Source organism: Sinohyriopsis cumingii, unplaced genomic scaffold (genome assembly GCF_028554795.1).
Source record: "Sinohyriopsis cumingii isolate HCF-2022 unplaced genomic scaffold, ASM2855479v2 utg001741l, whole genome shotgun sequence".
Taxonomy (NCBI): Eukaryota; Metazoa; Mollusca; class Bivalvia; order Unionida; family Unionidae; genus Sinohyriopsis; species Sinohyriopsis cumingii.
The window spans coordinates 58,879-347,236 of NW_028316041.1; the positions used below are offsets into that span (position 1 = coordinate 58,879).

The 288,358-nt window shown below is 36.9% G+C and overlaps 4 protein-coding genes and 1 pseudogene across 4 annotated transcripts; 3 read left to right on the plus strand and 2 right to left on the minus strand.

Annotated features, from left to right (window-relative positions):
- The first annotated feature begins 13,586 nt into the window (after positions 1-13,586).
- Positions 13,587-100,869, plus strand: LOC149771679 (uncharacterized). Its single transcript, XM_089948241.1, has 6 exons — positions 13,587-13,728; positions 36,304-36,451; positions 88,082-88,912; positions 90,583-90,843; positions 100,383-100,659; positions 100,866-100,869. The coding sequence occupies exons 2-6, from the start codon at positions 36,379-36,381 to the stop codon at positions 100,867-100,869; spliced, it is 1,446 nt and encodes a 481-aa protein (XP_089804367.1). The 5' UTR covers positions 13,587-13,728; positions 36,304-36,378.
- On the minus strand, positions 84,525-86,382 carry LOC149771680 (uncharacterized; annotated as a pseudogene).
- On the plus strand, positions 100,796-157,658 carry LOC149771681 (uncharacterized). The gene is made up of 12 exons (XM_089948235.1): positions 100,796-100,916; positions 105,527-105,633; positions 113,258-113,509; positions 126,946-127,064; positions 130,076-130,239; positions 135,881-136,008; positions 138,495-139,070; positions 141,425-141,455; positions 143,896-143,988; positions 147,337-147,596; positions 148,157-148,433; positions 152,671-157,658. The coding sequence occupies exons 1-12, from the start codon at positions 100,898-100,900 to the stop codon at positions 154,683-154,685; spliced, it is 4,041 nt and encodes a 1,346-aa protein (XP_089804361.1). The 5' UTR covers positions 100,796-100,897; the 3' UTR covers positions 154,686-157,658.
- Positions 157,659-174,841: 17,183 nt separating this feature from the next.
- On the minus strand, positions 174,842-197,133 carry LOC149771682 (uncharacterized). The gene is made up of 6 exons (XM_089948239.1): positions 196,918-197,133; positions 188,208-188,366; positions 187,655-187,796; positions 184,834-185,025; positions 183,546-183,716; positions 174,842-180,635 (listed from the first exon to the last, which is right to left on the minus strand). The coding sequence occupies exons 2-6, from the start codon at positions 188,352-188,354 to the stop codon at positions 179,926-179,928; spliced, it is 1,362 nt and encodes a 453-aa protein (XP_089804365.1). The 5' UTR covers positions 188,355-188,366; positions 196,918-197,133; the 3' UTR covers positions 174,842-179,925.
- Positions 197,134-249,958: 52,825 nt separating this feature from the next.
- LOC149771683 (aquaporin AQPAe.a-like) lies at positions 249,959-274,180 on the plus strand. Its single transcript, XM_089948238.1, has 6 exons — positions 249,959-250,211; positions 256,429-256,616; positions 265,312-265,516; positions 266,189-266,269; positions 269,701-269,812; positions 270,584-274,180. The coding sequence occupies exons 1-6, from the start codon at positions 249,969-249,971 to the stop codon at positions 270,682-270,684; spliced, it is 930 nt and encodes a 309-aa protein (XP_089804364.1). The 5' UTR covers positions 249,959-249,968; the 3' UTR covers positions 270,685-274,180.
- The last annotated feature ends 14,178 nt before the right edge of the window (positions 274,181-288,358 follow it).

The window sequence follows — 288,358 nt, forward strand, 5'->3', positions numbered from 1 at the left end:
ATTAATGACAGTGTACATTAAAGTATAACCTTTTGAGCCAATAAAATTTCGGCATTGACGTGTGTGCCGCATAGTTTACCTGTTTTGAAAATGGGTCGCATGTATACAATGAATGTGCAGTGAAGAAGACAATGTCTAATTCTTGCATGGAACAGGATTCCTAAAGTTGAATCGAGTTAATGGTAAGTAAAACTTACTTTTGCATATACCACTGTTCTATAATTCAAGAATGGATGCACCATAAAGTTGAAAAGACGGTACATGTACGTCTTTTAACCTGTTTTCACATGTGCATGCACTTGTCCACAAGTAACAAATTCGCAAAAATCGCACGTTTTGGAGCCCGTAACTTTAGTTTGGTACAGCGCAGAAAAGTCAATGATGGCTTGATGGATAGAAAAATATCTCAGGAGTAAAACAAGCCATATAGTATGGTCGTGTGCCTTTAAAGACGGAAACAGCAGAACGAAATCGTAGGTCATAGGTGGAACGAAGTATTTGGAAATTACGTACCTTCTATCATATATTATGATAGAGAGGGTCCTATGTCAGAACGGGCCATTGGCGTAATATAAGGTATTTTTGTCACTCTGGATGATTTTTTTCCCTTTAGATTATGGTCTTGTTTTTTTTTCTCGACATCAAGTTCGCGTTGAGCACCTATGATGTAAGGTGGTCTTTATGATATAGCAACAGGGGATCATTTTTTCGTAATTATAGAATATATAAAAATGGGATGTATTTTGCATAATTTGAGTGTGCAGATTTCCAAAATGAACTCATCTTTATGATATATTTTCAAATCAATTTGCAGGAAGCATTCAAACACATGTAACGTCCACCATTTTTAATATTGGTCTTTGGAAATTTTTGAAAATTCTTGTCCTCATGTTATTTCAAGGTGAAATTTGCATATTTCTTACATATATTTTATATAGAAATGTTTTGTGAACATTCAGCTTTACGAATAAATTGACTTTTTATATGGTCCAGGTAATTCAGAAGCCCCGCTGTGCTTTTTATCAACCCTCCAAACATTTTTGCATGAAATACTATATTTTTCAGTCATACACAAGTTGAAATTATATGTTGCTTTTAAAATGGTATGTTTTCTGCTTAATTTGAGTGTGCAGATTTCAAAAATGAACCATCTTTGTGATATATTTTCAAATAAATTCACAGCAAGCATTCAAACACATGTACCATCCACCATTTTTAATATTGGTCTTTGGCAATTTTTAAAAATTCTTGACCTCATGTTATTTCAAGCCGAAATTTGCATATTTGTTACATATATTTTATTATAGAAATGTTTTGTGAACATTCAGCTTTAAGAATGAATTGACTTTTTATATGTTCCAGGTAATTCAACAACCCCCCTGTGCCTTTTTATCACCCCCAACATATTTGCATGAAATACTACATTTTTGAGTCATACACAAGTTGAAATTATATGTTGCTTTTAAAATGGAATATTTTATACTTAATTAGGGTGTGCAGATTTCAAAAATGAGCCCATCACCAAGGCCTTATTACTCACCGTGCACTGTCGCCGAAATGCACACAGACAACAACACCCTGAGCTCATATTCTCAACAATAAACAATTACCTTTAATTCTCTACCAAAAAAGCATAAATAAAACTCTTCTATCACCAGACTAGAACAACATTCGTGGGTACTAAACTGGAAGTATTAATTGTGACCCGATTGCAGGCGTGAGACTGACAGCATCGAAGTCAGGACCGTCTGTCCTTTCGGACCAAAATTTCAAAATTCTAATTCCAACTTTTTATCAGTCATGACTAATTTTATTCAGGTAAAAACAATGTCTGAAAGTATTATATTATTATGCAAAAAGTAGAATTTGCCCAGATTTTGATTTATCCGAATTTCGGTTTTGTACAAAACTAGGAATTGCCCAGTATTTGATTTATACAAATATTGGGTTTGTCAAAATTTCGGAATCGCTCAGATTTTCAATTGAATGTTTTATTTATAAAGAGTTTCTATAAATAGGATTAGTACAAGTCTTCTGAAATGGGCTTATCGTTTGATGTTATAAAAACATAATCTTCATTTTATCAAAATTAGTTCATAAAACTCTTACGTTACGTGTTTGGGCTCGAATAAACAGTAACACAGGAAAAGTGAAAACAATAAGCTTAAAAAAATATAATTTATTTCCTTGGAAACATTCTGTAGTACTGAAAAAATATGAAGTTACTGTTTTAAGAATCAAATCCAAAAATAATCCAAGAATAATCCAGGAATAACATGTTTAAAGCCCTAATAACAAAATATTCTAATGATTTCAAGTTTCGAGTCCCGACGAAGAATTCAAGATGGAGGATGATGACGTATGCTGTAATCTGTAGTGTACCAGTCTACAGTTCCTTGTAGAAACAAGAAATATCACTCCAGTTTTGGAATCTGAATAAATTTTTTTTAATATAAACTGTCTTTGATTAAAAATCTCACATGATCACACGTATTTTCCAGGGGCCCGAGTGGCCGAGTGGTCTAAAGCTCTCTCCCTTACGGATCACTGCCATCTCACCTCTGTCTGCGTGGGCTCGAGTCTCGGATTCAGCCAATGTGGGTATATGAGAAAGCTTGCCAGTAGCTTCTCATGGGTCGGTGGTTCTTTCCGGGGTTTTCCCTGATTCTTCCTCCACCATTAATACTGGCCGCCATGTATAGCCTATCGTGTTCTGAAAAACGGTGTTAAACCCCACAACAAAAACAACAGCAACAACAACAACAACGTATTTTCCAGGGACAAAAATAATCCTTTTGAATCCAAGCAACTCGGAGTCACGTAATCATGTTCCAGAACCTCGTCAAAATTATGAATTTGTTAAAGATCACATACTCCCCAGTATAACCCTGACGAAAACCAGTTTTTTTTTAACTCTAAGAAATAAAAAATTTTTTTTACATCTTAAATACTTAGTCCCATCATGACCTCGGCAACAACTAATCATTTTAAAATAAAAATAGAACTTATTTACATGGTTGCTACTAATTTTGAATCAAGGTCAGGATCTAGATCAACACATGGTGTTTGCAAAACAACAGCCAATGTCAAACTATTTTTGAAAAAGGTATCTCTAGTGAGTAAATTTACATTACAATAGCATGTAATGAAAAATATAAAAAATGAAACTGACAATTAAATTGAAATAAATATGTATTAAATTAGATTTAACTAAATCAAATATACATAACAAAAACAAAATATGCTAAAAGTGTTGTTTCTTGAAGTATACATAAAAAATGTGTCTTAAAAACAATCTTGTTTACTTATGTTGTATAGCAAATGTATGGTCATGAAGTAAAATTATTATTGTGTATGTCAATGTAATTGAGATTTTGTGAGTATTAGAAAAAAGAAATAAGAGAACTCAATAAAAAGTAAAACATAATTTATTCTGTATTAATTTACATCATAAATATCACCTCTATAATCTCCTCTTTCGTTCTATTCTTTTATTGTACAGAAATATCAATACCAATACCACAATCAAAATTCTACATTTATTTCAATTCAAGCCAGTTCAAGGCGAACCCAGAATATGTTATAACGGATAGAACCGTAGGAAACAGTCAAACAGTACACACACACACACACACACACACACACATGCATACGCACATACATACATACATACATACAGACACACACACACAGACACACACACACACACATACACATATATACATACATACATGCATACATACATACATACATACATACATACATACATACATACAGACAGACAGACACACACACACATACATACATACATACATACATACATACATACATACATACATACATACATACATAATGAGGACTTTGTATAACGTCTAATCTTTAGATGCTCTAAGCGCTTTACAAAATTAGACAACACATATAAGATTTAAAAAAAAAACATATAATGATATGATTACAAAACAAACACCATGAAATCAGAAAACATTAGAAAAACATGCTGAGAATATTTAAGGTAGGAAACATTATTAGGTCTTTAAGCTTGTTATTGCAATCAAAATAAGTGAGTTTTGAGAGCCCTCTTGAATGTGATCTCTGTGTCTAAGTTCATTGGCCAATTCATTCCACGTTGCTGGGCCCTGGTATGCAAAAGAACGTTGTCCATATGACTTTGTTTTCATATTGGGAATAATGAGTATACGATTGTCAGAAGAGGAGCATAAATATCTTGCTGGTGTGTACACATAGGTGAGGTGGGATAGGTATGTTGGACTAGAGTCCGACAGCGAAACGTAGCACAGAGAACAAATTTTGTGTTTGATTCTGGATCGAATGGATAGCCAGTGTAGGGTACAGAACAGCGGGGAGGTGTGCTCTGATCGTGGTACACTAAGTGTGATCTGAGCAGCTGTGGTTTGAACTTGTTGAAGTTTCTGGAGCAGATATTGAGATGAACCAGACAAAATTGAGTTACAGTAGTCCAGTGTTGAAAGTACTAATGAACACACAAGTGTTTTAGTGGCATCAACTGAAAGATATTTGCGAACTGAGCTGATGGGTCTCAGCTCAAGATATGCAGCCTTGCATATGTTCATTACATGTTGGTGCAATGTGAGAGTACTGTCCAGAGTAACACTTAGGTTTTGTACTGATTGTGTGAATTTAATGTTGGTGTTGCTGATATTTATTGTTTGAGGCAAAGGATGTGAATGAAAAGTTCTTTGTTGTGTGACCAGAATGGCCTCCGTTTTATCATCATTCATCTGCAGCTTGTTACATGTCATCCATGATTTCACATCAGAAATGCACCTCTCTACACCGTGGATGGTAGCATCAACTTCAGTTGGGTGGCTAGATTGGTATATTTGGGTGTCATCAGCGTACAATTGTTGAGACACTGGATGATGATCGATGACACTTGAGAGCGACTGAGTGTGCATAATGAAGAGAACAGGTCCAAGAACAGACCCTTGTGGAACACCACAACATAGATCAACTGGAGTGTATTCCATTTGCAGATACAATTTGTATCCTGTTGACCAAGTAGGACTTGAACCACAGTAAGTCTGTATCATGAATGTTAAATACATGCTGGAGACGGTGAAGTAATATATCATGGTATATTATGTCAAATGCTGCAGACAAATCAAGGAGGGTGAGGACTGTAATCTTTCCTCTATCCAACGCAGAGAGAATGTCATTAACTACTTTTAGAAGAGTAGTTTCAGTACTGTGGCAAGGGCGATATGCAGATTGTACATTGCTAAAAGGACTGTTTTAATTCAGATGAGATACAATCTGGGATAGGACAATTTTTTCTAAGATTTTTTATATGAATGGGAGATTAGAAACTGGGCGGTAGTTCTTTTAATCGTTGTGGTCTAGTGTTTGGTTTCTTCAGCAGAGGCTTTACAATGGCAGTTTTTAAACATGATGGGAATTCCCAGATGAGAGAGAGGTATTAATAACATCAGATAATTAAGGCAATACTGGATCTAAGCACTCAAGCAGCAGTGATGATGAAGTTGGATCAAGTTCACATGACTTTGGTGCACTCTTCATCACGATTGTACGTACGAACTCAAAATAGATAGGTTCATATGCTCCTAATGGTTGCCGCTCAAATTCTGTATCCCAACTGTACGGTGACGATGAGTCAATTGAAATTGTGGTGTCAGGCTTATCTCGAATGGTTTGTACTTTGTCACGGAAGAAATTTGCAAACATGTCCGGAAGGTCGACTGGAGAGAAGATAGTTGGAAGTGGTGTAGATTTGTTCCTTGACATTAGCTTGTTAACAATCTTAAAGGGCTCTTTGCAGCTGGACCTTTCCATGATCTTAGTAGTATCGTGGGCTGATTTCACTGCATGGGCTATATTTGTGACATTTGTCTTAGCCGCTTCATATATTTGCTTATGAATAGTGAGTCTGATGCAGTGCTATACCATGGAGAGCGCTTTTGAATTGATACTCCGCACTTGGTAGCTGGGGCATGTTTGTCAAGCAATGAACGCAGGCAGTTATCGAATTGTTCTGCTGTTGGAGGTAAGCAAGTTATTATGTTAGCTTGGATGTCGTGCATTAGTTTTGTTCTATTTATCATACGGAGATTTCTCTTAGTAGCAGATAAAGGTGGAGGGTTAGGAACTGATACATCAAGATGACACATAATGCAGAGGTGATCTGATGCAGGGTCATGGGATACATACATACATACATACATACGCCTAAATGCACAAGGTTGTGGCTGCAATAACTAATCCACATACTCCCCCAACCGCACCTGTGGCCTAGTGGTCCGAGCGTACGCCTCGAATGCGGGATGTCGCGGGTTCGAACCCCGGTAGAGTCATAACAAAGGCTTATAAAAATGGTAATAACCGCTGCCTCGCTGGGCGCTCATCATTAAGAAGTTAATGTTAGGACGGGTCGGCCCGGTGTCAGGATAATGTGACTGGGTGGGACATCATGCTAGACCTACAAGTTGTTCGCCATCTTTTTTTTACTGGCAGTTAAACAACAAATCAAAAAAGATGGAGAACAACTTGTTGGTATAGTCTGCGGCATAGTGCCTCAGTGCTATACATTACTATAAACTGCCACATTGCAAACATCGTAGCGATATGACAGGATTTGTTTTAAACCTACGTTAAAAATCCATATCACACTCACGCACACACATACTCCCCCACCAAATAAACATCTTAATATACAAGTTGTCAGAGAGGAAACGTAATGTGTGTAAGTAAAGCCGACTCTCTCTCCCTCTCTCTCGTATATTTTTTGTTTTGTTTGGGGTGGGGGGCACCAGACAGATGCCCCCCTAAAAAAGTGAAAACGGGTTTTATGTCTTTCTGAAGCCCCCCGATATGTTGCTTGTTTTCTACGTTTAATAAAGAATTTGGTAAAAAATTTAAAAAAAAAAATTGACGGGGTATTTATATTCCTAGTGTCTTCTATAGGTTTGGTCTTCCGAATAGGTTTTTATCACCTTACTCGGAGTTCCTCTCCTATTTCTTTGTGACCTTGATTGGAGGTCCCTATATCCCGTGTGTGCTATTGGTGAATATGCTGTATGTTGTTCGTGCTATAATTGTATTCGTGTAGGGATAGCCTATTATATCAAATCTGTACCCAGTTGTTTTACGATCCTTATAACCTGGATCTTATGAGTTTTCTTCTAATTTATTTGATTGCTTTATTTCAATTTTGAAATTTTGCGAAGTGACGATGCGCTAATTTTAGAGAAAAAGAAAAAACCTATTGTTTTGGTGAATGCTATAATAGTGTGTCACACTTCACTTTATAGTATTAAGCCAGGGTCAGCTGTTTTCTAGAGAGCTCCATATACTCTTTATTTTCCCATACTTCACTCCCTCGAACTTGGTCACCTTTAATTTGTTGTTTTATTTCCAAATAATCGCCAAATACTTTATCTCCCGTTATGGTTATCCTGTACAGCTGAGTGACTGTACGGGTGTTAGTTATGTTTGCGAGAGAAAGGTTATCTTTTGTTTTGGTTTGTGAGCTCCCATGTCCTTCATGCGAGTGTTTTTCCGGACTCTTCCATAGGCCTGTTAACTTCGCGTAGCGCCATGTCACTTAGCCCCATGGCTTCCTCATCTCATACTTACCCCACAAGAGGTCCCTGTCCTTTCTTTCTAAGTTTCCACAGAAAAATGATTAAAAAATATTAATGTTCAAAAAAAAAAAAAAGATTTTATGGAAAAATGGTACTAACCGCTGCCTGGCAGGCGCTCAGCATTAAGAGGTTAATGTTAGGACGGGTCGGCCTGGTGTCAGGATAATGTGATTGGGTGGGACATCATGCTACATGTCTGCGGCTAGACCAACAAGTTGTTCTCCACCTTTTTGTTTTGGACTGACAGTCAAACAAAACAAAAAAAGGTGGAGAACAACTTGTTGGTCTAGTCTACGGCATAGTGCCTCAGTGCTATACATCACTATAAACTGCCACATTGCAAACATCGTAGCGGTATGACGGGATTTGTTTTAAACCTACGTTAAAAAATCCATATCACACTCACGCACACACATACTCCCCCACCAAATAAACATCCTAATATACAAGTTGTCAGAGAGGAAACTTAATGTGTGTAAGTAAAGCCAACTCTCTCTCTCTCTCTTCATATATCACGTATAGAACGTAACGAGTGTAAAGTTATATATTATGAACACACAAATTTGTCTTTGAATGTTCAGGGACAATCTATTTTATGGATCATATATTTACATTAGCTAAATAGGCAATTTGATATTGTAATTTACGCGCAATAGATAATGACATTGTTGTAGTATTGAGATATTGAATTGTAATTATCTTTTTGCATGAAGACTAAGCAAGATGCAGCAAGTGTCAAAATATTAGAATAGAACAGATATATTATGCTAAATAGTTACACAAATCTAAAAATAGTGAATTTGGAATAATAATATTTTTATAATCGCTGTAATTACATCACCACCACAATCATTATCACCAAGATCGCCGCCGTCACTACCACAGCCAGTGAACGTCGAAAGTGACAACGTTGTAATCGTCCTCGTTATGCAACACAACGTGGCCAATATCTACAACAATGTCGCACGTTAGCGCAAACACTAGGCCAATCTGTACAGCGCTGTAATGGTCCACCTCAGCAAACACAATGGAGATGGAGTAATGTCTGTAGCACTGTAATGGCCCATTCCAGCAAACCAAACGGGGACATTGTCGACAATGCTGTAATGACTCACGTTAGTAAGCACAGACGGGTCAATGTTGACAACATTGTGATGGCCCACATTAGTAAGCACAGCGGGGTGGATGTCGCAAACGCTGTGATTGCTCGTGTTAGCAAGCACATCTTGACTTGAGGCTTAGGTACTAGGCACGTGGCTATATCATATAATTTTGTTTCATTCTGTTTTGCTGTAATTTCAAGTGGACTAAGCAATATCTAAGACCCAATGAGTCATATGAGCCGTATCTATTTATAGTATAGATGATGCTGGTTGTATTTTGAAAGATGGTGAAATAAATAAAGCAAGGGCAGCATCTCTGGTGATTGTATTGGTGGATTTTATCTCTTTATAGTAGGTTTTAGTCATACATCAGTAAGAATCTTCAGCAGGTATGATAGTGTCAGCAGCACAAAAAAAGAGCAAAAACGTAAAAGAAAAAAATAGAAACGGTGACGTTTGTATGAATAACAACGATGTGTTAATAGCGACAGCAGACAGAGAGATTGTATAAAACAGGATACTGCTAATTTAGGAGTAAAAACGATAAACACAGCATTCACTGTAGTAGTGTTCCGATAATCTTATTTGATGAGATGATAAGTGATGATGTCATTGTAGTGGGAGAGTAAAGTTATAAACACAGCCTTAGCAGTGCTAGTGGTTGGACCAGATTGTGTCTCCAGACAGTAGTTCTGTTCGGTGAGATGCTGAGTATTGATTGTTGTGGAATCAACAGCGACACTAGTAGTAGTGGTAGCTGCATTGGTATTAGTCATTGTTGTAGTCATTCTGGTGGTGGTGGTGGTATTATTAGTAGGAAAAGGAAACTGAGGACGATTTTAATTCACTGAAGTAGTCTCTGGCAGACGGATAGATAGAGAGATAAACAGACATGTAGATAGATAGATTCGAGTCACTAAATTCAAATAAATGAACAGAAATACTTTTTTGCAACGGTCGAAGTTTTGTTCTCATAATTTGATCCTTGCTCATTATTTCATGTTAATTTATTTTAACTGTCTTTTTTAGTTTGAACAAATCACGTGACCGAGGGATCCATATCATTATACAATGATTTTTAATCCTTCAAATGTCCTTAAACTAATAATTCCCAACGGCATAACTCAGCCAGGTAAGGTGTTATCTATTCAATACCTAGCTATCTTGTTGCTGCATGCTTCAGAGATTCTTTGCATTGACTGGTGGGTTTGTTTATAGCGTCACAACTTTGCCTGGGAAGGTAAAATAAATACATGTCGAAATGTCGCATTCCAGATAACTCAGGAAGCTTACATTTTGAGTAATTTATACAAATTTTGTAAGTATCATTTTTCTTTATATGATTATTATACTACACAAATGAAGATTCGTATTACACGTGAGCATAATGAGTATTGGGCAGTTATAACAGCCAGCGTAAGTCTAAGTACATACAAACGTAGCCATCTTACCTGTATTCACAATTACAGTAACTTCTAGATAGTCAGTGTATTTTACAAATATTCTGACTACATAACTACGCATTCCTACCACCAGTGTTCACCATTACGGAAACTCATATCCAGTCAATGTATAAACTGCTATTGGAATGATATTACTAACGAGAATATTTATTATCCACTATTGACATATATACGTATCATGGTTGAGTTCAGACTTTTAACAGATCTATCAACTTCCAATCGTTTCGGTAGTGACTTGAATGGAGGTCGGTAGTGATTCTAAGAAGCTCTCTGGTGTATACATTAGTTTAATGGCATAATTTTGTAAGGTTTAATATTTTGGAGACAAATATTTTGGAGACTGAAATATCCTTGAATTAATAGTTTGCAACACAATCAGCTAGGTATTGTGTAATCTGTTGGTTACCTAGCTTGTTCATACATGCTTCAGAAATGCATTGCAGTGATTGGCGGGTTCGTTTAAAGCCTCGTCTGGAAAGGTAGATAAAGACATGTTGCCGAATGTGATATGCCAGCTATTTCAGGAACCTTACATTTTAAGGGATCTGTATACATTTTTTAAGTATCAATCTTCTCTGTCTGATTACTAAACTACACAAATGCACATTCTTATTACCTGTTTTCACAATGGATGTGGGGCATTTACCTGCCAGTATCAGTCTAACTACATAAAAACTCAGTCTTATTACTCGTATTCACGGGGGCCCCGAGTGGCCGAGTGGTCTAAAGCGTTCTCCGTTACGGATCACTGCCATCTCACCTCTGTCTGCGTGGGTTCGAGTCTCGGATTCGGCTAATGTAGGTATGTGAGAAAACATGCCAGTAGCTTCTCGTGGGTCGGTGGTTCTTTCTGGGGTTTTCCCGGGTTCTTCCTCCACCATTAATACTGGCCGCCATGTATCGTGTGCTGAAAAATGGCGTTAAACCCTAAAACAACAAGAGCAATTACCCGTATTCACAGTTACGGTAACTTCTGTCTAGTCAATGCATTTTGCAAATTTCAGTCGGGGCCAAGTGCTCTCAAGCACTCATTGTTCCAGATCGCTGCCATCCTACCTCTGCTGAGTACGGATAGGTAGTTTTGTACGTTTCTTCTTGTTTTAAATCCCTATATTCTATAAATTGGTATTGTAATAGATAATATAAATACATAAATAAATAAACAATAAAAAACCTATGATCCATCACATTGATGATGCGGGTAAATAGAAGTTTATTTCTTAAATTAAGATGGTTATTGTTTTCAAATATACGAATTGAATTTAAATACTGACCTACGACACATTTCATTGGCTGCCTTATAGCAGAGTTTCTAGTGAATATCGTTGTACGACAGATTTCATTGGACGCAACGTGGTACAGTTTTTAGCGACTATCGTGTACGACACATTTCGTTGTTGGTAATGTGTACAATTTTTAGTGTCTATCATGTACGACATATTTCATCGGCTGTAAAAAGGTACAGATTAGAGTGATATGTACGACTATTGGCGACTAGAAGCAGCTGAAGATATACGATGGCTTGCTTTCATTATTCATAAAAATGCCCCGGATATATGAGAAGGTTGTGTATGAAAATGCATGTACAGCGTAATTTCTTGATATGCTTGTCGTTATTGTATAAATTTAGTTTCCTCTGACCGCTCTCACCCCCATATTCAGTAGCCAAAGTTCCGATATGTTAGCCGATCTACACCTAGACGGATAGATCAAATATTTGAGTGCATTGCAGTAGACATGATGATGACATATATTTACTTCACGAGTGTCTTCCCTTAGTATACAATGTAAATTAACCAATAGCGTGTAAAAGTGGCGGCCGCAGATGGTGTAGGCAAATGACTTCAAATGGATACGTTGTAGGTTTTAATATCGAACGTCTGATTACATACCAGAAAGAAGCCATTAAGTCGTATTTGATGAAAAGGATGTATTTGTACAAACACGGACTGCAGTGGAAAATCGTTTATTTATAAATCCATTCCAGTTTTGTGCACCCCTGGTCTTGATCATGGAGGACAGTATTCAAATTTGAAGAACTTGATTTTAATTCGATGCGGTGTGTTGTTATCGTATCCAATGAAATTCACAGACTCGAAGCACTGAAATATCTGATTGATCCGCCCAGGTGTAGATAGGCTAACATATCTGAACCTTGACTTACGAAGTAGCTCTCATCCCATGTTAGATCTAACAGTTGCAAAATTACTATGGTAGACTCACCCCATAATAACAGTAAAAACTAGTAGTATCCAACACGAAATAAGAGATAGGAGATGCCAGAGGAACTCACACACGGGATAGGAGATGTCAGAGGAAACTACAACAGGGGACCCAAGATGTCAAAGGTACTCAAACTATGATAAATTGAACTCAGCTGCTGTTAACCTGTTTAAAATGTCCAAGATTGCATCGGATGCTGTATCATAATACAGTTTTCGTCGCGTTGACAAAAAATGATTCTGCCTATAGGGTGGAAGTGTATAGACTCAAAAATAATGTGTTTCATTGCTAGTGTCCTTCAGCAGGGCGCCCAGTCTGGTCAAGGTTAGCTCTTTAAGAGGTATGCATGAGTCCGTATATGTGTGGTCAGAAGCGTGATCTGCACGATAATGAGGTGAGATGGCAGTGATTGGTAAAGGTGAGCATTTTAGACCAATCGGCCAGCCGACCCAGGATTATTTATAGAAATGATTTATATTTATGTTATGGGGATTATTTATTAGAATGGTTTACTTTTATGTTTACTGGGGTTATTTACTAAAATGATTTACTTTTATGTGTAAGGAATTATTTAATAAATTGATTTGCTTTTCTGTTTCCGGAGAATATTTATAAAAATGATATACTATTATGTTTGCAAGGATTTTTATTAAAATGATTTATTGTTCTGTTTACAAGGATCATTTACTAAAATGATTTACTTTGATGTTCAAGGGATTATTTGTAAGAATTATTTATTGATTTGTTTTCGGGGATTATTTGTTAAAATGATTTACTTCGACCAGGTGAACAAGAATAAGTGTGTAATACACACATGTTTAATATGCTAGTTATTTCTCCATCATTAACTTTTTTCTCAGTAGCTGACTCTGAACGAAAATTCATTATAAAGGAGATTAACAATATTATTACATTATTTTTACTGGTGAAATACTTTTCCCCACTTTGTTTGCAAAGCAATCATACATGGCGTGTCAATTTACACATGCTTATGATCTAGACATAGTGTTAGAGTGCTTAATGCTACATATTTATTTGATTCCTAAGACATTATTCTTTTACACACAAACTGCTATGTCAGTAAGTATTTCTAAATTAAATAGTAGTTATATAATATATTTTGGCTGTAATTTGTTCTCTATCTTTTGCAGCCATGTCCTAACATTAGCCCTTTATTTGGTTGACAATTCAATTCATATAGAGCCACAGTAAATTAAAACGACACGATGGCCACACCAACATCACAATATGCTGCTTGCAGGTTGGTCAAAGATAGGACTTTGATACTAGAAACGGAAGGTATGTGATAGATAAATTGAATATAACAACTTAAACACAGATAGCATGATCTACCCTAATCGTTAGACAGAGAAAAGTAGCATATAGATATCCTTTAAATTTCACCATTGTAATGTCAATTATGTCTATTAATCTGCTCATGAACTTATTCCTTTTTATACCGAAAGGTTCTATGAATCTTATTATCAGTGTTGACGCTGCTTATTTCAATGTTAACACTCTTGCTATCATCACTTACTGTGCTATATAAATATTCATGTCTTATAGAACATTTTTTTATTATATATTTGGTTCAAAACTGACAAATCAACATTTTATTCTCCTTAATGATATATTGTACTACATCTATCTTTGACCAAACTCTTATCCCATTCAAACTTGTAAACAAATATGCATTATCACTGAAAGTCTCAATTGTTGTTTCATGTTAAACTCGTGAAATATTTTCATCAGCTCCCCCGAAAAAATATTTGAATTTTCACAAGATTGTAATAAGTCAATATTATAATATGCATTATTTTTCGTTCTTCTACATGTAAAGAGAAGATTATTAATTGGGTCTAGGAACTGCAATGTAACTTTTTCTAAAACAATCGCGGGTCAATATTTGAAATGTTATAAGTTGGGGCACGTTATGGATTCATATTTTTTAATTAAAATTACGATTCGGAAATGCCCTTGTAGGGAATGAAGAAGTTAAGCAACTTTTTGAAGATTGTTTTAAGTAATCTAGGAGCTCAAGTCTTTTCTTTTACATTTTTGGCTGAGGAATTAACGTATTTTGGGTAGAGAATATCTAGACTATTCTCGATGAATTTCAAATTTACCTCCGATTTTAAACTTATGTCAAAGAGGCAGTATTATTTAAAAATCTTAAACCAGCACACTCTGTAAATTTTTTACGTATTACTCCCCAGTCCTTGCGTATTCCTTCCCAGTCCATGCTTAATATCCTGAGGATAAAGATAAGAGATGAATATATTTTAGGAACTGCAATCTCCACCTAGCTTCGATGGGCAATTAGCGAAAATATTTTATATCTAAAAAATGCTGATGAATTTAAATCACCATGTATTCAAAATATGATCTGTATTCAATTTATGATATCATAAATTAATTTACGAGAATGTATCTTCACATTTAGGTTATCAAAAATGGTTTTATTGTGCGATATTATACATTTAACTATAAGACATACAATCATTTTTATATCGTAAAATAATATATCATACTTCGATTATTTGAGATAATAATAAAATATATTGTATTTAAACTGATCAATCAAGATTATTCAAAGTTTTAACCAGGATGATATTTTCTGAACTCTGAAATCCAGAATGAAATGCAAGAAAATATTTAATATTTTTATTTATTTAGTTAGTTAGTTAGCTAGTTGGACTTCACCTACATCAATGTTTCCTTTGTGGCCTCAAGTATTGTCATGCAATGTGAAAGTAACTAAATAACAAGTTCAAGTATATGAGATCAATGATAAACTGAAAGAAAGTGTAGATAAACTGGAACTAGTACAAGAAATGACCAGATCAATATATATATATATATATATATATATATATATATATATATATATATATATATATATATATATATGGAAAAAATCAAGTTCCCTCCGGTAAAAAATTGAAGTACTGTGGAAGCAACAGCGACACTAGTAGTAGTGGTAGCTGCATTGGTATTAGTCATTGTTGTAGTCATAGTGGTGGTGGTGGTGGTATTATTAGTAGGAAAAGGAAACGGGGGACGATTTTAATTCACTGTAGTGGTCTCTGGCAGATGGATAGATAGATAGATGGATGGATGCATGGATGCATGGATGGATAGATAAATAGATAGATGGATTCGAGTCACTAAATTCAAACAAATAAACAGAAAGATATTTTTGTGCAAAGGTCGAAGTTTTGTTCTCATAATTTGATCCTTGTTGATTATTTTGTGTTATTTTAACTGTCTTTCTTAGTTTGAACAAAGCACGTGACCGAGGGTTAAAAAATAGTTATGCAATGCATTTTGATCCTTCAAATGTTCTTGAACTAATAATTCCCAACAGCATAACTCAGCCAGGTAAGGTGTTACCTATTCAGTACCTAGCTATCGTGTTGCTCCATGCTTCAGAAATTCTCTGCATTGACTGGTGGGTTTGTTTATAGCGTCACAACTTTGCCTGTGAAGGTAAAATAAATACATGTCGAAATGTCGCATTCCAGATAACTCAGTAAGCTTACTTTTTTAGTGATTTATAAAAATTTTGTAAGTATCATTTTTCTTTATATGATTATTATACTACACAAATGAAGATTCGTACTACACGTGTTCATAATGAGTATTGTACAGTTATAACAGCCAGTGTATGTCAATCTACATACAAACTTAGCCATGTTACCTGTATTCACAATTACGGTAACTTCTATTTAGTCAATGTATTTTACAAATATCATTCTGACTACATAACTACGCATTCCTACCCCACGTGTTCAAAATTACGGAAACTCCTATCCAGTAAGTGTATAAAATGTTATTGGAATGACATTACTTTCGAGAATATTTGTTATCCACTATTGACATATATACATATCATGGCTGAGTTCAGACTTTAAAGAGATCTATCAACTTCCAATCGTTTCGGTAGTGACTTGAGTGGAGGTCGGTAGTGATTCTAAGAAGCTATTTGATGTATACGTTATTTTATTGACATTACTTTTGTAATGTTTAATATTTTTGAGACATATTTTGGAGACTGAAATATCCTTGAATTAATAGTTTCAACATAATCAGCCAGATATTGTGTAATCTGTTGCTTACCTAGCTTGTTCATACATGTTTCAGAAATGCATTGCAGTGATTGGCGGGTTCATTTAAAACATCAGAACTTTGTCTGGAATGGTAGATAAAGATATGTTGCCGAATGTGATCTGCCAGCTATTTCAGGAACCTTACATTACAAATGATCTAGATACAGTTTGTAAGTATCAGTCTTCTTTCTCTGATTACTAAACTACACAAATGCAAATTCTTATCTCCTGTGTTCACAATGGATGTGGGGCAGTTACCTGTCATTACCAATCTAACTACATACAAACTCAGTCATAATACACGTATTCACAGTTACGGTAACTTCTGTCTTGTCAATGTACTTTGCAAATATCAGTCGGGGGCACTGAGTGGCCTAGTGCTCTAGAGCGCTCACTGTTCCAGATCGCGGCCATCTAACCTCTGCAGAGTACGGATATGTAGTTTTGTACGTTTCTTCTTGTTTCAAATCGCAATACAATACACAATATTACAATAGATAAAATAAATACATAAATAAATAAACAATAAAACCTATGACCCATCACATTGATTATGCGGGTAACTAGAAGTTTTTTCTTAAATTGTAATGGTCATTATTTTCAGATATACGAATTGAATTGAAATTCTGACCTACGACACATTTTATTGGCAGCAGTATAGGGGGCGCTCACCAGATAATATGTACGTTTGAGAGAGTGACGTAGGTAAGGTGAAGTAGTTCACATTTAAAACATGCACAACGGAGAGAATGTTGGCATACATCTATGCTACATTAATGTAATGTGGATGATATTTATTTTGGATATTGTACTTTTGAAAATTTTACATGATTTAAGCACGCTGCTAACTAAAGTGACTGCTCCCTTGTGTTAAAAAATCAGCCTGAATTAGTCTAAAGTACACTATACATAGCAGCTATTAAAATAGGGAAAATGAATTTTGCCAGACTAGACAATACCAGCTGCTAAAAGTGCAATGAATGAATTACCAAATATATAAAATGTAAAAAGAAGTTATTTGCTCTTTTTTATACAATTTACCTCTGAAGTTCAGGAAGTGAAAATGACCAAGTAGAGCTAGCACTTTTTTGAAAGATGCAATCTGAAGTAAGGCCAAGCTGCATACTCTATAACCCATAGTACACCCATCAATCATACACCAAAATAAAGGGAATTAAAGGTTCTTTGCATTATACCTAAGATATCTAAGGACTGTTTTAAATAACCAGTATAACCAGTGAGGAAAGCCGGGGAAATTGTTTTTCTTTAAAATCCAAATCTATGCAAAATACGAAACTGTAGTTCGCCAACATAGCATAGTTTCTAGTGGATATCGTTGTACGACAGATTTCATTGGACGCAATGTGGTACAGTTTTTAGCGACTATAGTGTACGACACATTCGTTGATGGTAATGTGCAAGGTTTCTAGTGTCTATCGTGTATGACATTTCATCGGCTGTCAAAAGGTAAAGATTCGAGTGACGTGTGCGACTATTGGCGACTAGAAGCAGCTGAAATATACGATGGCTTGCTTTCATTATTCATAAAAAATGCCCCGGATATATGAGAAGATTTTGCATGAAAATGTATATACAACGTAATTTCTTGAAGGGTTTGTCGTTAGTGTACAAATTTAGTTTCCTCTGACCACTCTCACCCCATATTCGGAAGCCATAGTTGCGATATGTTAGCCGATCTACACCCATACGGGTAGATCAAATATCTGAGTGCATTGCAGTAGACATGATGAAGACATATATTTACTTCACGAGTTTCTTCCCTTAGTATGCAGTGCCAACCAACCAATAGCGTGGAAAAGCGACGGCCGCAGATGGTGTAGGCAAATGACTTCAAATTGATACTTTGTATGTTTTAATATTGATCGTCTGACTAGATACCAAAAGGAAGTCATTACAGGCGTATTTGAGGTAAAGGATGTATTTGTATAAACACCTACTGCGGTGGAAAATCGTTTATTTATGAATCCATTCCAGTTGTGTGCACTCCTTGTCTTGATCATGGAGGAACAGTATTCAAATTTGATTTTAACTGGATGCGGTGGGTTGTTATCGCATCCACTGAACTTCACGGGCTAGAAGCACTGAAATATCTGATTGATCCTCCCAGGTGCAGATAGGCTATCATATCTAAGCCTTGACTTACGAAGTAGCTCTCAACCCATGTTAGATCTAACAGTTGTAAAATTACTATGGTTGACTTAGCCCATAATAACAGTAAAAACTTGTAGTATCCAAAACGAAATAAGAGATTGGATATGTCAGAGGAACTCACACACGGCATAGGAGATGTCAGAGTAAACTCCAACAGGAGAAGATGTCATGGAATTCACACTATGATAAATGGAACTCAACTGCAGTTGATCTGCTCAAAACGTTCAAAATTGTATCGAATACCGTATCATAATACAGTTTTTCGTCTCGTTCACACCAAAATCATTCTGCCTGTTGAAAGTGTACAGACTCGAAAATAATGTGTTCCATTGCCAGTGTCCACCAGCAGGACGCCCGGTCTGGTCGAGGTTCGCTCTTCAGGAGGAATGCATGAGTCCGGTATATGTGTGGTCAGAAGAGCTATCGACACTATGATATCTAATCTCTACGATTTATTCTATAAGAGGGATGACACTATCCAATGGCGGCTTAAATGTTCTAAAGTTTGCTAGTGGCGCTTTTATTCCACATCTTTTGCCAAACACAAAGAAGATAATGAATTACACATACATCATGTTCTTTATTAGATATATAATAAGTCAATATACTGAATCGTCCATTCTGAAACATGTAAATACAAAGGTATCATGCTCTGAATTGTAATACAATTGGTGCAATCCGTACCTACAATTGTACATCAACAATGTACTCAATCAAGTGCATGATGTCTGCGTTTGCATAAGGAAAACGTACTTACAATAACTGAAGCGGAAGTGAACGAACGTCTTTGTATTCGTCTTTATTTAGGTTGCTTATACTTTTGAAAATTTACTAAACCACAGGAGTCTGACGTTTTATCAATAAAGTACGGAGAAATCTATGACAACATGAGATCACTTTATCGGTAATATATGTATTAACAAAATGTCAGACTCCTGTGATTAAACCTACGACAGGGAAGATTTGATTTTTTTTTTTAGATTGGATTAGATTGATCACAACAAGATCCGTAACGGAAATATCCTTGACACAGCTCACTTCAGGTTTGCCAGATATTCAGATATGTTAATTCGATGATGTAGCTCATTATGGTTTGCTAGATATTCAAATATGTTACTAGTTTCATGAGTTACTCCAGCACATGATACAATATTCATTTTAATAAAGTAAATGTCCAATGATCTGATAATGCGGTGCAGACATAAAAGTTAAGGTTGCCAAGCCATTACATTGGACTGTATCAGATAAACAAGACATCATTATATATATACATGTTCAAATAACCCATACAAAATAAAAAATGTAAGCAACATGAGTATTTATTACAATGATTTACGTTTTTGTTTAACTTGATTATTGGTGTAGTTGTTATTTTTCGGGCTTAACGCCATATCTCAGCACAAGATAGGCTATACGTGGTGGTCAGTGTAACTGCTGGAGGAAGAACCGGGAAATCCACGGTAAGAACGGCCGACCGATGAGAAGTTACTGACAACTTTCTCATATATCCACACTGGCCAAGCCAGAGACTCGAACCTACGCAGACGGAGGTGAGATGGCATTGATTGGAAAAGGTGAGCGCTTTAGACCAATCGGCCAGCCGGCCCAGGATTATTTATATAAAAAAAATATTTACCTTTTTGTTTAGCTGATTAAGCAGCAGGGAAGTTGAACAGACCAGTGCGTCCAGCCAAAATAAAGCTTCCTACGCGAACTTTCTCCGTAGAAGCCTCAGAATTCAAAAATAAAGCCTTCTACGAGAGCTAATTTTCATGCATTTCAGACCGGATGCATCGGGTGGTCGTGCCGGTGTGTTAGTAAATATAGCGTTCGAGACAGGAAAAATAAATGAGGGGAATTTTTTTTTTGTTTTTTGTTGCAACGCGGGGCTGCATTTTCATGAATAAATTGATCAAGACCGATGCGATACCGACTGCGTGGATCATGAAGATTTATCGTGATGAAACCATGCGGCGTTGCCTGAGCGCGGCTGAATAAATTTTTAAACTTATTTATATCCATGTCGCCGTTGCACCAGGTCTGATGGATATTTCTCAACGTGTGCGTGTCTACGCCATTGAACACCGATAAAATATTGCAATTATCTCTAATCACCTTGGGAATCTGCGTATATCTCTGTGTTACGTAAATAACATCGGTGTTTTTGTGTCTGCCACGCGAGAATATCCTAGCCGGGTTGGTCTGCTTGTCCAGCATAACGTCATCGAATACAACAATATTATTAACATCGCCGTCCAAATTCTCCACGGATGGAGCTTCATTGATGTCTGTGATGAATTCGATTGTGCCTTCGTCGGTATTGTCGCTGAATTCCTTTAGCACTTGATAACAGCGTTGATCGTCAACGGATGGTGCAACCAAATATAACTTATCCCATTTTAGCCATCGCATGATCAAATTTAGTAACAATTGTGTCTTACCAGATCCTGACGGGCCAATGATTATCATTCTAATCGAATTCGGTAATGCCGCGTGATGTTTTATTTGCTCGCGTCGTTTCGTGGCTGAAAAATCAATTACATTCATGTTACTAAAATACATGGATCTATATTGTGTTAAGTGTCGCACGCACACAGCTACGATAAATCCAACCGAAATCATTACACGCAACAACAGGAATGCAATTGCAGGAGAATGTGAAGTTTGTAAGACGCGCAAGTTCAGATTTGTAAAAAAAAAAATAGAAGAACCGGAGGAGATATCGCAGCCTCCTTGACAAATCTACCTGGGACCCCCTGGGCGAAATATCCGGGAGAGAAGCATCTACTTGGATACAATTACTGCGGACCCGGAAAGAGGCTCGATATCAGACTTGACGATAATAACCAACCATTTCAGGGTGAAAATCCGGTAAACGCAATCGATAACGCTTGTTACTACCACGATCTCGCATATCGCAGCGGAGATTTACAGCAAAGACATCTCGCTGATATCAAGCTAATTCACGCATTAGACGCAATTCCTGAGAAAAGTTTCAAAGAAAAATTGGCATCCTGGTTGATAAAAGGCGCGATGAAAGGCAAATTAGTGTTCGGCGCTGGTAAATAATATGGAACAAATATATTATTCTCCGCGAGGATTCTGGCGAGGAAAATCATCAATTGCCAAACTCGCTAAAGCCGCTAAAGTAAAACAATCCGTCGCTGAATCGTGGCTATCGAAACAGGCAATCTGGCAAATATATCTCCCTCCGCCCAAGAAAATACCGTACGCGAGTTTCACCGTCAGCGTCCCCAATGAGGTCCATCAAGCGGATCTGATGTTTCTTCCTCACGATACCGTCGACGGAGTCACATATAAATACGTTTTGACCATCGTTGATATCGCTAGCAGGTATAAAGAAGCCGAGCCATTATCGAATAAAACAGCAACGGAGATCGCTAAGGCGTTTAGCGAAATTTATTCACGATCCCCGTTGACATGGCCGAATCTTCTTCAAGTTGATCCGGGTCGAGAATTTCTTGGCGCGGTTACTTCACTGATGAAAAGAATAATGTTAAAATCCGACGCGGTATTGTAGGTGTTCATCACAATCAAGCTATCGTCGAAAGATTCAATAAAACGCTTGCAGAACGATTATTCGGATACCAATACGCGCGTGAATTTATTCAGGATAATCGATCTCACGATTGGGTATCAAGATTGCCTCATGTAATCAACGCGTTAAATAACGAGACAACTCGAACGATAGCAATGAAACCCGCAATTGCAATTACAAAATCGAATATACCCCTAAAGCGAGATTCCACAATTCAGCCTGTACTAGGTAGCGTCACAGTCAGATATTTGTATAAAGAAGGCGAGGCTGAAGGAGGCAGAAAAAGAGCAACCGACCCAACCTGGAGTGTTACAACACACAAAATATCTGCTGTAACAAGATCGTCAGGAAGACCAGCTATTTATATCCTAGATTCGTTAGCGCCTCAACGCGGATTTACCAAGGAAGAATTACAAATAGTACCAGAAGATACTCAACTACCGCCAGCGTCACTAAGATAATTTACTCGAATTCGTCCTAACTGGGATAATTTTCTTACTCTCGACACGGCTAAATATACCAAATTTGACCAAGAAATTCTATCATCGACGATCCAAACTTGTCCATCTACGGTCAATCCCTGCGATGAGTGTATCGTTGTTGCGTAGCCTAATTTCCACCATGATTTTTCTGCATTTATCGCGTCATTAACGAGACTAATATCAACGAAGATAATATCATTCAAGACCAAAATCTTTTCCTTTCCACATGGCAAAATAATATTAATATTTTGTCTTCTAGTATTAGCGGGCCTATAACATAACGGTACCTGCAGCGTTGGAAATTTCTCGCAATGCAGCTTGAATAACATTTTCTGAATAATATCACGAATAATTTTTCTACTAGCAACGATTAGATGATCGGGACGCCACAAATTTAGAAAATCGCTCATCGGAGTCTCGTCGATTATTTTTCTCATGACGTCACACTGAATCTTATTCGGTTGTAATCGAATTAATTTTTTGAATTCGGTCAACAAAATATCCGTAGATCTATAATCAGCGTCGATTTCCTCGTAATAATCAACAAAATTTCTGAGCCATTCGTGAGGCGATTCACCATCAATAGGATTAGGTTGGCCGTGATCTCCGCACATTATCACGGCGGTGTTTTTCCCTTCCAACCAAGTCAAGATCGATTTTAAAATATCTAAACTCACCGTGCAAATCTCATCAAATATAACGATCTTGTTGATATATTTATCGCCCATGCGTGCCGAGTCCCATGATCCGCCACTGTACTTGAAATAACTGTGATACGTGCACGAATTAACGCCACGCTGCTTTATTTCTCGCGCTAATCTATGTGTCGGAGTCAACACAATCATATCGGAGTTCGTAAATAAGTTTATTACTCGTGTTGTTTTACCGCTACCACCAGGTCCGTTTAGGTAGACGAATTTGCTGCGTGAAATTGGGTCAAATGCAGATGCGGCTGTCGAAGATTCCAGAATCGAAGATTCTCCAAATTTACCTTGGTGAAATTCATCGCGATCTTCAACATCAGCGTCTTCGCAATAATCTAGAATATCCTCGTTTTTTATTCTCCACGTCCCCCAGGAGCTACCATCGGTGATTAAATTTTTCAGCCTATCTTGGTATTTTTTATCGATATAAAACGAATCTGTTGCGACTCTTACCGCGATATCAGAAAATTTGTTTATCATCGAGAGCAAATTTATACTAACATAAGCGAGCATCGATGATCGTAAATGCGTATATTGCGCTGATTCTCCGTCAAGGTAGCTAATCACGGTACCTAACTTTGCTCCATCAATAATAATATTCTCTCTATTACAAAATATTCCTCGTGATACCGTATCGGCGATTATAAAATCCATCTCGGCGTCGTTGATAAATAATCTAGCGTGTCGATGTTTGTGGTCAACGGATCCACCTTGAGTAAATTTACCAATTATTTTTCTTCCTATATCTTTCGCGTTGTCACAATCTGTCGGTAACCACACCTCGATCTGTTTTCTGTAAGATATAATCGCCTCGCTCACTGTCAACGATACTAACATCGACGAATCTAGCATATATCTCAATAACACTGTAGGAACCCAACGGCGCTGAGATAAATGCCTTCCGAACCAAATATAACAAATTTTATGTAAATTTTCAGCAAACTCGAATGACGTTACACAAGCGAATCCGGTCATGATAAAATCAGGTAACGGTCCGTTAATCGCTACTCTTGTCATTTCGCTGGTAGGATGGCCGAATTTAGCAAAATAATCTGCACAATCGCCATATCCAAGGAAACTTCCAGGATAACACGCGCTCATGTCAACGGAAATCATATCTTCGAAATCGTACTTGGTATTCCACAATCCGCCATGGCCGTATTCGATACAACTAAGTTGAATATCAGCGAGATATTCATTCCTCGTAGGCTTCCATGAGTTTTTTTCTCTAGCGGCGTGAGCGGCCACAGACGGAACTGTAAAGCAATTCGTTAGCAACTGATCGGGATTAGACGAATATTTCATCGCAAGTTTTTTCATCGACTCGTGTAATATTTCATCCCTGTAAATATCGCCACATGGCAAAATAAATTGATCGTATTTTTCTTCACTCGAGAATAACCATATCGATATTGGATCAGATGCGCTTAATTTTTTGATAAATCTAAACATGGCATCGGAATTATTATTCTCCGCAGATTTACTATCTGTGGGATAAAATTTGACAATACGATCTCGTGGAAATATCATTACCGACTGCGACCACGCATGTGAATTATGATCGACAATCTCGATTGGTGCTCCTCGGGATCTATACGGCGATGAACATAATATTTCTCCCGATAACGTTTTCACCGTGATAGGAAATTTAAGTTTTTTGCTCAACGCAGCTACATCATCCACCGATGCACCATCAGCGACAGTATTCGCCCACGCATTAATTTTATTCAACCTCAACTGGGTCAGACCAGATCCACGTCGAGCGTTTTTCATGTGCTCGATAACACGCTCAGCCACGCAATTTATCATCGGCGATTCTTTCATCGCAGGTAGATTTTTCACATCCGGATTATTATTTAGCCGATAAATTCCATAAACAACTGCACTAGATGGATATGCCCTAGCATAATAAGGGCCATCGATTCCAAGTAATAATCCATGCTTAGAGTTTTTATCGAGAATAACATTTTTCTTACCACCACGCACTGGATCTCGTTTATCGCGAATAATCCAAGTATCGTCGGGCATTTGTGCGATAAATTTTATTCCAAAGATAAATCGCTCTTCTTTGTGTTCGGTTTTTATGTACTCGATTATTTTCTTAGCTCGTTCCAGGTTCATCGTGGCATCGATGGAATTTGTTTTCCATGTCGACCAAGTGTGAAAAGCTCCGTCATCGAAAAATTCTTTCTTCGCCAGATCAACCTCAGGTATAATATATTCTGCCTCATCAAGATCAAATACATCCATGATTATATTTTAGACAAATGTTTAAATTATAATGAATCAATGCAAGTGGATATTAATCGGCTCAACAAAATTCTGTGACAAATCATGCAGAGGCGATTATTGCGGCGCTCATATACATGCGATTCGGCGTGGTAGCAAAGGACCACAACGTTGCTTAGTTTGTCAAGTTGGCACGCGAGGAAAAACTCGATTGTGTTTAGCTTGCGGAGGGAAAAATTATCGGGAATTGCGGCGATATTATGAAAAAAGATCCTCGTCGGTGATAACATGTGAAGAAGATTATATTAATCGATTCAAGGCAAATAACGATTTAGACATATAATTATTATATAATGAACTTGAAATCAGTGATTCCAGAAACAACAATGACATGCGAGTTTAAATCTCATCCAACGATCGAGGGATACGAAGCATCGTCCGATGGCATCGTTAGGCATATTAGAAGAAAAAAGCAAGTTGGTGGAGTTAATAGATTTGGATATCTCAAATTTACCATCGGTAATAATAAAAAACGAAGATGTACAAGTTATTTCTGTCACAGGTTCGTGTTCGAGTGTTTTCATGGACCCATCAAAAATAATTTGGTAATCGATCATATCGACGGAGATAAACTTAATAACAAACTGTCCAATATTCGAGCGGTAACACAGAGTGAAAATTGCACATCCGGCAACACCGGCGGTGGACGACGACCAGCTAAGGCGGTTAAATCGATAAATCGAGAAACAAATGAAGAAATCATATTCACATCGATGAGGGCCGCTGCAAGATACTTTGGTATTCATATAGCCTCGGTGCGACGTGCAACAGAAAAAATAATCAACGCGACATTCTCCTACAAACTCGGCTCATGGATCGAATTTTATTATATTCCAATAATATCCGATTCGGAAAGTGAAATCGAAAATTTTTGAAATTGAAGATTACAAATATAATATAAATGAATGAGGAGAATATAAATAACATCATCGAAGCTATCGAGGATCTGAAAAACAGAAACATAAATTTATCTTCGGATTTGGACGCAAGTAAAATCCGGTCCGAATTTGAGACGATTATCCAAGGGAAACTCGAATATAGGTACACGCTACCATCTGAATACAAGTTTATAAAGAAAATCCAGATTGCCATGTACCAATCGCTTGCGTCTGTCAGCGATGATCAAATCGAGGATTTCGTTAAATTATCGACGCTGGTAGAAAAAGTTAGATCGAGTTTATCAGACGAGTACGAGTCGAGAAAAATTACAAGTTCGCGCGTCAGGCAGCTAAAAAAGCTGGCTGATGAGAGTAAAATTAGCGTCAAAGATTCTTAAGATTCTTAAAAATTTCTATCAACAAAAAAAACCCCAAAAAACAAAATTTCAAGAATCTCCGATCTAATTTTTATTATTTTTTTATTTATTTTACTGAAATTGTGCAATTTTCTTATTTCTGACTACCATTTACCCCAACAGATTTGCTAAATTATATAAATTACTCAATTTGACGGGTATTTACCCCAGCAGATTCACGAAATTATATAAATTACTCAATTTGACGGGTATTTACCCCATCAAAAACATAAAATTACACAAATTTCTTAATTTCAAGAATCTCCGATTCTAATTTTTATTAATTTTTTTTATTATTTACTAAATTAATTTATTTACTGAAATTGTGCAATTTTCTTAATTTTGACGGGTATTTACCCCATCAAAAACATAAAATTATATAAATTGCACAATTTGACGGGTATTTACCCCAGCAGATTTACGAAATTATATAAATTACTCAATTTGACGGGTATTTACCCCATCAAAATTAAGAAATTTACTAATTTTGAAAAATTTCCTGGTTTTTATTTATTTTTTTGGCTATTTTTCTTTGGAGAATAGATTCAAAAATCTTCGATTTTCACGATCTCACCAGCAAGTTGATACTCAGTGTTTCCCCGCGTATATCAAGTAAATTTCCGTTTTGATCCGTCAGTTTGAAATTTATCTTCGATAATAATCGATTGTGACATCGCAGATAAAACGGATTTACTGGCTCTTTTATTATCAAAAAACCCGGAGATGCGCTAGGTGAAAACGAGTATAAGATAAATCCCTGCTGTGCCTGCTCTGACACAGACGAATCCACGTTATAGCTACCTTCGACGACATCCGCGTGAAGATAAATCGCGATAACTTCCGTTATGTTAACGATACCTGGCGAGATATGCCGCCCTTGCCCGGCAGGATCATTATTGTGTTTGAGAATCGATTCTGATTGTATTTTTTTAGTCCACGCGGCATGTATTTTCGGAAAGAAATCATCGATGGTATCAACGACAGATTTTCTCATTTCATCAACATCATAATCAGGAAATTTGAAATTTGGTAGCGTTTCTTCGGTTAATCCAAATACTCTCATGAATTTTTGTTTTTCTCCTGAATTTCTGATCAACTCGAATTTGCTAATAGGAAGAACATAATCGGCAATTGATATATCGTCGATTTTCGCCCGAATGAACATACCGTGATAATATTCAACATCATTCGCGAGTTGATTTAAAATCTTCACGCGTTCGATAATTTCGCTACATGAACCTGATTTATTTAAGATGCATTCATGAAAGGATTCCCGCAATAAATTTAATTGTAATTTATGTTCTTGAATAAATTCGTTGAGGGTTCTTCTTATCAAGATACCGTCTATGGGGAATATTGTCCTGTTAATATTGGTAGCGTCGAAGATTTTCACACCGGGGGGGAATTTTAGGAAGAGGCAACCACGAGAGAATTCTTTCGTCCCTAAAAGTAAAAGCGAACACCACCAGGTTAAATTTGTGGTTATTCATGAGGTTGATGGCGCTGTGGATCAGAGGCTTGTGTTTGATATCTCCGTACCATCCTTCGTCGGTGGTAAAATCTGATTTTTTTGGCTCCGGTAGCTCTGGAGGAGCTTCTTCGTGCCAACCTGGAATAATAAAATCTGGTTTTTCTGGTTTTGCCAGAGGTGGGATTTCAGGCCAACCTAGAACTGTCCTAATCGATGACTGGTAAATATCGACCATATACGGCGATTTTACTTCGATTATCGATGACAACGTTGGTTCGTGTGCTAATATTTTTATTCCTGGTTCAGCATCGCCGGTTATATTTGATATCCTATATGTGAATTCCTTGTCGATTTGCTCAATTTCGTAACTGCCTGTTGGTATGCCAACGACGATCCAATCGGGAGTTCCATCGGGACGGTTTTTATTGGCAAAAACAAGCGAATTATTCGATGATAATCTACCAAATGATTTCGACCTAACATTGGGCCAGCTATTATAGACGCGTAACTGTGACAGCGCAATTTCCTTGACGCTAATTGGTATTGGAAAATCGATACTAAATTCTGGCTTGGTTGAGCTTGCCGATATCAGCGTTGTTATCGGCGGTGTCGTGTTTGTCACGATTTGAGTTAGTTCCGACATTATTGATATTCATTTGTTCAATCTCAGAGTAGATATTTACCATCACAGAAAATTCTAGATCGGATATAACGCCGTCGTTGAGACTCTCAGAAAGCAGCGATGATAATTTCGAATACGCCTCGTTGACCTGGGATAATTTACTCGTGTATAGAAACAATTTTTCATTCGTGCATGATGATATTTTTTTTGCGATAATATTAAGAACACCGGCGATTGTTGTTGTCGACGAGATTATTATCGTTGCTGCGATCGGCGCGATTGTTGTTACCGCGGATAAGATTATCCCTGCGCCGGCGATAATTGCACTTACCGCGTACACAGCAACATCGATGGCAACTAATCTACGCTGATATTTTTTTTATTTTTGTTTGATATTCGTCGAGGAGCTTTTTTAACGAATCCTGCCGTGAACGCGCCTGATTGTATCGGTAATCCGATGCGGTCATTTATTAGTACCTATGTGAACAATTGTAGTTTATTCGAGTTCACCAACTTCATACCATACCGATAAATATTCGAGAATTACAAAATAATGCACTGATCCTGTGGTGGTTCTATCTGGTGGTTCTAGAACGAATACTGTGTTGCTATCTTCACTTAGCGAAATAATAAAAAATCCAGGGTAAAATTCATGGATTTTTCTATCTTGTCTTAGTTGTACTTTAAATTTTAACCCAGCGATAAAATATATTCGATATATGCCAGTAATTGGCGCGGTGAAGCTAAATGTGTCATTCTCGGGTGTCCATATACTATTTAGTGTTTTTACCACAAATGGTACATGGTAGGGGAGATTTTTTGTTACCACCTCATCCGGCACATAAAAACGCGCTAATTTTGGAAGATTCAATGGCGATATTTTTGTGTTAATATCGCTAATTTTTGTAGTTGCGTCGAGAAGTTTCGCATTTAAAGTCTCGAATTTCTCCGTCGTACAACGATACATCGACCTTTTGACGCGCCAATTCACGCACCACGTTAATTTCATCGTTAATTTTGATAATATCATCGTTGATTTTTTTTTGTTTTCTCGCTGAGATCGTCGTGCGATGTTTTATCGCTTTTCTGACTCATTACGATATTTATTTCGGTAACATCGGCGAGAATATTAGTAATATCCTCGTTGATTTTTCTCACTTTATCGCTAAGATCGTCATGCGATGCTTGATCGGTTTTTTTCTTTGCTAGTTCGTTTGCGGCGGAGGAAGTATCGCTGGATGTTTTTATATCATCCTCAAATTTTTTGCTAAATTTAGCTAAGGCATCGTCGAGTTTTTTAAGGTCGTGATTTAGCCTGTTAAGTCTTTTTGTCATTCTGTCCTGAAGATCGTCGTGTAATGTTTTATCGGCCTTTAGAAGCAACGTTGCTGATAGCTCGTTGTCCTTTTTTTCCACATCCGCGATATTAGCCTTCAGGGGTAACTTCGCTATAATATCGGCGATATCAGCGATGGATTTTGATACCGAATCTGGCAGGCTAGTAAATTGATTAATGCGATCGTTATATTCGTCTCGCTTGATTATATCTGTTATTTTCACGTTGCTGGTTTGTAATCTTCCTTCGCGGCTCTGAAAAATAGCAACTTCGCCAGGATCCACTTCTGACAGCGATAGAAGATTGTTAATATCATCTCTGGTTGCGAATTTTGATAGATCAACGTCAGTCACTTCTGCTTCCTTCTTCCTGTAGAGGAATCTACCGTAAATATCAACCATGATATTTATCTATGGCATATTCAAATACGATTCTGTGATACGGACCGGATGATTTTGAAATTGCGTCGAGGACATCAATTGATTCCGGACCGCATATCGGTGGATCCATTAACGTCTGCGTTGGAAGTGTCGAGTACCAAATCGGAATATTTAGCTTTGAGACGTAATTAATGAATTCCTTCGGTGGAGCTAGTCCGTACGAATCAAAATAAACGACTTATGCGAGGATTAATCGCGTAGGCGACCCAGTGTGTGCCAGGGCCGGTATTTGAATCGAGATTTATTATTCCTGTCTCGGTGGGGTTTGGTTTTTCTGGTAGTTGATCCCGCATAAATACGCCTCTGAAAAATTTTATTTTTTTATTTTTTGCTTCGTTGAATAAATCTAAATTTGAATAGGCCGTGCTAATCTTAGGCCGGATCCGTATGGGGGGCGTCTTAGATAAAGGCCGCTTCCCTTTTTTTTACCATATCGCCCTCCCATTACTTTGTGTACTAGTTTGTCGCCTACAGCTCCGGCCGCACCTAATCCTATCGCTTTTGCAATTGCCGGAAGAGCCCCGGATAATAATCCAGGAATAGCAGCTAGGAAAGGGAAAATTCCGCCCGTTATGACCATATCTCTGATGGCACCTATACTAAGATTCACATGAACGCCGGAATTCGCTGATTTGGCTTTGGTGAAACGTTCACGTTGATTTTTAGTTAGCGACAGTTTGTTAGGCCCGCCCTGAATTTGATCATTTTTCAGGGTTAATTTCACACCGGATCGCTTTGCTGTTGCTGTTTGAAGTTTTTTCATCTGAACGGGGGTCAGAGTTACGCTGACGTGTTCGTATGGCATATTAATAATCGTTTAATCTAAATTTAGAAAATCTAGATTTTTGTTACATTTTCTCGACAGGAGCGTCGATGACTCTCATTCTGCCACTGATGCCTTCCAGGATCATTGTTCTATCACTAAGAATCACCGCGACTGCTTTGTGATTAAGTCCACCTGTGTTAATTCTGGCTTTGAAATGGATATCGACAACGGATTGTTTTACCAAATCAAGATGCTCCAGGGAAAAGTAGTAGATAGGATAGTGAGTATTAAAATCCAACTGTGATATTTGCAATCCGGTATCGATATTTTGATCACGACCCATAAAACACAACAAGCGATGATATGCACGAGCCGTCGAATGATTTTCAAAATCAATTGATATTTCCTCGGATGGTTCTTGTTGGCCATTTACTCTCAACGACACATTTGTTGCTCCAATGTGATCAAATATCATGTGACTGTATAATTGATGATATCTACTGGTACGCAAAAAAGCGATAAAGATATGCCTAGGTGCAGAGGTACCCTGTTGCGATGCAATACGCCAGGTAAAATCACCATTAATATTGATAGTTGTGGAATCTGTTGTTGTTGTCAGCCATGACATGACAGATTTACCGCCCTGATTCATGAATGACAATAATTTTTCTTCCTCGATTATTGATGGAGTTATCGCTGGCATCCACAGGGTAAATTTAAGTAATTTTACCATATCGTTATTATTCGCGGCATCATTGGGACCTATCACGCCAGTAGCGTAATCAACAGCACCTTCTCGCCAGATAGCATCGTTGCTATTTTCCTTTCTGACAAACGTAACGGTGTGTTTTGCTCCGTAGATAATTTTCCTGAAATGTCTGCAAAATCCGAATATATGGGATAACGGGATAGCACAAGAGAATCTTCTGCGATCTGGTGCTAGCATAGACTTTCGCGTGGCAAATCCGAGATTATAATCAGGATAAGGTTTAATGATCATATCTTCGATACCAGCGGCTCCAGGAGGAGCGGCGCGATCGTTGGGCTGTCTGATAAGAAACGGCCTACTTTCGGGACGATTAGAATTATCCTTGGCAAACATCATACTAGGGCCAGCTGATCTAGTAAAATCATCCGAGTATCTAGCTAGACCTATAATCATCGTTGCTAAGTCAGTATCATTGGTAATTGACTCAGTTTCTCTTCCGTCAATCATATAAGTGGCACTCTTGAATAATGCCATAATACCGTTGTTAACAAATCCGACCCTAAAATCTGCTGCATTGGCGGTATTATCTGCTTTAACAACTTCCCCGACAACTTCGATATATGCCTCAGATGGGAGAAAATATCTTGTCGTATCGTGAACTTGAATTTCCAAGCGATTAGGTGTATTTGGTTCAACTGCGTCGTACGAGAAATACTGGAAATCACGCACGGAGGTGTCCTTGCCTACAGGCTCGTCCATGTCGAACACTTCGTTTGACACTTGTGCGAACATTTATTATTAAGAATTTCATCTAAAACGAAGACCGCTACCCGATATGAAACTTGTATTTGCAACTTCCTGTACTAGATCATTTATTTTTTTATTTGCTGCGTCGTTTATAACTTTACTAATATCAGCGGGCATTTCGCTGGTGCTAGGTAATTTGACAGGCTGCTTTTTTTTGCGCATTAAGTTTGATATTTTGCTTTTGACAACATTGAAGCCTTTACTGGCCAAATTACCAATACCAGAGATGACAGTCTCGCCAATTTTTCCTATTGCTTTTGATGCAGTTTGCTTAGCTGCGGGTCCGATTTTAGGGACTACTCGCGTGACGAGGCTTCCAACAATATCGCCGAATCCATTGCCGTGAATATATTTATATACAGGCAATCGAGAATTAGCTATGCGGACCTGTCTAGGTCTGCGTTGATGTTTGTGAACAATCATGTTATTTCAATTGTGTTGTTTTAATCGATGAGTTCGTCAACGAGCTCTTTGTAAATGTAAGAATCGATGACACCGCCGCGGAATAATCGCTGACAAATATCTGAGGCCTTGTTGATTATTTCATGAGAGTTATTTCCGGCTCGCTTTCCTCCGATTAATATTTCGAGGCGAGATACGTCGTTGACGACGCTGTCAGGACAAATGGTATATCCGCTTCCTATTTTTGTATCTTGTGGTGGTGGCGTGCCTGGTCTAGGTTCAGGATCTCCCCGTGTCATCCCGCTAGGATGATGTGGAAATGGTTTTCTTTTTATTATTCTTTCATATTCATCGAGCTCCTTTTTAAAATTTGAATATCCGAGATCGAATAAATCCATCGGTTTTCTTAAACTACCAAAATAAATTAACTGCGGCCATGTTCCTTGTCCGAATGAGTCAAGGTACTCTTCTTTCACGAATAATTTTTTATTTTCTGGAGTATAATTCGCAGCAATTTGTAATCTTGTAAAATCGTCTTCGAGCATATCGATATTGTCTTCTCTCAAATAAATATTAGCAGGTTTAGTAGAATCAACTTTTTCTCTTAAACGAGATTCAACTACCTTCTCAATTGTTTGAACTCTCTTGCTCGCAGGTCGTTTATAGTCGCTTGGTTGAACTATTGGTTCCTGGTCGCTCTCATCTTTTTTCTTTTTTGGTTTTCTCTCTTTTTTCTGAGGTTGAATTCTTTCTTTTGGTCTGGCCCCTAATTCCTGTGGTTGAATATCTTCTTTTAACACCTGTGGTCGAAATTCAAACTCCTGTGGTTGAATATCTTCTTCTTGTGGTTGAATATCTTCCTCCTGTGGTTGAACTTTTTCTTTTGGTTTTACTTTTCTTGGTGAAGGTTTAGGCTTTTCTTCTTTCTCCTGTCGTCTTTTTTCTTTCGCTTGTTGAATTTCTTCTTCCCTTTGTCGCCTTCCTTCTTCCGCCTGTCTCCTATTATAATTATACGTTTCCTTTGCGGCTGTTAAAAATCTTCTGTAATATGGATCCGTTTCTCTCGCCTGTGATTTTCCCGTGTAAACTTTATATAACATATTATACCAATTTTCACGGTTTGCGTATCTTTTTTTCCCTATATCAGTCAGATATCCTCTTCGAATATCAAAATAATTTTCCGCAAATTCACCAAATTGATCTATATTACTATACAACGTCGAGAGCGGCTGTGATATTATTCCCCATCCCTCCTCGGTGAAATTTTCTCTTAAATTCTCGAGATGGAACGCTTTTCTTCCTATAGGTGGTTTTCTTCCTCCAGGTTTTCCTTTACTTATTTTAAAACCAATTGCAGGGGTTCCTCCTCCTGGTTGTTGCCCGTGTTGTTGTGCTAGTATTGCTAGTCGTTCCGGCAATACTCGTGAATGTTCCTCGATACCTCTCAACACGGGAAGAATTCCACGTTTCCTGATATCCGGATCGTCCTCGTCGCCAAAAAAGACTCTTTCGGTTACTTCGGTAACTGGCTTCAATAATTTCGACGATAACTCGGTAAATCCCTGCTCTGCATCTTCGTGTGCTCGGACCTTTTCCTTGAATAATTTTTTTACTGGAATAAGTTTCTTTAGTGCCGCTAATTGTTCTCGCGCTAATCTAGCAGAATGAGGCTCTCCAACTGTACTAGTTTTCCGACTCATATTATTTTCAAGTATATTATTTTAATGCGACGTAAAATTGGCCAAAGCAGCCCCGCGTTGCAACAAAAAACAAAAAAAAAATTCCCCTCATTTATTTTTCCTGTCTCGAACGCTATATTTACTAACACACCGGCGCGACCACCCGATGCATCCGGTCTGAAATGCATGAAAATTAGCTCTCGTAGAAGGCTTTATTTTTGAATTCTGAGGCTTCTACGGAGAAAGTTCGCGTAGGAAGCTTTATTTTGGCTGGACGCACTGGTCTGTTCAACTTCCCTGCTGCTCTGATTATTTATTAGAATGGTTCACTTTTATGTTTACTGGGGTTATTTACTAAAATGATTTACTTTTATGTTTACGGGATTATTTAATAAACCGATTTACCTTTCTGTTTCTGGGTAATATTTATTAAAATGAATTATTATTAAGTTTACAAGGATTTTCATTAGAATGATTTACTGTTCTGATTACGAGGATCGTTTACTAAAATGATTTACATTGATGTGTAAGGGATTATTTATTAGAATTATTTACTAATTTGTTATCGAGTATTATTTATTAAAACAATTTACATTTATCTTTACGGGGATTATTTCTTAAATTTATTTACTTTTGTTTTTTCGGGGATTATTTAATAGAATGATTTACTTCGACCAGGTGAAGAAGAATAACTGTGTAATACACATGTTTAATATGCTGGTGTACTTCTCAATCATTAACTTTTCTCAGTAGCTGGCTGTGAACGAAACTTGATTGTAAAGGAGATTAACAATATTATTACATTATTAATGATGGCTGAATACTTTTTCCAACTTTGTTTGCAAAGCAATCATATAGGCACATGCATATAATCTGGACTTGGTTTTATAGTGCTTAATAGAACATATTTAATTGATTCCTGACATTATTCTTTTACAGACAAGCTGATATCATAACAAGTAATTTCAAATTAAATAGTATTTATGTATGTGCAATTTGAAAGGAAGTTTTTTGTGTTTTTTTTCATTTGCAGCCCAGTCCCAATATTGACACTGTATTAGGTTGACAATTCACTTCACCTAAGTCCACAATACATTACAATGACAGGATGGCCACATCAAGATCACAATACGCTGCTTGCAGGTTGGTGAGAGACAAGACTTTGAGACTAAGAACGAAAGGTATGTGATAGATAAATTGAATATAACAACTTAGACACAGACACCACGATCCAACATACTCCTTAGATAAATAAAAGTATCATTTTAACTGTTATTTATTCCTGTTTATACCGATTTTCTTTTATCAATCTTAATATTAGGGTTGACGCTGCTTATTTCAATGTTAACACCAACTGATGTACTATAGAGATGTTCATGTTTTCTAGAACATTGTTTGATATAGTTTCATATATATATATATATATATATATATATATATATATATATATATATATATATACAGTTTATAATTGACAGATCAACATTGTATTCTACTGAAAGTAATATTGTCTAACATCCATCTTGGACCACACGCTTATCCCATCCAAACTTTTAAACAAATACACATTATCACTAAAATACTCACATTGTTCTTTTTATATTAAACTTGTAAAATCTTTTCATCAGTTTCCCTTAAAAATATTTGAATTTTCACAATATTGTAATAATTCATTATTATGATATGCATACCTTTTAAATTTATGTTTTGCTCTTTTTCGTGCAAAGTGGAGATTATTATTTGGGTCTAGGAACTCCAGTGTATCTTTTTCTAAAACAGTCACTGGTCAATATTTGAAATAATGTTATGGGTAGGGGTGCAATATTTGGGTTTTGTAATGGGAGGGGAAACGACCTCTTTCTACAAACACATGTTTATTCCATAGCATACAAACTATAACTGACGTGCTTTTCAGGCTTTCATCTAGCATGCTATCTGTCAGCCTTATCTCAGATCTCTAATATGCTGATTCAGCAGTGGGAATGTGAATATTACCATATAGCACTACTTCTAAAACACTACAAGGGTCATGGTATGGATTTATGATCTTTAAGTAAAAATACGATTCTGAAAAACCCTTGTTGAGAATGAAGAAGATTAGCGACTCAAATTTTTAAAAGGTAATCTAGGAACTCGAGTCTTTTCTATTAAAACATTATAGCTCAGGAATTGGCATATTTTGAGCAGAGAATAACTTGAATATTTTCAGTGCCTTTCAAATTTACCAAAGATTTAAAACTTACGTCATAGAGACAGTATTATTTAAAAATTTTAAACGGACATAGACTGTCATTGCATACCTATTTTTTCCTAGTCCATGCTTAATATCCTTTGTGGTGCTCGATGAGGACAAAGATTTGAGATGAATATGTTTTGGGAACTGCAATCTCCACCTACTCCGATGGTCAATCCGTTCATTATCAAATTATAAATGATTGCGCTTAGCACCTTTAAATGAAAATAAACGTGATTTTGCTCTTTATATATAAATAAATCTATGGTTACATGTCAGAAAATAAACCAGTGTACCTTTCACTGTCAGGTTAGGCCTAGTTATGAAAGATCACCTATCGCTATTAGCGAAAATATTTGATATATAACAAATGTTGGTGAATTTAAATTACCATATATTCAAAGTATGATCCGTATCCAGCTTATGATATCATAAATAAATTTACGAGAATATATATTCACATTTAGGGTATCAAAAATGTTTTCAATGTGTGATATTATACATTCAACTATATGACATACGATATTTTTGATATCGTAAAGTAATGTATCATAACTTTGATTCACTGATATAATAAAACGATCAATTGTATTTAAACCGATCAATGTAGATTATTAAATGTTTTAACCTTGAAGATATTCTTTGAACTCTCAAACCCAGAATGAAATACAATACAATCTTTAGTTTATTTATTTATTTATTTATTTATTACTGAGACTTCACCTACATCAATCTTTCTTTTGTGACCTCAAGTAATGTCATGGAATGCAAAAGTAACAAAATAAGAAGTTCAAGTATATGAGATCAATGGTAATTTGAAAGAAAAAGGTAGATAATCTGCAAATAGCACAAATTATGACTAGATCATTATTCAGTGAAATTCTAACCACACACACACACACACACACACACACACACACATACAGAGCAGAGAGGATCTACAGACCAGGCGCGTTCGCAAAAATAAAATCTTCTACGAAAACAAATCCGTAGGAAACCTTTATTTTTACTTTTAAGGCCTTCTACAAGGGGTTATTTTCGTCATTAACAGACCCATGTGACTATGGTGAGTCAGTGATTGCATCTGCGTAGAGACAAGTTTATTTATGAAAACAAGCAGAGAGGATCTACAGACCAGGTTTTTTCGTTAAAATATTTGATCAAGACCGATTCGATATCGACATCGTGGATCATGCAAATTTATCGTAATGAATCCATGCGGAGTTGACTGAGCACGACTAAATAAATTTTTAAACTTATTTATGTCCATGTCACCGTTGCACCAAGTTTGATGAATATTTCGTAGCGTGTGCGTGTCAACGCCGTTAAATACCGCTAAAATATTACAATTATCTCTAATAACCTTAGGAATTTGTGTATATCGTTGAGTTACATAAATAACGTCTGTATTTTTATGTCGGCCGCGTGAGAATATCCTGGCCGGATTTGCTTGTTTATCTAACATTACGTCGTCGTATACAACTAAATTATTAATTTCTCCGTCAAGGTCTTCCACGGATGGCGCCTCGTCAATATCTGTAATGAATTCAATAACATTTTCAGATATTTCGGTCGCATTTTCATTAAAATCTTTTAACACCTGATAACAACGCTGATCGTCGACGCTAGGTGCAACTAAATATAATTTATCCCATTTTAGCCATCTCATAATCAAATTTAGCAACAACTGAGTTTTTCCTGATCCAGATGGACCAATTATAATCATTCTAATCGAATTTGGTAGCGCCGTGTGATGTTTTACCTGTTCGCGTTTTCTTGTGGCTGAAAAATCAATTACATTCATGATATAACAATACTTATGGATTTATATTGTGTAAAATGTCGCGCGCGTACCTCAACGGCGGCGTTAACTGAAATTACAACACGCAATGGCAGACTTGCAATAACAGGTGCATGTGTAAAATGTGGCACACGTAAGTTTAGATTCATTAAAAAAAAAAAGCTCGGCGGAGACATAGCATCTAGTTTAGGTAAATTGCCGGATTTTCCTTGGGCAAAATATCCCGGAGAAAAACACGTACCCGGATATAATTATTGTGGACCCGGAACACGACTTGATATTAGACTTGATGAAAATAATAAACCGTATCCTAATGAAAATCCGATAAATGCCATCGATGACGCTTGTTACGTTCATGATCTCGCCTATCGAAGCGGTGATTTACAACAAAGGCATATCGCTGATATAAATTTGATTCACGCATTAAATGCTATTCCTAATAAATCTATCAAAGAAAGATTAGCTACGTGGCTGATAAAAGGTGCGATGAAAGGCAAATTAGTATTCGGTGCAGGTAATAAATAATGGAGGAAATTTATTATTCTCCACGAGGATTCTGGCGAGGTAAATCAGCAATTGCCAAACTTGCAAAAGCCGCTCGAGTAAAAATTCCCACAGCGGCATCCTGGTTATCAAAACAAGCAGTTTGGCAAATTTATCTTCCTCCGCCTAAAAAAATTCCATATGCACATTTTGACGTTAGTGTTCCTAAGGAGGTTCACCAAGCTGATATTATGTTTCTGCCTCATGATACCGTCAACGGCAATATTTACAAATATGTGCTAACTATCGTTGACATCGCTAGCAGATACAAAGAAGCAGCGCCGTTAACAAATAAAACTGCCACTGAAGTTGCGAATGCATTTAGCAAAATTTACTCGCGATGGCCATTAACATGGCCAAATCTTCTCCAGGTTGACCCAGGTAGAAAATTTCTTGGCGCGGGCTCGTTACTGATGAAAAAGAATAATGTTAATATTCGACGTGGTCATGCTGGAATTCATCGAGATCAGGCAATCGTTGAGCGATTTAATAAAACACTTGCTGAGCGACTATTTGGATATCAATACGCGAGAGAATTCATCAGTGACGAGCGATCTCAAGAATGGGTATTAAGATTACTTGAGGTTATTAACGCGATAAGTAGCGAGATAACACGAACAATAGCGATGAGACCAGCAATTGCAATTACAAAATCAATTATACCAATAAAGCGCGATTTCTCAATGCAGCCCGTGTTAGGTAGTATCACAGTTAGATATTTATATAAACAAGGCGAGGCTGAAGGTGGCAGAAAAAGAGCAACTGATCCCACCTGGAGCGTAACTTCACATAAAATATCTGCCGTGACAAGATCGTCTGGAAGACCGGCCATGTATGTGTTAGATTCGTTGGCGCCTCAACGCGGATTTACCCGTGAAGAATTACTTGTAATTCCCGAAGATACTCAATTACCGCCAAAATCACTTAAGTAAATACGTCCCAATTGAGATAATTTTCTAACCCTAGATACCGCTAAATAAACTAAATTTGACCACATAATTCTATCATCGACAATCCAAATTTGACTATCTATAGTTAGTCCTTGTGATGAATGTATCGTTGTTGCATAACCTAACTTCCATGGAGATTTTTCTGTGTTTAATGCGTCATTAACAAGATTAATATCAACATTAATAATATCATTTAACACTAAATTTCTTTTTTCTCCTCCTGGAACAATTACATCAATATTTTGTCGTCGCGTATCTGCTGGCCGATAACATAGCGGCACTGGCAGCGTTGGAAATTTTTCACAATGCAACTTAAATAATCTCACCTGAAGGTCATCACGAACTATTTTTCTGCTTGCGACAACTAAATGATCAGGTCGCCATAAGTTAAGAAAATCCTTCATTGATGTTTCACTAATTATTTTTCTCATAACGTCACACTGACTTTTATCTGGTTGTAGTCGAATTAGCTCCTTAAACGCAGTAATTTATCTGTTGACCTGTAATCGGCATTAATTTCCTCGTAATAATCAACAAAGTTTTTCAGCCATCCATGTGGCGATTCACCATCAATCGGATTTGGTTGCCCGTGATCACCACACATAACTACGGTGCAATTCTTTTGTGATAACCAATCAAGGAATAATTTTAACGTTGATAAATTTATTGTACAAACTTCATCAACAATTATAACTTTATTTACGTATTTGTCGCCCATTCGTATAGAATCCCACGTACCACCGCTGTATTTAAAATAACTATGATAAGTACAAGAATTAACGCCGCGTTGTTTCATTTCTCGAGCTAATCTATGTGTTGGTGTTAATAAAACTACGTCGCAGTTTACAAATAAATTTATCACTCTGGTAGTTTTTCCACTGCCACCGGGTCCATTCAGATATACAAATTTATGTCTTGAAATAGGATCATGTACAGATATAGCTAAGGAAATTTCTGTAATATTTCCACGATGAAATTCATCATGATCTTCAACGTTAGCATCTTCACAATAACAAAGAATATCCTCATTTTTTACTCTCCAAGTGCCCCAAGAACCATCTCCGATAAGATTTTCTAACCTAGGTAGGTATTTATCATTAATGTAAAATGAATCAGTTGCTACTCGTACTGCGATGTCAGAAACTTTATTTATCATCGAAAGTAAATTTATGCTTACATATGCAAGCATTGACGATCTTAAATGAGTATATTGAGGATATTCTCCTTCAAGATAACTAACTACGGTACCAAATTTTACTCCGTCAACGGTGACAACTTCTCAGTTACAAAATATACCTTTCGATGTGGTATCATTGATAATAAAATCTAATTCAGCATCGTCCATAAATAATCTAGCATGGCGACGTTTATGATCAACAGCGCCACCTTGAGTAAATTTACCAATTATTTTTCTACCTAAATCTTTATCTAAGGGCAGCCATACTTTGTTTTTTATACGAAATAATTGCTTCACTAACTATCAGCGACGTTAACATGGATGAATCTAACATATATCTCAACAACGCTGTGTGAACCCAACGTCGTTGTGAAAAATGTCTACCAAACCAAACGTAACATATTTTATGTAAATTTTCAGCAAATTCAAATGATACAACGCGAGCGAATCCTGTCAAAGGAAAATCTGGCAACGGTCCGTTAATAGCAACTCTGGTCATCTCACTACAGGGATGCCCAAATTTAGCAAAATATTTAGCAGCATCACCATATCCTAGAAAACTTCCAGGATAACACGCAGACATGTCGATGGAAATCATATTTTCACAATAATATTCAGTATTCCATAATGCGCCATGACCGTATTCGACGCAACTGCATTGAACATCTTTGAGAAACTCACACCGCGTTGGCTTCCATGAGTTTTTTTCTCTGGCAGCATGTGCGGCAACAGATGGAATAGTAAAACAATTAGTTAATATTTCAGGATTCATCGAATATTCTACTGCTAATTCGCTCATTGAGTCGTGTAATGATTTATTTCTATAAATGTCACCACGCGGTATTACAAACTGATCATATTTATCTTCGCTGGAAAATAACCAAACTGATACAGGATCACATTTACTTATTTCACGAATAAATTTAAACATAATTTCCGTAGGATCTTCTTCAGGTAATGATGAATAAAACTTAACTACGCGTTCTCGTGGGAATATCGTTACCGCATGTGACCACGCGTGAGAATTATGATCAATAATTTCAATTGGCGTTCCCCGAGATTCATATGCAGATTTATATAGAATTTCTCCCGATAATGTCTTTACTAAGATGGGAAATTTTAATTGCTGTGACAACGCCGCCACGTCAGTTATTGACGCACCATTAACAACAGTTCCCGCCCAGGTATTTATCTTCGTCAACCTTAACTGAGTTAAACCTGATCCGCGTTTTGCATTTTTTAGATGTTCCATTACACGTTCAGCTACGCAATTTATCACTGATGATTTTTTCATCAACGCAAGATTCCCAACGTCAGGTTTGTTATTTAGTTTATAAATTCCATAAACGACTGCGCTAACTGGATATGATCTGACGTAATACGGTTTATCTATGCCGGTAATTAATCCAGGCCGGCTATTTTTATCAAGAATACCATTTTTTTTTATCTCCGCGAATAGGATCTCGTTTATCACGAATAATCCACACGTCGTTAGGCATTTGTGCAATAAATTTTATTCCAGAAATAAATTTCTCATTAGGATGATTTTCCTTCACGTATTCAATTATTTTTTGGCTCGATTTTCAGTCATTGTTCTGTCGATGGAATTAGTTTTCCAAGTTGACCAAGTATGGACAGCTCCATCGTTAAGAAATTCTTTCTTAGCTTGATTAGCTTCATAAATGTCATATTTAGCTTCGTCAAGATCAAATAATTTCATATTATATTTTAAACAAATATCTAAATAATAATGAACAAGTGCAAATGGCTATCAATTGGCGAGGTAAGGACTACTGTGGCGCACATATGCAAGCTGTTAGGTGCGGTAGTTTAGGACCGCAACGATGTGTAATTTGTCAAGTTGGCGTTCGAGAAAAGACCCAATTATGCTTAAAATGTGGTGGAAAACGTTATCGAGAGTTAAAGCGACATTATGATAAAAAACCATCAATGACGTCATAAATTGCGAAGAAGATTATCTTAATAGACTTCAAACAAATTATGATTTAAACAAACAATAATTAGTATATGGAGGCATTCAAAACTCATCCGATCATTAACGGCTACGAATCATCGTGCGACGGCGTTGTTAGAAGTTGCAAATCAAAAAAATCTGTCGGTAGTATTAATAATGCTGGTTATCTTCATTTTGGTACCAGTGGTACAAAAAGAAATTATCTTAGCCACAGATTCATTTATGAGTGTTTCCACGGACCAATAAAAGATAAACTTGTTATTGACCACATTGATGGAGATATTTTGAATAATAAGTTAAAAAATCTTCAGGCGGTCACTCAAAGTGAAAATTCTTCACGTGGAAACACTGGTCGTCATGATAATAGTGCCAAGGCGGTTAAATCAGTAAATGTTGAAACTAGCGAGGAAATGGTATTTACGTCAATGAAAGCCGCTGCAAAATATTTTGGTATTAACATAATTTCAGTGCGGCGAGTCGCAGAAAAAATAATCAACATGACATTTTCATATAAATTTGGCGTATGGATCGAATTTTCTTACATTCCAGTAATACTTGATTAACTTGCAAAATAATAAATTTTACTTACAAACATTAAAAAGTTACATTTTATTTACTCAATAAATATTATTTATTAAATGTATACAATTGTAATATGAACAAGGAAAATGTCAGCAATATCATTGACGCCATTGAGAATTTGAAAAATAAAAATATAAAATTATCTTCAGATTTAGATACTGATAAAATTATCTCTGAATTTGAAATACTTGCTCAAAATAAACTTGAACACAGATACGTCCTTCCATCTGAGTATAAATTTATAAAACAGATTCAATCAGCGATGTATCAGTCGTTGGCATCTGTCAACGAGGATCAAATTAAGGAATTTGTTGCCCTGTCTACGCATGTGGAAAAAATAAGATCAGAATTATCTGACGAATACGAGTCAAGAAAAGTTATTAGTACTCGCGCTAGACAGTTAAAAAAATTAGTAAGTGAAACAAGTACAGGGTCCCTGTCAGCGGTAAATTATTTCACTGAGAATTAAAAAAAATAAATTAATTTGACTTCTTTATTGTATTTTATCTATTTTTTATGTTATTTTTCCACGTGGACAAGATTAAGATTTTACTAGCAGATTAATACTTAACGTTTCACCACGTATATCAAGTAAATTCCCGCTCTGATTATTTAATCTGAAATTAATTCTAGATAATAATCGATTATTACATCGCAAATAAAACAAATTTACCGGCTCCTTTACAATCAAGGATCCCGGCGGTGTTGTTGGTGAAAACGAATATAGAATAAATCCCTGCTGAACCCGTTCTGACACTGACGCATCTGCGCTATAACTATCGTCGACGATATCCGCGTGAAGATTAACCGCGACAACGTCAGTTATATTTACGATGTCTGGTGAAATATGCCGTCCTTGCCCCGATGGATCATTGTTATGTGTAAGTATACTTGGTTGTAGTGATTTTTTTCTCCACGCGGCGTGTAATTTTGGAAATAACTCATCAATGGTATCAGTGACGGATTTTCTCATTTCTGGTGCTTTATATTTAGGAAATTTATAACCTGGCAACGTTTCCTCGGTTAGCGAGTACGCGTTCATGAATATTTGTTTATGACCATCTGATTTTTTTTCTTTTGATTCCCCTGATTTTTTTCTTCTGATTCCCCTAATTCTTCTAATTCTAAATATCTTTTTATTTCCTCTTCTGATTTTTTTAATATATCTAGATTTTTTTCCTCATTTCATGATGAGAAACTATTTTATCATCAATTATTGCTTGAATCGCTCTTTGCTGGTAATATTCCATGTCTGGTGCAAGTTGATTTAATATCTCAACGTGTCTAATAATTTCGCTACATGAGCTTGATACGTCAAAAATACACTCCTGAAAAAAATTTTCGTAGTAGATTTAGCTGTTTTGTATGTTCTTGATTAATATCGTTAAAGTAATTGATTAATTCCGTAAGTATAAAAGCTATACCAGAAAATCTGTGACCAGTTTCATGATAAAATAACCATTCCATGTCGTCTTTAGACGTAAAGAAAAAACTGTCTTTTATGTGGGTTTTTTCATCGTCAGATCGTATATCATGATAACGGTAAATAAAACTATCAGGTTTTATAACACCGTGAAAATTTTCCTTGTTACTAACGTAATCAGATTTTTTAGGTTCTGCTGGCGCTGGTGGATAAACCGGCTCAGTTTCAGGCCATATATATAAATATCGACGATGTACGGTGATTTTAACTCAATAACTGACGTTAACGTTGATTCATGTACATATATTTTTATGCCCGGTTCGGCATCTCCGGTTATATTTGCTATTCTATAAATGAGTTCATCGTTAATTTGTTCGATTTGATAACTACCTGTTGATATTCCAACAACGGTCCAGTCAGGAGTGCCGTCGGCGCGATTTTTATTAGCAAAAACAAGCAAATTATTTGATGATAATCCACCAGATGATTTTGATCTGATATTGGGCCAGCTGTAATAGACACGTAACTGCGACAGTGTAATTTCACTAACGGGAATTGCCGTTGGAAAATTAATGCTAAATTCTGGATTAGTTGAGCTTGCCGATATCATTGTTGTTGTTGGCGGCGTTGTATTTGTTACAATCTGCGCCAGCTCGGTCATTATTAATATCTATGTCTTCAACAAAATTTTTTACCATTAATGAAAATTCGTGATCGGATATATTACCGTCATTGAGACTCTCAGAAAGCAACGATGATAATTTTGAATATGCGGCGGTTACTACGTTTAATTTATTTACATACGAAGCTAACTTTGCACGTGTGCACGAAGATATTTTTTTTTGCAATAATATTAAGAACGCCTGCAATCGTCGTTGACGTGGAAACAATAATAGTTACTGCGATCGGCGCCATCATTGTTACCGCGGATAATATTATGCCAGCGCCAGCAACGGCGGCTGAAACTGAGTATACAATTACGTCGATGGCAACTAATCTTCGTTGATATTTTTTTACTTTCGCCGCGTACGTATCTACGAATGATTTTAACGAATCCTGCCATAGTCGCGCCTGATTATATCTGTACTCGGACGCGGTCATTTATTTAATTTATTTCTGTCCAACTAAATGATGGAGGTGTTTCAGAGATAAATTCCATGCACCCCCATAGGTCCGTTGACGTCGTTGTTGCTCGTTCTGGTGGTTCTAACGTAAACGTTTCTTCGACGTCTTTGCTTAGTGAAAGATTTAAAAATCCAAGAAATCTATCGGTGGTATGCCGCCATTTGTAATTTTTAGCTATTATTCTGAATCTCACTTTGGAGAAAATATATAGTTGATAAACGCCTGTAACCGGCGCCGTATACGTGAAGGAGTTATTTTCTGGCGTCCACATTGCTGACCCGGACGCACATGTAAATGTTATGTTGTGAAATTGCTGTAATGATCCTGGTGGAACCTTAATAAAGCTCGTTTTGCTAATAATTCCAGGAATTAATACGTTAACTCCATTAAATAATTCAACAGTAGATTCAAAACTAGTAATTTTTGTATTAATGTCGCGAACTTTTTCGTCGTACAACGACATATCAACTTTTTGACGAACTAAATTTGTGATATTTGTTATTAAACTATTTAACATTGCAATATCTTCATTGGCTTTTTTAATAACGTCGTTGATAGCGTTAAATTCATTTACATGTGCGTTATATTCGGCTCGTTTGATTATATCACCAATTTTAACATTACTTGCTCGTAATTTTCCATGAGTATCTTGAAAAATAACAACATCGTCGGGGTCTATTCCTGCCACCGATAGAAGATTATTAAGGTCATTTTTAGTTGCATATTTGGATAAATCAATATCAGTTGCTGTTGCTCTATAAAGAGGTCTACCATAAATATCAACCATATTTATTAGATGTGTATTTAAGTACGGTTTTGCTATACGGGTCAATTGCACGTGAAATTGCGTCAAGGACATTAACTGACTCATGACCACAGATCGGTGGATCGGTTAATGTCTGCGTTGGTAACGTTGAATACCAAATTGGAATTTTTAACTTCGATGTGTAATTGAGAAATTCTTTCGGCGGGGCTAACCCGTACGAGTGAAAATAAATAGCTTCACGCGGATTTATCGCATAAGCAACCCATTGTGTTCCTGGACCAATACTTGAATCGAGATTTATTGTTCCGGTTTCATTAATATTTGGTTTGCCAGGAAGTTGATCTCGCATAAATACACCTCTGAAGAATTTTATTTTTTTATTTTTTGCCTCGTTGGATAAATCTAAATTTGACATTGGCGTTATGCTAATCTTAGGCCGCGACCCAGATATGTCCCTGGCTGTCTCAGACCACGTCCGTTTCGTAGATATGTCCCTGGCAATCTTAGTCCGCGTCCTTTTTTTTACCATATTGTCCTCCAGTCATTTTTTGTGCTATTTTACTACCTGCGTATCCAGCCGCGCCTAATAACGCGCCTTTTGCTAGTATCGGAGCAACGGTGGATAATAATCCAGGAATTAATCCTAGCAGCGGTAAAAATCCACCAACTTTAACCATATCTTTGATGGCACCTGGACTAAGTTCAACGTGGACGCCACTATTTGCTGATTTAGCCTTAGTAAAACGTCCATGTTGAGTTTTAGTTAATGATAATTTATTTGGCCCACCTTGAATTTGAGCATTTTTTAATATTAATTTTACCCCGCAGGTTTTCGCTGACGCCGACGCGAGTTTCTTTATCTGACCCGGAGTCAGAGTCACACTAACATGATCGTATGGCATTTATTATAATTCGTTTGATCTAAATTTAGATTACATTTTCTCCACAGGTGCGTCAATAACTCTCATTCTGCCACTAATGCCCTCCAGTAGCATAGTTCTGTCGCTGAGTATCACCGCGATAGCTCTAGCTGCTCCAGCTGTGTTAATTCTAGCCTTGAAATGTATGTCAACGACAGATTGTTTTAACAAATCAAGATGTTCCAGTGAAAAATAATAGATAGGGTAACGAGTATTAAAATCTAACTGTGATATTTGTAAACCTGTATCAATATTTTGATCTCGACCCATATAACTTAATATGCGATGATATGCACGAGCTGTCGAATAATTTGCAAAATCTATCGATATTTCCTCAGATGGTTCTTGTTACCCGTTTATTCTTAATGATACTTCAGTAGCGGCAAAATTATCAAATATCATATGACTATGCGTTTGATCATATCTGTTAACGGCTTGAAGAGCAACAAAGATATGTCTAATTGCGGAAACACCTTGATGAGCTGCAATACGCCAAGTAAAATTACCGTTAATATTTACGTCGATGGTGTCAGTAGTTGTTGTTAACCACGACATAATTGATTTACCACCATGATCCATAAATGAGAGTAACTTTTGTTCTTCAACCATCGATGGAGTTATTGCTGGCATCCAGAGGGCAAATTTATCTAATATTACTTTACCGTTAAGAAGAGCATCAGCATTAGCATCAGCACCAGCTTCTCGCCAGATGGCATTATCGCTACCATTTCTAATAAAAGTAACTGTGTGTTTCGCTCCAAAAATAACTTTTCTATAATGTCTACAAAATCCAAATATGTGCGATAATGGAATTGCGCAGGAAAATCTCCTTCGATTACCTGTTAACATGGCTGCACGCATAGCAAATCCAAGGTTGTAATTAGCGTTAATATTTGTAACTACCGGTTCAACGTCGGCGTCATCGTTAGCAGCAGTAACTTTTTTGGGTCGTCTAATAATATACTGAACATGTTCAGCCGCGTTAGAATTATCCTTGGCAAACATCATACTAGGACCAGCTGATCTGGTAAATTCGTCTGAATATCTAGCTAGGCCTATAATTATCGTATCAATATCAACATTATCTGTAATTGACTCAATTTCTCTTCCATCAATCATGTATGTGGCGCTCTTAAATAACGCCATAATGCCATTATTGACAAATCCGATTTTGAAACCATCTGCATAGTTGTTATTATCAGTTTTTATAATTTCACCAGTAACTTCGATAAACGCCTCAGATGGTAGAAAATATCTTGTTGTGTCATGAATTTGAACTTCAACGCGATTTTGGCTATTTGGATCCACTGCGTAATACGAATAATATTGATAATCACGCACCGATGTGTCCTTGCTTACTGGCTCGTCCGTGTCGAATGCCTCATTTGATGCCCGTGCAAACATTTATTATAAAGATTATCTTCTAAAACGAAGACCACTACCTGATATAAAACTCGTACTTGCTGGTTCTTGGCGCGCTAATTTACTAATTTCTTGACTTGCTAATTTACTAATTTCTTGACTTGTTAAATCTGCTAATTTCTGATTTGCTGCGCCATTTATTATTTTACTAATATCGCTAGGCATCATGTCAGTGCTAGGTAATTTAACTGGCTCAGGTGGTTTTTCCCTACCTAATAATCTTAATATTCTACTTTTGACAGCTTCATAACCTTTACTAGCTAAACTACTAACACCAGAAATAACTTTTTCACCAATTAATTTTCCTATAGCTTTCATAGCTATTTGCTTAGCGACGGGTCCGATTTTAGGAGCTATTCTTGTTACAAGACTTGTGACAGTATCGCCAAGTCCGTTTCCGTGAACGTATTTGTACACGGGCAATCTAGAATTTACAACACGAACTTGTGTTGGTTTACGATGATATCTGTGAACAATCATTATTTATTTACTCTAATCTAATCGCTGTGTTCGTCAACGAGTTCGTCAATGAAATTTCTATAAACGTGAACATCTATGATACCACCACGAAATAATCGTTGACAAATATCAGATATCTCGTTGGTTATTTCACGTGAATTATTTCCAGCTCGTCTTCCTCCCATAAGTACTTCTAGCCGAGATACATCGTTAATAACACTATCAGGACAAATGGAATTATAACCGCTACCGGTAGCGCCTTTTGGTTTGGAAATTCTCTCTCTCATTTCGTACACATTTTTTCTAAATCTTTCATATTCAACATCATCGAGATTAACCGGCTTATCTTTAGCAGCAAAATATAACACAGGTATCCAATCTACTTCTTTAACCCTACCACGATTTTTTTTTTCCAAATATTTTTCTTTCTCCTGAAACCCAAGTATAGCAATACTTTCCAACTCTTCAGGGTCTTTTTTAATTTTTTTGAGAGTTTCTTTATTAAAAAACGGAGTGGTCACAATATTATGCATCGTTGATTGATCCTGTGGTGAATTAGAAAAATCATCCTCATCCTCATCTTCCTCTTCATATTCCTCTTCCTCTTGTTGTTGTTGAAGTTGTCGAGTTTGTTGCTCTTGTATTTCTAGTTGTTCTATTTTTTTTTTAAATTCAAGTAATCTGGATCCTTAAAATCAACAAATTTTTTCTTAGAAGCAAAATATACCACTGGAATCCAGATGCCTTCTTTTATTTTGTCAAAATGTTCTGGTTGTAAATAATCATCTTTGTGCTTAAAACCAAACCTGGCAATGTTAATTAATTTATCCTCGTCTTTAAAAGTCTTAAGAGTATCTTCGGTAAAATATTTATGAAGAAGGGGTTGAGATGTTTTTTTTTTCAGGTTCAGATAGCGTTTGTTTTCGTTGAATTTGCACAGGTGGAGGTTTCATCACTAATGGTTGAATTGTTCTTTTACCACTTTTTATTTCTCCTTCAAGTTCATCTACGCGGGAGAGATATTCAATCAATCTGGGATCATTATTACTGACTCTATCAACGCCATGATACACATAAAATATCCACTTCAACCAAGTATTGCTAGGTACAGGTTTATCAACATATTTAGGTTTTAGAATATCCTGTCGTGATATATAAGTGACTAAAGCAAAATAAGCTAATTGCTCGTAATCTTTAGCCCGTCTAATATTGGCAATAGCATCTTCGGTAAATTTTTCGATTGCACGAATTCCACCAACGGCTCCTTCTTCTTCTTCTGCTTGTTGAGGTACATCTACAGGTCTAGGTATAGTTTGCTCCTCAATTTTTTTAGCACGGGAAGAATGCCACGTTTTCTCACTTCAGGATCTTTAACATCTCCAAGTAAGACTTTCTCGGTAGTTTCAGTGACAGGTCTAAATATCTCCGCAGATAGTTCTCTGAATCCACTTTTCGCGTCCTCTATTGCTCTTATTTTTCTCTTGACAGATTCTCTCACAGGAAGATATTGTTCTATCGCTGCTAATCGTTCTCGTGCTAATCTAGCAGAATGTGGTTCTCCAACGCTCATTATTGTTCATAAATAATTTTAATAGATAACAAAATATTCTGTTTTCATAAATAAATTTGCCCTGGCGCAGATGCAATTACTGACACACCATAGTCACATGGGTCTGTTAATGACGAAAATAACCCCTTGTAGAAGGCCTTAAAAGTGAAAATAAAGGTTTTCTACTGATTTATTTCTGTAGAAGATTTTATTTTGGCAAAAAAACCTGGTCTGTAGCTCTCTTCTGCTGATTTTCATAAATAAATTTGTCTCTACGCAGATGTTTTTTGTGACACACCACATTCACATGGGTCTGTCAATGACAAAAATAACATGTTGTAGAAGCCCTTAAAAGTGAAAATAAAGGTTTCCTACGGATTTGTTTTCGTAGATTTTATTTTGACGATCGCGCCTGGTCTGTAGATCCTCTCTGCTGCTCACACACACACACACACACACACACACACACACACGTTCCCTACGCCAAAATTAACAAATACTGATACATGTAAAATATGACACTTAAGAAAACAATTTAATTTTTTACACAGTTCTAATATTTAAAGGGTCATTTTCATACAACTTGAAAACTTCTCCAATTTTTGGCAAAGTCGTGTATATCACAAGATTTGAATATTTTATTTCTGAAATAAAAATAAGGAAAATAGAAAATTTATTAAAAATGAAAAAGAAATAGAAAAAAAGAAAACGTTTTCAGAAGCAAGTTCGTCAATTACCGAAGCTTCTGTAGCAAGATAAATTAGGCCATACTCCTCCATTTCACAAGCTAACACAATTGTACGCACAAAATGATGCTGAGTTTGGAGCATTCGAAAATCTTTTACAATAATATTTCTGAAGAAAATTTCGTACATCTAAGAAAAGAAATTGCGTAGGCTCTTATTTCGTGTGAAGGCTATGGGAATGAGTATACGCACGGAATACCTTTTTAAATATGGAATACCTCACCAACTTAAAATCTATCTGATAGCCTGTTATTGGGCATTACATTTTACCCCAGTTGTCTCTGTGGTAAATCAGCCAGTGTAGATTGCTATCCGATTACTGACACACTCCCGAATACTCCCTCTCCATTCCCGGGCACCCACTATCCAAAACTTTCGCTGTCATCTACCCACCTAGACCAGCAAGTTGTTCTCCACCTTTATTTTGTTTGACTGGCGGAGGAGCCCCCTGTCAAACAACAACAAAAAAAAGGTGGAGAACAACTTCCTGGTCTATTACCCACCCACTTGTAATATGATACCCAGTATTATAATCCTCTCTTAATCAGTGTAACAATTCAGGTCATAAAAAATAAACGAATGACGGACGGATGAAAACGAAAATCAATCTATAGAAAGACTCTTTATCCAAATTGTTTTAGCATTAAATAACCTACTTGTGTTGATGTATGTAAATACACCAAAATCAAACTAAACTAAATAGCTGGCAAAACGTGCAGATGGTTTTGAAAACAGAAAGTTCAATGACCCTTAATTTGCTACACAATATCATTTTCTGGTGGCAAACAAATATGATTTCTCATAAAATATGTATGAAACATTTTTCAAATGCATAATACATAAAGCTTCAGTTAGACGAAATAAACCCTTACCCCCACCATCCCCAAACATAAAGAAAACACAGGAAAGATAAGATTAACAACAACATGAGCAAGAAAAATAACAGGAATAAACGTCAAAATAACTATGATCATCACAACAACAACAAAACAGAAATAATAGAATTAACGAGTATCGGATATTACCATATTAACAACTAAAAACGACAATGATTGTACAATTTTGGTGGCAATGATGTAGGTACTGTTATACTTATGATGGTTATTTTGATAAATAATTTGACAATGATGACAATGACGAGGATGATGATAACATTTTTGAAAACGTTCCTCCTCGGTTATTTCGATACCCAACTCGTAAATCTAAAGTTCCAGTTATTCGTTATTGTTAAAGTTTAGAATCCATTCTATGAATAAACTGTTAGTGTACGTTACACTTGATATCACCATTGCCCTGGCCTTCAATTCCATTGAGTATACTTATCACAGTACAGCAGTGCTATGAATTATGCACTAAAATATCACTGGAGAAAATCATAACGCTTCATCAATTCAGCACACTTAGTTTGGACTGCATATGGTGCCTACACTGGTTATGTTGCAGACTGAAAAGATTTTTTCAAAATTCTTTGGTTCAATCAGCATTGTTGTTGTTGTTGAGTTTAATTATAGTGGCGTGCGCACAATTGTGCATGTGCCACTTTTTTCTGACTGCACCGCAGCCTGCTAGTTGTTCCTGGGGAAGGGAATGGTGCCACCTCCCCCAGGCTTTTATGGATTCAAGGAACCCTGATAGTTTGGCCTCAATCTGTGGGTCCATAAAGGTCCCTTACAGTTGAATGGTTGGCTGTCATTAGTGGGAAGGAGAGCTCGGGAATGGTCCTGTTTGCTTTACATCGCTGGTTTCTTGTTGCATTTGCCTGGTTTTTTTTTTTGCTTTTTTTGTGTCGATTTTTGTTCCTCTTCAAATTGTTCTGAAAAGGGGGGATGTTCTATGCTGTTTATAGAGGTTGTTAATAGAAATCATGTATGAAGAGAGATTTTCAAGGTTATTATGGTATTACTAGTCGAGGTGTTTAGGGTGTGCTTCCTACGTTATGTTATTTATAAATTTTTAGATTTTGCCTATTTAAGTTATTTATTAATTAATGTTTTTAGAGATTGTATGTTATTTATACTTTATTTTGCAAGAGACCGGAGTCCTAGCCGATTACACGGTTCGTTAAGGACATTTATGACCGGAATCCTAGCTGATTACTCGGTTCGTTAAGGACATCTAGGACATCCGATTTTGCGGTTTCCTTAGTTTTTGATAGGTGCTTCGCAAGGGAATTATTTATTAATATTTTTATAAAATTGAATGATATGTTATGGGTTTTTATGTGGTGGCTTCTAAATTTAGCTAGTTACTGGGTCTTTTGGTTTTGTGGGGATAGTAATTATATTTTGTTCCTAAGTCCTGCTGAGTCTATGAATTTATTTATATTTTTATATGCTGATTGTTTATTTTTATTAGAGTCCATAAGTAACTCTGGGTATGTGTGTGGTGATCCAATCTCTTTTTGGTTTTTGATAAATATTTTCCGAGCGGGTTGATATTTGGGCATATATTGAATACATGGTGTAGATCTTCGGTGGTGTGGCAGTTAAAGTAGTTAATGGCTGCTGGTTTGGGCCCTATAAACCTTCCAAAACTGCTTGCTATTTTAGTTTTTCCAGTTATTATCCTGTTTATGGTTTTCTGTTCTAAATAGGTAACCCTTAGGTAGCTGTAAGTAGTGAAGGGGGGCACCCTACGTACAATGGGAATTACCATTAAAAACACCCCTGGGTCACTCTACGTACAATGGAAATTTAACATGGCGAAAAATCGTGGGTCACTCTACGTACAAGGGGAATTGAACATGGCAATAAATCGTGGGTCACTCTACGTACAAGGGGAATTGAACATGGGAATAAATCGTGGGTCACTCTACGGACAAGGGGAATTGAACATGGGAATAAATCGTGGGTCACTCTACGTACAAGGGGAATTTAATATGGGATTTTTTTTAAAAATTTTTTTAAAAAAGGGGTAGGCAATTCAAAGACTATCTCTTTTCGAGAAATATGGCTGGCCCTGAAAAGGGCCTTTGGGTTTTATGTTAATGTATTCATTAACATAAATGGCACCGCATTGGTCTTCTTCTTGTTCTTAGGCTACGTCTCACTGTTGGTCCGTACATCAGCACTCTTTTTAGGCATCCTTGTCTTTCAACGTAGATCCTACGTATCCACAGGCTGGTGTTTGTCCTGTGGACAACGGTCCACTTCGATCGGACATACATGAGCAAGTCTGTCCGAAACATCATGGAAGACACAAGGGTGGATGACTCAACTGTAGTCCACATCTTGAAGCGACGAGAACAGGTGAATCAATGCAGTCAACGGCGCTTATTTATAGGGACAGAAAGGATTGAAACGGATTGAGTTCATTCACCAATCCAAACACGCGTTACAAAATTCAGCCAGCCGCATCCAATCCGAAGAGAGCAGTCTGTGACGTCACGTAGTCAATATAGATTCGCTAGCGCTTGTGTGCAGTCAATCTATGCGACAGTGATTCAACATGACGGAAACTCAGAAAATGATCCAGTGGGGTGCACCAGCAGGGGAGACTGCCCAAGGGAACCCGGACTTACTTTCAGAAGAGGTGAATTGGGATTTTGTGGATTTTCTCTCCTCGCAAGAATTTGTTCCGGAACCTTCGTTACCTTCTTCATTACCGCAAGTGGAAAATTTTAGACAGAGACAAAAAGAAGAATTGGAGAAATTTATACAACGACAAAAGGAAGCGGAACAGGCTTTTCTCCTACAGCAACAGCAACAAGAAGAAGAGGTAAGAAAAAAACAACAGCAGCAACAGCAAGAAGAAGTAGCAGCAAAGAAACAAGAGGGTGAAAATCAAACGGTTACGGTACTGTTTGACATTTTAGCGGAGTTAAGAAGTCTGAAACAAATGTATCAGACTTCTTTATCACGACCGAAGAGAATACGACCTTCCCGAGCTAAACACGTCAACCCTGTGACTAAGCCTACCGTACCACCCTTAGTGATTTCAACCCAATCATTATCATCATCAACATTACGCAGTCCAGAATTAGGCCTTGGCCGTGGCAAAGGCATAAGGCAGTTAAAGTTGATTGCTTAAACTCACCCCTTCACCATGAAGAAAAAGGCCCTTTTCAGGGCCACCCACATTTCTCGAAAAGAAATACAATTTCAATTTGCCAATAACTCAAAAAATAAACCCCACCCATTTTACCCTTATGGTACGTGTCTGTGTATGAGTGCGTGAGTGTAGCTTCTTATTTTAAAATCACAACTCAAAGACACTTACCTTATATCATTCATTTATTCTTTTCTCCATTTTTTTACAATCCAATTCACAATTCACAACACAACACTTTAATGAAAAGTTCATTGATTTCTTCTTTTCTCCTTGTTTAGTCTCTCTGTTTTTTGAATTTCTTCACCGTCACACTCTTTTCCTCTTCTTCCTCTTCTTCCTCCTCGCTTTCTTCCCTTCTTCTTTTTTTCTCCTGTTTCTTTTTCTTCACCTGTCTTCTTTCTTCGTCAGAAGAATCCCTCTCTTCCTCTGAACAATCCCTCTCTTCTTCTGAAGAATTCCTCTTTTCTTCTGACTCCTCTTGTTTCTTTTTTGGGCAATCTGGAGACCAATGTCCTTTTTCTTTACAATAATAACAGGTATCTTGACTTTTGTCTTTTTTATCCCCTGTTTTTTTTCTTTTTTGACGGTCTGGACACTCTGAAGACCAATGCCCTTTCTTCTGACAGATATAGCAAGTATCTTGACTTTTATCTCTAAAGGAAGGAGAGTAGTCCGTAGGCTGGTCTGAAGAGAATTTTCTAATGACCCCTCGCAAAGCTCTGACGAAACGTTCCATCTGGTCAGTCTCTTCCATCGTTGTGCTTGGTTTGAGAGTGAAATGAATAGTGAAAGGACAAGACACACACCCTTTTATATACGCTGGTTTGCTATGACTATAAAGTAGTTTATGGTGTTTGAACTTGAGTCATTTGACTTTTTGCTTTCAAGATGAAACGATCCCATTCATTCGAGAAGAAAGAAGAAAGTAAGAGGCAGAAACGTGATCTATCGCCTCGTACCAGGGCTGAAATCTTGGCACAAATTCATGCCAGTGATTTTGAAGAGGACATGAGTGAACCAGAATCAGAACCCTCTAAACCAAGTTCACCACCCTTAGTCAACCCTGAAAAGTACTATTCCATTCGAGAGACGGAAAAGCGCTCCTCTAGAAAATTTAGAACCACGGCTTACAAATACACTGTGAAGTTTAAAGATTTCAAGGCTGAAGTGCCGTTAGAGAAAGCAGAAGTGTTCATCACTGAGGTGTGGGATTCTTTGCTCACTTCACTCAAGCAGCAATGTCAACCCAAAGAAGACGATCGCTTGAGACTTTCCATACAACACGACGGTTTGAAATCCCCTGTTTGGATCGAGTTTAGCACCCCTGCAGAATTGACTGCTTCCAAAGTCATGGACAAGATTCAACACGTACAACAATCTAATGATCATTTTGACATCACCGATGGTAAAGCCACACTGGACATGACCCACGTCTCTCCTCCTCAAGGGACAGGACGCAAAAAGATGTTATTGGTGGACGACCTTCGCAACACCAAAACGAGTCTCGTCCGAATTAACAACCCTCATGACCAGATGTGTTTAGCCCGTGCCATCGTGGTGGGACGAACCTATGCCAACAAGAACGACACGGTAGAATGGAAAAGAACCTGGAACACTATTCAACGATCCGACCGAGCCAAACAACGAAACGAAGCAGAACTCCTGTTGCAACAAGCTGGTCTGTCCAAAGACGCACCCTGTGGCATTCCTGAGATGCAAAAATTGCAAGATGTCCTAGCTCCACGCTACACCTTGAAAGTGCACCCTCAAGAAGTGCGCGGACCTCTGTTGTTTCGAGGCCAAGATTTTAAGGATGGAAAATACATTCACCTTTATCATCACGATGAACATTTCGATACCATTACCAGTATCACTGGATTCCTGAGATATGTTTATTATTGTGAGAAATGTGACCATGGTTATAATAATCGAGAGCAACACAAGCATTGTGGATCGAAATGCTCAGGATGTTTGGCCTCTTCACCCTGTCTGAGCGAAGAACCAGTGCCTTGTTCAACTTGTCTGCGCACGTTTGTCAGCCCTACCTGTTACCAACAACATCTGAAAACGCAAGGTTCACAGAAGAAATGTGCTTGTCAACTCCTCAGATTGTGCCCTACGTGTGAACAAGTCATACGTACCAATAATACCAAGGCACACGTATGTTCAGGAAAGAAAAAATGTCACATTTGTCACCACATCGTGGACTTGGAACACGAATGTTACGTGCAAAAATACCAACCCCCACCAGAGAAAGAGGACGGTCACAAGAAGAAAGGCAATTTCATCTTTTTCGATTTCGAATGCATGCAAGAGACCGGCATTCACATTCCTAATTTCTGCGTGGCTCATCGAGCGTGCGAGAAGTGCATTCAAGAACCTATCTTCAGTCATTGCCCTCACTGCAGCAAGATTCCCGGAGGGCGTGAAAAAATCTTTCGGGGACCGAACACGTTAGCCGATTTTGCCCAATGGGTCTTAGACCCCATCGACAAGACGTGGAGCCAAGAGGACATCGAACGTTACGGAGATTGTCATCGTCATGCCACGGTGATGGCTCACAATTTCTCCGGATACGATGGACAGTTTCTTTTGAGGTACTATGCGGAACAAGGCACCGAGCGTCCTAAAGTGACTTTGAACGGAGCCAAAATCATTTTCATGCAAGTGGGACAAGTGCAGTTTAAAGATTCGATGAGCTATTTGGCCATGCCTTTGAGTCGAATGCCTAAAACGTTTGGAATGACAGAAATGGCTAAAGGGTACTTTCCACACTTTTTCAATACGGAAGCCAATCAACACGTCGTTCTACCCCATTTACCAGAGGCTCACTATTACGACCCCGACAACATGCGTACCGAACAGCGAGAAGCTTTCTACGCTTGGTACCAGGCTCACGCCTCGGACCCTTTCGACTTTCAGGAAGAAATGTTAAAGTATTGTCGTTCCGACGTGGACATTTTACGACGTTGCTGTGGAAAATTTCGAGAACTGTTCATGGAACACGGAGGGGTCGATCCTTTGAAAGAAGCTTGCACCATTGCCAAAGCGTGTTCCTTAGTGTATCGACAACGATTCATGCCTGAAAACACCGTGGCTGTCATCAGTCCTCAAACGACCAACTATGTCAAGCGTCAATACTCGGTCAAAGCCCTACGTTGGTTACATTACTTGTGCGACAAGCAAGACAAGTGGATTCAGCATGCTCGCAACGGAGGGGGCGAAAAGACCATCGGAACGTATTCGGTCGATGGCTGGGACTTAGAAAACCCCAAGATCGTGTACGAGTTTAACGGTTGCTTATTTCACGGATGTCCCGTCTGTTACCCTGACCGTGGCACTAAAAATCAGTTTTTACAACGAACCATGGAAGACTTGTACCAGGACACTTGTCAGCGACGCCTAAAGTTAGAACAGCAAGGATACCAAGTGGTGGAAATGTGGGAACACGAGTACGATCACCGTTTGAAAACCGATCCCGAGTTTAAACGCCTCGTGGAAAGTTACCAGTTCATGGACCCGCTGAACCCAAGGGATAGTTTGTACGGAGGAAGGACCAATGCCACCTGTTTGCTGTACCAAGCCGACGAAGAGAAAGGAGAAGAAATCAAATACTTGGACGTGTGTTCGCTGTATCCCTACGTGTGCAAATATTGTCGCTTTCCTGTAGGGCACCCGCAATTGCTGACGGAACACATCGACCTGAAAAACATTCGACAATACGAAGGCTTGATCAAGTGTAAAGTTTTGCCTCCCACGAACCTCTACCATCCCGTCTTACCTCACCATTGTCAAGGCAAACTGATGTTTCCCTTGTGCCGTACTTGTGCCGAAACGTGCAACCAAGATCAACCTTGTCAGCACAGCCAGGAAGAACGGGCCTTGACGGGAACCTGGGTCAGCGTAGAATTGTTCAAAGCTCTGGACATGGGATACCAACTGTTAGAAGTGTACGAAATTTACCACTTTCCCAAGACACAACAGTACCGCAAGGGTGATCCCAGTCAGAAAGGCATTTTCGCAGACTACGTGGATGCCTTTTTGAAACTGAAGCAAGAAGCCAGCGGCTATCCTTCCTGGTGTCACACTCCCGAAGACCAAATACAATTCAAAGAGAAATACTACGAACAAGAAGGCATCACTTTAGACCACATCGAGAAAAACGAGGGCAGGCGATCGTTTGCCAAAGTGATGTTAAATTGCTTGTGGGGTAAAATGGCACAACGACCGTGTTTACCCAAGACGGAATATTTGACAGAACCTTCCCGCTACTTCCAGATGATTCACGACAAAACCAAATACATGAAACACGTGGACGTCGTTCGAGAGAATTTAATCTTGGTCAATTACGAAGAAGATCTGGACTTTGTACAAGACGACCCTTTTGGAAATGTCATCATTGCGGCTTACGTGACAGCTCATGCTCGCTTGAAATTGTACGAAGCTTTAGAACTGTTAGAAGAACGCGTCCTGTACTTTGACACGGACAGTTGCATTTACATCCATCACCCGATTCAACATCACCCTAACATCGAAGGAGACCGTTTAGGAGCCTGGACAGACGAGCATCCCGACGACAAGATTCTAAGTTTCGTCAGTGGTGGTCCCAAAAATTACGGTTACGAATACCGGGACAAACAAGGAGAAGTGCACACGACGTGCAAAGTGAAAGGACTGACTCTGAATTATCGTACCAGTCGAGTGGTCAACTTTGGGGTATTGAAAGAAGCCTTGCAATCGGGAGAGGATGGAAACTTTAAAGTGACCACCTACCAACCGAACAAAATTGTACGTTTACCCACTCACCACATCGTCAGTCAACCTTTGGAAAAAGTTTATCAAATCGTGTACCAGAAGCGAGTTCGACTTCCCAATCATTTCACCTTACCGTATGGACACGTTGGTATAAAACATTGGTTGTAAGAGGATAGCCACCCACCAGAAAGATGACTTCGCCACAGCAAGAATCGAGTGAGAAACCCGATGAGAACTCCAAGTTCAAACCCTACCATTTTCCAGTCTTCTTACCTGACTATTGTGATTGTGCCCGTCGATTGGACACGTTTCAGAAATGGCCTACGGATAGGGAAGGATTACCTTCTTCGCATGTTTTAGCTAGAACAGGATTTGTCTACTTGGGACCTGAGTCAGGATTGGGATACGAGGTACAGTGTTTCGCTTGCGGAATGAAGTTACGAATGGATCTATGTATCTATAAAGATTCAGCTATTCTGGAACATACTCGATGGTCTCCGCACTGCCCTTACCTTTCTATGGCCTTTCCACCCATTACACTACGGTACAATGTTGACGGTACCTTAGAGACGGTACCTTCCGAAACAAGACATAAAAAACGTAAAAAAGGAAAGATGTACAAACTGGAGACTGCATTGCGACTAGTATAAAAAGGGGGCTATGGTCAAGATCGATAGTTCATTGTGACTACCAAGACCGAGCGAACAAGATGAATACTTTGAAAAAGACATCGTTCCAGTTTGGGGATTGTAAAAAAGTTGTATCTTCCTCTAGTGTGACTAATACTGGATGGATAAGACCCATGCATTGCGACGGAAAATGTCCGGAAGGAAACTGCGATTGTCCATGTGGTTACCATTGTAATTGCGTAACGGAGTTTGCAGACGAGTGCGATTGTGAGCCTTGCGATGGGACCGATGCTGTACCTTGTGACCTGAGCGATGCCGTAAAGCATCATGGGAACTTTAGTACCCCTACCCCTATCATGGAAAGTGATGCTGTGCGTGTCAAACCTGTGGGATGCGAAAGTGATGCTGCTCGTCCTCTTGGACATTTTACTGGGTTTCGTTTTAAAGGGGAATGTCCACCTTCACGTCTACCCCCTTACGGATGTCATCCAGCCCTGAGCAAACTCCTGTTCATGTCACCCAACCCTTATCGAAACGAACCTGTGAAAGACGAATATTCGTTTCCTGTGCGTTTGTCGGAATACTGCGACTTTGAAAATCGTCTTCAATCGTTCAAAGGAAAATGGCCAAAGTATCTGGGAGGACCGACCCCCGAAGAATTAGCCAGAGCCGGATTTTTCTACTTGGGCGAAGGAGATAAAGTCAAGTGCTTCAGTTGCAGTGTGTCACTTCACCACTGGGAACCGCAAGATTCGGCCTACGTAGAACATGCTCGATGGTCACCGAATTGTCATTACTTACCCTTAGTGGGACCGAGACATTGAAGTAACTTCTTACCATAATCATCTGTTCATGGATACTTTACAAGAGAACATTCGTGCTTTGCCTGTGGAGTTGAGAGAACGCATTTACCGAGAGCTGGTCAAAATACAAGTGAAACGTAAAGAACAATTGCATCCGTTACGTCACCGGTGTTTGAACCACTGGTACCTGAAGGCTATACAAGGACTGATTGAGTTGAAAGTGTTCCATTGGACAGACATTGATCAACGACCTCCTGGTTATAAAAAGGATTGGTTTGGTATGGACGATTCTATCTACTACATTGTAAACGTACTGCATCTAATTCCAGAGGAAGAGTTAACGAATTACCAACATCTTGAACACAATGTCAACTTGGTGAAAGAGGAAACTTCTGAACGAATTGTAATGTGTAGATTAGTGACTCAACGATTTAAATTCGACACTGAAGTGAAACCATGTTTGTGCAAAGAGTACATTTCTTGTGTCAGACCAAAGAGGATTTAGTATGACCTATTCATGGATACTTTACAAGAGAACATTCGTGCTTTGCCTGTGGAGTTGAGAGAAAGGATTTACCGAGAGCTGGTCAAAATACAAGTGAAACGTAAAGAACAATTGCATCCGATACGTCACCAGATCTTTAACCACTGGTACTTGAATGGTATAAGAGAACTGATTCGTCAGAAATTCTTTCAATGGTCAGACATTGTTCAAAACTTTGAGGTCGCTAATGATCGACATGTTCATGATTATGGTTACTTCGAGATTCACCTAGTGCAATGCATTGAGGAAGACAAGTTAAAGGATTACCAACATATTTTACGTGGAATCTACTTAGAGGAAGAGGAAACACCTAAACGAACTCTGACGTTTCGGTTACAGTATGCAAGATTTAGATTCCCTACTGGAGAACGAAGATCTCTGGCTAGAAAGTACGTCTATTGCATCCGAAAAAAAGAGAATATAAAAAGAGGCTGCCATGCCACGGTTTATGTCACATGTCATCCAGCAGATTCCGTGGAAGGAACTCAATGACCTATTCATGGATACTTTACAAGAGAACATTCGTGCTTTGCCTGTGGAGTTGAGAGAAAGGATTTACCGAGAGCTGGTGAAAATACAAGTGAAACGTAAAGAACAATTGCATCCGTTACGTCACCAGATCTTTAACCACTGGTACCTGAAGGGTATAAGAGGACTGATTCGTCAGAAATTTTTTCACTGGTCAGACCTTGTTGAATACTTTCAGTATATGAATGATGATGGGCTAGACGTTCGTAATTTTGGTTACTTGGAGATTCACTTACTGCAACGTATTGAGGAAGACGAGTTAAAGGATTACCAACATTTGTTACATGGAATCTGCTTAGAAAAAGACGAAACATCTAGACAAACTCTGGCGTTTCAGTTACAGTATGTAACATTTAAATTCCCTACTGGAGAACGAACGTGTTTGGTTAGAAATTACCTTTATTGCTTCCGAAACAAAGACACTATAAAATCAAGTTGCCATGCCACGGATTATGTCACATATCATTCAACAGATTCCGTGGAAGGAACTCAATGACCATATTCAAACCGTGGATCATTACCATCAATTATTACAAGAATTGTATCCATTCAATTTGGGACGACAAGTGGTGTGTGTCTTAGTGACTTGTTTTCTGGGATTTCGTTTACCAGTCGATTCTTTGTGGACTCTTTACGATCAGTACTTACCACCTCCATGGCCTTAAATGGTCACGAAAAACTCCTTTTGTTCAAAGCCTTGCGTTTTCATCTGGATACTTCTCGACCTCAACAGGAAAAAAAGATTCGTCAACTTTTAGCGACCCAAGACGTGTATGACGATGTGTGTGTAGCTTGTGACTTACACCCTCATTGGACAGATGTTCGTGATTGGAAAAAGGGGGGTTTTGAGGCTTGGACCCAAGAAGTGGCCCAGTATGCACAAGAGTTGTTCAAGGAAAAAAGTTACTTTTCAACCCGTGTTAGTGACGGTGCCAGAAGAACCCGTCACCGAGAACAACCACTCGCTTCAGGACAGGACTGTCATGGACATTCCTGAAAGGTCATTCCGGGAGGACACTTGTGTGACAATACCTCATGTAGAGACTGTAAGAACATTACACACTGTCCCTAGGACATCTTGGTTAACCAAAACATGTTGTACAGACACTTGTTTATATTCCACTTTGATCGCTTTGCTGTGTTTTATATTCCTGTACATCACTATTTGGGTTGTATGTATTTTTGTCTTTCGTGTTCATATTTGAAACATTCAATAAACGTGTTCTGAAAAAGTATATAAACTCTTGTCTTGTTTGTTTTTTCGTGTCACAAGTGACATTTCTCATACCATGGCTACCTCTGCTGTCTCTGCTCCCTCTTCCTCTACTGTCAAAGTCATCGACGAACACTTAGATCGTGCCAGTTGGGAGGCTTTGTATCTTCGCCATCCCTTTAACATGCTCATTGCTGGACCTAGCGGTTCGGGCAAAACCGAATTCGTCAAACGTTTGATCGAACATAAACATCATTTGATCGATCGACCCCCTCAACGGATCGTGTGGTGTTACAAAGAGTGGCAATCGGCGTACAACCTCTTGCGAGAAAGTCAAGGCGATTCCATCGTGTTTGTGGAAGGCATTCCTAAAGAAGACGATGGCATCGTCTCTGACTCCCGTCTAACCCATTTGGTCATTTTCGACGACATGTTAGGAGAAGACGAAGAAGAAATTAAATTGTGGTTCACGCGCAAAGGGCATCACCGTAATGCCAGTGTCGTTTACATCACCCAAAATTTGTTTCAACAAAGTAAAGCCCATCGCACCATCAGTCTCAATGCGCATTACGTGGTCTTGTTTAAAAGCCCTCGAGATAAATCGCAAGTGCAAGTCTTAGCCAAACAGTTAGGAACGCCTTGGCTGACTCAGGCGTACGACGATGCCACTCAAACTCCACACGCCTATTTACTCGTCGATTTGAAACCTACGACCCCCGAGGATTTGCGATTTCGTACCCACTTGTTTCACCACTGGTGCCAAGACGGAGGGCCTGTCCTGTACACGTCTCCGTCCTCGACTTCATTTCACTCCCCATGAAAAAAATCTATAAAAACCTCAGACCCTTTTTCGTCTGTCTCACACAGTGTGAACATGACGTCCCTTCAGTCGCATCTTCCCGTCAAATTGATTCGTGCCTTGTATGGCATCAGCCGAGAAAAAGATCCACAAACACGAGCTCGTGTCTTAGAAGCTAGTCTCAAAGAAGTCTTACGATGGTTCACGGTGACGGCACGTCAATTACTCCAAGGAATCATTCAGATTCCTCATCAAACCCAACGCTTTTTCGATCGAAACAAAGTCGCTTTGGTCCAACTGGCCGATCCCCGCATCGACACTCAAACCAAAAAACAAATCATTTTGAAACCTGGAGGGAGCGGTACTCTAGGAGGGGTCATCATTCGCTCACTCTTAAGATGGGATCCTAATGCCCCCAAAGTTATCCCCAAGACAAAAGTCCAACGAAGCCCCAAGAAGAAAAAGAAAAAGACCAGGTCCCCAAGAAGAATAACTTCTCCAGTGGCAGGACCCTCCTCTTACCAGACACCACCCCGAAAAAAGAAAAGAAGCCCCCAGAAAAAGAAACAGAGAAAAAGTCCCCAGAAAAAGAAAAGTCCACAGAAGAAGAAAACTAGTCGCAAGAGAGGCACTTCGGCCAGGACGCAACCTTACACTCGCAAACCACGACCTGCCACAGCGGTGACTGCGTCTCCGGCAGCCTCACGTTTGTCCACTTCTCCGTTGATGTCACCAGGAACTGAAGAGTACTTGGAGACGTTGATCACACCAAGAACTTCTCCGTTGATGACCCCCAAAAGAACTTCCCCAGTGGCAGGACCCTCCAATTTAGTGACAGTGGCTGCTGCTCACAAAGTACCTTCTCCCAAAATCAAAGTCCAAGAAAGATCGGGCATGTTACAAAGTTTACTGGATTTGTCCAAGCAAGAACTGGCTCGATTTAGTCCGTTACGTACCCCTGCACGACGTGTCATGCCTGTCCTCAAACTGATACGACGTAAAGACAATCAATGGCGACGCGTTCCAGTATAAAAAAGACCTGTGACCGAGTAGGGTATCAGTGTTTTTTGGTGCTCCTAAAGACTCAAAGATGTCACCCTCCAGAAAACCCCAAGGAAAGAAAAGGAAAGGACTACCACCACGTTTAGCCAAACATGGGGACCTGTTATCTGTCCTGTCCAAAGCTTCTCCACCCCTACGAAAAAAACTCATTCAAACGACCTCCAAAGAGGTCATCGATACCGTGTGCGAATGTTGTTTGAACGTTTTGAAAGGCACGATCCCTTTGTCCAAACACCAGAAACAATGCTTAGGCAAACATCGTCACGTTCTTCGGAAAATGGTTCAAAAGAAAATTCCCATTCGTCAAAAAAAGAAGATGTTGGTCCAACGTGGAGGCATTTTACCTCTCTTGTTAGGCCCCATACTGAAAGGAGTCTTAGGAACCATGTTGGGAGGACTGATGGGAGCAAGATAAAAAGGCCTTCGGAAGTCCCAAGATCTCAGAATTCACCCCTGACAACCCCATGGAAGGACGAAAACTAGCTTTAGTGCCTTACAAACGATGGATGGAATACCATCGGTGGCAAGAACAACGCACCCCGCATTTACCTCCCAATCCCAATTTGAGCGAGATGTCCCAGTTACAACACGAATTGCAATCCTTGCTGGATCGCCAAGATTTGTCCGAAACAGAAAAATCGCAAAAGTACGGTCAACTCTTGCAACGACTGCAACTCTTTCACCAGAAAGCTTTAGACGAAACAGCTTTACCCACTTTGAAAGATTTTAAGACCTTGATGAAAAGTCCAGCACCATCACCAGTACCAGTACCAGTACCACCAGTACCCGTGACCAAGACAGAAAAAGGAAAAGAAGAAGAAGAAGAAGGGTTTCAAACTCCACCAGAAAAAGTACGCAAGTTAACAACACCACCTACCTCCAGAATTGGATGGATTAAAAAGATGATGGCCACCCCTTCTTCCTCACAAGAGAAAAAGAAAGTGAAGACAGAAGTGAAGACAGAAGTGAAACAAGAACCGATATCCCCCGCTCAGACATCCTCCTCCTCTTCGACACCTATTGCTGGCCGCACACGCAAAGCCTTGCAATCCAAGAAAATACCCCAAGAGAAAAAGAGTAGCCTCTTCCAAGAGTGGGTGCCTTATTAAGACACCAATCAACACAAAAAAATGGAAAAAGTCTTAGCTAGCATTTACTACGATCCCTCCCATCCTGCAGGTTACGCAGGAGTTCAAAAATTGTATCGTGCTGCCAAAACGCGACTGAAAAGTCTCCGTTTACCTCAAGTGCAACGATGGTTACAAGAACAAGCTACCTACACTTTACACAAACCCATTCGACGCAAGTTTGCCAGAAGTCGCACCCGAGTGGAAGGCATCGATCATCAATGGCAAGCCGATTTAGCCGATGTCTCTCATTTGGCCAGCTACAATCGTGGCTACAAATATTTGTTTTGTGTCATCGACGTCTTTTCCAAATTTGCCTGGGTCGTGCCCTTGACTTCCAAATCGAGCAGCGAGTTAGTGCGAGCCCTGCAACGGGTGTTGAAACAAAGCGGTCGTCACCCTCTTCGATGGCAAACGGACAAAGGCACCGAATTTCTGAACCAAGCTTTCCAAAAAGAATTAAAGAAACGTGACATTCATTTTTTTACCACCGAGAATCCCGAAACCAAAGCCAGCATCGTGGAACGTTTTCAACGCACTTTGAAAGAACGCATGTGGAAATATTTTACGCATCACCACACTCTGAAGTACATCGACATCTTACCGCACCTGGTGCAAGCGTACAACCAATCTTACCATCGAAGCATCGGACGTGCCCCGCAAGACGTGACTCCCGAGAACGAAGTGCTGGTGTTTGAGCGCCTGTTTGGTACGTCCCCGACGAGGGCTGTCCCCAAGAAAAGTGGAGAGTTGACCGTAGGAGATTGGGTGCGCATTGGCAAAACCAAACGCACTTTCGACAAAGGTTACTTACCTAACTGGACGACCGAATTGTTTCGTGTCACTGGACGAGTGCATGGCCGTCATCCTGCCGTCTATAAATTGGAAGACATGAACGGAGAAGTACTCAAAGGAACGTTTTATTTGCCCGAGTTACAACGTGTCACCAAAAAAGAAGACGACGTGTACGACATCGAAAGCATTCTGGAACGCAGAACCCGTAAAGTGGGCAAACGACGTGTCAAAGAAGTCAAAGTACGTTGGAAAGGATATCCACCCAGTTTCGATTCTTGGATCGACGCTTCGCAAGTCATCGACTATAAAAAGAAGAAGTGACCATCATGCCCTTTCACACAGCAGCAGACGCAGCTACGTCGACCAGTCCTTCTTCCCCTAGTTCTTCTGTGCAAGATTTACAAAAACAACCCTTGTGGGTGTGGTGTGGAGAACGTGTGCCTAAAACGCAAATCGTCTTTTTCTGCCAAATCTTCGTGGTGTATTGTGTCATCGGGGCAGCCATCGCCAATTTGAGTTTGCAACAAGGAGACAAACAATTGTGGACCATTTTATTGAGCAGTTGCATCGGTTACCTACTTCCCAATCCCTCCCTGAAATTCTCCTCGAACGGGAACGTTGTGTCCAGTGCCAGTGCCAGTCACCACTCCAACAACAACCACAACCAGAACCCCATTTTGGGCGGAGACACGCCTCTGACATCCACTAACCCCTCGGACAGCCACAGAACTCTGGAATTATGAGTCACCAAAACCAATTTTACTTAACCTTACCCAGTGACAGTTCCATGGAGGTGTTTCCCAACAACACGTTGTGCTGTTACACGGCCAAATTACCTCAAGCCATCCCCTTAGATCACGAAGCCCATTGGGAAGTGGCTTTAGTGGAAATCATTCACCCAACCCAAGTCCTCAATGTCCTTCCCAATCAAAATTTTTTTCATGTGGAAGTTCATGACGAGTCATTGAAAAAGGAGTTGAATAAGAAAGTCATATATGACAATAAAACCTATAATGAGAAAACTCAAAAGTGGACCTACCACTTTTTCATTTCCCCAGGCTATTATTTTAGTGGTCAACATTTGGTCAGCACCATAGCCTCCAGGTTTAATGGCGTGTTTGGGAAAGCTTTGGAGCATGTCAACAAAAGTGTCACCATGGAGTACCACAAAGTAGCTCGTCGCTTCTTGATGAAATTTGAACGGAGTAAAATCATGTCCATTTTATTTTGTCCTGAATTGTTTGACATGTTGGGCGGAGACATGAACCTGAGAATGAGCATACTCAAGAACAACGAATTACCCATCGTTTACGACAACGAGTCTTTTAGCAAGTTATTTCGTACCCCAGTAGAACTGAACCAAGGACTGAATTTGATGTTCGTGTACTCCGATGCGGTGGAGTATAACGTGGTGGGACACACCTCCGTACCGTTACTGCGTGTCATTCCTTTCAAAGTGGATTCTGCCGCGAACGCTGACGAGGAAGGTGGAAACACTTACCACGTCCACCGCGAATTTGTCCATCCTCACTATTTGCCAGTCATCAAGTCGTATTTGGACACGGTCAACATTACTATAAAAGGAGATCTGGGACAAAATATTCCATTTACCAAAGGAAAAGTCACGGTGAAACTCCATTTTCGAAAACGGTTCTCTCACGATTCGTAAGTAAGTCATGTATCCAGTGTACCAAGGGGTTGCACGACAGCGAGGACACGGTTTAGGAGACATGTTAAAATCGGCCTTTCGTTCGGTGGCCCCGGTGTTGAAACCGATGGTGACACGCGGATTGCACGCCTTGAAAGATGCGGCACTGACGCAAGGCAAAGAATTTCTCCAAAATGTCATCATCGACAAACAAAACCCTAAAGAAGCCTTCATGAGGGCAGGCAAAAATGTCCTGCTGCAAACGGGTAAAGACATTTTAGGCCGACGAGACACACCTATAAATGCCCTGCACGATACCGAGTCAGGCATTCAGCAAGGACAAGGCAGAAAGAGACGACGAAGAAAACACCCTTTCACCAGACTTCAAGCTAGAAAAGCCAAGAAAAGAAGAACCGTTCGAGACTTAGACGTTTTCGATTATTGAGACACAGAAAAAATGATGCACCGAGAGTCATGTGCTTGTTCCAAGACGGAACTGGATATGTTTGCCATGCCCCCCACCATGATGACGATGCAAGAATCCCAGTGGGTGGAATTTCATCCCGTCTCCTCTTTGACGGATTCCGCTCCCATCGAGTTCGAAATCAAAGGACAACCCGAAGATTACATCGATCTGAATAGCAGTTACCTGTATTTGAAAGTCAAAGTGATCAAAACTGACAACACCAATCCTGGAGCCAATGATAGGGTAGCGCCCGTCAACAATTTCATGCATTCCTTGTTCAGCGAAGTGGACTTGTACTTGAATAACAAACTGGTCAGCAGCAGCATGGATACTTACCCATATCGTGCCTACTTGGAAAATCTCTTGACGTACGGAAAAGAAGCCAAGAATACTCATCTGGATGCTTGCGTGGTATGGAAACCTGACACGGCAGGTGCAGGCACGTTTAGCGACACAGCCCTGACAGAAGATGACAATCCTCACAATGTGGGGTTTAACACACGTAGAACTAAAATTCTGCAAGGACGTAGTTTAGAACTGATGGATCGTTTGCATTTGGACATGTGGTTACAAGAAAAGTATTTACTGAACGGAGTTGATATTCGCCTGAGACTGAATCGTAGCACTGCCGCTTTCCATTTGATGGCCCATGCCAACGAATACAAAACTGTTATCCAAGAAGCCAGACTTTACGTACGCCGTGTGGAAGTGTTACCTAAAGTGGGAAACGACATCAGTCAGACGTTGAGCAGAACGACCGCCAAGTATCCCATACGACGTGTGGAAGTGAAAACGTTCACCATTCCTGTTGGACAGCGATCCATGATCGAAGATCATCTGTTCCAAGGACAGTTACCCAAGCGTTTGATCGTTGGTATCCTCAGGAATTCAGCTTTCAATGGACTCCACAACGAAAATCCTTTTGAGTTTCGACACTCTAGCGTGTCCAAAATCGAAGTCAGTCGTGACGGCAAGACCTTGTGTACACGACCCTTTGAGCCTAACTTTGCCCAGAACAATTACTTGAGATCGTACTTGTCCCTGTACGAAGCCACCGGACAGTTAGGAACCAATACCAGTCACGGTATTACGTACGAAGATTATGCAGGAGGCTACGCTTTGTGGGCTTTCGATTTCACTCCAGACCAAGGCAGCGACGAGGGACATTTCCACCCTATAAAATCTGGCCAGATTCGTGTGGAAATTCAGTTTGCAAATCGAGACCCTGCTGATCCAACGTTGAACGTGATCCTGTATGCAGAATTTGACAATACGATAGAAATCAACAGTTTGAGAGAAGTCATTCTAGATTACTAGAAGCCATGGAAGACTGTTATCCCTCTTTACCTAGTGAAGAAACTTTGGACATGAAATGTGAGGAGACCGTGGAAGGAGAATCCCAAGACAAAGACGAAGAAATTGTCATGATGAAGTCGAGATGGCCAGAACAAGAAGCCCATTTAGTCTCCTGTTTTGCCAAACACTTGGTCGACAAAATGACGGAATTGATGAAGAAAAATTGTTATGGATGTCAAAACGATCATCCCAGTCAAATTCAACACGATAAATGCCTGATGTTGAGTCAAGAAGAAAAATTGGACGAGTATCTGGACGAAGCTTGGAGTCTCATCTCAAACAAAGACGTGTTGCACCAGTGGTATAAAGACTTGCGTGAACATTCTTGTCCACCATTAACCACTCAAGAGATCCATCGTATCGAAGCTCTCCTGAATCAGAGTGAGGAAACAGAACGAATAACCGTTTATTCGTCAGACATTTTCAAGCAAAAAGTCAGGATCGAATTGACGACTTATTATTACCTGTGAAGAAGAAAAAAAACACAAATCAATGGATACCTGGGAACTTTATTACCTTTTGAACCATAGTTCGTATACGGCTTCTTGGAATCCTGTCGTCTGTGCTAAAGATGAACTCCCTCATCGCAAACCTAAAGACCATCAAGCTTACGTGATCAACACGGACGAAAGTCATCTCCCAGGAACCCACTGGGTAGCCGTCTACTTTCCTCAAGAAGGATGTGTGGAATATTTCGATTCGTACGGATTGCCCCCTTTGGAAGACGATATCATCGACTTTATGAGAAGAAATGCTCAAACCACCCGATTCAATAACGTGAAATTACAAGGCACAGATTCCTTGGTGTGTGGACAGTACTGTGTGTATTTTCTGCATCATCGCAGCCTGGGCTATTCCTTAGAACATTTAGTGACTCATTTCGATCCTCGTTCTTCTGCTAGAAATGATGTGAAAGTAGATCGATGGTTTTGTGACCATTATGCTTATCTTTTGTCTCAAGCTAGGAAACGTAGTGTCCATCAATGGCCTAATGATTTCCAACAGTGGAAATCACAATTTCATTCACAACGTTGTCAGCCCTGTTCAAAGTAGTTAGTAATTGAAGAAAAAAATGTTTGTGATTTGAAAAAAAATTGTTTGATGTTATAATGTTGGATTATTGTTAAAAATGTTGATGTTAAGTGTTAAGTGATTTTTTGAATAAAAAATGTTGTGTTTAGAAAAAAATGCCTTTGTGGTTTGTTTAGCTATAAGAATGTTGGATTGATGCTCTTTCATTTCTTACTATCCCTCTCATGAACGTTGCGGCTCGAAAACCGTGTGGGGATGTTTTCCTTCACGTCCGCGCTTTAACTTTAAGAACCGGGTTGTTCCCAGTCTAGCCATCCATTGTCGACTCATCCTCCTAAGAAGATGTGCTCCAAACTAGCTAAGCTCAACGAAGCCTACGTGAATTTGCATAGGGTCAGACACAGTCTGATACCGAAGCCAGAAGAAATAGAGAATGTGAGAATGTTAAAAATCACTGAAGACCTGATAGAAGAGCTCTTCAGAGAAGAAATGAACAAGGAGAAAGAAGAATGGACAGAGAAGTACAGACTTCAGAGACAGCAGCAACAGCAGCAACAACAACAGCAGCAGCAACAACCTGAAGCTGACAGAGGCTTTGTCGATTGTCGTATCGACACCAAAGAATTCTTCTTCTCTTTCCGAAGAAGCAGACCTATTGCCAGAAAGTCTATCCTCAGAGGACATCGCATTCTTAGAAACTAAAAAAGAATGCCATAGCAAAACAAAAAACAGCCCTTTTCAGGGCTACCCAATACTCTAGAAAAGAAATAACTATTAATTTGCCAATGTGTAGGTAGAGTAGTGTGAAAATAAACACTAACTCTTTCTTAAAAATATGAGGGTATGTGTTTGTGTGTTAGTGTTAGTAAGTGATAAAATAGGTTGGTGTGAATAGTAGATTAAAATGATGTTAGTTTTTTGAGCTGTTTGAGGTGTATATTTGGGGTTAGATTGGATTGTTTTGAGTATGTGGATAGTCAATTGAAGTGATGGGTAGCATAAAAAAGTGAGTGAGTGTTTCTTTTAGGTCTGCGCGTTGTTGTATTAGGTTATGATCTAGGTAAGATGAATTTTATGTTATTAGGGATGTTTTCCTTCACGTCCGCGCTTTCACTATAAATTGAAACTCGCTGGGCAGTCTAGCTACCCTTGTTGATTGATCAACAGTAAAAAATGAGCAACAGACTGACTAAAGTGATGGAACTTCAGATGCATCTGGAGTATGCCAGATGCCTCCTGAACGAGCTGGCTGCAGAGGCCCTTGTGGAAGAAGCCAGGATAAAACAAGAGGAAGAAGAAAGAAAACTGAAAGAAGAGGAAGAAAAAAAGAGAGGGATAAGGTCTCACGTGTTGATGATAGAGAAATGTGAGGTGAAGCCCTGGGTGATGGAACCTCCACAGGCAATGACTGCACCACAGTTACAACCACAACAAGAGGTAAGGAGACCAATTGTTCATCCTCGAATGAGGAATAGAAGAGAAAGAAGACAAAGGGAAGAAGAAGAAGAAGTGTTCACTATTCCGCAAACGGAGGAGTGGGATAGTGAAGCCACTCACCCCCCGTCAGCTCTTCCAACAACTTCAGTCAATTGGACCAATGACTGGAGTAGGCGTTGTGTCTGTGGTGCCAGACCCGGAAGGTGTCACCATTAGCCAGGTGCCTCTGAAGTTCCAAAAACAGTCCTTTTCAGGGCTACCCAATACTCTAGAAAAGAAATAACAATCCATTTGCCAATGTGCGTAGGTAGAGTAGTGTGATTATAAACACTAACTCTTCTTAAAAAAATGTGAGGGTATGTGTTTGTGTTTGTGTTTGTACTTTATTGTTTCTAAGAGTATGTGGAGAGTATAGTTTGGGTTTGATTATATGAAATGAGAAAAGTGGGGATGTTTTCCTTCACGTCCGCACGTTGTTGGGTTATGATCTAGATAAGATCAATTTAATGTTTTTAGGGGGATGTTTTCCATCACGTCCGCGCTTTTTGTATAAGAACCCACAGTATTCGTGGTTCAAACCATTCTGCAAAGAATAAAAAAAGAAGATGGCTTCAAACCACCTTAACAAAATGGAAAAATTGCAAAACGTCATGGACAATTTAGGAATGTTTGAGCAAATGTTGGTTAACTTAAACGAGGATCACTACTCATATAGTCCCCATAGAGTGAAGATGGAGATAAACAATTTACGAAAAATGAAGGTAATCATCAGTGATCTGTTGAAAGAAATAAAGGAGGAAAAGGAGGATGAAGAGGAAAGGATAAGGATGAGAGAATGGAATGAAAAAATTGAAAAAGAAGAAGAAAATGAAAAGAGGAAGAAAGAAGAGGAGGAAGAGAAGAAGAAAGAAGAGGATGAGAAGAAAAAAAAGAAAGAGAAGAAGAGTGTAGGAGATAAAATAAGAACTTGGTGGAGGAAAAGAAGAAATTAGAAGAAGAAGAAAACCCAAAGGCCCTTTTCAGGGCCAGCCATATTTCTCGAAAAGAGATAGTCTTTGAATTGCCTACCCCTTTTTTAAAAAAATTTTAAAAAAAAATCCCATATTAAATTCCCCTTGTACGTAGAGTGACCCACGATTTATTCCCATGTTCAATTCCCCTTGTCCGTAGAGTGACCCACGATTTATTCCCATGTTCAATTCCCCTTGTACGTAGAGTGACCCACGATTTATTGCCATGTTCAATTCCCCTTGTACGTAGAGTGACCCACGATTTTTCGCCATGTTAAATTTCCATTGTACGTAGAGTGACCCAGGGGTGTTTTTAATGGTAATTCCCATTGTACGTAGGGTGCCCCCCTTCACTACTGCTGTATGTTCCTTTCTACGTTTTTGGGGGTTTCATGGTGCTTTTTACCTTTTGTGGAAGAGTTCCAAAAATCTTGCCATGTTTGGTCTATACATGTTTGTGCGAAGCTTAGTGCTTCTGTAGAGCTATAGTTAAGCTTGATAGAGTGTTGATCTCCTAGTTTGGTTTGTGCAACTTAGTCTGCTGTTTCGTTGCCATAGATTCCAATGTGCGACGGTATCCATATGAGCTCGACTAATTGATGTGCTGTGGTGATATCGTCGATTAATTGGCATGCTCTGTCGAGGAATTGTTCCCCAGAGTGTATATTGCGATTTTGGATCGATTTGATAACGCTTAGGGAATCGCTTATAATGACTGCTTTAGGTATTTGGTTGTCTTTCATCCATTGTAGTGATTCAAGTATATCCCAGAATTCAGTGATGTAAATGGAGCAATAATCAGGTAACCTGGATCCCATTTGTATACTGAATTCAGGGATGACTATTGCTGCTGCTGTTCTTGGTGGGTTGTTTGTTTTTGATCCATCGGTATATATTTTAACATAGTCCGGGTATTTTTGGTTGATTTCGTTTACCAGTACAAGTTTTAGTAAGTTTTCTTGTCCTTCTTTATTGCCTAATTTGGTAGCTTCAGTGTTAATCCTTGGTGGTTTTTGTAACCATGGTGATTTATTCTGGTCTGTATTGTTTGTTACCTGTTTTTTTAGTAGAGGTATCTTTCCTCTTAGTTCAAGGATTACTTTGCCGCTTGGTGTGGTGGGTATGATTTTGGGTTTGAAGACAACTTTATACTTATTTATAGCTATTTTGGTGGGATGGTTGTCTAGGTGGGTATCTAATCGAATGGAGTATCGGAGGAGCAGTTCTTGCCTTCGTAACTTTAAGGGTAGTTCTCCTGTTAGTGTTTGTAGTTTTTCTAATGATGTTGAGGGGAGTGTTCCTGTGCATAATATTAAGGCTTTTCTCTGGATAGTGTCAAGATTTGTAGTACAGGTTGCTTAGCCGAGTTATATGCTTGGCAACCGTAATCCAGTTTTGATCTAATTAGGGTTTTATATATCGTGAGGATGGTTTCCTGGTTGGATCCCCAGTCAGTCCCTGTGATGTTCCTGAGTAAATTGAGATCTTTGTTACAATTCTGGGTGAGTTGTTCAATGTGCTGTTTCCATGTGAGGTGGTTGTCAAAGGAAATCCCTAGGAATTTTACTACAGTTACGTATTTGATTAATTGATTTTGTATATAGAAGTTTGGATAGACTAGGTTGTTATTTCGTTTGGGGGTGAATATGATTGCCACAGTTTTTTCATGAGATATTTTGAAACCCCATTTGTCCGCCCATCTACCTATGTTGTCTTTTCTCTGCTGGATTTCTTTAACTGTGTTATTAGCAGGATTTCCATTCCTCCATATGCCACTATCATCTGCAAATTGTGACAAGTTTATTTTTGTGGAGGCTGCATTGAGATCAAGGTCGTTTACCATTAGGTTAAATAGTAGGGGACTTATTACACTGCCTTGCGGTGTTCCATTTTCAAGTGAAAATTCTTCCGAATGGGTGTTGCCTGTTCTTGTGGTAATTTTCCGGCCTGTGAGGGAATCGCCAATCCAGTTGAACAAGCGTCCAGGTATTCCGAATTGGTTTAATTTGGCCATTAGTCCATTGGTCCATACTAGGTCGAACGCTTGTTCTAGGTCTAGAAAAACCGCCATGAGGTTGTGATCGGTTTTCCTACGTGCGTTAAAAGCGAGTTTGATGTCTGTTTCCAATCTGAGAATTTGGTCAGTGGTGGACCGTTTGTTCCGAAAGTCACATTGATTTATGGAGAGTAGGTTATTGGTTTCTAGGTGGTGTTTTAACTTATTTGCGATTATTGTCTCCATTATTTTGCAAATATTGTTTGTAAGGGAGATGGGTCGGTACGAATTTATGTTGTTGGGGTCTTTACCTAGCTTGGGGATTGGTATTATTATGGCTTATTTCCATTTGGTGGGTAATTGGCCTTTATCTCATATCCTATTAAAGAGTTTGATTATGGCTATTGTTATATTGATAGGTAGATTTTTGTAGACAATATAACCTAACTGATCCTTACCAGGAGATGTTTCGTTTTTGGATCGTAGGGCTATCTCCCATTCATGTACTGTGATGTCGCTATTTAGGTGAGATTCTTTTGTTCCTTGGTCTTGAAACATTTGAGGTTGGGTTTCCTCCATTAGTTTTTTTGTGTTCTTGAAAGTTTCTGGTGTGATTATTGTTGCTACTCATGTTCAAAAAATACTTCGCTCAAAGGTCTGCCTTATTTTTATTTGTTATGGCATTTGTAATTTTTGGGCTGAGGTAGTTACTTTCCCTTTCATGGCTTTTATCATGTCCCATATTTGTTTTGAGTTTGATTTTAGACTCAGTTTAGAGCAAAAGGTTTGCCATTGATTAATTTTAGCAGTTTTTATAGTTTGTTTTAGTGCTTTTTCTTTATCTTTATATTGCTGGAAGTAGATATAATTTTTGGGGCGTTTATATTTATTTAAGGCCCTTTTTTTGCCTTTATGTGCTATAGTGCACTGTTTCGTCCACCATGGTACAGGGTTTTTATTTTGGATATTAGTTGTCTTTGGGATGCATCGGTTAGCTGCCTCTATAATTGTGTATTTTATGTTATCATAATACATGTCAATACTTGGGCCTTCTAAGTCATCTGGATTTACTCTAATTATAAATAATTGGAATTGGTCCCAGTCTGCCTGTTGGTACCTCCATTTAGGTGGGGTTTCGTTTGGAATGTGTTGAGGTTTTGTTTGAATATTGACTGTGATGGGGAAATGGTCACTTCCTAACGTACTTCTTGATCCACCCACCAATTTGTGATTTGAGCCAATTTTGGGGTAGTGATGGTTAGGTCTATAGCTGAGAGAGTGCCATCCTCGGGGTTTAATCTAGTGTTTGTCAAGTCATTTAAGATGACTAGATTGTTCTCAGTTATCCATTTTTCAACCATTTTCCCTCTTTGATCTTTCTTTTTTACCTCCCCATAATTCATTGTGTGCGTTGAAGTCACCACAGATAATTAGATTGTTGTTGTTGTTATTAGTGATTGCCTTTAGTGAGATTAGGTTGGTAGGGCAGAAGGTACCCGCTGGGTCGTATGCATTTATTATTTGAATGTTTGTGGTTCCTATATTTATCATTTCTGACATTATTTCGATGCTATTATTGATGTTTAGGTTAGGGGGTACTTCTGTTATTTCATAGCAGATTAGTGTATCTATTAAAAAAATTGCTAGTCCACCCCATTTTTGCCCCATGGGTCTGTTTTTAAAGATTCCCTGGGTATAGCCTTGTAGTTTGGGCAGGCGTTTGTGTTCTTGTGTTTTGAGGGTTTCCTGTAGGCAGATTACGTCTGGTTTTACGGCCATATTATTCAGTTTGTTCTGCAGTTCTGATAGGTTTTTAAAGATTCCTCTGCAGTTCCATTGCCAGATGGTGATTTTATTACTTTTTGTACTATTCATTTTTGACGTTGTCTTTATCTCTTGGTCTTGTGGTCCAATCAGCTAGTATGGTGAAAATGGTTTTGAGGGTTCTCATTATGCTATTGAGATCTTGTATTAGGGTTCCTGTTGTTAGGTTCATTACTTCTTGTATTAATTCTGTGTTGGGGTGTGTGTTAGTTTTGGGGATGTTTGGCGTGACAGTTTTGTTTGCATCTGGAGTGTTATCAGGGTGGTCTTGTTTGTTACAATGTGGGTTGTAGTTTTTGGTTCTTTTGTTTCCTGATTCGAGGGTATGTTTTGTGATGCACTGTTTTCCCTTCTGATTCTGCGTGGAGAGTTTTGGTGCTCATTGATTGTTTCAGAGGTAGATTTTGTGTTGGGGTTGTTTTTACAGATAATGTTTTGGCAGAATGGTAGGTGAGGTGTTTTTCGTTCATTAAGTCTACTATTTGTTTCTCTTTTATTGCAAATCTGCATTCTGCCGATCTAGGATAATGGTTTTCTTTACAGTTAGCACATTTTTGTTTAGTTGTGTGGCATTCTCCTTTGTGTGGACCTCCGCAGTACTTACATCTTGGTTTGAATCTACATCTGAGGGCATAGTGTCCCAGTGCAGGCATTTGGTGCAAAATCATGGCCTATTTATGTAGTTTTCCAGCTTATGGCACACTCCTGGCTGTCCTAGTTTTATTATTGAGGGCATTGGCTCTGTAGCCTCTATAACTACTTTGTTTGTTCCTTGTCCCTTGTGATTTTTAAGACGATAGACTTTGGTGGTCTGTGTTCCATTTGCTGTGAGTTTATGAAGTAGGAGTTCATTGCTTATGTCCTTGTTGTATCCGTTTAGTGCTATTACAATTTTAAAGATAGTGGTTTTAGTGGGCTCAGCCAGATTAGTTGTGGTTTCACTGTGTTTGGAGTTCGAAGTGACTCGTGTTTTCCTCTGAGTGCTATGGTGTCTCTCTACTTTGATCTTTATTGGGCCTATAGTTTCAATTTGGATGAATTTTTCCACCTGTTGCATTGTGCTGCATTGGACAATCAGGTAGTTTCGCCTTGGTCTTATAAGTTTGAATTGTCCAGTATGAAATTTGGCCAGTGCTGTCATAATACTATTGGTACATAGACTAGTAATTCTGTTGCATCTGCTGCTTATGTATATGGTGTGTTCGATGGAATGATAATTGTAAATTTTGTTTTGGGGGTTATGTTGTTGTTTTATTTCCTGTTTTAAGTTAACCCTACTTATGTTTTTTTTGTGGTTGTTTTGGGGTTTTAGCGGGCAATTGCATTTACCTAGGTATGTGTTTTGGGTGTTTTGGTTTGTTTGGGGTCTTTGGGTTGCCATATTAGTGATGCTGCTGGTTAGTTTGGTAGTGTCTAATTCATTTGATTTGTTCCCATAGGTTGATGGTTCCCTTGCTGTTATTATCCCAGATGGTCCAGGAGCTTGGCTTGAGTGTATAGTTTCTTTCCTAATGTTATGATGTATTGTTTTTTGATTGATTTCCTGTTTTGGGTTGTTGGCATATTTCTAGAATTGGTTATTTCATTTTTAGTGAATTTTGGGGTGCTGGTTATGGTTATGTGGTCTAATTGTCGGGAGTGTAAGGTAAGTAGGTTACTGTCAAATTCATTTGTTAGGTTTGGAATAGTGGTGTCTACATCTTCATTTGTGTGTGATTTTTTCGCTTCCTTGAAGAGGATTGGCGATAGTATTGGCATTGTATTAATATTGTTCCCTGGAGTGTAGTTTTGTATTTCTTGTAGTTTCTGTTGGTGGGATGGGGGTGTGTTAGTTATGTCTGCTGATTTGTGGTTTGTTTGGTATGTGTTTGTGACCAGAATTTGGGGTCCCAGTGTGATGTTGGTCGAATTGGAGTTTGCTGTGGTTGGTACGACTTGCGTAAATCTTGCTTGTATTACATGCTTTATTGATGCTGTTTGGAGTTGTGCTACATCCATTATTTTTACTGATTTATTGAGAGGGTTGTATGGCGGCTTGTGTGTTTGCGTGTTTGGATTGAATAGAACCATTTGTTTGAACCTAGTTTGCATTCTTCTACTTAAATTGCGTATAGCATTGAATGTTGACTTATCTTTTGTTTTTGTCCTAACGCCCAGTCTGCTCCTCCGCTCCAAGTCTCTCCTTTGTTCGTTTTTTTTCTGTTACGTGTTCCTATCGTTCCTTTGTTTAAGAGTTCCTTTGTTCTGTGCAATTCCTTTATTTACGGCTTAGCGGGTTGCTAATCGTTTCCTCTTCTTTGTGTTAGTTTTTGCTCATGTTTTCCTGTTCCTTTATTCTATGTTAATTGGTGATGGTAGTGGCCGCACTCAGTATAACTTTTAAAATTATACACCAAGCCGGATTTACACAGTAAACAAATCAAGCCTATCAACGAGTAATTATTTTCTTGCGGTGATGGAGCACAGGTCTGACTGCTAAACGGTTGAAGGCCATACGTCATAATACAATGATGACGTCACAATGAACAGCATCTGAGCCGACAAGTAGATTGGGTTGACACCTGGGGCATTTCAATGCATCTGAACTTTTATAGTAACACGAGTTGTGTGGTACTATTCCCTCTCATGTAACAGCCATTCAGTCAGATTGTTAGGAACTTATTAGTCCTACAGTCTGAAGGCTAATTTAAATAGTACCCTGTGGGTACATTAAAGCCTGGGGGAGGTGGCTCCAATTCCTTCCCCCAGGAGTAATTAAAAAGATGCCTGTGGCATCAGTAACCAGTGGTACATATCCCTAGTGGACGAACACCACTTTAATCTAATTCAAGTTCAAGTTGGATCCTTGTCGTACCTTAACAACTGGTAGGGGCATTGGTCAGCCTTGACCTTTCCTAAACAAAATGGTCAAGAACATTATCTAATGTAAAAAAATTGACGATGTGCAGACGATCACGAAATTTATATGTCCTGATGCAAATGAAATACAATTATTGGAAAATATAATATGTGAAACCTTAGATCTTATACTGCATAGTTTTGTGTTTTAGCTGTTTTATTGATGAATGTGTTCAAAATTGGGGCGGGGGAGTTCTGGAACACAGCAACGACATTCGTGATTTTTAAAACAAAATCGGTTCTGCTGCATTTATTTACTGACAATAGCTTCTTCACACGTTCAAAGTGCTACATTTAACCTATTTTGTATTTCAGCTAGCAAAATGTTTTACGTAACAGTAATATTGGTTTGTTTTATGCATGTATCACCACCCCTACCCAATCCGTAAACAATGAACATAGGTGTTGATTTTTTTACGAAGGGATATGTATAATGTTCACAATCATTTGGACAGAAATAAATTAAGGGAAAAAGGGATGCGTTACACAAGTTTTTGTTGTATAAGGTAAATTATGTTGCTTTGATACACTTCATTTGCAAAATGATATGGCAGCGAAAAAGTCAGTATTGCTTTTGCTAGGTTTAAATGTGCCCTGTTCGCCGATAAACAAAATATTGATCTAATATATGAGAATACAATTCTACAGTGAAAATACTGTCCAAAACACACAGAATAAATGAAATATTTTGGGAGGACCCTTGAGGTGATTGGCACCGATGAAATGTATTGTCTTTTTCAGTTTCATACACTAAGTTTCAGTATAATTAATTTTAGTGAAATATATTTGAAAACAGACATCAATAATGATACCAGCAATCGTGCAAACAATGTTTTGTGACCTATTCATAACATGATGATATGTGCTCCACTAGATGTATCCATTCATCAAGTTTCCTCATTATCCAAACTTCCTTGATCCAAAATGAGCATTTCTGCCTGTGGAAGTTCTTAAAAGTAATTGCATCAAGTATTATGATGTTGATTTCAAACTGAAGGCTTAAACATTTAATTTCATACCAAACAGAAAAATCATCTGCAAAATAAAACACAAAAAATGGAAACCTTAAATAATCAATAATTAAAAGAAGGAAGTTCACATGATTAACTTGTTTTTATAGATGTATCCGACTTTAGTCATTGGTCTACCTGAATGAGATGCAGTTATCACCCTAGTGATGATGTACTTGTATTAACTGTGAACAGGGAGGGGGCATACTACATTGTAACAGCTCTCTATTCATACCTTACACATTCACAGGGGCACAATAAGCCACTGCAAACTTCAGTTTAGGAGTCATAGTAATAGACCCAAGTGATAGTACAGTTGTATTTCCTGGGAATACGGAGTCATAGTCTTAGACCCTAGTGATGATACAGTTGTATTTCCTTGGAATATGGAATCATAGTCATATACTCTAGTGATTGTACAGTTGTATTTCCTGGGAATATCGATTCGTAGTCTTAGACCATAGTGATGATACAGCTTTATTTCCTTGGAATATGGAATCACAGTCATAAACCCTAGTTTTTGACTTTTGGGCAATTTTTATAATTTTTCTCTTCTTAAAGAAATCATGTATGTCTTCAACTTTCTCTGAAGTTTTGGCATTCATAGCAACATCTTTATCGTAATCCTGAGTTGCTGCTTGAGAGGTTTCTGTAATTTGTTCTTCACTGTGACTGGCATCAATTTCTCCACATGGTAAATGGTTGATGGTGCTAACCGGGAATCCAAACTTTTCTTATTTGAGAATGGATAAATTCCAGATTTACCAAAAGCAGAAATTAAATTTTCAGGAGATAGTGCCTTCAAGTAAGGTTTGCATATAAGCTTTGCAATGTCATATCTTATTACTTGTTGTCCTGTGTTGTTTTGCAGGAATTGCTGACATTCACTGTTGTACATTGATTTGAAGGGTCCAAAAATACCAATGTCCAGAGGCTGGGTAATATGGCTTGTATGAGGTGGCAGTACAAAAATGACATTGTTTTTATTCGCTCAGTCTAGAAGTGTTGTTGTTGTTGTTATAGGGTTTAACGCCATTTTTCAGCACACGATAGGCTATACATGGCGGCCAGTATTAATGGTGGAGGAAGAACCCGGGAACACCCCAGAAAGAACCACCGACCCACGAGAAGCTACTGGTAAGCTTTCTCACATACCCACATTAGCCGAATCCGAGACTCGAACCCACGCAGGCAGCGGTGAGATGGCAGTGATCCGTAACGGAGAGCGCTTTAGACCACTCGGCCACTCGGGGCCCCTCTAGAAGTGTTAAAGATATATGTGATTTGTGACCATCATACAATATGAGGGTGGGCTGTGAGTTATTTCCACCAGCTATTCCACTATGCTTTGCAAAGTGTTTGGTGATGTAATTATGAAATATGGTTGAGTTGGACCAACCACTATCCGACATCTCACCAACAGATCCTAGAGGAGCACCGTCTAACAACTGAGTAGTCCACTTCTTCCCAGGGAAGACAAAGTATGGTGGGATGTGGTTTTTTAGCGCATTGCCACATCCAATGATGGTTACATTTTGTGATCTTGGTGATGCCACTACTTGTGCCTGAGTATCCTTGCCACATACAACTCTTGGAGGTGAATGCTCAGTATTGATTCCAGTTTCATCATTATTAAATATTTTATCTGGCCTTTCTCTTAAATTGTTGACTGTAAGGATGGTTAATAGCGGTTTAGTACATCCCTTGAAGCACGTTTTGCTCGCATGATAGATAGCTTCTGTGGCTTGGCAAGTTTTAAATCTGGCCACCACCCATAAAACCAGCAATCACTCAATGGTCGTTCACTTGGATCATTTTTCCACAAGACACTGCATAGTCTGCTGCAAGGTACTGCACATTTGTCTTTGTATATCCATATCCGATATCAGCCATATACTTGAGATGCTCTTCACTATCACTGAAGATTCTCTCTGGACCTGGCTTGGCATCATGGGATACATGTCCTCTAGTCCTATCTCTCAAGGTTGACTCTGGAACGCCAAACTGCCTAGCTGCATGATAAAAAGACATGCCTGCAAGATTTGCATTAAAAGCTTTTTCTAAATTTGTATAATTATACTGTCTCCTTGCTTTCTTCATACGTTGATTCTGAAAGACAGAGATAATATAAGTTTGTGACCATAATATATATATATATATATATATATATATATATATATATATATATATATATATATATATATATATATAGGTATTATTGGCTACCATATAACCTAATTCCATGCGTAGCCTTGATATGGCTTGTACGTCACCACCAGTATATAACCTATAACTATTAAAGTGCAGACGACACATTTAGTATATTTAGTACTCAAGACCGATGTAGATATTAAAATTTCGATAGTACTTTTGTATATAGTGATCCATGAAATTGCATGCACCTTAACAAATATTGCCTTTCTGGGTTTTTCACATGTACTTACCAAAAATGTTGACATTTTGATGAAATTGTGTTCCAACCGATCTGCGTAACCTCTTTTTCTGCAACTTTACCAAGGTAAACAGGCATCACGTGTGCAAAATTACTCTGGAAATCCCGTTTGCCGCGATAATATAGAGCCCGCGATAATAGAGCGTTTGACAATTTTGACCGGTTTTTAAATTAGAAAATATAATTTAAATTTACTCTCATACCTAGTGCATGATTTTATTTTATAATTTTACCTAACAACAATCACAAGCTTGAATTTTGTATATGTTAAACATCTGTAATAATCTTTGATTCTTCCCGGATTGACTGAAAACCTGAAGTTTGAATCTAATTCGGGTAGGTCTTAATACCGTGGATAAGATCTGATCTAGAGGCAAACATCAGTTGTGTTTGTGTGTAAAATTTTCTTTTATAGCCACCTACCAACTTTATGCCATTTGTATTTGGTTATCAGGTGGGAAATACCTAGAGGCTAAATCTACTGGGATAAGGGTTATTTCGGTTTCATATATTAATTACAATTTTCGTGCACAGTTTGCATCCTATAGATATAGGCTGTGGATCTCAATAGTTTTCAAGTCATGATGTAGGGGCAAATAAATATCCATTAGAGTAGGGGCCGTCCCTGTGGTCGAAATAAGTTACAAGTATGAATCTCTTTTTTATGACGGCGAGGTAGTGAATATTTTCCAAGTAGTTGTGTAAATTTGTCTTTGCATGTGTGTATTATGATTATAGGGTGGGTTTCTAAATAGTTTCTATGATATAACTTTAGGGTGGGGATAGACCCGGGGCTACCACATTATGAGGTTTCGTATTGATAAACTAGGCCATTCATCACATATATCACCTTCTCATGCGTTACTTGAAACTGATATAAAATCAATGCTACATGTTTAGCCCTTCTTTTCTTCTTTTCTTGAATGAGGTAATTTTTCAATTTATTGTATGGTCAAGCATATCGGCATGTAATATTTATGCCAGATTGAAGAAGGATATATCTTACTCGATTACCATTTATTTACTGCTGTATTTCTTTCTCAGTTAAGCCAGTAGGTTTGAGCATAAGGTGTACGTGTTTGCCTGCTGTGAGTGAATAATGGATATATTTCATCTCGTTGACGAAATAATTATCTTCTAGATTCACCACTGAAAGTGAGAAAAAAAAAACATGTATTTCACTCTTCTCCAGTGCTGTCCAACCTTTTTGACACCATGGGCCACTGGAATAGGTTTGTCTTGAATCCGAGGGCCTCAGCAGAAAACTGAAAAGCAGCAACTATATAGTTGCTCGAATTCTGGTGTGCCATTTAAAATCAGCCCGCGAGCTGCAGATTGGACAGCACTGCTCTACTCAGTAGTGGCACATGAAAGTTATTTATCTGAAAAACATCCAGTAAGTTTATGCCTTGCATGTACAAAAATTATTGTTATTATTATCATTATTATTATTATTATTAGTAGTAGTAGTAGTAGCACTTGCAAAACAATGTAAAATAGCAATTATGCTCATAATAAATAAAATAGGAACATCATTACTATTACAATAATGGTGATGTTAGCTAAATTGCAACATTAGACTGTTGTTTTAGGTGCAAAATATATATAAAGATGTGTGCACGTGTACTTTGCATTGTTTACTAAAACTATCTATGTCCGTATTTTGGGTATTCCGCATCCTGATGCATGTTACTTTTTATTCACAGCTGGCAGTACACCCTTCTACAATGGCATTGTGCTGATGGAAGACACGTTTCTGGTCACAGACAGAATTGGGTGGAAGCTCGAGCTTTACAATCGTCGTGATGGCAAACTGCTGTCGAAACAAAGACTGGAGTACCGTCCCGTGGGTATCTGTCTTATTAGCAAGACAGAAGTCGTTGTGTGGCTGTCAGACACATATTGGTACAGTAAGATTGTAATCTTGTCATTTGTATCTAATGGTAATGTAAAACGGGTCAAAACATTAGATATAGGTGCAGGATTTAATGAATGTCATTCAGTGGCAAAATTGAATTCAGACAAAATTGTTGTCAGTGGAGTACAACACATGGATTTGTATTGGTTTGTTGTAAACCTTACAGATGGATCTCTAGATTCAACTCACAAGATTTGCAAGGTGAAACTTGGAACATTTCGCAATCCTCTTCAATTTAATGTGAGTAATCTTAGTTGTAGTAACTTGGCCATAAAAGACAACACAGTTTACATCTCATGTTGGACTTTAGACTCCAATACTAAAGGCGTATATGCATATGATATTTTTAATCCACACACACGCAAGTTTCTGTATCAACACCAGGAATTAGACAGACCGTGGCCAATAATGGTTGACAGGAGTAATTTCATTTACGTGTGTGAATTGCACTCTGACAAAATTCATCAGCTGACGGACAGTGGTCAACTAGTGACCATACACACAATATCATCACTTCCCTATGCAATATTCTATGATGACCAACATGGAGTTCTGTACACCATAAGCGTTGGAAGTAAACAGATAACTGCATACAGACTGGATTATTTTCATCAATCAGGTAATTCTTTTTTATTTTACATCAACCTTTACCTCCCACGACAACGAAAACTACATACTTATTTATTTACAGTCAGAAAGGATTTCAATTTAGCTCTGAAAGCAATATATATATATATATATATATATATATATATATATATATATATATATATATATATATATATATATATATATATATATATATGAATTAAAAATGCTACAATTATAACTTTATTATCAGACTAACATGTTTAAAAGATGTCAAATATATTGAAAATGAAATAAATTAGTTTTTATTATCATGATTTAAACGTACCTCAGTCATGATGCTTAGGAATTGTTATTGATTTGAAGTTTGAATAGAATATTATTTGTCCATTTAAAATGTATCACTAATATACATGTACTCAAGTCCATTCAGCCCTGATTATTAAGTGATATTCACCTTGTTTGTCATAACAAAATTTTCATATAAACATTTTAAATATCAACTAGTTGTGACAATGGTGGGTGGCTACTGATAAGATAATAGGACACACGGTACAAATGGTATGGAAAAATGGAAACCAGCCTGGAAAGGGGTGAACATAAAATAGAGTATATATGGGTCTGGCTGACCAGGATTGGTAAATAATGTTAAGTTATGTTTAAGGAAAACTATCTTTTGAGACCATATCCTAGTTGTAAGTAAAACAAAAACTGACATTCTTTATTGATGGAATTTCAGTCCTTTAACAGTCTTGAGTTTGGAACACTCATTACTAAAACTAGCACATGAATCTTTGGTGCGGAATTGAAATCACATGTTTGAAACACATGCAGATCCAGAAAATACTGTGGCTCATATTCTTTCCTCTACACAGAAGCTGACATCGAGGTTTCATCTATAGTGATAAATATAAGTTTGATCATGAGCACTCGGAAATTCTAAGTTATTGAGTTTTTAATATCATGGTGTTCGCATAGGTTTACTATGGGAACTGAATTAGTATCGTGAGTCCAATAGTCGCAACTCTGTCATTCTAGAGTAATAAACATTTTTGCCAAAAGGTGGTGCTTTCATTGATATCTCCTAGCATGCGACATTGAATCCGGTTTAAATCGGGTTACACTTATGGATACAGCGTTCAACATTCTCACGTATTCTGACATAGTTTTTATAGCATTCATGTTTGTGGAGAGATTATATGTGTTTTGCTGTGGGATATTTATTTTTAGCTTGGGCTCTGCATTTTTTAAATTCATGCAGATTTGATTTTATAGAAAATAAAACATAATTAATGCTATTTAAAACAAGACACTGGATAGTATAGGAATCCTTAAAATAATTTTTACTTCACTTTATTTTTACGTACAAGTGATCACTGTACTTTGGATTTGTGGAGACAAAGATTTACATTGCTTCAGATGTGTAACTTTCAAAAAGCCTGCTAGATGTGCATTGTCATTTTCAATTCCTGGACTTCAAAGATAACTTGGAAAAAAGACAAAAAGTTTGTTTTAAAACTAGTTATTATTATATGTATTCTCATTATTTATTACACTTTCAGGAGCTGGTACTGCCTAGTGCCTACTCTGACAAATATCATTTTCCTATTTTAAAACAACTTAAGTTAGTGCATTTTGGACTAATTAAATCTACTGCAGCAATGTAGATACTATTATTTAATTTATCCATCATTTGCACAGGTATTCCATTAGAAATTTTAAACATGGGTGATAGATCCATTCAACTTTTTGAAGAAGCTCTAAAAGATGGAAAGGAGACAGTATACAGCATACGAATTATGGTTGTTGGACACATTGGTGTAGGCAAAACAACCCTGGTCAAGCGCCTTCTTGGGGAGGAAGTCAACATTTCTGAGAGATGTAGCACAGAGGGCATAGATGTCTATGTCAACTGCTGTGATGTTTCTTTATTGACCCATGAGTGGACAAGGCGAACAAAAGGTATATGGGTATACAAAATCAGAAAAGATCCACAATTCTGTATTTATATACACACTGTGAGGTGAAATAGATCATGTTATGCTGTTATGTGACCATTTTAGTGTGTTTTTGTGTGTGCTTTTACATAGTGCTAACTCTTTTATAGGCTGCTGTTTGTACACAAGTTACCTATTTACTTTTACTTACAATTGACTTACAATAAAGCATTTCATTGTTTCATATTAAGGATAGTATTTGTTAGGAAATCTTCCTGAGAGTGTATAGCGACAGTGTGCTTAAATTAGCAGCATCAGAGAAAAAGTCCATCACAATGCTACAAGCCATGTTTGATTATGTTTGCTATGTCTGATGCCTTCCTGACTCAATTTATTAATGTACCAGCTGGATGCTCAGTCATGGTCATTATCTAGACCTGTCAACAAAAACTTGCTTGAGAACTCTGAAATATGCTCCATAGGTATCAAAATGGATTAGCTATGTTATATTTTCAAGTTTTTATTATATGCCTTAGAATTCAATCTAAAAGCACATAAGCTGCAGAGAAAGACCATACATTGGTGACAAAACCTTGAAAATGGAAAGATCGTTAAATAAATACATTTCACAAATTAAGCGAAAAATGTACACCCCGAACATTTTATATACTTCATTTTGATTGTCATTAATCTGCCATTATATTAGACGAAAACAATTGTCGTGAGCTATGAGGTAAAACTATCCTAACTGATTAGAACCACCCAGTTAAATAGGTAAGACATGCAAAGCATGCTATATTTACACCCCTAGCCCCCACTTTGATTATGGAACTTTTTTATGGGGTGTAAAATAGGGACAGTAATTTTTGCTAAAAAAGAAGTTGGAGATCAATGAGATTATTTTGAAAAGTACTTTTGTGGATCCAATCGCAATGGAGGTTGTTACTGTATTTTGTGTTTTGAATCAATGTTTGAAGAGTAATTTATGTTGAAATGTGCATTTGAGAAGGGCTGGCCAAATGTGATGACTAACTAAATCAAGGACAAACTGTCCACTGCTACAGTTTTGGTAATATTGGATGTCTTCACAGAGTCCATTTCAAATGTCAGAAATTTTGTATGTAAGATACTGCCAGTCATGAAAGATTGATGTCCACTTTTCTTGCTCAAAATGTGTGCAAGGTAGAAGCAGTCTGGATATTAAGTGAATAAAAAATGGCTTAGATAATTTGGTTCAGATTTAAAAGAGCAAATGTTTGGCTGGCAGATGTAACGGTTCCAATGACATTCGTCATACTGGGTAAAAATCACATGGTTTGTATCAGTCCCTACAAATTGGAAGTATGCTTACATTTTAATAAACCTTAGTAAGGCCAAGAAAAGTTCTTTAAAAATTTTCTTTTAAGTCCTAATTTTTTCAGTTCGGAGGTACGGAATTGACTGAGTTGTAAGTACTGTATGTTCGGTCCTTACATTCAAGATAATAATCCTTATAAAGTCTTTACCAAGTCCTTACCAGATATTTTCCTAAAATGGTACCCAAAAATATCTACACCAATTGCAAGCAATGCACAGATTGTGGTAACTGTAGATGATGGTAAAGTCCACTTATTGTGTGGAAACTATTTGTTTTGAAGTAACTTTGACCTTGGCTTTTGACTCCAAAATAGATAGGATTCTTTCCAACCACACATAGTAGCTAGAAGTTTGGTAACTGTATATTGTGAATAACTTTAGTTACTAGCACAAACCAGCTTTCTTCTGTTTAAGTGCTCTTGACTTTTAAACCCTGAAATCAATATAATTCTTCCTTTCCCTAAGTGCAGACTATACACAGTTTCATAATTGTAACCATGGAGAACTTGAATTATTGCACAGAAACTTTTGTCCTTCTTTCAGACATAGGAACCTTGGCCTTTGAGCCCCAAATCAGTAGTGTTCTTCCTTCCCCCAAGTGCAAGGTATCATAAAGTTTAGAACTGTATATGATTGACAGAAATGGACACTGTGTGGACATTACATTGGTAATGAATAGTAAGACGGATAACATCAAAACATAATACACTTTGCCTAATGGTGGGTACACAAGTCTTGTTCAGCAATGTTGAGGTTCATGTAAAGTCCATTTAGAGGCAAAAGTACAAATATTGTTTTCATACTTGTTAATTTTCAAGCAAATATGACATACAAACATAATAAGTATGAATTGTTTGGAACAATAATGGATTAGAAATTTTAGATTTCAGATGAACAATGGACATATGTTGGACATATTTATGTACATATACTTTGAACAGTGTACACCCATACCTTTTAACATCTGGAAAATTATTTTACAAAATCATATTAAACAGACCTTATTAAATTATAAAATAATATTTTCATATGGTTAACGTCCTAGTAGAACAAGTGACATAGAACTTTTTTCATTTCCTGGATCAATTTCAAGCATTCCACATAATATTGTATCTGCTTAAATTCCACTTGTTCCGTTTATGAGCATTTTGAAGTGACTTGTTCTTTCACCACATGTACATATGAATAGACAAGTGGACATTTTTAAGCTCTAATATTCATGTTTTTATTGTATGTTAGTAGCACAGTTATTTGATCCTGTGTGCATTGTATCATTTAGTGTGCTTTTTCCTTTGCTTTGTGTAAATGTACATGTGGCTTTCATCCTATATGCACCGTTTGGCTTTTGGTCACCCTCTGTTGCATGCTAACCTGCTTTGTAACATAGCTACATGGTGAGTGGTATCAGTACTAACACCATATAAGTCATTAACCAGGCAACTTCAGTTACAGAAAGACCTGGGGGTTCCGGTTAGAAGGATCACACAGAATAATTTGTGTGAACATTTGTATTTTTATTGTATCATTCTTAGCCAGTTCAAAGAGCAAGGAACATATTTCCTCTGCAATAGAATTTGTTAAACATGGTAATAAAGGTCTTGTCTTTATACAATGGCCTGAATATTATCATTTGTATGTAGTGGTATTTCTGTGTTAATCTCCCACAAGGTCTTCCAGTGTTGGCCTGACTATTTAGGTGAAGTAGCCAGTTGCCTAGAACTCCAGGCTTTTAGGGGTGCCAGATTAGATGGAAGTGACCTTCATTTTTTGGGGTGATGGGTGGTGCTTCAAAGTCATAGCCAGCCTGTAAACATTACACTTCAACTATGGCTTAGTATATTCATTTGTTTGAATTGAATTGATATGCATATTAATAATATTTGGGTGTACTTGTTTGAATTGAATTGATATGCATGTTAATAATATTTGAGTGCTTTGTTTGAATTGAATTGATGTGCATATTAATAATATTCGAGTGCATTTGTTTGAATTGAATTGATATGCATATTAATATTATTTGGGTGCTTTGTTAGAATTGAATTGATGTGCATATTAATAATATTTGAGTGCATTTGTTTGAATTGAATTGATATGCATATTAATAATATTTGAGTGCATTTGTTTGAATTGAATTGATATGCATATTAATAATATGTGAGTGCTTTGTTTGAATTGAATTGATATGCATATTGATAATATTTGAGTGCATTTGTTTGAATTGAATTGATATGCATATTAATAATATTTGAGTGATTTATATGAATTGAATTGATATGCATATTAATAATATTTGGGTGCATTTGTTTAAATTGAATTGATATGCATATTAATAATATTTGAGTGCATTTGTTTGAATTGAATTGATATGCATATTAATAATATTTGAGTGATTTATATGAATTGAATTGATATGCATATTAATAATATTTGGGTGCATTTGTTTAAATTGAATTGATATGCATATTAATAATATTTGAGTGCATTTGTTTGAATTGAATTGATATGCATATTAATAATATTTGAGTGCTTCATTTAAATTTAATTGATATGCATATTAATAATATTTGAATGCACTTGTTTGAACTTTGAACTGAATTGATATAAAGCAGAATTGAACTAAGTCATGCCAGTGAAGATAAAATGATGATGTGGACAAACTCGTGGGTTAAGAAAACTTGAATAATGTTGATAAATTCTTTGATGAAGCAAGTACAGATTTAAAATTAATTGGGGATATAAAGTGGGTGAAAACATTGTTGACAACGACTTAGATATTCTAGCTTCTTACAAAAGTCTTTTGAATTAATGCACATAACATGTTGGATCAGCAGTTACTGAGATGAAATGAGAATGACAGGTCATTGATGGTTATACTTATAATTACTTTAATGATTTAGCTTCTTATGACAATTATGGGATTGTATTTTTGAAGTATTGATTTAAATGGGATTAAAAGTTAAAATGTCAATCACGGGAAGCATTGCATTTATTATTTAAGCAAATACATGTACATCTATTTGCAGCATATAGAAAATTCTGAGGTATGAGATTTAAAAAAATTAGATTTAATTCAGCACAGAATAACATCATAAGGATACATGTAGCTTACCAGAAATAATTCGAGTTTTAAAAATACTGAGTTCATCACTCACATTCACCTAGGGTGGCCATTTTTTGATGGTTCTATAGTGGACAGTCCTGTTTTCAACTGGTGTGTGCCATATCAGGTACTAATACACAGGTACGAATCACAAATGAATATTACATTTGTTTTCATTGGTAATATATGTAATGTATTCAGGATCGTGGTTAAGATTGTAGATATATTGGTGCTGCAAATACAAAGATCGTATTGGACCTATCCTTGTGTGTTTTCTCATAACACATTTACATATGGTGGGTCAGGATTATGTCAAGTTTAGGGACCTAATTCTTCCTGGCCTTAATGTAACACGTTTTACACGTGTGTCTAGTGGTTTGCAAGGGAATGTCTGGTATTCTCATGTACCACCATTGGTCACCCTACTTTGACTATACAGCTCAGTTCCTATAGCAACTGATATAAACATTGATAGTTTGTATATGAGTTTTTAAGAGAAGTTGTATACTTTGGAAGAAAGAAAAACGTAAAATTCCCTAAATGGACAGTGTCTTTTTACATGGTGGCTATGTACTGAATTTTTTAAAGACTGTTTTCATGACTGCCATGTACTCACTATAGAAATGTCTATCCTCATGGCAACCAGCTAATATATTACAGATACATCTGAACTATTCTGGACTTTCATGAAATCATCAAATGAACACTGGCTCATGTTATATCAAATTAAGAGTATTGATTAATTGATAGATTAATGGGGGTGTCCGAATCTCTAATGACATTGTTATAGGATTGGACCCCCTACAACTCTTTTATCCATTAACTAATACTGGTAAATGCTTTTGTAAAGAGCACCTGTGAAGTGATGAAGTATAACACAATACCAGTTTTATTGATATTGACTTTTTAAAAAAATTGCCCTAAATGTAATTAGGAGTGAAAATTAATATATTCATTTTATGACTGATAATAAATTGAAATGTTTTTCAGACAATTTCAATTCTTAACAGCAAAACCTTATGTCAAATCTACAAAATATGTGGACTGTTCAGGTGACCTAAATGGTTAGAGCATCCACCTTTGATGTGGGAGGTTGCTAGTTTGAACCCCATCCAAGTAAGTCATGCCAAATACTTTTAAGAATGATTTTAGCAACTGCCTTGCTAGTCACTCAGCATTAAGATGTTTGTGTTAGGACTTGTCTGCCTGGTGGCATGATAATGTGGCTGGGTGGGAAATGATGCTACATCACTATAAACTGCCACACTGCAGACACTGTAGTGATAACCTGTATGAAATAAACCAACTGGCCAAGGCATGGATTTGTCATGGATTCTGGTTATTAAAAGCCGTGTATTTGAAATCCCACTGTTATATTACAACCTTTGAAAAATCCACACAGAAATAAGAAATAAGAAATCCGCACGGCTAAGAGGTGGGTTATTGACCAAAATATTTAAATTAGCCCGTACGGGTTTTCAAAACCCGTGTCTTTATATGACAACGAATAACAACACAGATTCTCTTTCGAGATGGATTCTGTGTGAACACAGATTTTCCTGCAGACACGGGTTCTCATGGTGCAGATACGGGTTTTGGTGCAGACATGGGTTCTTCCCGTACAGGGTTTCTGTAGCTGGCATAATGGGGTTGAATAGTTGGCATTTGTTTTTGAACATGATGCCATCGTAACAATGAAAGCTAACAATATCATATAACTAAGTATGTTTGATCTTCAAAGGACATATTCGGCTTTATTCAATCTCTAAGGAAATTGTCAAGGAGAAAAATTATCACAGAAGTATATGCAATATTTTTTGATGTTTTAAATATATAAACAAAAATTGAACTGTAACAGTCTTAATTACTGGATTTGTAATAAACATTGACTGAGCACAAAAATTAGAAAGTCCATTCACATTATTGTTTCTGCAGACTTTTTTTTAACTATCTTTCTTGCATAACTGACTCTTTCTATTATTGCCTCATTTATTTCTGTATCAGTCAAGGGCCTTCAAGTTGTAAGTTTTGCACCATCATCTTACATATTCTGAAAAAAGAACATTAAATATATTAATAATCAATAAAATATTACTCAGTCAATTATAAATGTTTAATGTTTTTTTCTTCATATTTTGTTTCATATTTTATTTTCCACTGATCACAGACACACAAAAAACATGACTTTGTTGCCACAGGGCAGTCAGCGTAGTGATATGACTGAATGTTTTTAAAGCTACATTATGAATCCAAATCACACACAAAATACACGACAGATTAGGATTGGTTATTGCCATGATTGCAACACATGATGCAAACAGTCTACACATATCAGGTACATATAACTTTACTTAAATTATGTGGCCATGCAAATTGTTTTGCCAGATGAGGTATATGGCAGCTATGCAAATAGATTTTTCCCAGTTAGGGTTGACAGGAGAAAGGCAAATGGCCTTGGTCAAAAAATATTTTCTCGTGCTTAAAAGATGTGAACTCAGCAAAACTTTTCTGTCCAAAATATTGCCTAAACTTCCAAACTTTAACCGGAAAGTAACAAATAAAACAAAAATAATAATTAAACAGTAATTTTAAACATCACAATCTTTTTAGCTGAATCCCGACAAGAAGCCAATAACGTCATTATCTACTTTTGTTGAAACCCAAAAGGTGATTTTTGTTTTCCTAGAATCATGAGTTACAATAACAGTATTATCTATTAAATTTCCATAAAGTCCATGTCACGGAGATGGCTAACAACGGGAGTTCGGAACATGTATTTAGTCTTGTCTTCTTTTCAAGGTTACCGAAGTAGACCGCATGACACAGAAGTGAACATGTACTTGAAGTAATTTGACAAACTAGGACAAAATCACAAGTTAGACTCAATGATAGAGCAACTCTGAAGTAGTAATAATTTAAAAACCTTCATTAGGTATTGTGCAGACTGAAATGGTTAAGTAAACTAGGTATATGGTCAAATCAAGCATGTCAAAGGCCAGGGAATCGTTGCCCTCTATTTTCGATAACCGTGGAAATTTTACGCAATATCAGCAGACAATAATACATTTGTTTCATTGGACTATTTTATGTTTGTCACCAATATATTGTTTGGAATGTGCTGGTTTATACTAACACTTTATTTTTCAAGTGACCAATATGAAAGTTACCTATTACTTGTCCTATTCTTAGAACAAAGCAGTATCAACAGTAATCAGGGTAGTCTTATTGCAGAAAGTGAAACAAAACAGGAAACCCTGGTTTAAAGTTGCCTAATTTAAAAAATATGCACAAAGCAAGTTATAATATTATAATAATAAATGTTGACTTTATTTCAACTAGCAATGAATAATATGTAAAATAATTAAACAATATATAAATATACCTAGTAAAAACACGACTATTTAAATTACATGATCCTACTGCATAAGTACAAAGCAATCAATCATCAAATAAATACAGTAAGTACTTCACTCTACATCTTTACATACCTTACCTTTCTGCATCAAAAATATTCATGGTAGAGTTATGAAGCTCAGTGATTGTCATACCACCTCAGTAAGAATATCCTATTTTCAAGATGTCATTGTTGCATATACTGGGATATTTCAGTCTTTTTTGGCTTACTGTTTTGTTTAATGCAGATGATGTGTTGATAAGCATGTCACAGGAATGGGTAAGTTGCATTAGCTCATAAGGTAGAGCACTCAACTGGAGATAGAGTTAGTCCAAGTTCAAGTCTCTGTTTGGCTGCAAAGATTTTTCCTGTGATATTTGGTGACTGTTGGGATAATGCAGTATAAGCATATCATGCTCAATAAAGGAGATGACTTTGCTTTGTATTGGGTAGGTCAGCACGATCATGGATAATGAAGACATCAGTACATGTCTTTGAAAAGCAGGGGAAATATGTCACAGAAATGGCTGAAGTGTGTTGGTGAAGATGTGACAGTGGAACACCCATCTAGAGTTGGTGAGGTTTTGGATTTGTGCCACAGTCTGGATGCAAATATATAAGAATTACATATGAAATAATAATACAGGGACTGAACATTATGGTAGTCCGAAGTCTGGGACCAATTTATTTAAACTGCAGACCAGTCTCTTTATGGCAAACTAGCCTGTCAAACCTTTAATGGTTCTTATTTGTTTGGTAAATTGAAGAAAATGTGCTTATTAATACTTACAATTTACACAAATGCAAGTAAATGTTGAGTGATAGTGAGAGGCTGGTGGTGTAAAATTTGACAGGAAATCTGAAGATATAGCATACAGTATGCTGATCACCAGTCTAAGCATGATCATCATCAATCAAACATTTGTTTCTTTTCAGCCACAGCTAAAACTAAACATCAGTTGTATCAGATTACCAAATCTTTTATTACTGGCCCCATCAAGTAGCCTGAGTTTTATTTGACCTTTCCCATCCAATTTTAGACATTTAGACAGCCAAAATATAAAAATGTCTAAAGGTTGGAAAGGTCAGAGGGACCTTGACTCTGTGCCAAGTGAATTGGTACGTTTGGCGCTATGGACTGCATATATATTAACTCGATGGGGGTTTTCCTATCTGTTTGACTGTTTGAGTCTTAATTGGTAATTGTGTTCTGTTTTATTTGTGTGCTTGATACCTTTTATGGTAAGAACATTTATATTAAACTCTAGCACTGAAATTCAAAGAGGAATATTGCAGACCTTTGCAATTTAGGGTCATACTGGTCCTGGACTATTGAGACAACAGTGAAATAGCAATATTAGTGTCTTACTTTTGTATGAAAACTCATATGAAAAATTACCTGCTTGTTGTTTTCCACCTTTTTGTTGCTTCTTTTTATTTTTATTTTTTTTAGTATTTTGCATTCTTTTAGAAGCATGCATGAATTTCATTTTCTTACCAGATTTAACCTTGGTTAAATTCAAAAGAGATCGTACCTGACAAGTGGGTTTTGCCAACATCTGTGTAAGATGCCATGAAGTATAGTGGCAGAGAGTTGTATGTGGATGAGATGATACAATGTATGCCTAATTTACTTTTTCAGTTTTATTTCCAGCTTGATTACCAAATATAGAAACAGAATTCAGTTGCATTTGCTGTTCTTTTGTGTTTTCAGATTCAGAACAGGATTATCAACTTCAGCGCCTTGCCAGAGTCCTGAATGAGCAACAGTCAGTGAAAGACAAGGTTACTGATGAGGAACAGTTGATAATTCGTCCTCAAGGAGAGAATACTGTTAAGAGCCATGAAGAGGTTCATGTTGCTGTTGAAGACAAGGATGTAGAAGTGTTGGACCGTCTTTCTCCTCAGCAAGGCTTTGGCCAAAATCTTTCATCTACTGCTAGTCAGAAAGGAGAATCCCTTCCACCATTAGTTCAGACGAAGCTTAGCCAGTCAGAAACAAACACAATAGCCATGTTAAAATTGTTGCAAGAAAATGCTTATAATATGAAACAAGATACAGGCAATACTTCACTGCTGACAATATGGGACTTTGCAGGTCAGTTTGCCTTTTATACAACACACCAGACTTTCCTGACAAGACGGGCCATATACATTCTGGTTTCAGATGTGAGTGAACAGCTGACTGATCTTGTAGCTGATGAGTGTTATTTTGATAGTGAGGGGATCATGAAGTGCAAAGTTCATGGTGAGTTTTGATGAGTGTATTTTAATAGTGAGGGGATAATAAAGTGCAAAGTTCATAGTGAGTTCTGATGAGAGTGATACTGATAGTGATGGGATAATAAAGTGCAAAGTTCAAGGTGAGTTTTGATGAGTGTATTTTAATAGTGAGGGGATAATAAAGTGCAAAGTCCATTGTGAGTTCGAATGAGAGTGATATTGATAGTGATGGGATAATAAAGTACAAAGTTCGTGGTGAGTTCAAATGAGTACTGTTTTGATAGTGATTATATAATCAAGTGCAAATTTCATCGTGAGTTCTGATCTACTACTACTCTGCCAAAATTAAATAATAAAAGCATTATTCATATTAATTTATACATCCATCTGTTAGCTATTTTGTGTTTGGACATTACCTTCTACAGTGAACAATCCTTGTCATTTTATATTAGAACAAACCTTAATTTCAGGGTCAAATGCTTAAAGGTCAATATCACTTTAATAGAAAGCAAACATTTATTTATTTATAATTACAACACTTTTTGGTATGATTACGTTAGGGGTAAGTAAGTAACCTTTTGATTTCACTGTTGAAAGGTTAAAAGTGAAGCAACTGTGACTAAAACAAAAAAATGGTTTCTTCACTATGACTCAATTTCTGCACCATTTATTGTTACCAGACATTTGGTGTGGCTTGTGTTTTGAGTAAATAAGAATCCCATTGATATTAAGTATAAAAGGTTAAAGGTTGGGGTCACTCTGAGTGAAACAGGAAAAATGGGTTCTGCACATTAAGTTGAATTCTTCAGCATCTATGGTTACCAAGACATGGATAGCTTGCAAGTGGGGTGGGGAAGTAACTTGCTTAAAACGAAGGCAAAGGATCAAATGTTAGGGGTCGCTGACTTGAAGAGGAAAAGTGGTATATACATGATAACAAAAGTAGCTTATGCACAATAACATAAATGCTAAATTAAAAACATTACCCAAATTGTGTGGATAGCTTGCATATGATATACCTACTAATTTTCTATTCAAAATGTCAAAGGTCAGTGATGCATTGGGTGAAAGAAAAGCAAACAAAGCAGATGGTTTCCATGGAATAACATTCTTTTTATGTCATTGACCTTGACCTGACTTTATGGATGACCTGCACTTGGGGCAAGTACAAAGCCTATCTAGAAAAAAGCTCACTGTGACTGGAAACAGAAATGGTTGCTGCTAAATTTTAAGTTAATCTACATATAGGACCATTACATCAAAGGCTTATTAAGTTAAATCTACAGAGATGACCATGAAAGACAGGAAATGCATAGTTATTTAATCAACCTAGAGGAACATTAAACATGAGAAGGGTATATTTGGTTAATATACACAGGTTACCATTAAACAATGTTAATGCTTATTAAGTTAATCCACATAGACAACCATTGAACACAGGATGGGCATATTAAAATAGTCTACACAGAATACCATTAAATACAGGATGGGCATATTAAAATAGTCTACACAGAATACCATTAAACACCTGAAGAGCATATTAATCTACACAGAGGACCATTAAACAAAGGAAGGGCATATTAATCTACATAGAGGACCATTAAACACAGGAAGGGCATATTAAGTTGGTCTAGTGTTAGGAGTCTGTGCTCTTAAAATAAGTAATAGAAAAGAATGAAGACAACAAGCTTTGTAAAATTTGACAAATAATTTATTTCCCTTGAATACAAAGTGAAAAAATGAGACAAAAGATCTCATGGTATTGCAAATTAAATCCAAAAATAATCCAAGAATTAAAGACACAAATCCTAGTAATAAAAGTTCTGAATAAAACTCATTTCAAGTCCTTAAATGAAATTTAAAATTGAAGGTGATGACGTGACTGTTATGGCCAGCATCATAGTGAAGTGTCGACAGTCTCTTGTTGAATCACAGAAATATTCCAGATTTGAATTCAGTACAAATTCCAATGAATGTTTTTATCAAAGAATTTTGTCAGAGCACTTTTGTATTTCCAGAGAAAATAATCAATTGAGTTTAATAATTTGAAGAAAATAAAATTTCAACCCAAACTGGACACAGTATAATACAATTTAAAGTGCTAGATGTTAAAGCACAACTGGTAAAACCTTAAAAGTCACAAGATGATATAGTTCTCTACTTGACCCATGTCACAATTTCCTTTTTCTAAGAACAACCATTACCTAATGGAATGATCTGATGAGATTTGTTTATTTACAACTCATTAGCTTACAAAATTAATTTAGGAATCACCAAAACTCTGACCCTGATCAATATATTTACTCCTTGTTTGTTTACCTGAATAATAATCCTGATAATAAGCTCAAACACATAGAGGATACTGAAGCTATTACTAGTTGTTTACATAATGAAATTAAAATTAAAAAAGTCAATAATGTCAAACAGAAATTAACTCAAGTTTGGACAAGGTCACGTCCAGCAAACAATGTTATATTACAATAGCATGTAATGAAATAACATTTTTGTTAAAAACTAACAGACAAACAATTGATTTAAATATACGTAACACTACATAGAAGACCATTAATCACAGGAAGGGTATGTTAAGTTAGTCTTCACCGATTACCAGAAAACAGAGAGCACATTAAGTTAGTCTACATAAAGGACCATTAAACACAGGAAGGGTATATTAAGTTAGTCTTCACCGAATACCAGAAAACAGAGCACATTAAGTTAGTCAACACAGAGGACCATTAAACATAGGAAGGGTATATTTAGTCTACACAGAGGACCATTAAACACAGGAAGGGTATGTTAAGTTAGTCTACACAGAGGACCATTAAACACAGGAAGGGTATATTAAGTTAGTCTTCACCAATTACCAGAAAACAGAGCACATTAAGTTAGTCTACACAGAGGACCATTAAACGCAGGAAGGGTATGTTAAGTTAGTCTACACAGAGGACCATTAAACACAGGAAGGGTATATTAAGTTAAAGGTTGCAAAAATCACTTGTCCATATTGTCAAAGTTGGAAATTTGTTCTTATGGACAAGAAACATTTGCAAGGTTACTTGTCAATGGAGAAATAAATTTTGGCCTGTAACTTGAAAGAGCAGTTGTTCCTGTTTTCTTTGGGGTATGTTTACACAAGTGCCATTCATACTTTCCAGCGAGTACCATACAGGTTTATTTTATATTTACATATATGTTGACATTTTTAAAATTCTTTTGCATTGAAACATTCTATGGATACTACTAGTGGGTGATACTGGATTAGGTGATAATGTAATTTCATTCTCTGGAGGATGTTGCTTCCCCTTTGAAAGGATTGTTTTGAGCTGATCACTGGAATACTTGCAACTATTATGCACAACTACAAAGAATTTTCCCAGGAATCAATCTGGAAGGATTATTTTGTTATAAAGCATGGGCTGAATAGTGAAAAAGTGAATGAAAGGTCAACTAAACAGGGTAGAAGTAAATTTGACTATGACAGGGAACATAATACAAAGAAAGAAATGGGAGTTAAAAAGATTCCTAGCTTAAGGAATTTCCTTGGCTTAATGCCATTAAAGGTCAATCAGTCGCATCGTGTGTAATATATGTGAGAGATAACCACTATGCTGCAGACAAAACTGGTGGATTGTTTGCAGGACAAATAATCAAAAGGAAAGACACTGCTACAACACCAAAATGGTACAAAGCACAATAAATGTCAGTTAGAATTGGATAATGAGAAAGTAAAATCTGAGAAAAAGAGAAGTTATGGGTGATTTAGACAAAGTGATAAATAAACACAGTGTGAGCTAAGCCAATCATTACAAGAAGCTATTTAGCATGCAGCATATGCCATAGCAAAACAGAGACTATGGAGTTCTTTGAGGTTTAAATCAAAAATGGGAGCTCAACGTGGAACTGATCACAAAAATACATGCATAGATTTCATCAACAGTATATCAGATATCCTACTGAAAAATGTCAAATATAAACTATCAGAAACTAAATTCATATCCATCCTTTCTGATGCTAGTATTGATTTAGCAGTCAAAGACTGGGTATGCATTCTTGTTTTGATAGTTTAATCCTGACCATAAAGTACAAGAAACCACATGTTGTAATATCCAGTATATTTTACATATCACAGTTCCATACTGCATGCATTTAAATGACGTAGTTTAATACAAGTTAACATTTTAACAGAACTGACTTCCTCTCTTCTTTTACACTATGAAAAATATGGACAAGTGTTTTTTTTTGTGTATAGACATGTTAAATTTTTAATTGTCCTTGAGCAAAATTGATTTTGACAAGATTCCTGCATCTCACACAAAACACAGTAAGGGCATATTGATCTGCACAAAGGACAATTAAACATAGGAAGTGCACATTAAATTGATCTACACTAAGGACAAATTAAACACAGGAAGTACATATTAAGTGGATCTGCACAAAGTACCATTAACACAGGAAGTGCATATTGATCTGCACAAAGGACATTTAAACAAAGGAAGTGCATATAAATGGATCAGCACAAAGGACAATTGAACACAGGAAGTGCATATTAAGTTGATCTACACAAAGGACAACTGAACACAGTTACGGCATATAATAAAAGATTCACTGTAATATTTATTTTGTATTTATTTTCAGATCTGCTTGAGGTTTGGCTAAACTTGATACATTCCTGTGCAACACCCCATGAAGCTGGCATTCCCCCTGTAATTTTGGTGGGAACACATGTGGATAAAATTTTACAGGTACAAATCAAAACCGTTCATTTTAGCAGTATTGCAGTTTTCGTTTTTCTTCATTTTTTCTAATTATGCTAGTATTTGCTAAAAGAAAGTAAAGCAGAGAGCTATTGAGCAATATAATGTGAAATTAGGTAATATTTACAAAGAAATATTATGTAGATGTATCCTTACAAAATTGTTAATAAATTAAATTATTTCAAATTACTGAAGATTGCAGAGCATTTTGGTTGATTCTAATGGTTGTTTAAACATTCTTGTCTGGGACATGTGATTTAAGTGTTTTATACAAGGACACAGAAGAAGCTGACCTAGCCTTCTATTGAACATTTGACCCCTGGATTACACCTAGTGGTTAGAGCATCTGCCTCGATTGCGGGAGGTCTTTTGTTTGAACCCCGGCCGAGTCATACCGAAGACTTACCAAAATTGTACTAACAGCTGCCTCACTTGGCGCTTAGCATTAAGAGGTTAGTGTTAGGACTGGTGTCAGGATAATGTGACTGGGTGGGACATATTCAACATATCTACGGCATGATGCTCCAGTGCTAGACATCACCTTAAACTGTCACACTGCTGACATTGTAGCGATATGACTGAAAATTTGTTAAAGCTATGTTAAAAATCTAAATCACACACACACACACACCCCAATTACAATCCAGGCACTTTGCCAATAGAGCTACCATTACTCCAGAAATGTAGAAAAGGTTTTAAATGCTGATTGTTAGACTTCACAGGCACTAATTGGACTTCCTTAAATAAAAAAAATAAAGTCACCCATTATCAGATATTTTGTGATCACTTATGTAAGGCATGTGTGAGAAATGTATTGGCATTGATTGGTGTGCTAATAAAGTGTTGGCATATACTGTTGAGCTACGGAAGTGTCGGTATTGACTCATATGCTAATGAAATGTTGGCATTTACTAGTGTGCTAAGGAAATGTTGGCATTGACTGGTGTGCTAAGGAAATGTTGGCATTGACCGGTGTGCTAAGGAAATGTTGGTATTGACTGGTTTGCTAAGCAAATGGTATCATTGACTGTTATGCTGAGGAAGCTTTGACATTGACTAGAAAGTGATCACCAGATTAAAATGGCTTGGACTAAGAATCACTAGCGAAGAAAGTGAAAGAAGCAGGACACAAAAGAGTAACTGTGGATCTAACTTAATGAAAAACAGAAAATAATTCCTTTGACTGGAATACAGCACATCCATTAGGATTACCGGTGTGACTCATCTTCATGTGCATATAAATAGCCATTATCAAATATGTAATTTTATCTCAATTATGATAATTATACTTTGTAAAAAAAGACCCAGACCATAAGTAAGTAAATGAAGAGAATGGTATTTTTTCCACACTTTTGTAATAATTTGTATTCTAGTCATCTACCTTTTACCTGGATAAAGTGTAACATTTCTGGCTGCAAATTTAATGCTATTTTGTGGTGGAGGGATTGCACTAAACACATTTGAAATGTCCATATGAGCATAATACAGATGCATGGAAGATTAAATAATGACTTCATTCCAAATTTTAGAGGTTTTGCATCTGGAAATCTTTTTTTATAAATCTCTTTTGTCTGATTGTTTTTCTCAAAAATAATAAAATGTAGTCTGTTATTTTAATTGCTCATATATCAAGGCAAGAAACATTTTTTGAATCTGTTTGACAACTGTATATTTTGATCCAAAAATTCAAAGACCTTCTACCCACCATTGTTTTTTAAACACAAAATTAATACCATTCATATACTAGCATTAGATTTGGGGTGTGGGGGTATGTATAAAGATAACCCAATTAATTGGTAAGTTTGTTATGTTTAGTGAACTCCACAATCAAGTACCCCTGGTAAAATTGGATGGCTGTAAGTTTAATATTGTTGGTATAGTTTGCATTAAACAGATTTGGAACGTCCATGTGAGCATATGGATGCATGGAAGTTTAAATAACTACGTTACTCCATATCATATATGGGGCCGACCATACATTTTCGGCGATTGGGTGTGGGTTACTGGGATTTGTTTTGGAGCCAGGGTGATTTGTTCTCTTTTCCATAAATATTTTTTTCTTCAAAAAGATAGTTCATGTAGTCTCTTTTCATCTATAAATCAGAGCAAGAACTATATGTAAATCTATTTGACAAGTTTAAATTTGGTTCCAATAACTTCCAGTACTTTAATCTCCCCAATAAACAAGAACACAATTTATACATTGGCAACACAGCATTGAGCACCTGTGATTGGCAAGGAATGGATGTGTAGATGGGTTTAACTTCAGTCTATTAGCCATCAAATACCACATTAAGATTGTAATTTCTGCCATTCCCCAGTATTAAAAGATTTTCTTAAGCTTTATGTAGTGCTAAACGTTTGGGTTTTAGCGCTTTCCAAATTTAGAAAAAATATTTTGAATTTCCCTCTTTTCAAGATATCAGGTTTGGGAGGTCTCTCCTTTTATGCACAAGTTAAAGTGGCATGACCGCTATTTTACACATAAAATATAGTAAATGACCAGATTAGTTAGAAATATTATACTTAATAATATTGACTAAATGATCAAGAAAGAAATTGAACTTAATTTTAATTTTGATCTTTCTTATTTATATGTATTCGTTGTTTATATACATTCTGCCCATGAAGTGCATTCACTCCGAAGCAGACCAGAAGTTGATCTTTGGAATGGTTTCATGTGTGTGGAACACACGAAGCAACTGATAAATTTTTCACAAAATTGGCCCTTCAGAATCAGTAAGGTTGCTTAAATGGTAATGGATGAAAGGTGTGGAGTGTCTTCTTTACAGTGGTGTGCTTTATGCATGACTGAATGCGCAGATAGTATCGGAAAATTAGATCGGAGTCCTATAGGGGTCAGATTGTGACTGGCGAGAGTTAGTTACCTTGATTTAATTGGTGAGTGTACACTAGTCCTACAATGTAAGACATCAATTGTTGGTTTTGTTTTAGTGATATGTCTTACTATCCAAATAACGGCCTTGTATAGTGTGTTCCGCTGCCGTTGAGATTGGAACGAGTAGTCAAAGTTTCAGTTATATCTTACATTTGGCAGCAAATATCAACACTATTCCACTAATTTATGTGTAATTAATATACTTTCTGTGCTGTCTTTATCCTGGCGGAATGAAAATATGACACTAGCAAATGGACGCATTTTCATGTTCTGTTGACAAACATTTGAATTTGTTGCATTGCGACGGTAGTCGAGGTATGTCGAAGTATGTTTATGTAGGTTCATGTGGCAGAGATGCTTCTTGAACAAAACGAAACGGTGATTTACAGTTCCAATAGGCATAATATATTTTTATTCATTTTGTTAAAGAATAATATTTCAACTTAACCCAATTTTGGCATTCCTGGCTTTTATTGCTCTACATTCAACTGAAATGTAGGCCAATGAAACTTGAAAACAGGTCTATTTTGTGAGAATTTGAATTTATTAGAGAAAAGACATCAGAGTAAGTAAAGTCTGAAAATAACATAATGGCTTTGCCTTGTAGAAAAGTGCCGTTATTTTAGTTGCCAGTTGTGTGAGATAATCCTGAAATTTGACTTTCGTTACTATGTTGGTCGACATCAAAACACTATACAGCACCGTTAGTTAGACTGTAAGACCCTGACGCTCAAAACATAAATAATTGCATCAAGGTCTTTCATGTCAGACTAAGTGTACACATAATTAGTTTGGCATTTGGCCACTAATTTATCAGACTTACGATATTTTGTTACACCTTACTGAAAACTGGTCATATTTACCACAAAAAAAATCAACTGCCTTTCTGAGATGGTCATGTCAGGGTTGGCAGGTCTGAGCTAGCACCAGGAGGAGATATAGCAGTGCAATAACCAATGCTAAGTATTACATGATTAAATTTACTCAAGAACATCTGTTTTGTAGAACGGCTTCTTTGTTAACCAGGTTTCTGTATTCAGATTTGTAGATGTTATTGTGACTAAAAGAATGCATCAAGTTACAAAAAAAATTGATTAGTTGAAACCTGTTGAGATCATACTTTCAATATCTCAGCAATGCCAATACTTATGTGGGTGCTTATTTATCAGACTTACCCTACAATAGAGTTCCCACACTACTAGGAAATTCCTAAAATGTCAGAAGAAATGATATTTTTCCGATCATGAAAAGTGCTTAAAGTTTGCAGATATTGATGAAAGTCGGGAAAATGCCAGGAAATTTCTGCCACCTCTTGACAAAAAATTGTGTAATTTGTTGAAACTGATCTGATCACAAGTTAAATTTACTGAGTTCTGACACGAATATTAGGAGTTAGAAATGTGGATCATTTGAGTGGTTGACATAAACATATCTGTATTGTTTATCCAAATGCTCTGTGGATTAGAGTCATCTAGTAAACTGGTGAGTGAACACATAGCTAGATATCGGTATCTTCTTTTACATGGAAAGTATCAAAGCCAGTCTAGCGTCACAATAAGTCAACACGGTGGCAACATAGGTTAACAGTTTACTAGCTAGCCTAGCAAACTTAAACGCTTTACATCGAGTCATACATACGTGAAAAAATAGGAAAATTATTTATTTTCTCAGAAAGCATGAGTAAAACAAACATGTCTTTAATCCACAGACAGACAAAATGAAAGTAAAGCATTAATGAGATTTGACCTGGTACTCACCATTTCCAAGGCTAGTCTGATGAGTAAACAAATCTTGCAACCTATATGTTAATGACATCATACATCTAGCAGTCATGTGATATCAACAGTAAGCAATTATAAATGATGTAGAAGAAAATTTAAAAATACTTAATGAAAGTCTCAGTGTTTGTAAGAAAAGAAAAATGAATTAACACAAAATGTTCTGTATATTTATTCTGATAACATACATGGGTAAGGTTTATGAAACAGCACGTGTGAGCAATTATTTTGTTGTATCATGTGACTACCATGTTAACGTGTTTTCAGCTTTATGAATTGGGGTCTGTCCAGGTTGCTGCGACATTGACAGGTTTCGGGTCATTCTCAGAATAAATATGTTGAGCATTATATGTCCTTTTTTGGTTTCTTCAAAAGTTATTTGACTTTCATTTAATAGTTTCAAATTCTTGAACAACATTGGAAATGGGTTTGTTTTGATATCAATTGACTATTGGATCTCCATTGTTGTAGGTTTGTATAGTCATATGACTAATAATGTAAATGGTCTGAACTAACTGAAGTTTCATCAGTGCTTTAGTTTTGTCTCTGTCATGAGATTAAAGACATAAATGATTAAAAGAGTTGCAATTTTTGAGAAAATAAATCATTTTCTTTTAGATTTCATACAGGTATGACTGGATGCTTGATTGTGTATGATTGCTAGGCCTGCTGGTTAAGTGACTACGATATGTAAAGACCACACGGAGGCGGCAAATTATAACTTTTCAATAAAGAATTCGCTTGGTCCACACACTGCAGGTACAAGCATAGATGTCCAAACATGAAAAATGGGGTGTGAATATTCAGAGAAAAACAAGATTACAAAATGGATTGAGATTCGTTACAGAGTAATAGCAAAAAATTGTAGTCCAAAATTTCTAATCTCTGAGCTGAACTTTGCTGCTAAGCTGTTACACTGTGACATACAGCTTGAAGTATTGGTTTCAAGTTTTAAATGGGTCACAGGAGAAATGGGAGATTGTCATCCCTTGTATTATATATTAAGTAAATTTTCGGAAATGATTCGATCCCCCTGTAACGTAATCGAGCTAACACCCTTTGAGACTGAATTGGTATTTAAGAAATAACAAATACATATGCGAGTGACAATAAAAGGATGTATTATTCTGTTACACTAATGATGAAGTAACATGACATCAAAATAAATACAAAGGTACATAATATGGATCCAGTGGAAAACCATGATGAAGAACAGATAATTATTTGAAATGTTCAATAATTATAAAGTTGACTCAGATAATTAAACACTACCATGCTTTTTGTCTCTATGGCCAGCCAATATGCTGACCTTTCCCTATATAGTCAAACACTAATGGCATTCTTATAGTCAAAGACTATAATGAAATTCTCCTAGTCAAACACTATGACCTTCTTATAGTCAAACACTATAATGAAAGTCATATAGTCAACCACTATAACGACATTTCTCTTAGTCAAACACTATGACCTTCTTAGAGTCAAACACTATAATGAAATTCGTACATGCATGTCCAATGTTTACTTGACATTTCATATTCCCTTTGACCTGCTTCCCTGCTTAGTCACTTCAACCATCCAGGTTTTTCAAGCACATATACGTTGGCACTTTCCTGGTGGTCTTTCATCACTACTGTTGCGGCCTTTGGCTACACCTAGTCAGTCCGCACACAGTTATTGACACCTAGACACTCATACCTAGTTATCCACAACTAGCTATCCACACCTACTTGGCTGAATATGAAAAGAAACAACTTTCCAAATAGTCTGCTTTCTGTCTATTTAGATTAAAATATCTGAGCATTTCAAATGGATTAATACTAACACACCTGGAATATTCCTTATGAACGACAGTGGCGTACGAATGGCATACCAAAAAAATAGAAATATGATATCCTAAAACTCTTAAGACATGCATAATACGCCTTCAGTATTAGTTATAATAGCGACAAGATAACTTACCAACAGGAGTATTGCATATGTGTTCATATCCCTGTTAATACTCCGAATCGTACCATCGCTCACTTCCAAATTACAGAAGACATACACTCTTGATGAATTAAACTACAAGAATGATAAAACAACGCAAACGTTTCATACAACATTTTGAATGTGTTTTGTGAAACTGAACATTAATTAAAAAGAGTTGATTAAAAAGAATATAACTCACTCAATACGTTGGCTCAAACTAAATAAGACATAATGGCAATCCCGCCCCGACGGCTAAACACATAAAGAGCTTCCCTCTAATGGCTGTGTCAATCAATGTCCCTAAGTAACATATATAGTCGCACGCGTTAACATGTATTATGCACGTGCCGCACAAGCAATGAAGGCGTCACACGATGCAAAGAAAAAGTATATTTACGAGATACTATGGCGTTCAAAACACGTCAAATACTGGAATTTATGGTGGTATAAGCAAGCCATATCAGGTATTTCATAACACCCCCATGTGCATTAGTACAGGTTTGGCTACTGGTCTAATTTATATGAACTTACCAAGGTCAGACTTGTTTCTTTCCTCTGATACATTTTGTGGTTTAGTGCATGATCGTATATCTGATTTGTATGTTTTTTAGAGTCTTGTAAGATAAACAGTTTTTGATTTGAAAAATGCATACTTTTTTGGCCAGATGTGCTTTAATTTGAGTAACTTGAAGAAGTAAATTTCATCCTGGAAATTATCTGGAAATTTATCATTGATTAAGCTTGAGAACCATTCTGCTAATGCCCACATAAAAGAATAAGGAAGATGGGGCAAATGTTAAAGACATTTTGTTTCTATCTTTGTGCTCCAGCCAAACTTAATTCAGTTTGCTGGTTGTTTCATACACAGAAATTCTGGTGAAGGTGCATGCTCTATGGATCCTGCTACAAGCAATAAAGTAGGTGTGTTGGCCCTTACTAACGTTTTTGCCTATGTGCCTATTTCTAGAAATATCGTCATGAGATATGTGAGAGACACTTCAGAGCCATCCGCACTTGTGTAAGTGACAAACCTACCAGGTTTCACTTGGTTGATGAGGACTTTGCTATTGACAACACAGTTGTTGACAGTAAATTGGAGGATTTGAAGAGGAAAATTGTAGAGGTGGCATCACAGCAGCGATATTGGGGGGAAAAGATACCTGCACGGTGGCTTCCTCTTGAACAAGACCTGAGGAGGATGAAGGCTGCTGGAATCAAGGTATACATTTACATTTTGAATATATTAATGACTAGGCTATTTCAAACCCTACTTTGATAGCAAAGGAGGACATGTTGTTTTGTTGCTTTCCATCCATATGTACAGTCAGTGGTCTCCAATCCATTTTAGTACGATATCACAGACAACATGGAATGTGAATGATCTGTTTATTTCTTTTGGGCCATTACAGCAATGTGTAATATATTTATATCCATTGCTCTTCGACAGTTTGACAAAAACATTTTAGTACAATGGACCAAATATAGATGAGGTTGACAGCTTAGGAAGCTTAATGGTATTTAGGACACATTTTTAAACCATTTTTGGACCAAACAATTGTTAGGATGATTGAATGGAACCAATATTTAATTATAAAACCAATTAAATGACAATGTTGCATGGCCTGATTAGACATTCTAGCCACTACAGCAGTTCCAATTTTTTAACTTTAAAAAAGAGTTTATGAGATGGTCTTTTGTCCGTTGACCTTTTTGTGTTGTCCGTTAACACGTTAATTATTGGTACTCTTCCTCAACTATTTGGTTGGAACGTCATGTTGGCATGAGATTTTCGCAAACGTTCTTACAATGTCAACTTGTTCCTAAATGAAAATGGTGATGATGCAGAGTCCAGTATGGCTACCATAGTGGCCATGTTGAAAATCATGTTGTCACTATTCTTCTGAATGTTATTTCATGTTGATATAGAATTTTCACTACCAGACTTCTTGTGATGTATAATTAGTCATTTTTATCACCACTTTTAAATGAATGATCATATCAGCGTGGCGATTTAAGACTGATAATAATATTTTGTTAATGCTAAATTAAAATGGTACGGATCTGATTTACAGTACGTGGCCATCTTGCAAAGTCGTTTTCGATATTCCACTTAAATTGATGTTATTTTGACATTGGGTTTTCATCAGAAGAGGTGTCATACTCGTCCTTATTGTAAAGGGTTAACCATCCTTATTTTTAAAGGATTAACCGTCCTTACTGTAAAGGTCTAACTGACCATATGTCAGGCATGATGGCTATCTTGAAACTATTGTTATCTCAGCTTCTTCCAAATGGATAGCTATATCAAGACAGGGTTGTTGCCAATAGACTTACTATGATATCTAGTTGATCTTAAATCAAAATAGTGCCAGTTGTATTTCCAGTATGGCTGTCATGATGACTTAAATATTGTGTTGTCACTATTGCGTTCCTTATGATACGGGGTTTTCACCAAATGATTGTATTAAATTGGTTAACACAATCACATGACCACGAAAGCTTGAATGTCACATGACTAAGGAAAAACAAACATAGCTGCCAGAATTTGATTCACATTGATGTCATATTCATAAAGAATGAGAAACAATACAACTGTTTATCACCGATGAGTATTTTGTTATTTTGTGACTGAATGTCATCAAAATAAAACATCTTTACATTTTAATGGTAAAATGACATTTTTATCCAGTACATCATCTGCTATGCACATAAGTCAACCTCCTCCAGAATTTGCATTACCTCTTGTTACTCGCAGATTTAATAAAAAAACTGAATGTACGTTTTTGCTGTTGATGTGTGTATGATGTCACTTATGATAGGATTTATGAAACTTACAAATGCATGCATATGATATTCATTTTAAATCAAATATAAACTAATGATTAAACTTTAAGAAAATGAAACAAAATACAAAATGTTGAAACTGTTTTCAAACATTAGGTATTTTTTGGTTTAAAGACCTTTCAAAATAAATGCAAATCATATCAGTAATGAATATTGATGTTGGCAAATTTCAGTAACTACAAGTAGTAAACAATTAATTCACAGCACTTCATGTGCTAGGGGTTGGCTTCAGAAAGTGAAAATTGGTCTGAGAGAATTGTTTGTTTTTAAGGGCTTGTTTAATGATCTATATATGCAGATTCAGCTCTGGACTGGGAGTATATGCATACCATCATGGTTGCCTGAGTAGGTCAGATGTTTATATTTACCTGAGGATTTCTGATGCAAGATAGATCAGGTCATTGATTCCTATTTTCTCACCTGGTTGAAGCAGTTGGAATGAGGCAACACTCCTGTGCCTTTGCTTCCTGTATCTCATTAGAAATCGTTGGTGCTGTTGGGTGAATGTTTGCATCTAAACAATGTATAGAAAGAGCATTGACTATCCAGGTGATTGGTTCTGGGTCTGGTGAGACAAAGGTTAGGTATTTTGCATTGATCCACCATTGGTTCAACCCAGAAGGCGAATATATGAATGAAATCAAAGGGATGAGGTGACCATTTCATTTGTATTAGCTTTTTTTGCTACACTAGATCTACTAATATTTAGTTGGCCTGTAAACTGATGAACCTATATGTGGTTTGTCATTGATTTCAATACCTTAGAAAAGGCCAAATATGAGTACACTTATCTGGAACCTTGGTTTCCCTTTGGCTTTCAGTACAAGTCACTGCAATGATGATATCGGACAGAACAAGAATGATGTTTCCATGTAGTTCCTCCTTCCTCCTGCCATCATTCAAATACTTTTAGTATTGCTTTCATCTCAAAATGCAAATGAAGATCCTGAGTGTTTCGTGCCCCACTGGCCTCTTAAAATAGTCATAGAAATTGTGCACTCCAGTTCTCTGTGCCTACCTATGTACATACCATGGTTTCCTGTGTATGTACCTGCAAGGGAATACAGAGGATGGTCCAAGCTAGGGTCTGCCATCTTTTGAGATGTAACCCCCAATTTGTATTGGTTGATGTAGAATATTACAATGGGTAACATTTTAATCTACAAAAGAATTGACCTAGAAAGATAATGTCTGCTGCCACATTGAGCAATACTCTTAGGCAAATGAATTCTCTGGCTGAATGACCATCTTGTGCAAGCTATGCAGCCACCATTTTACTGATTTTCAATCGCCTTTCATGAAGGAGACGTAGTTTGTTTACCTGTGTTGCAAACTCGATTCCTAGGTGGACAAAATGTTGAACTGCTATAAGGTCATATTTTTTATTGCTTACAGGAAATTTACAGTTGAGAAGGAGGGTATCAATGGCTACAATGTCTTGCATCAATATAGAACTGTATATTGGTTTTTCAGAATACCATCTAGTTAGCTGATTCTTCTACTGTAGAGATGGTCCCGACATGGGTTATTACTCTGTCCACCAGATATGTGGACACCCATGGTTTGTTCTGAGTTCTATCAGGAGTGCTCTTAACTAGTAAATGGTATCTTTGTAAGCAAACTGCAGGAATTTAATTTATGAAATCTTCCACAAATCTTGTGGAATATTTTTGAATAGGGAGGTGAAGATGTTTCGTTAAGTATTGACTAATTATGAAAGTCTTCCTCATGAGCATCAGTCAGAACTCATTTTATTGTTTCCATCTGAAACCATGGGTTACAAATGATATTTCTGAGGGTGTTTAAGTCGATTACTTTAGAAATATATATACCACCCATTTCTAGAAATGGTTGTTAATATTTTACTGCATAATATCTGCCTTAAATAAGTAATTGGAACATTTGTAGCTGAAGGTACCCTTGGATAATGGAGGAAGATTATTGAATGTGATACTGAAGCCTAACGGAGCAACACTTGCTAGTTAATGGATATTAATGGTAGATACTTCCCATTCAATAACAAAGAATAAGAGTCTTCCCAAACTGTGATATTGACAATGGAGTATGAACATAACATCATTTCTTGTTATAGGGCAAATGGTGTTTAGAAAAAAGTAGTTAAAAAAGGATTGCCTTCTCTTGACCTCTTGTTCACTTTAGTTTTAAGAATTCTGACCTTCCACAAGTAGTAGATTTTCACTGCTGTTATGCCTTTGATGTGGGTGTGTCAAGAAAATCTCGTCTGTTGTGTGGGACGCCAAGTGGGAAAAGATAAAGCATTTTCTGCCAGTTGAAAGATTGCCTTAAAGTCCAACATAGAACCAACTGCCACAACATTTATGTCTAATATTTGTGTGTCATTAAACGGCTTCCATTCCATGCATATCGAGTAAGTTTTTGCCATTCCCAGGGGTGCATTGTCTATCTGTCTAATCTGGTTTTCTTTATGTGATTCAAATGTACTGTGGATCCTATAGATGAAATTAGAGTCCTGTAATTTTCTGTGTCTGCAACCAAAAAGGTCAACCACCTCTGATGTGGGAGATTGTGGGTTCAAACCTGGCTGAGTCATACCAGAGACTTAAAGAATGGCACTAACAGCTGCCTCGCTAGGTGCTCAGAATTAAGAAGTTATTGTTAGGACTGGTTGGCCTGGTGTCAGGATAATGCGACTAGGTGGGGCATGATGATACATGTCTGCGGCATTATGCCCCAGTGTAGACATCACTATAAACTGTCACATGGCAAACATTTTAGCGATATGACTGAACATTGTTTAAGCTATGTTAAAAATCTAAATCACACACGAACACACAAAAGGTCAACAACTGTTTGACAATGGAGTATGAACATGACATAATTTCTTGTTATATGGCAGCTGGTGTTTAGAAAAAAGTAGTTAAAAAAGGATTACTTCTTGTTCACTTTAATTTTGAGAATTGTGACCTATACTTGATAGGACTGCTTCCACAGTTGCTGTGTCCTTGGGTCAACCTTTCTAGCCTTCAGTTTATTTATCTAAAAATCCCTCCTGCATGTCTGATACTGTGTGTGAGGTAAATTTGTTTCTTTGGGTGCTTTTTGTACATATTTCTTCGACCTATGGTAGAGATGGTTATAAAAGAGTATGGCTACGATCCTTGCCCAACTTGTGATGTTCTTTCTGAAAGGTGGAAGTTGCAAGCTCTACATTACTTCCACAAGTTGTACATTTTCACTGCTGTTATGCCTTTGATCTGGGTGTCAAGCAAATCTGTTTAGGACATGTGCCAGTTGAGAAACAGACTCTCACTTGTGGTGTGTCGGAGAAGATAAAGTCTTTTCTGCCTTCAAGATTGCCTTCAACTTCTAGTCCAGCATAAACCCACTGCCACAACATTTAAGTCTCGTATTTGTGTGTCATTAAATGGCTTCCATAACATTCATATGAGGTAGGTTTTTGCTATTACCAAGGGTGCATTGTCTATCAGTCTATTCCGGTTTTCTTTATGTGAATCAGATGTATAGATGATATTAGAGTCCTGTAATTATCTTCATAAGCAACCCAAAAGGACAACCGCCTCGGATGTGAGAGGGCGCAAGTTCAAACCTCAGGCCAAGTCATTCCAAAGACTTAAAAAATGGTACTAACAGCTACCTCGCTAGGTGCTCAACATTAAGAAGTTGCAGAGATCTTAGCGACATGACTGTTAAAGCTACATTAAAAATCTAAGTCACACACAAACACACAAAAGGTCAACAACTTTCCCAAACTGTGGGTGGTTGTGAACATTGGTTGATCATCAACTTTCATTATTAGTGAGATCTAGCAAAGATTATATAGCTTGTATCTAGGTGAATGGGGTCACACAATTTCCTCATTGAGATACAGTGACAATGGGCCAATAAGCAGGTGCTTCTTTTCAGGACCAAGTTAATAGAATGTACTGAATCAATATCCTGTTTACTGTGGCAATAAACTGGGTAATAGGTGCATTGAGAAACTGGGTACTACTTGCATTGAGAAACTAGGTTCCACGTGCATTGAGAAACTGGGTACCAGGTGCATTGAGAAACTAGGTACCACATCCATTGAGAAACTGGGTACCAGGCGCATTGAGAAACTAGGTACCAGGTGCATTGAGAAACGGTACCAGGTGCATTGAGAAACTGGTTACCATGTGCATTGAGAAACTGGATGCCAGGTGCATTGAGAATCTAGGTACCAGGTGCATTGAGTGACCAGTGAGAATACACTACATTCCACAAGAGCGCTTGTATGATGTGGGGTAGGCAGACTGGACAAACACCTTCAGTTTTTGGCATTAATGGTAAGATTGATTGTAATGATGACCTGTCATTTTCCAATGAATGATGTTGTAAAGTTCTTTGTGTTGGGACTTGTTTGTTAGTTGATATTTAATGCACAAAACCAATACAGACTTCTGATGTGTGATATATTAATTAGGCTTGCTTTGATGTCGGTCTCACTCAGATATAGCCTGAAAAGATGATTGGCCATCATGCCCCTGTGGGATCAAGCCTATTGGTTCCATCAACAATGGTTTGTCATATTGCGGCAACGATGGTGGATCCAAGGCCCTCATCATTTGTCTGGGACAACTGGGAATGCATTTTTGCCTTCTGAAGTGATATATGCTCCAATAAGTAAATCATTCACTGCAATGTTGTCAGCATTTGTACTAATGGTGCCCTTGTCTCTCCAGTTGCACTTGTGTGCCCTGTCTTGTGTTACTAGACACTCTGTCCAAATGGTGCAAATCTGACATAAATTCCCAAGTGTCAACTTTACCAAGCTAGACATGTGTAATTCCTGTGTTTCCACTGTAGATATAATTTACGTTTATCCTGCCCGTAGTCTAAATCATTAAGACAAAAATAAAGTACTGTGACAGTATATACAAGTAAAGCCAGGCATGTGTCCTGCTTTATGAAGTAAGAGAGTAGACGTACTGTGCTAACCTATGTGAAAATTATTTTTGACCTATATAGAAATCTATATATGATTAAGTATGGAATTAACATTGAATTACAATATTGATGAAATATATGTTCATTTGTGTGTATGTGTATGTGTGTGTCAGTGTGTCTGTACAAACAAAATCAATGATATAGGTTCTACAACTTATCACATCAACATATATGACCTTTGTCCATTAGGGAGTTAATTAGAATAACCTATTTATAAACACAGAATTAGGTTTTAAAGAATAGAAATAGTGTTACAAGCCAGGGGTCTTTACTTGACCGAGCGGTTGTCAAACCCTGCCACTATTCCTGCTAGAAGTCATAAAGTTTACCCCAAATTTCCAAAGACTTCTATACAACTTCAGTTGTAAATTAGAAAGCCCAATGTGTCCATCCTATACCTAAATTTTACTCTAATTAATGCAAGACCACAGATAAAATAATCTGCCAAATATCTATCAACAGCACATCTGCATGGTTCTTCTTATCAGGTTTCCGTACTGCCAGCTGTTCATGCCATAGAAACTATACTACTAGCATCCTCTAACACTGGGAACTATTTTAACTCTGACACCTTAAGCCAGTCAATGTATGCTTTCCAGGCACATTTCGCCAATATAACTGCACCACATTTGCCACCATGGCAACATAAACTGTATCTGCTGAGTCCCTTCTTATTTATTTCTTTGTGTAATTTACTGGTTTCCTACTGTAAATACTGCCACTGCAGTCACACCTCCAATGTTCACCACTAGATTTTAATATGGACTATCCTTCTGCAGGGACATTCAGGGCCTGAATGCACTACTAGAGAACCATGGCATCATGGAAACTCACTAACACTTCACTCTGTGATATTTGCTCCTAGTAACTGGCTAATTATTTCTGGTTAAGGATGTTTACATTGTGCCGAATTCCAATAATCACACAAGTAATCAGACAAATCTAAGAATTCCTTAATATGGGGCGCTATGAAATCGACCTCGAGTGATGCATACGTCACACTTCTGTGGTTTAATCAAAATTGATGACTTTCTCCAAAATCAACTGCCAACTCGGTTAAGGATTCCCAAATATTATTAAAACAAAACTCTGAATCAATGGACTTGTTACTAATAGCCCACCACTCAACATCCACAACTAAACTGTATTTTTCTTTTTGAATCACCGCTTGCTTATAAGTATCCTAAATGGCAACAATGACACAAATTAACCAAGCTGAATCCAACATGAATATGTTCCAACAAGTTATTCAGGTTCAAACTCTCTCGTAACAATCATCGGAATTTGCTGCAGGAAAGACTTCTCTACACATAGGTCACTAACAACAAGACAACAAACATAACTCAGGACTATTCCTGTTTACCTGAAAAACTCACATCTGGAGTTTGTTTCCACCAGGATAGACGTCTCCTTATAGACCTTAGTACACCTGTACACAATATATTTTTTGACTCAGTCTGTGTCAGACGATCCTATCCTCTTACAACAAACTCACTAATAATGGACCAATGCAACAGCAACCAAACATAGCCATACGAAAACCTACTCCCAAATGCAAAAGTTTCGAGCACCATCACATAAACGATTCAATTATACTGTGGTGTGCAGTGCCATTACTTCATGCTGCTAATTAATTAACATGTGCTTCGAATTGTCCTTCACAAATTTCCATATGGACACTATTCCATCCAAACAAACAATTAAAACTATGCATGATGGAAAGAACACTGCACCCTTTTTGATTGTCAAGATGGTAGCGAACAATTTTTTAAATACACTGTATGAATCAATTTCCAACTGGCACGTCGCTAGCAGGTCAATGACAAGATAGTACAGACCCTTCATGTGTACAACGAGGTTAGAGGATGCGTTCTTCAAAGAGTAACACGTCTCTTACGAACCTCAAAAACAAGTCAACCATGGCTTCAATGCCCAATTGATGAGACACACATTGTCATCCACAAACCAATGCTATACATGACACTGCTTCAATCACTGTTCACCACATGTACTAACTCTACAGGGACAGAAAAAACAGTCCACCAACCTCCAAACAATCATACATAACACCGTCACCTTTCCTTATCAATTCAGCTCTAATTCACTCACAGCACAACCCAAACAATTATATCTAACTTACAAAACTCTGGTCTCAAGCAGCAAACAACATCTAAAACTGTTTTGTTTTAACACTGCACACAATTTTGTCCCCTTTTTGTCAGTCTCTTTTTCTCCACTGTTCGTTGTATTTCTTTAAAGGCTTGGTGCATTCGCTTTTGGAAATGGCCCCAACCATTACAATTCCAACACTGGACCCCTGATGGTCTTGACTCGTGTTGCTTACATTCTGACTGGTGCCAACGATCTAATGTTTCCTGCTGTTCTTCATTCAAATTCTTATTTTGTTCCACTAATTTTTCTACCTTTGCTTCAAGCTGTTCGATTACAGTTTTATATGTACTCTCCTTGCACTTGTCTGCAGACTCTTCATACTCTCTACTACCAGAACATACTGGCTTCCGCCTTACACCAGCATGCAGGAAAGCCTCCCATTGGACCCCTACTCTGATGGCTTCATGCAACCTGCTAGGGTGATAACGTCAAATTTCGAGCTTCAGGTTTTCATCTTGTACCGCCCCTAGGAAATGATCTTTTGCAATGTTTATCATGAATATCAGGTGGGCAACTGGGATATGCCAATGAAACCAGTCTTTGTATCGTTTGATCTAATTCTGGGAGTGTTTCGCCCTTCTCCTGAAACAGCTTCATAGTTTTGCCTTGTAGTACTCATCTTGGTTATGAGGCGCAAAATGAGCTTCCAAGGAAGCTTTCAACCTCTCAAATTTGACTTGACCGGGCTGGACTTGGATATCTGTTAAGACGGATCACTGCCATCTCACCTGTCTGCGCCAGTTCGAGTCTTGGATTCATTCTCTTTCAGTATTCCCTATTAGCCTGTACCGATGTACTTTGTAAGAAACTTGCCAACTACCAATTGCTATTTAAAACAGATGTAGAGGTATTTGTTGTTGTTGTTGTTGTTGTTGTTATTGTTTTCTTATTGAAAAATCTGTTACAGAATTTCAATAAATTCAGTATAAAGCTTACGAACTTGACACAATATAGAGGGTGTGTGTCAAACACACGTTCTTTATTAACGGTTCATCTCAGTTAATTAAAAACAATAACGCAGCCAAATTCATCAGTTTAGCATGCCCAGGGTTTCATAGCCAATAATTCTGATATTGTTAGATCATTCCAGCTTAGTTATCTGGGGAAAAGTCAGTTATTTTTCCTAATTCTATTTTGCACGTGTCCACCATGTAACACAATGCTTCTAACTCTGACCTTTTTGTAACTGTGTGCCCTCTCACCAATTTCACTTTCTTCATATCATCGATGTATTTTACATCCAAGATAAAATATTCAGTTGTGATTGAACACACCATATATACTCGTGTATAAGACTAATAATTTGGGTAAAAATAAAAACTTGGAAGCAGGGGTTGGGCTTATCTGCGAGCCAATGTCTAAACTTTACAGTTTGTATGTCTTTTATAGACCATAATGGCTGTAAATTTTGGGACACAAAACAAATTTTTTTTGCGTGTCCTAAGATATAGGCCTGTAAGAAAGAGTAACTTTCAGTGACCCGACATTTATTTAACTGCTATAAAGTAATATGATTGATTTTGTTGTTATATTTGCATATGCATATTTTCTGATTTCTCCAACACGAAGTTTTAAATAAAGGTAAATATAGACTTCATAAATCACGGGCTGGTTGAGTTGAGTTTACCAGGGAGACCATGCTGAACTATAATGCACATTACATACACAGTGCAAAGCGTGCATAGCGTCACTTAAATCCTTGCTTATTCCCAAACAAATTATATGCAGATTTTGCTTTATTCATTGTTTCAACCAAATTGCATTCTTCCAAATAACATTTCAGCTTGTCCTTAATAGCTGTTTCATTTACGTTGGATCATGCGCTCACGAGTTACTCCTTTTCAGTGATATAAGCGATCCTTCAGATTGAGGCAATATTTTTAAAAAGGTACGCATGTTTAATTGTACAAAGCACATAACCATCATAATGTTCATGTTCACAAAGAGTGGTAATAATAAAGGCTACAATTCTCATATAGTTCAACTAAGATCAACATCAATGAATTTTAGTTTTGTGTTTTAGCTGAAAAAACAGCACAACTTTCCACACATTGGAAAGCCTGATGTTTCAGCATCTCCTATGTTGATAGTCGAAGAATTTTTTTCATTTTGCGACAGAAGTACAGGCCAGATAGTCATTAAAACCCTGCAACAGGCTTGTAATAACAAGAAATTTTGACCGGTAACTATACAAGTGCATTGATGTGTAATTGCTTTTTATTCCTTTAATATTAGCACGATTACCATAGTTATATAAAACAGGGTCAAAGACATACCATGAACTTTTCGAAAGCCAAGTAGGGAGACTAAATAAAAAAAATAGAGATTGGAACCTAAAACCAGGAGGTTTTTTGTGGCATTTTTAAAGTCTTGTTTTCATTAAATATTGATCGATCTTCCTGGTCCAATATGCATGAACATTCTAAAAAGACTCGCCGTTTCTTCCTGTGCTGTGCCCTATTTTCATATTCTGATCAGCTGTGATCAAACTGCAGAATAGCTAAAGTTTAGTCTTAAAAAACAAGGAAGAAAGCCAGATCGACTACATAAAAGTTAATCCTTATCCATGCAACTATTTTGTGAAAATGATCGGTCTTCCGCTGTAATTTTCAGAAACCACGTTCTACACTATTGTGTGTTATGCAAGCACCAGCAAAGCAATAAAGGATTCTCAATTTTGTTGAACTAAAGGTACCAAAATAGCCAGTCTCATGGTACCTTACATGTGGCAACTATTTTCCGGTCTTTGTGTATCTGATCTTATTCTCTTATTTTCAACTCATAAAGCATTTAGTATTGTTTATTATAAGACATGTATTCTGAATTAGTTTTTTGAAGACACATCAGCTGCATGGTATGTATTTTCATTCCTTCTTTTTAATTTAATGATGGTAATTATCATTGGTATATATGGTATAAAAATGCCAGGTGTTTACTCGTGTAAATTTATTTGTTGGGAATGGCGCTGTAGCAGATGGAGTTACAGCATTCATAGTGAACATTCCTGTGACTGAAATTAATTGTAGACTATTTTATTATGGTTTACTTTTTTGGTCTGGTTTATTTTTTTATCTTTGTATGATTGTAGCAGTTAAATAAATCAATAATTTACGTGAATGCTGTTTAAACTTAAGATTCTATTTAGTGAAGAGACAAATTCTTTTTAGTAAAGTAATTATTTCGTCCCAGTAATAATTAAAAGGTGACGCAAGAGAACGTGTAGGACTTTTCTTGTTTAGAAGAAATGAAACTCAAAGACATAATGTAATAATCAGGAGTTCTCTGCATAAATCGGAAAGTATTATGAAATTGGGAGGTAGGCATGGAGCGACCCCAAAACTCTGGAGTTTTTTTCCTCTTGGCGTGAAGGTCGACAGGTATGGTGTAAGGTCGCTTACATCAAAGCAAACTACAACTCAGCTATTGCAATATTAGCATCGAACTGTATTATTTGTTCATTGTGTTGTCATAATAGGATTACATTTTAATGAGCATTGACAATTTCAAAGCAAAGTAAACGCGTAATTACCAGTGCACTGATATAAAATGTTCAATGCAATAATGCATAAGCAAACAATAATTGAGTCAAAAGGGAGAGATAGTGTTACAGCATTTTGTGATTGCTAAATTATTGTCATCGTTCGATCAAATTATACACAAATCTACTTTAGGCAGAACAATAACAAAACAGAAAATGAAATAAATTACTTTTCAAACAAGTTTATACCTTTTCCTTTTAATAATCATGCACGCCAACCTAAGTTTACATGTAAACTCTTTGAATTTAACTTTGCCTAAATAAATGCATTTATAACTTACCTTTAGCATCTTGAGATGTCTCGGAGTTGTAGGTCAGCTTATACGTGGGTCATGCACTTTTAAGTGTTTATACCTGTTCAGTTTTGGGGTCGGCTTAAACGCGAATGGGCTTATATGCGAGTATATACTTATATACCGTAAGCGCTCAAATTAAACATTTTGTTTAGAGCAAATAAATATGTCTACATTCGCAGACAAATAGTTGTGAAAACTACATGAAAATTTTAAAGGTTGTTTAAGGTTCAGTGGTAACTATAATTTGACTTCTGTTTTTTGCCAGTTGTCATTTTAGGGATAGAATCATGCATAGGATGATTAAGATCGACACCTTTTTCATGTATTGACACAAAAGATAAAGGTAACGGTTGGACCCATATTATTTCACTCTCTTCCAGGTACTTCTGATGTTGTGGTAGCTGTCATCTTGTTGTGAATTGTTCAGACTATAAAAAAATCAATCTCTCTCAGGAATCTTTTGTTCATGAAAATCAAAGCCCACAATGTTATGGATATTGCTGCATCTATGGCCTTTCTTAATTCTTCTTTTTTGAATAATGTAATAAAATCCACATTCTGGCAGTCTCACTTCACCTTCTCATCAATTCACCTTCAGTCTTTCTCCAGAGAAAAGGCATTTACACATTTAGGCCAATTATACCAACCCAGCAAGTTGTCCATGTTTACTCCTGTCTGCAGTAGAGCACCCTACTGACATCAGTGGTAAGTTTACTATGGCAGGTAATATTAGGACATCATTCATTCTCTCTCTCTCTCTCTATGAAGAAGAAGATAAGTATGAAATTAATACACTCCAAAGAAACTTAAAGGTATATAACTTTGTTTCTACAGGTGATTCCTAGGAGCATATTGGATGACTTGAACAAAAGAGGAGCTGTTCAGATACCTGCAGAAGAAATGGATCTATTTCTTAGGTTTCAAAATGACATCGGCGCAATCCTTTACTTCAGGTGTGACTGGGTTTGTTTTTCCATAGTGGATGTAAAGGGAAATACTTAAGTCAGAATAAATATATTTAGTTTTCTGTAGAACATACTGAAACATAATTCTTCTTTTAGATGTTGACATAACAAATGTATTTCTTGGTTTCAACAATGAGTCAGATATGTTTTTGTTTTGCAATTTTGGCATTTCATTGAAGTTTAACATTGACATTAAATAATTTGGGGTGAATGGTTTTAGATCCATTGCTTAAAAGGTAATCAGTATCACCTTTTTATGTCAAGATCATGCAATATACCTTGTAATACTGGGCTGTGGTTTTATGTGTTACCAAATTACAAACATTGCTTGAAGTGTTTGATGGAATCAGGGCTGCTTAGACACGAATAGCAACTATGATCATAATCTACTATTTAAGTGTAAATAATGCACCACATCAAGGTTAATCATTGTTTGATAAAAATGATGCACCACATCAAGGTTAATCATTGTTTGATAAAAATGATGCACCACATCAAGGTTAATCATTGTATAATGCTAATGATGCACCACATCAAGGTTAATCATTGTATAATGCTAATGATGCACCACATCATGGTTAATCATTGTTTTATGAAAATATTGTACCATGTCAAGGTTAATCATTGTTTGATAAAAATGATGCATCACATCAAGTTTAAGCATTGTATAATGCTAATGATGCACCACATCAAGGTTAAGGATTGTTTAATGCAAATGATGCATTGCATCAGGTTTAAGGAGTTTTATGAAAATGGTGGACCACATTAAGGATAACTTTGTCAACTAATTTTGTTGTAAGTAATATTATGTGAAAATGATGCAGTTGAACAAAGACAACAAAATAACAGTTTGTTTTATCATCAGAGCTGGTTTTATTGTCAGAGTGGAATAATTTTATTTAACACTTTGATTATTTTAAGTAGTTACAATTTCAAGCTACATGTATATCTGAAATTATATATATATATATATATATATATATATATATATATATATATATATATATATATATATATATATTGTAAATTTAGCTATAGTTTAATGCAACACTTCATGAACATAATTCCAGAATTTTCATAAAAGCTAGAATTTTCATTTCATTTTCTTCATCATTTAACATGCTGAATTAAATTCATTGTGATAATTCCATAACCCAACACGTTATTGATATGGATCCAGGATATCCACAAGATGATAATATGTCCATGTCTCTGATTATTTTTCTCACTGACTTGACATTAAATAGTCACATTTTATGAAGCTGCATTCCAAAACATCAGAAGTATCTGTTGGAACTGGACTTGGAATAATTACATACTGGTATTAAAATATCCGATGGAGGATCCATTACACAAAAACATTTGTTTCTGTCTGCAAAAAGAAACAAAAGAAAACTAGTAAACACCCATTCAGTCAATTAACACAAGGTAAAAAAAATGATATCTGCCCCCACAGTGTTTGTCAGTCATCTTGACTTAGCTAGATAAAGCAAAGTACATGTCGTTATAATGGTTTTTGACTGACAGAAATGACTGTCTATGACAAAAACATCCGTAATGATTGCTTAAAAGAAATTTCATTAGTCATTTATCACTTTTGATTATCTTGCTGAAAACGTAATAGAACCAACCTATAAGCTGCAACAAAAACTACAAAAACATCTGTCATATCAGACCTTTCAATTACTTCGATTTTCTCAGTTCAAGGGAGAATGTTTTATACATTGATGCAAGTTGTTATGTCTGTCCATCTATTTATCTCCTACCATTTTGCAAGCACAGTAACTCGAGTTGTCCTCCATCTACAGTTACCAAACTGCATGTGTGGCTGGTATTTGGAGCAAGGAAGAAATCTTTAAATTTTGGGTCAAAAGTGCAAAGGTCAAACTCACTGTGACTGTGACTGAAAGAAAGAAAATGGATTCTCTAAAAAGACTTACGTTCTCAACTATAAGCATTTACTCAACATTGTGGATGGCTTGCTCTTGGGTCTAGGGAGAAGCTTTTTGGTAAATGTTACTGAATGAAGAAAAAATATTTCCTCACAATAACTTGAGTTCGATGTTGGGGTCGAAAGTTTAAAGCTCAAATCCACTGTGAATGAAAGAAGAAAAATTTTTGTGCAGAAAGACTCCCTTCTCCACCATTAACAGTTACTCAACTTTGTGGATGGCTCACACATGGGTTAAGGGAAGAAGCCTATCAGTTTTGGTGGTCAAAGATCAATGTAACATTTTCACACAACTTGTATTCTGCACCTTCTACTATTGTCACCCCTTGTGAATAGCTTGCAAAGTGAAATGACCAAAAATAACAGGTTTAGTTTAAATCATATTTATTTGAGAAACTTTTTCAAATGCAATTAAAAACATAGGATTTGGGGCATTTAGTAGATAGCATAAGCTTATTAGCACTGACTCCCCAACAATATCAAGTTTGGTGCCAAAAGACAAAATGTACATGGATCAAATATTTAGGATGGGATAAGGAAGACGACTTTATATTTGTGGGCCAAAGTTCATAAAGAAGGTTAATGTGACTGAAGGAATGCATGTGTTTCAATAGAAATATTTCTTTTGGTTAGGTACATTTACCAACATCAAACATGTGGCTGGTATTGAATTTGACATGTATAGGTAATCGTGTTATGGTCCAAATGGTTAGGAATGTTTTCTACTATGGGAGGTACAGGTAAACTAGAAATGAAAGGAGTCTTATGGGTCTACAAGTAGTTTGTGTAGTGTCACCAGTAAAATGTTTAATTGTTGCACACCATATAGCAGTTGACACTGTACCCTTTCTTTGATACTGTGTGTATCATAGTATAGATTGCTTATCATGCAATTTAATTTGAGACATTTTCATAGTCAAGTCACTGCCAGCATATAAGGTAAGAGTGTTTAATGATCGAATAATTGTGATTCACTGTTTTCCATGAGTCTGTAACAAAAAATAGATTAGAACTTGTGTATCATTTAGTCATTTGTTACCATCCACAGCATCGACATATTGAAAGAAAAGATTGTGTTAGACCCACAATGGATGATTGATGCCCTCAAGTCACTCATCACTGCTGAGATGTTTGTCCTGAGAAGTAGTCCAGCTGTCACCGAAAAATGGTTTGAGTTTCAGAAGAAAGGAAAGCTGTCTCTCGAACTTGTTGGTTTGTAAACTTCCTGTTTTGTAACATGTTTTAAAAGTGTGACTCTCTTTGAATTTCATGTTATTTAAACTAAATGACAAATCAGGTAGATTCTCAAAGATGCATAACATTTGTATGAATTCATGCACTTGAAGAGGAACGATGGACGAGAACTCCCATGAATTAGTTTAAAATTGCCCATATAAAAATGTACACTACACAGCATACAATTTGTATTTATCTGTTAACCATTACGTGCTTGTCATGTCATAAGTTGTGCCCCCAGTAGATTTCTTTTATTGCTTGTCATAACATGTTAGCTTGATATAAATAGTTGTTAAATTAAGTTTGATTTTACACATTTGGACATTGAACAATCATTCCATTGTAGATTTAACCTTTGCCTTTACATAAGAAGTTTAATACTTATTTAAAATATGTACTACCTAGAAAACCCCAAGTAGCTTATTCCCATTGTGGTTCATCTATACAAATGATTATTTCATTCAGCAAATATTGGCTGATGGTTGTGATGATGACAAATATTTTTAAAGTTTTGAAGTATATTCAAATATTGGAGCTGGAATTGTGCTAATGGAAATGACAGTGATTGATCTTGATATGGGATACATTTTGTGTTTGATGTTTTTCAGGTAATGTTCATGCTAGGCTCATTATAGTTATGAAGTACATCTCTATTAATATCCACCCTTAGACTTAAAGAAGAACATTTGTGAGCTATTTCTCATATTTGCTCCATTTAGTTACATATTTTATATTTAGCTTATGATCACAAGTCCTTTAGAATACTGTCCTTCATAGGATCACAAAACGTGGTGATGGAATTCATTCTGTTAATCAGGACCCTTAAACTCAAAGAAGATGCATCTGATGATTTCAGTTTAAAGAAGGAATTTGTTCAGCGTTTCAGTGGTAGACTTTACATGAACCTTATATGAAAGGAAAGATTATCCTCATCAGATGATGTTCAATCATGCAAATGAGTATAGGACTTAAATGAGGTTAACTCATGTTCAATCACGTAAAATGATTTTAGGAATTAAATTCGCTGACTGCATGATTTTCATATCAGGCATCAGCTGTAGTGGTTGTCTAAGATAATCATGTAATAACAGAGTACTGCCTGTCACTCAAGTTTATTCAGTGTTTATATATGTTTATAATAATGGCTGTCACTCCAAGGTTATTCAAAGCTTGACTTTGTTTATAATAATAACTGTCTCTCCACATTTATTCAGAGACTGACTGTTTATAATAATGGCTGTCACTCCAAGGATATTCAGAGCTTGAATGTATTTATAATACTGGTTGTCACTCCAAGGATATTCAGTGCTTAACTATGTTTATAATAATGGCTGTCACTCCAAGGTTATTCAGTGCTTAACTATGTTTATAATAATGGCTGTCACTCCAAGGTTATTCAGTGCTTAACTATGTTTATTATAATGGCTGTCACTCCAAGGTTATTCAGTGCTTAACTATGTTTATAATAATGGCTGTCACTCCAAGGTTATTCAGAGCTTGACTAGGTTTATAATAATGGCTGTCATGACAAGGTTATTCAGAGACTGACTATGTTTATAATAATGAATGTCACTCCAAAGTTTATTCAGAGCTTGATGATGTTTGTTATAATAGCTGTCACTTCAAGGATATTCAAAGCCAGACTGTTTTTACGATGCTGGATGTCACTCCAAAGTTTATTCAAAGCCTAATTATGTTTATAGTATGGGCTATCACTCCAAGGTTATTCAGAGCTTGACTATGTTTATGATACTGTCTTGCAATCCAAGGATATTCAAAACCTGACTATGTTTATAATAATGGCTGTGTTAACTTGGTCCTAAATAAAAATGGTGTTGATATGACAGCAGTATGGCCAATAATATAGATATCAGTACTACTCCTCACCAGGTAGTCACATTGTCATGGAGTTTCTACCAAAATATTCTCTATGACATCTACTTGGGTCTAAACTAAAATGGTGACAATCTGACATAATTTTTGAAATCTTGTAATTGCTACTCATACTTCTGCTAGATTAATGATCACATCAGTATCGGGTTTCTATCATAGGACTTATTATGGTATTGACTTATCCTAAATGAAAATGGTACCAATTTGATAATTAGTATGGACAGATTTCCTCTTGATACCAAATTTTAGATGATGTTAGTTCAGTCTTGATTTAACCAAGAGTATCACTGCATATTTTTGGCAATCGATGCCATGTTTGGAGTTGTTTTGCTGAGATTGCTTCAGGGTTCTTAGCAAATGAAGAAATTTATCATCTCCTCGACTTTCAGAGCAAACATCATGAATACATAGATCACACATCATTCAGTAATACAGTTTGTTGTCAAAGACAGTCTCTGTGATATGAAATAAAATCAATAATATAATAAGCTTCAATCTGCAGTTTGTATACATGTTAGTATAGTCTGGTGTAGACAAGTTTGTAATTAATATTAGCGAGATTCGTTAGGATTAATTCAGTTGAGTTTTTTAATAATTTGACAATAATGTGGTTAATAATTTAAGGAAACATTAAATAGTATGATATCATCCACATTTAATGAACTTGGGTGGCCAAATGGTCTAAGGTACTCAACAGTACAGACCACTGACATCACACCTCTGACCACATAGTTTTGAGTCTCATTATTGGCAATTGTGGTCATGTGAGAAATCATGCTCATAGTGTTCTTTGGGTCATTGGTTCTTCCAGGGGTTTTCCTATGTACTTCAGTCACCAGATATGCTGGCCACAATGTATAGCCTATCCTGTAATGGAAAACGGTATTAAACCCATAACAACAACAACATTGGTACACAAATATTCGAACAGACAGAAAAGTATTTTATCTCATAATATTTAGGTTAATGATAAAATTACTTAAAAGATGTAAAAGCTCGTTAATGCTAAAGATGTGACCAAGCTCATTGATGCTAAAGATGTAACCAAGCTCATTTATGCTAAAGATGTGACCAAGCTCATTAATGCTAAAGATGTGACCAAGGTCATTGATGCTAAAGATGTGACCAAGCTCATTAATGCTAAAGATGTGACCAAGCTCATTGATGCTAAAGATGTGACCAAGCTCATTGATGCTAAAGATGTAACCAAACTCATTGATGCTAAAGATGTGACCAAGCTCATTAATGCTAAAGATGTGACCAAGCTCACTGATGCTAAAGATGTGACCAAGCTCATTAATGTTAAAGATGTGACCAAGCTCATTGATGCTAAAGATGTGACCAAGCTCATTAATGCTAAAGATGTGACCAAGCTTATTAATGCTGAAGTTTTGACCAAGCTCATTGATGCTAAAGATGTGACAAATCTCAGTAATGCTGAAGTTTTGACCGAGCTCATTAATGCTGAAGTTGTGACCAAGCTCATTGATGCTAAGGATGTGACCAAGCTCATTGATGCTAAAGATGGGATCAGGCTCATTAGTGCTAAAGATGTGACCAAGCTCATTAATGCTAAAGATGTGACCAAGCTCATTAATGATAAAGATGTGACCAAGCTCATTAATGCTAAATATGTAACCAAGCTCATTAATGCTAAAGATGGGATCAGGCTCATTAGTGCTAAAGTTTTGACCAAGCTCATTAATGCTAAAGATGTGACAAAGCTCATTAATGCTGAAGTTTTGACCGAGCTCATTAATGCTGAAGTTGTGACCAAGCTCATTGATGCTAAGGATGTGACCAAGCTCATTGATGCTAAATATGGGATCAGGCTCATTAGTGCTAAAGATGTGACCAAGCTCATTAATGCTAAAGATGTGACCAAGCTCATTAATGCTAAAGATGGGATCAGGCTCATTAATGCTAAAGATGTACCCAAGCTCATTAGTGCTAAAGATGTGACCAAGCTCATTAATGCTAAATATGTGACCAAGCTCATTGATGCTAAAGATGTGACCAAGCTCATTGATGCTAAAGATGTGACCAAGATCATTAGTGCTAAAGATGTGACCAAGCTCATTAATGCTAAGATGGAATCAGGCTCATTAGTGCTAAAGATGTGACCAAGCTCATTAATGCTAAAGATGGGATCAGGCTCATTAATGCTAAATATGTGACTAAGCTCATTAATGCTAAAGATGTGACCAAGCTCATTAATGCTAAATATGTAACCAAGTTCATTAATGCTAAAGATGGGATCAGGCTCATTAGTGCTAAAGATGTAAAAGCTCATTAATGCTAAAGATGTGACCAAGCTCATGAATGCTAAAGATGTGACCAAGCTCATTGATGCTAAAGATGTGACCAAGCTCATTGATGCTAAAGATGTGACCAAGCTTATTGATGCTAAAGATGTGATCAGGCTCATTAGTGCTAAAGATGTGACCAAGCTCATTAATGCTAAAGATGTGACCAAGCTCATTAATGCTAAAGATGGGATCAGGCTCATTAATGCTAAAGATGGGATCAGGCTCATTAATGCTAAAGATGTGACCAAGCTCATTAATGCTAATGATGGGATCAGGCTCATTAATGCTAAAGATGGGACCAAGCACATTGATACTAAAGATGTGACTAAGCTCATTGATGTTAAATATGTGACCAAGCTCATTAGTGCTAAAATGTGACGAAGCTAATTAATGCTAAAGTTGTGACCAAGCTCATTAATGCTAAAGATGTGACCAAGCTCACTGATGATAAAGAAGCTCCTTATTGCTAAAGATGTGACCAAAATCATTAACGCTAAAGATGTGACCAAGCTCGTTGATGCTAAAGATGTGACCAAGCTCATTAATGCTAAAGATGTGACCAAGCTCATTGATGCTAAAGATGTGACCAAGCTCATTGGTGCTAAAGATGTGACCAAGCTCATTGATGCTAAAGATGTGACCAAGCTCATTGATGCTAAAGATGTGACAAAGCTCATTGATGCTAAAGATTGACCATGTTCCTTAATGCTAAAGATGTGACCAAGCTCATTGATGCTAAAGATGTGACCAAGCTCATTGATGCTAAAGATGTGTCCAAGCTCATTGATGCTAAAGATGGGATCAGGCTCATTAGTGCTAAAGATGTGACCAAGCTCATTAATGATAAAGATGTGACCAAGCTCATTAATACTAAAGATGTGACCAAGCTCATTGATGCTAAAGATGTGACCAAGCTTATTAATGCTAAAGATGTGACCAAGCTCAGTGATGCTAAAGATGTGACCAAGCTCATTGATGCTAAAGATGTGACCAAGCTCATTGATGCTAAAGATGTCACCAAGCTCAGTGATGCTAAAGATGTGACCAAGCTCATTAATGATAAAGATGTGACCAAGCTCGTAAATGCTAAAGATGTGACCAAACCCATTAATGCTAAAAATGATTTCTCTAAACCGCCCTAAAAAAGAAGAATGTTTCTGATCTTGGATTCTTGGAAAAAATATTTGAACTGTAATGCATAAGTTCCTTTGAGGGGCTTTTGCTTTCTAGCTAAGAAGAACATGTTCCAAAGGAATCATTTTCATTATTATCTTTTCCAAGTGCTTGATGCTATTTCATTGTTATCTGTTCCAAAGTATTTATTTTGCTTATTACCTAAAGAATGTATTTATCTCAGACTCTAGATCTATCTGCAGAATTAACCAGTCTGACAACTGTTTTCTTTTCATTTAAAGATGCAGTCTGGACAAAAGAGAAACACCAGGATCTCCATGACAACAAGGAGCACATACTGTTACTGATGGAGCAGTTAAACATAATTGCTAAGCTTAGGGTCTACAGCGAGGAGGCATCAGAAATCAAGGTATGTTCATATTAAAATACAAATCTTCTCACAGTTAATGACAGAACTACTAAGTTTAATCACCTGGCAAAACCTTATATTGAAAACAATAATGAATGTATGTATTAGGAGTTAAAAGGCACATCAGCACAATAATATATAAAACATCAATATCAATGCGCACGTATTACTGCCAAGCGACATTTGTACTTAGTAGAGTGCTCGACATCAGTTTCAAAGTTTCAAAAAGAATTGTCGTATTGATCTACTTAAAATTGCAATTTAGAATATAAATATTTTACACTGGAAGCAAAACGTGAAAAAATGGGAACACAAACCCCAATGTTTCCAGTGATAATTTTGCATTTACTGGAGATTTCAATGACAGGTGGGAATGTAGTTACTCATCTCATCTTAGAAGGAAAATCATCCTGTGTAGAGGTGCACATTCATGCACAACCGTCAAAACATAGTTTCTTGGGCAGATGGACAATGACGAGACACACACAAAACCAATCCTACTGAAGTAGATGTCACAAACCATAATCTTCAGGGTATATAGAGGAGATTCATATATGTGAGGTGAATCATGTACTACTTCAAAGCGACAAATATTTCTTATTCATGGCGTAACAAGTTTGTAGATATGATTTCAGAGATGCATTTTGAAGAAATATATGTCTGACAGTTGAAAGTAGAAATAAAACAACATGTTGTTTTGGCTGACAAGTGGGTGTTAGAAAGCTAAATACTGTATTTATATATTATAAGAACTTATGAGAATTATATTATTTATTCAACTAACAATTCTACAAGTTTACTAAGGACCATCTTACAAAGTTGTGATACTTGAAAAATAATATAATAATCGTCATTAAATATATCTGCAAAAACTAACAGCACTTACGAAAACCTTACTGGAGTCTAAGATATCCAAAACTTTACATACAAGAGTATTTTAACAGTGAGTGATGTTGCGACTTTATGGGCACAAACTCAAGTAACAGAAAAGAAGCAAACCCATCAAGTTTTTTTTATAAAACATTTCAAACAATTTAATTATTAAAATTATAAACAAAAATGAGGGAGGAACTTACAATATTATGAACTCAATCCAAACTAGTCCTTATAAGAGGCTATGAAGGTCCTAAATGAATGCAAAGTCCTTCTAAATTTAGATACTGGAAAAGTTTTCATACTAAGTGGAAAGGTGGCAATTTAATGATTCAAGCACATGGCAAGTAATGGAAAAATATGTCTCAAAAATAATGCCCCTGTTTCTTCATTCTATGGTGCTACGAAGCAAATTCATCAATTCGAGACTAGAAGCACAATTTCTCTCACTTAGTATCTACTCAGTCTTGAAAACAAATCCTGGAGTAAAAATCTTTACAAATAGATAACTGAAGTGTGTGCATGTTTCAAGACAGTTACCACTACATGTACAAAGTAAATTTAGGAAGATAATTTATTTCCTTGGACGGATGCGGGAGGTCGTGGGTTCGATCCCCGGCCAAGTCATACCAGAGACTTATAAAATGGTACTAACAGCTGCCTCGCTTGGCGTTCAGCATTAAGAGGTTAGTGTTAGGACTAGTCGGCCTGGTGTCAGGATAATGTGACTAGGTGGGACACCATGCTACATGTCTGCGGCATGATGCCCCAGTGCTAGACATCACTATAAACTGCCACATTGCAGACATTGTAGCGATATGACTGAAAAATTGTTAAAGCTACGTTAAAAATCAAAATCACATCACATCACTTTTACTGTAAATATTTCTGGACCGATTAAAAACCCATCTTGTTTAAAAATGTTAACTAATGACAAAGTTATTCCAAGTTTGTTCATTTATGCCCAATGTGAATTTACAGTTAGGTTTTGGTACCATGAATAGATGTGAAATAAACTTATTCTCATTATAAGGTAATATATTTCCTTATATGTGACTGCTGGATTTGGAAAACCATTTTCATGCACACAAGTTAATGTTTTCATTCTCAAATTGGAATCTTGACATTGGTCCCATCATATAGTTTCCATGTCACATGTATCACTCTCTACAACAGCATGCATCTCATTTGTATTATCCAGATTTTTTGTCAATTACACAATCATGCATGCATGTTGAATTTATTAAATTCAATAAAGCCAGGTTGTTTGAAGTTAATACGCCAACCTTTCTAATTGACAGGTTGAACACAACATTAAGCTTGAAAGAGTTATAGACCTTTACTAATGTCATTGTGTTTTTTCAACACCTAACTGACTTTTCTTTAGAAACGTGTTTTGGTCTTATTGCTGTAGGATGTATCTATTTATGGATCTTTAAAACATGCCTCTCAATGAATCATTAGGGTGTAAATGCTGATGTATGCATGTGAGGCCCAAGGCTTAGGAAGACTAGTGTAATTTAGCTGATTACCCATGTTTATTTTTTCTCATTATGAAAAATGAAAAATCTCTGCCAAATATTCCCATTACAAATTAATCCTTTATTTTTTAGGAGGAGGATTATTATCTTGCCCCATGTATGCTCCGTCAAAAAACTCCCAGAGAGGTCATCTGCCCAGAAGCACACCCTCAGATGGAGAGTTCCACAGTCCTATGCTATGTCTTTGTGGGAAAATATTTGCCGTCACCAATTTTTCATAGACTTCTTGCTGCCTGTGTTGCACACTGGCCAATAGCCACAAAGATGAATAATGGGACCCTGGATAATCTGATCTTCTGTGGGTGCGGTGTTTTTCAGTTGGACCATTATCACAAACTGACCATTCACTTTAGGGACTACATCATATATATGAGAGTCACAAGAAAGGGGATCACAGACAAGACTCCATCTTCAAAGTTGTGCATTCAGGTGAGAGAGCTTGTCTCTGCCACTCTCATTAACATCATTGGATATCTGGGCCAGAGTCTGAGGTTTGAGTACTTTATACAGTGTCCTGAATACAGTGGTGACAGTATCAACAGCCTGATTCCTGTGTCACTGCTCCAAGAGAAGCCAGAAGTATGCTGTGTATGTCATGACAATATAATAGAGTCAAACAAACAGTTGCAGTTTTGGTTTGAGGATACGGTGAGTACAAGTTTTACCTCACTTGGAGATTTCTCCTAACTAAAATCGTTCCAGATTGTGGTAAATATATTGCCTTTAATATGTAAATAAGCAACGCACTGTGTGCTATAAAGTATATTATGTACAATTTTACAAAAGCAAGCTGACTATTTTTGATGTTTATTGTATGTTGAAATGCAAACCAGACAGAGTACTGTTAGTAACAAAAAAGGTGAAACACATATGTACATTCTGCCCTACTGCATTGTAGTTGATAATAGTATAAATTAAATGAAAACAACTAACTTCATTTAAAAAGAGATTCCCGCTATAAAATCCAACCTTTGACAGATATGAATCACCTACATAACTAGATATCATTTTGCATTCTTTAACATGTAGAAAAAAATCAACAATAAACTATTAAAATTGCCATTTTTAACAAAATATTAGTATGAGGTTTTCACGAAAGTCTTGGGGGCCCCGAGTGGCTGAATGGTCTAAAGCACTGTCCATTACGAATCTCTGCCATCTCACCTCTGTCTGGGCCGGTTCGAGTCTTGGATTCAGCCAGTGTGGGTATGTGAGAAAGCTTGCCAGTAGCTTCTTGTGGGTCGGTGGTTCTTTCCGGGGTTTTCCCGGGTTCTTCCTCCACCATTAGTACTGGCCGCCATGCATAGCCTATCTTGTGCTGAAAAATGGCGTTAAACCCAACAACAACAACAACGAAAGACTTCTTGAGACATTCTAGCTGGTCATAATTGAAACTGGTTATGATTTGACATATATTGTTGCCTCCATGAAATTAGCTTGAAATGGCTTGTTGTCACTTATCTTCTGGAAGGCAAGGTCATACTGACATGTTGTTTTCACTAAAAGACTTCTGACAACTTAGGTTGGTACAAAATGAAAATGGAGCCCTTCAAATATCCAATATGGCCACCACAGCTGCTACATTGAAAATCTTATTGCTACTGCATCAGTACAGTTGGTCATATTGACATGTGCTTTTTCCTAAAAATACATAATGACATCTAGAATGAAATGAATGGTTGAGAAGCACATATGTTGTGTATGTATAATGTTTTTACATGTGGACACCTACACTACACTAAGTGTCATCAATGCTGAAGCCACACCTTTCTCATCTACTAGCAAATTAACCTATTAAGTGTTCAGCGAAAACTCATTGCCAATTAAACCTTCCTTTAAGAAGCAAGTAACAGTACCAAATTATTTTATATGGTGGCCGTATTGGATGTCAGACTGGTACCATTATCATATTGGGATCAACTAGATATCAAGAGTTGCTATTTTTGTGTAAAAACCAAGTAGCCTTGGGCAATAGATTATAGTATATTTCCTGGTTTAACTACCTTTGAGTATGGGTATAACTTTACAAATACGTAATGCATTCTTGATAAAGTGTTTGCACTTCCATGTAGCTCATGACCGATGTAGTTTTTTGCACCTGTGTATTTTTTTGTCTTAATTCATAAAACATTGTGAGCTCCAAAGGTATGTCAGTGTGACCAATATTTTATGTTTCATTTTTTGAGTGTGGTTAATTTTATATTTGAAAGGCCAAGCATACCTGGTTCATGATTGATTGGTGTAAAAATTGTGACCTTGTTTACAACTTCATACCATTCTAGAATGTATATGTGTTGTTCATCTGTTGCATATTTAAGAATTAATTATTCGTAGTATTAATATCAGTCCTAGAAAACATGTATTAGTGCTTGCTCGGCCCACTTGGAATTGAGGTTGTTTTGGAATTACTCTGAATTCATTTAGAGGTATTTTAGGAATATATTTTTGTGATTCATAATTACATGTATTGGTAAAAGGTTACATTTGTGCACATTATTAAGAATACCAATAGAAATCACTCGGAATACTTGATACTTTGGGAATTGAGAGAACATTTAATACTATTCAGGATTTCATTCATCATCCAGTAATTTTGTATTTTAGGGAAATAAATTATATTTTCAGTTTAATAAAAATTATTGCTCATTTTTACTTTGTTTCAGATCATAGTTAAAAAATGTATATTAAAACATGTAGTTCAGAAAGTAGTTTTCGTTTCCAAGACAAAGTTGTCTATGGAAATAATTTAGTGGTTTGATCCCTATATCTATCAGTGCCTTCCAAAATTTTAATCCACACAACAGATATCATAACATAATCAGTTAGCATATAGTCCACATAAATATGTATCACATACTACATTAGTATGACATACTACATTAGCACACAGTCCACACAAATAAACCTCACATACTTAACATACAGTCCATTGAGGATAAATATTGAAGATTATTCTGTATACTAATCGAAATGCTTATTATGATACACTTTCTATATTTCAGGAGAGTCAGGGAGAAAAAAGAGGCGAAACAGGTAAGCAAGAAAAAGTGTAAGATGTTTCAGTCTCCCTGCCAGAAGTGTTGTAATTGCCTTTAGTGTTTCAGGAATGGATAAATCAGTATTCCTTTGGCAGGTCAAATTGTCCCAGGAATGGATAAATCAGGATTCCTTTGGAAGGTCTTATTATCCCAGGAATGGATAAATTAGTATTCCTTTGGCAGGTCTTATTGTACCAGAAATGGGTAAATCAGGATTTCTTTGGCAGGTCTTATTATCCCAGGAATGGATAAATTAGTATTCATTTGACAGGTCTTATTGTCCCAGGAATGGATAAATTATTCCTTTGGTAGGTCTTATTGTCCCAGGAATGGATAAATTATTCCTTTGGAAGGTCTTATTATCCCAGGAATGGATAAATTAGTATTCCTTTGGCAGGTTGTATTGTCCCAGGAATGGATAAATTATTCCTTTGGTAGGTCTTATTGTCCCAGGAATGGAAAATTAGTATTCCTTTGGCAGGTCTTATTGTACCAGAAATGGGTAAATCAGGATTTCTTTGACAGGTCTTATTATCCCAGGAATGGATAAATTAGTATTCATTTGACAGGTCTTATTGTCCCAAGAATGGATAAATTATTCCTTTGGTAGGTCTTATTGTCACAGGAATGGATAAATTAGTATTCCTTTGGCAGGTCTTATTGTCCCAGGAATGGATAAATTAGTATTCCTTTGGCAGGTCTTATTGTCACAGGAATGGATAAATTAGTATTCCTTTGGCAGGTCTTATTGTCCCAGGAATGGATAAATTAGTATTCCTTTGGCAGGTCTTATTGTACCAGAAATGGGTAAATCAGGATTTCTTTGGCAGGTCTTATTATCCCAGGAATGGATAAATTATTCCTTTGGCAGGTCTTATTGTCCCAGGAATGGATATATTAGTATTCCTTTGGCAGGTCTTATTGTCACAGGAATGGATAAATTATTCCTTTGGCAGGTCTTAAATTTTGCTGTAGTCACAGAAACTACATTCCTCATCTTATGTATATCTAGTTCTCATTGTTTGCAAAGATCAACATGCTTCAATCCTTGCAAATTAGACAGACAAGCAAGTGGATGGAGTGGAGTTAGTTTTCAGCCTTATAACTTTATGGCCATTTAAGACGTACAGATAAAACTTAGTATTCTTGGATATCATCATTAAGAACAATGTCACGTCTCTTGCTGAGAGTCCAATCTTTAAGGTACATCTTTCATGACTCATTATATTAAGTTTTCCGTTACACCTCCCGGGAGTGAAATTTGCTTTGCTTATACATCATTAGAGTGGAAGGATGAATATAAATGAAGGTCCTGTCTTCAAGGTCAAAATCATGGCTTAAAAACGGAAGTTTGATGAAATTTGGCATACATCATCATTAGATGATACATTCTGTACTTTATTTTGAATGTATTTGAAAGTTCAAGACTAAATATAAATTTCCCATAACACTTTCCATTCTTGTGTGTTGGTGGTTATTTCCGGGGGTTTTCCGGGTTCTACCTCCACCATTAATACTGGCCGCCATGTATAGCCTATCTTGTGCTGAAAAATGGCGTTAAGCCCTACAACAGCAACAGCATCATTCCAGTTTATACTTTCATGTTGCTAGAGATTATGTAGTTAAGCTTAGAATACTTCTGTGTTGTGTCATTTAGTGTTGTACCCTACGTTAGTATCCTATCTTTATGGTTATTTTAGTAATTTGTTTTCCATCACCCTTTTATTTCTATTATATAGCATAAGGAACTCTCCTTCAGCTTTTGTAAAGAAACTTACTATATTTGTGTATTAGTATTGGGTTTTCTGTGTTGTATACTTTATTGGGGTTTTGTACTGTATTGGGGTTTTCTGTGTTGTATACTTTATTGGGGTTTTCTGTGTTGTGTACTTTATTGGGGTTTTCTGTGTTGTGTACTTTATTGGGGTTTTCTGTGTTGTGTACTTCATTGGGGTTTTCTGTGTTGTGTACTTTGTTGGGGTTTTCTGTGTTGTGTATTTCATTGGGTTTTTCTGTGTTGTGTACTTTATTGGGATTTTCATATTCAACATCATGGTGAAGGGTCAGTATGTTGAGTTTTCCATCAAACTCCTTTCCGCTCTTTAATGTCCGACTAGTAAGTCTACATTTCTTTCACAAGGGCACAAGCCAATTTCACCATTGTACACTTTTAGTGACTTCATCATGGAAGGTATGGGACAAACATTTCCTGAAAAGGTTTCTTAAGTCTTCATTGTTAATTGCATTTTCAGGCTCAATTGATTGCTTGAGATCTCTTCATGCATAAGACAGTACTTTCTTCAAGTGATTTTTGATTATCTTGCTTTAAATATATCTCTTTGTGTGTAAGACATCACTACCTTAAAGTAATAGCAGTTAGCTTGTTGTATGAATAGATAGGTCTCTGTATGCAAAACACCAATTTCTTTTTTCAGAAAACACCAATATCAAAGTCCAAATCCTGCCTCAAGACCGTGATGTCAGAGCTAGAGCAATGAAGATTCCAAGTAAGCTTGATCAGTCCAAAGGTATGAATTGTTTTACCTATCTAACTAGCTTATGTGGCTTTTTGGTATGGTTCTTCATTGACTGCAGGTCTTATAATGTCATTCATGCATTTGGCTTTATGGTATAGTCCTGTGTCCATAGTGGGTCTTGTGCTGTCAATCTCGCTTTCTGGTATATTCCTGGGTCCATAGTGACACTTGTGCGTTCCATCATGCATCTGGCCTTCTCGTACAGTCATATTGGCTCATGTGCTGTCCATCATGTATCTGGCTTAATATGTTGTCTTAGGTCATTTGCTTTCCATCATGCTTCTGACATTATGTCATGATACTTGGTCACTGGTGGGCCAAGTACTCTACATCATACATTCATTTTGCCAGACAACAATTGTGCAATGTCATTCTGAGATGTATTCTCCTGTTTTCATTATAACTGGAAATAAGGATTTATTTATTCTTGCACCTGATATCAAGATTGTAACCACTCTTGAGACTCTTGTGAACCTGATATTGATCAAACTTGTTAAATAATCCTTCATCATGACAGTATTAGTTGAGGATGATAATGACTGAATTTCACACACATTACTCGTATGATTGACTGAGCTTGTTAACAACAGACCTGCCAACCCTTATGATTTTGGCATGAATTTCACGACTCGACAACAATTCACTGATTTATGCCACATGCCAAAGAATCACAAATTCCCAAATTCTCATTTGGCTTAATTCCATTTAGTGCTAGTCAAAATAGCAGGAGTGGTCACTGACCCCAGTAACAGTCCAGTATATGCAAAATAGCAGGAGTGGTCACGGACCCCAGTAACAGTCCAGTATTTGCTAGTTGCGATATTAGTTGAGCTATATCCAATTGTTACAGTTTGCCCTGTAGCAAACATTGTAAAGTATATAATCTCTACCTAGAACGGAACGTTTACAAATGCTTTTGAAAAAAACCAGGGACCAACTATTTTGTTTTTTTAATCGGTTTAAATTGTTAAACAATATATCAAGCATCTGGTTGACTGGGCTTGTTAAGAATATATAAAACATCTGGTTGATTGAGCTTGGTAACAATATAGCAACTACATCTGGTTGATTGAGCTTGTTAACAATATAGAAACTACATCTCTGATTGTGTTTTGACTAAGTTCAAGATAATGTTCATAGTATGCCATTAAGAATACATTTATCAAATAAGTGCACTGCAAAATATGCAGATCAGTATGATTCAAAGTTGGGAGATAGTGACATAAATTGTGTTTTCACAATAATACATGAACCTGCTTAGTGAAATGGTCAACTGTTAATATTTTGTAAGCACAGTGAGTGATATCAGGCCCACTTGTGGCTGTTGCTGTTTTGCAGCTCATATTCCAATCACATTTTCCGTTCCTGTTTAGCCTTTTGTTGTTTTCACACCACCACATTAGGTTTAGTTGTTCTTGCCAATGTAGCTCTGCAGCGTATAATATATGTTACTGAGTGTTAATATCCTAATTCCTATAAAGTGGTTACTTGATTAGAATTAAATTGAGTGTTTATTCAGTTCAAGTTTAATTGAGATAGATACTCTGATAATGTGATTAAATTAAAAACTCTGCCAAGTTTTCGACTGATTTATTGTACGACTAATAAACAGCACTTCACATTTTTAAGTAAAACATTCACATTTGCAAATAAATATTCACTCAGCATTAAGAGGTTAGTGTTAGGACTGGTTGGCCGGGTGTCAGAATAATGTGACTGGATGGGACATCATGCTACATGTCTGTGGCATGATGCCCCAGTGCTAGACATCACTATAAACTGCCACATTGCAGACATCATAGCAATATGACTGAAAAATTGTTAAAGGTACGTTAAAAATCGAAATCACACACACTATATATTCAGAATAGCAATTGAAAGTTCCCAACAGTTCACCTTAAAATTCATAATGTGATACTTGAAAATGACATCAGCACTTTCTAATGATACATGCGTACACCACTTGTCACACACCAACTAGTTGGAATGTGCAATTTAGCTCATAGTCTCCTTATGATCACATGACAGCTGGTTCGTACATTAAATCACCACCTGTATGTGTGATTAGTGTGGTTGACATCCTATAGTAGACAAGTGTAACGAATTACCTGTGCAGCTAACCTCAGCTTATGGTAATTGTCTGGAAAAATATGTGCATGGAAAAAATACAGGGAATTGATTTGGCCATAAAATTACTGTCTGTGGAATTACCATAAATGTATACATGGAAATAGATACAAGAAATTTAGTCAGCATTGAAAGTACTGTCATTAGAACTATCATAAGTGCATACAAACTGTCAGTAGAATGACATTATAGATATGTTATCATTCAAGCTGCAGACATTAAATTTACAAGTAAGTTTGAGTGCTGTCATTATATAAAGACATGCTTCAGAGAGTGAATTTGTCAATTTGATTAAAGTCATTGTGTAAAGATATAGAATATATAGGTCAGTTTGAGACCATCTAGTATGTACAGAAATGGTTCAGCATGCTTCAAATAGTAAATTTATAGGTCAGTTAGAGTCATGTCATTATATAAAGTCATGTTTCAGATAGTGAGTTGGTCAATTTGATAAAAGTCAATATGTAAAGATATATAATATAGAGGCCAGTCAATATGTAAAGATATGCTTTAGAATGCTACAAACCGTTAACCTAAAAGTCAGTTTCATTCCAGGCAATATGTAAATACATGGTTTAGCAAGCTTTATATAGTGAATTTCAGTGTTTGGCCTTGGGTTTAAGCAGAAAATTACTGTTGACTGCTGTGTTAAGCAGATCTGAATGTTCTTGAAATAACTTTCTGCCGCTTGTCTAATAAATTTGAATTTGCCTTAAATATAAATTTCTGCTTTTGTCACCTTCTGTCTTTAAGTCTGCACTCATTTGTCTTTCATTTGTTCTTGGCAGGGACCAGATTATTAGGCTTCAGTGACCTATATTTGTATTGGCCAAACACATTTCAACTTGGTTACCCTGTGGCTACTAAAGTTTGATTTTTACTTGGAACAGGAAATTCGTTATAGCCACTAAACTTTTCATGCTGGTTGACCTTTGGCTACTAAACTTTTGTACTTGGAACACTAAACTGGTAGTGGTCACTGAATTTTTCAAGTACCATACCTTGTGGATACAACAATTTGATATGTATTTGGAGTGCTGATACAGCAAAATACATTATTGAATCTAACTATAGAAGTTCAAGCTTCTGTCTGATAAAGATCAAATGAGCATGCATGTGTAAAATTCTGTTTGCAGGAGTGCCTTCTTTAGACCTTAAATTTTAGTGCCAGATTTTAGTGTGTAAGCTTATATGATTTTTTTTTTTTTACAGGAGTGCCTTGTTCTGACCCTAACCTTTTGTGCCAGATTCTAAGCAAGTCATATCAAGATGCTTCTTCATGTCAATCTACACTGGAAGAAAACTGCCTGTCAGTGGGGCTGCAATTTCATGGTGAAACTCCTGCAAATGGTAACTGCTTTTTTGAGGCTGTCTCCAGTCAACTTCAGCGATTAAATTCTGTTGTACAAAAATCACCAAAACAGCTGCGCCAGGAAGTAGTTGCCTTCATGAGGACCAATAGAGTACTGCATGTAAGCAAACATATTATGCTGTCTGTCTATAAAGGGGAATTTGAAGGAAATGTTTAAAAATCTTTTCTCTGATGTTCAGTCATGGCTTGATGAACAGAAACTGTAAGCATTATAGGGAACTATGAACAAGTAACTTCTTTTTTAGCTTTAGCATCTTGCAGATATGTATCCATTCTCTGTATATAACATATATAATAAAAAGAACACACACACACATATATTTATACATATATATATAATATATATATATATATATATATATATATATATATATATATATATATATATATATATAAAACTTGCATTAGATTAATATAACTTGTATGAGAAACATCTAATGTCTTTACCAATATAATAAAAAGAACACACACACAAACACAGACACACACACACACACACACATCTAACGGCTTTATCATTTATGTCAGGAAGATGTTTTCTTCTGACCTACATTGACCATTGAGAACACAATAAACTAATCAGAGATGGGGTAATAAATCATTAGCGTCAATTTTTGTCAAATAATGCTGTACTGAACTGAATGTTTCTCACCTACTCAGGTATCTGAAGGCACCATAAATTTGGAGAGTTTCATCCATGATGAGACATTTGATGACTACTGTTCACGAATGGCCAGGGATGGAGAATGGGCAGACCATGTCTTGGTGGTTGCTATGGCTAGGAAACTACAAATGGATATTTTTATTGTAACGAGCTCACCATCCTCAGGCCCTGATGACATCATTGTGTGGGTTGTTGGACAGACAGGTTTTCGGGGGATGCCCATTCTCCTAGGGCACATCTGGGAATTCCATTATCAATCATTACAACCCATAGGTAAGATTAAAAATAACTTGAATTTATACTTAGTTCTGTTAAAATCCTTATGTTGAGCAGTAGAGTAATTAAGTAATGGCATATTTAATATTATTGGGTTTGAATGGTAATGGGTTTTAGCGTCACATTCCTTTGAAATACAATTAAACTCATCTAGAATGAAGACCACCTAACTCTTCCAACAGTAAGTGGTCTCTCAAGACATGCAGTCTGTCATAGAGATTGTATGTCATACTGTACTCAGAATATGCAGTCTGTCATAGAGATCATACATCATACTGTAGTCAAAAATTCAGTCTGTCATAGAGATCATACATCATACTGAACTCAAGACATGCAGTCTATCATAGAGATCATATCTCATACTATATGCAAGACGTGCAGTCTATCATAGAGATCATATCTCATACTATATGCAAGACATGCAGTATATCATAGAGATCATATGGTAGATAACATACTTTACTCTTGTATGAAAGGACAAAACTGAGTAACATAGAGCATTATTAAAGGGAAAATGTACATTAGTAAATATTCTGATATCAACTGCTACCAGCTATAATATTTGTATATTCAATATGCAGCAGCAAAACAAGAGCATATAACCTGAATATTATGAAATGTTGTCAGATAAGAAACACATACAGAACAAAAGCTTTTACTTTTCCTTGAAATATAGAAAGGATTGAAGAAATATTCATAATATTTTGGTGAAAGACACGAAAATATTAAAAACTTAAGAGCAAAATAGAAAATGTAACTTAACCAAACCAATTGGATTTGACAAGGCATTTTGCCTTAACATCCATAATTACAAAAGATCCTAATCTATTTTGGTTACAGTATAAATTACTGCATAGAGTTCTTGCCCAAACACTTTTGTAGAAACAATTAGAATGGCAAATAGTAATGAATTTTCTTTTTGTATCGATTTGCCTGAAATATGTTTCTATCATGTTTAGGGACTGCGCAGCTTTGAAACAGTTTTGTAATGTTTTAACAGGGTACATAGCCAACCTCAAAAATGTAAAAAGCATGAAATTTAGCCATTTGCCTAAAAAAGATGATGGTAGCCTCAAAATTTCACCATGCTTGATGTGAACCTTAAAAAGCTATAAAAATCAGCCATGGGTTGCTTTTTAAGTACTGATGGGTGTTATGATAGACTTGTGTTATGCAAATATGAGTATACATACAGCGATTTAAAGCAAGAAGCAGCATTTGGAATAGTTAGGTTGGTATTGTTAAATGATAGCTTCATGTATAGAGGATGCAAATGTTTTCACACTACTGCTGACAGTGGTGAGTCAGACACATTTCCAAAACCATTAGTTGCGTATGGGCAGCTTTATTTTGAGCCATATTATGTGTGTTATGTGTTTATCTTTCATGAAGTTTTACTTTTACTCATTTGATGATTTTAGCAATTTGTGGGTGAGAAGGGTGACCTTAAAAATTGTTGTAATGCCAGTTAGAAACATCAAATTAGACTTAAATTGTATGCCTTGCTGCTGCTATGAACCCTGGATTTAAGCCAATAATAATAATAATAATAATAATAATGCTTTATTTATAGAAGGTGACTCATTAGTCAAGGACTATTCTCCTCTGAGGCCCTCTAAGCAGAGTATAACAATGCACATTATAGGAAGATAGCAATAATTACTGTTTATTTTAACATGTTTAGCATTAAAATAATAAAGCCAATGAATTTCAAATAAGACTAATTTCCTGTATACCTTTTCCCTTACAGGAATAGTTGTTGGTATGTTAGAATGTAATTAATTTTATATTGCTGATATCTAAAAGACACGTTTATACTATGCGCCATGAACCAAAACTGCCATCTCTACCTTTGTTTAAAAACTTCTTGAAACAATACTACATTTGTGAGTCGGAATTAAGCAAAATAATCAATAAGCTGGAACGTTTTCAAACTAAATGGCACACAGATATTAACATAGTAGTATAGCAAAGTTATAGTTTCTGTCCATTGGCTGAAATGATCTAGATATATTTAGGAAAATCAGTTGATGCATACACACTCTTGAATTATCACTTGATTATACTTTGGTTCATATCATCTAGAACTAGTTAATACGAGTTATATGCATACCTTTATATACTCTTACAATATTCCTGTGTCTTAATCTCTTCTGGTCTGCACTTCCTTCTCTCTACTTTCGGACATTTTATAGGAAGTGGAATAAATGATCCTTAATAATGTGTTATATATATATGTGTGTGTGTGTATGTCTGCAAATATAATAAGTTCTTTCTTCAGGCTATCCTCGTTTCCTATTGTAAACATTTTAGCCGATTCAGACCTTTATATACAGAGCTAAGATATATCTAGAAAATATGTTAGGTAGTCATTGGGATGGATCCCTGACCCAGGGTGTTAAGTGTGTGTTAACTGTCCATGCTGGATGGACAAAAACGTATAATGCTGGTCACCCACTATTTCGGTGGTATTTAAGCATCACATCACATCACAAGACCAATCAATTTACAGACAACTTAAAGGTAAAGTACAATTTTCATTTCTTAAGCAATATAGCCCTGCAGCATCTTTTGCTACAAAACAGTATAGCCCGAGAATAAGGGTCTAGATAAATTTAATAAACAATCCTCCAAAAATAAATTAAGAAGTAAATATATTTATTTGATCAAAATACATCTGTCCAAATAAACAACCTATGGTGTTAATGCATATAAAATCATAACACAGCATTATGAAACAGACAGTAAATCTTACATAGTCATCAGGAAAACAATGATTCAAGAAAGTGAAACTTTCACAGAGCATATTTTAGTCAAACTTATTATTTTGGAGTGGAAGTACCTTTGAGTTGTGGAAAATTGTACATAAGAACATTTTCTAAGCTTGTTCCAGCTGTGTAAGCTTGCTGTTTGTATGTCCCTTTAGACATCCGACTATGAAAGGGAGTTCTCAGCACAGAACAATAGTCATACTCAGGTAAAGAATAGAATAAACTCAGAAGCAACAGATAAATGCTTATGCAAGTGACATCTTTTAAAGATTTTGATTTTAGTAGGGCTCTAAAATTGGAGGATGAAGAAAGATGAGCATTGAAGTGTTGGGTATATATTGAACTTTGGTCATTTCTTCTCCCCTCCTTTTTGTTCTAATCTCCCACCCCATACTTTAATCATTGCAGCATCTCTGCATCATCTATGCAGATTTGGTAAATAGGCTTATGTCATGAAGATAGCTATCCCCAATGTAATCAAATTTGGTGTATTGGCTTATAGCACAAAGATGGCCATCCCCAATGTTAACAGATTTCAATTGGTAAACAGGCTTATATCATGAAGTTATCCATCACCAATGTAGTTAAATTTGGTATATAGGCTTATATCATGAAGGTGTTAGATCATTTTTTATGAGCAAACTCTGGGCATATTTATATGATAATCTAGACTCTAGCTGTCTGTGCAAGCCCTGTACATATTTATATGATAATGTTGCATCTAATTTGCTGAGCTTCAACCACTAATAATAAGATATTCCTGCAGCTGATTGACCAAACTTGTTGTTGTTGTTGTAGGGTTTAACGCCATTTTGCAGCACACGATAGGCTATACATGGCGGCCAGTATTAATGGTGGAGGAAGAACCCGGGAAAACCCTGGAAAGAACCACCAACCCACGAGAAGCTACTGGCAAGCTTTCTCACATACCCACATTGGCTGAATCCGAGACTCGAACCCACACAGACAGAGGTGAGATGGCAGTGATCCGTAACGGAGAACGCTTTAAACCACTCGGGGCCCTGACCAAACTTGTTACAGCTTTGATAGGAGACTCTATTTCTCATCTAGTTATATCATCAAAATTAAGGATGAATATGCTTATGAGCTATTAATTTCATACTGATGAAGTTTGACCAATGGTAGGCTTTAAAGCTATTTGCACATATATCTTAATTGGATATTACAATCATACATAGGCCAGGTAAGTGATATCAGATCAACTTGGGTCTCTTGTTTGCATAGACTAATAGACTTTAAAGTAGCACACACACACACACACACACACACACATATATATAGATATAGATAGATAGAGATAGATATTTCATAGATATTTCTTTAATTATGTTAGAAATTGAAACTTTTGATTTAGTATTTACCTCTCTCTTCTTGTGTTAAAATAGTTTCATACCTGGAAAACAGTTTAAATATAGTATCACAATCATTTTTATCTATTTCAGCCCCTGTAGTTCTTGTGCAAGACCTAGCAGGCCATTCTACACAAGCCCAAACAGAAGTTTCCACTCCAGCCCCAGCAGCAGATGTCATGCAAGCCCCAGCATCTGGCTCCACATCATCCATGGCTGTTGGTCTCATTCAAGCCCCAACAACGAAAGCCACAACATCCACAACAACTGGATCAACATCATCCACATCATCCAGTTCCAAAACATCTGATGTCTTGCAAATTTCAATGTCTAGTTTTGCAAAGACTGATGTCATGCAAGCTCCAATATCAGAATCCACAACAGATAATACCTTGCAAATTCCAGCAGCATCTTCCACAACAGATAATACCATGCAAATTCCAGCAGCATCTTCCACAACAGCTAATACCATGCAAATTCCAGGATCAATTTCCACAACAGCTGATGTTATATCAGTCCCAACATCTTCTTCTGCACTATCCACAATGAATGGTGTCATGCAAGCCTCAACAACTGGTTCTGCACCATTCCTAATATCCACAACAGCTGAGGTCAGGCGAACAGCAACATCCAGCTCCACCACAACTAATGTAATGCCAGCCACAACATCTGCTTCCATACCATCCACAACAACTGGATCCACACCATGCTCAACAACCACTTTCACAACAGCTAATGTCATGCAAGCCCCAACATCAGCATCAACAACAATGGATGTCAGGCAAGGCCCAGCATCTGGTTTCACAACTAATGTCATGCAAACCCCAACATCAGGATCCACAGCAACTAATGTCATGCAAGCCCCAACATCAGGATCCACAACAACAAATATCATGCAAGCCCCATCATCTGGTTCCACAGCTAATGTCATGCAAGCCCCAACATCAGGATCCACAACAACTAATGTCATGCAAGCCCCAACATCAGGATCCACAACAACTAATGTCATGCAAACCCAAGCATCAGTATCCACAACAACTATTTTCATGCAAACCCCAACATCAGGATCCACAACAACTAATGTCATGCAAACTCCAACATCAGGATCCACAACAACTAATGGTATGCAAGCCCCAACATCAGGATCCACAATAAATAATGTCATACAAACCCCAACATCAGGATCCACAACAATTAATGTCATGCAAACCCCAGCATCAGGATCCACAACAACTAATGTCATGCAAACCCCAACATCAGGATCCACAACAGCTTATGCCATGCAAGCCCCACAGTCTGGTTCCACAACTAATGTCATGCAAACTCCAACATCAGGATCCACAACAACTAATGTCATGCAAGCCCCAACATCAGGATCCACAACAGCTGTCATGCAAGCCCCAGCATCAGGATCCACAACAACTAATGTCATGCAAGCCCCAGCATCAGGATCCACAACTACTAATGTCATGCAACCCCCAACAGTTGATGATACTGACAGGTTCATGCACATTGCATGTCTGTTGGTAAATGTTGGATCCAGGGTCCTTAGACGCCTCTTGATTCATCATACAGTCACAGCCACCTGCACTCTGGACCAGTATCTTGCCAACAACAGAATGGATATTAACGATCTAAAGAAGAAGAGAATACTAAATAAATCTCAAATGGATATCTTGTTCCCACCAGGTGGAAGTACCAGCCTAGGTGAATACGATATTACACTTTTATCTGCCTTATTTACTAACATTGTACCTACTATAAGTCCGCAGCAACTGAACATGATACAGTTTTTGAGAGACAAAAGAAATGAAATATTTGCTCATGCAAGATCAGTCACAGTGAATTCAAATGAATACCAGACATTTTGGAATGATATACGCACAAGACTGGAAGCACTAAGTAAGCAGTGTGGTGACCCAGACTTTGAGAATGAAATATCAAGAGAAATTCAAGGCATCCAGGTGTCAACATTTCAAGGTACATCTTTCCTTGACACACTACAAACACACCCCAGAAGGATGGAAACTCTTGAAAGGCTTGTACAGGATTTGATTTCAAGTCGTGCCCAAGAATCAAATAAAGAATCTGATGACAGTGACACATAAACATCTTCATACAGTATCAAGGCAAAATGAAACAGTACAGAAAAGCTACAGACATTGTCATGGAAACAGGAGATAGTGTACACATATGTGATTACACAGAAATAAGCTGCATTTGTGTGACATTCTTATATTAAACCTGTCCATCACAGTAATTGTTGAGGATTTTGTCAAATCGGATTGCTGACATTATTACAGGTTGTAAATAATGTTGATAAGTTATACAGCATTGCAATTATGACTTGAGATTTAATTGGACCCCATAATCTTGAGTCCAGATATGGCATGAGTATGACTTAAAACTTAATTGTCAATCACTGGATTTAAGTTCAAAGATATCATGATAATGGCTTCAGACCTAATTGTTAACCCCATGGATGATGAGCTGAGATATTATAACTTTGGACCTAATTGTCAGCCCTTGGATCATATGTTGAAAGATATCATGATGATGGCTTCATACATAATTGCCAACCCATGGATCATGAGTTCAGATTTGCTATGATTATTACTTTGGACTTAATTTGTCATTTCATTGATCTTGAATTAGATTTTTCATGATTATGTAGTCTGTTTCTAAATGTCATATGGGGGAAGACATCAGTAGTAATGGAACTTGATCCTTGTATCAGAGATATAGCACTGGAATATGATCCAGTTTTTGTGAAATGAAAGAAATTATATATTTGCTCATACAAGAGTAACAATTGTAAATACAAATCATTCCAAAATATTTGGAATGACATCTGCTCATCACTGGTGCCTTTTTGTTTGCAATTTGAGTACCAAGATTTTGAGAATGAAATATGAAAGTGAATCAAGGCATTCAAATATTGACAGTTCAAGATATATCTTTCCTTGATACACTGCAAACACATTCCAGAAGGATTGAAACACATAAGACTTGTACATACTTTGATTTAAATTACTGTTTGAATAATAAACATTTTGACATTGTAACAAAGCTGAAACAGTAGGGGAGAGCTGTTGATGTTGTCATCGAGATGGGATATACAGCACATACCTCTGATTGTACACAAATCTTCAATAGTATGGCATTCTTCCAGTAAACCAAGAGCCTACCCCCCCCCCCTTTACTTGGAGGATTGTGCGAAACCTGATTGCAGTCCTTGTTATTAGTTGTAAATAATATACATATGACTTTGTACAGTATACATTAGTACGTTTAATGGCAACTCTGTTACAGACGATAAGTTGTCATAAAATTTCATGATTTTGACTTTGCACGTAATATTCAGACCCAGGACAGAGTTCATGAATGTCATGATCTTGCCTTCAGATTTTAACTGTCAGCTCAGGGATAGCATGTTAAGATATGTGAGTATGAATTCAGGTTTAACCATCAGCCCAGGAATAACAAGCTAAAACATGTCGTGATTATGAGTTCAGGCTTAACTGTCAGCCCAGGGATAACAATTTAAGAAATGTCATGATTAAGAATTCAGGCTCAACTGTCAGCCCAGGGAAAACAAGTTAAGACATGTCATGATTAAGAATTCAGACTTAACCGTAAGCCCAGGGATAACAAGTTAAGATATGTTTATGGTTATATTTATTTAATTCAAACTTAACTGTCAGCCCTGGGATAACAAGTTAAGACATGTCATGATTATATTATAAATTTGGGCTTAACTGTCAGCCCAGGGAAAACAAGTAAAGATGTGTGTATGACTTAGGATTTATTGTTATGCTCTGGATTTCAAGTTATGAATTATCATAATTGTGTTTTCAGACGTAACTGTCAGACCATGGATCATGAGTTTATATATACATATATATATATATATATATATATATATATATATATATATATATATATATATATATATATGGCTTAAGACTTAATTGTGAGCCCCTGGATCTTGAATTTACATATAGCATGCCTTCAAAGATAATTGTCTGCCCTTGGATCTTGTTTTCAGTTGTCATTATTATGTATTCAGGTTTGCAAATTGTACAAATGTAATACAGAAGAATAGGTATGGAATTTTGGCCTTTGATCCCTGTAATATAGACGCTATTAATGCAGAGCTTTGAACATCCTTGCTTTTATTTGTCTTATTAGATTTATATAAATTCATCAGTGAAGCTTCATCTCAGCACAAGTTTGGAGAGATTTGATGATGATCATAATTGTAATGTTTCAAAATTACAATGGTGATATGTTTGTTTACATTCAGTTTGTTCACATATGATTCGTTACTGTGATGATATGTTTGTTTTCATTCAAAGAGTTCACATGGCTCATTACTGCGACGAAAGGTTTGTTTTCATTCGAAGTGTTCACATATGGCTCATTACTGTGACGATATGATTGTTTTCATTCAGAGTGTTCATACAGCTAATTACTGTGACGATATGTTTGTTTAAATTCATAGTATTCACTTACATATGGCTCATTACTGTGATGATATGTTTGTTTACAAAGTGTTCACATATGGCTCATTACTGTAATGATATATTTGTTTACATTCAGAGTGTTCACATATTGCCTATTATTGTGACAATATGTTTGTTAGCATTCAAGGTGTTCAGTGGTGTTTTGTTTCCTCTTTAATATGTTTTCATGTGTCATTTCACTCTGCCAGGATTTAAAAGCAAGGAATTTGATTACATTCAAACATCGTTCAATAAACAGATAATCTCTTATCGATATCCGCAATCACAATATGGTTGAATGCACTTAAACCTACAGTATATAAAAACATTAAATCTTCAATGCAAATGCTATGATTGCTTAAACTTACCAATTAAATTACTCCATTCATTAAATGTTAACAAATAATGAATTATGATTTCAATTGCTGTCATATTGATTTCAGCTGATCATAAAATATTACAATGATATGAAAAGACTAGAAATATGTGAGATTCAGAAAGAACATATTTTTATCTTTTGTTAAATTCAGCAACCATACATTATGACATATATATATATATATATATATATATATATATATATATATATATATATATATATATATATATATATATTATATATATATAAATAACTGATACTTGATGAGTAACATCTGGTATTGAACATTGAGAAAGGTTATATTGTTATTGCCACACAATAAGTCTGTTTTACTAATAAATCATTGCTGGTAGAACTTTCATCCATATTATAAGTTTGCAAAAGGCATGTAATGTTTACTTTAAAAGTGGCTGGAAAAATTGTAAAAGGGATGACTTGCGACTTGAAATGATATTTTGAGCTGCAAGAGCGTTGGTTTATGGATGGTTCAGAGCTATATTCAACATAGAAGAACACGCTTACAAGTTTGTAGCTGACCAGATGATAAGGCCAAATGAGTCTACAAGAGTGTCAGTTCTGTTCAAAAGGCCATATTTCTGATTTAATTTTGAGAAAACTTGAAATGTAAACCTCAATAACATAGGACTTGTAGGATTTCAAAACAGACTAAAATCCACTCATGTTATTGAGGTTATCTTCCATCTGATTGGCTACACTTATTACCATGTAGTAGGACATTTTTCTGGTTAAATTTTGATCCAACTTTAAATAGTTCAATATTCAGCGACTTCTCTGTATAATGATAAGATGATCTTGCATCTCATTTGTTGAGTTTGTTACTTCTCTGGAAGGCGTGATTTTTTTAACTTGATTTGGATACAAACTTAAAATTTAGGCTTCTATCAGCATGACCTCAGACAAGTTTTATATTGAGCAAGATCTATGCATATTAATGTGGTTATTGTTTTTGTAATAGGGTTTAACGCCATTTTTCAGCAAATGATGATCTATGGTGGCCAGTATAAATAGTGGAGGAAGAACCAGGGATAACCTCGGAAATAACCACCGACCCACTAGAAGATACTTGCAAGCTTTCCCACATACCTACATTGGCCGAGCTCAAGACTCAGACCCATGCAGATAGGTGAGATGGCAGTTGTCAGTAATGATGAGCGCTGTAAACCACTCTGCGACTCGGGGGTGTTGACCATGCATATGATTGGCTTGCATTTCTACCAATTAAGAAGACATAATTTTCTGTCAGTTTTGATCAGACTTTTAATATGGATTGAAATAATCATGATCTAAGACAAATTTGATAATGAGCAAGTTCTATGCATAGTAATGAGGTGATCTTTCATCTAGGTTAAATGAACATGATGTCTAATTTGGGAGTTGGTTTGCATAGGGTTATGTTATGTTATTGGTAACATGAACATGATGTCTAATGATGTCTAATTTGGGAAATGGTTTGCATAGGGTTATGTTAATGGTAAAAAGAGCATGAGGTCTAATTTGGGAGTTGCTTTGCATAGGGTTATGTTATGTTGTTGGTAAAATGAACATGATGTATAATTTTGGAGTTGGCTTGAATAGTGTTATATTATGGTCTATTGGTAAAATTAAAATTATGTCTTATTTTTCATAGGTTATATTATGTTCCAACAAAACTTCACATGCCTGCTTAGTGAGGTGTTAAGATATTAAGTCAGGTGAACAATATCGGGTCGTTTCAGCCCAAACAGTACAATTTCAGTTGACTCTTTTCCAGGTAATTTCTCAATCAAACACATTACCCAACCACGTTAACATTGGAAAAATTACTTCTGTTACCTCCAGAATCCAGCTCTCAATAAGCTTGAAAAGGTGCCCCTCTCTTTGTGTGGACCAAGGGAAGTAACTTGTACAGATTACCTCCCATAACCCAACTAGGTGGCACTCCATATACTGATATCATCATTTTGACCTTCACTGCAAACTGCCAACAGGCCTCAGAAACACTGTGAATTCTATTTATATTAGCCATCAAACATCCATTTTTGGTGGTACAATAAAGCGGACAATCATACTACATAGTGTATACATTTTTGTATATTTTGGTGGCATTTCATAGATGTTACCATTTCATATGACATTATGTGTTTACATTGGTGCACTAGCTACTGACATTGTGCAGTTTTGAATTCTACTGTTTGACCAGCCTGTGTCAGCTACTGTAGCATGTCCTTGGCACTTTACTCCAATTGGCCTATGCAAAAATAACCTAATTGTGTTGTCGTACTATAAAACACAGTACCAACAAAGTTTTTCAGATCTTTTGCAAATATCTTGTTCATATTATCAGTTTATTTTTTTAATTAGTGTTTCATTCAGTCCCTGATAATTCCATCAGTAATAATTTCTTTTTCTATTCACCGAATGTTGTTGATTTAGGATGTTGTACAAATTGTGTGTTCAATTCTATTTTTTTAAAATACCCGGTAGGCATTATATCGCATTGAATTTACATATTCAGATGTTCTGCACAGATGCATGGTTTTTGGTTCTTCAAAAACATTTCAAATACAATGATCTGTCCATATCTAGTGATCAAGACAATTTAAGTTTAGACCATTCCTCTCACTTGTCATCTAGTTTAGATGGGGATGCTGGAATGCCTCCTCTCCACCATTTAGATGGGGATGCTGGAATGCCTCCCCTCCACCATTTAGATGGGGATACTGGAATGCTTCCCCCCCCACCATTTAGATGGGGATGCTGGAATACTTCCTCTCCACCATTTAGATGGGGATGCCTCCCCTCCACCATTTAAACTGCATTATATGGAGGACATATCGCAGAAGGATCCCAACAGAGATTTTTGGATCTAATTTTTAAAGCTTTGTCAACAAGAATGTTAGCAATCGAATACGATGCAGTCACATGATACAAAGCTGGAGATCGCTCTGGATGTAAGTACAGCACCCAGCCCAGACATAATATAGGTGATGATGCCCTCCTATCAGAGTGTGAATTATTTACTGCTTCAGCTGTTGAGCACCCCCTCCAGCAATCTGGCCACCAGGCTGACAACATTGATGTGTTAACAGAACCATCAGCTGTGATTATACAGTAGATATGCTACAGGGCGAGTTTTTAAACTTCGTTGATCTGTAATATCAATGATGATATCTTTTCTGAGTTTTTTGCTGCCTGGGCTGGCCAGCTTGCAGACTCGCCAACTGGCCATAGAAATGACTTGGCAGCATCTGTAATATTGGGTCATTGTTCTTAAGTACAGCATGCTATCTTGCAAAGCTGGCCAACCATACTGACCCTGTAAATGACATGACAGATGTCCATGCTGACCCACGCAGCCTTGGTAGACCAAAATATTAGTGTGCAAGCAATCAGGAATGTACTGAAACCACCTTTTGTTGCCTGTCATTACAGAAGATTTTTGGCAGTGCATGCTAATGAGATAGCATCGTTTTTGCTGTATGGTATGACACATTGTGGAACATACCTACTGGAGGAAGAGGACTTTCAAATTAATGACCATTCCAAGAGTCTCCTGATAATTCCATTAGTAATTGTTTAAGGATAAGGAGAGATAATCTGCAGAGTTACTTCCCTTTGTCTTTGCATACTATAGACAAATGTTTTCAGGTCTATAGAAGGACCTGATTCTGGAGGTAGAAGAAGTAATTTCCTAAAGTTAATGTAATTGGGAAAGTATTTTAGGAGAAACACAATTTACTATAATACAATTTCGTCTTTACATTAGTTGTGTTCTTTGAACTCTAAGATTTGCTTTTGTGTGACAATAAGATAGATAATATTCCAAATTTCCCTATTAACCATGTGTACTGAAATTAGAAATCAATCTTTTAATATTTAGGAGGGAATGAGTCTTGGATATTCAAAATACATGCAGATGTTATCTTCTCTCACTAAAAATTAAATGATCAGTCTCAGTGCCAGTTGTATTTGCCAAGTCATCCAAGTGATGGAACTTCATAAAGTCAAAAAAAAGTAGATAAAAATATCCTGCAGAAAATTACTGTCACAGAAAAGTATTTTGCATTAAACTGTAGTTATTACATGCTTTTTCAGAGAAAACTGATTTAAATAATTATTAGATATCTTAGATTTATAATGTGCTGCATTAATGCTTTCTTGATGATATTTTGAGAAATTAAGCAACTTGTTTAAAGATTGATTGTTGTGTGCTTTAGAAAGCAGGACTCATTCCATTGCAGTAACTTATATGCTGTTTAAAAATAACTGCAGAAAATAGCTGTAATTGAAAGGATGAGTGCTATATAGAGATCTATGATGTACAATGTTTTACACCTACCACCGATTGCCCAGAAAGGTTATGTGATGGTTGTCCATTACAATTATTGGACAATTTTTATCTCCATTGCTTATAGCCTAGAAGAGTTAATGAAATGGTTATCCATTATAATTAATGTACAGTCTTTTATCTCCATTGCTTATAGCATAAAAGAGCTTATGAGATGGTTGTCCATCATAATTAGTGTACAGTATTTTATCTCCATTGCTTATAGCCTAGAAGAGCTTATGAGATGGTTGTCCATCATAATTAGTGTACAGTATTTTATCTCCATTGCTTATAGCCTAGAAGAGCTTATGAGATGGTTGTTCATCATAATTAGTGTACAGTATTTTATCTCCATTGATTATAGCCTAGAAGAGCTTATGAGATGGTTGTCCATCATAATTAGTGTACAGTATTTTATCTCCATTGCTTACAGCCTAGAAGAGCTTATGTGATGGTTAGCCATTATAATTAATGTACAGTTTTTTTTATCTCCATTGCTTACAACCTAGAAGAATTTATGAGATGGTTGTCCATCACAATATTACAATTATTGTCCAAACTTTTATAGTTATTGCATATAGCTATGATGAGCTTATTTGATGTTTGTCCTTTACATTTATTGTACAGTGATTTAACTCTTCTGCTTATAGACCAGACATGCTTATGGGATGGTTTTCTATTACAATCATTGTGCAGTTTTATACCGAAACAGCTCTGTTGTTCATATCCCAGAAGATACAAATGATCATATCAACTAAACATTTCTTTTATTTTCTGATCTTTGTGCAAACATAGTTGTAAACTACTCGAAAAATTGTGGTCCGTTTTGCTTTCTCTCATATGTTCCTATCCAACTGGATAAAAATTGTAATATTCTGTCGAAGTTTGTAAAACAGACTAGCATTGGTATATTTAATGATTATATTCTGTCATAAATGTTAAGGGATGTTAAACAATTAGAAATCGATTAATCAGCTAAATGGTATGCTATCGTAGTGGCCTAATTATCTTGAATTCATGTAGATTTGCCGATGCCTTCATCAGCCCTATACCTGCCTTTCAAAGTTCTGAATGTATTATGCACAGACTGAAACTTTTTCAACATTTTGGTTTATCTCTGTTTGATTTGGTTTTGCAGGATCATATAATTTCGTATCTTTAATATAGTTAAAATCGAATAGTGTCTCAATAATATTAATCATACCTAATAATATCGAGCTCTGCACTTGTACACGTGATGTAATCACCACAAGCATGAATATATGATCTCTATTTATTACACTCTGCACAGATTTATATATGCATAGAACAAGTCAATTGAAAAACGTCCAAGCCCAGGTAGTTCACACATACTTATAAAAGTCTGTAGATTGCACTCATTTTCGCTTTACAACTGTTTTACAATTGTTTGTAGCTTAAGCTCCCATCTCTAATGTTTAGATTGTACGTATTAAATTTACAGCATAGCTTCAGCTGATTTCACTCTTTGGCTACCTCTGAAGTACCGAATGCACTACTACTACTACTACTATCACTACTAGTAATAATAACCGCTCCGGTGGCCTAGTGGTTAGAGCGTTCGCCTCAGATGCAGTAGGTCGTGGGTTCGATCCCCGGCCGAGTCATGCCAAAGACTTACAAAAATGGTACTAACAGATGCCTCTCTTGACGCTCAGCATTAAGAGGTTTCCTTGCCGATGCTGACTGGTCGGCCTGGTGTCAGGATAATGTGACTGGGTGGGACATCATGTTACATGTCTGCGGCATGATGCACCAGTGCTAGACATCACTTTAAACTGTCACACTGCAGACATCGTAGCGATATGAATGAAAATTTTGTAAAGCTACGTTAAAAATCCAAATCACACACACACACACACACAAACGTAATAGAAATAATAAAAATTACTACTACTAATTATTATTATTATTATTATTATTAAGCACCACTACTACTACTGCTGCTGTTGCTGCTACTACTATGACTAATAAAAATAATAATAAAAATAATGATAATAGATTAATTGGAATATTTTATGTCATCAGCACTGCCAAATTTATACATTGTAAATGAAGTATTGGCTGACTGTTACATAACATCCAATACCATTGTCTAGTTTGTCCTCGTGACTTATGGTCGTTGCCTCTTTGTGTTTGTATAGTAATTATTGCTGCTGGACTTAATTTTGGTCTAATAGAAAATATGTTTATTTTGAAAATCGAATCAGTTTAATCATTCCTTTTCTACAATTTTCTACAATATCACGAGGATATTTCAAATACATCTATATAAGTGTAAAATTTAAGTACAAGATAATTTACATTGTAATTACATTGCAGCGTGGAAAGATAACTTTTATTGAATGATCCATTTGAATATTTTTTTGTAACAATTTCTTCAACGTACCTCCATTTACATCAAATAAACTGAAACGAAAGAGCTACGTCTTGCAAATGCTAGGCCGTTTGTTATCTAGGCAATACCACATAAATTCTACGTTTTGCATGTGATGGCCCTTACGTAGTATTTATGCGAAATATATTTTAATCTTGCGTAGAACAACACCTCATCATAAATAGTATGAAGTGGTACTGCAAGTCTGTTTCTAGCATGATACATGATGTCCTCTTCAAGAAAACATCTCTGTGACTATTTGAAAATGTACAGATTATATTATATTTAGGATTCGATTTGTACGCAATTGTCTATTACATCCCTTTAATGCGGTATACGAATCGCAAAGTTATGTTTGATTTTATATTTGCCTTATCTCTTTTAAAATGTTTGCTAAGCAAACGTCCATGTGTCAGCTTGTATAATTAGGTGCTATGTTTTCTTATCCAATATTTATTTATTTCCTCACAAACGTTCAAGTGTTAAATAATATTCACATGATACTTCCTGTATGGAATTGTGTTTTCTTTTGTGGGCTATATTTTATGGATTTTGTTTCAACATTAACATGCAATTCTTTTGTTTTTGAACATTCATGTATCTTTCAAACTTGTACGTGTTGAACAATGCTTACCTATGGCATGATGGATACATTATTTTGAGGCAGCATAAACATTGTCATCGAATTTCCACGAAAGTCTTATCGTCTATGGCCAGCAACGTTTCCTTTATCATACACATCATTAATTAAGATGTATATCAAATGTTCCCATTTATAGTGTCACATTTTATCATTTGAAATGACAAATCTTATCGTTAAAGGTTTGAATAAAACAATACATCATATACAGGGTCACCAGTCTTTATCACTCTTTTCCATTATTTATGTTTTTGCTGACTTGTTTTCCATAACTTATATCCCTATATTTCCTAATACATTGCATTTTATTTTTCCATGAGTTTTATCTGTAGTTTCATGAGGCTCCGAGTGGCCGAGTGGTCTAAAGCGCTCACCGTTCCAGATCACTGCCATCTCACCACTGTCTGCGTGGGTTCGAGTCCAAGGCTCGGCTAGCGTGGGTACGTGGGAAAGCCTGCCAGTAGCTTCTCGTAGGTCGGTGGTTCTTCCCTGGGTTTTCCAGGGTTCTTCCTCCACCAATTACACTAGCTGCCATGTATAGCCTATCTTGTGCTGAAAAATGGCGTTAAACCCTAGAACAACAAAAATATTCACATCATATTCCTTTTTCACAATAAATGGCTTAACATGTTTCCCATCCGAAGCGATCATAATGATCCCAATAGTATCACCAATAAATGAAATTTGCAAATCTGTGTCTCTTCTAAACATTACAGAATATTTTTGATGAAATTTGGAATCAGCAATTGTATTTTCTTGTATTTTCATTATACAAATTAGGTGACAGCTGAGCAAAGAGACTCTGCTAAATATAATCTTGTCTTCAGTATGTGATGCAAATGTCGTAACGAAAGAATAAGCCAAACGCAATATTATATACTATATATTCATCATCATTTGCGACACAGTCTCAAGAGACCATGCGAATAGTGCCTTTGGAGAGTCGTCCGTCTCTGGGGTTCTCTCATCGCCTGCTTAGGCTGTGCAGTCATATGCGCGAGTGACAGTTCCTTTTGCAGTTGGTGCAGACATACTGGGAAGACTGAGTTGCTAGGGTTGCTGCTGCGCTCTTCTTTCTCATGTTTCTCTGCAGCCAGCCAGGTAACTCGGTCCTCGGCCAGCACTTCGCAGCCGTCCGGTTAAATGTCGCATTCTTTCATGTCCCTCCTGCATACATGCTTGAAATGGAGTGAGAGACGGCTGACTCTGCTCGTGCCAGTGGTCAGCTGCCCATATAGGATGTTCTTTGGCAGCCTCCCATCATCCATGCATCAAACGTGTCCCAGCCATCGAAGGCGTACATGCTGAAAATACTTGCACGCTGCGGGATCTCGCTGTGCAGGACTCGGTTTTGCCAGTTTTATTTTCAGGATGCGTTATAGGCACCAAATATGGAAAGGTCTGAGTCAGCGCTCTTGCCTCATGTAGGTGCTCCAGGTAGAAGGGTGCTGAGAACACATGCCTGGTAGACTGAGATCTTAGTGTTCTCTGTCAGCACGTTGTTTTCCCACACCCTCTTCGTTAGTCCTGCTATGATGGTGTTTGCCTTCCCAAGCCATCTATTCAGCTTCACATAAAGCAAGAGAGTGCTGAAGGGCATCCTCGGTGTGGGTCACAATAGCCCTATCATCTGCAAAAAGCATCTCCCTGACGTGCACCAACCTCACCTTCTAGAGCAGTCGTGACAGGTTGAGGAGCCTCTCGTCGGACCTGGTGAGCAGATATACGCCATCCGTGGACGAGTCGAAGGCGTAGGACAGGAGCAGGGAGACGAAGATCCCAAAAAGGGTCGGATTCAGCACTCGGCCCTGCTTCACGCCGCTGTTGAATTGGAAAGAGTCTGAGGAGGACCCGTTATACATTATTGTTCCATTCATAGCGGCATGGAAAGAGATTATAATGTTGCGGAGTTTTGTTGGGTAACCGATCTAAGAAGTTCAATTAGTCCGTTCCTGCTGACCAGGTCTAAGGCCTTGGTGAGATCGATGAACATCATGTAGAATAGCCGACCTTCCTCTCTGCTCTTCTTTTGGAGTTGTCGTAGTGAGAAGATTATGCCCTTTATATATATATATATATATATATATATATATATATATATATATATATACCGTTAGACGTACACTTCATGTAACACACATATATATATATATATATATATATATATATATATATATATATATATATATATATATATATAAAGTTTACGAACAGCCCGACTTTTTATCACTAGTAAAACTGTATATCGTTGACTTACTCTTTGTTGGAGGTCCATTAAGGAAGATTTCTAAGAACAACATCATCACTTTTTTTCTGCTATAAGTTGCACTTTGAATGTTATGTTGAATTATCGAAATAGGCAGTTAAATCCTCAAGCCATACAAACATAACATTAAGGAATTCAATAAATTGCTGTCGTATTAAATGTCCAAGTCGGTTTTGAATATAACCAAATCTTGCATTTATTATATGTATTTCGTCCAATTAGGGAATATTATTATAGGAACCTATTGACTATTTATCGCACAGCATAGACTCATGCCAATGTTAGCTTTTAACAAATTTTTAACAAAATCTATTGCGAAAAATAGAGTATTACTTTTAATATAATTGATTAAAAATACATAGGTGAGAGACCTCCAATATTAAGACATGATTCTAGAGGTTTGAGATATCACTAACATACAATTGCAATAATTTAGACACATTGCATATTTATATCACTTGACATACAATAAGTTTTAAGAAACTGAAAGGAAAACTGCTTGACTTCATACAGCATTTCGCTTTATAATATTTGGAGAGATATTGCAGTGAATTAGCTTTTGTGAGTTGTCTCCGACTTTTGCAAGATTTCGCCAGTGATATAAGCTATGAAATGAAATTCACAAAGAGAATTAAGTTTTAACTAGAAATAATACACCCCCAACGAGCTTTAATCTTCATGTGGAATTTATAAACACCCTAAGGGCAATATTCTTTATGGAAATTGTAAACACTCAAAGGGTACTAACTTCTAGGAAGATAATACAAAAACACTTAAGATAAATTTAGGCACTAAAACCAATTAATTTTGCACATTACACGATAGCTATTATTTACGAAAATATGCTAGTTCACAGTTGGACAGCTTAATGTTGGAACTAAAACGTTTATAATCGGAATGCCATGTTTATTACCAAGAATAGCATAATAGCTATAAGGAAAGACGTGTTCGATGTTTGCGAATGAGACACCTCATTTTCCTATAGAATATTTTAGACTACTCAGACAGCCAGTTACACTGACACTTTTCATGATACAGTTGAATTTGATACATGTTGCTTTTCATTTCCATTTGCAGTTAGTTCAGTCTTTCGTTCTTTCTTCTTCATTTTTAAATTATAATTGGTATCTTCTAGACACGACAGTAAATTCCATTTGCTTATAATATACAGTGATAATCGCAATGCCTACTATGGGATTGGGAGTAAATAATAGGTAGAAGTGACCAAATGGAAAATTAAAGATTCGTTCAAGTGTTCGAAAGCGGGTTTTCCGGTCTACATTGTTACAGTCAGTACTCGACGAGACGAAAATTTATTTCACATTTCTGTTCATTATGATGGTGATGTTTCATGAGTTAAAAAGGAATAATTGATCATAGCCATCATAACATCAAAAACAATCAGCTTCATTTCATTACCCATTACTAAACCGCTCCAGTGGGCTAATGGTTAGAGCGTCCGCCTCGGATGCGGGAGGTCGTGTGTTCTATCCCCGGCCGAGACATACCAAAGACATACAAAATTGGAACTAACAGCTCCCTCGCTTGGTGCTCAGTATTAAGAGGTTAGTGTTAGGACTGGTCGGCATGATGTCAGGGTAATGTGACTGGGTGGGACATCATTCTACATGTATGCGGCATGATGCCCCAGTGCTAGACATCACTATAAACTGCCACACTGCATACATAGTAGTGATATGACTAGAAAATTGTTAAAGCTACGTTAAAAATCCAAATCACACACACACACACACATTATCCATTGCTATATTCCCAACATTCCATTTACAATGAAAAACCATTTCCAGAGAATGATCAAATGCGAAGAGATATAAATTATTTCAGGAACTAGATATTTTAAGTCCTCTAATAAACAAAACATAAATGATCGAAATACCAACGATGCATTACACACTTTTTCATCAAAATCATATTTGCCTTTCAGTCTTTAAGTTTGATAAATCCAAAGAAAACACACAGGGCTTGTAGAGTGATGAAATCCACAGGAGTACCAATAATGAAATGAGCCGACGGAACTGTCGATTCTGAAAGGCGTATACCTGCAAGAAGAGTATTCACTGGGAACCAATGTTTATGTTTCAAGATTTGTAGCATTTTTAATTTCTTATACTGGTTAATTAGATCTAAAACTAAGAAATGAGCTAAATGTACACATAAGGCTTTTAGGTATCCATGCTATTTAATAGGACTTATTTAATGCGACTTATTTAATACGACCTATTAAATAGGACATATTTAATATGACTTATCAATGTGTAACTGGTCGGCGGAAGAATAATTTTTAGCCAGTCAAACACTAGAAAATTATAAATTGAATGAATATTTGATTCTGCTTTTTATCCTGGTCAAATATTACAAAGAAAGCTTCTTTATTTTACTTATAGAGTAGAACTGCATCATTTTTACTTAGGTATTGAATATTTAGAAGGCACATTTCTCAAATATAAAAAACCAAGGCGAGTTTTATGTTTGGTTTTCCTTATTGTAGTTGTAGAATCGATATGCATATTTTCCTGATACATTGAATATTTAAAAGACAATTGCTGAAATGTTTCGAAAAACAAAATGGGCAAAATTAAATTGCTAAAATAGTGCAGCGGATATTCTTGACGTGATCGGAAATAGACATGAATGACTTATATGCATGTACAATTTACTGATTCATCACTGACAGGAATTAAAATCGTCATTAGAAGCAACAACAGTCTGAATAGACAAGTATTTGAGTTGTTATAATGACCTTTGAGTCTATGGTATCGTATAATACAATGGAAACATGTCTGAGAATAAAAAGAAACGCATTTTTTGTTTACCATCGTATTTAAAAATGTATTACTAATTTTGATTGGATTTATTAAAGTGAGTAAACTGGTGTTTATCGTTTTCAAGATGAAAGAGACTTTCATCACATGACCTGTGCAAGATATGGCTGTTTCTTGAAGTATTACATCTTATCTAGGCAAATAGTACGTTCTTCCATTTAAATTTGAATTACTAGGAGTTGTCAACAAAATCCATTGTATGAAAGGAACTAAGACTTGATTAGGCATATATTTCAATCTCAGCGAAATATAGCTTAAATAAAATTATTATATTTCAGATTTCTGACACTAAAGATCAGAACAGCTAAAACTATCCTCAACCTGAGGACTTGAATAATTGCAACCTCTCGAAAAGTAATTCAAGCATAAATACGTGAGATACATAAATAATTAAATTTTCAAATTAAATTGAAACCCTTTAGAGTATCTGAGCATCATAAAGTAGTTGCTGCATGCAGCGTAAGAAACATCAAAACTTTGGGTTTGAAAATACACTAAGTCGTTTGGCTATAGAACACCGGCTTGTTGCATGCCAACAAGATTGTTGGATTCGAACCGGCATGTCGGATACCAGTCATAAATTTGCCAGACCTTAAATACAGTATAGCTGAATTCAGTAATAAAATGAATGATAGTGGAATTATTGTTGGGAGAATGTTGGAGACTAGAAAGCTTGCGCAGTTGTTGGAAAACAAGCTTACATAGTTAGTTGAAAACACAATTGTCCAAAGCTAGAAATCCATGATTTATAAATAAACGAATATGTTTGATAATAATGGCATGAAGGGAGATGACTTTTTTAAATATTTATCCGACTTTCATTGTTGGATAACTCTTTGGCAGATCGCCTTGCGCATGGAGGGATTGATGCAGGTGAAATGACCAAGTCCAGTGCGTTTCAGTTACTTTTCGCGATGTCATACGGCGTTTACATTCTACCGAAGATCACCTATAGTACCGAAGTTTGTATAATTGACAACATCTATTGAATATAATCTCTGACAATCAAGAATTGTCTTAGACTTCGTATTGTCAACGTTTACCATCTCTTTGTCATGTTTAATTTGCAAAGGAGTGCCTTTTTGACGGTGGTGAGGAGGTCTTCATATTGGCCTACTTTGCGCCTGATGGTGTTACGCACTTCTTCATTTGTGATGTGGTCCATGTAAGAGATGCCAAGGATGGTTCTGTAGCATCTCATTTCAAGTGCCGAGATTCTTTGTTGTAATTCTGTTGACAGGGTCCAGGTCTCACCTGAATACAAAACGATTGAGATGACTAGTGCTCGCAATAGTCTGATTTTAGTTTTCAGACAGATATTCTTGTCTCTCCAGATGGGTCTTTGCTTTGACATAGCTGCGGTTGTTTGTGCTGCTCTTGACAAAATGTCTGTTCTTGATCCCTCTTCGGTGATTATGGAACCAAGATATTTGAACTGGCGCACTGTTTCCAGTTCCTGTCCTCGGACTTTAATCTTGACTGAGATTTGTTTGCCACTATTTGTCATCAGCTTTGACTTCTTAGCGCGCTTGACTCCATGTCAAATCTGGAAGATGTTTCATCCAGGTTCTTCTCTAAGGTGGCAAGCTCATCTATACTGCCTGCCAGCCCATCAATGTCGTCTGCAAAGCGGAGGTTGGTGATGTTACACCCTCCAATGCCGATTGTGCCAGTGGTTTTCCAGGGCATCGCTCATGATGCGCTCTAAGTAGATGTTGAAAAGCGTGGGAGACAGGAGATAGCCTTGACGTACTCCGACTGTTGTCTGGAACCAGTCCCCCACAAAGCTTGGGCAATTACTGCACTGGTAGCCTTCGTGTACGGCTGCTTACTAGCATTGGTCAACTTTTGACCCATGTTGTACTTCTTCATTGTGGCACACAATGCCTTATGCCACACTATGTCAAAGGCCTTTTTAAATCTATGAACACATGCTAGATGTCTTGTTGATGTTGCGAGTACTTTTCACACAGAACCCTGATATTGAATATTTGTTCTGTTGTGTTTCTTCCACTCCAGACCCCTGTCTGTTCTTTAGCGACTATTTCTTCTGCTTGTGATTTCAGTCTGTTCAAGATGAACTTCAGCATCACCTTACTAGCATGGCTGATCAAACTGATAGTTCTGTAATTTTGGCACAGCTGGAGATTGCCCTTTTGGGGAGTGTTATAATCAGTGACTGGGCCCACTGTGTTGGCCATTCACCTGCCTGCCAGATCTTGTTGTAAATTTTGTTAGTAGCTCTATCACTGATCCCCCCCATTCTTGATAAGTTAAGCTGGGATGGGATGTTGTCTACTCCGGTTGCCTTCCCATTCTGCAGTCATCTTATTGCTGACTCCGCCTATTCTTTGAGAATAGGGAAATTATCATCATTTGAGAAGTTTGGAACTTCAAGCACCTCTGGGTCTCCTGTGGACTGATGGATGCAGAGTTTTTGCAATACTCTATGGCCTACATCCTGGAAACTTGAGTAATCCTACGTTTTATCCATGCCTTCAAGTCTCAGGGAACTATCTCACCTGAAACTTCTATTTTCTTTGCAACTCCTTTTAATAAAACACATTGACATATTCATATAGCTTTTTATTTCCGTTGAATTTCCTTTCTACACTGTCGCAGTTCAAAAGCCCAAACGGGTCGTCCTTTGTTTGGACACTTGCAAGTACGAGGACTTAAACGAACTAATAATGCTTTTGCTACAAGGTATATATCATTTGAACCAATTTTTGATGCCAATTGTTTTTTCCACGTCTTTTTGTATTATTTGTTCCTCCTCAAACATTAACGACTCGAAAGCGGGAGGTCGTGGGTTCGATCCCCGGCCGAGTCATACCAAAGACTTTAAAAAATGGTACTAACAGAGGTATCGCTATGCACTCAGCATTAAGAGGTTAGTGTTAGGACTGGTCGGCCTGGTGTAAGGTTAATGTGACTGGGTGGGACATCATGCACCATGTCTGCGGCATGATGCCTCAGTGCTAGACATAACTATAAACTGTCACACTGCAGACATCGTATCGATATGACTAAAAAATTGTTAAAGCTACGTAAAAGTCCTAATCACATACACACATACACACCTCAAACATTAAAGGCTCTTGCATGTATAAAACAAATTGCCAAATACGGACTCTCCAATAATACTCACTTTTGTAGCTCGTTATCTCTTTCTCAGTCTTGCATTCACACACACACACACACACACATTTATATATGTGCTCGTTTATTACTATAAAATATGATACATTTTCCATTATTTACATCCACCTAAATATTGGCTTGTGATATTACACTAATTGTGACAGAAACATGTCATTTATTAGCAACTCAGTTATATAATTTGGTCGTATATTTAATATAGATCATGCGGTACAATTTGGTGTCAAATACACCAGAACAGGTTTTAAGAATGTGACTGCCTATAATTAATTGCCTTGTATTAATAGTGCATTTCGATGTCATATTTACAGTTGTATCGCCTATATTTGCTACATTTTCTGATATGATATATGTATCGCCTATATTTGCTACATTTTCTGATATGATATATGTATCGCTTATATTTGCTACATTTTCTGATATGATATATAACCTTAAACATACCACTTGAAATTGCAAATATCACTGTTATTATCCTTAACAATTATCTTGCAACTTAGGATGTCACCTTTTGGTTTGGATTGATTATTTTCGTATCCATTTTCAGGTGAGATTTGTATTACTAGTTTCATATTTCAGACATTACATGAACTAAGTGATATAACTAATTTAATCCATACACTAACATTCAACAATATGACAAGAATAATTTACAGATGTGATATTTAACCAACTATACCGAAATTTTAAACGGTTGTGCGATATTTGTGTTTGCTTGTTAACATCCCGAGAAACCCGGGTAAAATTGTGTTAAGTTCCATAAAATGCATTCGCAATGTCTCATCGAATGTTATTCATAAAATATTTGACTAGATGTGATATTATAATATGTACCCATTCAGTTTTTAAGTATGGGATATTCTCTATATTTTGATGGTCTTCTTGTAACTTATTATTCATGTGAGAACTACTTACTCACTGCTTTGTTCCGTTATAGGTGAGCGTTTCAGTTTTCGGAATATTTGTTTTGTAAATTACGCTACTTCATTGTGTCCTATTTTTATTTATGGTTTTGGTTCCGTTTTGCTGAAATTTGTTGCATTTGTGTTTCACTATTTTCCTTTAATAATTCTTGTTAAATCTTTTTTATGCAGTTACGGATCAATTGTTTCACTTTCAGGTCTTAGTCCATGTAAATGCAACGTAATCAGATTTGTTGCGATTGGTGGAGTTGGATCAGATAGTTTCATTTCTGATAGTACTCTAGGGTACAAATAAAGAAATATTAATCAGTTATTTTTGTTTGTTCTAGCGACGTTGATCCTAGTTCGCTTCCTCTAATAATTAACTGTCGGCCGGATCAAGATGTTTCTGTTGTACTAGCTACTGATTTAATTTTGTTAGAATACTTTTAAATGAAACCTGTAGTAAATTGCAACATTTTAGTATTTCCTTTTTTTTTTCTTCTTCAAAAGCCGTGCGATCTTTGTATAATACTAAATATTTCTTTGCTTAGCTTAGTTACCATCGACAGCATTCATTTCTTTCTGAAGCCTAATATTTGTCTTCTTGTTTTAGTTCTGGTAATACATTTCTATCATTTTCAATCCAAACTGATCAGAGCCTTTATGATAGATCCATACTGATGGCTGGATGAGCTTTATTTTGCTCACCTAAAACACTAAATCCTCGACGTGACCTAATTATACCAATCTAGCTTAATCTATTTTCGGTAATGCTGATATTCAATTAACTAGTACAAATGACAGTAACACAAGATTATTATAGAATGATATATAAAAGAAAATGATGCGACATATGTTTTATTGAGAATGCTTTTACCAGAAGAGAACATACCTCGTTTCTTCTACCTTGTCAAAGATGATTTTAGAAAGGATCTAAATGATGATTTATATGATGCTGATTATGTATAGATACATTGTGCATCTATTTATAAATATCGTCAATTTGTGTTGTTACAAAATATAATTTACGAGAACAATTCTCGATTGTCGCGTATATTACATAACTAAATTAGTACGTGGTTATGAAACAACTAATACAGATTAATGTAATCATGAAACTGACCGCGAAAGTGGTCAAGCTGTCCGTAACTGGATTTCAATGACAGAAAACACTGAAATATATTTGCCTAATATTATTCTTTTATATGTAGCAAAATGCAAATAAAAGTGTACACGGATTTATTAAAATAATATCTCTCTTGGCATACAACATGCAACAGGTTTATGCCATGCATTTTATTTATCTTAAATATAGACTACATCATCTGTTCTCAATAGTACAATTTCTGAAGGTGATCCTAGTATTATTAATAATACACGTTTTAGAAAAGTAATCTTATGGTGTTGAGGGGTATGCTGTATCATCTTTATTTTCCTGAACCACTGGCAACGTTTATTTATGGTTATACAATATTGCTACCATATGTAAGATATCATTAAAATATGTGTATTATTCAAATTTTGGAACATTAACGGGTACTAGTGAGTCATGGAACATTAACGGGTACTAGTGAGTCATGGAACACTAACAGGTACTAGTGAGTCGTGTAACATTAACTAGTACTAGTGAGTCATGTAAACGGATACTAGTACATATGTAACAACAGTAATGACGAACTAAAATATAAATAGTTTTTGCAATACAACAGATGATAAAAATAATAAAAATATCAGTTATCTTCTCCACGAAGATGATATTCCAATACAATATTTAGACAATGTTGTTCAAAGCTAATCAAGTTGGATAATATACAAACTGTCCACAATAAAATGAAAAATATGAAAGAGATATTTTTCAGTAGTAAATAATTAAAACACAAACTGCATTTATCTGACTGGATAATGTGCTAATATCAAGTGAAATGTTAAATCTTGTATTTAATTAGTAAATAAGGGATTTAATGAATTATTTTCTCCCTTCTAACTCTTAGCACAGTTTTAAGGTAATTAAAATACTAAAATTAAAGAGTGTTAATAACGACCATCAAAAGTTAAATACATTTTGTAGTATCAATGCTTTGGAAGTCGTTTTGTTATTTGATAAACAACGAATGCATACTTAGGGGGACCTTAATTTTACGAATTTTGCATATTATGATTATTCTTGAGATAAAACACGTTATAAACCAATTGCCATTGATCACGTGATAGGCTGTTAAAATCACTGCTTTTCAATCTTTTCTCTACCTCCATGTATAAAACCCTGTGAATGGCCTGAACTTGATATAAAGAAGATAACTTTTTTTCTTGTTCAAGAGGTTTAAGGCAAGAGTCGCGGACTAAACGAAGAACATGGCATATGTACAATAGGTTGAATTATTCACCAAGCAGAATTACAATGGGCTATGGATGGTTATATACATCTGTGGTAGGCTATATCGTTTTGGATAGAGTAGAATATTGTCATCACTCTAGAAAAATATGTATCGAAATCATATCACTGCAGACGAGGATACAACTATTAAGCATGTAAGATAGGAAGAGAGAGAAAAATTAAAAGTAGTTTGGGAAGCGAAAATGGGAACGAGAGTGCCAGATCTGGGTCAGGCTCAAAAGGCAGAAAATAATACAACAGATACGTCGTCAAAAATAAGACAAAACCGAAGAAGATCTGTGACAACAGCAAAAAGAAAATCAACCACAAAATTGAGTTATCACATAGATAGAAAACTGGGACACGGAGACATAAACGTAATATTAAACCTAGTCTGTATAAAGCAATGCAGTCATTCTAGAAGGGGTGGCATTGCGTTGTATACAATATAGAGCCCGGTCCAGTATGTTCGAACCTTAACAATTGTTGAAGCCATAATGGAGTTCCATTTCTGGCTACATTCAAATGCTGCATTCTGGACCATCCAGATCTTTCCGAACCAGAGATACTTCTCTATTCATGCCGAAACGCTGATTTATATCTGTTAATAGTTGTCAACGCTGATTTTGCAATACAAATTTAAACCCCTGCATCGTGCATTCTTTGACTCTGTGATAGTCCAAGGGCGAGCGAGCTGACGTGAATGCGTAAGCACTCCTACACTTTTACCCTCAGAGTTCAACTTGTATATTTATATATATATATATATATATATATATATATATATATATATATATATATATATATATATATATATAGTTACTGGATTTGTATGAATTCAAGAAGTTTTTACTTGTGTTTATATCGACTGTTGACGATATGAGGGCATGAGGTTTGGTTATTGGGGTTTGATTTCAATGTCTTCCACCCCAAACCCCTTTTCCCTATTTCAATCATATCTTTACAGTTTTGTTTGAAGATATCGATGCTGGACAGAAAATGTAAGTGATAAGTCATAGATGTGGTCGTTTGTTGACTTGACTGAGTGTTAGTTAGTACATTTGAGTGCTAATCAGTAGACTTGGGTGCTGGTAGGTAAGATTGAATTCTGACCGGTCGTGTTGTGTGTTGTTCAGAATCCAGTGTCATGTTCAATTCGCCTTTGTCTCACTATGTCCCTCCATATTTATTGTACGAACATGTTTCATATTACCACTTCACATATTGCACAAACTGGCCAACGATGTTAAATCAATAGACGTTTTGAACATTGCTATAATGTTTGTACCCACACCGGACCCAAATGTTGAGATTGTGGGTTTATATTTATTCCCATTTTTCTCATACTGGACCAACCCATTATGATTGCAGTAAAGCTTGCTCCCTTTGTTTCTATAGCAACCACAATTACTATTTTTGAGGACTGCTGCTCTGACACTGGTTTTTGGCAGCAGTTCTATTACAGTAACAAAGGTGTTAGGTTGCAGCCTGCTAACCGTATTGTGTTGGTGTCGAAGCAATCAGAGGATTTGAAAATGTTTATATTATTGTAAAAGACTATCATCTGCACCTTGACGTAGCGAGTCTTTCATTATCCTGGTAATGTAATCAGTATTTAAATAAAGCCTGTGAATACTATAAAGTAAAAATATTGATTGTGCAAAGGGGGGGGGGATACCGTGGTAGACTGATGCAGAGTTAGCTTATTAGTTTAATTATATTTTAGTGCCTATATACTGAAATATTGCATGTCATTTATGGTTTTAAAATTTATGGATATAGAATATTTGCTTTGTTTTTGTCCAGGCACAAATTATTTGCCTTGTCGTATATGTCACATCCACTGTGGTTTTCTGTTGTCGTACACGAAGGTGCTGCCTTAGGGTTTCTCCTCAAAGGGCTGAATTGAGTCGTTTTGTTCTTGTTAAATTTTGGGATACGTTCAGGCAATATTGTCAAGCCACCCAGACTTGGTTTCCAGATCAGACACTAATGATTTTTCCCGAATTTGAAGCTACATTTATAATTGTATTGGCTAAGCATTATATATCAAACGATCAGTTCGTTCTTATGAAATCAACTGACAGATTTAGGGACCGCATTTTACGTGGTTGGGGACCATTTCACAATATTGACAACATCTGTTTCTACACAGTATATTACGACATTATGTGCAGTATATTACGACAATAATGCATCATCTCAGATATTTAGTGATTGAATATTGAATTCATGAAACGAGTTGAATAATGTCGAGCTTTTTCGAGCCTTGGCGAACAAAAGCTGGACATTATTCAACGAGTTTCATAAATTTAATATTAAATCATTATCAATTTAAGATTATTTTTTCACATAGTTTTGATTTCCTTGGAAATTATTTAGATGGCAAGAAGAACGAAAATGTTCGTTCATTCTGAGAGAACTTGCACATTTCATTTGTTGTTCGTAAAAAATAGTCCCAAACAAAGTTGAACAAGTGTTGACGTTTAAAACGAGATTATACTTTTCTTACAAACTATAATCAAAGAACAAGCGTCCTTCAGATTAAACAGAACATTTTACACAGACAAAATCATTTTCAACACAGAATGTCACATGCACGTGATTTTATATTGTTTGATGCAATTGCGGGTCCATATTTATGCAACCTTAAGTGTCACATTTACAACTAAAAATTACACTGTAGCGATATACATGTGGAAACAAGTTTTACTTGATGCAGAACTTACCATATGTACTGCAATGTGTGTATAACCAGATATTTGCAGTGTTTATTTCGGAACCGTAGACTACAGAATATGCAAACAAATTTAATTTTGTGTCAGAGTTGCGTCACATATTTTACTATGCAGTGGTTGGATAAACGTCTGTTAGTGTGGAGACCAGTGTATGTATATATTCTTCTATGAATATAGGTGTGATTATTTACTTCCGTAAGTTAACATTTAAACATCCATGGTATATAGCGTGGATTCCATGCTACATATATGCAACCTCCCTGAACCCCCACCCCACACAATCAATACCTGTAGCTTTATTTTTTGTTATTATTGCTTTGGTCATGGTTTTAGCCATTTTGTCATGCTATGATATGATATACATGACATAACAACCCCTTGTGGGGGTAAATTAGCCATATTGAAACAAACGAGACCATTTTGCTCCAATCCCGTTTGGACAGTCGATTCGAAAAAGGGCGGCCCAAAATGTTCATTGAAAGAACAAATTCCAGAAGGCATGATTAAAAACGTTTTCCCACTATGGCAGCCAATCAGTAACAAGAATATTACACACCAATTTCTTGGGCTTATTTCGATCAATCAGAGTCTCATAAAGTGATATGCTCACATGTTATTATATGAAAAATATAAAACTGCATACACAATAGGCAAAGTGTACCGACTATATGATAATGTGCACTATGTCACGACAGTCTGTGTAGTATGTTGCATTATTTGAATTATATTGTTTTCAGTGCAATGTCTGACACTTTATTTCCTGAAAAGCGTTTATCAGCTAGTTTAAACAACACTTGTTTGTAGTCTGACAGGGTCACTTAGGTACATGGCCCGTTCTCACAAAAGTTCTCAAGCGAATTGCCTCAATTCTTGTAAAACCAAAATCCTTTTGGAAGTCATCTTCTTTCAGCTGGCTTAAAATCATTCCATCAACAAGTGCTGATTTAAATAAGGGCTTGTACTTTTCCAGCTTCAAACTCTTAAGAGCGGAGGCTACCTCGTTTATCTTCATACCCCTGACGTGTGCTTCGTGTTCTGTAATATCCTGGTCCTTATTGTGTCCCGTTGCTTTAGGAAATGTGCTTGCCATCGGTTCTTTCATTAAAACTTGTTCCAATACATCCTGGCCCTGACTTTCCTCCGGCTTTGGTGGTAGGGGCCTATTAGTATAGTCAGTAAAATGTAATGGCCTTACCACTGCATGGACTATTGTCGTATTGGTATAGTCCGGCTTTTTATTAACCTCGTTCACTGGCTCATGTACGGTCATTTCTGTCGCACGTGTTGGCTTTGTACTTCTGTCTACGGGTGGGGGAAGTTGAGAATCTGGATCCAGTTGTTCGTAGAGACCATCGTCCCCCTTCTGACTCGTTGTTGCCGACAAATGTCTCTGAGGTAGAGGAGGAGGTTCCTCCTCATACTCGGGAAGGACATCCCTCAAAGTCACTAAGGGAGCATATACTGACATCGCCCCACCAGCTCCAGTCTCCATGCTCCTTTCCGCTATTGTGAATTCGGCGAACTCTAAAGTGGCAACGAAAAAACAAAAAAAGTAAATAATAATTAAGCAATGTGAATTGTTTCTGACCAATTAGTATCATTGTTATTATAGTGCTAAAATCTCTATTAACGAGTCTTGAATATTCGGCTCCTGACGGCCTCTGAGGACGCTCATTTTACCAAGCTACAAATATATTCAGGCGGCAGTACTGATCATAGTGTAAGATTTCCTACCGAGTAAAGCTTTTCACATGCTGATATATTCGTAACAAATAATACAGTCATTAAAGTGTAATGTTAATATCATCAATAGTGTCTTAGTCAAGGTTATGGTCCTAGAAATGTATTTTGTGTTACTTATCACCCAAAACGAAAAGCAGTGCACGTAAGAAGTGATGAAATTCATCGAAATACTTCATCTACAGCAGTAATGGTGGTCATAGAACATCAGCTATGTCTAATAATTTACCTGACGTCCAAAACACACATGGCAATAACGAAACACAAGGAATAATGTCGACCATAACAAAAGAAAAAATCGTTTATTTTGTTAATCGTTTTTGTTGGAACTGATCTCATTTCATTTGTAACTTCGCTTAATAGTTAATTAAACGAAGTTACAAATGAAATCATTTCAGTTCCAACAATAACGATTAACAAAATAAACGATGTGCTTACATGTCTGACCAAAATAGCGACCAACAAACCAACTAATGACAAGAGAAGTAGCATAAACGTGTTCAGAAAGGAGCGCAAAAATGTTCCAGCACTAGTCAATAATAAGTCTTTCACACCACAACTATTTTTATGCAACCCAGATGTTGATTGCGGAGATAAGACAAACGGATAAAATATTCAGAAGGTCCAGGAGTAGGTGAAGTTAGGGGAACAAAAGAGCTGTTTGCGAGTAGGAAAATAGAACCTTGTGCCGAATGTGCATATGTTCGCATTCTCAATGAAGTCCCTTTAAAACGATTTCTGCTATCGCTATATCATTTCCATTAATGCCATTTAGCCCTTCACCTAAAGATAAATTCCTCAGCCTTTTTGTCCAGTGGTTGCCCTGAAGCTGATCTAGAGTAATGCTAGATGTTCAGCTGCATACGCTTTCACTATTGTAACAATTTCCATCGGTTGTTGTTAATTGTTGAAGGTTTCAAGCAAACACAAATTGTACCATCACTCCAAGCAAAATATACAGAACGAACTACAATACTGCAATGCTACGATTTAACAGTTCTAGCGTTGTAAACCTATCAACTAAATCAGGAGCCGTTAGCAGTTTTTTGTTTCATTTTTGCTTCACTTCAAACCCCAAATTTAATCATATTCCTAAACGAAATCGAAAGTACAATAAGTTATACTAATGACAAAAATTCGTATTTACTTTATTCTTTACCAGTTAGCAAAATGTTTCTCGAAGACTTCGTTTTGCACAATGTTTATGGCAATAACAATCAAATTACAGAGTGGTACTGAGTATCAACGTAATCGATGCATATGTAAGCATTTGGGATTATATTGGTAACGTGCATGTGACACATAAAATAAATAAATAAATGACGTAAGGTACACAATGCTTTGAAATATACTACTTCCAGGTCACTGTGAACATTGACAGATTGAGACAAAAACAGACGAATAACTACAACACTAGGTTAAATGGCTAACATGGACATAGAACTCACTAATAACAGCATATTCAATTTACGTGATCTTGACTAATATACCTGATGCAGCAAATAAAAGCTCTGTTTTGAGGAAAGGTGATAACATTTAGTGACAATAAATACACTGTTATTGATGGTAATGATTTGACTAGACAAATATCCCAGATTTGCAACAACCTGTATAATGAGAACAATAAGAGGATTTTATAAGCCCAAACCTCGTTCAAACATTTCTAAACTGTTAAACAAAACCAACAACAATGAAGGGAAAACACATACTTTTTTAATAACTTTAGATCACTTTTAAAAAGCAAGTAAAAAGAGGATGAAATTAGTAAAATAGATTTGGAGAGGGCTCAAGAGATGGAAAAGACTTGTAGAAATCCATGTCACTTTGCAACCTCAGTTGAGGAAGATATATGATTAATTAACGAAACAACTCAAGACAACCAGTGACCATAGCAATACGATCCTACCATACTGTATACACTAATGCGGAACATAATGATTTAAGATAAAATAGACATAATGATAGTTGACTCAGAAAACAAATTGAATGTTCATGCAAGCACTATCATATCAAAAATGCTACATCCAATAAAATATACAATAAAATGAGGTTAACATTCTAAAGGAGACACAGAAGAGTTAGTAAATGGAGAGTTGATAAATAACATAGGCATTGGAAATGAGTAGTATGGAAAAACGGTACGGTAGTAAGGTCTAGGAAAATTGCAATGTTGTTATTGTCCATGCATTATTTGAGAAAGTGGCACAGCATACTCTTGTGATGATGCGAGTATAATGGACGAGTATAAGTTGTAGTTGTTTCGTTTCTGCACCCAGTAATTTTAATTAGTCAGTGAATCGTATTTTTCTTTTAAAATTTGTGATAAAATGATTTAACTATTTCAATTTAAAATACAGGTCTGGCATTCGCAGATATTACCTATTCATCTCTCTCTCTCTCTCTCTCTCTCTCCAAGAAGATTTGTTGACGCATGTTAACATTGCAGTTTTTTTGTGATAAGTCAACGAAATAGTCTTGATACATTCCTTAACACCTCGTTAGCCCTGTTTTGAGGAATACACGCCTGAGTTAGATATACTCACCTCTCTCATGCGAGGTTCAAACGTATCATTGCACTTTGCCTACCCATTTCTATAAGATCCCTTTAGACTATTTTACTTAGCTGAGTATAGATTCCTTGTTCGTTTAATTTAACTAAATTTCAAATCAATGAAAAATAGAATGGATCTCTACCTGGGAATCCTTGATTCTTGTCAAACGTGACATTGTTCTCGACAAGTTGTTTGTTTAGTGATTCGAGATACTCCTGGAACTCAGATTGGGGTCGGTTCCGGAAGCCTGTGATCACACAGCAGTTCATATTCTCTGATAGGGCACACAACACCGATGTTGTGAACATTTTCACTAAACAAAAGCATACAAAATATTAAAGAAATTAACAGGAAAGCTGTAGACTCATTGACTTTACTGAGAGAGCCATCCATTTTCCCAACTCAAGCGTCGTCACTGAGAATATGTGTATTTTAAAACCGCGCACATATTAATACTTGTACCGATATATGTGAAACGGAGTCAAGAGGTATTGAAGAAGCACACTTCCGCCGTATCATGATCAAAGCCATTTCTTTTAAAATTGCTTGCAATAACTATGACAGTATTTAAGAATCATATCTATTTCAATTTCACTTGAAAACATATATGTACGTTCCACAGCATTATAATTCGGGAGGGGATAGAGGGTAAAAATGGGGCCAGAAATGCCAAAATATCTACGAATGTACGATCTATATGTGTGTCAGGCAAACGTGGTTAAAGTTGTATCCGAAATATATGTAGATTAGCAATCCGACTAAATTATACTAATCAGTAAAATTTATGCTTGAGTTCTTCTTCGTAATGACTAATGTCGCAGTGAGCAAAATATTACAGTTATAATGTCTGTCCGTCCGTCGCTTGTATTAACGCCTTCCATCAGGCGTCAAACTTTGGTTGCAATGTTTGTTTCTTCCACAGTGCAATATATCCTGTTGGCGAGAGTGGATCACATAAGTCAGCCCTCATCTTTTTTATTGGTGTTGGGGTTGCGGGGATGTCTTCAGGTGATAAAAGCGGTTGATATTGTGATAACCTTTAAAAGCCAAATTAATAGTGGCTGACTCAATGAATTGCTGTAAAACATTTTAAATCATGATATCACATTACCATGGACAAGTATCACACTATGAACCAGTTTTAAATATATGTATTGAGGATTTTCATACAAAGGATCAAACACAAAGATCACGGGTAATTCACTGTTATCTTTCGAGGTAAATGTTTAGAATATGTTCACAAACTAAACCTTCTGTTTTCATAATCAAATTTTAATCATAGGATACAAGATCATCAAAGAATCTGAAATATCCCTAGAATTATTTTGTCCCAATGCTAAATATCAGGGTCAAAGTGGTATATTAGAAGTGAGGAGTTACAAAGGGACATATCAGGCATATGCTTACATAGATATCAGATATATACTTACAGTCACTTGTAATACAGTTGCAGAGATAGAAATGCTCGACATATTCTTTAGTTATCAGTAGGTTTCCGAAGGCCATTGCCTGATATTTGTTGCATGCCACTTTTATTTCACGGATTCCCTCGCAACCAAGTTTAACAAGAACCGGAAGCTCGTTCTCTTCAAGAATTTCTGCCATAGTTTGCAAATTACCACCTGATCATGACAATGATGAAGATAATATTAGTTGCAATAATATTAATAATAGCCTTATAATAATAATAATAATAATAATAATAATATTAATATTAATAACAAAGATAATACAGTCTAAGTCAAAGTTGATATCAAAATGGAATAGGGAATCGACAAATTCGCAAATTTAATCATCAAGCATACAAAACGTGACAGAAATGGAGACCCAAGCCAACAAGGGATTGAAACAACTAAGGGAGGTCGAAGAGTGAAAACATCCGATAATTTTGTCTGCAGCACGTAGACGTATATAATCAGAAAAGAGTACGTACGGAAGGTGAAAAAGTAATTGACTTTAAGCTAAATAGTACACTCAGCTTTTTATACCTATGTAGTTTCCACTATTAGGTACACTGATGGTACTATGGGCTGGACAAATAAAGAGTAAAAGATGTGAATTGAAAGACGGCTAAAGGGTTCATTTTCAATCTTTGGGTCCTGAATATACTAATGTTGGTGTACCAAATACAAGGGTTGTTGTTTTCAAACAGACAATGCATTCCTAGAGGAGGAAAGGCTCGCTAAACGTTAAAAAATATGTTGGGGCAGAAAAGATGCGTATATTAAAGTACGCTCGGGACAATGATGAAGAATGCATAGCATTGGTCCATCAAGATTTTTTTTTAAAGAAGACGAAGAAAGGAAGTACTGCCAGCATTAGAAGCACAAAGAGCTAAAATGCATCAGAATGGATAAAATGGACAAGGAGTCGCTGAGGACACTTGACCTATCTCCATTTTGGGAACTAACAAAAGATATAGTTCAATTGTGAAGGACTAAGAACACTAGACAACCAATGTGAAAGCAATTGCCAAAAACTCACGATGTCTCGTCATTGTGCAGAGTATGTGGGAGTAGGATGGGGCGATTAATGGCCTGATCTGAGGAACAGCAAGTTTGTTAATAGTGAGCGTAGAGTCCAGCACGCCAGAACTACTCTAGCTAAACGCCGTACAACTGTCTGAGAACTATTGACTTAGGCGTACAAACAAGTAATACGATCTCAAAGCAAACAAGATAGTTCCCAACAGTAAATCGAAATTCCTTTAGGACTGCGAGCACAAAGCACAAACATAACACTTGTTCACAAGGAAAGGAATATTATACACAAATTACCTGGACAAGATAGAAGTATCAATCAAAATTGTTTTAGAAACCTTACAAAGAGATCGTACCAATTTGTAGAAAAGCATTATCAGTAATATCTCACAAAGTTGGGGACAAACTGAATTTTCTAAGATAAGCACTGAAGACAAAGATACCAAAGTAACTGTCGCTTCTCGGAACAGCTAAAACCACTCCAGAGAGTCCATGAGATCTACAACCACAATCTCGAATTAAATGAGGAGCAACCAAAGGTACCATCATCTGACTGAAGGAAAGAAGAATCATATCTGCAACACTACTAAAACTGCTACTAATTATAATAATACTTTTTTCTAGTTCATATAAAAAGCACACACCCAACTACAATGAATAAAATGGCATATAGCAAAGTACGACAACATCAATAACTAATAGAATACGAATTCATAACGAAGAAACAATAAAAAAGAAACAGAAAAAGACTCAATGAGACATTGTTAGTATACAATATAACACGAAATTAAACTGGTTTTCCTTTGTCATAAACTCCTTCAAGGGGTTAGGGTTAAATACCAGATTTCAAAAGGGCCAAGAATTCGCTGAATTATCTCATTGACGGTGTTAATTCTACGGCATCATGTTGCATGTGTATTGCATTTAATTCATACGTGGAGGGTTACAATCTTTGAAAATTAGAGAGACCAAAGGATACCAATTCAGAAAATGAAGACGAGAGGAATCGCAACGGCGAAAATATTTCTATTATTATTAATTATATTAGTCATTTCTGAAGAGCACACCGCATAACAAAAACTTCTAAAGCAAAAATATCAAAGAAATAAATTTTTAAAAAAGTATACAATGTAAGAAAATACGAGTAACTGATAAAGAGCTAAGGATATGAAATGTATCATGCAACAAGTTCAGTTAATCTTTGAGACATTATTTGTATATAATATGACATGACGTTGCATCGGCTTTCATAAAAGGCTATAAGAAGGAGATTGTGTCATTAGATTTCAAGTTTCATTGAGAATTGTATACATATTGGCTTAGTTGTCATAATGATCAAGGGAAGGGGGAGGTTGGGGTGGCATCCAGTGGCATTGCAAATTATGTATCACCCACACAAAAAGGTTATAACCTATGAACGTCAGAGCAACTTTTTCACTTCTCTTTTGTTTTACCCGATAATTTAAGATTATCGAGTCAAGTTCTTGATCAAATGTACATTATCCATATATGCTACTATGTGGCGCTGTATGTCACTAGGTGGAGCTGTTCATTATTTGACATTAGATCAAGCTTATTTCATACGTAAATACGCTTGAAGCGAAACTGATACAACTATTTAATTGAGTTCGGATTTTGTTTGTGAACCTTTCGTTTAAATCTGTTACTTTAAAAATCAGTTTCGAACAATGTGTTGTGGTCCACTGGAATGGAGTATAATTCTTTTCATCATCGAGGCATGCATGCGAGTTGTGAAACATCATTGACTTACGTGTCGTAATTCCTTTAACGACTTTAAACATGACCCTGTAGTCTACAGGTATGGAATAGAATTTGTAGTTGAAGGAACTGACATCTTTGGCAGTCTTTGCTACGACCCGTCTTTGGTCTGTAGAACAGTGAATTCTCAGCACCTACATAACCGAAATATATTACAGTGAATAAATAAACATTCATTGCCCAGTCGTCTGCGATAAAGACGCGTGTACGCGTGATTAGGTGTGTGTGTGTGTGTGTGTGTGTGTGTGTGTGTGTGTGAGAGAGAGAGAGAGAGAGAGAGAGAGAGAGAGAGAAGTGGTCGTCTAGCAAGTATGAGACAGTTTATTCGAGAAATATCCGTGAAAATATTTCAGGGTATATTACTCTGCCAATCCTAACTGTCTGGTTTACTTCATGAAATGTTAATGTCAGCGAAATAAATAAATAAATAAATAAATGAATAAATAAATAAATAAGCAATGCCAGTATATAAATACTCAATGAAAGCAGATAAAGCGTTCTTAGGGACTAACATAGTCAATTTTACATTGCGTGTGTAGTCATACTTGGAAAGACTCGAAGGTTTCTTGGTGCGTATCACCGCAATACCCTTCCATGATGATGATCAACAGCGGGAAATCTTTGTCATGTCTTTTGTACAGCTCCTTCAACGTCATTTGCTTTGACTCGTCGTATTCAAATACATCAGACATTTTGCATAGTACCTACAATTATTAAATTATAATGAAATGTGCTATTCATACATTAAAGATTCCTTGGTAATTGATTCTAGTAATTATTAAAACGTTGATAGAACAGTAAGAGTATTTTTAATTTCAAACTATCCAATCGTTAAGTAGAAAGAAAAGAGATGTTATTTACCATTTTATTCACTTCATTACCGTAAAGAAACCCAGCCAAAATAGACATTCCGATCTATGTAATAAGAAATTTACTAAACAGTCATCCAACATACCAACTAATAAATTGACATATCAACTGACCAACTGACCAATTAAATAAGCATTAACTGACCATTTGGCTACTTTCTCAACATACTAGTTTGACAGAGATATCGCTAAGTTATAACAGAGACTATTGGACTGACATAGCATTTAGCTTGATTAAATAGCTATCGCAGCAAGTACTCAATATAACACAAATAATTAAGAGATGTACATACCGATCGTAACTAAACGACTTAAATATGACTTATCAATTAAATATCCATAATAAAATACAGGTCATTTAAATAACGACATATACATTGAATGTCCTTCGTAAAATATTGGTCACTTAAATCTTTAATATTACTGCACCTATTGATATAACACGTTTGTTTTCTTATATGATGTCTTAACGATGGTACACGGTTATAAAACATTTTTGTTTGTTTTGTTTCTGTTGTTGTTTCCTTATATAATGGCCTAATTCATCAAGATTTGATAAGGTTATAAAACGAATGATGTTCTCGGTTATGTGACTGAATCCGTCACAGCAGAGACAATTATGCCTTTAAATGGGTACCTTATTGGTCGAATATGTTCTTGCGATTTTTTGGGTGGCCTGCTCATGCCGTGATACCTCTACATGTGCAACCATTCAGTTTTAAAATTTATGTATTTAAGCCACTATCCTGCACGATATATCTTTAGTGTTATTCCAATAAGGGGAGGTAACCCGGTGCGAACAGTATGTTGACGAGCCGACAAACCAAGTCCAAATTTAGCCTACGTGTACAAACCCAGTACCAATTTAGCCTACGTGTAGCAACACAGCACCAATTTAGACTACGTGTACGAACATCACCAATTTAGCATACGTGTAGCAACACAACCCCAATTCAGTCTACGTGTGGAAACACAGCATCAATTTAGCCTTGGTGTAGCAACACAGCATCAATTTAGCCTACGTGCACAAACACGGTACCAATTTAGCCCACGTGAACAAACACGGTACCAATGTAGCCAACGTGTACACAGTACCAATTTAGCCTATGTGTACAAACACAGTACCAATTTAGCCTATGTGTACAAACGGTTCATGCAAACGAAGATGAGAAGATAAGCAGGTTCACTTGAGCAAACTAACGATCCTTAGTAACACATGTATGAAATACCTTGTATTTAAAGTCTATCTCTCAAAATAATCATCATTGAGTATATCATACAAATAATTATGATAATAAAAATGTTATTACAGATATTCAATACAACAGTCATAAACCTAAAATTCAAGTAGACTAATACAGCTTTGGATTCCCGGATGTGCAAGATGAAGACGCCTGTTTTACCCCTTTCACATATCTCCTCATGCCAATACATGCCTCTGTGCTCACTTAACCCATACAGCCGTATGGTGAAAAGGCTTCCTTTAGGAAGTTCTATTATACCACAAGATCGTATTTGTTAAGTACACAATTCAGAGATTCCCCTCATTTGTGATCGAACTCATTTTATATGAGAAGAATCTTAGCATTATTCCTGCATATGCCCTTACCATATTTACCATAAATAACTGTCTAAGTTCTTACCATAGTTAACATAAATACCTGTATAAGGCCATATCATAGTTCAAATGTCTGCTTAAGTCCTACCATAAATGCTTGTATAAGGCCTAATCATATTTATCTTAAATGCATCTACAAATCCCTACCAATGTTACCATACATGAATGTATAAGGCCTTACTATAGTTATCATAATTATTCATATAAGCCATTACCATTGTTACAATAAATACCTGTATCAGGCCTTACTATATTTACCATAAATACTCATATAAACCATTACCATAGTTACAATAAATGCCATTGTAAGACCTTATCATAGCTACCCATATAAAACATTGCTCTATATATTATAAATGCCTGTATAGTTGTTTTTGTAGGGTTTAACGCCATTTTTCAGCACACGGTAGGCTATACATGGCGGCCAGTATTAATGGTGGAGGAAGAACCCGGGAAAACCCCGGAAAGAACCACCGACCCACAAGAAGCACCTGGCAAGCTTTCTCACATACCCACATTAGCCGAATCCGAGGCTCGAACCCACACATACTGAGGTGAGATGGCAGTGATCCGTAACGCAGAGCGCTTTAGACCACTCGGCCACTCAGGACCCCAAATGCCTGTATAAAGCCGTAACATAGTTACCATAAATGCCTATATAGGGCCTTAACTTAGTTACAGTAAGAGTGTTTAGAACTAAAATTGGGTACTGTGTGATCTTCGCTACGCATGAGACAATGCGAGCACGCAATAAAGTGTCGTCTTGCCTGCAATGCTGTTCTACTCCTTCTAAACTGTTTTAGTTAATGAATTAAAATCTTAAAATAATTGGTTGCTTTATAGATGTCACAACTGTCAGAGATATTTATGTGGGTTTCATTAATTCCTAATATAAATAAATATACAGTATCATTCTATTGAACACCAAGCGCATAACTGTGATGACTTGCGGTACACACAATACATGAGAGAACTGACGTTCTTACACTAATATATCAGGAAAACACGTTCAAGGTAAGGGAGGTAAATCTTATTTCAATTACAAGTCTTTAGGATAGGTGTCGTGCAAATTGTTTATTACCTACAATTTACATTTAACCTTCATTAACAAATTATTTATGCACATCATATTTAAATTAGTTACTATTACTATTATTAGAACTACTAGTATTCTCTGGACTCTAATATATGTGCAAAAGCAAATGTTTTCCTCGCATCAGATTTGCATGTGTGAATGTCTAAATGTTGTTTTTCTTTCTCATTATAACGACAAAACTGCAGGTGACGCAAAAAGTCAGACAAGTGTTTCATGTAAACAATATACTAATTCATATTCATCTTCTCTATCCAAGGTTCCGATATGTTAATCCTATATACATTTGCCAGATCGATCATAAATTTCAGTGCATTGGGTCGATGAAAATCCCTTTTGTCGCCGCATCCAATCAAAACGAGCTTCTTTGAATTTGAACTGTTTCTATAGGATCTAGAAAAGGGGAGCACTCAGCAAATTTCCACAGCCAGTCCATGTATGTACAAATATATGCTTTCCCTGAGATACACCTGTCATGGCTTCTCTCTGGTACATAGTCATACATTCGATGCTAAACTTACAAATTATCCTTTTGAAGTCAATTGCCTCTACCAGTTTCGGCTGATGTACAACAAACTGCTGCTCAACGATATTTGTTAGCTGGCATTATATACTAAAAGAGGCAACTATAAAATCCAATATATGTCGCTAGGATAAAGTACTGAAATATCTAATCGATCTGGCTTGGAGTATATAGGGTTAACATATCGGAACCTTGGTTAGCGACGATGGTTTTGTATTTTTGTTCAACTTACTCGTATTAAGAAAAAGAGCCATACTAAAGATATAAATCATGAACTCTTATTTCAAGTTGACTAATAACTGTTGAGTTACAAGATGTACCATGATAGTTTTTGGTGTTGTTGTGGGCTTAGTGCCATTTGTTTCAGCACAGGATAAGCTGTACATGCCAGACAGTATAACTGGTGGAAGAAGATCCACCAACCTACGAGAAGCTATTGGCAAGCCTTGTCACATACCTACAATGGGCCGAACCTGAGACTTGAACCCACGATGAGGGAAGTGAGATGGCAGATTAGATGTACCAAACTAGAAATATTTGTTTATCTGCTGCGTAAATCCTACTATGCGGGTATACACGCCTGTTTGCTCATTGATCCATATGTAATAGTGTGGTGAAAAGGCTTCCTTTTCGGAAGACTTAGGATATCATAATTTCGTATTTGAAAAACAAATTATTTGCAAATATACTTCACCGCATTAGTGGTTCAATGAAAGTCATATGAGAAGATGATGGGATAGATTTATGTTCCTTATCTAATTCCTAATACACAAAATACACATCATTATTCTGTTGAACACCAAGAGCGTGACCGTTATGACTGCCAATACACAATTGATAAAAGAAACATAGTCAGCTTGTATTTGTTGCGCAAGTAACAGGCACCACGAGGTAGGACAGGTACAATTTCGATGACAAATAAGAGCCCTTGTAATAGGACTCGTGAAGCATTCGTAGCCATAAACAAATCTTTAACGAATTATTTCTTTCTTGTAGACAAAATAGATCTTCCATAGATATAAAAATGTTTGATTATTTTATATAAGTTTTGAGTTAGTATACAAAACAAGAGTTTGTCAGGAAGACAACCAATCTGTTCTGCATTCCGCTGTTTCACTAAAATTATTGATGTGCCAGGAAATGAGTCTAAAATAACTTTAATTTTCTGTGACCTACTTTCCTTCAGGTCAGTTATGTGTATGGTGTACGAAAGGGTTAAACTCAGAAGAGGTGTTCTGTTCTGATATATCTGTACGTTAATCACAGGTATCAATAAATGAATCAAAATAATCTATCAATTTATCTATATATGCAGGGTATTTTTGGAAAAAGAAAAAACAAAAAACATAACTCTTTGTACTATTGCAGCAGGGGACACTATTTTTCTTTCTCGATATCAGCTATTTAACTTAATTATTGAATTTAATGATCGTTTGCGAGCGCACATGATATTGAAACATCCTCTCTAGTTATTTACTTAAATCGTTTGTGCTTAACGTTTTTTTCACTGATTTAATTTAGCGTGCCTCTCTCTCTCTCTCCCTCTCTCGGGGCCCCGAGTGGCCGAGTGGTCTAAATCGCTCTCCGTTACAGATCACTGCCATCTCACCTCTGTCTGTGTGGGTTCGAGTCTCGGATTCAGCCAATGTTGGTATGTGAGAAAGCTTGCCAGTAGCTTCTCGTGGGTCTGTGGTTTTTTCCGGGTTCTTCCTCCACCATTAATGCTGGCCGCCATGCATAGCCTATCGTGTGCTGATAAATGGCGTTAAACCCTACAACAACAACAACTCTCTCTCTCTCTTACGCACATACACGGATACACACATACATATGTAAACAGTTCATTTGCGTTTGATGCTCAAAAAAGTCAGCTTTATTATATAAAGATAAGTAATAATTGAGATAAAGATATGAATCATTATTTTGTTATCTCATTTAGTGTTGCTTAATCAAAATTGAAATGTAGGGAAATGTGAGACATTTATGTTGACTGTCAGACAGTACCCACACAATTCATAAATATTGTCGGTATTACGGTATATAATCCTGACCACATTGACTATGAACCTTAATCCTAGAAATTTATTTATCACCTAATATACGTGCCTTTCACTAAACACTAAGTTCACACCATTGCATACCACTACTGAAACGATATTTAAACGTAATAATGTCCTTCTTTGACAAACTAAACAAATACTATAATTGAAATAGTGAGCGGGACTTAGAGTTTTATGAAGTGAATCCAAAATAATCCCGAAAGAGTTATATTAAAGTCCAAAAGTTCCGTATAAACTTCAGAGTCGTTAATTGATTGGTACTCCAAGAATCGTGACGTTGTCAACATGGCGTTGTCCAGAACTCTTTTTCAATAAGTCACAATAGTTACAGAATAATATTATAGTAGAATAGAAATGAGTACTTTCTGTTTCCACTGAACAATCCAAGGAAATATTTTTTCCTCCAAAATAATACACAAGTACAACACATTACATATCTGCACAGTTGGCTTTACAACAGGATCACAAAAAATAAGAATGACTCCAAAATAGGAATGAATCTAATTGCTCAGTTCTCTCCTTATATACACATTTCAAGAGTGTAATACTGCTATATGGCCCAATACCACGTGAAAGGCCTTACTAATCAATCTAATATTTCGAAATATATATTCATGTGACATATTTGTCAGAACTGATAATCGGCTTTTATTCTAAGGTGTCATTTCAATTTAAATCTAACTAAGACACCTCTTTTTCTAAGCACAATAATTTTATACAAACAGAAATTTACACACCTGGCTTTTTGGGAAGCAACGAACATATAGTGATATGTGTATGGAGGATTAAGTTAAATAATAATAATAATAATAATAATCATAATGATAATTAAAATCAGATAATGTACGTACGTACGTATGTATGTATGTATATATGTATGCATTGCATGCATGCATGCATTGATGGATGCATAAAAGTCTTTCAGAAATGATCGTCACTTGCCTTCACTTAATTATAGCACCAGCTATGAAAAACTCATCACACAAAGAAAGTAACTTAGCAAGCAAACAGTTGCTTAACTGAGTAAGAACGCAGGTAAATGCCAAAAATAAAAAGCAATACATTAGGAAGATTGTAAACAGTCTTTAGCCTTCACTTTAATCGAGTACCACTAAAGTCCCTTGAGATAAAAAAATGTAGTACGCAAGCTAGTAAGCAAGGAAGCAATTAATTAACTAAATTAGGGATATACAAGTCTCAAACAGAAAGAAAGAATCTAGTCTCATTGAAAGCTTCTATTCAGGATTAACTTAGTAATCTAGTCCTATTGAACGCTTGTGTTAGGATTAACTTATCAATCTAGTCTCATTGAACGTTTGTGTTAGGATTAACTTAGCAATCTAGTCTCATTGAACGTTTGTGTTAGGATTAACTTAGCAATCTAGTCTCATTGAACGCTTTAGTTTAGGATTAACTTAGCTATCTAGTCTCATTGAACGCTTGTGTTAGGATTAACTTAGCATTAGAGAAAGCAGTGAACGTCTGGTGTTTTGCTTTTCATCAGGATACAGAATCTGTTCTCTGACAGTACATATATAAATAAAGATTAAAGCTATTTCTTTCAAAATCTCAAAGTAAATAAGCAAATCAGAAAACAAGTAGGATATTGTAAAGCTAAATTATGCTCTTTTAAAATTGTCCGCTATGTATAAGTGTGATCCATCATTATTTTTGTGCAAATATACCGATTAGTCGATTAAACAATTTCAAGGATTTTCTCCAATTAAATAATCTCTCTCTCTCATATATATACAGAATAATAGAGGGAGGAGAGCTCAAAATTGTTAAGAAGTCTGCTTTTATATGAGGATCCGTGTATGCTATCTGGGAATAGTTATACATGGTAAACATAAACACCATATGTACATCTTAAATGTGTTGTCATTCTCCTCGTTAATTTAACATGGTAAATATACACATCACATGTAACCTTTAATATGTTGCCATTCTCCTCGTTAACTTGTACATGGTAAATATACACATCACATGTAACCTTTAATATGTTGTCATTCTCCTCGTTAATTTGTACATGGTAAATATACACATCACATGTACATCTTTAATATGTTGCCAGTCTCCTCGTTAATTTGTACATGGTAAATATACACATCACATGTACATTTTTAATATGTTGCCAGTCTCCTCGTTAATTTGTACATGGTAAATATACACATCACATGTACATCTTTAATATGTTGCAATTCTCCTCGTTAATTTGTACATGGTAATTATACACATCACATGTACATCTTTAATATGTTGCCATTCTCCTCGTTAATTTGTACATGGTACATATACAAAGGATATATACATATTAAATATGCTGTCATTGTCCTCGTTAATTTGTACATGGTAAATATACACATCACATGTACATCTTTAATATGTTGCCATTCTCCTCGTTAATTTGTACATGGTACATACACATAGGATATGTACATATTAAATATGCTGTCATTGTCCTCGTTAATTTGTACATGGTAAATATACACATCACATGTACATCTTTAATATGTTGCCAGTCTCCTAGTTAAGTGATAACTTAGATTGAAACTGATAACATGAGAATGATATACAGTTTTGTAGGCATGCATCTTTTTGGTAGAGAAAATGAGGCAATATTATTTATGCACATCTGTTGGTTATTCAAAGTTTCATGTGTACCAACCAGTACAAGCGCTCTCGTATTTGTGTGTGTGTATGTTTCGTACATTATAAGCAAAGGCACCCATTTAGCTGGCTTGATTCCAGATTTTCTTCGATCATTGTGCAATAGGGAAGACATACGTACACTAAAGACGGTAGCAGGTGTTGAGACGCAGCTAAAGTTCTCATTCATAACTGCATTACGTATTTGGTGCTAAAATGGTCATGTTTGTGTGAAAAGAGTATACTTTTTTCAAATAGAAATTTCGTTATATACTAATGCTTAAATGTATGCTGATTGTGCTGTGTCGACCTTGAAGTCTACCTTCTCACCGTTACAAGGTATTCGAATGGTTCACCTATATGGACGGTATAGAATGAAGTTTACTTCAGACGACAGGTATAATTTCCAAATAGTTCCATATGTAAAGATTAAATAAACTTACCTGGAAGCGGGAAAAAGTGCCAATGATTCCAGTTCACATTAATTAGCTGCATGCTGTTTAAGGAACATCAGGAAAACGTAGATAAATGAAAACATTTTTTGTCCGAACAAGGAAGTGTTGTTTCCACTCGAGTGCCGTATATATCTCACGAATCGTAGCGGGATATATCGGTATTTAACATATAGCCTTAATGTACTCTGCAAACTTAAGCTAGCGATATTTTGCATAGAAGAAGTTTAAATCGTCGGACCTATTTATATCAGCCAATGAGCGTATGGTACAACAAAGTTATAAACAATGATATATAACTGTAACCATACGGTATATTAAATAATCTCTCTGTACGACAGATAAACAAAATTCCATACACGTCTATGTATTGCACACTTGAAACATGAAAAATAACTCTGTTTGCCTAATACGACCATGGATTATCTATCCTGAATTTGATCTTCGTGAAAAAGCAGGCTGGTGACCGAAGTAGGGTTGTGGGGTGATTTTATGTTGCACGGTTAGGACTAATTGAATCACTAGCCCATTGGGCAACCAAATGATCCACATGTTGAGCCCGCTTTTTCTAAAGCACATATATGAAAATAGTTATTTCCGCCCGCCTGTTACTCATCCCTACCATTATCAGTCCTTCTTTCGTTTTTGCGTACTCACTATTTTCATACATACTGAATCTTACAAAATTTTGCTTACAGCTTTATCGTAATTGATCTCACTGATAGGAATTAGATTATTGACATCTGTCGTCATTAGATTAAGACCTGTATCCCTGATTATCAGACCAACTCACTCAAAGAGTTAGAATATTGGCAATATCCATCATTTGTTTACGCGCTTTGCCCCCTCATTGTCAGACAGATTCGAGCACGTTTCAATGACGTACACGACAAAAATAGCTTCAGTTAGTTCCATTGTCATTATTTTACGTCATCTTTTTATATAGTCACACCCATTATAGGACCTAAATAATCCTAAGATGGGGTATCCTGTCACTGAAACATCATCAGGAGGAATTATGCAAAATGTAATGACGCATAGCTATGATTAGTTCAGTTCTTCGGTTGAAATGATGTTACAGCGATTCCTGTTTGTTATGACTAAACTCCGAAACTGATATATGACTGTTTTGATTTTTGTCATTTTTGCCTTCAAAGTTTCGTTATATTGTGACTCAAAATACATGGTTTTTGTTTTTGTTTCAAGTACCATTTTACTATGAAAGGAAAACTAATTTCATATGTAGCTTCTTATCAACAAGATATTTGTGTCCTTAAACACACACACACACACACACATCATATAATATATCATAATATCATATATATATATATATATATATATATATATATATATATATATATATGCAGTTCAGATGGTTGACAAGCATTTCTCCATACTTTCATTTTTAAAGTGAAACCAGATTTACCTGAAAGCAGTTTCAGATGCTAATAATGCATTTTGTCGTTATCTAGTTCAAGAGTAACAGTAAAAGGTTACAGAACAGACTCTGGCAGATCAGGAAATGGTATTGCTGTGCACGTTACCAACCTAAACTCCTTGATTCCAAGCGGACGTACATTTGATATCCAATCTTGGTATATTTCATATTGTTAATCTTTTTTATGTTTTATTATGCACGAGGTACATAGCCGATGTCTGGTTTATATTTGTGTGTCAATTAACCTATTGCGTTGATCAGTTGGTGAAAGCGTGACTAGTTGTCTTATAAGTATTGCTCGTAGGTTGTAATAAAAATCATGTATAAACGAATGCATGTCTTTGTTGAATAATCTAACAGGCAATAGATAACGTTACTGGTTCAAACATCCATATGACGTTTGCAAATTTAGGACACGGGAAAGGTTTGAAAAGTAGCATAACTATGTCATCTTCCTATTTCTAATGACTCATAAAATATACTGTAAGCTGGTTGAGGTCGCTTAATGCTCTGATACATAACACTTTAACAACTTTGCATGACTAATCTCCGCGAACCGCTTTGTCACCTATTCTTCCTTTACCGCTTTACGAAGAAAATCGATAATTATACAACAATGACTTCTGTGAATAGCATATCCCATCATTCGACTTTTCCGACCGAACATCCTGAAGTTAGTACAGGGGACTTTTGCTTCCAGAACATCCGTCCTTACAACCATAGGTCCGGTCCATACATGATATTTTTGTTTCCGTGCCAACCGTCCTTGCATCCTGAGGTCCGTACTTGGTAATTTTGTTTCGATGCCATCCGTCCCTAAATCATAAGCTTCATGCATACCAATTGTGTTTCCATTTTTAAAGTTCATACCTAATGTATTTAAATCAAATTTAGTTACCATCTTCACATGTATGACGTTTTCTAAAAAATCTTTGCATTCTACATCCCTTGAGTGAGTATTCACTTCTGATTACTCGTGATTGTGCGTCGGATCTGTTTGATACTCTGCACGGCGATTAGTCATTTTAGCATAATAATGAAGATGTTCATTTAATGCTATTCTACGTCATCATTTAATGTATCTTGGTCGATGCTAAATGCATTCTACGTCATCATTTAATGTATCTTGGTCGATGCTAAATGCATTCTACGTCATCATTTTATGTATCTAGGTCGATGCTAAATGCATTCTACGTCATCATTTTATGTATCTTGGTCGATGCTAAACGCATCTGATAAGTATCTTTTCGATAATATGTAGTTTTCGTCCTTCAAATTTACCTAAGAAGGAAATAAAGCTTTACGTCAAAATATACTTAAGACGAATTGAATTCTCTGAATGAACTTATACTATATTTACTATCACTATAGCCCCTTTTAATAGATAATGACCAAACTACTTTTAACGTTATAGTTGGATTTCAAATCAAACGGATATAAATATAAAGCTCTCTGTCTCTCTCTTCGCACCGTGTGTCTGATACGGAAAATTTATTGTATATCCAGTTCAAGTGAAAATATAACACACACATGCACTTACAGACACACAGACACATATACATGCATATATTCATTGGTGAAACTAGTATGTGTGTTCTTAACACTTTTATTTTTAACGGATACGCACTTCCCTATAATTGAAGTTTAGAAAATATATGATACAGCATTTCACCCGATCCCTACCTTGAGGATTTTACATATGACTGAGTAGATGCAAAGTAAAGATTCTTGTTTTAAGAGGTTATAAAACCATGTTAAAAACTAAATAATGTTTACGTCCTTAATTGTTTTCATATGATGTTTATCTTGCAATTTCATTATGTTTGTTTTTGTTATCTTGTCGATGTGTATTTTGTTCATATTATCTAACGCTGTAGTGTAATTAGAGCTTCTAAAGATTATGCGTTGTACTAAATCCATATTGTCATTATTATTATTATTATATTATCATCATTAGTAGTAGTAGTATTAGTATTGCCATCATTCAAAGAATCTTTGAGTACACATATTTAATAAAATTTTAACCATGCGCTTGACTGTATGTATGCGTTCAAAAGTCTGCGGATGAAATGTTTATGTGATATGATGGTCGTTTTCGAGTATCACGTTAAATATTCGTTTTGTGATAAGCTCTTCATGTATGCGTATCTGGGATTTTAAAATGTAGTAAATACTGACTGCATTTACATTTCACACTTCCTGGTTTGTGATTGTGCAGTACGCAGAGTAATTGACTACTTGTACTTTGAAAATGCACAGTAAGATAGTATCACTTAAATATCAAATCGATAATCATAGCTGTATCATTTGTTTTATAATTGGAACCCGACTGTGCAATCAATGCACGCGATAACTTTTATCTGCATATGTCTTGAGATTACTACCAGCATAATATGGAGCCTCTTGCCATATCTGTCTCAAAGTAAGCACTCTACTCAATGTCATAGTTATATCGCTATGATATCTACATCATGGCAGTTTATAGTGATGTCAAGCACTGGGGAATCATGTCGCAGACATTTAGCATCATATCAAATCCAATCAAATTATACTGACAGTAGTAAATAGGGGCACTAGAGCGTCAATGGGACTTAGCATTAAAAACACCCCCTGGGCAAATATAGCGTCAAGGGAAATTTAACATGGAGAAAAATCGTGGGCAAATATAGCGTCAAGGGAATTGAACATGGAGAAGAATCGTGGGCAACTCTAGCGTCAAGGGGAATTGAACATGGAGAAAAATCGTGGGCAACTCTAGCGTCAAGGGGAATTGAACATGGGGGGGGGGAATAAAGTGTGGGTCTATCTAGGGACAAGAGGAATTGAACATGGGATTTTTTTTTTTTTTAAATTTAAAAAAAAATGTGCTAGGCAGTTGAAAGTCATTCTCTTTTCGAGAAATGTGGGTGGCCCTGAAAAGGGCCTTTGGCTTTCTTCTATTTCCTGCATTTCCTCATCCAGCCCCTAATCTTTCCCCAAATTCCTTTTTTCTTCTTCTTTTCATTTTCCGGTATCCAGTCCGGGTGACCCATGGCTCGGAACTTCTGTTGGATTTTTATCCAATTATTGTTCAGTCTCTCATATTCTTCTTTTTTCTTTCTATTCTCTTGTTCTTTTCTATCTTTTGCCCACCTGTCCTTAATTTTCTGCACTTCTTCCTCTATTATCTTTTTCATCTTTTCTTCCGCTTTCTTTAGTTGTTCAATGCCCCTTTTCACGAACTTCCACTCTGACCATTTCTCTAGCTCTTCTAAATAGCATCTCACTGCTTTTACCTTGTCCATAGACTCTTTTATAGTCCCCACTCTTACATACTCTGGTTGAATCAATCCTCTCAATCTCTTAACTTCTTCCTCTATCATCTCCTCTATCATCTTCCTCGCTAATTGTAGTTCATTGACATAGTCAAGACTTTTTCTCAACCTCCATTCTCTTTCTATCCTTTCAATAGTATATTCTCCATCCATCATCCAAAAGTAAACATTTCTTAAGTCATTAAACAACGCCGACACTTCCATCTTGTATCTGTTATTTCGTAGAATGGTTCGAACGACGAACGTGGTGGGTTCTTATAGTGAAAGCGCGGACGTGATGGAAAACATCCCCCTAAAAACATAAAATTGATCTTACCTAGATCATGACCAAACAACGCGCGGACGTGAAGGAAAACATCCCCCTACTTTCTCATTTCATATAATAAAACCCAAACTATACTCTCCACATACGCTAAGAAACAATTAAGAAACCCATAATCTACTATTCACACAAACATACGTGAGCTGTTACAAACACAAACACACAAACACACAAACACATACACTCACACTATTAAAAAAGAGTTAGTGTTTATATTCACACTACTCTACCTACACACATTGGCAAATGGATGGTTATTTCTTTTCTAGAGTATTGGTTAGCCCTGAAAAGGGCTGTTGGTTTTTTTTTTTTTTTGAACTCCAGATGCACCTATCTAATGATGGCACCTTCCTGGCCTGGCGCCACACACGCATCTTCTTCCCCAGTCTCCTTTCACCTTTCTTCTTGGGAGTGCAGAGGCGGGATATGTGGCTTCAGAATCCCAATTTTCTGTCTCTGGGATTCTGAAATTTCCTCTCTCCTCTTCTTTGTTTCTTCTCTCCTCCTCTTCTTTTCTTCTTCTTTCCTCCTCCTCCTCTTTCATTCTTGCTTCTTCTACAATGGCCTCCGCGGCCAGTTCATTTAGTGTGCGCCTGGCATATTCCAGGTGCATCTGGAGTTCTAGCAGTTTCACAGTTCTGGTATTCATTGTTTTGTCAACGAATGAACAGGGTAGCTAGACTGTCCAGCGAGTTTCAATTTATAATGAAAGCGCGGACGTGAAGGAAAACATCCCCTAAAAACATAAAATTGATCTTACCTAGATCATGACCAAAACAACGCGCGGACCTAAAAGAAACACCCACTCACTTTTTATGCTACCCATCACTATTCTAAAAAATTGTATTAAACAAATAATATACTATTCACATACGCAAAGCAATCCAATCCAACCCCCAAATCTACTCTCCCCACACCTCAAACACCAAAAAATTCATCTTAATCTACTATCCACACCAACGTACGTGAGCGGTTACAAACACAAACACACAAACACATACACTCGCACTATTTAAAAAAAAGAGTTAGTGTTTATATTCACACTACTCTACCTACACACATTGGCAAATTGATGGTTATTTCTTTTCTAGAGTATTGGGGTAGCCCTGAAAAGGCTGTTTTTTTTGTTGTTTTTTTTGTTTGCTATGGCAATCTTTTAGTTTCTAAGAATGCGATGTCCTCTGAGGATAGACTTTCTGGCGATAGGTCTGCTTCTTCGGAAAGAGAAGAAGAACTCTTTGGTGTCGATACGACAATCGACAAAGCCTCTGTCAGCTTCAGGTTGCTGCTGCTGCTGCTGCTGCTGTTGTTGTTGTTGCTGCTGTTGCTGCTGTCTCTGAAGTCTGTACTTCTCTGTCCATTCTTCTTTCTCCCTGTTCACTTCTTCTCTGAAGAGCTCTTCTATCAGGTCTTCAGTGACTTTTAACATTCTCACATTCTCTATCTCTTCTGGCTTCGGTATCAGACTGTGTCTGACCCTATGCAAATTCACGTAGGCTTCGTTTAGCTTAGCTAGTTTGGAGCACATCTTCGTAGGAGGATGAGTCGACAATGGATCGTTAGACTGGAAACTTCCCCGGTTCTTAAAGTCAAAGCGCGGACGTGAAGGAAAACATCCGTCTACGGTTTTCGAGCCGCAACGTTCAATGAGTGTCATGAGAGGGATAGTAAGAAATTAAAGAGCATCAATCAAACATTCTTATAGCCAAGCAAAAGACAAAGGCATTTTTTTCAAAACACAACATTTTTTATTCAAAAATCACTTAACACTAACCAACAACTCTAACATATTTTAACAATAATCCAACATTATAACATCAAACATTTTTTCTTCAAATGACAAACATTTTTTCAATTTACAGTCTACTTTGAACAGGGCTGACAACGTTGTGAATGAAATTGTGATTTCCACTGTTGGAAATCATTAGGCCATTGATGGACACTACGTTTCCTAGCTTGAGACAAAAGATAAGCATAATGGTCACAAAACCATCGATCTACTTTCACATCGTATCTGGAAGTAGAACGAGGATCAAAATGAGTCACTAAATGTTCTAAGGAATAGCCCAGGCTGCGATGATGCAGAAAATACACACAATATTGTCCACACACCAAGGAATCTGTGCCTTGTAATTTCACATTATTGAATCGGGTGGTCTGAGCATTTCTTCTCATAAAGTCAATAATATCGTCTTCCAAAGGTGGCAATCCGTACGAATCGAAATATTCCACACATCCTTCTTGAGGAAAGTAAACGGCTACCCAGTGGGTTCCTGGGAGATGACTGTCGTCCGTGTTGATCACGTAAGCTTGATGGTCTTGAGGTTTGCGATGAGGGAGTTCATCTTTAGCACAGACGACAGGATTCCAAGAAGCCGTATACGAACTGTGGTTCAAAAGGTAATAAAGTTCCCAGGTATCCATTTGTGTGTTTTCTTCTTCTTCACAGGTAATAATATGTCATCAATTCGATCCTGACTTTTTGCTTGAAAATGTCTGACAAGTAACCGTTTCTTCGTTTCGTCTCCTCACTTTGATTCAGGAGAGCTTCGATACGATCGATCTCTTGAGTGGTTAATGGTGGACAAGAATGTTCACGCAAGTCTTTATACCACTGATGCAACACGACTTCGTCCGAGATGAGACTCCAAGCTTCGTCCAGATACTCGTCCAGTTTTTCTTCTTGACTCAACATCAGGCATTTGTCGTGTTGGATTTGACTGGGATGATCGTTTTGACATCCATAACACTCTTTTTTGATCAATTCCGTCATTTTTTCGACCAAGTGTTTGGCAAAACAGGAGACTAAATGGGCTTCTTGTTCTGGCCATCTTGACTTCATCATGATATCTTCTTCGTCTTTGTCTTGGGATTCTTCTTCCACAGTTTCCTCATATTCCATCTCCAAAGTTTCTCCACTAGGTAAAAAGGGATAACAGTCTTCCATGGCTTCTAGTAATCTAGAATGACTTCTCTCAAACTGTTGATTTCTATGGTATTATCGAATTCTGCATACAGGAGGACGTTCAACGTTGGATTAGTAGCAGCGGGGTCTCGGAATGTAAACTGAATTTCCACACGAATCTGGCCAGATTTTATAGGGTGGAAATGTCCCTCGTCGCTGCCTTGGTCTGGAGTGAAATCAAAACCCCACAAAGCGTAGCCTCCTGCATAATCCTCGTACGTAATCCCGTGACTGGTGTTGGTTCCTAACTGACCAGTGGCTTCGTACAGGGACAAGTACGACCTCAAGTAATTCTTCTTCGCATCACTAAAGTCAGGTTCGAAAGGTCGGGTACACAAGGTCTTGCCATCGCGACTGACTTCAATCTTGGACAAGCTAAAGTGTTGAAACTCAAAAGGATTTTCGTCGTGGACTCCATTGAAAGATGAATTCCTGACGATACCAACGATCAAACGTTTGGGTAACTGGCCTTGGAACAGATGATCTTCGATCATGGATCGCTGTCCAGCGGGAATGGTGAAGGTTTTCACTTCCACTCGTCGGATCGGATACTTGGCGGTCGTTCTGCTTAACGTCTGACTGACGTCGTTTCCCACTTTGAGTAACACTTCCACACGACGTACGTAAAGTCGGGCTTCTTGGATGACAGTTTTGTATTCATTGGCATGGGCCATCAAATGGAAAGTGGCACTGCTACGATTCAGTCTCAGGCGGACATCCACTCGGTTCAGCAAATACTTTTCTTGCAACCACATGTCGAAATGCAAACGATCCATCAGTTCTAAATTACGACTTTGCTTGATTTTCAGTCGTCGAGCCATATATCCCGCATTGTGAGGATTGTCATCTTCTGGTTCAATAGCTAGGTCGTTGAACTTACCCACTGTGTCAGGTTTCCATACTACGCAAGCATCCAAATGAGTATTCTTGGCCTCTTTTCCGTACGTCAAAAGATTTTCTAGGTAGGCGCGATACGGGTAAGTATCCATGCTGCTGCTGACCAGTTTGTTATTCAAGTACAAGTCCACTTCGCTGAACAAGGAATGCATGAAATTGTTGACGGGAGCTACTTTAACATTGTCTCCTAGATTGGTGTTGTCCGTTTTGATCACTTTCACTTTCAAATACAGGTAACTGCTATTCAGATCGATGTAATCTTCGGGCTGTCCTTTGAGTCAAACTCGATGGGAGCGGAATCTGTCAATGAGGAGACGAGATGAAATTCCACCCATTGGGATTCTTGCATCGTCATCATGGTGGGGGGCATGGCAAACAGATCCAGTTCCGACTTGGAACAAGCGCAAGACTCTCGGTGCATCATTTTTTTTCTCTTTCTCAATAATCGAAAACGTCTAAGTCTCGAACGGTTCTTCTTTTCTTGGCCTTTCTGGCTTGAAGTCTGGTGAAAGGGTGTTTTCTTCGTCGTCTCTTTCTGCCTTGTCCTTGCTGAATGTTTGACTCGGTAGCGTGCAGGGCATTTATAGGTGTGTCTCGGCGGCTCAAAAGGTCTTTGCCCGTTTGCAGCAAGACATTTTTGCCTGCCCTCATGAAGGCTTCTTTAGGGTTTTGTTTGTCGATGATGACATTTTGGAGAAATTCTTTGCCTTGTGTCAGTGCCGCATCTTTCAAGGCGTGCAATCCGCGTGTCACCATCGGTTTTAACACCGGGGCCACCGAACGAAAGGCCGATTTTAACATGTCTCCTAAACCGTGTCCTCGCTGTCGTGCAACCCCTCGGTACACTGGATACATGACTTACGAGTCGTGAGAGAACCGTTTTCGAAAATGGAGTTTCACCGTGACTTTTCCTTTGGTGAATGGAATATTTTGTCCCAAATCTCCTTTTATAGCAATGTTGACCGTGTCCAAATAAGACTTGCTGACCGGCAAATAGTGAGGATGTACAAATTCGCGGTGGACGTGGTAAATGTTTCCACCTTCCTCGTCATTGGTCGTGGTACTGTCCACTTTGAAAGGAATGACACGCAGTAACGGTACGGAGGTGTGTCCCACCACGTTGTACTCCACCACATCGGAGTACACAAACATCAAATTCAGTCCTTGGTTCAGTTCTACCGGGGAACGAAAATACTGGGCAAAAGACTCGTTGTCGTAAATGACTCGTAATTCGTTTTTGTCTTGTTCTACTTTCTTCCTCAGCTCCATGTTCCCGCCCAACATGTCAAACAATTCAGGACAAAATACAATGGACACGATTTTACTGGGCTCAAATTTCATCAAGAAGCGACGAGCTGCTTTGTGGTACTCTATGGTGACCTTTTTTTGGGCATTTTCCAAAGCTTTCAGAAACACGACATTAAACCTGGAGCTTATGGTGCTGACCAAATGTTGACCACTAGAATAATAGCCTGGGGGAATAAACAACTGGTAGGTCCACGTTTGAGTTTTCTCATTATAGGTTTTGTGTTCATATTTGACATTATTCAAGTACTTTTGCACTTGCTCGTCATGAACTTCCACATCAAATTTATTTTGATTGGGAAGGACATTGTGGACTTGGGTCGGGTAAATGATTTCCACTAAAGCCACTTCCCAATGGGCTTCGTGATCTAAGGTGATGGTTTGAGGTAATTTGGCCGTGTAACAGCACAACGTGTTGTTGGGAAACACCTCCATGGAACTGTCACTGGGTAAGGTTAGGTAAAATTGGTTTTGGTGACTCATAATTCCAGAGTTCTGTGGCTGTCCGAGGGGTTACTGGACGTCAGAGGCGTGTCTCCGCCCAAAATGGGGTTCTGGTTGTGGTTATTATTGTTGGAGTGGTGACTGGCACTGCCACTGAACACAAGGTTCCCGTGGTTCCCGTTGGAAGAGAATTTCAGGGAGGGATTGGGAAGCAGGTAACCGATGCAACTGCTCAATAAAATGGTCCACAATTGTTTGTCTCCTTGTTGCAAACTCAAATTCGCAATGGCTGCCCCGATGACACAATACACCACGAAGATTTGGCAGAAAAAGACGATTTGCGTTTTTGGCACACGTTCTCCACACCACACCCACAAAGGTTGTTTTTGTAAATCTTGCACAGAAGAACTAGGTGAAGGATTGGTCGACGTAGCTGCGTCTGTGTGAAAGGGCATGATGGTCACTTCTTTTTATAGTCGATGACTTGCGAAGCGTCGATCCAAGAATCAAAACTGGGTGGATATCCTTTCCAACGCACTTTGACTTCTTTGACACGTCGTTAGCCCACTTTACGGGTTCTGCGTTCGAGAATGCTTTCGATGTCGTACACGTCGTCTTCTTTTTTGGTGACACGTTGTAACTCGGGCAAATAAAACGTTCCTTTGAGCACTTCTCCGTTCATGTCTTCCAATTTATAGACGGCAGGATGACGACCATGCACTCGTCCAGTGACGCGAAACAATTCGGTCGTCCAGTTAGGTAAGTAACCTTTGTCGAAAGTGCGTTTGGTTTTGCCAATGCGCACCCAATCTCCTACGGTCAACTCTCCACTTTTCTTGGGGACAGCCCTCGTCGGGGACGTACCGAACAGACGCTCAAACACCAGCACTTCGTTGTCGGGAGTCACGTCTTGCGGGGCACGTCCGATGCTTCGATGGTAAGATTGGTTGTACGCTTGCACCAGATGCGGTAAGATGTCGATGTACTTCAGAGTGTGGTGATGCGTAAAATATTTCCACATGCGTTCTTTCAAAGTGCGTTGAAAACGTTCCACGATGCTGGCTTTGGTTTCGGGATTCTCGGTGGTAAAAAAATGAATGTCACGTTTCTTTAATTCTTTTTGGAAAGCTTGGTTCAGAAATTCGGTGCCTTTGTCCGTTTGCCATCGAAGAGGGCGACGACCGCTTTGTTTCAACACCCGTTGCAGGGCTCGCACTAACTCGCTGCTCGATTTGGAAGTCAAGGGCACGACCCAGGCAAATTTGGAAAAGACGTCGATGACACAAAACAGATATTTGTAGCCTCGATTGTAGCTGGCCAAATGAGAGACATCGGCTAAATCGGCTTGCCATTGATGATCGATGCCTTCCACTCGGGTGCGACTTCTGGCAAACTTGCGTCGAATGGGTTTGTGTAAAGTGTAGGTAGCTTGTTCTTGTAACCATCGTTGCACTTGAGGTAAACGGAGACTTTTCAGTCGCGTTTTGGCAGCACGATACAATTTTTGAACTCCTGCGTAACCTGCAGGATGCGAGGGATCGTCGTAAATGCTGGCTAAGACTTTTTCCATTTTTTTTGCGTTCGTATGTTAATAAGGCACCCACTCTTGGAGAATGCTACTCTTTTTCTCTTGGGGTATTTTCTTGGATTGCAATGCTTTGCGTGTGCGACCGGCAATAGGTGTTGAAGAGGAGGATGTCTGAGCGGGGGATATCGGTTCTTGTTTCACTTTTGTCTTCACTTCTGTCTTCACTTTCTTTTTCTCTTGTGATGCAGAAGGGGTGGCCATCATCTTTTTAATCCATCCAATTCTGGAGGTAGGTGGTGTTGTTAACTTGCGTACTTTTTCTGGTGGAGTTTGAAACCCTTCTTCTTCTTCTCCTTTTTCTGTTTTGGTCACGGGTAGTGGTGGTACTGGTACTGGTACTGGTGATGGTGCTGAACTTTTCATCAAGGTCTTAAAATCTTTCAGAGTGGGTAGAGCTGTTTCGTCTAAAGCTTTCTGGTGAAAGAGTTGCAGTCGTTGCAAGAGTTGACCGTACTTTTGCGATTTTTCTGTTTCGGACAAATCTTGGCGATCCATCAAGGACTGCAATTCGTGTTGTAACTGGGACATCTCGCTCAAATTGGATTGGGAGGTAAATGTGGGGTGCGTTGTTCTTGCCAACGATGGTATTCCATCCATCGTTTGTAAGGTACTAAAGCCAGTTTTCGTCCTTCCATGGGGTTGTCAGGGGTCGATTCTGAGATCTTGGGACTTCCGAGGCCTTTTTATCTTGCTCCCACCAGTCCTCCCAACATGGTTCCCAAGACTCCTTTCAGTATGGGGCCTAACAAGAGAGGTAAAATGCCTCCACGTTGGAGCAACATCTTCTTTTGACGAATGGGAATTTTCTTTTGAACCATTTGGCGAAGAACGTGACGATGTTTGCCTAAGCATTGTTTCTGGTGTTTGGACAAAGGGATCGTGCCTTTCAAGACGTTCAAACAACATTTGCACACGGTTTCGATGACCTCTTTGGAGGCCGATTGAATGAGTTTTTTTCGTAGAGGTGGATAAGCTTTGGACAGGACAGATAACATGTCCCCATGTTTGACTAAACGTGGTGGTAGTCCTTTCCTTTTCTTTCCTTGGGGTTTTCTGGAGGGTGACATCTTTGAGTCTTCAGGAGCACCAAAAAACACTGATACCCAGACTTGGTCACAGGCCTTTTTTATACTGGAACGCGTCGCCACTGATTGTCTTTACGTCGTATTAGTTTGAGGACAGGCATGACACGTCGTGCAGGGGTACGCAACGGACTAAATCGAGCCAGTTCTTGCTTGGACAAATCCAGTAAACTTTGTAACATGCCCGATCTTTCTTGGACTTTGATTTTGGGAGAAGGTACTTTGTGAGCAGCAGCCACTGCCGCTAAATTGGAGGGTCCTGCCACTGGGGAAGTTCTTTTTGGGGTCATCAACGGAGAAGTTCTTGGTGTGATCAACGTCTCCAAGTACTCTTCAGTTCTTGGTGTCATCAACGGAGAAGTGGATGAACGTGAGGATGCCGGAGACGCAGTCACTGGTTTGCGAGTGTAAGGTTGCGTCCTGGCCGAAGTGCCTCTCTTGCGACTAGTTTTCTTCTGTGGGCTTTTCTTTTTCTGGGGACTTTTTCTCTGTTTCTTTTTCTGAGGGCTTCTTTTCTTTTTCCGGGGTGGTGTCTGGTAAGAGGAGGGTCCTGCCACTGGAGAAGTTCTCCTTCTTGGGGACCTGGTCTTTTTCTTCTTCTTGGAGCTTCGTTTGACTTTTTTCTTGGGGAGAAGTTTGGGGGCATTAGGATCCCATCTTAAGAGAGAGCGAATGATGACCCCTCCTAGAGTACCGCTCCCTCCAGGTTTCAAAATGATTTGTTTTTTGGTTTGAGTGTCGATGCGGGGATCGGCCAGTTGGACAAAGCGACTTTGTTTCGATCGAAAAAGCGTTTGGTTTGATGAGGAATCTGAATGATTCCTTGGAGTAATTGACGTGCCGTCACCGTGAACCATCGTAAGACTTCTTTGAAACTAGGTTCTAAGACACGAGCTCGTATTTGTGGATTTTTTTCTTGACTGATGCCATACAAGGCACGAATCAATTTGACGGGAAGATGCGACTGAAGGGACGTCATGTTCAAAATGTGTGAGACAGACGAAAAAGGGTCTGAGGATTTTATAGATTTTTTATGTGGAGTGAAATTAAGTCGAGGACGGAGACGTGTACAGGACAGGCCCTCCGTCTTGGCACCAGTGGTGAAACAAGTGGGTACGAAATCGCAAATCCTCGGGGGTTGTAGGTTTCAAATCGACGAGTAAATAGGCGTGTGGTGTTTGAGTGGCATCGTCGTACGCCTGAGTCAGCCAAGGCGTTCCTAACTGTTTGGCTAAGACTTGCACTTGCGATTTATCTCGAGGGCTTTTAAACAAGACCACGTAATGCGCATTGAGACTGATGGTGCGATGGGCTTTACTTTGTTAAAACAAATTTTGGGTGATGTAAACGACACTGGCATTACGATGATGCCCTTTGCGCGTGAACCACAGTTTAATTTCTTCTTCGTCTTCTCCTAACATGTCGTCAAAAATGACCAAATGGGTTTGACGGGAGTCAGAGACGATACCGTCGTCTTCTTTAGGAATGCCTTCCACAAACACGATGGAATCGCCTTGACTTTCTCGCAAGAGGCTGTACGCCGATTGCCACTCTTTGTAACACCACACGATTCGTTGAGGTGGCCGATCGATCAAATGATGTTTATGTTCGATCAAACGTTTGACGAATTCGGTTTTGCCTGAACCGCTAGGTCCAGCAATGAGCATGTTAATGGGATGGCGAAGATGCAAAGCCTCCCAACTGGTACGATCTAAGTGTTCGTCGATGACTTTGACAGTAGAGGAAGAGGGAGCAGAGACAGCAGAGGTAGCCATAGTGTGAAAAATGTCACTTGTGACACGAAAACAAACAAGACAAGAGTTTATATACTTTTTTCAGAACACGTTTATTGAATGTTTTTTCAAACATGAATACGAAAGACAAAAATACATAAAAGCCAAAGGCTTAAGTACAAGAATAAAAGGCACATGATAACCATTAACGTGGAATAAACACAAGTGTCTGTACAACAACATGTTTTGGGTAATGTTCTAACCAGTTCTATAGTAGGGGGTAAAGTCACACAAGTGTCCTCCCGAAAGGGTCTTTCAGGTCTGTCCAGGACAGTCCCGTCCTGGGTGACGGGTTCTTCTGGCACCGTCACTAACACGGGTTGAAAAGTAACTTTTTTCCTTGAACAACTCTCGTGCATACTGGGCCACTTCTTGGGTCCAAGCCTCAAAATTCCATTCTTTCCAGGCACGGACATCTGTCCAATGGGGATGTAAGTCACAAGCTACACACACATCGTCATACACGTCTTGGGTAGCTAAAAGTTGACGAATCTTTTTTTCCCGTAGAGGTCGAGAAGTATCCAGATGAAAACGCAAGGCTTTGAGCAAAAGGAGTTTTTCGTGACCATTTAAGGCCATTGAGGTGGTAAGTACTGATCGTAAAGAGTCCACAAGGAATCGGCTGGTAAACGAAATCCCAGAAAACAAGTCACTAAGACACACACCATTTGTCGTCCCAAATTGAATGGATACAGTTCTTGTAATAATCGATGGTAATGATCCACGGTTTGAATATGGTCATTGAGTTCCTTCCACGGAATCTGTTCAATAATAAGTGACATAATCCGTGGCATGGCAACTTGATTTTATAGTGTCTTTGTTTCGGAAGCAATAAAGGTAATTTCTAACTAAACATGTTCGTTCTCCAGTAGGGAATTTAAATGTTACATGCTGTAACTGAAACGTCAGAGTTTGTCTAGATGTTTCGTCTTTCTCTAAGCAGATTCCATGTAACAAATGTTGGTAATCCTTTAACTCGTTTTCCTCAATACGTTGCAGTAAGTGAATCTCGAAGTAACCAAAATTACGAACGTCTAGTTCATCATCATTCACAAACTGAAAATGTTCAACAAGGTCTGACCACTGAAAAAATTTCTGACGAATCAGTCCTCTTATACGATTCAGGTACCAGTGGTTAAAGATCTGGTGACGTAACGGATGCAATTGTTCTTTACGTTTGACTTGTATTTTGACCAGTTCTCGGTAAATCCTTTCTCTCAACTCCTCAGGCAAGCCAGAAATGTTCTCTTGTAAAGTATCCGTAAGTATATACACTGTTTTTGGAATCCTTGGGTGGTGGGCAATAGCCTCGTTTACCTTTGTACCTGATGTAATATCCACTCATAATCAGTCTTCTTATACTTTGGAACAGAGCATAATTTAAAAACGGTTGAATAACTTTGCGTTTGGGTTTCACTTGTATTTTGATCAGTTCTCGGTAAATGCGTTCTCTCAACTCCACAGGCAAAGCACGAATGTTCTCTAGCAAAGTATCCATGAATAGGTCATACTAAATCCTCTTTGGTCTGACACAAGAAATGTACTCTTTGCACAGACATGGTTTGACTTCAGTGTCGAATTTAAATCGTTTAGTCACTAATTTACACATTACAATTCGTTCAGAAGTTTCCTCTTTCACTAAGTTGACATTGTGTACAAGATGTTGGTAATTCGTTAACTCTTCCTCTGGAATTCGATGCAGTAAGTTTACAATGATGTAGTAGATAGAATCGTCCATAACAAACCAATCCTTTTTAAAACTAGGGGATCGTTGATCAATGTCTGTCCAATGGAACACTTTCAATTGAATCAGTCCTTGTATAGCCTTCAGGTACCAGTGGTTCAAGCACCGGTGACGTAACGGATGCAATTGTTCTTTACGTTTCACTTGTATTTTGACCAGCTCTCGGTAAATGCGTTCTCTCAACTCCACAGGCAAAGCACGAATGTTCTCTTGTAAAGCATCCATGAACAGATTATGGTAAGTTACTTCAATGTCTCGGTCCCACTAAGGGTAAGTAATGACAATTCGGTGACCATCGAGCATGTTCTACGTAGGCCGAATCTTGCGGTTCCCAGTGGTGAAGTGACACACCGCAACTGAAGCACTTGACTTTATCTCCTTCGCCCAAGTAGAAAAATCCGGCTCTGGCTAATTCTTCGGGGGTCGGTCCTCCCAGATACTTAGGCCATTTTCCTTTGAACGATTGAAGACGATTTTCAAAGTCGCAGTATTCCGACAAACGCACAGGGAACGAATATTCGTCTTTCACAGGTTCGTTTCGATGAGGGTTGAGTGACATGGGCAGGAGCTTGCTCAGGGCTGGATGACATCCGTAGGGGGGTAGACGTGAAGGTGAACATTCCCCTTTAAAACGAAACCCAGTAAAATGTCCAAGAGGACGAGCGGCATCACTTTCGCATCCCTCAGGTTTGACACGCACAGCATCACTTTCCATGATAGGGGTCGTGAGAACAAAGTTCCCATGATGCTTTACGGCATCGCTCAGGTCACAACGTACAGCATCGTACCCATCGCAAGGCTCACAATCGCATTCCACTTCAGAAGCCTCACACTTGAATTGTGCCTTTCTAAACAACTTGTTTTGTGTTTCTCTGAAAGTATTCATCTTGTTCGCTCGGTCTTGGTAGTCACAATGAACTATCGATCTTGACCATAGCCCCTTTTTATACTAGTCGCAATGCAGTCTCAAGCTTGTACATCGTTCCTTTTTTACGTTTTTTATGTCTTGTTTTGGAAGGTACCGTCTCTAAGGTACCGTCATAATTGTACCGTAGTGTGATGGGTGGAAAGGCCATAGAAAGGTAAGGCAGTGCGGAGATTATCGAGTATGTTCCAGAATAGCTGAATCTTTATAGATACATAGATCCATTCGTAACTTCAGTTCGCAAGCGAAACACTGTACCTCGTATCCCAATCCTGACTCAGGTCCCAAGTAGACAAATCCTGTTCTAGCTAAAACATGCGAAGAAGGTAATCCTTCCCTATCCGTAGGCCATTTCTGAAACGTGTCCAATCGACGGGCACAATCACAATAGTCAGGTAAGAAGACTGGAAAATGGTAGGGTTTGAACTTGGAGTTCTCATCGGGTTTCTCACTCGATTCTTGCTGTGGCGAAGTCATCCTTCTAGCGGGTGACTATCCTCTTACAACCAATGTTTTATACCAACGTGTCCATACGGTAAGGTGAAATGATTGGGAAGTCGAACTCGCTTCTGGTACACGATTTGATAGACTTTTTCCAAGGGCCGACTGACGATGTGGTGAGTGGGTAAACGTACAATCTTGTTCGGTTGATAGGTGGTCACTTTAAAGTGTTCATCCTCTCTCGATTGCAAGGCTTCTTTCAATACCCCAAAGTTCACCACACGACTGGTACGATAATTCAGAGTCAGTCCTTTCACTTTGCACGTCGTGTGCACCTCTCCTTGTGGGTCACGGTATTCGTAGCCGTAATTTTTGGGACCGCCACTGACGAAACTTAGAATCTTGTCGTCGGGATGCTCGTCTGTCCAGGCTCCTAAACGGTCTCCTTCGATGTCAGGGTGCTGTTGACTCGGGTGATGGATGTAAATGCAACTGTCCGTGTCAAAGTACAGGACGCGTTCCCCTAACAGTTCTAAAGCTTCGTACAATTTTAAGCGAGCATGAGCTGTCACGTAAGCCGCAATGATGACATTTCCAAAAGGGTCGTCTTGTACAAAATCCAGATCTTCTTCGTAATTGACCAAGATCAAATCCTCTCGAACGACGTCCACGTGTTTCATGTATTTGGTTTTGTCGCGAATCATCTGGAAGTAGCGGGAAGGTTCTGTCAAATATTCCGTCTTGGGTAAACACGGTCGTTGTGCCATTTTACCCCACAAGCAATTTAACATCACTTTGGCAAACGATCGCCTGCCTTCGTTTTTCTCGATGTGGTCTAAAGAGATGCCTTCTTGTTCATAGCATTTCTCTTTGAATTGTATTTGGTCTTCGGGAGTGTGACACCAGGACGGATAGCCGCTGGCTTCTTGTTTCAGTTTCAAAAAGGCATCCACGTTGTCAGCGAAAATGCCTTTCTGACTGGGATCACCCTTGTGGTATTGTTGTGTCTTGGGAAAGTGGCAAATTTCGTACACTTCTAACAGTTGGTATCCCATGTCCAGAGCTTTGAACAATTCTACGCTGACCCAGGTTCCCGTCAAGGCACGTTCTTCCTGGGTGTGCTGACAAGGTTGGTCTTGGTTGCACGTTTCGGCACAAGTACGGCACAATGGAAACATCAGTTTGCCTTGACAATGGTGAGGTAAGACGGGATGGTACAAGTCCGTGGGCGGCAAAACTTTACACTTGATCAAGCCTTCGTATTGTCGAATGTTTTTCAGGTCGATGTGTTCCGTTAACAATTGCGGGTGCCCTACAGGAAAGCGACAATATTTGCACACGTAGGGATAGAGCGAACACACGTCCAAGTATTTGATTTCTTCTCCTTTCTCTTCGTCGGCTTGGTACAGCAAACAGGTGGCATTGGTCCTTCCTCCGTACAAACTATCCCTCGGGTTCAGCGGGTCCATGAACTGGTAACTTTCCACGAGGCGTTTAAACTCGAGATCGGTTTTCATACGGTGATCGTACTCGTGTTCCCACATTTCCACCACTTGGTATCCTTGCTGTTCTAACTTTAGGCGTCGCTGACAAGTGTCCTGGTACAAGTCTTCCATGGTTCGTTGTAAAAACTGATTTTTAGTGCTACGATCAGGGTAACAGACGGGACATCCGTGAAATAAGCAACCGTTAAACTCGTACACGATCTTGGGGTTTTCTAAGTCCCAGCCATCGACCGAATACGTTCCGATGGTCTTTTCGCCTCCTCCGTTGCGAGCATGCTGAATCCATATGTCTTCTTTGTCGCACAAGTAATGTAACCAACGTAGGGCTTTGACCGAGTATTGACGTTTGACATAGTGGGTCGTTTGAGGGCTGATGACAGCTACGGTGTTTTCAGGCATGAATCGTTGTCGATACACTAAGGAACACGCTTTGGCAATGGTGCAAGCTTCTTTCAAAGGATCCACCCCTCCGTGTTCCATGAACAGTTCTCGAAATTTTCCACAACAACGCCGTAAAATGTCCACATCAGAACGACAATACTTTAGCATTTCTTCCTGAAAGTCGAAAGGGTCGGAGGCGTGAGCCTGGTACCAAGCGTAGAAAGCTTCTCGTTTTTCGGTACGCATGTTGTCGGGGTCGTAATAGTGAGCCTCAGGTAAATGGGGTAGAACGGCGTGTTGATTGGCTTCCGTATTGAAAAAGTGTGGAAAGTACCCTTTAGCCATTTCTGTCATTCCAAACGTTTTAGGCATTCGGCTCAAAGGCATGGCCAAATAGCTCATCGAATCTTTAAACTGTACTTGTCCCACTTGCATGAAAATGATTTTGGCTCTGTTCAAAGTCACTTTAGGACGCTCGGTGCCTTGTTCCGTATAGTATCTCAAAAGAAACTGTCCATCGTATCCGGAGAAATTGTGAGCCATCACCGTGGCATGACGATGACAATCTCCAAAACGTTCGATGTCCTCTTGGCTCCACGTCTTGTCGATGGGGTCTAAGACCCATTGTGCAAAATCGGCTAACGTGTTCGGTCCCCGAAAGATTTTTTCACGCCCTCCGGGAATCTTGCTGCAGTGAGGGCAATGACTGAAAATAGGTTCTTGAATGCACTTCTCGCACGCTCGATGAGCCACGCAGAAATTAGGAATGTGAATGCCGGTCTCTTGCATGCATTCGAAATCGAAAAAGATGAAATTGCCTTTCTTCTTGTGACCGTCCTCTTTCTCTGGTGGAGGTTGGTATTTTTGCACGTAGCATTGGTGTTCCAAGTCCACGATGTGGTGACAAATGTGACGTTTTTTCTTTCCTCGACATACGTGTCCCTTGGCAGCATTGATACATTTGCCTTGTCCACACGTAGGGCACAATCTCAGGAGTTGACAAGCACATTTCTGCTGTGAACCTTGCGTCTTCAGATGTTGTTGGTAACAGGTAGGGCTGACAAACGTGCGCAGACAAGTTGAACAAGGCACTGGTCCTTCGCTCAGACAGAGTGAAGAGGCCAAACATCCTGAGCATTTCAATCCACAATGCTTGTGTTGCTCTCGATTATTATAACCATGGTCACATTTCTCACAGTAATAACTGTATCCCAGGAATCCGGTGATACTGGTAATGGTATCAAAATGTTCATCGTGATAATAGACATGAATGTATTTTCCGTCCTTAAAGTCTTGGCCTCGAAACAACAGAGCTCCACGCACTTCTTGAGGGTGCACTTTCAAGGTGTATCGTGGAGCTAGGGCATCTTGCAATTTTTGCATCTCAGGAATACCACAGGGTGTGTCTTTGGATAGGCCAGCTTGTTGCAACAGGAGTTCTGCTTCGTTTCGCTGTTTGGCTCGGTCCGATTGTTGAATAGTTTTCCAGGCTCTTTTCCATTCTGCCGTGTCGTTCTTGTTGGCATAGGTTCGTCTCACCACAATGGCTCGAACTAAACACATCTGGTCTTGAGGGTTGTGAATTTGGACAAGGCTACGCTTGATGCTGCGAAGCTCACCAATAACATCTTTTTGCGTCCAGTCCCTTGAGGAGGAGAGACGTGGGTCATGTCCAGTGTGGCTTTACCATCAGTGATGTCAAACTGATCATTAGATTGTTGTACGTGTTGAATCTTGTCCATGACTTTAGAAGCGGTCAATTCTGCAGGGGTGCTAAACTCGATCCAAACAGGGGATTTTAAACCGTCGTGTTGTATGGAAAGTCTCAAGCGATCGTCTTCTTTGGGTTGACATTGTCGCTTGAGTGCGGTGAGCAAAGAATCCCACACCCCAGTGATAAACATTTCTGCTTTCTCTAACGGCACTTCAGCCTTGAAATCTTTAAACTTCACTGTGTATTTGTAAGCCGTGGTTCTAAATTTTCTAGAGGAGCGCTTTTCCGTCTCTCGAATGGAATAGTATTTTTCAGGGTTGACTAAGGGTGGTGAACTTGGTTTAGAGGGTTCGGATTCTGGTTCACTCATGTCCTCTTCAAAATCACTGGCATGAATTTGTGCCAAGATTTCAGCCCTGGTACGAGGCGATAGATCACGTTTCTGCCTCTTACTTTCTTCTTCTTCTTTCTTCTCGAATGAATAGGATCGTTTCATCTTGAGTGCAAAACGTCAAATGACTCAAGTTTAAACACCATAGACTAATTTATAGTCATGGCAGACCAGCGTATAGAAAAGGGTGTGTGTGTCTTGTCCTTTCACTATTCATTTCACTCTCAAGCTGAGCACAACGATGGAAGAGACTAGCCAAATCGAACGTTTCGTCAGAGCTTTGCGAGGGGTCATTAGAAAATTCTCGTCAGACCAGCCCACGGACTACTCTCCTTCCTTTCGAGATAAAAGTCAAGATACTTGCTATATCTGTCAGAAGAAAGGGCATTGGTCTTCAGAGTGTCCAGACCGTCAAAAAAGAAAAAAAAAACAGGGGCTAAAAGAGACAAAAGTCAAGATACCTGTTATTATTGTCAAGAAAAAGGACATTGGTCTCCAGATTGCCCAAAAAAGAAACAAGAGGAGTCAGAAGAAAAGAGGAATTCTTCAGAAGAAGAGAGGGATTCTTCAGAGGAAGAAGAGGAAGAAAGAAGACAATTCTATTTACAAGAGGCAAAGAAACAGGAGAAGAAAAGAAGAAGGGAAGAAAATGAGGAAAAGACGGTGAAGAAATTCAAAAAACAGAGAGACTTAAAAGGAGAAAGAAGAAGTCAATGAACTTTTTATTAAAGTGTTGTGTTGTGTTGTGAACTGTGAACTGGATTGTAACAATGGATAAAAGAATAAATTAATTATATAAGGTAAGTGTCTTTGAGTTTTGATTTTAAAATAAGAACGTACACTCACGCACTCATGCACAGACACGTACTATAGGGGGTAAAATGGATTGTTTTTTTGAGTTATTGGCAAATTGAAATTGTATTTCTTTTCGAGAAATGTGGGTGGCCCTGAAAAGGGCCTTTTTTGGTGCAGGGGTGAGTTCAAGCAATCAACTTTAACTGCCTTAAGCCTTTGCCACGGCCAAGGCCTACTTCTGGACTGCGTAATGTTGATGATGATTGGGTTGAAATCACTAAGGGTGGTACGGTAGGCTTAGTCACAGGGTTAACGTGTTTAGCTCGGGAAGGTCGTATTCTCTTCGGTCGTAATAAAGAAATCTGATACATTTTTTTCAGACTTCTTAACTCCGCTAAAATGTCCAACAGTACCGTGACCGTTTGATTTTCACCCTCTTGTTTCTTTGCTACTACTTCTTGTTGCTGTTGTTGCTGTTGTTTTTTTCTTACCTCTTCTTCTTGCTGCTGCTGCTGTAGGAGAAAAGCTTGTTCCGCTTCCTTTTGTCGTTGTATAAATTTCTCCAATTCTTCTTTCTGTCTCTGTCTAAAATTCTCCACTTGCGGTAATGAAGAAGGTAACGAAGGTTCCGGAACAAATTCTTGCTAGGTAAGAAAATCCACAAAATCCCAATTCACCTCTTCTGAAAGTAAGTCCGGGTTCCCTTGGGCGGTCTCCCCTGCTGGTGCACCCCAATGGATCGTTTTCTGAGTTTCCGTCATGTTGAATCACTGTCGCATAGATTGACTGCACACAAGCGCTAGCGAATCTATATAGACCACGTGACGTCACAGACTGCTCTCTTCGGATTGGATGCGGGCTGACTGAATTTTGTAACGCGTGTTTGGATTGGTCAACAAACTCAATCCGTTTCAATCCTTCCTCTACCTATAAATAAACGCAGTTCACTGCATTGATTCACCTGTTCTCGTCGCTTCAAGATGTGGACCACAGTCGAATCATCCACCCTTGTGTCTTCCATGATGTTTAGGACGGACATGCTCATGTATGTCTGGTCCAAGTGGACCGTTGTCGACAAGTCAGACACCAGTCTGTGGATACGAAGAGTGTACGTAGAAAGACAAGGTTGCCTCAAGAGGACACTGATTTATGGCCCTCGAGTAAGACGCAGCTTGAGGACAAGAAGATGCCGCAGATGCCCTTTATGTTAATGGATACATTAACATAAACCCAAAGGCCCTTTTCAGGGCCACCCATATTTCTCGAAAAGAGAATGACTTTCAATTACCTAGCACATTTTTTTTTAAATTTAAAAAAAAAAAAATCCCATGTTCAATTCCCCTTGTCCCTAGATAGACCCACACTTTATTCCCCCCCCCCATGTTCAATTCCCCTTGACGCTAGAGTTGCCCACGATTCTTCTCCATGTTCAATTCCCTTGACGCTATATTTGCCCACGATTTTTCTCCATGTTAAATTTCCCTTGACGCTATATTTGCCCAGGGGGTGGTTTTAATGCTAAGTCCCATTGACGCTCTAGTGCCCCTATTTACTACTACTTACACCAGACCGAACAGTCTTAATTGTCATCATTAGGCATTATCAGCATGTCAGCAATCAATAGGACATCAATCAATATATATATATATATATATATATATATATATATATATATATATATATATATATATATATATATATATATGATAGCATTATTTGCATTAATACGCCTCTTGTAGACGTCTTTACGAAATGCCTGCTTTCATGTGCTCGAGAAATGAAATTGAAATAGTCCAAAGTGCGCTAAGTTTAGCAGTTTTTTAATATGGAAAACGTGTGCTCCAGAGAAGACTACACTAGGTTATACAAGTGAAATAAATGAACTAGAATATGTGAAAAACGAAACAAATTGACTTGGTTGTTTCATCCAATTTATTTCTCAAGTCCAAAATGCTCAAGCGTAGCTAGTAGTCTTTTGAGAAATTGAAGCCTGAAGTAATGCCAAACTATAATCTCTATAATCCATATTACACCCAACAATCATTCACCAAAATAAAGGGTTGTCATAGCAATATATTACATATTAAAGGTCTTTGTTCTAAAAAAATCAGGATAACCAGTAAGGAAAACCTGGGATATTATTTCTCTTTAAAAATGAAACCCTGTGCAAGGTAGGAAACGGTAGATCGTAAGCATACAATAATTATGTGCTTTCGTGCGATAGGTTTTTTATTTCTATTTTTAATATCATCATATATCAATTTTTCAGTAAAATGATACATTAATATTTACATTAGTGGCATGCATGTAAAGAAGCTAATAATTCCTAATTTGCCCTTGCTTAAACAATATTGTCATATGATATTATTGCGCGTGAAATATCCTTAATCATGGGAAAACGCAAAGTCTTAGAATATAAAACTAAGAGCAACTTAAATTTATAACTGTTGGATTAAGCGAAATAAAACTATAACAAAATTGGTTCTTTTCTCTTATTTGTAATAAAAGATAAGGAACAAAATATCGACAAAAGACACTATATCTTGATTCCATATTTTAATATCAGAAGAATTAGTAAACTTTTTACCCATCTCTTTGTCCTATTTGAACCTGATCTTTTCCATTCCTGTTCAAACTATACAATTTTGCCAGTGACATCTCAGGAATAATTGAGGTAATGATCTCATGATCTCGTCTATTGCATCTTTGCTTACTTTTCATCATGGGCTTGGAGGGAGTGGGGTGCGAGGTTGTTACTGAAGGGTACCAGTCTGCGGAAGAAAATTGGATAATATGTATTCTAAAGGACTGCATAGATACTTGCAACTAAAATGTTTTATTTATGCAACCAGAATTACGTTATGCGATGACAACACGTTTGTTCTTTATGGTTCCGCTCTACAGTTTTTGAACCCGTACAAGTATAAGGTGGATATGTATACATTTGCACCAAGTAAAATAGAGAATGAGTCGTTGGACATGAGGCGCCATTCCGTAGGGAGGAGGCAGTCAGTCACCGGAGAAATTTAGGAATATAGCCACTGCCGAGATGCAACTTTTATCGAAGATAAATATCGAAGTCCAAATAGGATGTGATGTCTGTGATCCGGGCCAGAAAGTTCCCAATGTGTGGAGTTTTCATTTTGGGAATATGAAACCTCTTTTGATAATTACTTGATGGAATCGATATGATTCTATCCTTTATTTACCACAGTCAAACTTATTTAACCCTGTACACATTTGTGTGGTACAAAAGAACAGTGAGCCATTTAGACTCAACTGATTGGGATTATTTTAGGAAATATATATGTACAATTTGAAACTAAATTTAAACTTGAATGAATTATTTAAGGAAATTTGTTTATCTTATATGCATTTGTTTAATTGCACAGGTGGCTTACACACATTATTGACAGTTCAAACCGTTCTTTAAAATAACTGGACTATATTTGATCTGAGTACGACCCAGAGCTTCAGTACATTAGCTGACGCTTGTACTACCTTGCCGAGTCCCTCTCTTCGTGCCTAGCTCAGACCACTAAATGACGAAATGTGGGACGTTTCTCACTCGTCTAACTCCTCTGGTGCCCCTATGAGCGTGCATGCACGGAACCGATATGGCGCTAAGGGTATCTATCCCCACTAGGCGTCTTTTGCTATACAGACTGTTTCGTGACGAGTATGTGTGTTATAATTCCCACTAATTTTATGTCCCATGGGGCTTAAATAGACCGGAGTCTGACACAACCAATAAGCATACGTCGCATGCATTAAAGCGTATCAGAGTGTGGCTCTAATTTCTCTCCTGTATAAGTAACAAAGTATCCAGTGATGCTGGAATTAGCTAGGCGCGCATGTCTGAATGGGCACAAGCATCTCTAATTGAATGACAAACAAACGTTTTAGAATCCCCAATTCGTGTTTACATTATCGAAGTCGTTCAATTAGATCAAGTGATTTACGTCTGAATGACTGAGCGTCTTCAGTCTCTGAAAGCCATATTCATGATATGATTTTGACCAATGTCGGAATATCTCGCTTTTTATCCATATTGAATACTAACAAAAGCCTTTCTTGAATACTTTCCAACATCATTTCCTTATAACTAAACAGTATCGTGGGTACTTTGATTAATGGTGTTTGCACACAAATAAAACACGAACTTCATATATGCTATTTTGCATGATATATAATTTGTCTAATATTTCAATGTTTTGAATTTCAATTTTTCGTTTTCCTGTGCCACTTTTGGATGACAAGCAAAGCTCACACCTTTGGTCTCCTCTTGAAGTGCGATCTTCTCTGACACATATACGGGGATATTGTGAATTAGGAAGGGAAGTTTAATTGTTCGATTTAAAGACACCTCATGTTAATATACATTCTTCTTGGTTTTAAATGTCACTTAGCTTACTGCACTACATGTAGGTGTAAGTTGGTTGGAGTGATTAATTCAAGGTCGTGCTATGTCACGTATTGTCGTTTTAATTGTTTATGCATGTAAGCTGAGTCAGTTTTCATTGTTCAGTGAAAAATAGAACCTTAACACTACATAGTTACATTTGTAGCTGAAATATGGATACATCGTCAAATTTTATTTCCGACGGATGACTTGAATGAGGTACAAGTGTACTCAGTATACGATGTTACGTGTTTAGGCTCGAATTGTTTACATCTTAAATGTAATCCCATCAATTACCGTGAATACATTTACATTACAATAGCATATAATAGAATAACATTTAAAACCGAAAACAAATAAAGTAACATAAATATGAATTAAATCAGATATACGTAACAAGGATTATACGTATTCTGTACATATGCCTGTCAGTAATGAACTTTCAATTGTTTCCAAATCTCCCCCCCCCCAAAAAAAAGCCAAACATATGTTAACCAAAGATATCATGATAGGCACTCTTACTATTAAATTCTTGCTATAGATCAACCGTACCTATCTATCCATCCATCCATCCATCTATCTATCTATGTATCTATCTATCTATCTAACTATCTATCTATCTATCTATCTATCTATCAATCCATCCACCCACCCACCCACCTACCTATTCGTCCATCCATCCATCCACTCACCCACCCATCCATCCATCCATCTATCTGTCTATCTATCTATCTATCTATCTATCTCTTTTTGTTTTTAGCAAAGGCTGAATAAAGCAGCATGCCATGATTCCAGAACGGCATCAGTACTTTATTACTCACTGCACTGTTGCCGAAATAAATGGATACACTGACACCTTTATCCGCATATTTAGAAGGAAAAAAAAAAATAACACAAAAACAAGTCACTTCAACTCAGGGTGAATAAGGCCTCCATCCAGTCCAACGGTCACCACCAAAAGAAAGGGGCGAACTGCTCTAAAAGTATATTAATAGGTTAGTGTTTGGACAGGTCAGCCTGCCGTCAGGATAATGTGACTAGGTAGGACATGACTATACATGTCTTCGGCATGATGCCTCAATGCTAGAGATCACTATAATCTGCCACGCTGCAGACGTCGCAGCGAGATGTAAAAAAAAAAAAGAATTTGTACAAATAAGAATACAAACAATTTTTAAAAAAACACTTTTTAAAGAATATTATTTGCTTTCTATTCTTGGCTGTGAATCATGGCTTAGATTTAAGCATCTTTGCATTAATTTAAATGAAATTTCGAATTTATTATGAGTATTGTGGTGCGAGAAATATTTCCCGCGGCTAACTTCAGTGCCAAATACCGTAATATATATGCATAAGTAACGATGATGGACTCGGGTTGCCCTCCATAGGTGTCTACAAGCAAGCAAATAGATACGGTAGATAATGCAGGGATTGTGTTTATATACTACTGGGTCAAATGTCATGTATATCAATAGACACGCTTATCCAGTCGAAACTTGGTATCATAATAACTGGTAAACACGTGACTTGATTCTATTTTTATACTCTTGGGGTTACTTGAAATACGTTTTAACTGTGTATGCATATTTCAACCATTATTTGTACGATGAAAATATTTAAATATTCGCTACGTAACTCCGTGACGCTCATGTTTACACTTTCGACCACAAACATACGATCATGCACGATCATAAATGTGAGATACACACATCTACACTAGTTTTCTCCATGAAACTATTGACTTCCGATGTTAAATGTCTGTTTTCATATGTTAGTGGTTGATAAAATGCAAGCCCTTGACAATGGCAGTACTGTAATCCGATTTATCATTTATTAAATATTCTCAGTCACTGTAGCGAGTAAACAGTCGTCATTTGGCAGCAGATAGTTTAATAAACTGGCATCTGTCAAAGTTTTAACTCAGGCTACGAAGTGGCTTTTTCAAAAAGTATGATTGTTTAATAATGAATGATATGGATATATTTGTCAATTATGTGTTTCGAGCTTGTTTCGTTCTTGAAATTCATTTGAGGCATTATGATACGCTTAGTTACTTCGCTGTATATAGACAGTATCATATCAATATTAGGCAATTTAGCAGAGCTAGCCATCATATTAACATATACGTGAGTTCGTAGCAATTAGAATATCTTAAAAAGGCCTTGATGGAAACTATTTTGAATTGAATCAAGCTTTTATTTAGTATACGATGTTTAAAAAAATATAACTTGGAGAAATGACTTACGTTTGCAATGTCAGCATTATGCGTGAACAATTGAAGTGTAAATTTGGAGTTGCGGTGCACAAACTTGTTTTGTCATCAGCTACCATTGATTGCTAGGTCAAGTGAGCAATATTAATTTGCTTTCGTTTTATCATGGCTATGTAAAAATATGGATCTTTCTAACCTTGCTTATGTATACGATATGCAATTTGTGATGTATTAAAATGTCCCTTGCACTCTAAGGTCTCGAACCTAAGGTCATCCACAAAGAAACATGGTTGTAAGTGTATCCAGGAATATATGATCAATCAGTCCATTGGATGAAGAGTGGGTGTCCGGATTCAATATCGTTGTATAAAGCATTTCCCTGTATAACCAAGTAAATCATTTTGTAATATGCACACTGAAGTACCATATGCTAAGTGAGCCCACACAAATATTCAATACATTTGCATTAACTATGCATTTTAAAAGCAAGGATTCTTATTTTGATTAGAACGAAACCGACTATGTTTTTGGACACGTGACACGTATAACGCTATTCTTTACTCGTCTACCTTGCAGCGAATTTTTTTTAACATGGAGACAACTTGATAGCTAATCATTACAAACGCTTAATTTATGTTCCTGATATTTCGTCAATAAAAATTAATAATGTTAACCCCCGCCCTTCAGTCAAGATGAATTGTGCGTTTCGCTCTGCTATGACATATTTCAAACGAAATCATTTCGATAAATATCAGACAAATTTGCGTTTGTTCACATTGACCTTTATCGCCTCCCCCTCCACATACAAACAGCGCCACCTGGGACAATGGTTAGCTATACTTTTTGCATGCCTGTTTGGTAAATTCTTAAAGCGATTCGGATAGTAGAGTGAAAAGTACCTACGCATGGGCGGATGTGCAAACATACCGATGTTATCACAAGATCATAAGCGCAGGGATTAAAAAAACTAGATCGTGTCAAAAGAGAGACAGTGTATAAGAAATGTACATATGTACATTTCTGTTTTCTTTTGCAAGACAATACATGATACTAGGATGTATAATGGATAAAGCTTATTAGAAACATATGCAAAATTGTTATTGCTTAGTTAGATGATTTTGAAGAATGACCGCTTTCTCCTTATCTTTATCTTTATTGCTATATATTGATCAGTTGAATATTTCAAACGCATTAGGAATCATTTTACTTTGCGAGGGTTGTTTTTCAAGCTGTTAAGCATAACAAATTAATAACAAATAATAAATATAGTATCAAAAATTGAAATCCCAGAGATTTTCATATTGATCGACAAATAAAAATATGTCAATTATTTTCTGCACAAAACTAAGCGTCAAATAATTACCCGTGTTTGTGTGTGTGTGTGTGTGTGTGTGTGTGTGTATGAGAGAGAGAGAGAGAGAGAGAGAGAGAGAGAGAGATGTCTAAACCTGGTTCAAATACATTTTATGAACGTAGTCAGATAGTTTAAGCTATCTCTTGCCATCAAACCATTTCAAACGTCTAAATGAAACCGTTCTTTCCCAATAGTGATGAGAAGTCACGTGCAATATGATTCCAGAATATAAACCCTGCAGTTCAATTGGTTTTTGTTTTGTTTTCAGTACAGTTCAGTAAATCATGTATGTTGACAAGTGGCATAAATCAGAGTAGCACGAAAAGGGAAGCAATCAAGTATCTAACTTATCGGGTCGAGAGAGCTTCCAACAATATAGACATGGTGAGCTATGCTCGCAAGTAATTCGCGGTAAGGTGTAAGAACTTCTGCAGCAGAGGGCATATAAATCGCATGCTATCGATATTATCTGTTAGAAGGACTTTTCCGGTCAAAACTTTATTACCAGGAATGTCACGGATACTTACAGCAACCGATAATCAGAACGAAGCAACAGTAAATCAACGCGACATATATTTTCATAAATACTAGTAAACGTAAGTTTTGTATTTGAAATTGTAGCAACCATAGCGATGGGATACCTCAAAGAAGATAATTTATTTCAACCCTAACACAATCATGACTGTTTTAAAAGCGTCCATAAGCGGATTTCCTTAATGTCTCACCTGAGTAGTTATGTGGTGCTTATATGGACAATAGTACTTACCATTAAAAGATGCCCTGGAGCTGTAAGAAAGTAAAAGGCAGAAACGTGACTGATCACCTCGCACAGTAGACGAAGTCTTGGCTCAAATTCATGTCAGCGACTTGGAAGATGAAAAGATTTAGAGGGACAATGGGAAGTTAACATGGCGTATAGAGGGACAAAAGGTATTGGGTCTGTATATGAATACTATGAATGGAAGAGGTGAGGTGATATCACGGTAGTAGACATTGGCAACAATGTGACAAGGAGCTTACCTCAATCGAGCCAAACAGCAAACAGTGACAGGGTGTAACGGGTAAGTTCAGCTAGTGCAGCGGGTAGCGGGTGGCGAATAAGTTCAGCTAATTCAACGGATACCGGGTAGCAGGTATTGGTTAATGTCAGCTAGTTCATAAACTATACCAATAAAATAAGGCTCGTCGGGGTGGGACTGTCGCGATCTAGACACAGCGATATACTACATATACAACACCTAATCTATAAAATCAACTAAAAATTTGTTTTGGAAAGAAAGCAAATCTTTCGTTACACATAAGTGGTTCTTAAAAAGGGCCTATGGGTTTCTTATATTTTCATACAAACCTCAAATGGAAGGGAAGACACTGACGCTTTATATATACATTGGTCTGACATGGATGTAACAGGACCCATGGCGTTGAAAATATAGTCAATTGACTTTGTTCAGTCCAAATGAAACGATCGCACCATTTCGTGGAGAAAGGAGAAGAAAGTAAGAGGCAGAAACATGACTTATCACCTCACACAGTAGCTGAAGTCTTGGCTCACATTCATGGCAGGGATTTTGAAGATGACATGAGTCAGCCAGTATCCAGACGTAGAGAATCTACACACCACCAAAGTCCACCACTGGTAAACCCTCATGAGTACTACCACTCGGAAAAGCGCTCATAGTGGACCAAAATGCTCAGAATGTTTGACCTCTAAACCCTGGCTGGAGAAAGGACAAGAACGAATGCATTGCCCTGCTTGTCAACGCACTTTTTTCAGTCCAACCTATTACCAACAACATTTGAAGACGCACGTTTCACAGCAGAAATGTGCTTTCCGACTCCTGAGATTGTGCCGTACCTGTGGGAAAGACATACCTACCAATACTGCCAAGGCAACGTATGTTCAGAAAAGAAATGATGTCACATTTGTCGCCAAATCGTGTACTTGGAACACGAATGTTACATTTAAAAATATCAGCCCAAACATGAAGATGACCAGAAGAAAGGCAATTTCATCTTTGTCGATTATAAATGCATGCCCGAGACAAGTAGTAACATTCCAAAATTCTACGTGGCTCACAGTACGTGCGAGAAGTGCATCCAAGAGCATATCTTTAGTCATTGCCCTCAATGCAACAAACTTCCTGGAAGACGTGAAAAATCGTTTGGGGACCGAATACTCTAGCCGCTCTCACCCATTGGATCTTAGACTCCATCAACGAGACGTGGAGCAAGGAGGACATCGAACGTTACTAAGATTTTCATCGCCATGCAACGGTGATGGCTCACAATCTCTCGGGGACGATGGACAGTTTCTTTTGATGGATCAAAGTCTCGAACGTTCGAAATTGACTTTGAACGGAGCCAAAATCATATCCATGCAAGTGGAACATGTGCAGTTTAACGATTCGATCAGTTACTTGGCCATGCCTCTGAGCCGAATGCCTTAAACGTCGGGAATGAAAAATAATGGCCAAGGGCTATTTTCCACACTTTTTCAATACCAAAGCCAATGAACTTGCCGTTCTACCCCATTTGCCTGAGGCTCACGACTACGACCTCGACAAAATGCGCACCAAAAAAAAACGAGAAGCTTTTTACGCTTGGTACCACACTCACGCCTCGGACCCTTTCGACTTTCATGAAGAAGTGTTAAAGTATTGTCACAGATGCCCCATCTGCTACCCTCAACGTGACACTAAATCACTAAGACTTGTACCATACAACTTGTCAGCGTCGCTTAAAGTCAGAAGAGGAAGGATACCAAGTGGTGAACATGTGGGAGCACGAGTACGATCACCGTTTGAAAAGCGATCCCGAGTTTAAACATATCGTGGAAAGCTACAAGTTGGTGGACCTTCTGTACCCACGGGACAGGTTGTCCGGGAGACGGACTAATGCCACTTTTTTGCTGTACCAGCCAACTAGGAGAAAAGAGAAGAAGTCAAAAACTTGGACGTGTGTCTGCTGTCTCCTTACGTGTGCAAATACAGGTAATTGATGACCGAACACATCAATGTGAAAAACATTCGACAACACGAAGGATTGATCAAGTGCACAGTCTTAACCCCCACGGACTTGTACCATCCCATTTTACCTCTCACCACTGTCATGGAAAAGTGATGTTTGCCTTGTGCCGTACTTTTACCGAAAGGTGTAATCAAGACCAGCCTTGTCAGCACACCCACGAAAACAGCGCATGGACGGGAACGTGCGCCAGTGTGGAATTCTTCAAAGCTCTGGACCTGGGATATCAATTGTTAGAAGTGTAAGAAATTTACCACTTTCCCAAGACAGTCCAGTACCATAAGTACGACGAGACTCAGAAAGGCATTTTCGTAGACTACGTGGATACATTTTCAAAACTAATACAAAAAGCCAGTGGCCATCCTTCCTGGTACCACACTTCCGAAGACCGAAACAAATTCAAAGAGAAATACTGGAAGGAGGAAGGCATCAATTTAGACCACTTGGAGAAGAACGAATGAAGGCAATCGTTTGCCAAAGTGATTTTCAATTGCTTGCGAGGTAAAATGGCACAACGAACGATTTTACCCAACACGGAGTATTTGACAGAACCTTCCCGCTATTTCAAGATGAGTCACGACAACACCAAATACATGAAACACGAGGAAGTCCTTCGTAATGGCTTGATCCTAATCAATTACGAAGAAAAACTGAACTATGTAGAAGCTGACAGATTTGGAGATGTCATCATTGTGGTTTACATGACAGCCCATGCTCCCCATAAGTTGCACGAAGCCTTAGAAGTGCTAGATCTCCTCATCTATTCTGACACGGAAATTTGCATCTACATCGGCTGGGTCACCTGCACCCTGACATCGAAGGAGACTATTAATGGGCCTGGACGGACGAGCACCCCGACGGCAAGATTATAAGTGTTGCTAGTGAAAGTCCTAAAAATTACAGGTACACATGCAGGGTTCCACAAGGAAAAGTGAACGCGAAGTGTAATGGGAAAGGATTAACTCTCACTTAAGTAAAAGTCGATTGGTGAACTTTGGCGTATTGAAAGATGCCGTGCAGTCAGGACAGGATAGAAACTTTTAAGTGACCACCTGCAAACCGCACAAGCTTGTACATTTACCCAGATACCAAGTCGTCAGTCGGCCTTTGGAAAACCTGTCTCAAATCCTGTACCAGAAGCGAGTGCGGCTTCTCAAATCAATATTGGTCGGCATATACAACTGGAAAACATCCAGGACCGATAGTTTATTGTAACTACAACGATTAAGTAAAACAGATGAATACTTTTAAACAGACATCATTCAATTTCGGGGATTCTCAAGTGGAGTGCAATGCTGTGCCTTACAGTTGTAGGGATGTCGTACGGTGTGACCTCAGCAATTCAGCAGGACCTCATTGGAACGTTAAAGAATCTAAGAATATTACTTTATGTCCCTGGGACACATTTGTTGCCAGAAACATGTTGTATAAGGATTTGTTTTTATTCCACGTTGATCATTTTGACGATGGAAGATCGAAACTTGGCTCTAGTACCTTACAAACGATGGATGGAACACTATCGATCGTTGGAAAGAACAACGGATTCCGCATTTGTCTCACAAATCTCATTTGACTGAGATGCCCAGTTACAACACCAATACACTCGGTGATAGATCGCATCGATTTGTCCAAGACAGAAACATCGCACTGCCACTGGTACGGTCAACTGTTGAAAAGACTGCAACTAGTTCTCCAGAGAGTTTTGGACGAAACAGCTCTGCCAACTCAGAAAGATTTTAAGACCATCATGAAAAGTCCAGAGCCACTGCCCCTAGTGACCAAGACAGAAAAAAGAGAAGAAGAAGAGTTTCAAACTCCACCAGAAAAAGTACGCAATTTAACGACACCACCAGAGAAAGTAAGCAGGCTATAAACACCACCTACATCCAAAATTGGGTGTCTTGTTTCACTTGTTTAGGCTCAAATAAATAGTAACACAAGAAAGAGTGAAACCATCCAGCTTAGAAAAAATAATATAATTTATTTCCCTGGAAACATTCTGTAAAACTTAAGAAAATGATGAACTTACGGTTTTCCAGAACCAAATCCAAAATTATCCAAGAATAATCCAAGAAAAAACTTTAGTAGTCCTAATAACAATAGCTTATACTGATTTCACGTTCGAATCTCGATGAAGGATCCAAGATGGAAGATGATGACATATGCTGAAATCTACAGTTCCTTGTAGAAAGAAAATGTATCACTCAGGTTTCTGATAGCTGAATAACTTTTATATATAGAAAAAACTATTATTGTTCCACAAGATGACATGAGCACACGTATTTTCCAGAGAAAAGCAGAATCAATCCTTTTTAATCCAAGTAATTTTTTTAAATAACTCCAATGCAAGTAATTTGAAATAACTTCAAGCAACATAACATACAACTAACAGTTTAACAGCCCAGCTACCACTGAAATTAATTCTCCAAAACAAGGGTTATTAATATTCTTAACGTAAACAAGGAGTCACGTGATCATCTTCTCGAAGGGTATTGAATGCAAGTATTTGTTACAGATCACGTTTACCCTGATGAAAACCAATCATTTTACTCAAAAAAATAAGACAAAAATAAGTGTTTACATCTTAAAGACAAGATCCCATCGTGACCTCAAAAACATCCAATCATTAAAAAATAAAAACGAATTTGTTTACGATGGTTGGTACAAATTCTGAAACAAGGTCAGGGTTAATATCAATACCAGGTGTTTATAAGCTAATAGTCAAATGTCAAACTATTTTCTGAAAAAAAGTATCATCTCTAGTGAAGAAATTTATTTCACACCATGTAATGAATTAAAAAATACCAAAAAAGAACAAACAATTAAATTGAAATAAATATATATTAAATGAGATACAAGCAAATCAAATTTGCACAAATGGATTACTATGATGATGCCCACCCCTTCTTCCACAGAAAGGAAAAGGAACCTGAAGACAAAATTGAAACAATAATCTATAACGCCTGTTCTGAAATCCTCCTCCTCTTCAACACCTATCACTCGCCCGCTACGCAAAGCATTTGAATCCAGGAAGACCAAAAAGACGTTCTTCTGTGAAATTGTATCGTGCTGCCAAAACCCCTTTGAAAGGTCTCCGTTTACTTCAAGTGTAACGATGGTTCCAAGAACAAGCCACGTACACATTACACAAACCCATTTGACAAAAATATTTCAGAAGTTGCACCCGAGTGGATAACATAGATCATCAATGGTAAGCCGATTAAGCCGATGCCTCTCATGTAGCCCCCTACAATCTTGGCTACAAATATTTATTTTTTGTCATTGACGTATTTTCTAAATTTGCCTGGGTCGTGCCTTTAATTTTCAAATCCAGCAGTGATATATTACGAGCCTTAAAACTAGCGTTAAAACAATGTGGTTGTCACCCTTTTAGATGGCAAACCGACAAAGGCACCGAATTTTTTTAAAGCAATCTTTCTAGAATAATTAAAGAAACGAGACGTTCGCGTTTCCACCACCAAAAATCCCGAGACCAACTACAGACCAAATACAGTATCGTGAAACGTTTTCAACGCACCTTGAAAGAACGCATGTGGAAATATGCTACGCATCAACACACTCTCAGGTAAATCGACGTATTTCCGCGCTTGGTCAAAGCGTACAACCATTCTTACTACCGAAACATCGGATGTGACTCCCCCCAACAAGAAGTGACTTTCTATATTAAAGTGACCGTTTTTGAACGCCTGTTTAATACTTCTTTGTCGGTGACGTTTCCCAAAGAAGGTAGGGTGTTAGGAGCAGAAGATTGGGCGCACATTGTCAAAACCAAACGCACTTTAGACATAGCATACTGGCGCAACTGGACAATCGAAGTGTTTCTTGGCACTGAGCAAGTGCGTGGCCGTCACCCTCTCGGTTATAAAATGGAAAACATGAACGGGGAAGTGTTGAAAGGAACGTTTTACTTGCCTGAGTTACAACTTGTGACCAGTAAAGAAGACGGAGTGCATGATGTCGAAAGCATTCTTAAACGAAGGTTTTGAAAAGTGTTAAAGGCCGTATCAAGAAGTCAAAGCATGTTGGAAAGGATATCGACCCAGTTCTTGGATCAAAGCTTCGCATGTAATCGACTATAAAAGGAAGTGATCACAAAGTCCTTCAACACAGCCTCTGTTGCCGCCACAACCGGAATCACTACTACACACAGCTATTCTCTACAAAACCTGTAGACGGTGTCGAGTAAGACATTCCTCTTTCCCTGACTCGATATTAAGGACATGACAGGAAGACACGACGAAGACACCCTTTCAGAGGACTTCCCAAAACTAGAGCTAGAAAGACTAAGAAAATAAGAAAAGTTCGATACGATTTTGTTCATTAGTAAAATCACAGAGAGAAAGAAAGAACGAAAATGACGCACCAGGAGTATTGTGCCTGTTCCAAGTTGGAACTGGAGGTGTTTGTCTTGCCTACCACTATGATGACGATGCAAGAATACCATCCCTTCTTTGAAGGCTTTAGTTCCCATCGCGTTTGACATCGAATGACATCCCATAGTTTACTTCGATCTGAACAGCAGCTACTTGTACCTGAAAGTCAAAGTGAACAAAAAGGAGAATAGCGATCAAGATGCCGATGAGGTAGTAGCTTCCGTCAAGAATTTCATGCATTCCTTGTTCAGCGAAGTGGATTTGTATTTCAATAATAAACTGGCCAGCAGCAACATGGATACTCTCTTGACGTACGGAAAAGCAGCCTAGAGCACCCATCTGGATGCTTGCGTGGTATGAAAACCTGACACAGCGGGAATGATCGATGAGATGGCAGATAAAGATTGCACAAATAATGAAATCGACACACGTCAAAACAATTTGCTAGACGCGGAAGATAATAAAAGATGGACCACTTGCATTTGGACATGTGGTTACAAGAGAAGTATTTGCTGAACTGAGACTGAATCAAATCAGTGCCGCATTCCATTTGATAGCTGAGTCTACCGATTGCAAAACCTAAATCGAGGAATTCTAACACTACGTGCGACGCGTGGAAGAGTTACCTAACTTGGGAAGCGACATCAGTCACACTTTGAACAGAAAGACCGCCAGGTATCCAATATGACGAGTGGAAATGAAAACGTTAACCATTGCCACTTGACTCCGATCATAGATCGAAGACCAACTTTTCTAGTGACAGTTACCCAAACGTTTGATTAAGGGTATCGTAAGCAATGTAGCCTTTAACGGTGCCCCCAAATAAAAACCGTTCGAGTTTTGGCACTACGACGTGTCCAAGATGGAAGTCTGTTGCGATGGCACAACCTTGTGTACTAGACCCTTCGAGCCTAATTTTAGTGTCAAGATAAATAACATGAGGTCGTACTAATCCCTGTACGAAGCCACCGGGCAGTTAGGAACCATCATCAGTCACGGCATTAAATACGAATATTATGCAGGAGGCTACGCTTTGTGAGCTTTTGATTTCCTTCCAGACCAAGGCAGCTACGAGGGACATTTTCACCCTAAATATCCTGTCCGGATTCGTGTGGAACTTTAGTTTGCTAAAGCTCTACCTGAGACGGTGAGCATCATCCTGTATGCCGTATTTGATAATACGACATAAATCAATAGTTTGAGAGAGGTCATTTCAGATAATTAGAAGCAATGGAAGACAGTAATCCCTCTTTTAAATGGCGGATAATATATATAAATGAAATGGGAAGATACCATGGAAGTAGGACCCAAAGACAAAGACAAAGAGGACGTGGTGATGAGGTCCAGATGGCCAGAACATGAACGTCATTTAGCCTCCTCTTTTGCCAAACACCTGGCAGAAAACAATTATGGAATTGATCAAGAAAGATTGCTATGGATGTCAAAACGATCATGCCAGTCAAATTTACACGATACATGTCTAATGATGAGTCAAGAAGCAAAATTGGACAAATATCTCGACGAACCTTGGAGTGTCATCTCGGAAGAAGCAGTTTTGCATCAGCGTTATAGAGACCTGAGTGAGCCTTTCCATTGATATTTCTAGAGATTCATCACATCGAAGATCTCTTGGCTCAAATAAGAAACGGTTACTTGTTAGAGATTTTCAAGCAAAGATTTCGGGTTGAGTTGATGACTTATCATAACCTGTGAAACAAGCCAGAAACAACACAACACAAAAATAGATATGGATAGTACATTTGTGGTTATATTATTTTGCGCCTTCCCGTGTGTGGATAGTATATTTGGTTGTTGGTTGTTTCATCCTTCCTGTTTGTGGATATTATATTTGGGATTTGTTGGTTTTTTGCTTCTTCCCGTATGTTGATAGTATATTTGATGTTTGCTTTTCTCCTATTCCCGTGTGTTCACGATACATTTGGCGTTCCTCTTTCTGTGTGTAGATAGTATATTTGGGGGTTGTTTGTTTCCTTTCGCCGTGTGGTGATAGTATATTTGGTTTTGTTTACTCTGCTCTTCCCGTGTATGAATAGTATATTATTATTTTATTTGCTCCTTCCCGTGTGTGGTTAGTATATTTGTTGTTTGTTTTCTTCTCCTCTTCCCATGTATTTACTATATATTTGGCTTTGCTTTTTCTCCTCTTTCCGCGTGTCGATAGTATATTTGGGGTTTGTTTTTTTTTTCTTTAGCCGTATGAGGAGAGTAAATTTGGGGATTGTTTTTCTCTTCTTCCAGTGTGTGGATAGTATATTAGGTTTTTTTTTTCTCCTTCCCGTGTGTGGATAGTATAGTTGGGGTTGATTTTTATCCTCTTCCCTTGTGTGGATAGTAGATTTTGGTTTTGTTTTTTTTTTGCTCCTTCCCGTGTGTGGATAGTAGACCTATATTTGCGGTTTGCTTGTTTCGTATCTTTCTATGTGTGAATAGTAGATTTGTTTGTTTTTTCTTCTTTTTTTCCATGTGCATATAGTATATTTGTGGTTTTTTTTTCGTATTCCCGTGGGTGGATAATAATTTTTGGGTTTGCTTTTCTCCTCTTTCCGTGAGTGGATAGTATATTTTGTTTGTTTTTTCTCTTCTTCCCGTGTGAGGATAGTATATTTGGGGCTTGTTTATATTTTGTTCCTTCCAGTGTGTGGATAGTATATTTGATTATTTTCACCTTCCCATGTTTTGAAAGTATACTTGGGCGGGGGGGGGGGGGGCTCCTTCCCGTTTGTGTTTAGTATGTTTTGGGGTGTTTTTTATCCTCGTCCCGTGTATGGATAGTATATTTGAGGTTTGTTAAGAACGTATGAGAAAGAAAAAGGTGAAGAAAAAGAAATTAAAAGAACAAGAAGATAATCAAACGCTTTGTTCAGTGTCATTCATATGCCTCGAAAATATATTTATTATCTTTTCAAAAGAAATATCGTTTTAGTCGATTTTATAGATTACGTGTTGTATATGTTTTATATGTCTATGTCTATGTCTATGTCTAAATCCCACCAGTCCCATCCCCGACAAGCGTTGTTTTATTTGCATCGTTTATGAACTAGCTGAACTTACCCAACACACTCTACCCGCTACCCAACACACTCTACCCGCTACCCACTTACTTGCTACCGCCTGTCACTGTTTGCTGTTTGGCCCGCTTGAGGTCAGCTCCTTGCCACGTTGTTGCCAATGTCTACTATCGTGACGTCACTTCACCTATTCCATTCATGTTATCCCTATAGAGGCTCAATACTTTTTGTCTCTTTATATGCCGTAGTTAAAGTCCCATTGTTCCTATGAATATTGTCACTAGACAGCCCCAGGGCACATTTTAATGTTAAGTATTTGTCCTCATACAGCCACACATAAATACTCACCTGTCAAAACATATGTGTAGTATGACAACAATGGTTGCCTTTACTGCCCATGACCCTTGCAACTTACTTGATTTTTTTTAATTTATTTTTTTTTGCTTTATTTGTTTTAAACAATTTAATGTTTCGGTGGCCTAGTGGTTAAAACGTCCGCCTCGGAATAAATTTTACTTTCAGCTGCATCCCTAACCCTCAACATTAAGTGTTTAGTGCTAGCACTGGTCGGGATGGAATCAGGATTATGTGACTGGATGAGACAGCATGATACATGTCTGTGACATGATGCCCCAGTGCAAGACATGAGTATATAGCGATATGATTGAAAAAGTGTAATAGCCATGTTAACAATCCAAATCACACGCAAACACGCACATGCACACGTTTGTTATTCCGACAATTAATTCAATAGAGCATGGCCATTATACATTTACCGAAGCTAATGATTGCCTCATATTAAAATAAATAAATAAATAAATAATAATAATTGAATGTTGATATTTAATGCACTTTCTACAACCATTTTTGGCTTGCAATTGTGTTTACCACAGTTGTGATACATATTTCAGGTTATTATTAACTGCATTCTTTATGGGGAGCCATCTGATACAAAACAGATCTTGTTTGTTTTTATATTTAGTAATGTCAAACGTTGATGGTGGTGATGTTTTGCGTTTGCAGCTCATCCAGAAAAAAACACAACTTATTACAGTAAACAAAATATAAAGTACACATGAGAACATAAACAACAACGTAACTGTGCGCAACTTTTAGGTTTATTCAAACATATAAATAATTGAAAAACCGGCAGTTAAATCGCATACACTTTGGCTGTATAAGAAAGGGCCTCGACAATGATAAGTATCAAATGACGTAGAAATATATCAAGTAACTGGAGAGGGCATACGAACGCTATCGTTATACGCCTATCACATTGGTATACAAAAGAAAAGACTGATATTCCTTTAATCCTAACGCCTTTAAAATGGCAGATATATATTACATTTCGTCCTAATGTATGTACGTTTTCAACATTATTAAAGTCGCAATGCACACACACACACACACACACACAGATATATATATATATATATATATATATATATATATATATATATATATATATATATATATGACATTTGGACCAGTTGATATGATAAACATGTGGTACTTATCTCAGTTAATAGTCCAATGGATGTAGATTGTGCCAACACTTTGAGAATTTTTATTTAGAACTGGAGGTGGACAGTTATGTTGATAGTGATAAGTTTATATTAATTTAAAATAACTCCAGAGTTATTTGTTCTTGCATGACTGGCATGAGGGACCCAAATGTGAACATACATGAGACCGTGACCTTCTTGTCATGCCTCTTTGTATTCCCTGATATCTAGATATGTCACCCATGGCTTAAAATTGGAAACTAGTTAGACGCATAACATATAACCCCATATACTTACGAAGCTTGAATATACTAATTTATACATGCAACTAGTATTGACTCAGGGGTTCATCAATACCGCAATGTATTTTATCCCTGGGTCACATCTTGGAACCTCCTACAATCGACGATCAAGGCTTACGCTTACTGAGTATGCAGCAATACATTCATGCCAACATCAGTAGTAGAGCATAGGGCCGTCCTTTTCCATAACGAGGCTACGCGTGTTTCTAAGCATATAATTATTGAGTTTCTTATGTGTCAAAACATATAAAATATTAAATTTCCCATGTGTCAAAGCATATAAAGTATAGAGTTTCCCATGTGTCAAAGCACATAAATTATTGATTTTCTCATGTGTCAAAGCACATAAACTATTGAGTTTCAAACTAGTGACCGCATATGAACTATTGCGCATCCTATATATCAAGGCATATTAACTTTTGCGTTTCATATATGTCAATGCAAATACACTTTATTGCTTCCCATGTGTCGAAGTATATAACCTATTAAGCCATGTGTCGAAGTATATAACCTATTAAGATTCCCATGTGTTAAAGTATATTAATTACTACGTTTCCTTTGTGCCAAATCAGAGTAATTATTACATTTCTCATGTGTCAAAGTATATAATCTATTAAGTTTCCACTGTGTCAAAGCATATTATCTATTGAGTTTCCAATGCGAACAACATATAAACAATTGAGATTTTCATATGCTAAATTATATCAATCACTGAGTTTCCATGTGACAAGCCACATAAACATTTGAGATTCAAATGTTCCAAAGCATATAAACTACTGCGTTTCCCCAAGTATCAAAACATAGAAGCTATTACATTTTCCATGAGTCAAACCGTATTAACTATGCAGTTTCCCCATGTGGCAAATCAAATAAACTACAGAGATTCCACTGTGCCAAAGTGTATAAACTACTATGTTTCCCATGTTCACAATATAGAAACTATAGAGCTTTTCATGTGTCAAAGCATATAAACTACTAGGTTTCACATATGTCAAAATATATAAGCTATCGAGTTTCCCATGTGTCAAAGCATATCAATTATTATGTTTCACATATGTCAAAATATGTAAGCTATCGAGTTTCCCATGTGTCAAAGCATATAAACTATTAGGTTTCACATATGTCAAAATATGTAAGCTATCGAGTTTCCCATGTGTCAAAGCATATAAACTGTTAGGTTTCACATATGTCAAAATATGTAAGCTATCGAGTTTCCCATGTGTCAAAGCATATCAATTATTATGTTTCACATATGTCAAAATATGTAAGCTATCGAGTTTCCCATGTGTCAAAGCATATCAATTATTAGGTTTCACATATGTCAAAATATGTAAGCTATCGAGTTTCCCATGGATAAAAGCATATAAACTGTTCCGATGCACACCGACATACTTGTTAAGGATGACACAAACATTCAAGTCCGTTGTGTAGTACTTATACGGGAGGCTCAACTTTAAGAATGGTGTGTTTGAAAAAGGTTAGCTAAAAGCTGTATCGTAATATAAGGCGAAACATTATCCTGTTAAAGTTCAATATACGATATCATGTTTTAGCCCTATTGTTTTTCTTATTCTAGCTAATTATATAAAATAATCTTTCTTTTATAATTTAAAGTCGAAGAAAAATCTTAAAGCAATATATATATATATATATATATATATATATATATATATATATATATATATATATATATATATATACAATGTGTCTGTGGAAAATAACTGGATAGATGGAAGGACTTCTCATACACTGTTTCCAATTCCTAAAAATGTCTCTTAGCAGATGTATAATGTTGCCGTTATTAGGGCCTTCTTTGCTGTGACAAAGTTAGCTTTGTTTTATCCGCACTTTCTATGTTCTTGTGTTCATGATTCATTTTGATCTGAGTTCATTTAAAAAACATGCACAGATTAATTTTGCAAAACACCGAGTTCGCCTGACAAGTAACAGCTGTGCATCTGGCCATTCGAACGATTATTTATTTTTTAGACAAATATTTTAGATTGGGAACGTGGGTACTGGTATATTTAAAATATTGTTTAATTGTGATGTTGTAATGTTGTTATATTATTGTAGAGTTATATTGATTTCTTGTTTTACTGTTTACATTGCTTATTATGCAAAATCCGGTTCTATATTTGTCAAGAAGCATTGCATTGAAAAAGTTGTGTAGATAACTGTTATAACTGTTTCGTCAATAAATCTCAATAATATAGCATCCAATCAATATATATTTTGTCGTTGATAAAGGGCGTATTTGTGTCTGTAAAGTATTCGCGTCCGTGACATATTTGTGTATGTTACCTAATATCAAACCAGCACGGCAGCTTTCTAGCTATGTGCTCTATCGCAACACGTTTTACGGTTGAAAGCAAAGGAAGAAATGATACTCTTCTTAATTCTGTTTTGGCTGAAAGATTGGAATGCCTTCTAGCTGCAACAGGTCGTAGTAACTGTAAGCGTTACCCGTATGAATTACTTCCATGAGTGCGAAATTTAATACACTGAACCATACAAATGATAAACACAATACAGGTTTCTCTGCCCCTTCTAAAAATATCAAAGACTGCATTTTTGTTACATGTCTGAAAAAGGCAATCACTTGACTAAACTTATTGATTTGCATAAAATGAAATTATTAACTGTTGTCAACATGACATCTATTCCAGAAACTCGATATTTATTGTTATATAAAATTGAGCGAACGTTAAAAGATATCTGACCCTAAATATATAATTTTCTATTAACTACATATTTTAACGGACCGTATTTTGTTTCAAGGGAAATCCCAAAGCAGCTAATTAGCGCAGACAAATATGAATTGCATGCCAGGATATGTCTTCCGAGGCTAAAGGGTAACAAATTATCATATAATACACATCAAAAGCACATTAACTCTTTTCAAAATCGGATAAGATATTTAGGAAACAGAACGTCATTAGGAAATATACACATTAGTGGTCATTATTAGACAATGAAATGGAACTTTTGTATCGTATTTTGTAGAAAACACATAAAAGCAATTACGAGATGCGCGATATTTCTTTTAGTTTCTTGCATGCATAATACCCACTCGGAAGATAAATTTAAAATAATTTTACCTATAATACATGGATGTACTTTTGCTTTGAATCTTCCCAGTGGATGAATACGGTATAAATTATATAGAGGAAAGAAAAGAGTGGAGTGATTTGCAGTTGCATATTATGAATTTGCTGTTTTTGTTTTACATAATTTTGAAGAATAATACAAATGTTTACCTTTATACTTTACGGACTGTCTGTTTAAACGTTGTCCGTGTTTAAGTTAAAGTAGGTCCGAAAACATTTGCAGTGTAGTATGGGTTTGAGTATATATAAATGTTAAACGATTACTAAGCAGATAAACTGGTTAAGTACAGCGAAGACCATATCCGGAGCGATTCCAATAACCCGTGCGATTTCAGTCTCGAACCTGACAACATGATATAACACAGGAAGCCAGACATTTCACTAGTAGATAAGGAGAGGAACTTACGTTACCTCGCAGACATAGAAGTAACCCGGACTCTCGAGTCACTGGGAAGAAAAATGAAAAGTAACAAAGTACAGTGATCCGGTCAATACACGTTGGAGAGAGAGAGAGAGAGAGAGAGAGAGGTGACTCAAGGACTAACACCGTACTAGTATAGAAAGCGGCCTAAAATATTTGGATTAAACGTGAAATTCTGAGTTTAAAAGAGAAAAAGACGGTCATACAGAAATTATAAATCTGATTGTACGGGCATGTTTTATTGCCAGTCTATTTAACTAAGACAAGTGCTATTACTCCGATAGGGATGTTAGATAGGACAGCAGTCTGGAAAGGTCGAGGATGATAGTACATCTAACACGGTGGGTATGGAAGGAAATTTTTCGGTTTTCAGCAAGAATAATCCTAATCGCGTTATAATGTAAATTTACAAAATTGGTATGTACTGAGTTATTCACTTTGGTTGTAATCTCATTCAGCCTAATTAGCAAAGATGCCGTTAATTTACCAGAATTTTATTTGCAAAAGCCTGTTTATTAGTTTCATCTAGATGTCGTTCCTTTCGTAAGTGTTTATATGCGTACATCTGTCACATTGGCATACTGCCAATATAGACTGGTTTAAAGGTCACAAAGAATTGGAGATTATTAATTCTCATTTTACTAAACATTTTATTTTCATTTTGATATATTTTTTACAAGTACTCAAACTATATGATCCACATAATTTTTTTAATAAAGATTTACCCCCAATGTCCTGGGTTAGATGATCAAAGTGTTCAATAAGGTCAAACGATACGACTTCACCACGAAATGTGAAAATTCAGCGAGTGTCCGATGTAGGGCCTCTGTTGTATTCTAGCATGAAAGTTAGTTTGATCCTCTCTGTGATCACGGGAGTCAGTGGACATGGCAAAAATACGGGTTAATTGTTATCATGTTGCCTTGGGCAATACATTGAAGATTTATTTTAAAACCTTTCATACACAAAACTGGTTTTCTCTTCGTGAAAACTCAGTAAGCCACTTCCGTATGGGATGTGTCCTGGTAGAGAGAATACTACATTTCAATGCAAATTCGCCTCTCTCCCGTCCACTCCCTCTCCTCATGAACCTAATGGAAAACATACATCTATACTCCTTTTTCTCTGCAAATAAACGTGTCATTGTTTTCTTATTTGGTCTAGCTCTTAAATAACTTTACACCTTTCGCGACGCCATTTTGTACATTTTGTATTTCCATCGACCATGGGATATGGCGCCGAAGGATCAAAACAACGACATCGTCTTTTCAACTTCTGAATCGAATATATATATATATATATATATATATATATATATATATATATATATATATATATATATATATATATATATATATACTTTTATGCATATTTTGCGTGTGGGTGTGTCTGCGGTTCTTTTTGTTATTAAAAACTATACATAAAATTAACAGGAGTGCATATCATATATCTAATGGATTTGGGGTTCTCGTTTCTGGCTATCGGTCCGGAAGTGGGGAGGAGAAGGCCTATTGGTCAATGATCCTGTTTAACTGCATGGAGTTGGCGAAGAGATGGCCTGTTGCTCGATGATCCTTTGTAACTACATGGAGGTGGTGAGGAGAGGGTATGTTGGTTGTGATCCTGTATAACTGCATGGAGTTGGTGAGGAGAGGGTATATTGGTTGTGATCCTGTGTAACTGCATGGAGTTGGTGAGGAGAGGGTATGTTGGTTGTGATCCTGTGTAACTGCATGGAGTTGGTGAGGAGAGGGTATGTTGGTTGTGATCCTGTGTAACTGCATGGAGTTGGTGAGGAGAGGGTATGTTGGTCGATGATCCTTTGTAACTGCATGGAGTTGGTGAGGAGAGGGTATGTTGGTCGATGATCCTTTGTAACTGCATGGAGTTGGTGAGGAGAGGGCATGCTGGTCCTAATCCTGTGTAACTGCATGGAGTTGGCGAAGAGATGGCCTGTTGCTCGATGATCCTTTGTAACTGCATGGAGTTGGTGAGGAGAGGGTATGTTGGTCGATGATCCTTTGTAACTGCATGTAGTTGGTGAGGAGAGGGCATACTGGTCCTGATCCTGTGTAACTGCATGGAATTGGCGAAGAGATGGCCTGTTGCTCGATGATCCTTTGTAACTTCATGGAGTTGGTGAGGAGAGGGCATGTTGGTTGTGATCCTGTGTAACTGCATGGGGTTGTTGAGGAGAGGGCATGTTGGTCGATGATCCTGTTTAACTGCGTGGAGTTGGCGAGGAGAGGATTTTGGGGTGATGATGGATGAGCAAATGTGTAATTTTGCAATGGAGACCCATCGAAGGTACGTTAGTTTTACAGCAGGTACTCTGATAAGAAAACCAACTCCAAAATCTGGATAATTTGCTAAGTCCTTTTAATGATAGAGTTTGACCATCATTTATATATCATGCTTTGAATAGGGTTTTAAAATGATTGTCAATTTTGTCCGTATTGCTCAACATGTTGGACACGCCTTTTTTAATCTAAACTTTTCAACTTTCGTGATAGGTCTTTATACATTATTTGTAAGCGACATGGAAAAGTATTATTCACGGCAAACGTTTTTGCTTATCCTTACAATCGCACGTTACTAATAATAAGAATAGCATTGCCACATTAAATAATCACAAGCGTGACTCCTATATCACCATATCTATTTAATGCGTTCAGATTTGTATATTCAGAATAGTAATAGTCAACCAATTATATAAATATTTATGCAAATTATGCAAACAGTCTAGTTATATATTTTCATTCATAGGCAGTGTGTATGATTTCATTCCGATTTTACAATCAGCAACGTTCACTTTATCGTACTGAACAATCACCACTATGGCCTAAAATAGTGCAACTATACTTGGATGTATTCACGCAAGGTATAGCCCGAATGCTAAAGTTTAGAATGGTTTGAAAATAGCTTTGTTAGTTGAACGATCAAATTTTGTCAGAGTTGTATCGATCCATATTTATTGTAATGCCATCATACAAAGAAGAGAGTAAATTTAAACTTTGCGCACAGCAAGTTACTTTTACAAAAGGTAATTTTGGTCCATGGGTAATGAGTAGATCCTTGACTTTTGTTCTAATATTTGATTTATAGTTACAAAGATGGTCGTATGAGAACGTATGACGGACATAGAGTGGCAATTCAAGAGAGCTTTTATTATTGAGAATTGTCTAGGATAGTCACTATTAGAAATTCTATTATTCGCTATATATTGTGTCGTCCTCCAAGATATTCAATTTGGTGGTCCATTTTTTAAAATTATATTCTATTATTAAATATTGTTTCTCACAGCTTAGATTCAGACATGTGCAAAGACTGTACACCGTGTTGAAAACCCATGATGTATACAGGTCAGTAGACCCCGTGAAAATAACTCTTGTGTGAGATATATTTCAATGAATGTCAATAGAGAGCGAGGTTGCAGTGAGTGCAGTTGATAACGTGGTTTATTCTATGCTCATTTTTGTCTCCGTTAAAGTTTACTTTGTTAGAATCGTGCAGTATTTTACGATATCGCACTCACTTGCACTTTATAGTGCACTCTCATGTGCAACATGTGTGCCTAGTGGTGTATTAGGAACTACATTGTAAACAGAACATGTACATTAGCTACGTACCAGCTGCTTTGCCAAATTCCTCGTTAACTTTTTCGACACAATGTTTCAGATTTTGGCTAGGTCATACAATTGCTGGGTCTCTACAAATAACATGCAAGTGACGAGGATTGAACTGTCTTCTTTATCTGGTAATAATAATGGAATGGTCATGCAGTATATCCCTCCGAAAAACTCGTTCATATTTTTCGATGCAAATGCAATAACCTATAATTATTTTATTTCTGTTGGTTTTGGTGATGTTTTGCATCTAATCGTAATCAATGTTTAATATTGCATCGCTAATTATACCATTACAAATTTTCATTCAATGCTCAGTTATGTTTATATATTATGTAAGTAGCCATATTTCACTTTCCTTTCTTATCGGTTCGACACACAACAATTTGGAAATTATTAATCTGTCTGACATTTAAGTCAGTTTATTACTGTTGGTTAGGGAAAAGCTAATTTTCATAGTGACAACATTATTAGTGACTGATTGCCTTTTCAACGGAAAGTCAAGATGTTGACTGAGCACTGAAGTGGTCAGACATGAGAGTTGAAATTTAGACTGATATTCTGCTGATCTATGTTGAGGAAAGTGAATCCGTATAATTATCAAGAACCAGACTTTGTGTGAGCCATTCTAGGGCAAAAGTCATCATTCCTCATCCTGTAGAAATAGAATCCTTCTGCAAATATCACTGCGATGACTAGGCTTTAAGCATTCGTAACAAGCGTGACATTTTTGGGAAATAAATTATAACCAGTTTCCAGCATTGCATTACGCGGTAAATATGTGATGCAATTCTGACTGAGAATTAAGTTTGTTTACAATACCTGTACTCTGATGATCCCAGTCAAATATTATAAATATCCGGTTACAAATGCATCACAGCAAATGTGGGGATTTCTGCATCCAATACAACCATCTTTCACATGAATATTGCAACAATCTAATGTTTAGTTGTGAAAGTGACATGCTAGGTTCCTAAACATGGATCTTCAGTTGTATTCTAACCGGTACTGTACAAAATAATATTACATCACGCGCATCAGATATTCTCTGTTGAAAAACGATTTTGTCTGTGTAAAATATTGTTTATTCGGAATAACGCGTGTTGTTGGACTGATAGCTTGTAAGAAATGTATAATCTACTTTTAAACGTTAATACTGGTTCAACTTTGTTTGGGACTAAATAAATCTGTAAGCACAACAAATGTGGTGCATCGTTTGTCAGAATGAAGGAAATGATTCGCTCTTCTTTTTATCTAAATAATCTCCACTGAAATAAAAATTATGTGATTAAATGAATCTCAAATGGGTAATGAGTTAACATTAAATTTATAAAACTCGTTGAATAATGTTCAGCTTTTGCAAGCTAAGGTTCACACAAGCTGGAGATTATTCAACTTGTTTCATAAATCTAATATTAAATACTTACCCATTTGAAATCCTCTACGTATACGCAGTCACAAAACGTATCCTTGTCTTTGCTATATCAAAGATAATGTTAAATCCTTGTGTAATAATATTGCAAAGATAATGTTAAATCCTTGTGTAATCTAGTTCAAAGATAATGTTAAATCCGTGTGTAATATATTTCAAAGATAATGTTAAATCTTTGTGTAATCTATTTCAAAGATAATGTTAAATCGTTGTGTAATATAAATCAAATATAATGTTAAATCGTTGTGTAATCTATTTCAAAGATAATGTTAAATCCTTGTATAATAATATTTCAAAGATAATGTAAATCCTTGTGTAATCTATTTCAAATATAATGCTAAATCTTTGTGTAATATATTTCAAAGATAATGTTAAATCCTTGTGTAATCTATTTCAAAGATAATGTTAAATCTTTGTGTAATATAGTTCAAAGATAGTGCCAATCATTTAAAAATATTGACTGTCTGTACTTGCCATTTTATATATTATTACTAGCATCAGCCATCTGTTTAATTACTCTCAGTTTTATTTCTAGCTAACCAATAACATTTCTGATGTTTCTATGATATATTTATACGGTTATACTTATATTTTTCATCTTGAAAGTGCGTTGGCTGTAGTAACATTTCTCCACTGCTGTGCAATTTAATTCATCGCTTTATTTCAAAAACGGTGCATTATGCTGAATTTGATAAACGTCAGTATTGTCAAGGAGAAAAGAGTCTTTCATACATTCATACATACATGCGTGTGTGCCTGTATCCATCAATTCATCCATCCATCCATACGTACATACATACATACATTCCAAAGTTCCTTTCTAAAACTCTAAAATAGACATAAGGAAAATAATCTGATCCATACATAAAACAGACTGACAGACAGAAAGACGGACACTGATGGATATTCATTTTCATGATGATAACATTAATCTAGTAAATCAAATGCTATCAAGTCTTTGTTAAAACATGAAGTTGTCATCTACTTATAGCTGATATCAGAACACGTATATACGACCAAAGCTCAGCTAACTGTTTAAAAATTCTAACTGGAGAAACATAACATATTGCGCCGACGCACATTCATTATCTGTCTCAACTGGTTTTACCTCTAACCTTTAAATTGTCCCGCTTTCGCAGCTCAGTACATAACAATTTGGTTCTGGCTACTTTCTAGTAACCAGCATGGAGGGATACATCCTTTACATCACAAACAAGCTGGCGAAAATACGATCCGAAAAAGAAATGGTTGAACCCAATGGTAAGTATTTTAGTGAAGTAAATCAATGGTCCTTTTGGAGAGCTGTTTTGGCGGAATTCGTCGGAACCATGCTATTCGTATTTATTGGGTGCGCTTCTACTATTCAGTTAACCGTGGACGGGTCTACAGTTCCGCAAGACCAGCTAGACCACGCACGAGTAATTCGAGTAAGTATAACAACCAGTCTGTAAAATTATCTGCCCATCTTTTCTGAGATTTTGCATTACCTAGATAGCCATTGGTTTTTCGTGATCATGTATTTTTCGTTTTCTTAAATATTTAGAGCAACAGTTTGCATTTAATTGCATTATATTCGCTATGGATAGCACTACCTGTTGATACAAATTATAAATGAATTTCATATATTTATATATATATATATATATATTATATCTGCATGCCAATCCAGTTTTTGAAAATGTTTTAATCACGTGTACTGTCTTCAAACTATTCTCTCATCGCAAGCGTAGTTCCCACTATGGTTTCATGATGGATGTAATCAATATATATATATATATATATATATATATATATATATATATATATATATATATATATATATATATATATAACTTTGTGCAGGTCATGGATTTGCTTAAAATATAGATTACATACGAATGATTGGCAGGTGTAAAAAACATCGCATTCCAGCATATGTAATTCGTAATGCTCCATATCTCAGTCAAAATATAGAGACCTTCCAAATTTTGTAAGTCTTAGCAAGTGCTTCATAACTATGGTTCATTTTAACCTAAAGACAATGATAAATCCTTATCTGTTGTAATTCTGATTTGGTTCCTTTCGTCTTGTGAATTACCTAATGAAAACATGTATCTTGTTCATTCTATTGGGGCACTTATTCCCCTGTTGCCTGTGTACTGTTTGAAATTGGACGTAAAAGGGAAACAACAAGTAAAGGAAAATTAAAACAAAATAAACAATTTTACGGCATTTATTGAATCTAAACGATCAAGAGTATATGTGCGATGAAATAAATAATCCAGAGACAATGGATTGTTTCAATGAATGGTTCTACCATAGCAACTACTATTGAAGGTGCTACCACCGATCATATTCCTGTCCTTTATGTACCTCCCACTCCTCTGCCTCTGTCACCTACTACTGCAACATCAACAATAAACATCAACTACTACTACTACTACTACTAACATTACTCCTGCTGCTGCTACTACTACTACATCTGCAACATCTAATATTACAACTCCAAAAATACTAGCACTACAAAGGCGGTTACTACGTAAATAAAAACAAGTACTACATACAACATACAGCTGCTACTATTACTAGAACTACTACTAATACTACTGATTATACTACAACAGTTACAACTTCTACTAATACCACTGCTACTACAAGTAATACAACTATTTTATGCTGCTATTACTTTTACTACAACTGCTACTAATACCACTGCTACTACAAGTAATACTACTATTTTATGCTGCTATTACTTTTACTACAACTGCTACTAATACAACTGCTGTTACTACTACTACTGCTGCTACTATTACTATCATCACTACTACTACTACTACTACTACTACTAATAATAATAATAATAATAATAATGCCCATTTCCAACCTCCTGCTCCTTCGCCTCCTCCAGAACTTTTCTCTACCACTAGTTCTACATCTATCAGACGTGCTACAAATATTTGGATGCCTGGATTAATATACATATTTCAGGTTCGTTTCAAGAACTCGTAATGTAATAAATCTGGATTAAGCGCATATGATTATAGCGGCCCGTTTTAACGAATTCTTAGATTTTTGTGATCACTTGTTTAATTTTGGGAATTCGGTCCTGTGGAAATATTCATTAGCTCGAAATAATTAGCCATTTACTAAGAGAAAACATCATGGAGTGAAGTGTTTGTGTGTTTTCATCATCGTCAGTAGTCCCTCTTGAAATCTAATGGTGTACATTGGTTGTGTGACTCCAGTTGGAGTATTTATGTTTAGAGACTGGTAAATGACATAATGGAGAAACGAGAAGGGAGTGTTCTGTCATCGGCAGGTATAGTTTATGTTGAAATGGTGAAAAAAGTGATGCAATTTTAGAGGCAAAATGTGGCTTAAAACCATGATTTGACTGACCTTAGGTGGCCTAATAAAAATGTTAGCTGCATTAAGGAAAGTTGTATAGTATACGGCGTGAAATTCTGACGGTACGGAAAGTTGATAAGAAAAAACCACGAAGATGTTCGGTTGATAGACAGATGGGAGGTTGTGAGATCTGTGGTATTGTATTCATTTGAGTTAAATTTTGTATAGAATGGACACGTTGGGCTTTCTAATTTACAACATAAGTTGTATGGAAGTCTTTGAAATTAGGATAGACTTTTAACGTCTAGCGGAATCGCGCCAGGGCTTGACATCTCTCGGTCAAGTAAAACCCCTGGATTGTAACAATATGTTTCAGAGATTGCATGAAATATGACCCATCTGTTTTATATTCAAAGTTAAAAGTTACATCTATGCTTTTCTATAAGTACTTGTCATATGATCACGTCATGCACAGTTTGTTGATGAGGCAAGTATTACATCGCCATTGTGTTTGGTTGTACTTTTTACTCAAACTTAGCGGTGATATGTAGACAATAAAGAAGGAAACTTGAATATGATATATATTGTATTTTACAGTAAATCCTTCATTATCCGAATGAGAAAATGGGACTCCGGCTGTATAATATACTGCAGTTAACATTATATGGAGCCTATTTTGAATCCCATGCCTCGTTATAGACCAGTCTCCGTGGAAGCAATGATACTCAATAGTTCTGAATGTTTTTACATAAGTAGTGACACTAATTATTACTGACTCTCTGGTTTTTATATTCACACAGGACCAAGTAATTTTTATTTTTTTAAACTTTTTTAAAATTTTTTATTTTATTTTAAAGAATACAGTCGTCATGCAAAGGTCATTAGTATTGAAGCTAACGTATATTTTCAAAGGAAATCAATGACTGTTTGCATAAACAACTAGACATGGGGGTCATGAAAAATGTTGTCACATATGAATAGCTGTTACATTTGGAAATGCTAATTTGACCCTTGAACTTCCAATCCAACTACATTCGGGCTCTGAAACTTTTGTTGCCCGGTACTCATCCGCGTGTGCATCATACCAAAAGGAGATCAAGTCTGCACATACGCACGAGAGCGCGCTCGCAAACGCACATCAATTCAGATGTGATCATTCTGTCAAATTAGTGCAGCCGAAGTACATGTTACAAGGTAATATTATTGAAATAATCAACGGTCAGGCTGAAGGCAGCACGAACACCTATATTAACGGACACTACCACAAGATATGATACAAAGTACGGATATATTCACATAGTTTTCATATTGGAAATGTACTGTTGGAATTTGAACATAAAAGCCAATTTCATAGGAAAATGTTCTCAAATAAATTAAATACACAACCTTCAATCAATCTTTTAAGGATGATTATCATGTCATGCATCCATCAATCCATGCATCCATCCATGCATCCATCCATCCATCCATCCATCAGAGCGGAGAGTGAATCTGCAGAAGAATAATGATATAATTAACAGAAGCTTAAAACACGAATAAAAAATACTATCAGATTGATGCAATATTTTTAATACCTAATCTAAGGAAATTCGAACCCAGGTCAACTAGTTACGGCACACATCGTCTTGCCTCTAAGCACCCTCCCACCAGTCTTGACCATGGTCACACAACATGCTCCATACACGTTGGTTCAATCGTAGTAATCAGGTTGGACTATATTCGTAGATAATTATTAATGAGTTGTTACATACATACATACATACATACATACATACATACATACATACAAACATACATACATACATACGTACGTACGTACGTGTGAGCGTGCGTGCGTGCATACACACACACATACATACATACACAGACATTCATACATACATACATACATACATACATACATACACACAGACATTCATACATACAAACATACATACATACATACATACACACACAGACACACACACACGTACTTACGTACATACATACATACATACATGCATAAATACACACACACACACGTACGTACGACGTACATACATACATACATACATACATACATAACAACACATGCTTAATTGACAGTGAACCTTAAGAACCTTCAAAGGACATTGGAAAACATGTTTCGACCGATGCATTAAATATCACTATCACTATGGAGGGGGTATTGTTGACTACTGGTGAAATGTGTCGGCAGATGTGTTAAATGGTTACAAACGTCATTACAAATATGGAACACATACTGTCAAATATGGTAGAGATTTCTGAGCTGATAAAATTATATCAGTGGCAAAAAGCGATGTGAAGATATCTTTGCACAATATATAGCAGGTCAAACAAATGAAGGCGTTTCACATTGAAATCAAAGCATATGTTTTGTCTGTCATGTATGTTACGTGTTTTAGTTGAAAACATAACATCTATTACACTGCACGTTTTATGTACATTTTAAGGTTATATTAGGTAAAATACATTGTTTCCTTACCGTATTTCATGTAATCAACTATGTTGTTTATCCGTTCATGGGAAGTAGCGTAATAAAGAATGAATCACCATATCCTTTGTTGACACAATAGCTAGAATACATTTTTTTTTCTCTCCAAAGATTAATCTTCTATCTTATAAAGCATTAAAATTAAGATTAGTAATTGAAACTGCAAAGATAATCTACACTCTGTACATACCTGCTTCCTGCGTTAATAAAGTTGACTATGGTTTATTTTTAGATTCACCCTCAATTATGTTCTTTTTGTTAAAGGTCTTGTTCAGATGTTTATTGCTGCGACTATGTTGTTTATTTTAATTTCGACAGCGTACTTATATATCAGGCTGTCACATACGTTAACTCAGATCGAATTAGTGGTGGCAAGCCTCGTTGTCGCCTAATGCTCTACTCGAAATATCATCCATGCTATTTAAGTTCATCAATGCATAAACTACTATCTCAGAGTATCTTTAAAAGTTCTTGTAACCATAAAGTAGTCCCAAACGTTATAAACATCAGAGGGATACAAGTTTTTGTAACCGTAAAGTTGTCCCAAACGTTATAAACTTCAGAGAGATACAAGCTCATGCTGTAATCATGTAAACCGTACCAGCTGTTGCCACACACATCACAAATACAAATGTAGCCATGCTAAGTTCCATCCAGCTTATAAAATTATAGAGAAAGAAAGACAGAAAGAAGGAAAGAAAGGATGAAATAATATGGTAATATACTAAACTAATTATCCTCTGAATTCAAGTTCATTCACAAACGAACAATTATTTTCTCGCATAGATCTGAGCAGAATAATATAATCTATGTAGGGGTTTGCACAGAGACAAGGAAATCCCAGTTAAGGAGTTACATTATTAGAGATTTCGCGCGCGCGTGTGGGTGTGCGTGATTTGGATTTTTAACATTGTAGCTTTAACAATTGTTTCAGTCATATCGCTACGATGTCTGCAGTGTGACAATTTATAGTGATGTCTAGCACTGGGGCAGACATGTGTCATGATGTCACACCCAATCACATTATCCTGACACCAGGCCGACAAGTCCTAACACTAACCTCTTAATGGTCAGCACCTAGCGAGGCAGATGTTTGTACAATTTTTGTAAGTCTTTGGTATGACTCGGTCGAAGATCGAACCCACAACCTCCCGCATCCAAGGCGGACACTCTAACCACTAGGCCACCGTAGCGGTCTTTTTAGAGATTGCCATGAACTAGAGCTATTTACTTAGTTAAAATTTCATTGAGCACTTTGGGATCATTGCTCCGCTATTTCTGAAACACGAACTGCATGGAATTAGTTCTCACCTCTGTCTGTGTGGGTTCGAGTCTCGGGCTCCGCCAATGTGGATATGTGAGAAAGCTTGCCGTTAGCTTCTCGTGGGTCGTTGGTTCTTTCAGGGGTTTTCCCGGGTTCTTTCTACACCATTAATACTGGCCGCCATGCATAGCCTATCTTGTGCTGAAAAATGGCATTAAACCCTACAACAACAACAACAACATAACAATATGGAATTAGTATCAAGTTTTACAGTTGCTTATTCAACTTCTACACCTTTTCAATCGATATCCTGTTTTTCAGAAAGAACTCCAGACGCACATCACAATACAGACAACTGGCATGTTGCAGCCAGAGCATAAACCGTTCAATTGCTATAACACACACACACACACACACACACACACACACACACACATATATATATATATATATATAAATATATATATATATATATATATATATATATATATATATATATATATATATATATATATATATATATATATATATATTATATATATATATATTATCATTACAGATCGGACTCACCTTTGGGCTAATGATCGCTACTATGATTAACTGCTTCGGTCACGTGTCTGGGGGCCATTTTAATCCCGCCGTGTCGATCCCTATGGCGGTCACAATGAATATAAGCCCCCTAAGGGCCCTGATGTACACAACAAGCCAGTGCATTGGCGGCACCGTGGGATGCTTGATATTGAAGTGGTGAGTATATTGCGTAATAGCTGACAGTCAGCCCCTTAGAATCTAAATATGGTTTCACATATGCAATTGACAGATGGTTATAAATGTTTCTTGCTTGTTTATTTTGTGATTTTTAATTTTGTTTTTGATTTTTGTATCATAGTACTCTCTAGTCAGATACATCCCTTCATTTGTCAGCTCTTTTGTTAAGAGGAAGATTTACCTGAGTGTATGTAATATACATTTGAATTTTATGCGATTAACTTTGGGAAAGTTTGTATGTAAACTTGAAGTCAAGATGAGAAACAATATTCGAAGAAGCCAAATGCACTTATATAAGGGACTGTTCTTCATGTGTCAAACAATGGCCGCAATTGGTAAAAGACTTTTAAGAAATCACAACCGTACAGAAAAATACAACATACAAAATAAATCTACACACAGCCTACCTTACCCACCTAACAAAACAATAAACAATGATTAAAAACACACCAGAGATAAATAGATTTTTTTGATCATTGTGTAGTCCGTTGTCCGCTGACCAGGGAAGAGACAATTGCCTATTGGAAATCCTAGTCTTCGCGGACTATTTTTTATAACCAAGAATCAATGAAAACATAAACATATGTTAGGAATATATGGTCTTAAACTAAGTGACAGAAAACAAGGAAAAACCAAAATGTTTTGTAAAATTCAAGAAATTGTTTATTTCCCAAGAAAACAAGTGAAAATTTAGAAAGAACTTACAGCATTGTGTATTAAATCTCAAATAGTACTACAATTTATATCTCACATCCAAATGAATTCCACTGGTGTTCCGAATGATTTCCAGTATTAAATGTGCTAATTTACCAACAGTCTTGATGTATCATAATTATATAATCCAGAATGTCCTCGAATGAATTCACAATAATCCCCAAAATAGTGATTTTAGTCACAAATTAATAAGTATTTGGTGATTCCAATAAATAATTTAGATAAATAAATAAATTCTCTCAAATCAAAAACTGAACACAACTACTGATTCGACTTTAGATGGTAAGATATTAATGAATAATCTTAATGTAAACAATATTTATATAAAAGATACTAAGACACAATAAGGTGGCGCTATACAGTTTCGCATTTTGCATAGGGTTAGGAATTTAAAGAAAAAGAATGTCCCCGGCTTTCCTCACTGGTTATACTGGCTATTTAAAAAAGACCTTGTATATCTTAGGTATAATGCAAAGAACCTTTAATTCCCTTTATTTTGGTGTATGATTGTTGGGTGTACTATGGGTTATAGAGTATACAGCTTGGCCTTACTTCAAATATGCACCTTTCAAAAAAGTGCTAGCTCTACTTGGTCATTTTAACTTCCTGAACTTCAGAGGTCAATTGTATAAAAAAGAGCCGATAACTATTTTTACATTTTATATATTTGGTAATTCATTCATTGCACTTTCAGAAGCTGGTATTGTCTAGTCTGGCAAAATTCATTTTCCCTATTTTAATAGCTGCTATGTATAGTGTACTTTAGACTAATTCAGACTGATTTTTTAACACAAGGGAGCAGTCATTTTAGTTAGCAGTGTGCTTAAATCATGTAAAATTTCCAAAAGTACAATATCCAAAAGAAATATCATCCACATTACATTAATGTAGCATAGAGGTATGCAAACGTTCTCTCCACTGTGCATGTTTTAAATGCGAACTACTTCACCTTACATACCTCACTCTCTCAAAAGTACATATTATCTGGTGAGCGCCACCATAAAGAAGATGTAGGTATTATTTTTTTTATGATTTAATTATGTTTATATGGCTGAAACATTTAAGTCGCAAGCATCAAAACAATCCTTATGAATAATTCTCCTGCCTTTTTCCCCACAGAACAGTATTTATGAGTGTCAGAGTCTCTAACAAGTCCAGCCTACCCCCCCATGATAAAAGTGAGCTATTTTAAGAATGCACATTACATTTTGTAAACATAGCAACCAATGTTATGCTGAATGATAGGAACATGAAACTAGCCAGAATTATTTCTGAGATATCAACAATGAATTTTACAATTAGAAAAGGGAGGTAACTCATCAGCTTCATAAAGGTCAAAGGTCAAAGTGTAAAATATTTGCCTATTGTTTAATATGGAAGAAGCGAATTCACTTTCTCATCATTTATTTTTTTATTTCATTGCAAATAAATGAAAAGAAACATTTTCACCATATATTTCTGTCACTTATTGCAACAGTTTTAAATTTAAGTTGACTCTATTCCTATATTCTAAGTCTTCTAATTTCCCCATAATTAAGGTCACTACTCACACAAACATACCTCATGGCAAATTATGTAAGCAAGAGAAAAACGATCATAATTAGCTTATTTTCATGCTTAAATGCAATACGAATGTACCATTTTATTCAGAACATCATACATAATTATATGAAAATAAAAAAAAATAATTGCAAACATTTTTTTATTTTCTTTAAGGTGGCGCTATACAGTTTCGCATTTTGCATAGGGTTAGGAATTTAAAGAAAAAGAATGTCCCCGGCTTTCCTCACTGGTTATACTGGCTATTTAAAAAAGACCTTGTATATCTTAGGTATAATGCAAAGAACCTTTAATTCCCTTTATTTTGGTGTATGATTGATGGGTGTACTATGGGTTATAGAGTATACAGCTTGGCCTTACTTCAAATATGCACCTTTCAAAAAAGTGCTAGCTCTACTTGGTCATTTTAACTTCCTGAACTTCAGAGGTCAATTGTATAAAAAAGAGCCGATAACTATTTTTACATTTTATATATTTGGTAATTCATTCATTGCACTTTCAGAAGCTGGTATTGTCTAGTCTGGCAAAATTCATTTTCCCTATTTTAATAGCTGCTATGTATAGTGTACTTTAGACTAATTCAGACTGATTTTTTAACACAAGGGAGCAGTCATTTTAGTTAGCAGTGTGCTTAAATCATGTAAAATTTCCAAAAGTACAATATCCAAAAGAAATATCATCCACATTACATTAATGTAGCATAGAGGTATGCAAACGTTCTCTCCACTGTGCATGTTTTAAATGCGAACTACTTCACCTTACATACGTCACTCTCTCAAAAGTACATATTATCTGGTGAGCGCCACCATAAAGAAGATGTAGGTATTATTTTTTTATGATTTAATTATGTTTATATGGCTGAAACATTTAAGTCGCAAGCATCAAAACAATCCTTATGAATAATTCTCCTGCCTTTTTCCCCACAGAACAGTATTTATGAGTGTCAGAGTCTCTAACAAGTCCAGCCTACCCCCCCCCCCCCCCGATAAAAGTGAGCTATTTTAAGAATGCACATTACATTTTGTAAACATAGCAACCAATGTTATGCTGAATGATAGGAACATGAAACTAGCCAGAATTATTTCTGAGATATCAACAATGAATTTTACAATTAGAAAAGGGAGGTAACTCATCAGCTTCATAAAGGTCAAAGGTCAAAGTGTAAAATATTTGCCTATTGTTTAATATGGAAGAAGCGAATTCACTTTCTCATCATTTATTTTTTTATTTCATTGCAAATAAATGAAAAGAAACATTTTCACCATATATTTCTGTCACTTATTGCAACAGTTTTAAATTTAAGTTGACTCTATTCCTATATTCTAAGTCTTCTAATTTCCCCATAATTAAGGTCACTACTCACACAAACATACCTCATGGCAAATTATGTAAGCAAGAGAAAAACGATCATAATTAGCTTATTTTCATGCTTAAATGCAATACGAATGTACCATTTTATTCAGAACATCATACATAATTATATGAAAATAAAAAAAAATAATTGCAAACATTTTTTTATTTTCTTTAAGGTGGCGCTATACAGTTTCGCATTTTGCATAGGGTTAGGAATTTAAAGAAAAAGAATGTCCCCGGCTTTCCTCACTGGTTATACTGGCTATTTAAAAAAGACCTTGTATATCTTAGGTATAATGCAAAGAACCTTTAATTCCCTTTATTTTGGTGTATGATTGATGGGTGTACTATGGGTTATAGAGTATACAGCTTGGCCTTACTTCAAATATGCACCTTTCAAAAAAGTGCTAGCTCTACTTGGTCATTTTCACTTCCTGAACTTCAGAGGTCAATTGTATAAAAAAGAGCCGATAACTTTTTTTACATTTTATATATTTGGTAATTCATTCATTGCACTTTCAGAAGCTGGTATTGTCTAGTCTGGCAAAATTCATTTTCCCTATTTTAATAGCTGCTATGTATAGTGTACTTTAGACTAATTCAGACTGATTTTTTAACACAAGGGAGCAGTCATTTTAGTTAGCAGTGTGCTTAAATCATGTAAAATTTCCAAAAGTACAATATCCAAAAGAAATATCATCCACATTACATTAATGTAGCATAGAGGTATGCAAACGTTCTCTCCACTGTGCATGTTTTAAATGCGAACTACTTCACCTTACATACGTCACTCTCTCAAAAGTACATATTATCTGGTGAGCGCCACCTGACAGAGCCAGAATGAGAGCCATGTGTTCATTTCCAGAATATTAAAATTTGTAGTATATATATATATATATATATATATATATATATATATATATATATATATATATATATTACCATGTCAAAAATGTTTGCATGTAATACCAATTAAATATACATATGAATTAATTGCTTGCCACTTAATTCGTGCAGTCTTTGTTAGACAACTTTTGACGTAAAATCTTTAATTAGATAGGAGGCGACTGCGGTTTGGGGGAAAGAAAAGAATCTAAATGAGTAAGGTTATGTGTTAGTTGACAAGAACATAAACAAGCAATCGGCCTTCCATGGTTGCGAAATATATGTTTAGAGCGGTAAATTTGGAGTTTTCGTTAGACAACTGGCTTTGATTTCACTCGTCGAAGTGATGACAGCAGACGTCAATATTGGTTGACATTATAAACCCCGACTAGTGCTTTTGGTGCTCTACGTTTTCGCATAAAATTGCATGTTGCATGGATTGCATGAAAACACTTGCCTTGACTCCACCCCGTCCATCTTGAAAAAAAAAAAACGTGTTCGATTCAAAGCAAGTTTTGGCCTCTTAGTTTGCTATATTAATGTTTTGTGAAACGATAAGGACAACGATACAAAAGTTCAAGATATTTATCTAAAGAATATTCCTTTCTCGAGCATCTGTGAATTTACTTTTCTCAGCCAATTGTTTCAATTATGCCAGATTTAACGCTAATGCAGAAAAGCCCAAAGTGATCCAAATGACCGTGACAACGCTGATTAGATTGCATTTGTGATAGCATTAGCAGCGTCAACGCTTGAAGGAAAGAAATTTATTTAAAGAAAAGATTGGGGATATTTGAATATTTTCAATAATGTATTTTTTGTGACTGGAACAGAAAGAGAGATTCCTTTACTGTTACGTTATAGATTGATGTACTATTCCGAATTCTGTTTTGAAGATACAATTGACATACAGGTGTTCAAAAAAAAAAAAAAGAAAAAAGAAATATAGAATAACATAAACATCATCTGTGAAGTGTTGCCACACTAGCACTCTCTCTCTCTCTCTCTCTCTCTCTCTCTCTCTTGTTTCTTTTGAAAAAGTAGGGTATAGGTAATATAATGTTACAATCTAGTTACAAAGAGGGAATTAAGGTAACATAAAATAAGCAAAATGGTTTCGGATCTATACTCACGTTATTACATAGTCTCCATTATTAAAGCCATAACAAGCTGTTGTAATGCTTTGTTTAGTTTTTGTTAAAGGTTTTAAACTTATTTATAAATATAAGTATTTTTAAGGGCATAACTAGGCCAACCAGTGAAAACGAGGGCGGTTTCAACCACAACAAAGCTAACCAGTGACAAACAGGGCGGCTTCACTCACTACAAGGCCAACCAGTGACAATGAGGTGACGTCCCTCACAACAAGAGCAACCAATGACAATGAGGGTGACATCCCTCACAGCAAGGCCAACCGGTGACAGTGAGGAGGTTTCCCTCATAACAAGGCCAACCAGTGACAATAAGGGTGATTTCCCTCTCAACAAGGCCAGTCAGTGACAGTGGGGGCCGTTTCATTCACAACAAGGCCTACCCGTGACAATGAGGGTGGCGTCCCTCACGACAATGCCAACCAGTGACAAAAAGGTCTGCTTCCCTCACAACGAGACCAACCTGTGACTATTATGGAATTTCACTCACAACAAAGATAGCTATTGACATTGAGGGTGGCGTCCCTCACTACAATGCCACAGTGATAATGAGGGCAGCTCCAATCACAACAAGACCAACCAGTGACAGTTAGGGTGACGTCCCTTACAACAAGGCCAACCGGTGACAATGAAGGCTGTTTCCCTCATAACAAAGCCAACCAGTGACAATTGGGGCGGTTTCCCTCACAACAAGGCCAGCCAGTGACAATGAATGTTGCTTCCCTCACAAAAATGCCAACCAGTGACAATGAGGTCGGCATCCATCAGAACGAGGCCATCATATGACTATGAGGGAGTTTCATTCACAACAAGTATAACTAGTGACAATGATTGCGGTTTCCCTCACTACAAGGCAACCAGTGACAATGATGGCAGCTTCAATGACAACAAGAGCAACCAGTAACAATGAGGGTGACGTTCCTGACATGAAGACCAACTAGTAACAATGAGTGAGGTTTTCCTCAGAACAACGTCAGCCAGTGACAATGAGGGTGGTTTCCTTCACAAGGCCAACCAGCAACAATGAGGGCGGTTTCCATAACAACAAGGCCAACCAGTGACAGTGAGAGAGGCTTCAAGCTGTACTATTTCTATTTGAGTTGTAGTTTCTTTATAACACCTGTCCATCACTAAACTAGCATATTCCAATAAGGGTCTCATGTAAATTAGGTAATGTTTTGAAATATTTCTATCAGAGCGTTTAAACTCGACCGAGTCAACTTTTCGCTTGCTATTTCGTCCGTATTTCAAATGTGGTTACACTTATTGAAATCGTCATGAATAGCGTGACGCCAGTATTTCTGCAAATAAAACATGCGGAGGTTATTGCCATTTAAAATAAGTAGGGTCTTTGCATGTTTTTATGTTACATAAGAAAGCTTATCTTTAGTTTATGTGTCGGTACATAAGAAAGCTTATCTTTAGTTTATGTGTCGGTACATAAGAAAGCTTATCTTTAGTTTATGTGTCGGTACATGCCACAGTTTTCATTGGCTTTTGTATCGCTACATGCCAGTTTTCATTAGCTTTTGTGTCGCTACATGCCACAGTTTTCATTAGCTTTTGTGTCGCTACATGCCAGTTTTCATTAGCTTTTGTGTCGCTACATGCCAGTTTTCATTAGCTTGTGTGTCGCTACATGTCATTTTTCATTAGCTTTTGTGTCGCTACATGCCACAGTTTTCATTAGCTTTTGTGTCGCTACATGCCAGTTTTCATTAGCTTTTGTCTCGCTACATGCCACAGTTTTCATTAGCTTTTGTTCGTTATATTTCAAAAACAAAATATTTCAACTCTTTCCATTATTTATGATTATGAACAAACCATTGTTCAAATATCATTAACGTAAAGAGATGTGGACATAATGAGGAATCATTTGTAAACAGACGAGTAGTACAACGCGGAAAAGCTGTTCACCACTTTAGACTTAATAAAACAAACACACTAAACCTCTGCAGAGAGATTTCATCATCAAAGTGTGTAACACGGCTTCACTATTAGGTAACCGAAATCAAAGTTGTTTTATATTTATTTAGTCACTGGTTGAGATTTGCGAGCTTCTGATTGCCGGAAAATTGTAAACGCCTGCTTTTAATCATCATTTTTCGATAATGACGCAATACGAATTCAAACTTTTCAATTTTTCCAATACATTTATGCGCAGATAAATTCGATTAATTAGTGTCCGAGAATTGCAGAGGTGGCATATGGTTGTTAGATTTAAAATCGTTCAGGGAAATATTAAGTATTCTCCATAAATTTCTGAGCCTTTCCTACAAACAAGTTTTGGTATTTAAATTATTATGCAGTCTTTGTATAGTCTATGTTATGATGTAAATTAGTACACCGTCTATGTATGGTCTATTTAATGATATAAGTTAATTCAAAGGCTTTGTATCCTTTATTTTGTGATGTGCGTTAATACACAGTGGTTGTATAGCATATTATATGATACTGATAATGTAAATTCGTACGCATTCTTTGTATAGTCCATTTGATGACTTGCATTATTAGTATACTGTATTTATATTGTCTAATTTATTACGCTGTCGTTGCATTGTCTTTCTATTAACATTGTCTTTCTATTAACATTGTCTTTCTATTAACATTGTCTTTCTATGATGATATTAACTCTTTCGGTAGTAGTCGTAACTAATTTTATCAGCTTGTTTACGTGTTCTGTCCTATTTTATACTCATTGTTATGATTTCCGAATCATGCAGTATGACTTGATCCGGTCTATCACGACTCCTTTTGGTATTGCCATCTCTGATAAATGTTAGGATTGTTTTGCTAAAGTTGTAACATAACCATGTACACGCGAGACGCAATAATCAACATTGTGATGATGTGGAACCCTAAAGCGTTTATACATATCAATGTTATTCTTTGGATTTAGTCCATCTTGGTAGCATTTCCTTAACATGATCATTTTCAATTGTTTGTTATATCTATTAGAGAACATACGTTAGTTACGACGAACATTTATATTGTCTATATCTCTTTTGCAGTGTAACACCACCGGAATTTCACATCAATCTGGGAGTTACCGGGTTGAACTCCAAACTTAACGCTGGGCAGGGGGTCGGATGTGAATGTATCTTTACCTTCATTCTGGTCCTGTGCATTATGGGTATTACCGACTCCAATAGATCCCTCTTTGCCAGTCCAGCATTTGGAATCGGACTCACAGTTGCTGTGTTGCATTTTGCAGGAGTATGTAACCGCCTACTTAAGCCATTTGTCATTAATATATGCATAAAATCCACATACATACATACATACATACATACATACACGTATGCATCCATCCATCCATCCCTACACACCTATATGCATGCATACATACGAGCAAACCATACATGCATGCATGCATACATACATACGTACGCATGCACCGTCCTACTAACCGACCTACATGAGCGTCCGCAGGAAAATTTACCCGGTGGTTGGTCAATGCCAATATATATATATATATATATATATATATATATATATATATATATATATATATATATATATATATATATATATATATATATATATTGGATTTAACTGCACATACGTACAATCTTGGCGATATGAGTGACACAGAGATTATCCTGAAAATTGCTTTTGATATTTCAACTATTTACTAAATATAAACGGTAGCTTTATCGAGAACGCTTATAAATGCATTTACCAATCCTAAAACATTTATTCTGTCTTTCTCTTTCTTAACTGAGGCCAAGATGATGAAATAACTCTAATGGTAAATCAACAATAACTGCGATCGTGACTGAACTTACACAAAATCTTTTCCTAAAATAAAGACAAAATATTCGATAACTTCTTTGATGATTTTGCTTTTTATATGCAAATGTATATTTCGTATGTTCTAATTTTTAGATACCTTTTTCTGGAGCAAGCATGAATCCTGCCCGATCATTGGCATCGACGGTTGTGTCTAACTGCTGGAACCTTCAATGGGTAATCATTATTTATAGGGTGTTATATTACTAACTCCTGGAACCTTCAATGGGTAATTATTATTTATAGGGTGTTATATTAGCGTGCCACAAATTATACAAAGCAGTACATAAATATATCGTGAATAGACACTTTCAGATGTTTAAATGTCCATTACATTTTTAGAGATTAACCTTCGTAATAGTGTGGTCACATGGTACTCATGCATAATAGGTATTAACTATGTTCTAAAGGGATTGAAAAAGTGATAAACCTCAAAAATGTTATCTACACAGCAGTTATTAAATGAAGACAGTTCATCTGTATATATCACGAACACACACACACACACACACACACACACACAAACACACACACATATATATAAGTAATTTGTTTCTTTATATTCGAAGCACTTGACACTATATTAGTTCTGTCTATGCCTTGGTCGAATTAAAAATGTAATATGTCCTGGAATTTATTCATGAAGTTAAGCTTATCATTTCTGGTAGATCATAGATGGCGCTACATCAATGTACGCCCACGGACTAAACTAGTTACAAACTAGTTCACACTGGTTTATCTCCTTATGTTGTTGTGCACAACAATAAACAAACCCCAATCTTCCTCCTAAGTTTATTTTCTGAAGTGCGTATCAAACTTGGAAGAAATATCTTATGAAAATATTTTGAATTTCTCAAACAAATATACGTGTATATGAACCGTTAGATACGTATGGGTTTCATTGAAAGAAAATATGCATTTTATTCTTTATCATATGATCATGCAACATTCCAATAACTGCGCAAGAAAGGTTTGTTAGTGTAATTAGAGTGGCAAGAAATAATTATTTAAATTTTCTCTAACATAATAGAGGAACCGTCGAAGATAACTTTACGTTGCAGAGTAATATATATATATATATATATATATATATATATATATATATATATATATATATATATATATATATATATATATATATATCCGTGTGTGTGTGTCTTAGCATGAAATGAAATATACAATATCATAACATATTTGTTTTTGGTACGGAGGTTTCAGCCATTTTCTTTTTATATAGAGAATACTATTTGGCTCTAGAGACTATTTATTCTTGAAAATATAACAGCTGCGGCATCGTCTGTACTTATTAATGCGTTCGTAATTCCTTTATTTAAAAATGTGGCTTCTATTTTACCGTCTTTTCATTCGAAATGGTGCGAAATATATGTCTTTGCATAACGTTTGATATTTTTTTATTACAAAATTTCCGAAATGCACGAATTTGTTTACAAAAACCACCAAATTAATGTATTTTTTGTACTAAAAGCCCCAATACATGCATTTGTCTACAAAAATCCCAAGGACATCCATTTGTTTACAAAAATCCCAAGGACATGCATTTGCCATAACAAATCCCAAGGACATGCATTTGCCATAACAAATCCCAAGGACATGCTTTAGTCATCAAAAATCCCAAGGACATGCATTTGTTTACAAAAATCCCAAGGACATCCATTTGTTTACAAAAATCCCAAGGACATGCATTTGTTTACAAAAATCCCAAGGACATCCATTTGTTTACAAAAATCCCAAGGACATGCATTTGCCATAACAAATCCCAAGGACATGCATTTGCCATAACAAATCCCAAGGACATGCATTTGCCTTAACAAATCCCGTGGACATGCTTTAGTCATCAAAAATCCCAAGGACATGCATTCGTTTACAAAAATCCCAAGGACATGCATTTGCCACAACAAATCCCAAGGACATGCATTTGCCATAAAAAATCCCAAGGACATGCATTTATCATCAAAAATCCCAAGGACATGCATTTGTCATCAAATATCCCAAGGACATGCATTTGTTTACAAAAATCCCATTACAAAAATCCCAAAGACATGCACTTGTTTACAAAAATCCCAAGGACATGCATTTGTCATCAAAAATGCCAAGGACATGCAAAGACTCTCAATATATGTCCTTGTCATATTATGAACACAATAAGTCAAGATGATCTCGAAGGTGCCAAGGAACAGCAATGAAGTCAACTATCTTGAATTTGGTCAGGCTGGCTCATTTGATTAATTTCTTTCCTTTTGTATATTGTCCTATACCATTTATAAAAAATAAGCAATGCATATATCGCACGAATTCAATTGTTAAGCACGTTTTCGATTTGATAGGGACTGGGGCTAAATTAAATTCCTCGTCATTCTTCTTGTCATATTTAATCAAGACAGCAACCAACTGATGCTAATTACGTAAGATGCTTAAGTAGAGGTGCAGGCAGATGCAGGCGAGGGGAATTGGTGACGGTGTGTATGGATATATTTTGTGTTCACTTCTTTTATTTTGTTACTGAGTTTGGCCTTTGCACAAAGCCCTTACAACTGAAGTAATCAGGGCCAGCCCACACATAAGTCAGAGATACTTCCAAGTTAAAACAATTTCAATTCAATATACGACATAGATACACAACATAAGAAAGAATAAAAAAGTGAATTGGCAGTAAATTTAATATTACGCGCGCTTCTTGTCTAGGAAATAACAATGTGTATTGGAAACGTGTGGAATGCTTTGCTACCGTATAATTTACAGTTTCTAATAGAAGCTGGACAATCAGCGCAAACAATTCTACCGTACGTTCGTTATTTTTCCTCTCTCAAATTTAAAGCATGCAGATAAAAACACGGTAGAACCCATATGTCAATCATTAATTGGATATTACATATTAGTTTGTTCAGAGCATAACTGTATTCAGTTTTGATTGCTGTTAGTCCCACAGTGCTAGGTGGATTTCCATGAAACTTTGATGGCATTTAACTTTGCTCTCGCATATATGATGAAATTTATAAGATGTGGAATATTTGGTGAATAAGCCCGTCGCTTCTCAACTTCTCAACATCTTTCTGAGATTTTGATAAAAAAATCCATGTGATATATATATATATATATATATATATATATATATATATATATATATATATATATATATATATATATCTGTGTTTGTGTGTTTCGTGTAGATACTTGCATATATTTAATATGGTTCCATTGGGCCATGAGGGGGAGGTAAATTCTTGAACAATCATCAGTAAACTGGGAAATGTTCGTATCATTCATCTGCTTTATTTAGTGCTTATGCAATCACATGCAACATTATTGCTGGGCAAGCACAGAATTGCAAGTAACACATTCATGCCCCAAAAATGTTGAGAGAGAGGCAATGTAGTATGATATTAGCTATATGAAACTTAGGTTCAGAAAATGTTTGAAGCACAGGTATACGACTATTTCTAATTGCATGTACACCGAGCTAAGACAAGTTGGTTGAGCGTATTTAATAATACAATAATAAGAAATTAACAGAGATGCCACTGCTTTTTGTATGTCATCGTCACCCATGGACATGTAATGGAAACACTAACATTTTTCTTTAAACTTAGGTGTACTGGGTGGGTCCGATTTTAGGGGGCTGTGCAGCCGCCCTGTGCTACAAGTACGTATTTAATCCGTATAGGAATATCCTGACGATGGAGGAAGCTGTCAGTGAACTAGGTACTCTGTCTATCTGTACTCTGTCTATCTGTCCGTCTCTTTGTCATTGTCGTCATCTGCACGTTTACATTACCATTATTTTTATGCCATGCCAATAGTTTTATTTATTGCAGTAAGTGGTAGCTAAAACATTAAAATGAAAGGTGTGAGACAAGCCAACTACAAATGACATCATCATTATCCACACATTACAGAACCACCACAATTACCACCACCAATAGTAATAATGATAACAACAATATCGACAAAACTAGCAACGATAATTACAGGATATTGGTATGTGCAACATCTTTTACAAGACTGGATACAAACTGCCATTTTGCAACATTCCTATCTCACACAATATATCAATACAGGTACAGGGTGCTTTTGTTGTTTTCTCTAACAAGACTACAAACAATACTGTTTGGGAAAAGTTTTTTGTTCTTTCTTGTCGACAAATATTAGAACCAAAAGGCACAGTGGCACACATACTCCAAGCATATACCAACATTTAAGGGATGTAAGTAAAACCTTGTAACACTAAATTAACTTTAGCACGGACATGCGCTCTCACGAATACATCCTGTAAAAGAATGCGTGGCACACGCTGGATGCGCATGAGTTAATTTCTGCACTTCATGTTGGCAATATCTAAGTTGATGTGGCGGAGGCCCTTGCAAATGAAACTGACAACACGTGTCAGTCTACCAAACATATAACAAAAAGATTTGTTTTGAGGTAAGGATAACTCTGTTCTATCCACCTTTGATTGTGTCATTTTACTTTCAGTTCGTAGCGAGAATATGATTTTGGTACCAAAGGAATTTTTTCGGGGCGCTGTCAATCAGAACACCAACAAAAACGTCGAAATTATATCGTCACACATGTGAAACTCTGACACTCTTGTATATGTGCAAGGAACGTGTCCATGTAGGACTGACAATACTATGTACAATGCTCATTAAGTTATTACGAATCTTCGACCATGGGATCCACCGTAGGATTAGGAGACATCCACTGGGGAAAACATCATGGAAAGTGGATTCGACTTTAATTACTAACCTGGATACTGGACAGTATTCCAAACAGACTATAATAGGATAGAAGCTGTGGATAAATGGTTAGACGGCACAGAGGTAAACTATTGAATCTTATATTCACCATTCTTGGAAGAAAAGAAAAGAAACAACACAACCATTGGATGGAATTATGGCTTGCTGTTGTAAAGAGAGAACATACTTAAGCTTATTACGTAGTCAAACAGCTTGATAATGGTTTTCTTCTTTCATTTTCGGTGATCGTGCACATTATTATATTTGTCATTTATAAAGTCGATTTACATACTTGTCTTAGTACCCGTTTCAATGTCCAATGCAGATGGTTCGCTCTTGTCAGGTTTTGAGATATAGTTTGTAATATGCATACCCATACCTGTTATTCTAACAGACACTCAGGTAATCTATGCAATTTCCCAATGGGAAGGGTGCGTTTATCAGAGTACTATTAACATTAGTACCATTGTACTAAACATCTAGCAGAGAAATTAGTAACTTATACTGTTATTGGTGTCCGTTTTGTTTGATTTTTAAATACCATAAATCACTGTTTGACGGAAAGTGTTCTTACATTATGCCGCTTTAATTTTTCTAACAGTCGTACTGTTTTCATTATTTGGGCATACCATGATGGAAATATATTGATGTTTAAGCCTTGATAATGTGCGAGTTGTTTATATGGAAAAAGACGGCATTTATCAAAATGGAGCTTCTATTAGAATAACTACGGTATGTTTAAACAGCAATCCTAGCTTAGATATCCCCCAAACAATGGGAAAACAACGGCACAATTAAAGGGTAACATAAATAAAAACTTGTACAAAGGGGCCATTTGTGTCAAGTACATTTACTATGAGCCTTCTCGTCTGTGATTCATACGTTTCACCAATAATCAACAATCTATATAGCTTTCCAGGTAAGGTAAGAACCAGGGTCATGCCTACTGCTTTGCCCCAGGTAAATAAACGCCTATCAATCTCAGCTGCAAAGCAGTAAACTTAAGAAATCTTTTCCTCAGTTTATCTATTATTATACATGTATTTTCAAAAAAAATATTCATTCATATTGTTTCCATGTATCCCTATATTTATCAAGTATCCATGTATGTAATCATTCACAAAGCCTTCTGTTCATTTGGAAAACATGGCCAAATATTGCTATCAGACGGATTACATTGGGTAAATACGCTGAGATTTACAGGCAAAATACACAGGTAAATATATACAGGTAAAATAAGTGTTAAGTGTCTCGTGTAGTAAATTAACCCTCACATAACACGAACTTTGCATACAATAAATTATTCATGTATTTAGTTATCGGAAGGTCCATACTTCCTTATCGAAAATGATTCACGAGTTCACTTATCGGACGGTCCATACTTTCTTAAAGATAATGATTCATAGGATGGTTAATCAGCCATGTTAGTCTTTTGATGGGGAGTAAGGGTACAAATGATCACGCAGGTAGAACTACCATTTGTTTAGTGCTTTATTCCCAGTACTGTGATGATTGCGAGAAGCAGCAAGCGGAAAACAAAATATTTTAAAGCTAAATAAACGGTAACCTCAAAAGTGAGGGGTAAGAAGGAGTAAATCAAATGTTAACGCTATATCATCTAGAAGGTACGCCTGAAAATTTTAATAGCGGTATAGTTCAAATCTCTCGTTTAAAATGATTTATCTCCATTTGGTTGAGTCACACGTGAGAATCACATGAAGATGTGTCATTAGTTTCAAGTAAAGGATACTTTATTAAGGAATTATTAACTGAAATTAAACTGTTTTATTAATAAATGTTTAATACACGCTGCATACCAAGATCAACGTCAAAGCGATATTAAGATGCGCTGATCTAAGCCACATTATCATCTCTTCTCCTTCTCCTCCCGTCTTATCTCTCTGTCTTACACATTTATCGAGCTATTTTATTTTTATCACGCAATACCATATATTAACATATATGTCATTCTTTGCGGATTATTATTTTTAAAGGTTTTTCTTGTCTTCTCTGTGTAATACACAGAAGATTTCTCATCCTTCTCTATTTTCCAGCGTGTGTGTTAAGTTGATTATGTTTGTCCAGGTATTGTGACCATTTTTCCGGTGACAAAGGGCTTGCCTAGTGGGAAACGCTATATATATATATATATATATATATATATATATATATATATATATATATATATATATATATACTACACACTTAATGATCTCTCATTTGACGATAGAAGGCATCTGCATACTTATAGACATACCGAATGGTATATATTTCTTTTTCCATTTTAAATTATTGTTGGCACAAACATGTCACACAAGAATTATGATAACATATAATGCAAATTAAAATGTATGCATAATCTGAGAGATATCGACAGCCAACAGGTCTCTTAATTTTAAAGGTGCCTTTTAGTTATATTGATGGACTTGTACATTATAGCCGTAAATTCTATATGGGATGCTTTGGACAGTATTTATGTGCTTTTATTAATTTCATAATGTTATGGTTAAAATAGTATGATTGGTAACGTTTTAAACCAAATAAATTGTATCACGATTATCTTAGTCCTATTCCAATCTCTGCATCTTTATGATAAATGTCGACCTGCACATCCACTTTTTGATGTGCCTGCTTTATGTCCCTTCGACACAACCTTAAAACAGTTTGAACTAACAAACATAAATGTACGTTTCATTCCAAAGGGAGATAACCTTTATTGTCATCATGCTATTGGTTGATGTGGACAAGTTGATATAATTTTTGGGCGAGATCTTAATCATTTGGCTTTGCATGTTTAGATCTTAAATTCAGTTGTAATAAGTATAAATAAAATAATGAAGACCCCATATCACATTGGAAACATGATTACATAATCGGGATGTATTCTTAATAATGTGTCACAATACAATTGCCTAGAAAAGCTCTTCCGAATCTTAGCTTCAGTACAAAGTATCATTGTTTAATACATACAATACTGAGTCCAAAGAAACTGTTACTTTATATATGTATGCATTCTTTGGTGTATCATACCGTGCTTATTATTGCCAGTTATTTGTTATAGCGAGAAAATACTAAATGGGTATTCTTGTTCCAGAACTATCCCCCTTCATGTCTTTTCAAAGTTACAACTATATATATATATATATATATATATATATATATATATATATATATATATACACCACATGCATTAAAAATAACATGGTTTTTAAGGTGTCGTATAAAGCAATTTGACATGCTAATACTATTGGTATATCAATTTGAGTTCCTGTCTTGGCGCAATAATACACATATATAAACATAACGTTCTTGAAACTGTGTTCTGTTGTTTTTGTCGATTCTGTAGATCAGTGATGAGTTTGTCACTCATTAATCATTAGTGACGTATGAAAATAACGATAAAACGTATTAATCATCATCGTTTTTTAATTAACATAATATGCTACGATTTTCATCGCAATCCCTTCTGCTTTACATTCCCCCTCTACTCTCGTGTTTATAGACAATAACAAAAACCACAACATAAATCGGGGGTGAGAGAGAAAAAGATTTGAGCAGGATAAAACTTTGAAACGGTACATAAACCAAGTAACCTGCCTATGGTTCATCGTAACGGTATGTGTACATTATCTTTGGCATTTTTCTACAGTGCTTATACAATCAATGATTCAAAGTTGCAATAGACTGTCGACAATATACGGTAAACTTCTTAGTCACAAGGCACACATACTGTACTGTTTTTAATGCTTTATTATTGTTATTGTTTCTTAAGCCTATAATAATGTTTAAAAATCGATTATTGTTAGTTAAATATAAACATGTCTAAAAGCAGCCTCTCTCTCTCTCTCTCTCTCTCTGTAACATCGTAGCAAGATATGGGCGAAAATCCATGAAAAGACGAGCGTAAAGGATTTTCGTTTGGAGTTTAGCTTTTGCCAAATGACGATGTCCTTAGACTTATGAATGATTTTACAAGTTAAGTCAAACGGAAAAATGAGAGAGAGAGAGAGAGTATGGTGGGTAGTAATGACAAAGCAGAATAATGACTTATATTAACTGTAACTATATTAAATATTTTAACAAAATTCTCTTTAGTTCATCATTTCTTACAGTTTCTACGCCACACTTATTTTCATGGGCCGGTACATGAATGGCTGAGCGTTCCCTGTTTGTAGTGCTTTCTTTTTTTCACTGAATCCACCTTTCATGTTTAAATCATAAGTGTGTCTTATATTGGTTTCATCAATGTGAACAAAGAAAAAAAGAAAATCAGAAAAGAAAACAATTACCCTATAAATATGCAAAGGTGATTGTGAAAAGCCAAGAAAGGTACATAAGCACACTCATCGGGGATGTGAGGAGCTCATTCACTCGGTCAATACACATTTGCCTGTAGTAAATCTTAATTCATTTCAAATGGCAAATATCTGTATTTGTATGAGATACAAATAAAATATATGTATAGTATGATATGTATAGTATGTAAGCTATATCAATGATATACCACTCGTTGTATACATTTTTCATCAAAAGGAAACTCAGTAAGCTTCGTTTCTGAGTGCACTTAAAGATGACCCTGACTTGTAATCACATGAAATTTGAAAAGTTGAATTATCTTGTTTAACTCAGAAAATGGGACATTTTTTGTTATATTTTGCAATGGATTGGTACGAAAAGATAGCGTAGATGACATATATCTGCGTTGCCTTTATTGTGAGGGGGTCCTCTGTTACTTAACACATGATAAGATCTTCTAAGTCCTCAGTAACTTCACACTTGATAAAATCTCTTTAGATCTGTATGTCTCAGAATGCTGAGACTTTAGAAATTGCGATCAAACATTTCTACTCGTTTGGAAGAGTTACCAGACAAACTGTGTTAAAGTACGTGTGCAAATTCACAATATGATTAGATGGCGACCAAAAACTCAATTTATTTTAGCACTCAGCACTAAGAGGTTAGTGTTGGAACTGGTTGTTCTGGTGTCAGGATAACGTGACTGGGTGGGAGATGATGCTACATGTCTGCGCATGATGACCCATTGCTGGACATCACCATAAACTGCCACGCCTTAGTCAGCGTAGCGATACGACTGAAAAATTATTGATGTTACGTTACACAAACACATTAAATTGGTTGTTATTATTGTGGTTGTGTTTATGAACTGAGAGGAATGAAAAATTGGTACAAAAATGCCTGAGTCCTCAAGGCTAATCATTCTTCTCAGTCCCAAAACACATGCTATGACTCGGCTGGGGTTGGAACCCGCGATCTTCTGCATGCAAGACAGATGCTCTAATCATTTAAGCCACCGTTGCGGTCTACATTTAATACTATATGTGATACAAAAGGCAGTATTGGAGCGGATATATTTAGGAACAAATTTAACTGTTAATTTCACACCATTTCAATTTATTTATATATACTTATGTTCCAGCTACGATATAGCTGAGATGGCATAAATATAATATATACTCTTAAATTCACTTTTATTAGTCGTAATTTTAGGGCCAAAATCAGCTCTCGTTTGTATTCTGATAAGCATTATACGGCTACAGGGAGAAACTCTTTGAATATATTGACTGTACAAGGAACGACCACGTTGAAAATATTGACAATCTTTTACAAGGAGTGACCATTTTAACAGTATTGACTATACAATGAGCGACTACGTTTGCAGTATTGACTGAAAACGGAGAGACCACATTAACAAATATTGATTGTGCAACGAGAGACCACGTGGACAGTATTGTTGAGATTGTACATGGAGTGACCACATTGACAGTATTGACTGTAGACGGAGCCACCACATTGATAGCATTGATTGTACATGGAGAGACCACGTTGACAGTATTGACAACACTTCATAAGGAGAGACCAGGTTGACAGTATTGACGACACTGTACAAAGACAAACCTCGTTGACATTAATTACGACACTGTACGAGTGGGACCACGTATGCAGTATTGACTCTTCCAAAGAGTGCAGAATCCCACCCAAACCGAGAGCGAAAAAGAGAAATTGTAATAGATCTGCGTGATAGCATATACATAAAATACCGAATGCTACAATCGAAAAACCAGTTAGATCTAGCCCTTAACAAGTTAGATCCAGCCCATAACTAGTTAGATCCAGCTCATAATCAGTTAGATCCAGCCCATAACCAGTTAGATCCACCTCATAGACAATTAGATCCAGCCATAGCCAGTTAGATCCAGCCCTTAACCAGTTAGATCCAGCCCTCGATAAGAGCAGTAGACTGATCGCAATAAGAACGTGCTTTGTAAGAAACCGGCTCTTTTATTTAGAATTCGGATAGGTTTGACCACCTTATATTTGTTATCTCATTGATAATTGTTAAAAGTTCCCGATTTAAATTGAGACAAGTCAAGCATTTAGAACATCCCTGTCGCAAAGCCATTATGTTTAAGTCTGTCTCATTCTATCGCCGTTTCAATCCTTTGAGCGCTCGTCTCGACTTTGTCGCAGGGTTAACCATGATTAATCTTATCCGGTGATGGAAGCTCATCTAACTACAGTTTTCATATTCCATTTTTGGAGTCATTAGGTAAAACATGTACGTTTGCTGAACAGTGTATCAAACAGAGGGCGGACGAAAAATGTCTTTTATTGGAGCACGCAGGAGAAAACGTGTTAATATGAAATAAAATGAAGATTATATATCTGGTAATGACTGTTTGCCAACTTGGAAGAGAACTAAACACCCAAGTTACAATTTGTTTGTAGCATTTCTCTCTCTCTCTCTCTCTCTCTCTCTCATACACACACACATGCACACTATAAAAGTCTTCCATATGTACATAGTTAGAATAGAGACTGATTGATACATACAAAACTCTAACGTCATTTAAAAGGTATGTGAAAGTTAGCGATAAAAGAATATAAAAAATACTACCATAAACGGATGCACAGGAGATTGTAATTTATGAATATATATAAGTTAGAAAAACCAGCGATACCACACAGACCCCAAAGTGAATATGTAGACTTTAAGAATCAAACAGAGATAATACACATAACAAACACAAAATATATAAATATTAAGAATGAAAAATAGCGACCTCACATAGTTGACACGGAAGAAATTAAGTATCTAGAAACATGACCACACATTCCTGACATTGAACTGACATTAAATATGTAGATACTAAAGACCGCGCACTGAAAAAGTAGACATTAATAATGAAACAGTTTTACCAAACAGATATGACAACTAACGTTATTTTCAGTCCACAGCTGCAAATAAATAATGCCTTTATTTATATTAAATCAGGCACTAAGAATAGCACACGAATTGCAGTCGCTAAATCAGTCACTGTGTTTATAACACATGAAACAGGGTCTCAAAATCAGACACTGTGTTTATAACACATGAATCAGGGTCTCAAAATCAGCCACTGTGTGTAGCATAAGAATGACAATCTCTAAATCAGTCACTGTGTTTATAACACATAAATGCCAGTCTCTAAATCAGACACTATGAATAGCACATGAATGGCAGTCTCTAAATCAGACACTGTGTTTATAACACATAAATGCCAGTCTCTAAATCAGACACTAAGAATAGCACACGAATTGCAGTCGCTAAATCAGTCACTGTGTTTATAACACATGAAACAGGGTCTCAAAATCAGACACTGTGTTTATAACACATGAATCAGGGTCTCAAAATCAGCCACTGTGTGTAGCATAAGAATGACAATCTCTAAATCAGTCACTGTGTTTATAACACATAAATGCCAGTCTCTAAATCAGACACTATGAATAGCACATGAATGACAATCTCTAAATCAGTCACTGTGTTTATAACACATAAATGCCAGTCTCTAAATCAGACACTATGAATAGCACATGAATGGCAGTCTCTAAATCAGACACTGTGTTTGTAACACATGATTAATAGTATCTAAATTAGACACTGTGCATAGCACATGAATGGCAGGCAGTCTCTAAATCAGACTGCGAATAGTACATGAATGGCAGTCTCTAAAGCGGACACTGTGCATAGCACATGAATGGCAGTCTCTAAATCAGACACTGTGTTTGTAACACATCAATAATAGTCTCTAAATTAGACACTGCATAGCACATGAATGGCAGGCAGTCTCTAAATCAGACATTGTGAATAGTACATGAATGGCAGTCTCTAAAGCAGACACTGTGAATAGCACATGAATGGCAGTCTCTAAATCAAACACTATACATTTCACGTGAAAGGCATTCTCTAAATCAGACACTGTGAATATCACATGAATGGCAGTCTCTAAAGCAGACACTGTGTTTATAACACATGAATGCTAGCAGAAATTCGAAGGAAAAGACGGTTAGCAAAGTAATTTAAATTATGAAAATAAAATATACAGTTATCAGTTTCAATTAGAACTGACAATCCATATGATATGAAAAGGGCATAAAATGAGCACACTGTGCAGCACTGATCGTGACATTCCCACTACGAGCACTTGCCCTCTGTGGTGTGAATGCCGATTGCAAAACTGGTTCAATGTTTAGTGCGAAATTAATATAAAATTTCCTATCCTTTCCGTTTACTTCACTGCTAAAACTAAACTGAAAGATCCACAAGAAGAGAAACAACACCCACCAATACATCGCTTGACACTTAGTTTGATTAATTTAATATGGGTGAAAATATACAGATTTTTATAGTATCGTCCGTTTATGGAAGCAAGCCTTTATATATATATATATATATATATATATATATATATATATATATATATATATATATATATATATATATCTATTCCGTATGCTCGGAAGCGGGAGGTCGTCGGTTCAAACCCCGCCCGAGTCATACCAAAGACTTACAAAAATGGTACTAACAGCTGCCTCGCTTGGCGCTCAGCATTAAAAGGTTAGTATAAGGAGTGGACTGCTACGTGTCTGCTCCATGATGCCCCACTGCTAGAGATCGCTATAACCTGTCACACTGCAGACACCATAGCGATATGACTGAAAAATTGTTAAAGCTACGTTAAAAATCACAATCACACACACACACACACACACACACACACACACACACATTAGTTATCACACACGAATACATACATGGTTACGTCATGCAGGGTTCTCTGGATGTAAGCCTGAAGCCGCAAGGTCAATGAAACGATTGCGCGCATAATTCATACTCAAATATTCGTTATATATTTTATTTATATTTAGCTTGTTTGTTGGTTTTTATACGTCTTATTCAAATATATGATATTAATAATGTAGCATCTTCTGATCGACTTGACCTTGTCCAAAATAATCTTCATTTTCTATTTTACCTGAATTATATTTTCATTACACATATTGTGTAAAGGGAGAAACATAATTATCGGGTCTCTGGTTGCTTTGCTTTTAAATTGCTGTCCCATTTTCTTCTTGTTTGGGGACATTGTCAGGTTGGGAAAATTGCTGTTGCTAATTTGTGTACCCCTTGATCTTTCCCCATACGTTTTTATGATAAGGCGTAACATGCGCATTACATTTACAAATCAAATGAAGGTGGTGGTGTTTGTTCAATATTGTATGCAAGATAACCGATATTTAAGGGTGATAAGTCACAAGACATGCTGGTTTTGATGACAATGGAATGTCAGCAAAATTTTATAGTAGTGATATGTTTTCCCTGTTTGCCTTATCTAGAGAAGGCGAATAACCAGTTTCATTTTGATCTGTCATCAGGCCCATAATGGCGTTGCCATATACGACAGGAACTGGGAAACACCACCTTTCACACAGACTCAGAAATATTATAAAACACAGTTTCTTAATTTGAAAGCAAGTATAACAAATCTTAAAACCGGAGGGAGAAGAACATATGCTCAGTTTTGTACCACGATGAGAAGTGATGTAAACACTTTCGATGTGTGCATGGTTGTATGTTGTTTATATAGCTTGAGATAAACAGCACTGAGGCAGATATATGAAACGCATCGTTTTAATAATATAGGTTTAAAACGTCTCTTTATCAAATTATATATATCAAAAACGTTGTCGTTTACTCAAATATTGATCGAAGAAATAAACTTTGCAGTTCTCATTCGAAACACGTTCAGGAACCCACTTACTGTCACTGTGATATTTGTATTCTTATCTCGCCATTGTTAATCTCCACTTCAATCCCTCTCTTCTGCCGGCTTATTGTCCCTTCGACACAACCGAAATTTAAAATTTCAAAAGTATTAAGTTTTTTCTTGCGAATTTCATTTTAAAAGGAAACGATATCTCTTGGAAAATATCCGGGTATGCACAAGATTTGTAGTGATACTTGTATCGAGATCTGCTTCATTCAGTTGTACAGGTTTGATTACAGTATTAGCAAGTCTAAACAAAATGTTGACCAGTCCAACATCTGACATAAAGGAGCTGACGAAAATAAATCTACCAAGAGAAAAGCTTAATTTAAATATATCAAACTTTCAAAACAGACATAAATTGTTCCTTCCATCATGGATGTTAGGTTGGCGAGGTGCTTTATGTGTTTCAGCATTATTGCGTGTCCTATACAAGGGTTTGTTATTGCAGGCAATTCGTCATAGCGCGAGGCGACTGCGTTTATCCCAAATGAAGCTCTAATATTCCAATTTTTATATCTAAAATTGGTAACTTCCAATCTTTTATTTGTTCGCTACGAAGGAGATAATGCTATTTATTTTATTTTTCATCTTACCATTACTGGTCGGACAAATTTAAACAGTATTAACATTGCAGACCAAATCCGACACTTTAGCGCTTACTTGATTTCATTAGTAACCCCCAACGTCCACGTTTGCAAGTTGTTTTATAATATCACATTCAATTTTTGCATCGTCGGAAGTCCTACTTGCATCCATCACAATTGGCTGTCCGCGCTGGATGAATACATGACAGAGCAACTAATCTAGCTCTAATAATATTAAGTGTCTACCTACATTAGTTACTGCAGTGACTAGGGTCATTGTACAATTACCATTACAATCCATACCCGCAATGATAGACTATTACCATCACACAGTACCTGCACACAATTAATGATCGATATATTAATCATTGTACACAATGAAACGCTATATACATTATAGTCAATGGAGACAATGATATGTTCCAGCTATTAATATCCATGTAATGATACACTATATCTATTACAGTCCATAACACATTGATAGACTATATCCATTGCAGTCCATGCACACAATGGTCAGTTATGTACATTACAGTTCATGCACATAATCTGGTCTTCATATATTTAAAACGGATATTTAAAAGCACTGAGCTTGAGCTTTGAGGGTACAATTAATGAGTTGCCACATAACCATGTCAAAATAATTGCTATGCTGAAAGTCACGAGAACGATTGACTAAATGGTTATAAAAACTGAGATTTTTCAACCAGTATCATTGAAAAGTGTAATAAAACCGATAAAAGTGCCGACGAGCAAACTAGAGCCATTCTTTCACATATAAAATAATGCTATATGCAAGTGTCACTTTAAACAGTATATAATTCCTCAATCTTGATGCTAACGCCTATTATGCGTTTCGAAGATGATGTCATTTGTATTGAGGCGTGTGGACAGACACGCTAATATATAAACGGTGCTGATACATCTATATTGTCCACTGAACCATGAATATTAAATTAATTTACTGTTAACTTAAGTTTCCTGAAGAAAAACAAAAATTATATTACCTATATTTGGCACCATCTACATCAAAAGCGTATCTAAACAAATCTCTTTTGACAGCTGAGAGAGGAATTTCTTGTTGGGGACGATGGTGTCTGTGCTCATAAAATAAAAAAAGACTGTCTTTTTAGGAGATCATTCTATTTCCTAAATATGAATTAGAAACTTCTAAAATTGTTTATGACTGGATAAAAAAACATGAAATTAATCAGTACTTGTATCCATTATTGCATACTTGTATTCGTTCATACATATCTGTCCATATCAACTCATCTACCTAATCAAAACTTATATATAATCTGGGTAGACTATTTAGAACAGTTTTAATCACGCCACTAATATCTCCTTTCCTGATAATTCCCATACAGTCAAGGTGAACATGCAAATTCCTAAAATAACCCCAAAATAAAGTCTGCTAAAAGCTATATTAATCAAACGTACGTCTGTTATCACCTTTACTAGTTGACGTTCTTGCAGAATGGTAACACGCGTGATATTATTGGTACTTCTGAGAAATGTCTTCAGGGGCCAAATTGAATAACTTCTGTGACTTTTGGGTCATTAAAAGTACTGGTTATACTGTGGTGACTGTGTAATCTACAAGTCATGGATATGTTCTTAGTCCAGTTACTTTATTTCCATGATAATAGTCATTCAAGACTTATAGTTTCAAAGAATTCTATGCACTAATATCGGTGAGTGAAAGCATACTCGATTTTTTATAATGATATTTTCAGAGATAATTCAAATGGCGAGAAAAAAGGATAAGAAGGCCAAAAAAAAGTACCCTTTTATCAAAGACGACTGCGGCCATCATATCATCCGGGAACTCCAAGTCAGACGTGTTAAATGCAGTCACAAAGCAGATCGGTATAGAATTTTCTACTCTGTACCCAAAAAGTCCCTAGATATAGCAAAAAATAGCGTCAAAATATATAACAGAGCTTTCTGAAATGTTAAAAATGTACACACTGTATATAGTTCAGTTTTATGAAGAGCACATTTCAGCATATATTTTTTAGTCTTTGTCCATTTTCATGAATTTGCAGTTTCCCCAAAAGTTATGAGTGTTGTTCTAGTGCTGAATTTGTATCTGATTCATTATTAAGATTATACCCGGAATATTCTTTCTTGCCAATCATAACATTTTAGATTTCTTTGCTTTGTATTTCCTGGATAATTTTTTCCTTCTTTATTAGAATGGCGAACTTAACGTTACGCTTAGATTGAATGTATTAATTTCTCTCCCAGCAACCGAATATAAATATATCTGCATGAGAACACACAATTACCAGAAGAGTCATATCACTTGCGTAAGCATGTGAACTGATGCACTTAAATCAATAGATCCTAATAACGAAGGGATTATTCATAAAATGTTGTAGGATCTGCTTTTTGAAGGGCTTTGCATGCAATTGCTGTTATTAACGACCAACAATCCGTTGGAAATATTGTACATGTTTATACTGAGTAGAAAAGACGCTAAATACTTTTCTTTGAAAAGCTCAGGACCAGATTTAAGTGTGTCCTCTAGTTTTGACATTTTGTATACAAAAAAAGAGGAAGATCTCCTTTATGTAACACATTTCCTATAAATAACCAATGGATGCTGTAATTACTTTCATTCTCAGCTTGTGAACTGACACGCGCTTTTAATTCTGACAGTTTATATGCGAAATGGCGAAAACTAACATATCTCTTATCCGATTAAAATATGTTGCATTTTGGTTCGACAATTTGTCAAAATTAATTCATTAATGAGTTACACATGCAAGCTTGATGAACTCCATACACTGTACTCCTTTCTTGTATGTATCCACATAGGCAGAATATTTTGTATGCTGCATTTTATGACATGTTATGTGTTCATCGTAACATCTAAGATGATAGCTCCGTGGTCTCATGGTTGAGGATGCAGGTCCGAACCCCGGTCGAGGCGTACCAAAGACTTACAAAAATAGTACTAGTCGCTGTCTCGCTTGGCGATCAGCATTAAGAGGTTAGTGTTAGGACTGGTCGGCCTAGTGTCAGGATAATGTGACTGGGCGGAACATCATGTTACGTGTTTGTGTCATGATCCCCCAGTGCTAGACATCACTATAAACTACCACACTGCAGACATCATCGCGATTTGAATGAACTTGTTAAAGCTACGTTAAAAATCCAAATCACACACACATGTTATATTTTAAAACATGATTAAAATTAAATCACACAAAGCACATACCCGTGGAGAATCAATGGTGTAATGAAATTACATTCATCTGGAGATTCATTCGAATTGAATTGACGCCAGCAACGATGTTTAGTCTCAGAACTGGTACAAATTCAAAATTTAGCATCATTCTTTGCAGTTTAAGCAACAAATGTTATAATATCAGCCACAACCAGTCATTAAGATTACAAACTGAAATCACAAATCTATCTCTTATAACATACGCGATTATAAACTGTAATGAAGTTATTTACAGTGGACAAGTATTAACCGAGTACATATGTATTCTGTCTTTGTATTATTTCAAACCTCACAGTCTTATATGCACGACACAATCGTTCAAAAATAGTTCACGACACAGACCGCTCTTGCCTTGCTTACTCAGAATGTTAGTTATATGAGGTATTGATGTGTGTTATGCTTGTGTTTGCTGCCTACATAGAGCGAGATAGCCAATGAATATTTAAATGTCAGTTATTTAGTTCAGAATTATATATATAAATATTTACTGCTGTGCTAGATACCTTCTCGAAGTCAACGATCACTGTATCAGATCCAGGAATTTCATATTTCTCCTCAGTTTGAGTATGGATCTCACCAGTTGCATCCTTGAATATCATCCACGCTGACTACATGTAAAATAAAAGATCAGAATTGAGTAATGATAATGCTGAGAAAGGACAAATGGAGCAGGAAGGGAACACAACTATAGTACTAAAAGGAATAGAGGCAGCAGGAGAAGAAGATGTTAATGTTGCTTTATTCTTTTGAAAATTATATGGTTACAAGCCAGAAGTATTTGCCCGACCGAGCGGTGTCGAATGCTGGCGCGTTTCCGCTAGAAGTCATAAGTTTACCTCAAATTTCCGAAGACTTCCATACAACTTCAATTGTAAATTAGAAAGCCCAACGTGTCCATTATATGCATCAATTTTACTCTAATCAATGCAAGACCACAGATCTAACAATTTTCCAATTTTATATCAACCGCATATTTGCATCATGGCTTCTCTTCATCAATTTCTCGGGCTTATTGTCAATCATTACCCAAGTCCTTTCGTACCCAGTAGAAATTGGTGGTCATTCTTACCCAATATTGTACACGCTCATATATACCATATTTTCTCATTTACAGATCCCTCTCTAATTACGAACCTATCTTTGTCTAATAAACCGCTCCTGCCATACATATTGCATGAGGAAAGCATATCCGATCAAAACATTGTCAAAGTGCTGATAAATATTTGCATTTGTTCCACCAAACAATAGCACACACACACACACACACACACACACACACATATATATATATATATATATATATATATATATATATATATATATATATATATATATATATATATATATATATATATATAACCCATTCACATTGCAAGTTTGACCAGGTTTAAAAGAATGAATAAGCCCTTTCCTTTTCAATTTTTTCAAATCAACAAATATTGCCATTTGTCTTGGCTCTCTTCAGTAATGGCTAACATGGCTGAAACGATTACAAATATTTAGCCACTCAAGGCAAATAGAAATTTATTGATCTTTTGATAATGGGCTGAAAGCAGATGAAATCGTGTTGCTTAATTAATTTTGTCGTCTCCAGTGCCCAATACTGGTATTAATTTCAACTCTTGTCGGCTGTTATTCTCTGATACTCAAACTGTTGACCACCAAACCATTTTTCTGTTGACTGCTAGCCGCAAAAACATACTGGTGCAAAAGGTTTGGACAATTTCACCGATCACAAGAAATAAACAAGTTAGCAACATAACTGAAATTCTCAGGTAATACGGAATACATCTGTCACCATAGCAATGCCTTAAATTGAATATGTAACAGTTTAAAATATGTAGAAAATATATTTATATAAAATATTGGTGGTTATATTTGTACTTGAGTGTGTGCAAAAAACGACTTTAGTATGAGCACGAAACGACCATAGCATTTGGTACAAAACGCCCATTGCTTTGAGCAGGAAACTACTCATTTGGTTACGAAACGAATTGGGTACAGGACAACTTGGATACGGAATGACCTGCTTCGAACTTTCCGTACCGTCAGCATTTCAAGCCGTAAAACTATACAACTTCCCCAAAGACAGAGAACTAGTTTTAGTACGCCACCTTAGGCCAGTCGAATCATGGTCACGGGCCGTATTTCACCAGTACTGCTACATCACATTTAACAGGGACTATATAATGGCAGGGACACTCATGTGGCTTTGACATGAATTCACCAAACGTAACACATGGTATCATGGAAACTCACTAACACTTCACTCCGTGACGTTTGATGCTAGTAATCGGCTAATTATGTCTAGCTCAGGACTATTTCCACTGCACCAAGTTCCAATAATCGAACGAGTAGTCACACAAATCTAAGAATTCCTTAAAAGGGGGCGCTATAAAATAACAAACACGAAATTTATTACAATACTATAGTCCTTGATGGTGAACTTAGTATCTTTATCAGTAGAGGTCACGTAACTTGAATAAATAAAGATCTACTGTTTGAAAGGTGCAAAGTAACAAGTTTTAAGAATCATTCCATTTGTTTCCTTCCATGAAGCTTTCTCTATCTTTCCTCCGGGGTAAACTTCAATAGTGATTGAAGCAGGTACGAAGACAATGAGAACAACATCGGATGTGGCTAGAGTCTTCATACTAAATCTCTCAATCCTTTCTTTATTCTGCTGAAATAAACCATTGACTAGTGAAAGGTTAAATCAAATGCATTTGGTTTTCTTATAAATTCTAATCAGTATATCTTTATTATATTATAATGGATATACCTTTCATATATTTTAATGGATATACCCTTGATTGATAACACTCAGATCAAACAAGGTGAATAAAGTGCACGACTGTTTAAAGTTAAATGGTCAAAGTCATTGATGTTGCTGCTGATTTTAGAATACATGAGAAGAATTTCTGATCTGAACTGTATTCCGGCCTTGGATTTGATACAGGGAAACCTCAAGAAAAATGAAATAACTTGATTCCACTGGACCATACTTCTCCATGTAATAAAATCGTTTTAGTCTTTAACAGACATAACACAATGCTGATATCGGTATTGCACTTGCTATTATAATCAAGCTGTCAAATCTCACCTTAACTTCTTGCACAGTAACTGTGCTAGTTTCTGCTTTGAGCACGATGACTTTGTCTTCGTGATGATTCAATTTGAGCACGGTGACCATCGTCTTCGTGATTCAGTTTTGGCACGGTGACCATCGTCTCATGGTTAAGTTTTGGCACGGTGACCATCGTTTTCATGGTTCAGTTTGGGCATGGTGACCATCGTCTCATGATTCAGTTTGGGCACGGTGACCATCGTTTTCATGATTCAGTTGTGAGACTAGTCTCTTTTAATATAGCGGCAGATTGTATATATGGTCCACGTTACAAATTCATTTATACGTACAGCCGGGTTTAGAGATTTAATTAAGAATAAAGGGGGGGGGGGGGCATATTGGCACTTTTAGCAAACAAATATTACCTAGACGGACTAATAGATTAAGCTATTGTTGACGTCTGCGCAATATAACCTAGAACCTTTATTACTTTCGTTTGGTGGTTTTCTTTGTT

Excerpts from the sequence above, each read along its gene's own strand:
- LOC149771683 (XM_089948238.1), top strand. The coding sequence starts at position 249,969 with ATGGAGGGATACATCCTTTACATCACAAACAAGCTGGCGAAAATACGA. Across the intron at positions 256,617-265,311 it reads GGATGCTTGATATTGAAGTG|TGTAACACCACCGGAATTTC; the intron begins GTGAGTATATTG and ends TCTCTTTTGCAG. Across the intron at positions 265,517-266,188 it reads CTGTGTTGCATTTTGCAGGA|ATACCTTTTTCTGGAGCAAG; the intron begins GTATGTAACCGC and ends TCTAATTTTTAG.
- LOC149771682 (XM_089948239.1), bottom strand. The coding sequence starts at position 188,354 with ATGTCTGATGTATTTGAATACGACGAGTCAAAGCAAATGACGTTGAAG. Across the intron at positions 187,797-188,207 it reads AAACCTTCGAGTCTTTCCAA|GTGCTGAGAATTCACTGTTC; the intron begins GTATGACTACAC and ends TCGGTTATGTAG. Across the intron at positions 180,636-183,545 it reads CAAGAATCAAGGATTCCCAG|AGTTCGCCGAATTCACAATA; the intron begins GTAGAGATCCAT and ends TTGCCACTTTAG.
- LOC149771679 (XM_089948241.1), top strand. The coding sequence starts at position 36,379 with ATGGCCACATCAAGATCACAATACGCTGCTTGCAGGTTGGTGAGAGAC. Across the intron at positions 36,452-88,081 it reads TTTGAGACTAAGAACGAAAG|CTGGCAGTACACCCTTCTAC; the intron begins GTATGTGATAGA and ends TTTTATTCACAG. Across the intron at positions 90,844-100,382 it reads GTGGACAAGGCGAACAAAAG|ATTCAGAACAGGATTATCAA; the intron begins GTATATGGGTAT and ends TTGTGTTTTCAG.
- LOC149771681 (XM_089948235.1), top strand. Across the intron at positions 113,510-126,945 it reads TGAAGGCTGCTGGAATCAAG|GTGATTCCTAGGAGCATATT; the intron begins GTATACATTTAC and ends TTGTTTCTACAG. Across the intron at positions 136,009-138,494 it reads AGGAGGCATCAGAAATCAAG|GAGGAGGATTATTATCTTGC; the intron begins GTATGTTCATAT and ends TTTATTTTTTAG.